Consider the following 284,736-nt stretch of genomic DNA (forward strand, 5'->3'; position numbering starts at 1 on the left):
GCTGATGGGAGGACTAGGTTATGGAGAAAACCACATAAGTACATGCATCCATCATGCCGCTTGTCAACATTGCAGGCAGGTAGGCAGGTTGGTGGTGGTGGTGGTGTGGGGTGTGTTTTCATGGCACACATTGGGCCCCTTGATAAAAGTGGAGCAACGCCACAGGATACCTGAACATCATTGCCAATCAGGTGCATCTCTTCATGGCAGCAGTTTATCTGTCTGCTAGATAACGCCCCATGCCACAAGGCTAGGATTGTCCTGGAATGGTTCCATGACCATGACAGTGAATTCAGTTTACTGCAGTGGCCTGCCCAGTCACCAGATCTCAATCCAATTGAGCATCTGTGGGATGAGATGGAACGAGCTATTCGGAATAGAGACCCACCACCAGCCATCTTGACACAACTGTGGGAAGCATTGCAGTCAACATGGGCCAGCATGCCTGTGGAATGCTTTTGACACCTTGTGGAGTCCATGAGTCCAGCTTTGAGGCTGTTCTGAGGGCAAAAGGAGGTGCAACTCAATATTAGGAAGGTGTTCCTAATGTTTTGTACACTCAGTGTGTGTGTGTGTGTATGTGTATATATATATATATATATATATATATATATATATATATATATTATAATATATATATATATATATATATATATATAATATATATATATATATATATACACACACACACACACTACTGGTCAAAAGTTTTAGAACACCCCCATTTTTCCAGCTTTTATTGAAATTTAAGCAGTTCAAGTCCAGTGAATAACCTGAAATGGTACAAAGGTAAGCGGTAAACTGCCAGAGGTTAAAAAGGGAACAAGTAATGGGTTAACAACTTACAGCTGTTCTGCAGCAATGGAAGTAAATTAAGCCTTGAAAGTTGATGCTAACAATTCCTACAGGTGTCCCAACTTTTGTTGATTACTTACAAACCCTCAGTCTGTATAAAAGCAGTGTTGGCACAGACTGTGTTACTACAGCCTCTTAAGCATTATTTGGACAGTACTGTACTGCAGGAAGTAGTATATTGCTATCATAATGGCAAGAAAAAGGCAATTAACAAAGGAAGACAGACAGACCATTATAAACCTTAAAAGTGTAGGTCTTTCCTTTAGAGAAATTGCAAAGAAAGCCAAGGTGTCAGTGAGTACAGTTTCCTACACCATCAAAAGGCACTTGGAAACTGGAGGAAACTCTGACAGGAAGAGGTCTGGCAGACCCAAAGCCACAACAGAATCAGAAGACAAGTTTCTGAGAGTCAAAAGCTTGCATGATAGGCGTCTCACAGGACAACAGCTTCAAGCACAGCTTAACACTGGTCGAAGTAAGCAAGTCTCAGTTTCAACTGTGAAGAGAAGACTTCGAGCTGCAGGTTTGACAGGTCGAGTGGCAGTAGGAAAGCCATTGCTAAGATGGCAAAATAAGATAAAGAGGCTTGCCTGGGCCATTGTTGTGTGAAATTTAATTACTTTAAATTTAAAAGGAAGTTGATGTGGAAGTAAATAAGACAATTACTTCACAGAGTAATTTTAAAAGGTCCTTTATTATTTCACACACACACAGACACACACGCAGTTACATACACAGATGCTATACTGCGAATAACGATATCCATAACGGGACACAACCCAACAAGGTTACATACAAAGATTATATTAATCACAGATCAATACAATCCATGAGACGCAACTGAACTAATTCTTACCCTTCCAAGCGGATCGGGAGAGCCCTTCGACCCTGGTAAGAGAAAGCAGCTGTCTCCAAGAAATTACCGAGCAGGACTGCGCGCTAATCCTCACGGCTGACTCTCATCAGAGCAGAGGAGAACCCCGTCCTTTATAACTTACCAAGTTAGGCTTTTGCATGCGAGAGAGTAATTGGCCAGATCACTCCCTCGAGGCTCGGCCCTCTGAATAAACTATTCCTTTCCCTAGAACATTCTAACCAAAACAAGTTATATAAACGTGACAAAAACAAGTTATATAAGATATGGGGTTATTATAGGGCAAGGGCAAAGATGAACTCGAACGCATTTCTAGAACTTTCTAAAACACACTTTTTTTTTATTACAGCCATTAAGCACCATCACTGGACTACTGAAGAATGAATCAAAATTTGAAATCTTCGGTTCATCGTGCAGGGTTTTTGTATGCCATCGAGGTTGAAAGGATGGTTCCTCAGTGTGTGACACCAACTGTCAAACATGGAGGAGGAAGTGTGATGGTCTGGGGCTCTTTTGCTGGATCCAGAGTCGGCGACTTGCACAGAGTGAGTGGCACCCTGAACCAAAACGGCTAATTTAAATTTTAATAAAAACTGGAAAAATGGAGGAATATATATATACACACATACATAGTTGTCCCGCCTTATCCTGCCCCCCTTTATAACACCACCCTCGCATAACGCCAGCTATTCTCTCTGAACAAATGTCACCAATATAAAAACAGTGCTATTTTTCCCTGTTATATCGCCACCACGCTGTCTGCCACCCGTCAACTTCCCAACCCAAGTAAATGCAAATAGCATTGTAGGTTCCCTCATTGTAGCACAGGTGAAGTAATCATGGCAATTAAAACAACAAAATTATGCAATTAACATTTGACTCGCTTTCCTAATTCGTTGTTAAGTGAACGTTCATCCCAATGTCATCAACACTCCCGCTCCCAAAGCAAAACAGAAAGTACAACATGGCAAGTTGACCCTATATTTAACACCAGAGCAAAATAAAAAAAATCTGTATGTATGCATCTGAAAATAAGAAATCAAGTCAGCAAGACATAGCAAATGTTTTTTTTTTTTTTTTGCCTAAGTGATGCATATACTGTTAATCGAAGGACAATTGGAAACATTCTAATGGATAAAAACAAATGGCTTATGTTAATGGAATGGGTCGATTTCTTTAACATGAAAAAGGCTTGCCGTAGTAAGTGACTTTTATAAACCACAGAAATGTAAAAAATAAATAAATAAATACCGGAAGAGGTTTGTTTGTTTATGTGCAACTTTTAGACAAGTGAAGGATGACTTAAACTAAAGCATCAGTTTTTCTTTTGTTGTTTTTTTTTTTTTTTTTTTGTTACTTTACGTTTAAAAAAGTGTTTGCCTGTACATAATCAATTTTTTTTTTTTAAATTGCTTAAAAAGGCTGGCATCGTTCGACGGGATAGTATTCAGCAGTCTTAGTCGTGCCAATTTATTTATTTATTGTTTTTTAATGGTAAACTGTTCATCAAAAGTAACTATAATTGTATAACTAAGCAAATAAAATGTTTGAATTTATTGCAAACATAGAAGGTTGTGTGTGTGTGTTTTTGTTGACCCTCACTATGACGCCACTTTTGCTTATTGCCCCTTTTTGCCAATGGCCCACGCCCCTTACCTGGTATTATAAAGAGGGCTGATCTTCATTCAGTAGTGGATTGAAAAGGCTGAAAATGATGCAGATGATAATGATTATATATATATATATATATATATATATATATATATATATATATATATATATATATATATATATATATATATATATATAGATATAGATATAGATAGATATATATGTGTGTGTGTGTATGCGCTGCTCACCCTTTATAATGCTAGAGTGGTGAGCCATAGTTACAAGACCATGTTATTTGTGTTCTGCCTTATAACAAGTATAAAATGTCACGCAATTCACATCACTGTCAGTCCCGCCCCTTTTCAAAGGAACGTCTTTCTCCCCTGCGCTCCTCACAACAGAAAATGGCCGACCACCGATTCTGCAACTGAGCAAATTAATTACAAAACATACAACAAAAGAAAGATGCTCCAAACACTAAAGTGCTGATTAAAACATCACTGTCACTGTTTTCTGACTTGACGATGTAAACAAATATCAGTCATTGAGCTACATGGAGAGCTTAGCACCAAAAAACTAAAAAAACCTTTTAGAACTACGCAGTATTCTGTTATATTTATGTATGTGTGTTATTTATTCATTTATTTATTTACGTATGCTGTATCAGCTATATTTAAACAAAATATATCGTATTTACAATACAACCTTGCCTCACTTATTTTCTTGACTGACTCATATATTAAATACGTACTGCAGACTCAGCCATAGTGGAAAATTAAATGCCCCTCGGGAAGACTCTTGTTACCTCCAGGGTGCAATGCTCAGCCTGCAGATTCGGGCATTATAGCCCCGTCGGCAACAATCGCCTTCTCTCGGATCAATACTTTTCCACTATAGCCCTCCTATCCATTGCTTCAGCAAGGCTGGAATTGGGCAGATTTGTCTTTGTGAAGGACGCATGAATCAAGCCAAGTACAAGGTTTTCCTGGAAGAAAACTTGCTTCCTTCTGCTCTGACAATGTTCTCCAACTCTGAGGATTGGTTTTTCCAGCAGAACAATGCTCCATGCCACACAGGTTGGAGTAAACCCATTGCTATGTAGAGGGGTATCAGCCAGAGCTGCCTCCTATGTGGGATGCTCGTTTTCCATCTCTACTCAGCCCTTGCTGCAGAGGCTCAGGCAGCTACTGTCTGGTCTCCTTGTCCCTGTTCACTCCTGCCAGGCAGTTATCAGCCTATGCTGATTATCTCACAGTGCTTGTGTCCATCAGGCAGGATGTAAAGACCCTGAGAGAGTGCCGGTTGTCAGTTTGAGGTGGTCTCCTCTTCTAAGATTATTTGTACCAAAAGTAGTGCTCACTGGGTGTGGTCTTGGGAAGGCCCTGGTTATCAGTAACCTGGTGGCCTCCTGCTGTGCCACAGATTGATGTATCTCAATCCCCAGCCCATGCTCAATAAGTAAATACAAAAGCTGCTGTTGGAGTTCTTCTGGGACAGGATTCACTGGGTGAGGAAGGGGGTCTTGTATCTGCCAGTACAGGAGGGGGAGCGGGGTGCGGGGGGGAGCAAGGTCTCATTGATATCAGTAGCAGGGTGGCAACATTCTGACTGGAGGCCACTCAGAGGCTTCCTTATTGCAGTGCTGGAGAAGATAGACCAGGGTTTTTCCCAGCGCTGCTGCCCAGCACTGACACCACCGTCCCTTCCTTGTTAGTCTCCCTTGCAGTAATCCAGGCTGCTAATAAACCAAGCCACCTGTTGCCCCTTCACTATGTCTCACTTTCTCTCCACAGTGAGGAATAAGCAGCTGTAGCAGACCTGTGTGAAGGTACCACACTATTAACACCCTGACACCCCCTGGAGAGAGCACCTCACTGTGGAGGAGGGCATGAAGGAGCCGGTATAAACCGCCACTCCTCAAGAGATCAGGGGGTCTTCAGTGGAGGATACTTCACTGTCATTGCCACCAATGCCTTCCTTAGCATCCTAGACCCACAAGTACAGGACAAGTGCTCATTCTGCACTGAGACAGTGATACTGTTTCATTATTTCATTCACTGCCCTAGATTAAAAGTGCTGTTTGCTGCACCGAGAGGAATCGTTACAGATCTCTCCTTGGAATTTTCCCACACTGTTTTCGTCTTTGGGGTGCAGTACAGACAGTGCCACAGATATTGCTTCACAATGGCAAATTACTTGGGGGCAGCTAAGCTGGCTATCCTGATTAGTAGTAAAAGCCTGGCTGGGCAGGCAAATGCACGGAGCACTCTATTTTTCAGGCTGGGCAGGTGATTGCACGTAGCGTCCGGCTGACACACACACACACACACACACACACACACACCCTCTTTCTCTCTCTCTCTCTCTCTCTCTCTGTTTCTTCCAGTGTTGCAGCCCGCGTGTATTTGAGCATAGTGGCCGTCAACGTGTGCCACAGTAAGGGTGATCTCATCAGTGTTAACATACATGTAGACAAGCCTGTCAGAGACATTCATCCCTCATTACCACGGCAGTGCATTCAAAATGAGAGCTTGGCAATATGACCGTGACAGTACAGAATAATAGAGAATAAGAATGGCTAGTTCATTAAAGCTGGATACGTGGTATTGAAGACCTAGATTGTTATTACATTGACAGTGCTGTACTGAGCTGGGTTGTGTTGTATTGTTAGGTACCTGAATCCTGGTTCTGATCCCCTGGAATTTAACTCACGGTTCTGGGACCTGCGGGACAGTATTGTGCAGTGTCAGCTGTTGGTGCTTCGAGTGCTGATCTTCTAGGTGTCCTTCCAGCACCCGCACAAGGTGAACAGAGCTGAATAAAGCATCCCTACCCTGCAGAGCCAAGCATAGCATAATATACCCTACCCCAGCCCAGCCCAGTGCTGTACACCCTACCCCAGCCCAGCGGAGCACAGCACACCCTACCCCAGCCCAGTGCAGCACACCGCAGCACACCCTACCCCAGCACAGCACTGTCCAGCATAGCATAGGATGCTCAACTTCACAAGATAATTAGCCTTCCCAGCATCACCCAGCCCAGCCCAGCCTGTGTAGCCAACCTTAGCCAGGTCTCCTTCCAGCACCCACACTGAGTCTGATGAACTTGTAGTCTATTGCAGTGTATTGTATTGTACTGTATCATATTATATTGTATTGTGTTTTTCAGTACCTGCTTCACTACCTGCTCTCTCTGAAAGCTGTGATGAACCATCATGCCTGGGACCACACCCCTATCGCAGTGACGACCTGGGCGCTACTGAGAGACAGTTACCACTGCAGCCTGTGCCACCCGCCCCAGCACGTCGCTGTGGCGATACTCTACTTGGCACTGCAGACACTGGGGGTGGAGGTGCCTAGAGAGGGGGAGCGGGAGTGGTGGCAGGTGAGAGGGGGAAAGGGGGAGAGGGGGAGAGAGGGAGAGGGACTGGTAAAACAGGAGGGAGTAGTAAGTGGAGGGGAGAGTGAGTGGTGAGGGAAGAGGAGAAGAAATTGAGATAGAGAGACGTGCTCTGGTTTAATTCTGTTTTGCTCTTCTGCTCACCTCTGTCTCTGCTTTTCTCTTGCCCAGGTGTTGAGTGATGACATCACCAAGCCAGCTATCGACGATATCATTGTTGAGCTTATTCAGATCTACAGCATGGTCGCCAAGTGCACCTGAGAGAGAGAGAGAGAGAGACTGGGTTTATGGAGAAGCTACTGGAACCAGACTGGGAATACTAATAGACTTTCCAGTGTGTAAAATGATGGACTAACAGCTATCACTGTCAGCCCCTCTATTATCCAAACGTCAAACAAGCATATTTAATTGGAAACGCCTCTCAACCTCAATGTACTCAAGATGTTCATTTATTTGAAAATCGTTGCAAATAATGATTTCAGTTTTCCACTGCAGGGGGATTGGTTAAATCCCAGGGATAACAAAAAGTTCAAAGAAAAGTTTTTCTTTTTTCTCTTTGCGTTGAATTGAAACCATTTGTATTTTTGTTTCCATAAATACAACTAAATTATAGGTAACAGAAACATTTACATAATGTAAAATATTGGATGCATAACAGCTACTGCAAATATTTGCAAGCCTTTTCTTACACATTTTTGCTTATGGAAAAACACAGCAAACATTTTTGGCACGAATATCAAATTCCATTTATTTCTATTTAGTATATTGCAACAGGTCACCAATATTTCTGGAGCAAAATAAGTTTTATGGGTGTGATTCGCCAGATATTTTGGTTACACATATTTATGGCTTTACATTATTTTCATAGTAAAAGTGGTAAATATTGTAAAAAAAACAAATACTGAATTGTGAAGTGTGTGTTATTGATCAATAAAGAATCATAATGTTTATTGGTCTTCATCAAACGTAACGCTCCACAAACTGCATTGTAGTATTTTTGGCTTTAGTTGTAGGCATTATTTCACTGCCCACAATATACTTTTGTATAAATATAAAAAATTCTGTAAAACGCTTCTGTGACTTCACCCCTAGGACATATTTCATTTTTGGTGTCCTGGTGTCTGAACAGACAATAAGCAAGCTATCTGGCAAGTGAAGTGGCTCCCAAAGTGATGTTATCCTGTCACTGATACCGATTGGCTGACTGGAGTGTGTGCCTTTCATTACTACACTTCCATTTTTGACTCCTGTGCTTTAGTTGTTTTTAATGTCCAGTTATAATTGATGATGCCACACTAGGCACTTCATGAACGGACCGCCTCGAAGAATTTTAATGCTATTTATTAACCAGATACATTTTATCATGTAATTCTGGGATTTATGGGTTTATTTCAATCTGTGGAGGACAAAGGCCAGCCCTGCAGGTGTCCACTCTGAGCTCACAGGTACCTAGCAGGGTTCACTGTAGCATGATGAGGAGAAACAGTCCCTGCCGGTTTTGCTACCTAATCCCCTGGAGCGCCAGAGCCAATGCAACTCTCCCTTTAGAGTCCCCTATGAAGACCGGCCTACCTCGCACAGCCAGGACTCGAACCAGCTACCAGGCGAGCCACTCGGGGACCCATTTCTGCAATTATTTTTTATTTTATTTTTATTTATTTATTTATTTTATTTAGTCATCTCCAATTTTTTACCCTGGTTTTCTCCCCAATTTAGTCTGCCCAATTATTATGTTGTAAACTTTACCACCTACACCACTTTGTAGAATTTTATATTTTAAACATTCATGCCAAATGCTTTTTTAAAGCATAAAACGAGAACATTTTTCCTTTATTTGTTTTTTGTTGTACATGTTTGTTGATTAGGGTGTGTAGAGTGTAAATATGGTCAGAAGTGCGGTAATTTGGTAGAAACCAATTGGACTCTTAGTCAAGACACTGAGTTTGGTAAGAAAGGCCAGTATTCAGGTATTGATGATACTGCAGAATATCTTCCCCAGATTACTGCTCACACAGATGCCTCGGTAGTTAGTGCGGTCGAAATTGTCTCCACTTTTGTAGATTGGGGATATGCCCTTGGTTCCAGATGTCAGGAAAGCAGTCTACCTGTAGTACCAGGTTGAATAAATTCAGCAGGGACTCTTGCAGCTTAGAGCTGCTGTGTTTGAGCATTTCAGCACTGACGCTGTCAGGGCCACATGCTTTCATGGGTTTGAGCCCCTGGAGCTTCTCTGTTAGCTCTTGCAGGGTGGTTGGGATATCAAGTGGATTTTGGTTGTCTTTAATTCGAAGTTCTAACAGTTTTAGTTTGCCTCAAATTACATTTTTCTCTGTTGTTTGATTCTTGTGTGGGATTTCTTTGTAGAGGTTTTCCAAATAGTTCAATTTTGTATAGTCAATTCTTATTTTTTGTTGAATTTATATTATTCCACATTTCCCAGAACTGGTTGTGGTTAATAGATTCTTCAATATCTGCATTAGTTTTATTAATGTGTTTTTCTTTTTTCTATTTCAGGGTGTGTTTGTATTGTTTTAGGGTCTCACAGTACCTGAGGTGTTAATCTGGGTTTTGTGGTTGATGATGTTTTTGATTGGATATTTGTATCTCTGTGTTGTATGTTGCATGCTGTGTGTTAATGTTGGTGTATTGTAGCTGGTACACAGGATATAACCATGGGTAATGCACACAAGTGTTTAATATTTGTATTTAGGCACGAGGATTGCACAGCACTTCACATGTAGGTAAAATTTAATAATATGTGAGCACAGGAAATTGCACATAATTTATTCATGTGCAGTTATACCGCGACTCCAATTGAATGATTGATTAGCAATCGAGTCTCAGTACAGCTGCATAAAAGCAGCATGTTTTCACTCACTCGGGGTTGTGTGTTCGTGAGTGGAGAATGGGTGTGGAGAGGAGAATAAAAAGTAAGAAAGTAAAACAATTGCTACAACGTGCTGGAAGCACCAGCACTGTACTTGTTTGTCTGTTTGTCCACTACTGTTTTGTCATTTTGTTCATCTATTTATTTTGGTGTCAAATGCCGTGTGCTGTTTTTGTTTAAATCTTTTATTTGTTTCATTAAAACACTGAGCGCAGCCATTGCGTCCCAGTTTCAAACCCAGTACTGCCTGCTTGTGTTATTCTTTCTGGCCTGACGTCACCCCTATAGCCAGCCTGTTCACAGTGCCAGATTTACTCCTGTCATTAGTTTGGTACTGTTTGTGTTTTGGAACATGTTAATAAGGTTAGTAATTTCAGTAGAGCCAGTTGCTGTGTGTTGCTGGGCTGGTCTGTTCTTTTTAGGAACACTGTTATTTGACTGTGGTCTGACAGGGGGTCGCTGTGGCCTAAGGAGGGGTCCAGGTCAGTGATGTCACAGTCAACTACACTAGTCCTAAGAGCTAAACAGTAAGTGAATCTACCTAAAGAATCCCCTCTGATCCTGCCATTAATGATGTATAGACCCAACACTTGACAGAGATGGGCCAGGTGGACGCTGAGGAGCTCTGCCCAGCCTCTAGAGAACTTCACGTTGATGATGTGTTGGGGGGTGGAGACAATGTTTTTGACGTTGGGTAAGAGCTGTGCGGCTTTCTCTGCCACCCTCCTCACTGACCTGGGTGTTGTGGGGACAGTGTGTGTGTGTCAGTGGTCTCAGGGCTGCTGTGTGGTGGGGGGCAGTGCTCTTTCCAGAAGGTGGGAGGGGGGGGGGTGTTGGGGGACGACTCTGTGCCTGTGTAGATGTTTTCTCAGGCTCTGCAGCTCCGTGCTTATGCTTTGTTGTCCTGCTGCAGTCCCTTCACCTCATCTCTCAGCTGCTGAGTGAGGCTAGCTTCAGTGAGCCTGGACAGGGTGAGCTCCCTGCACTCTGCGAACTCCAGCTCCAGCATGGAGATGTCCTCCTTCATATGCTTGACAGAGCTGGGCAGTCTGGGGGTGATGGGGGAAGTCACAGGGGGGGTCTGTTTGTTCTGGGTGGCTGGGAATGTGTCATCTGCGGCTATATTCCCAGTCACTGGAGTTATGGTTTCAGTGGTTTCATCAGTCTTGCTCTGAATATTTATTTGATCATTTTCTAGAAGGGATTTTTCCATCTTAGGCTGCTCTTTTAAAATCAGAAAACACTCCTCGAAAGAGTTCAGGCTGGCCTCACTGCCTTGGATCAGTACAGTTCCACAGTGGTAAACATTTACAGTGAATATTATAGTCTTTCCCCACAGTGAACTGTCTTCCACTGCAGATCCCCCTTCACATTATGTTACTGTGCATGTTACAAATTGCAGTGTGCCAAGCAGTGGGTTGCTCTGTACAGAAGATTATCTATCCCCTACCATTCCACTCTCTCTCTCCCCTTCCATTCCTGTCTTTCTCTGTCTCTCATGAGATTCCAATACAGTTCTGCTTTGTCCTAGTCTCTATAATGCAGGAGATTAGAGTAAGATGATACTTATTGATTGAGAAACCCTTTGTCTCCACTCTCACCTCTCCTTTTCTCTTCTCTCGCCCCCTTTCAACTCTCCCAGGTTTCAACTACTCTCCTCTTTTTTTCCAATCACCTCTCCCCTCCTCTCCTCTCATGTTTCATTGATTGGTCCCATTTCCTTACTCTCCTCTACTCCTTTCTCCTCTCCCTCTCTATCCTCTTCTCTCTGATGTTTTATTGGTGGTTCTCCGTATTGTTCACAATGCTCTTTTTAAAACTAGATTAAAAACACATTTTTATAATATAGATTATACTGTATATCCACATTGTGTTTTTATTGTTTCTTTTTTTACTGCTTATTGTTTTTAAAATATGTATTGTTTTTCTCCTTGTAAAGCGCTTTGAGGCGACTTGTCATGAAAGGCACTATATAAGCAAGGGAGGCGTGACTGACTAAAAGGGGAGTTTTTAAAAGGATAGACCATGGATCATAAGTTGACTATGCCATCCTTACTAGATATTATAATTATATAAGGGAAATTGAGTTTTTAAACACAAGTAAATCTTAAATCCCTGCATAGATTCCCTTCAATTAAATAAAAGACATAGACATATATGCAGTTCAAAAATGCCAAGGCTGTTTATTAAAATACAAAAGAAAGAGACGAATAAATAAAAGCTCAACAGGCATCATCCAATTCAAACAAAATAACAAGTACAGTAATATCAATTAGATTGATGTATGAAGTCAACTTGAGACAATAGTTAAACACAAGCAGTGCTATCCACTCATAAAAAAACCAACTAGGTTGATATAACATGTGAAATATCCCACGATAAATAATAATTACTTGTTCCTTTATGACACCTACAGTTCAGCTATAATTACAGTGCAGAAGGCCAATCACTTAGTTATTAATACTCTTAAAAATGTAAACTTGGTAGGAGGAAGCAACCTCGATGTGCAAAACAACAAAGTGTAATAATTGTACATAGATCAATTATTTCATTATGTATAGCAGCAAAGTCTCATGTGCAAAATAGCAAGATGCAATATTTATACACTAATCAATAGTCTCATTTGAATATGTATAGCAGCAAAGTCAAAGTGCAATGGGTGCATAATAGTATTAATCTATCCAATATGTGGACTAGATATTCAAATGCACATTTATCCTAATGCAACAAAGCCCCAAAGTCCAAACAGTGCTTAATGATATTAACCAGTTAATGGAAACACTTAATAGGCGGTGTAGTAAAGCAACATTGAGGAAATCGCTAGCGTCAATACAAAAACTAAACTAGTTATCGAACATTCACATGAGGTCAATATGCAGTGAGCAGCAGCTTCGAGTTTCGCTCAAACAAAACACAATATCAGTGACAACAAAAAATAAAAGTAAATCGCTTTAAAGTGAAAACAAAGCCTAGTGAAAACAGCGATTGATGCTCGCTCGGGCAAACACAGCAGGGACACAGAATTAAAACGCAACCTAGCCTTGCCCAAAGCCAGCAGAACGAAAAGTTCGATCTACGCATCAACTCCAGCAGTGTCTCAAATCAGGTAGCATTTGAAGTTTGACAGAACGGTAGGTTTATATAACTTGCCAATAAAACAATTAGTCAATGATAACAAGAAACAGAAATTAAGAATAGGGAAGCCAATGTGTTTAAAGACAGGATTCCCCTGAGTCATACAATCTTACCGTTGAAAGTAATTTGCGACGGCATTTATCGATTATTATGAATGAAAAAAGTCAAATGGAAGAGAATTTACATGAAATGTTGCGGTCCAACTGCCCCAGTTTAACTTTGTCAGGCAGGGATAGTGAATATTAAGACAAGAAAAAAAAGTGATCACTTTGGGATTCCAACAAAACAAACCGTGGCGAAAGTGCGGCATACAAATCGCCAGCCCACCTGATTGCATAAAGTACAATAAGCCAGGGATGCAGGATTTTATGGGATACAGAATATTAAAGGGAAAAATACCCCTGAGTCTGCGAGAGGGGGGGTAGAAGATGACTCAACGTTGGATAACACGGTTAACGATTTGGGAACGGAAACGGATATGAGAATGGACAGTACTTCACAAAATACTAGTTCAAAATTTGCAATTAGCAAAGACATGGAACTCCAGGTTTGTGTCTGCGGCTGGAGTAAGGCGACAATTGTCTATGGACAATCAAGTGTCAGTGGTCACTCCGTTAAACTAAACCAGTTTAATAATTTCTGGAAAAGCCGGGAGATTCAAGTCACTCACAGTCTGATCGAGAACAAACAATAACTCAGCTGGAGACAGAATAACTCAAAATACAATAATATAAGATACACAGTAATGAATCTCAATTATCGTAAAAAAAACATAAGAATAAAATCAATAAATAATGAATATATGTATAAATTAGATTATAATGATTGACTGCATATACACAGCTGAAGTAAGAGTTTGTCATGTTTTGTAACTTGGACTATACATTAAATTACTTAATAAACTATAAGGATATTTGAAAAAAAAAACATTTTGTAAACACTCCCATTTCATTCCCTATTGTTATTGTGTCTGTCATATGAATAGGACATGATGCACACAGCTGGTCTACACCAAAATAATTAAACCAGCAAACTAGAAGAAACTAAATTGGTGAATAATAAAGTATGTACATTTGTGTTTATACAAAGATAGAAGTAATTATTGACTAGGGGATAGACAACTTACCGCTTAGTAAAGAGCAAAAACATTTCAGCACTTTTCAGTTCAGGGTTTTGTCTATTTCATTGGTAAAGTTCTTTTGAACGTGCAGAACTGCCTAGTGATTCAGTCGTTCTTGGATCATACATAGTGGTTCACAAATCATTTTTAGTCTTGGTAGGAAGACCAATACACTACCATAATATTGAATACAAAAGGTAAAATACACAAACATAATATTGAATATGGAAATGACAAAAGAAAGTGGACCCTCAAAGCTTTTCCGACCATCGGGAGGGTGTTTGGAGCAGGGTTTTAACTTTCTGACTCTTTTTCGTGTTCCCAAAAATGGCCAGGATAAGAACATTCACAAAACCTCAATTCTGACAGCATGAGGAATGTTATACAAATTAAGCAGGTACCTATTTAATATTCCCCCCCCCGGCAAAAATCAAAAGGGTTGATCTGGTTGGATTTAGCATTTTCCATTGAAAGTGGTTCCACCTGTTTCAAAGTGTCCTAATGGTAATGGGAAGCCAATTCAAACAGGTCCTGTGCTACAGTAAAAAGGGTCTGATGTCGGTGGAGTGACTGTTAGGCCCTGAATATCAAAAGTGTCTTCTGACATAATATTACTGGAGTTCTTATGGGTGTTACTGTCTGTATGATAATATTACTGTAGTTCTGTATGGGTGTTACTGTCTGTATGATAATATTACTGGAGTTCTGTATGGGTGTTACTGTCTGTATGATAATATTACTGGAGTTCTTATGGGTGTTACTGTCTGTATGATAATATTACTGTAGTTCTGTATGGGTGTTACTGTTTGTATGATAATATTACTGGAGTTCTGTATGGGTGTTACTGTCTGTATGATAATATTACTGGAGTTCTTATGGGTGTTACTGTCTGTATGATAATATTATTGGCTCTAAGGCTGCTGAGTTCACTGCTGTCTGTAGCTCCACAAAACCAATTAATCATTACCCATTTATTTTTCTCTACTGGCAATACAATAGCAATGTTTCTTTTTCTTCTGTCTTTGTTAGAATAGTGGCAGCAGTCTTTAGGCGTTGCCTGCTGGCAATAGAATTTGATCCCCAAAAAGCTGCTGTCAATTTGTTTTTACTGTAGAAAATGAATTCAATGAATTCATTAACACGTTGTCGAGTAAAGCAACAGCTCACACATGTCTGTAAGAAACAAAAAGGCACATTCATCTCTGAGCTGAACAATGCAGTTGGAATGTGTAATATGAACAATTGAAGACACTCTACAATACCATGCAGGGTATAAAGCACCAGTGTGCAAGGCTGTAGCCAGCTATGAGGCACCCGAGGCATGGGTCTTGCTTATATTTATACTAATAATTATTTATTTAGGCCCTTATACACGTTGCTTTGCTGCAAAATAAAATGCATGTCACTCGATGTGTAGATATAGTGCAATAAAACCTGAAAACCAGAAACCCAAAATATCCATTCTGGTGTAGTTTAGAAGCATTTGACTTTTGCATTTGAAGTAAGTGGGATACTTGAAGGTTTATTTATTTTATTGACAGTGATAGTTGAATTAAAGGTTGTGTCAAGTTCATGGGGCTGTAGTTTGCAAGGACCCTCACTGCTAGCCAATCACATCAATAGAGGTCAAATGCATATTCAAGAGTGTAAGACAGAACACAGCAAAACAGCCAATCAAATCGACTGGTCAGCAGAAAAGCTGGATCTGCAACCCTCATTGGTTATGATGTGCTTAAGCTTATTTTCTTGCTGAATGAGATTTTATAATAAATGTCACACAGAACTTGATGTATGTAAGCACTCTTTAGTGTTCTTAGTATTTCGATAATGACATCACTGTTAAAATTCAAGTTTGATAGATTATGATTTAAAACTAAGTATACACCAAATATTCTGGCATTGGTGCATTCATATTTGCTTTAATATTGAATTCAAATTTTGCAAAGAAAAAGCTACCACACAGGTCCTGCAAATTTAGAATCTCAAGTTCAAAATTATATAATAGTAACTTATTCAGAAAAAAAAACAGCTGTTATCTAAACTTTTGTATTTAAATAAGAAACAAAAAGTAATGTCCTCCTATCTTTTTTCTTTTGTTCTAAAAACTTCAGTAGTGTGTGTGGGGGGGTTGTGCACGGGGCACGGGCAAGTGCCGCTGAGATTTTTCATGGCTGGCTACGACCCTGTGTATAGCGTGTGAGTGAGAAAGAGGAGATCGTGTGCTCTTTGTACAGTGATGAGGATTGCAGCTATTTCAATGACAGGACCTGTGTGTGGTACCCACAGCACAGACATGAGGTTCATACCGGGAACGACCAACTCGCTCTAGGGGGGGCGACACCCAAATACCTGACCGACCAACTATCCCCCCACGAGATCACCACCCAGACATTTCTAAATATACCTGTCTAGATACGTGTTCTGTGACGCGGAGCGATGCCGGAGCGGGACTGCGGTGCTGGCAGTGTGTTTTTGGAAGGCGGTGTCGGTGCGCATCCCCCCAGCGCATCTTTCTTGGCTGTTGCGTTCTGCAGATGGAACACCAAGAAGAGACTGGCGTTCTGTTCGGGAGCAGCATGTAGACCCTCGCATCGCCTGCAGTTCCGCGCTTTAACCATTTATTTTTGAAAGCACATTTATGTAATTATATATATACATAGATATTCCAAATGATATATACCTATATGTATATCTATGTTTGTGTGTATTCATATAAATATATAAATATAACCCATTTTCTTTCTTAAAGACACATCTGTCGTTTTTTTTGTTTTGTTTGGGGGTTTTTTTTGGACAAAAAAATGTAATTCCTGTGTCAGTCTAAACAACGTCATCCACAAATCATGGCCTGGTAAGTACAACATTATATATGTATTTATTTATGTCGTGCTTTTTAACAGGAGTTTAGAGAAGTAACCTCTGGCATGTTTTTTCTAGGTAGGTATGACCGAATTCAGCGCGCTTACCTCATGCTGACAGATTCGCGGTTGGGATTTCATGTATGTTTTTTTGTTAGTTGAATAATTTCAATGCAAAGGTCGGTTGACCGGACAGTTTTTGTGTTTGAAATGCTGCTGCTGTGCGATGATGCTGCGGGTAAAATCTCCATTATATTCTTAGAGCATCGCTTCGTTCCTCGGCTCCGGTCAAACACAATATTCAATTGGACTGAAACTCGGTTGAAGGGGCGCACACTGATACGTGTGAATTGAATATCCGGGGGCATCCGGGACGGGCTAGGGTTTGTACAGCCAGGTGGTTTCCATAAGTTCAGATTTATTTTTTCAGATTTAACATTTTTATGTATTTATTTTCGAATTTTTAAGTGTGATTATTTTTAGTGTTAACTGAACCACTATTAACGGTTCAAACAACAACAACAACAACAACTATATATATATATATATATATATATATATATATATATATATATATATATATATATATATATATATATATTTGCCCGCCCCCACAAAAAAGAGTAGTTTGCTACAGTGGGATGAATGCAACAACGAGTACGCCGGGCTTTGACGGGACGCTCATGTTTCAGATTGAAATGATCGGTCTTGAGTAAATGGTAAAAGGGAGCTAGGGGTGGTGTGGTCTGTGTGCATGGGGGGGGAGGCATATTTGAAGGTTGTTTATAAGGACACATTATTGAGCCAAAATAATACATGAAAATAGCCGGTATTACATCGGCTAAAGTATAGCCCCTCTCTCCTATCTTCCGAATGCTTTCGCTGATATACATTGCTGCATTGCTATATACAGACCAGCGGAGAATTTTTTTTTTCTTGCTCAATTTTCTAGACTGCAGGGTAGGGGGAGGGTCCTACAGCAATAGAGACAGCATATCCCGCTAGCTCTACACCCCAAACCTCCCATTGGTTTTTCTCCGTGACATAAGAGGTAGATATATGCAGCGGTTGGTCGGCGGAGCTGGTAGGCGGGATTCCATGCTCGGTTGCTGTGACATTTTTTCCCCCATTATTTCTCGGGAGGGGGAGGGAGGTGTATTGCAGCAGACCCCGCTAATCGAGTCAGGGGCATTGTAAGGGCATCCTGTCCAGCTAGAGCAAGACCGCCTATGTTGTGTGTGCAGAGTATCGCAGTGCCGATGTTATTAGAATATATCGAGGTCTGTTAGATCTGAAATAGGTTATTTAACTGCTAATAATAGGTGACACATACCGAGACTGTGCCCTTTCTATAGTTTGATAGTTATCTATCTATCTATCTATCTATCTATCTATCTATCTATCTATCTATCTATCTATCTATCTATCTATCTATCTATCTATCTATCTATCTATCTATCTATCTATCTATCCGTATGCTATCTATTGGTCGATCAGTCTCTATGTCTGTCTGTATATGTAAACCAGTAGTATTTGTCAGTGTATGCCTGTCTGTGCAGTCTGTGTGTATGCTTGTCTGTGCAGTCTGTGTGTGCAGTCTGCGTGTACACCTGTCTGCAGTCTGTGTGTCTGTGTGTGTGCAGTCAGTGTGTATGCCTGTCTATGCATTCTGTGTGTGCAGTCCGTGTGTATGCCTGTCTGTGCAGTCTGTAGGTGCAGTCTGCGTGTATGCCTGTTTGTGCAGTCTGTGTGTCTTTCTGTCTGTGCATTATCTGTGTGCAGTCCGTGTGTATGCCTGTCTGTGCAGTCTGTGTATATGCCTGTCTGTGCAGTTTGTGTATATGCATGTCTGTGCAGTCCATCTCCTTGCCCCGTGCCTGCACTGTGTTTATCTATGCAGTGTACTGAATGCACTGTCCATGGTGCTGAAATCAGGGGTTTGTTCAATAGGCAGAGCGCTCCAGAGCGCTTCGTAACATAGCTAACATTCTGAGGAGCTTACTCGCAGGGCGTTTCAAAATGGCGGAGATACAATACTGATGCGGCGACTGTGATGTTTCCCCACATATTTTTACATACTTTTTAACGAACATATCTGCATGCATTATTTTTCGTTAAAAAAAAAAAAAACTAACAGAGTGATTATTTGACTATGTTTCCTTTTGAACAAAGTGAATCTGCAGCGTCGCATGCAACATCTGAAACGCTCGTCTTGTTTTTTGTTCGGTCGGCACGTTAGAATAAGATAACTTTACAAAATTAAGTACTTTTGCAGTGTTATATTTCTATCTAACCAAGAGCATAATATAAACACAATGATATAGGTACAATAAGACTTAAATCATATTGGAAAGAAAAAAACAAACAAACAGTAATACTTCAATTGTAAGGAAGTAGGAAGGAACAGAAAAGGCAGATTTGAAATGAAAAGGTTGCAAAACAAAGAAACTAACTGCTGAAGTCATTCACAGATGTATTCAAAGAATCGCTGATCATTAAAATCGTTAAAGAATCATTTCTTTTGAAAGTTTATTTTTTATATGTTTGCTTTATAAAAATGTTACTGGGTTGAATTGTTGAGAAACTAAATTGTTCTATTTTTATTGTTCTTTTAATTTTATTTTGCTTTACAACAACACTTATATATGATAGAAACCTCTTAATTGTAAGCGTAAACTGCACTGTAGCTACCTGTAAATGAAACATGCAATATGCAACAATCATAGTACCAAGGAACAATGCTCTCAGCGTAGTTTTCAAACTGTAAAAGGACTCTCGCATGTGTTTGAATTCACTGCCGCTAAAGCCATGATGTTGGCTCTCGATGCAAGTGCAATAGAGGCATTAAACAGCAGATTTTCTGCACAATCTTCCATAAATTTATCCAAAAACAACTAGTGCTGTTTTATCAGCCATCTTGAAAGTTCTCTCTTCGTAACACACTATTCAATAAGAGTTAACTTATGTTATGTAGTGCCATGGCAGTAGTTCTGACTGCCCTGTCCATAGTGCTAAAATCAGAGCCGAGCTGCACTGAACTAAAAACAGACAAACCCAGAGACAGCTGCTTACCCGTGAATCAGCAGAGTGTGACCCTGTAACAAGCCACATTTCTGACCTGGTTTCTAGATACTCTATTCATACTAAAGGAAGCTTAATAAATTCAGTGACATTGGGAAAGGCAACTAGTCCAAAACATTTCTCATGATATTTAATAGTTTGGCATGATATACTGTATTCAGGAGTTTTTAATGTAGAGATATTTTCCCTTTTATTAATATTTTTTTTTTATTGAGTGGATCTTGTGATACTGTATAGTTAAGTCATGCACATTCTTCCATTCACTATGCAGGTCTTAAATGGGCAGTTCATTTAAAAATATCTGCAAAATCTGGCTGATTTACTTTCAGGAAGTCTTTGTAAGGCAAGAAGGTGTTGACTTGCCTTTCCTTCCCTCTTATCACCGGCACCATTATTGCTGGTCCTCCTCTAAAGGAGTGCTAACCAAAACTTTGAAATCCATTCTCTTCCAATCACTTCATACTGTGTTGTAGTTCAAACTCTCGGCAGTGATGTGACTATAGCAACAAATATCTGGATGCAACAGTTTGTCTACAGCGCTGTGTTTGAAATATTTGCATTTTCCAAATTAACATAAAAATAAGTGCAGAAGCCAAAGATTCTCAGCACAATACAATGGGGACAAGTTGTAATGTTGCTATTGCTGATAAGAGGTAAGAAAATGGATTTTGAAGATAGTTAGCACTCCTTTAAAGGAGGGCAGTGATCATGTTAATATCGCCAATAAGAGGTAAGGAAGTGGGTTTGGGTGGGACTCCTGTAAGCAGACCGTATGCTGCAGAGTGTTAATAATAGAGTTGTGTTGGAAAGCTTCTGTTTGTGGTCTGCAGTGTATTCATTGCTGTCCTAGTTAGGAGCCACAGTAACCCAGTTTAGGAATACAGTGAGGAGAAAGAGAGGTGACCCAGTAAAAGTTTTTACAGATGAAACTAGACTACTGCTGCATTTCCATCTGCACTATGAATCTAGTCATTAACCTCCTCTCGTTCCCAGTTTCAAATTGGTTCAGACTCCACTTGCAGTCTACAATCCAATCTGCAGCTAGACATTACAGCACCAGTCAAACATCAGCTGCATTTGATAGAACTGCTGTTCATATATTAATTCAGTACTCCCCAATATGACAGTATCATATATTCACAACCTTCATATACAGTACTTTTTAAACCTGTCTCTTTCCAGTGCATTGGATGTAGGAATCTTCCACCAGTGTGTAGAGATTGAGGTTCAGCCAGCCCACAATCCTACCTGGGGCTGACAGGCAGGCAGGTAGGCAGGCAGCCAGGCAGCAGTCCTTTTGAATTGGATTTGATGTCAATGAGCTGCTGATGGAAATGCACAAGTCTAGTTTCAAATTGAGTCCCAGTAGGATCTAAATGTTATTTCATGGTATTGTAAATGGAACCATAACCATGTTAAGCCTTTTTAAGACTGCTACAGAGTTCAATGTGCTGTAATTCTTGGCAGTCACCAATACATAAACATGCTTTTGGGGTAAAGTGAAGAACAATTGTCCAACACAGAATATTTCTGTGTTGTGAGTAAATTGATAATATGGGTGGGTGGAATTACAGCAGATATTTAAAGATGAGACTCTTACCTATGCAGGGAGACTCACCCCCAGTCATTCTACCTTCCTGTGCTGGGTAAAGATATGAAAATATGACATTGATATCAATAATACTTACATAGTCTTCCAACATACAGAAACACAACAGCTATATATATATATATATATATATATATATATATATATATATATATATATATATATATATATATATATATATATATATACATACATACATACATACATACATACACACACACACACAAAAATTTATTTATTTATTTTTTAAAGAACATAAGAAATGTTACAAATGAGAGGAGACCATTCAGCCCATTTTACTCGTTTGGTTGTTAGTAGCTTGATCCCAGAATGTCATCAAGCAGCTTGTTGAAGGATCCCAGGGTGTCAGCTTCAACAACATTGCTGCGGAGTTGGTTCTAGACTCCCACAATTCACTGTGTAAAAAACTGCCTCCTATTTTTTCTTCTGAATGCCCCTTTATCTAATCTCTATTTATAACCCTTGGTCCTTGTTTCTTTTTTCAGGTCGAAAAAGTCTCTTGGGTCAACATTGTGAATACCTTTTAGAATTCTGAATGCTTGAATCAGATCGCCACAGGGTGTTCTTTGTTCAAAATTGAATATATATATTTTTTTTAGCCTGTCTGCATTTTAAACCAGGAATAATTCTGTTAGCTCTTCTTTGCACTGTTTCTAGCTCATCAGTATCCTTTTTGTAGTGAGGTGACCAGAACTGAACACAATATCCTAGATGAGGTCTTACTGATGCATTGTAAAGTTTTAACATTACTTTCCTTGATTTAAATTCAGTACTTTTCACTATATATTTTGAGCATCTTGTTGACCTTTTTTACAGCTTCCCCAAATTGTCTAGATGAAGACATTTCTGATTCAACATAAACTTCTAGGACTTTTTCATAGATTCCTTCTTCAATTTCAGTATCTCTCATGTGGAATTTATAATTTACATTTTTATTGCCTGCTTGCAATACCTTACACTTTTCTGTATTAAATGTCATTTGACACGTGTCTGCCCAGTTCTAAATGCTATCTAGATCATTTTGAATGACCTTTGCTGCTGCAACAGTGTTTGCCACTCCTCCTATTTTTGTGTCATTTGCAAATTTAACAAGTTTGCTTACTATACCAGAATCTAAGTCATTATGTAGATTAGGAAGAGAAGAAGACCTAATAATGATCCCTGTGGTACTCCACTGGTTACCTCATTCCATTTTGAGTTTTTTCCTCTAATCAGTACTTTCTCTTTTCTACATGTTAACCGCTCCCTAATCCATGTACATGCATTTCCTTGAATACCTACTTTGTTCGGTTTGAGAATAAATTTTTTTATGCAGGACTTGGCAGAAGGTTTCTGGAAATCTTAATAAACAATGTCTTAAGCTTTGCAATTATCCATTGTCGATGTTGCATGCTCAAAAAACCCCCCAAAAAAACAGGGTTATTGTATTGCAGCAGCATTATCAATAAACAGCATGTTTCTGTGCACTGTCCATACATCTCTTTATGGAGAGTTTGTGTGGTGCATGATATTTCTGAAAAACGTATCTGTTCTTCCATTTAAAAATAAAACCATTACAGCATTGCAAATTTATATTATTGTTAAAACTTCAAAAAAAGGATGTTTAGCTTAGTAGTTAGATAAACCACATGTATTTCACCAAAAGCTCTCAAGTTTCATCAAAAAAGTTATTGATGAAGCAAAAATGTTAAAATCTGACAATATCGCAATATGACAAATGTTATCGATATTGAACATTATCGATATCCTATCAAAATATCGATATTGGTGCCCATCACTACTAAAAATTCATTATAAGGTACCACTGGACTGATGGCTCATTCAAATCTGTTTGAGAGAGAAGGGCACCAATATGAACCAACCTTGTGACTGACAGTGTTTTGCTATCATGTCAGAGCTCTTAGATTTTCCTATATGAAAAACGCACACATAACAGTAAGGTCAATTCATTTTTCTTAATAGTAATTTGTTAATAAGCTCAGCGAATTATATTTATCTTTTTTGTGATCAAATTTTAATTATTTTAAGGGAAATAAGACAATACAACAATCTAGCACAGAACATCAATCCCATTACCCCCCCCCATATCCCCATCCTCCTCCGCCTCCCCCCCCCCCCCCACCCCCCAACCCCTTGTGGCAACCCCTCCCTCCCCAGATTACAAAGAACCCTAAGACACTATTTCAGCCAGTGGTATTTGTTGGTGGTTTCAACAGCGCTTTAATGGTGTCTGCTGTAGTACTCCAGTCCCGCAGAGTCCCTTCCCTGGCTCCATGAACCAGAGCAATAGAAAGCTCCATATGAACCACGTCAAGAAAGGCAAGGACCAACTGATGCCAGGGGAGGGAGTGCAGAGGCTGCCAGTGCAGGGCAATTATTCTTTTGGCAGCAGTAACACCAGCCAGCCAGATTCACTTCTGTTGTAAAGACAGATCAAGAGATGAATCATCATTCAATAGGAGAATCAGTGTTGAGCTAGGTACAGTTGTCCCCAGAACAGTAGACAGAGATGAGCAAACCCGCCCCCAAAACACAGCCACATCTGGACATTCCCACACCATATGAAAAAAAGGTGCCCGCCATTCCCTGGGGGCACAATGCGCCCATCAAAGTGTCAGTGAGTCCCATTAGAAATCGTCTGTGAGGGGTTAAATACATTCTATGGGCAAAATTGAAATGGATCAATTGATGATTAGTGTTTTTAGAAACACAACTTAAATTGTTCCAAACAGTATCCCAGGAAATGTCTCTCTCTACATGAGGTATGTCCCTATACCAAATAGAGGTTAATGCAAGTGGTTTATATGAGGTTCTCAGCAGATGAGTATATAGTTTGGAAATCAGACCCGTTTTACTACCCCGTACGTTCAACATATTATGTAAAGGGTGAGACGGTAGCTCTGTGCCCCAGGGAACACCGTAAGCATGCATTGCGGAACGAAGACGCAAATAAAAAAAGAAAGAAGTACTTGGTAGATTATAATGTAATTGGAGGTCATGGAATGAACAAAGGTAGTTGTATGTAGTAATATCCATTAAAGTGTGAATCCCTAAATAAGAGCATTGAAGAAAAATGAAAGGGTGACTGCCAGTTAGAAATGCAGCATTGTCAAAAATGGGAGAATGCGAAAATCACTTTGTTCTAATCGTCACACTGTGTCAAGTAAGAGACAGTAGGACCAAATCATAATTTACATTGCTTCAGGGAAATGTTACAATAAACCAGGTCTTGTAATCTGTGAGAAAAGATTAAGTTTTCTTCCAGTTGTCGCCATGAGACAGGCGCATCAGCCTCAAACCAAATTGTGAGCAGGCACTGTACAAATGACCAAAAATAAAGATTGAAATCTGGTAAAGCTAATCCTCCTGATGGTTTTTCACGATGTAGTACATGAAAGTACCAAAAAATTTAGAAATTAAGGAGTGCAAATTAGTCCAGTAACCTGGGGGGGCGGGAGTGGAAGCATTGAGCTAAAAAAATTAATACATGGAAGAACATTCATTTTTATTATGGAAATATGGGCTTGAAGCGAATTAAGAAGTTGCATCCATCTGTTTAAGTCTATCTCAGGTATTTCTAAGTATGTTATTAAAGTTGGTTGGTACAGTCATGTGCAAAGATGAATAAATTTCCACTCCAGGATATCTAAAATGTTTAACCACCAGTATGTTTACTGGCAAAATACTATTTAACATATCTGCATTTAAAGGCAGTAGGGCAGTGTGGCAAAGTGCCCAGCCTCTGTGTGTATTTTGTGTTGTGTGTTGTGTGTTAATGTTGGTGTATAGTCATTGGTACACGGGATATAAACAGGTCTGTGTAACACGAATGTTTAAAATGTATATTTGTATTTAGGGACGAGGATTGCACAGCACTTCACGTGCAAGTAAAATGTAATAATATGTGAGCACGGGGAATTGCACTTTATTAATTTACGTGCAGTTGTACTGCGACTCCAGTTGAATGATTGATTAGTAATCGAGTCTCAGTACAGCTGCATAAAAGCAGCTTGTTATTACTCACTCGGGGTTGTGTGTTCGGTGAGTGGAGAATGGGATTGGAGACAGAGGTTATAATAATAATACTAGTTAATATTTAAAATATCAGCTCACCGTGTTTGTCTGTGTAGTTTGTTTTGTTTGTCTCTTTAATTTGGCAAAAGTGCCATGTCCTGTGTTTTTGTTTGTTACAACCTTTTTATTTACTGTTCTGTTCATTCATTAAATGCTGAGCGAAACCAATCGCTCAGCTCCACCCAACTCCACCTCTCTGTTCTTTATCTCCTGGTTCCTGATTCTGGTCTGACATCACCCACTACAGCTGTCTTTGTGACAGGCAGACAGACCAATTAATCTTATATCCTGAAAAAGTGCTAAAATCATTGGAAACAGAAAGTATGGATGGCAGTGATTGAGAGATATCCTCAAAAAATAACAGGATATCATCAGCATACAGCGAGATGCGATGTTGCGTATGTTTTATGTTGATGGGAACTAAGTTAGCATACTGTCAATTGCTTGTGCAAGAGGCTCCAATGATATTGAAAAAAGCGACGGAGAGAGGGCAACATTGTCGAGTACCCCGTGCAATAGAGAACTGTGATGAACACTTGGACTCCAACATCACCATCGCGGAGGGGTTTGCATATAACATTTTAATGAATAATGATAAATGATAAATTTGATAAATTTTGTCCCCAAACCCATGTAATCTAAGGGCAAAGATAGACCCACTCCACCCGATCAAAAGCCTTTTCAGCATCTAGAGACATAACCAAACATTAAGTTTTACTATTCCTGGCAGCATGAATAATATGAAGGAAGCGACGAACATTATCTATCGCCAATCGGGACTTAATAAATCCTGTTTGATCGTGATGAATTAGTTTAGCCATGTAGGTCTCAAGTCTATGTGCGAGCACCTTGGCATACAGTTTAATGTCAGAATTTATTAAGAAAAGGGGGCGATAACTGGAACAAAGAAAAGGGTCTTTTTCATTTTTTTGTAATAATGAAATAATAACGGAGTTAACATCTCTGCTGAAAGAGCCCATCTCCGAGGCTGTCTGCATCATTTCCAATAGTAATGGTCCTAGCTGGTCACAGAAAGAGAAATAAAACTTAGGCACTCTGCCCATATTTGCAATGCCTGTTTTAACTCTATCAAAGAGACCGGGGTGCCTAAAGCTGCTGATTCGCCATCCGAGAGACATGGTAACTGGAGACCTTCAACAAGTTGTTTACATTTGTCACTATCAAATGAAATACCAGAAGTATACAGTTTCGATTAGAATGAACAAAATTCACAGTTAATCAGAGACGGATCAGAAACTATATCACCTCTCATATTTTTATAAAGGAAATATTAGCAAAAATGTCATTATTGCAAAGCCTTAAGGCAAGGAGGTGACTCTGTCTGCTGCCAAGGAAATAATAGTTCTGTCTCGCCCTATGGATAAAAATCTCTGCACTCCATCTAAGCAATATATTAAGATCCCTCCTAGCAATATCTAATTTGAGTGTAACGACTTCAGAGAATGAGCTTGTTAGCGTGTGGTCCAGAAGGGCAAACTTGGATTCAAGCTCTTTGATTTTACACAAACGGGATTTATTAAGATTAGAGGCGAATAGTGTAGTGGAACTCCTAATAAAGCCCGTTATTGCATCCCACAAAACGCAAGGATAACTCACTATACCTCTATTAAAAGTGAGAAATTCATCTAGTTTGGACTGGGATGAAGTTTGAAAAGATTCATTTTGTAGTAAAGTGGTATTTAATTTCCACCTTGCGGCTTTATTTGTAGTATCTGGAAATATTAAACTAGTATAATATTGGTATAATATAACATTGGTATAATATCAACTGCATGTGTTTGGGAAAATACAGATTTCGATGTGAAAATGAAATCAATCCTAGAGAAAGACTAGCAGAATGTCTAGCAGAAAAATAAGTAAAATCTTTAGCCGAAGGATTAAACACTCACCAGGCAGTGACTAACCCGAGGTCAGATATAAATCTCCACAGGGCAGAGGAGGAGGTGTGCTGTGAGCTTCCGTGCTGCATACATGATCTGTCTAAAGCTGCATTTAACACCAAATTCATATCAGCGCCAATAATTAAGCTATAGTCAGAAAGTTTGGAAAGCAGTTTGGTCAGTGAACTAAGGAAACTTGGATGAAATGTCATTGGGGCATTAATCGAGACGAATGCAATTTTTTTACCCGAAAAACTAGTTTTTAAAAATGCTACTCTGCCTTCCCCTTCAGATCCATTTCCCAATAGAGCACCATTGTATTGTTCTGTGTGTCTGCCATAGCATTGTCTGTCTGGCTGCCATTAAGGGTCATGTAGGGTATAGTTCGCATCACTGTGTTACAATAACTTGATCTTCAGTGGGTAAGGTCCCCGGGTCACCACCCCTTCAATAGCTTCAATAGCTTCCATCCTTTCGTTAACCAATCTAGCTGCTTCCCCTCTTGACTGACATGTTTTCAGACCAATCAGCTACTTCCCCTGTTGACTGTCATGAACCAGAAGAGACTGCTGAAGTGATTTGTCTGCTTGACTCAGTTTCTTCCATTTTTAATCACACTGATGAAGGCACATTGTGCACTGGCTGAAACACTTGTCTGCTTGACTCAGTTTCTCCCCATTACTAGCTCATATAGTTATGAGCCTATATAGTTAAAGCACATCAACACTGACACAATAAATAAGTCCTAGGTATAAGAATCCTTCAGAATCATTGCAAACAACATTGCAAAGGGTTTTAACAGAACAATGAAACATTTCCAGCAGTAAAACGGTAAACAACTAAAGTTGTGTGAATGACCCGCTGTAAGTTAATACATAGTGTGTGGGTGCCTCTTATTGTTATAAGTATCTGTATTTCAAAGTGGTTTCTGGTACTACACTAGGTTAAAAACATCTACAAGCTGTGCTTTTAGATGGTGTTGCACTTCTTTGGAGGCCCCCCATTCCTTCACTTACCTGCTTCCCCTATTCACTGACATGAACCAGAAGACACTGCGGAGGAGACCTGGGGAGTGTAACTGGAACAGATTTCCTTTGAAAAATGAACTCTCTTTAATCTTTAATCTTTCTGTTCTAATCAGTGCTACCTTACTATAAACCACAGAAACTCACATTGTACTCAGCAATGGCCACTAACCTTTTACGGTCCATTTATTCAGCACCTGTCAGGCGCATCAGGTCCAATTTATTTTCACATGCATTGTTTATTTTACACATGCTGTTTTAAACTAATTTTATTCACAGTAAAACAGGTTTAAAAGACACTCCATATCTACAGGACACTCAGTACTGCATCTCCAGCCCTGCCCCACCCCTTGTTCACTGTATTTATCACATACCTCTTCATAGTCGTGCATACTGATATACATCTCCTGATCACTCTTTATCACCAAATTCCTCAATAATGCAATCCAAGTCATTATTTTATTACTGTAACATCTCAAAAAGCAAAAACATCTCTGTAATATTCTTTCTGCGCTGGATACAGAAGCGGCTATCTTGTTTGTTTATGTCAGTGTTAGGTCTGTGGTGAAGGGATTATGCATATTGCTCATATTCATTCGGCTTCTCTCGGGTTCTATTGGCCTCACTCGGCCATTGAAAGCTTTTCTCGGCTAGAGAAAACGACTATAGACCTGTGCTTGACGTTTTTTTGATGATGTCGGACAAGGTCTGACATCGGACCAGAAAGGAAAAATTGAAATGTCGGACCTGGTCCGACATAGGACCGCAGAGGGTTAAACAAAGAAGTGCTGTTGATTTCTTAACTTTAGATCCATCTATACACAGGGTCATAAGAGGGACTGGAATATTGAAAAATCCTTAGCAGTAATTGGTTGACTTCTCATACATAATTTATAATAAAAAAACAACCATTTATTCTGTCAAAGGAAACAGGAACTAAGAGTCAGCAATAATGCAGCAGAGCTCTCTGTAATCCCACAGACAAATTACATAACAAGAAGAAAACAGGATTTCTATAACATCTGTGTGAGTTCAGCACTCCCCCAAGCCAGTGTGCCAGCAAACAGCCTCTCGCCTTCCTCTGGAGGCCTGGGGAGGCTATGTGGCACAGACAGACAGCTGGCTAATTCATTAGCCTCTCATCCTACCTTTCACCTTCCTCAGGCTTGGGTTCCAGTCTGGGGGGCTGGGTGCTGCAGACAGACAGAGAGTTAATTCAATACTTCCCCCACAGGTTTGATACATTAATACAGATGGTGGTCATAATATTAAAGGTTTCTTTACATTGCAAAATGTGGTCTGTGATTAAGTCCTGAAACAGGGATCTGAATCTCAGGGTCCTGTGATTGTGTACAGCCCCTCTGGAATGGAGGGTGGTGATGAGGGCTGAATGCTGAACACAAACTGAACAATCCATAGAGTTGAAGTGCAGCCTAAATGAAGCATGAGCTAGTTTCCACAGAAACCAGAAACACACAGGAAGGCAAACAGAGGTGAGAACACCATAGCAACATAAACAGCAGAGGAGGGGGCTGTGTCTCTATACAGACTCCACAGCCTACTCTCTGTACCATCACCTCCACCCCCTATCTCCTAGCCACTACCCCCAGTGGAAGAGAGGGTCACAAGTCAAACCATCCCCCTCATCAGAACTGCCACCCCTATCCCCTATACCCAATCCCCTACCCCATATCCTCACACACCCCATCCCTACCCCCAACTCCTATCCCTTACCCCAGAACATAAGAAAGGCTAGAAACGAGAAGAGGCCATTTGATTGTTTGGTTAGTAGCTTATTGATCCCAGAATCTCATCAAGGAGCTTGTTGAAGGATCCCGGTCTGTCAGCTTCAACTACGTTACTGGGGAGTTGGTTCCAGGCTCCCAGAATTCTCAGTGTAAAAAATAGGGAGGAGACGGTAGAGGAGGGAGATGAAGAGAAGGTGGAGATGTGGGTAGGAGGGGGGAGAAGGGGTTTAGAGGTGAGGTGGAGAGGGGTGTAGGAGGGGGGTAGTATGGGGGAGAAGGGGAGGTGGATAGGGGTTTAAAGGAGAAGAGGAGAGGGCGGTAGGAGGGAAGAAGGGGAGGTGGAGAGGGGTGTAGGAGGTGGGAAGGGGATAGTTGGTTTAGGAAGAGTTGGTGAGGGGGTAGGAGGGGAGGTATAGAGTGGGAGAAGGGGTGTAGGGCGAGATTGGTATAGGAGGGGAGGTGGAGAGGTTTGTAGGAGTGGGGTGGAAGGGGAGGTGGAGAGCTGGGTAGTAGGGGCAGGGGGGTTGATGGGGAGGTGGAAAAGGGGGTATTCTGGATGTGCTCTGATTTTCCCAATGTGGATGGGGATATAGTGAAGGCTGTCATATGCATGTAGGTCACACCTCAATTTCTTCCATATACATGAAGAACTGCTCATGCAATTGTCCATCCATCAGTCCGTGTGTCACACTTATATTTTTGCTTATCAAATTGTGATTAGACATTTCAGTACTAATTCTTATTCTATGCTAGTCTGTTCATGCTGTTGATAAATGTCACTGTCATCAACTTTTTGACCACACTGCTAGCTCTGGTTCTGAATGAACAGCTTTGGTGATGCGGTGTCATTGATTGGCTGGTTGATATTGCTGGGATGGATGTCACAGACAGTCTGGTTTATATTGTTGGGATGGATGTCACAGACAGGCTGGTTTATATTGCTGGATGGAGATGGATGTCACTGACAGGCTGGTTTTGAATTTTTACAGCTGTATAAAACAGCTGTAGTTTAATCAGCCTCAGATTTCTCGAATGTTTTTATTTCTGAATTTTCCGATGAAAGCTGACTGATTCTTATTCTTGTTTCAGGGTTCAGCAGAGCTGCAGAGATTCCAGGTGTGCTAACCCCTGACCTTTGACGCCAGCCCTGACCTTACACCCCCAACAAACTGAAGACTGGCATTCAAGGTCATCCCTGGGCTGGACTGACACTCCCCATGGATTGGGATCGATCTAGCGGCAGCCAGGAACACAACGGAACCCTTCTTATCAAGACAGCACACGACAGCATCATTGACTACTAGAGCTGAGACACACGGCCATCTGCCTGGGAGGAGAGAAACAGGGAACAGAATTCCAATAAAAGCAAATAAAATATTTTCTTTGGCAAAAAATTAAAGAAAGAAATTACAGACAACCTAATAATAATAATAATAATAATAATAATAATAATAATAATAATAATAATGAAAAAAAAAAATTTTTCCAAGGATTTTTTCAAGATAAAAAGAAAAATAGATATTTATATATATATATCTATATATATATAATATATATAGATATATATATACAAAATAATCAATATACAAAACTCACAAACTACTACAAAGTAAACATCAAGAAGGACTTGATTGGAGCCGTGGTTCAGCTGCTCTGCAGGAAGGATGGGTGATTTAGCGAACAGCGCGGTGGGGTTCTACCCGAAAGCACAGCGGGGGGGGGCTGCTGCCGAGGCCAGCCATGCCGGGGGGTTCGGGTGTAGTCTGGAGGAGCTGCGGGAGCTCATGGAGCTGCGGGGGCCGGAGGCACTGCAGAAAGTGGAGGAGAGCTACGGGGATGTTTACGAACTCTGCCGTCGACTGAACAGCTCGCCCACAGAAGGTAAGCGGGCTTGGTATCAATAGTAGTAATAGTAATAGTCTTGGTCATTATTATTATTATTATTATTATTATTATTATTATTATTATTATTATTATTATTGAGCAACCCATCTAGGGGAGTTGTATGAGTTTGTCAATCCGTCATTCCTTCTGTCTTCCATAAAACATTTAAAGAATTTGAAGTTAACAAAATAATTCCATAAACCTTTTGCACTTCCATTTCTATGCAGGTCTCAAATGTGCAGTTCTGAAAAAACACATGTTTTAGCAAACATGTGTTTTCATTTTCAATCACAGACATCTGGTCCTACACTAAGTTGTCAGTTTGCTTGCCTTGCCTTCCAGGAAGTCTGTTGGTGCTTTACTTCCTGGGTCATTTCAATAGGAGAAGTAGCTGATAGGCTATTGACAGGAAAGAAGCCAGTGAAGGGGTCAGGACAATTTGCAACATAGTAAAAGCATGGCTTGAAGAAAAATAGTTATTTAAACAAGCACAGGACCACATACCGGGTTTTAAAATGAAAATACATGTTGACTAAAACATCTTTTTCTTTCAGTACTACACTTTTGAGACTTACATAATGAATGGATGGTCCTGGCAGACTTACATGTGTGAAACTGCTGTGGTAGCTACAATTCTTTTTGCATATTGTCGTACAGACAAGATGATAAAGACCTAATGCTTTGAGATTGTGCCTTCATGCTTGGTACACAGCTGTATTCTATGATTCTCTGGGACAAATTTGATCGTGGGTGTTGTGCAAGAAAAATGAACCCTTTGCCACTGTGTCACAAGAGATGCCATTTCACACAGCTAGAACAGCTCAGCTTCCCTTCATGGTCCTCTCTCCCAAACTGCAAAAACAATTCTGGTTTCCTGAAAACTGTGTTCATTATTTAATTGTGTTGTCACATTAACATATTTTAACATAATACAACGTGTTGAAAAACCAAAAACTTTATGCCAGGTTGCTATGTAAAAACACAAGCATATCAACGAGGCTAGGGCTAAGGTTGGCATGTTTTCTTGTCACAGTAGCACCAGCTGCTGAAAAAAATCCATTAAGATGGAGTAGAGGTAGCAGGGATACAGAGAAACCGTTCAACTAGTTTGGCTAGGCGATGAAGGCGATGCATATTGTTCTTCACCACTGCAAAGGCTCAGTATCTTTGTCACTAGCCTTTTCATTGATGTGTCTACTACTTTCTGCAAGGCTTGTTCTTCATTACTTTCCCCTGAGTCAGAAGAGCAGTCAGTGCACTGTCCTTCTATCATAAACATCCTGTCTAGCACCAATTTGGGTGGCTTAGATCAATGGGTTAATCTGGAACTGCCTCACTATCATCAGGGCTGTTTTCATGATTATCAGAAACGTCACCAGCATCACAAGAATCTGCAGCAGCATTGCTGGATGATTGATGAGGCTGTTGTTGAGAACTTGCATTCCAAGAGCGAGGTGAAGAATGAGCCTATTCTTCATCTAAAACATTGCTTTGAGGTCTGCCCTCATGCTTTTCAACATCAGCAGCAGCACTTGCCGTTGAGGAGGATGAGGGAAGTTGATGAAAACCTGTGGCTGTTCCACTAGTGTCAGCCCTTGTTGTATCAGTTGCGTTGGCACTAGCAGTGTAATGACTGGATGTATTCCCGTCATGACCTTGAAGACAGAGTGCCTCTCAATCTGCTCTGTGCTAACATTGCATGATTTTCTAACAAATCTAAGGTTTCGGAATCAAGGATCTAAGATAGCTGCTGTCAAGGATGCCGATCTTCCATCTCTGGTCCGGCTGCTGAAGTGCAACTTTCTAAGAGTTTTCACTGCAAGATCCATTAAGGAGCTTAGGGATGGCACAGCAAAGAGATGTAGGTTTCCCCACTCAGGTATGTTGTGGCAAAAAGCTGCAGAACACTGACCAATTCATTAAGTAAGGACCACTGATCTTGACTGAGAGCCAGATGGCGTACTGCCCTTGCTGATTTCACAGTAGCATCAGACAGCACTGCAACAATTGCTCCAGGAGCTGCTTTATCATATGACGGCTGCTGTTCCAATGCGTTGAAACATCCTTTAGCAGCGTATGCTGGGGTGTTTCCTCTTGAGTGCGGTTGTTGCCAGCGCGCTCTTCTTGAAGTGCTCTACAACTTACCGGGCAGCACCAATGGCACGTTCAATTATGGTACTTTTCAGAGCATTGCTGATGGTCAGCTGTAACGAATGACCTGCACAGCTGACACTAAGCCATCCATGCAACTCTTAACAAGTTATTTGCAACAGAAAACAGATTGGATCCATTATCTTGAATCAGTGCAACAACTTGAGCTGGACTAATTTCAAATTTCTTTAGAACCTCTTCGACCCAGGCCATAGTGTTGTCCCCTGTATGCCCCTCTGTCAATGGTTTTGATGTCAGATAGACAGTCATCATTGTCCAGGCTGGAGAGATAAAGTTGGCCGTCACGGACAGGTAAGCCTCCATTGCATTGCTGGTCCAGATGTCTGTAATCAGGGCAATGCTTTATGCTGTTGCTAACTCCTTCTGTATAACAGCAACAGTTTCAGGGTTCTTTGTTTCTATCAGCTGGGTAAATTACTTTCTGCTAGGCACTTGGTAGTGAGGTTCAAGAAACTGGATGAAATCTTTAAATGCAGTTCCCTCCACCAAAAAGATTAGGTGCAAATCTTTCACTATCACTCTCATAATGGAGTGGGTGATGGAATTGGCACTGTCCTGAACATGTTTTAGAACGCGTTACGTAATCAAAAAGTTGACGTTGCTTTGGCTTTTTGCCTTTGCTTTTGCCACTGCCACAGAAAGAATCAGAAGCACACTGTGAGTGTTACTGATCTGCTGTTCAGTATTCCTGCCAAGATCATACCGCGTGAACAGCGGATCAGAATTATTATTTGAGAACGCACCTGGCGTGAATGTAGCTAATACATGAATGCATATATTAAGGCAACAGAACTGTCAAATGATAATATAATAGCAATATGGACGCATGATTTAGAAGTGAAGCTAATGGATTATTTTGCTTTGTTTTTATTGGTTTGAGAAATAATTACATATAAGAAAATAAAAGGTTCCCATGGAGCCATCTGTTACTTTGTGTTTCCTTTGTTTCAAATGTATTTATTTTTTTACCATAAAAGAAAACTAAAGACAATAACAAATGTTATTTTTTGGTCACAAGATAATAAATTAAATAGCTGCAATAGCACTACATGTTCACCACATTTTAGAAAAAAAAGTCATAAGGTTTGTTTTTTGTGCAAGTGATACAATTTTTTCAATATTTCTTCACATCTCATAACCCAGGGCCAAATCCAAAACTTAAAGCAGTGGTGGCAGACTTCCTTTGCAAACATAAGCGTGCATTATGATTGGGTTGCATTACATTGTGTCCTGTGTGTTGCCAGCTTGTCGACTGCAGGCTTGTCTCTCGTGACCAACGCAAACTGCAAGGCAACACTCAGGCAGCAAATGCATTCCTCTTGTTGCTTGTCGACAAAAGTCACCCATGTGACCAGACTTCAACAGAGCTGCCATATTTAAACACAACACTGAGTTATTTTCTTGGTGTATTCTTTGATTTTCTAACTTAAGTTTCATTACCAGTGTCATCCAGTAAAATGACCCTCTTTAATCTCTGGCCATGTCAATGGTACAATCCACGTATTGATACACAGCTGTATTCATTGTTTTTAAATGAGCCTGATGTTTCACAGTTCCATTTTACTTTGCTTACCAGCCGTTCCCTTTGATATGACAGTCCCCTTATATTTATTGTTTCCTGTCCCCTTGATGTTTTAATGATGTTTGCTTCTTTTTGCTATCACTCTCATCATGTACTTTTCCAGTTGTATTGTTGGCAAGACTATAGCTGTGCACTAGATGGCACAGGTGCTTACTATTATAAAGACATTTTGTCTGATCCAGCTGCATTATGTTAGTGGTGGGTAGAGATGGGGGGGGGGAGAGACAGGATGTGATCAATACTGTTGGATCTATCTCTCTATTTTTCTCTCTCCAGTATCTTTCTCTCTCTCTCTTGCTCTCTCTCTCTCTCTCTCACTCTCTCTCTCTCTCTCTCCTCTCTCTCTCTCTCTCTCTCTCTCTCTCTCTCTCTCTCTCTCTCTCTCTCTCTCTCTCTCTCTCTCTCTCTCTCTCTCTCTCTTCCATTCTCCTCCCTCCTCCCTTCCACTCTCTCTGCCGCATGTTCAAGGACACATGAAGGAGAGACAAAGGCAGCAGAGCACAGCCAGGCTGAGCCAAGATCCCAAAGCAGGGGACTACCCTTCCTCCACTCCTCTCTCCTCCCTCAGTCCTTCCCTCTCCTCTCCTCCCTTGTTGTTCTATGGAAAGGTTGCTCAATGATACTGTGCAGTTTATAGCTCTCTCTGTGTATTAAGAACAGCTGAGGGAACCGAGCTGAATGGAAAAAGCATCAGAGCACTGGCCTGCTTTAGAGTTTCTATGAATCTAGAGAACCTCTCATCCCATTGCACTGAAACTAATCAACAACCTTTTTTCAAATCGGGGTGTCCATCCATCCATCTGTCTGTTTGTCTCTTTGTGTCTGTGTGTCAGTCTGTCTGTCTGTCTGTCTGTCACACTTACATTTAACATATATCTAGTAAGCAACTTGGCAGATTGTGATGAAACTTGCAAAGGATTTACTTGAGCACAACTGATTGAGCATGTGTCAGTCCCACCCCTTTAAGATCACTTCAAAAGTAATGCTGACAATAGGCAGAGTTGAGTTTCTCAGGAGTTCACCAGACCTGTGCTGACTGTCTGGCGCATGTGTGGTACTGCAGGTGGGTGCAGCAGTCTCATAGATCCGCCTGTCAGGCATGGCAGTGACACGGAGAGGTGGGAAAAGGGTGTGTGGCTTCCCCTCTCTCTGAGTGGCTGAGAGGCAGGCCTTGGGGGATTGCTGGCCGTATAAAGATTATGCTTGGTGTTCCCCCAGACTGCCCCCTCTAGATGAATACGAGCCAGCGGAAGCGCTACGGGTAAACCAAGCGCGGCTGGAGAAAACCAAGGCATAAAAAGAAAAAGAAAGAGAAAATTATTTTTGCAGTGGGGAAAGAATTTGGGCAGGCCCCCAATAATTGTATAGGGTACTGAGGAAACACATAAGCGTAGGATGGAGACCCAGGCCGTGCGAGTAGCTGCAGTCAGGGTAAATGCTGCAGAGTGCAGCACCTTTATTTTGTAGTTTTATTACTGTGTTTTATTTTCCATTTTTCTTTTGCCTTTTGTCCTTTATTAGTATTATTTACAGAGCACCTGCACCTGTAGTGGACTGTGTACCTGCATTGGTATGATTGTGGACTTGTTTACCGTTGCCGGTACACAAGCCATGGACAACAGCGCCCTCTGCAGGCTAAAAATAAGAATAAAAAAAAGAAAAGAAATAAAGCTGGATACCTGTGGGTTGTTCTTTCTGTCTCCTGTGTCAGTGAATACCCACACCTTTCCACAAACACACATACCTGAAGCAGCAGCTCTACATCCAGCCTCCCCCCACACACTTCCTCTAGGGGCTCCTGTTCAAAACTGACAAAACTGACTAAATAAACTCCTTTGAAATGTATCATGAAAAACCATCAAGACCATCTCCATATTCATATTCCCCACACAAACATTAATTTGGCAGGAAGCTGCTAGATTCTAGTTGTGGGGGCTGTAGTTTTTTTACATGCACTTGTAGGCATAGCTGCTTCAGTGCTTAAATCTAGTCTTAAAGCTAGTCTGTTTAATAATGGACAGGAACACCATTGTCAGTAGATTGCAATGCAATATAAAAACAGACCAGAGAGTAATGATAGCTTTGAATGCTGGCAGCAATATTTAAAGCTTTTTTTAAAAGAAACAACCCTTCAATGCAGTTGCAATGAGTATTTCTTTTAGCCCTAGTAACTGAATTTACAATTCTTTGCCAATATGATATAAAATTGCTTATATGGCACCCATCTCTTTAGACTGCCCTTGTAGGTCTCTTGAACTCCCCTCCTGCTCTGCCTTGGAGTTGCCTCACCTCAGCACCATGTTACTGGACCCTCAGCTGGTACACTATCCTTGCACTGTTGCACTACCATCATGTCATCACAGATACAAATTGTATTAGTCATAAGTTATCTCATATTGTCTCTCTCATGCTATAGTATTTGCACTTACTGTAAACTACGGTGTATTTATATATTGTTTTTGCACTGTAACCTTGAATTGTCCTGTAAAGTAAGTCGTCTTGGATAAAGGTGTCTACCAAATATACAAATAATAATAATAATAATAATAATAATAATAATAATAATAATAATAATAATTGCCAGACAGTTTTACGGCTTCCAGGCTCAGTACCAGTTGGAAATTGTGGCAAGCTGTAGCATTGCAGCACAAGTGTCAGCAACAGATCAGTTTTCTGGAGCAGTTTCAATTCAGAATACTGCATTAGTTCATTATCTCACAATGCTTTATAACTTTAAGGAGAGGTCAAAAGTCACGATCAAAGTCATTTTTGAATAGAGCATATATGGGTTCCGAAATGTGTTGTATAGTAACCATATAGTAAACTATATGTGCACTGTAAGGAGTAGGCTAATTTTAAATAGGCTAGTTTTGCATCTGACCTTAGAGAAGTCAAAGGTAGCAGACAAGGTGATTTGTGGATAGGGCATCTATCTGTGTTCTCTAGTAACCATTGACCTATATTGACTATGTAAGGCGTTATAAGCTAGTTTTAAATTTGACCAAACACTTTGAAAGGTTTTTAAAGAAATGCAGCCTATGACAGGGTATAGCTGAGTGGTGACTTCAGGCCAGAATGCAGGAAGAAACGGACAATGCAGTACTGCAGGGCAAAATACACTGCAGCACCGTTTATTTTCAAATAAAAATAAAATAAAAAATTAAAACAAAAACACACTGCTCGCAGAGCAAAGTAAAAGTTTTTAAATTTAAAACACAAACAAAAAACAAATAGGTCAGGCTGGGCAAATTGCTGTCACTGTCCCTATTCTTTTAGTTTCTCTTTCGGTTTCCTTTCTCCTCACTCGCTCGATCTCTCTCTCTTACTCTCCTCTGTACACCCACCCAGAGTGCAGAGAGCTGCAGGCTTTTATACAGATGACCATCTCACGATTAGTAACAAATTAATCACTTAATTAATTCGGGAGATGGCCACCTTCTGCACAAGGTTTCTATTTACACCCTGGCAGAGGAGAAGCTGACTAATCTCGCCTCTGCCAGAAACAACACAATAACAAAACAAAAACACACAGCTACACCATCATATATAAATACAATAAATCCTAACAAACACAAAATAATAAACTGTACAGGGGCGGAGGAGTACCCCGTTCTTATATAAATACAAAATAAAAACAAAACCATAATGTGGCAGACAGCACCTTGCTCGTTCTCTACATACAAAAAAACATTTTATGGCAAGATTTTGCCCTGCCCCTTTTTCATCTACAGGGCTTCTTTCCTGCTGCCCTGCTACATGGCCATATTGGTTTAAACACAAACACAATTTTTGCAAAAGTCAATTGACCGTCGTCACCGTCATTTATTTAAACACTAAATAAATCATAATACACAAATACAAAATAACACGGGCGGAGACGAGAGAACCAAGTACTCATCCCTGTGATACTCCACAGGTTACCTCGTTCCATTTTGAGGTTTCTCCGCTAAAATCAGTACTTTCTGTTTTGTACATGTTAACCACTCCCTAATCCATGTGCATGCATTTCCTTGAATCCCTACTGTGTTCAGTTTGAGAATTAATCTTTTATGCAGGACTTTATCAAAAGCTTTCTGGAAATCTAAATAAACCATGTCATATGCTTTGCAGTTATGCATTGTCGATGTTGCGTCCTCAGAAAAGTCAAGCAGGTTAGTTAGACACGATCTCCCTGTCCTAAAACTATGTTGACTGTCTCCCAGGATACTGTTACCATGTAGGATTTTGGCTCTTAATACAGTTTCCATACATTTACATATAATAGAAGTCAGGCTTATTGGTCCGTAGTTACCTGGTTTGGATTTGTCTCCCTTTTAGTGGCTCGGTATTACGTTTGCAATTCTCCAGTCTGTCGGTACAACCTCTGTGTCAAAAGACTGTTGAATGGTCTTGGTTAGCGGTTTGTAAATAACTTCTTTACTTTTTTTGTGTACTATTGGGAGGATCTCATCTGGCCCAGGGGATTTGTTTATTTTAAGAGCTCCTAATCCCTTTAACATTTCTGCCTCTGTTATACTAGTTATTTAAAACTGGATAGGAACAGGTTGACATGTGGGGCATGTTGCCCATTTCTTCCTTTGTAAACAATTGTGAAAAGTAATCATTTAATATGTTTGCTATTTTTTTCTATGATTTTGCCATGTGTATGTCTTAGACATTTTACCTCCTCTTTGAATGTTCTCTTGCTGTTATAATATTGGAAACACTTTTTGGAATTGGTTTTAGCCCCCTTAGCAATGCTCATTTCTATCTCTCTCTTGGCCTTACGAACTTCCTTTTTGACTTGTGTTTGCAGTTCCAAGTACTCTATGTGTACTTTGTGCTTGGTCCCTTTAAAAGCTCTGTAAAGCTGCCTTTTTTCTCCAAATTTTTTTGTAATTGATGTTCTTCCATGCTGTCGCTGGAAGAACTGTCTCGCCTTGTTATGTTCTGTTGTGCTGGTACCTCTGCCCCTTCCTCTTGCCTCAGAACGGTGCTGAATTTGTATCAGCTGCTCTGAGTTTCAGTTTGTGATCAGAAAACAACACGCAGCTGTTAGAATTTAAGCTTCATTCATTTCCCAATGAATGTATTTTCTGATGAAAGCAGTTCCAGGTTTAATTTATCCTTACTTCTTCTAACTGCTCTGCACTTTTAAAATCATCATCTCTGATAACCAGTGGGTATTTTAAATGTTTGCACAATTGTATGATTTGGACAGTCCTCCTTGCTAATACTTTAAGAGGCTGACAATGTTTAGTAAAAATGTTGATTACGAAGAAGACAGCAAAGAGCATCGACTATGACTGTGGACACAAACACGGTTTTGTTTTGTCAATTAATTAACTGTTACTATTTGAAGCTGCTTGTATATCGGTCAGTGCAGAGACACAGGGATTGGAATGAAAGTTTGTATGTGTTTGAGTGTGTGTGTGTGTGTGTGTGTGTGTGTGTGTGTGTGTGTGTGTGTGTGTGTGTGTGTGTGTGTGTGTGTATGTGTATGAGTGTTTCAGTGTGGTGTCTGTCTCAGTTTTCCAGTGTGTGTCTCAGTGTTTCAGTGTGTGTATGTGTCTCAGTTTGTCTCATTGTGTGTATCTGTCTCAGTTTGTCTGTTTGTACCAGTGTGTTTGTGTGTCTCAGTTTGGTCAGTGTGTTTGTCTCGGTGTGGTGTTTCTCAGTATGTGTGTGTGGCTGTCTCAGTTTGTTTCAGTTTGTCTCAGTGTGTGTCAGTGTGTGTGTGTCTCAGTTTGTGTCAGTTCAGTGTCTATCAGTGTTTGTTTCTCAGTGCGTGTGTCTGTCTCTTGGTTGCTATTTTTTCTCATAAATGATAAATGGGAGTGAAAGAGAAGGAGAGAGAGAGAGAGAGAGAGAGAGAGAGAGGATACTCTCAGAAAAACAGAGAAACAGAACTGCAGATTTCAAACTCTTTCCAAACAGTCTTGCTGCAATGCAGAGTTTACCATCCCCCTGTCTCCCCTTCTATCCTCCTTTCTCTCCCTGTTTGTCTACTGACATTCTTCTAATGTTTTTTTTTTTTTTTTTTTTTTTGTGGAGTGGATCTATCAGTGCTGTATTATATCCCATTCATCCAGAACTTCAGACATGAGAAGAAACAGATACTTCAATCGTTAAAATGTTACAGCTGTGGACATAATTTTTATATTTTATTTAACATCATGTAATCAATGAAACTACAAAATGATATCGCCAAAGTCTACCGGTGTTGCATCTTAAAATGTCACTTTTTTCAATGTGTCAGTTTTTTGTTAATTTTATGGAAAACTACAAAGCGGTATGTAATTCATGTTAACATAACCTTATTCAGCAGGTTTCATTCGACTTGAAGCAAAATTAGTTAATTCTATAGGGTGATGCAAAAAGTTTGGCCAGAGCTGTACACTGATGATAATGGCCAGCACCAGCTAATGATCTAAACCCTTTACTGAAATAAAGATCTAACCTATGTTGCATATGTCTTTATATGAGTAAGTGCCACTCAGTGCACAGCTAGTGTATTGCCAGCCAAACAAAGGTGATCCAAAGTGGCAGATCACTAGATGACGGTGTCTCTTACGTTTATAAAAACGTGTGTAACCTTGGCTAGGTTAGGAAACGTTTATGTTAGGAAGCACCAGCACCCTCTAGTGCACAGCAGAGTGAGGTGACATTCAAACTGTTGATCCGTCTCTCAGTGTATAAAGTGTCAACACTCAGCTCTTTCAAGCACTGTAGTTCACATGCATCAACAAATAGACTGGAGAGGCAAAGACATCATCCTAATTAGATTACTGTCTGCAGCCCAGAGTGCATTACTGATGCCACAGGCAGAGAGGCGGAAACAATGGACAGAAATTTAATTATCCCAGGAGACAGAGAGAAGACAGACAGACAGGGTTAATTCACCAGCCTCTTGTTCCCAGGGGTCCTAGACAGGCACAGACAGACAAACAGAAAGTTTGACTGATTGTGATGAAACTCATTAAACATTAGATTTAGCACAGGGTTTGATAGTGCCAGCTTGTATACAGGGTTGTCTATTTACTTGTGTCTCTATAGGTGTAAATATGTTCAGCCAGAGCTACGGATTATGTATCGCTTTTAAATTCCATCTACAATATGTTATTATTATTTAGCATTCTTGTTGTTATTTTTTTAATGTTATACACCCTGACTGCTGTTGAAGTTTTGGGGTGCTTCCAAACATGAATATACTACATGCTCCTCACTGAGGGGCTCATGTAACACCTTGACTGGACAGTATATTTCATTTATTTGCATCATGACAGAACCTTTCGAAACAAACAGCTTGTCACAGAGAGCTTGTGTGGTGACATCAAGCCAGGGAATACAAGACACAGTGGGGAGTGAATGTGATGTTGTGTTTATTATAAATCAAAAGGGTTTAACAAAACAAAGCATTTCACAAAACAAAAGGCATGATGGCCAAAATAGGCAGACAAACAAATAATAACCACAATAAGTATTGTGCTGCTGTTGAACCAGCACACATAGCAATTGTTTCTTTATATCTATTGTTTACCTCCTCTCTCTCTCTTACTCCCGTTCTCCACTGCTGAACACTCCAACCTCGCTCAACCAAAGCTGCAGGCTTTTATATTGTGGCCAAGGGGTTAACTGGCTATTAATTACATGGTTTGCCCCTGGACCACATTCGGAGCAGGGTTTCTCAAATGCGTGGTCAACAGCCAGTATATAAATAAGCACTCGCTGTTGACCAAGCATTTTCATGATTTTATCTGGAGGAGGCATTTTAACCCCATTGAGGCTGTAAAACAATAACAAAAATGGTTTGTTTTTAAAAGAACACAAAAACAGCGTATTTAAATAATAATACAACAAATACAAAATAACACAAAAACATAAATGCACAGGGATGGGGAGTACCCCGTCACACTATTTATATTTCTCTTTGCATTCCCGACATTGCTGTTTACTCAACAATCAGGATAACTGACAGAAGTAATACTTGCGGGGGAGTTTGCTCTTGTCCAGATATTGAAGATCCTGGCTGATGAGAAGTTTGCTGATTTAGTTCGGGCTTGGTGCCGACTTCTTTTTGTAGGTCTGATGTTTTTGTGTCCAAACTGTCGGTATTGTGTCTCTGGCTCAGTTTTAGATTGCTTGGCAGGCAGGCAAATGAACTTATATTACTATTTGTGATGCTGTTTTCATTTTGATATGATAAAATTAGTACACAAAAATAAAACACAGACGAAATTCAACACTAAATGTATTAGTAGGATTTGACTGGTACGATTTTCAACACTCATCAGTAAGGCTACAATTTTGTCATGGAGGTTACGAAAATCGTAAAAATTGTAAATTTGAAAAAAGTCAGTGAAATCTTGGAAATGGATATAAAACACATTTGATTCGGAGCTTCCTTTATATAAACAATGCAGTATGTCATGCACTGAAAACACAAACCTGGGAGTGTCTATAAATTGTCTTTATTCTTTTAAATATTTGTTTTTTATACTTTATATATAGATTTTGTATACTCTAAATGTTTGTTTTTATAGTTTAAATATATGGTTATTTTATAATTTAAATGTGTTTTTTATAATCTAAATATGTATTTTTTACACTCCTAAATATATATTTTTTATAATGAAAATATACCCCTTCATTTGGTGAATGCTTTATAGAAATGATTATGTATGTTCATATATTATCCATTCTCCAATTAAGAAAAAATGTGAAAACTTTAAACTGAAATGTGAAACTATAACACTTTCATATAAATATAATTCCTAAGATTTGTCGTTTACAGAAAAGACAACACAAGATACAGTACCACTCAAAAGTTTGAGTACACCTGCTTGAAACCAGGTTTTTCATGATTATCTATGCTTTTAACTGTATAAACTTGTCTATAAACACTTAATATGTCATTATATGATATGTGTACTAAGCTGATAATCATAAGTGAATTGCATTCAAAAATTTGATTTTTAAATGTAAATGTAAATCTTGTCAATTTCAATGAAATGGTCATCCAAAGCAGGGGATTTCAGTCTGAAGCCCAAGTCAGTTAAAAGTCTGAAATGTGTATAACACGGTGTAAAAAATGTCTTTGTTAGATGTTCTCTGAGTTAACTAGCATGTTACCTAATTAACCTTTTGTCACCAATTATTGTTAACAGGTGAGGGTCAATGATTACTATAAATAGTTAAGCAAAGTTAAGCAAAGAAAAAAGACAGTTTGTAATTACTTTAAGAAATGAAGGTCAATCTTTAAGACAAATCGCAAGAACTTTGCAAGTGTCTGTAACTGCTGTGGCCAAGACCATCAAATGATTTGAAAAAAACTGGCACTCATGAGGACCAAACAAGGTCAGGCAGGCCAAGGGTGACCTCAGAATCAGAGAACAAGTTCATTCGAGTCACAAGTCTGTGAAACTGGCGATTAACTGCCCCTGAAATACAAGCCAAGCTAAATGCTACTAGAAGTGCAGATGTTTCAACATCAACTGTTCAGAGGAGATTGCGTGAAGCGGGCCTAACTGGAAGAATTGCTGCAAAGAAACCATTGTTAAGAGTGCAGAATAAGAGGTAGAGACTTGCCTGGGCCAAAAAACTCAGAAACTGGACGTTTGAGGAGTGGAAGTCGGTCTTATGGACCGATGAGTCAGAATTTGAAATATTTGGGTCCAACTGCCAAGTATTTGTAAGACACAGAGAGAGTGAGCGCATGAGTGGTTCCCACTGTCAAGCATGGAGGAGGCAGTGTCATGGTCTGGGGTTGCTTTGCTGGTGACAGAGTTGGTGATCTTTACCAAGTCCATGGCAAGCTCAACCATCATAGCATACTTCAGAGGCATGCCATTCCATCAGGATTACGGCTAGTTGGGCAGTCCTTCATTCTTCAGCAAGAATGAAGTGCGTGCTGGGAGACCACCATATAGAGTTGCAGTAGTCAAAAAGAGACAAATGCATGACAAAGTATCTCTGCATCTGGGAGGGAAAGGTAGGGATGGACTTTGGAGATGTTTCAAAGATGGTAGAAGGAATATTTTACAACGGAGGAGATGTGGGCATCAAAAGAGAGGTTAAGAACATACAAACATTTACAAACAAGAGGAGGCCATTTGGCCCATCTTGCTCATTTGGTTGTTAGTCACTTATTGAGCCCAGAATCTCACTGAGCAGCTTCTTGAAGGATCCCAGGATGTCAGCTTCAGCAACATTACTGGGGAGTTGGTTCCAGACCCTCACAATTCTCTGTGTAACAAAGTTCCTCCTATTTTCTTTTCTGAATGCCCCTTTATGTAATCTCTATTTTTGACCTGTGGTCCTTGGTTCTTTTTTCAGGTCGAAAAAGTCCCTTGGGTCGTCATTGTAAATACCTTTTAGAATTTAGAATTTTTTAATCAGATTGCTGCATAGTCTTCTTTGTTCAAGACTGAATAGATTAAATTCTTTAAGCCTGTCTGCACATGACATGTTTTTTAAAGCCAGAATAATTCTGGTCACTCTTTGCATTCTTTCTAGAGCAATATCCTTTTTGTAGCAAGGTGACCAGAACTGGACACAATACTGTAGATTATGTCTTACTAATGCATTGCACAGTTTTAACATTACTTCCCTTGATTTAAATTCAGCACTGTTCACTAGATATCCAAGCATCTTGTTCGTCTTTTTTATAGCTTCCCCACATGAAGACATTTCTGAGTCAACATTAACTCCTATGTCTTTTTCATAGATTACTTCTTCAATTTTAGTATCTCCAAAATGGTATTTATAATGCACATTTTTATTGCCTGTGTGCAGTACCTTACACTTGTCTATATTAAATGCCATTTGCCATGTGTCTGCCCGGTTTGGATACGTTGAGATACTAACATTATTTCATAAATCAACATAATTTCGGAAATCACATCAGGATGATTATTTAATAATGAAATAGGCATAATGATTGCTTGATTAACACTGGAGTTATCATTTTGACCTTTTTTTGCCCATGGTTTCGTGGAAGGATGATGAACTCCACTCACATACATCCCACCCAGCTTCTTTATTGTTTTATTTACTTTTTATCTGAACTATGATGGCATGACTTTGTGGAGGAGGAATTATAGAAACACAGGAAATAAGTAAAAAAAAATACAAGGAAAAAATAACATTGATAGACAAAATACAAAATTTAGCAGTTAAAAATAGGTACCAGCAACTTTATAGCTAAGTTAGGATTAAAAAAAGCTAATCTATAAAAGTGAGTCTTTAATCTTGATTTAAAAATACCAACCGAAGCAACGTCTCTAATAGAGGGAGTGTGGCAAAGTGCCCCTTCCCTGTGTGTATTTTGTGTTTAATGTTGGTGTATAGTCATTAGTACACAGGATATAAATGGGTCTGTGTAACACAAGTGTTTAAAATGTATATTTGTATTTAGGCACGAGGATTGCACAGCACTTCACGTGCAAGTAAAATGTAATAATATGTGAGCACAGGGAATTGCACTTTATTAATTCACGTGCAGTTGTACCACGACTTCAGTTGCATGTTTGATTAGCAATCGATTCTCGGTACAGCTGCATAAAAGCAGCATGTTTTCACTCAGTCGGGGTTGTGTGTTCGGTGAGTGGAGAACGGGATTGGAGACGGAGGTTATAATAATAATAATAATTTAATAGTTGAAATATCAGCCCACCATGTTTGTCTGTGTAGTCTGTTTTGTTTGTCTCTAATTTGGAGAAAGTGTCATGTCCTGTGTTTTTGTTTGCACAACCTTTTTATTTACTGTTCTGTTCATTCATTAAATGCTGAGCGAAACCAATCGCTCAGCTCCACCCAACTCCACCTCTCTGTTGTTTATTTCCTGGTTCCTGTTTCTGGTCTGACGTCACCCACTACAGCCGTCTTTGTGACAGGGAGGCAAAAAGTAACACAGTCTGGGTGCATTAAAGATAAAAGCACTTTCTCCTCTCCTTTTCAATTTTACCTTTCAAAAGTCCAGCGTTAGCCGACCTTAATGTGTGCAGAGGTTTATATGGGGACAGCATCTCTGTTATGCAATCTGATGCTAAGCCATTTAGTGCTTTATATGTTAAAAGTAAGATTTTAAAATCAATTCTAAAATGAACTGAAAGCTAGTGCAATGAGGCCAAAACAGGAGTGATATGATCCCGTTGTTTTGATCAGTGAGAACCCTCGCAGATGCATTCTGAACAAGCTGCAAACGTGATTAGGTGTGATGAGGAAGCCCAGCAAATAAAACACTGCAATAATCAAGTCTAGATGAAATGAAAGCAGGAATTGGTTTCTCTGCATCAGCCAGAGAAAGAAAAGACCCAATTTTAGCAAACTTTTGTAGGTGATAAAAAGACACTTTCATAATTTTTGGAATAATTGCCTCAAAACTCAAACCAGAATCAAATACAACCCTCAAGTTTCTCACATTAGGTTTTATATTAGAGGTCACGCTGCCCAAATCATTTTTTAGGGAGTTTGCTGAGAACGTAACAGCAGGACTTCTGTCTTATTTGAGTTTACTTGAAAGTTTATACTATATTTACGAAGGATTTCCCCCAGCGGCAGCATATACAAAGAAAATAATATTGGACCAAGAATAGAGTCCTGGGGGAGAGCACAAGTAATACTGGATAACCCTGATACAGGCTCCCCTAAAGAAACAAAGTACTATGTTAGTTAGATATGATTTAAACCAGTTGAAAACAGTTCCTTTCAGGCCAATCCAGCTTTTGAGATGATCAATCACAACAGCATGATCCACAGTATCAAATGCAGCACTGAGGTCTAAAAGAAGTCGAACGGATATGGAGTTAGAGTCAGCACTCATCAGTAAATCATTCACCACTCTGACAAGGGCAGTCTCTGAGCAGATCGAAACCCTGACTGAAATCGTTCAAGGACATTGCTATTGTCCAGATATACAGTATGTTAAATTGTATACACATTATACACACACACACACACACACACACACACACACACACACTATAATACATACAAAACACAAGATTTATGAAGAATAAAAATACAATTAACAACAATGACCTGCAGCACTATAGCATTACATTACCAGCTCCATGCTCAATCAGACTGATGACAGAAAACACACACGGTTGCGAAACAAACACCCACGTAGCTCCGTCTCTCAAAGCAAAGTCCTTGTTTCCTCCCATCAACCCCAACAAAGGAACCGATCACAATGTCATGTCCCCCTAAAGTACCCATAACCCCGCCCCCTCCGACAGCTAGTTCAATCACGTCTCCCCAATTCATGAATGAAACTTCGCTCACCATACTAGGGCGATGACTCCTGGTGCTGTGACGTCGTCCCTTTCCTGAATGGCGGCTTCCGGAATGAACTGCCAAACCATTCAGTATGGGGCATGTAATTCCTGCTGTGCAGTGCTCTCACAGGTCGAGAGGGAGATTGGTGATCCAGATTCATTCACTCTTTGTCACAGTCCTTTACCAGGCTTTGAGCTGCTTTGAGTTTGTTTTGAGTGTCCCAAGTGAACCGGCTTCCTCATTCCATTCAAATAATGTGACATTGTGTCCCAGACCACTCTCTCTGGAACTGTAAAGCAGGTGGGGCTGGCAGAGTTGAAAAGTCCCATGATTTAAAATGTGGGTCTTTAAGATTTTATCTACGCATGAAGCCAAACATGAAATATTTCCCATGGAAGTTTTTTCACCAGCAGTGGAGCTACCAGAGGGGGTTTATTTGCAGAGCTTGTCTAGCGAAACATTCTTATGCTTCCATGTGTATCAAATTCTATGCAGGAGCTTGTGACACATGAAGGTGTGTGTGAGTGAGACAGAACAGAAGCTCTGCACATGAGGGTGTGGGTGGGAGTGAGTGAGTGAGTGAGAGTTTTTCTTTGCCTTGACAGTTTTGCTATTATGCTTAAAGACAGGTAAATCAATCCCAACATTTGTATTGTGATGTGCTGTTGTGTACATGGTACATTATGGTGTTCTTGTCTGGGGTGTATGTATGTTTTTACAAGCCATGTGTTGTGCATGTGTGACAGTGGCAGGACACTTTCCTTGGAGTTTGCTGAAGTTCACTTCCACGATTTGCTTCGCTGTTTGGATCAGTTTCCAAGTAAACTGGAGTGTGTTTGGTTTTACATTGCAAAAGGATGAAACTGAGCAAAGTAGCAAACGTAAGAAGTCCCCTTCCAAGCCAACCGAGACGACCATTTCACGTGAACCGAGCTTCAATCCGCATCAAAGGGTCAAACAAATGGTTGTTGGAGTGCCAGTTACAATTGTAATGAATAAATGCATCGCTCAGTAAGCTTTGCAGGGAAAGCACATAACATATTGAAATATACTCATGAGGAACCAAGAGCAGCAGTCCTCCAAGTAGAAACGCTATTTTTACTTCAAAAATAACAAACTTTAAGGCTCTGCAAACCTACTCAGCCAGCTTACATTGGGAAATCGCTACAGAAAGCTCCTGCGAGAGAGACGCAGACAGTTTTTAAAGACTGGTCTTAAGAGGAAATAACACAAAATGGAATTTAATACATAAAGCTATACAATCGGAAATGTAATATATATATATTATATATATATATATATATATTATATAATAAAGACTACCTGGCCAGGTTTCCTGCAGTTCATTTCATTGCTGGTCATACATATTTAGCACCACGTTATGTGGCGGATGCCACAAAGTAACATCATTTAATAGACTTACAGGAATAAATACCCCAGCATCAACTTATACTGATGGGGAATTCAATACTGTTAACTACTTTTCTCCCTCCTCCTCTCTCCCCTTCCCCCATCTCTCCTCTCTCCTGTCCCTTCTCGCTCATCTTTCCTTTCCACTCTCCCCTCTCTCCTCTCTCTGGCCCTTCTCCTCGCTCATCTCACCTCTCTTCTCTCTCCTCTCCTCACTCATCTCCCCTCTCTCCTATCCCTTCTCCTTGCTCATCTCCACTCTCCTCTCATGTCCCTTCTCCTCGCTTATCTCCCCTCAACTCTCTCCTCTCCCCTCTTGCCCCTGTCTTCTCTCCCTCCCCTCTCTCCTCAGGTCTCTCTGATAACCCCTCAGATCTTGAGAAGAGAAAACAGGTGTTTGGCCAGAACTTCATCGCTCCCAAGAAAGCAAAGAGTTTCCTTGCCCTGGTGTGGGAGGCCCTGCAGGATGTGACCCTGATCATACTGGAGATTGCAGCTATCATCTCCCTGGGACTGTCCTTCTACCAGCCCCCAGGCGGGGAGACTGAGGGTGAGAATGGGGAAAGGATAGAGGGGGTGAGGCAGGGAGAGGGGAAAGGAGAGAGAGGAGAGTGGTGAGGAGAGGGTAGAGGAGTCGGCGTAGAGTAACGGGACAGTAAGGAGAGAGAACTATATTCTCAAATTGGCAAAAAAAGAATGATGTTTCTTGATGAAGAAAAAAGTAAAATATTTTTTGGGGAAAAGAAAGAAGCAGCAGAAATCTCTGCACAGTATATTGCAGCTTCCTCATTGTAAGTGCAGAGTACAGGCCTTTCAATATTAGCACTGCTATATGGTTATATTTGAAAAAACAACATCTGTCTGTACATTTACTATATTATCTTTGGCAATACTTATATGGCTTGTCATGCCATTAAATACCACCCTCTCCCTCTCTCTTTCCCTCTCTTTCTCCTTTCCCCTCTCATCACTCCTCTCTCCTGTCTCTCCTCCCTCTGTATCTCCTCTCTCATCTCACTTATCTCTCCTCTCTCCCATCTTTCCCCTCTCTCTCTCTCTCCTCTCTCTCCTTTGTCTCTCTCCTCCCCCACAGCTTGTGGGGATGTATCTGGAGGCGCGGAGGATGAAGGTGAGGCAGAGGCAGGGTGGATCGAGGGGGCAGCGATCCTGCTCTCTGTGATCTGTGTGGTTCTGGTCACAGCGTTCAACGATTGGAGCAAAGAGAAGCAGTTCCGGGGGCTGCAGAGCCGCATCGAGCTGGAGCAGAAATTCACTGTCATCAGAAACGCAAACCTTATTCAAATCCATGTTGCCGAGATCGTAGTGGGAGACATCGCACAGGTCAAATACGGTGAGGGGAGAGGGGAGAGGTGGCATGTTTGAGGCAGGGACTTAATGTTTGAGTATGATGTGGCGTATGAACCATGCTCACTGTGTGGCTGCCCCCTCTCCCCCTGTCAGGTGACCTGCTCCCTGCGGACGGGGTTGTGATCCAGAGCAACGACCTGAAGATCGATGAGAGCTCCCTGACCGGAGAGTCAGACCACGTGAAAAAATCCGTGGAGAAAGATCCCATGCTGCTGTCCGGTGAGGAATCCCCCCCTCACACCCCCCCCGTCCCCTACACCCCTCCCCATCCCCACACCCTTTTCTCTTTGTGTGTTTTCTATTTTTTGCAGATACTTCTCCCAACTCTCTGTAGACTCGGCTACTTCCATCCTCCTCTCCTGCCTCAATTCGTCTCCCTTTTCCCTCGACCTGCCCGCCCCTCGCCTCCCCTCCCCAGCCCTGTGCCGCTCGGCTCGTTTCGAACTGCTCTCTGCTGAAAAAAAATGGAAGAAAACCAATATCCCTGCTGCTTGGATCTCTATCCCTCGCTCCTCTGCCCTGCTCAGAGACAAAAAACGCAGACCAAGCCAAAGGCAAACAACAACCCTAGGAATTTGCTGCCACAGGCCCAGGGCCCCTTCTCAGGGAGCTGTGGCAAAGTGATTTGTAGTGTACAGGTGTAGAGGTGATGCAGTGCTTGGAAACAACACTCCAACAACAGTTCAGTGGTAAATAAGCTTTATTAAGGGCTTTTAAATAATAACACTGACTATACACAACAATGTGTATCGTCAGCAAAACCACAGGGTTCAATCCCAAAATGCTAATAACAATAAACACACATTTTAAAACACCTACACGATCACCAGTCCAGCAGTGAATGCTGCGGATGCAAGAGGTGTTTGAATAGATGAAAACAGTGTGCAGTGCAGTCAGGTTTGATGCTGGCTGAATAGCAACGGCTCTCAGATATTTAGCCACGGTTTCATTTCACTCCTCACGGCCATTCCGTAACCATAACAGAGGAACAGATCTCTCGGCCACACACCCTGACATACCTTCAGCCACGCCCCCTTTGGTAGCGAGTGCAATCACGTCTCCTCTAATCCATGACTGACACATCGCCTACCGCAGTAAAGCACTGATGTCTAGTATTGGGGCTTTGCCACAATGGATGGCCGACCTCTTACTGTCCCTGGAATGTACTGTTCCTGTTATACCACGCCTTCACAGGTCGGGAGGGAGATTGTTGACTCAGATTCATTCGCTCTCTGTCACAGGAGCCATCTGGACTATTGGTGTCCGTGCACCACAGACATCTGGGTGCTTACTACCATTCAGACTGGCTATTCGCATCAGTTCAAGCACGGTCCCCCTCCCATTCGGGTTTGACTATAATACCAGTCACACTGACCCACAGGACGCCGCGGTGGTGTCTCAGGAGGTAGCAGCTCTGCTGCAAAAACAGGCTAGTCACATGATAGACCCCCTCCAGTTGGAGGAAGGGTTCTACTCCAGTTACGTTCTGGTGCCCAAGCGCAGGGCTCTACATTTAGATTTTTAACTACTGGCCCCTTGGGCCACTGAGCTAGTGTTCTTACTGGTCTATATGCAATTTTATCTGGCCTAATGTATTTGTATATTTTGTCATGATGGTTTTTATTTTCAGTATGTTTCTAATTGTGTATGGAAACCAAAGAGAGCCCACGTCTCAAAAGAAAGTGGCACATGAAGCCTTTCCATATATGTTACTTCAGCCATTTATCGTGCACTCATTTGTGTGCTTGTCAGAAAATGAATGTGTACAAATGATACTAATTTTTTCACAAGCCATCCCACAACCAAGCTGTTACCATATGGTCACAGCCAAGCTAAAACTAAATTATTATAATTAGGGATGGGTCAGTGTAGTCAAATACATGATTACACAAAAATAAAATAAAAATATTTGAATAGCATATTACATATTTGAGTACACAAAGAAAACTTAGACATTAGCTACTAGTAGAAGCAAATGCGTCTTTCTTTTATTAATTTTTTTAATGCTGATGTTTAACAAGTGTTATGTCAGTCTTAAACCCGATGTTATTTGTATATTAAACATAAGGACCCTAATTATGCAATACTTGTAATAGCAACATTCTACAGTAATCGTATTCTGTTTGAAATTGTTGCCAATTTTATTGCCTTGTTTTTAGTTAATGTTAACAGATCCCTGCATGTGTTCCGCTGTAATGACCGTACACAGCAGCTTGAAACAGTTTCTGGGAGCATGGCACCGATGAACTTTTGAATGTGTAAACTGAAATAAAATAATGTATATAGCAAGTGCTAAAATAAGTAATCCAAACTTGAGTAACATTGAAATTAGAAAGGTATTTTAACATTATGATGAATATAAAGACATATTAAATGTTAAACAGAACAATGCAGAAAAGGCAAACTGCGCTCTCTACCGGCCCCGGGCCACCGGGCCATGGTTAATGTCGAACCCTGTAAGCGGAAAGGTCAACCTGTATCTGAGACGAAGGAGGTTCAAAATATTGACAATGCAATAGCTCTTTCAGCTCAACAGAGCTCTCACGGTGTATAATAACTACACAAATTAATAAATAAATAACCGGTTGCTTGCCAAAGTATATATGGAAATATTAATTATGTTTAACCTGTACCTAAGTTAAAAGAAAGCAATATTCTTTTTGTCCACCAGGTGGCCAGTGCCCCTGGGTTTGTGCCTGAGAAATCCTTTTAAATCAGGTGTGCTTTCAAATAAAGTAAAAGGTAATTTCAGGGGAGAAGGTGATGTGGTGATGCCAGAAAATGCCTGTTGGTTTTACCATCTGCAATGAGTTATTTTTTTGGGGGGGGAACCAAGGTTTGCAAACCAGATTTTTTGAGGATTTGTTGGCTTTCCTTTCCTGCATGAACCAGGTGTTCTTTTCTTCTGGATTTTTTGGGGGATTATTATCTGTGCGGGACTATAGCAGCGTGGACTGGTAAGATCTTTCCATATTTCTCTTTTTTGGATGTTTGTTTTTATTCTCAGACTGTGGCACTGCATCATTGTACTTCCTGCCTCTGCAATTCTGGAAAAACTTGGACTTAACACAGTATACACTGGGAAGTTCTAAACATTGAATAACTCAGATGTTCTTTTTTTGTGTTTTTTTCTTTCTTGATTGAAAAGCCCATGATTCTACTGTTACCTAATTTGAATTAATTATGTATGATTCTTCACTATTTGTTTGTTTGGTTTTTTTTTCTTATGCAACACAATTATTGATCTGCACGGTTGCATTTGTGAATAGTTCTGTCCCAACTTACTGGCATTCCCTGTGTGGTGATTGTTACAGTGGTAGTAATGTTCCAGGAACTTCTGGGTCTGAAGAAAGTAGCTTCCCAGACCCTTCCATTGGGTCTCCTGTGCAACAGCAGGGTTTTTCAGCCAATATTGAACTGTGAGCGCCTATTGACAGTGTCCCACCACTTGACGTAGCACTGGGCAGTGTCACCAGTTGGGAGGTCATCACTACGGACGCATTGAAGCCCTAATTGCGTATTTTGACATGCTATATTTTTTTATCATTCATGATGCTATTTGGGACAATGAATGTTCAATGTTGACACAACTTTGCCCCCCCCCCCCCCCCCCCCCCCAATTTTTTTCTGAAATGGCATCCCTGCTCACCTCTCTTTCTCCTCTCCCTACTCCCCTCTCTCCTCTTTCCCCTCACTCTCGTGTTGCTGGATGGTGTTACCGCTCTGACTGGTTTCTTGTACTGGTTTCAGGGACCCACGTGATGGAGGGCTCTGGGAGGATGGTAGTCACTGCTGTGGGAGTGAACTCTCAGAGTGGGATCATCTTCACTTTACTGGGAGCGGGGGAAGGAGAGGAAGAGGAGGAGAAAAAGGAGAAGAAAGGTATGAATGCAGAAACACAGAAACACACAAAACATAGAAACACACGCAAACACACAGAAAAACACAAACACAGAAACACGCAAACACAAAGACAAACACAAACACTGAAACACAAGCAAACACAGAAAAACACAAACACAGAAACAAGCAAACACATAGAAACACAGGAAGACACAGAAGCAGACACAGAAATACACACAAACACAGAAATACACACTGATACTCTGAATTATTGACTGGCAGCTCATGAAATATTCTCAGAATACAGATAGAGAGGCTGCCAGCGGGTCTGGGGAGATAAACACAGCAGAAATCCGGGTCAACAGTCCTGTGTGTGTGTGTGTGTATGTGTCTGTATCTGTGTGTGTGTGTGTGTGTGTGTGTGTGTGTGTGTGTGTGTGTACATTGGGTTCATTCTAATTCTTAGTTCCCATGCCTTATTCCAGGTAATCTGTTACACTTGCTATGTCCCCTCAGCAGTGTTTTGTGCTTCATCCCGTTTTGTGGTTCACCTGGGGTTCTGTTTTGATTTGGGAAATTGAATTCTCAGGAGATGTTGTAGCCAGCCGGGTTTAATGGAGGTTTAAAACACTGCGTTGACTCATTTGGAGATGATTACTAGAGAGATGTGTGGAACACTCAGAAGTGAGTCAGTGAACTCGCCGGAGAGAGCGTTCCCTGTGTGCCCTGGGCAAACAGATAGAGAGCCGGCCTGCGCCTCTGCCCTTCCTCACTGTTGATTTACTCATTTTCTTTTCTTTTTTCTTTCTGTTTCTCATCCCTGTTTTACTTTCACCTCCCGTAACAACCCCCCCAATCCCCCTCCCCCTGGAAATAAGAGGGGAGGACTGAGGGCTCTCACCCCTATTCCCTACTTCCTACCCCTCTCTCCTGCTCCCCTGTTACCTGCACCCTTCTCCCCTCTACCCTACTCCCCCTTCTCCCCTACTCTCTAACCTCTCCCCTACCTCTGAAATATGACCCACCATGACAACTCCCAAAATCCTGACCCGCTCCGTTACTCTCTAGCCCCCACCCCCCCGACCCCTCCAGCTGACTCTGCAGTTGCAAACTCCGTACCTGCTGCTGCTGCTGCACCCACCAGTGCCCCCGACAAACACACCAGCTTCACAAACGGTACGTCACCCCCCTCACACCCCACTGTGGGTGGGACTCCTCTCCCCTTACCCTATTCCCTACTTCTACCCTCTCCTCCTGTGTGGTGTGGGGAAGTGTTGTGGGAAGGGGGAGGTGCACCGACAAACCCACACCAGCTGCACAAAAAAACGGTACGTCACACCCCCTCACACCCCCACAACCCCCACTTCACACACCCTTCCCCCTTTCCCCCCCCCCCCCCCCCCCCCCCCCCTGCTCTCAGGGGTTCGCAGAGACGATTCCCAGCTACAAGTCTGTGTTCAGACCCACCTGGTGGAGGCTCACTATTCTCATAGTCTCACAGGCTGTGTTTTTGTGTTCATGAGTCCGGCTGCCATCTTGTCTCTCCTCCCTCTGCGCTCTGTTTCTCTACTCATCTGTTTCTATGTTTCTCATCCCTCTTTCATTCAGGAAAGCAGCAGGATGGAGTGATGGAAAACAATCTCAACAAAGGTAATAATGCACTCACGCCACAAGAAAGAAAGCGAGGGATCTCTGACAATCAGCTTCTCACCTTTGTAATGTCCTGTAGTGTGTGTGCTCTCATTCTCCTCTATCACAATTAACCAGCTGCAAGAAACAAATGGCCTTTTTCTAGGGAGGGCTACAGCTTCTGAAAAGACTCACAGGTTGAATTGTTTTCTGAAGTGGTTTTAAAAATGGCCACTAGGCAGTGTGCCACTTTAATTTCGGCTCTCTCTGCAACTGAGTGTTATTACATGGGAACTTAGTTTCAGAGGGGACCGAAAGAGCTGCACACCCCCTACTGGTCAAATGGTCTCACTTCAGAAGTGTAATCCGTACTGGCGCATTAGCAGGTCATTATCGTTGTGTCACAATGAGCGAGAACACTCCAACTCCCTATAGGTTATTGGGCAGTGTGTTTGAATATTGTGGGATAGTAGATGTGTGCTGTACAGTGTACAAGAGATGATATTCTCTAGTTTTTGAGTCAAAGTTGAGTGGCAGATTGACTTTACTGGAAGTCAGCTTACTAACACTCCTTTCGCCTCTCTCCCCTCTCTCTTTTTGCCCTCTCCCCTTTGTCTCCCATCTCACCTCTCCTTTCTCCCCTCTCTACCATCTCCCCACTCCCCCTATTTCTCCCCTCTCTCTCCCATCTCATCCCTCCCTCTCCTTTCTCCCCTCTCTCCTCTCTTCCCTTTCTTTCCCCTCCTCTCTTTTTCCTTCTACCCTTTCTCTCTCCTTTCTCCCCTCTCTCCCATCTCCTCTCTCCCCCTCTCTTTCCTCTGCCTTCTCTCTCCCCTCTCCCTTTTTCTCTCCCCTCTCTTTTTTCCCCTCTCCCTTTCTCTCTCCCATCTCTCCTCTTCCCTCTCTGTTGCTTTCTCCCCTCTCCCCCCTCCCCCCTCCCTTCCCCTCTCAGCTAAGAAACAAGATGGTGCTGTCGCTATGGAGATGCAGCCCCTAAAGAGTGCAGAGGGGGGGGAGGTGGAGGAGAAAGAGAAGAAGAGGAGCAACGTGAACAAGAAAGAGAAATCCGTCCTACAGGGCAAACTCACTAAGCTGGCAGTGCAGATCGGGAAAGCAGGTGAGAGGGGGGAGAAAGGAGGGAGAGAGCGCGGAAAGAGCGGGGAGAGAGGGAGGTGTCACTCCTTACTGTGTTGGGCATCAGTCGTCAGTCGTCAGGCATCAGTCCTCCAAGGTTTTTTTGTTTTTGTTTTTTTTAAGGGGAGAGTGAGGGTTTGGACGAAGTCTTCTAAATCACCCAGTCAAACAAGAGCAAAAAAACTTTCAATGCTTCCATTGTATGACACAAATGTCAATCAAATGTTTGACAAGTAGATGGCATTAAGTTATTGTGGTGGGTGAGTAAGTTATTGAGTGAGTAAAAGGATGATTATAATTAAAGAAAATCATGAAAATGTAAACTAATTGCTAACAATACATTGTAGCTGCTGATTAATTGATGCATTTTACCAATTCTTTCTTTATTTGCGTTAAGTTACGATATGCAATTTAATTATTTGAATTCGCTTGGATTTAAATTGTAAGTCAAATTCTCAGCATATGACATCAGACATAACTCCCATCATTTATCAAATATGCAAATATGAAACCTATAACTTTACATACAAATTATCCCACAACTAAAATAAGTTCTAGGGATACAGTAATGTAGCTTCCTGCAATTCTCTCCCAAGCTTGTCGTGCTGTTCATTTCTTGTTCAGTGTTAATTTTTTTAAACTTTTAGGGTGAACAAAATAGAAATAAAACAATTATTAAATTGAAAAAATTATAAATTATACAATCATCTTTTCTTTAACAACTTCTTACTCACCACCACAATAACTTAGTACGATCTACTTGTTGAACAGTTGATTGACATTTGTGTCATCCAATGGAAGCATTGAAAGTTTTTTGCCCTTGTTTGATTGGGTGATTTAGATGGCTCCGCCCAACTCCTCACTCTCCCATCAAAAAAAACCAAAAAAAAACTTGGAGGACTGATGCCTGACGAGTGACTCGAGCAGGACCGATGCCTGACACATGAAGGAGTGATACCTGAGTATGGCTTAAAATGGACACAGTACAGTAGTACTACGATAAGCCAACGTATTGTTAGTCTAGTGTCTTACACTGATATTGCCTGCTGTACACAGGACAGTTCTGGTGGCCTGCACTTTATAACCCTATCTCTCCTGTGTCTCCAGGTCTGGTCATGTCTGCAATCACAGTGATAATCCTGGTGCTGTACTTTGTGATCGAGACCTTCGTGATTGAGGGCAGGGTGTGGCTGACAGAGTGCACCCCAGTTTATGTCCAGTACTTTGTCAAATTCTTCATTATCGGGGTGACTGTGCTGGTTGTGGCTGTGCCTGAGGGGCTTCCCTTGGCTGTCACCATCTCGCTGGCATACTCCGTCAAGGTAGAACCCCAAAATCACACCCATCCCCACAATCACAAACCCCAAACCTCCAACTTCACACACCCCAAAAATCCAAGTCCTAAAATCACAACCCCCTTTTGGTTCAGTGTCTCTTTGTCTGTGTGTCTCTCTGTGTCAGTACAAATTAAATTCGAATGATCTTCACTGGTATGACAAGTCACGCATGTATAATTAGTTTAGGTAGTAAATTTACATTTATACTGACCATGTGTAATATGCTGTACTTAACAGTATGACTTGCTCTCCCTGTAGAAAATGATGAAGGATAACAACCTGGTGCGTCACCTGGATGCGTGTGAGACAATGGGCAATGCCACAGCCATCTGCTCTGACAAGACAGGCACACTGACCACTAACCGCATGACCGTGGTGCAGTCCCATGTGGGTGATGTCACCTACCGGGAGGTACCGGGCCCCGGAGTGCTGAGCCCAATGATACTGGACGTGCTAGTCAGCGCCATCGCCGTCAACAGCGCCTACACCACCAAGATAATGGTGAGTGCACAAACCAGTAAGCACACCAGTACACCACAGCGCTTACTAGAAACCAGTGTACAAGCTAGCACAGAATGTACACAACCAATATACTGGTGAGTGACTGAAGCAATTCACAAACCAGTGTAAGATTTCTTCTCAAAAATAATTAATCCTCTTCAGAAAAAGTCAATCAAAAATAGTTTATTCAGGAATCAAAATGCAAACAGGAGCAAAGCAAATCAAATGCGATACATCAGTGATCTCACACACAAGTCTCAATTGATGGTGTTCTGAGCTGTCATCAGTGTAGATGTTATTTACTTCTGAGCCAAGCTGAGCTTTCATGGCATCAGAGATGTTGGCTTTTTTTTCTGAGCCAGCATGGCACAGAGATGGTACTTTCTGAGATGGCATCAGTGTAAATGTTTCAGAGCTGAGCCAAGAAATTACTTCGTACAGATATACAGCTAGCTTACGTAATTTCCCAAGTTTGGTATTATTTCCCTAGCATGGTGCAAGACAAAGCACATGAAAAGTTAACATTTGCGTTTCTTCTTCACTTTACCAATGTCAGCAGAAACCCACATAACAAGAAGTTTTACATTTAAGAACAATGCTATGAGTTTTGCTGAATTCTCACAAGCAGCATAGCACTATACCCACGCATGACAAGGTTGAACAACAAAGCTGGTGATTGCAAACTACTGATGTGTACCAGCTATGTACAGCTTAATTTTTTTTTACCCATGCGTTGATTCAGAGATTATATTAAACACAGGAAAATCACACAACGTTCACAGACACTTTCAATGATTTCTTTACCATTTAAATGGGAAGCATAAGTAATGGGTTGCATAATGAAAAGCAACAAAGGCTGATGAAACAATAAGTCCTTATGCCATTTAACTGGAACAATGTGTACACTGCCCCACACAAGGTGCATGTTCCAATTGTATAGTGTGTTATTATGCATTTGTGACACTTACAAAAGTTACAGCATGTCACTCTTTACAAAAGTAAATAGTTTTAATCGGTTTGATTATGGTTTGTACATCAGAGCAAAACAGCTTATTAAGCAGAAACAAAGGTTTTATCATCCATCCGAGGTCACAACTGTACTCTGAGTTATGAAAAGCCAGCTACTCCCTACAAGGCAATACATAGGCAAGAGTTTCAGAATCCTTACATCAGTACAAAGCAATACAGATACCTGTAGACGGATCTGTGAAAGAGCACCTGTGCATATGAGCACCTGTCCACCAATGGTTTTTGACAGTAGGGACAAAGTAGGATTTATTTTTCTTCTTAAAACCAAGTTTAAATTGATCAAATGCTTTTTAAGTAGTCCATAGTATTAATTAATAATTTATGTAAAAGTTCCACCAGCAGACCATGGCATTTTTACATTTAAAAAAAAAAACAATTAATGCAATTGATAACATAGATTTTGTCAACTCCTTCAGACAATATAAAAAGCATTTTTTAGTTAGTTTGAGGGCTTTTTTTTTTTTTTTAGCTGAAAAACGCATTGCACTGCACAAGAAAAAAAAGTAGGTGTGGCAGTGCGCCCTGCCCCTGTGCATATTTTTGTGTTATATGTTGTATGTATAGTGTTAATATTGGTGTATTTCAGTTGGTTCACAGGATATACAGGATATAATATGTGTTATGAGCATACATATACATTTAAAATATATATTTGTATTTAGGCACGAGGATTGCACAGCACTTAAAAGGTAAAATGTAATAATATGTGAGCACAGGGAATTGCACTAAATAAATTCACGTGTAGTTGTACCAAGACTCCAATTGAATGACTGATTAGCAGTCGAGTCTCGGTACAGCTGCATAAAATCAGCATGTTTTCACTCACTCGGGGTTGTGCGTTCGGGAAGTGGAGAACGGGTGAGAGAGAGAAGAGGTCATTTAAAATAAAAATGATTGCTACGAGTGCCTGGAGGGCCAGCACTCTACTTGTGTGTTTAGCGTTCATCCACTGTCTTGTTTAGTGTTGTCAGTTTTGTTTACCTTTTTATTTTGGCCACAAGTGCTGTGTTTTCTGTCCAAACCTTTTATTTCTGTTTAAATAACTGCACAGCAGTGCAATCATCATATCACCAGTCGTCCGTATATTAGTTCCATGTTCTGACGTCACCAATCTACTGTCCTTGTGACGGTGGGATATATTTTTTTTTGTAGAACTGTATGCAAAATACACCCAGTACTAAATTTTTATGGAATCCAAAACTCTTATCTTTAAGAAACTTTTTTTTATTATTATTATTTTTTTTTATCGTTAACGTCCACCCTCTAGGGTGCAACATGTACTCCACGTGAAGCGTCTTTACCAGACCCAATCGGGAATCCAAAAACTATTATATTTTAAGTATATTTTAAACTTATAAAATAAGAACCGTTTTAGCAGTGTTGACATGTACTTGACAGAGTTGTCGCAATGTCTGATGGAGGTGAATATACAGCAAAACAAAGACGTTCTCATTAAAACTTAAAACAGTAGTTTATTAGAAAGTTTAGATAAAGCCACAAACATTGTTGTTTATTGTGATTATAAAAATGAACAAAAGAGAAAATCTAACATTCAAATTAGTCTTATTTCTTCTTTCATATGGTCACAACTCTAAATTGCTTAGTTGCTTCTTAATATTTAGATTAAGGTAAGTTTTGTTTTGGAGTTAGAGCAAAGTTATTGTTTCTACAGAAAAAAGAATACATTTTTGAATGGGCCACGAAGCTGTAGAAATTGCACTTTCAGGTCTTGATGTTCGACATTTACCACAATGACATTAGCTTACCACCAGTGATTGTCATACATGACTGCTAGCCAGTCTTCAAATTGCAGGCTGTTGAGAGTGATTTCTGTGGTTGTTTATCTGACCATTCACAGAGTTTTCATTGACTTCCTCATCGACTGAGCCAAAGGGCTCACGTTCTTGGCCTTGGGTACTTCCTTATTTTCAATTATACAAAGAGATACATCTGGTGTTGCACCTGATTTAATTCTGACATCCTCCGAGTATTCTTGCAAACTTGTGCAGCCTGGACTGAAACAATGGCAGAGAGGTTGCTTGTGGCAGAAACATGACAGTATTCTGTGGTGTAGCAACTTAGTGAACTATCCTGGATAATGGCAAAGTTTGAAGATTTGAAGACAAAAGCCAATCAAACTTATCAATAGCACTTTCCTCAACACAGTACAGCTGGATAGATCGCAGACTGATTAAGAGTTTTGAAAGGCTTCCCTGGTGTGTCACCATTTTAATGAGGTTAATAGGTACAACTTTTGGTTTACAGTGGCTCTCAAAAGTATTCACCCCCTTGGACTTTTCCACATTTTATTGTGTCACAGCATGGAATCAAAATAGATTTAATTAGGAGTTTTTGCCATTAATCAACACAAAAATGTCCATAATGTCGAAGTGAAAAATAAAATTTACAAATTGTTCTAAATTAATTACAAACATAAAACAGAAAATAATTAAGTATTATTGAGTACAAGTATTCACCACTTTTGCTATGACACACCTAAATAAGCTCTGGTGCAACCAATTGTCTTTAGATGTCACATAATTAGTTGAATGAAGTCCACCTGTGTGCAATTAAGGTTTCACATGATTTCAGGTTAAATACACCTGTCTCTGGGAGGTCCCACAGTTGGTTAGTACATTTCCTAACAAAAACTACATGATGAAGATGAAGGAACATTCAAAGCAAATCCGGAATAAGGTTCTTCAAAAGCACCAATCAGGGGTAGGATATAAGAACATTTCCAAGGCCTTGAATATCCTCCGGAGCACAGTAAAGTCCATTATTAAGAAATGGAGAGAATATGACACAACTATGAATCTGTCTAGAACAGGCCGTCCTCAAAAACTGAATATCCGGGCGAGAAGGGCACTAGTCATGGTGGCCACCAAGAGGCCTATGGCAACTCTAAAGGAGTTATAGTCTTCCACGGCTGAGCTGGGAGACACTGTGCATATGGCAGTAATAGCCCGGGTGCTTTCACAAAACTGGCATTAATGGGAGAGTGGCAAAAATAAAGCCATTGTTGAAAAAAGACTCTCATCAAATCTCGGCCAGGTGGAAGAAGATTCTAGGTCTGATGAGACCAAAATAGAGCTTTTTGGCCTCAACGCCAAGCGTTATGTTTGGCGCAAGCCTAACACCCCACATCATCCTGAGAACACCATCCCTACCGTGAAGCATGATGATGGCAGCATCATGCTGTGGGGATGCTTCTCTGCATCGAGGCCTGGAAAGCTTGTGAAGATAGAGGGCAAAATGGATGTAGCAAAGTACAGAGAAATCCTGGAGGAAAACCTGCTGAAGTCTGCAAGAGACTTGGGTTTTGGGAGAAGATTCATCTTCCAGCAGGACAATGACCCCAAACATACAGCCAAAGCCACACTGGAGTGGCTTAAAAACAAAAAGGTCAATGTCCAGATGCAACCAATTGTCATCAGAATTCACACAATAAGTTAAATGGAGTCCATCTGTGTGCGATAAAAGTGGTTCACTGCCTCTGTAAGGTCCCACAGTTGGGTAGTGTATTCAAAGCAAAGATACTACCATGAAGATGAAGGAGCTTTCAAAACAACTCTGGGATAAAGTTGTGGAAAGGCAAAGATCAGGGGAGGGGATATAAAAAGATTTCAGAGGCATTGAATATCCCTTGGAGCACAGTCAAGTTGATCATTAAGAAGTGGAAGGTATACCGCACCCCCCAGAATCTGAAAAGAGGAGGCTGTCCTCCCAAACTGAGCAGCCGGGTAAGAAGGGTATTGGTGAGAGAAGCCACCAAGAGGCCAATGACAACTCTGAAAGACCTACAGCATTCCATGGTTGAGATGGGAGAAATTGTCTGTGTGTCAATAGCTAAGGTACTCCACAAATCTGGCCTGTATGGAAGAGTGGCGAAGCCATTTCTGAAAAAAGCCCATGTAAAATCCCACTTGGAATTTGCAAAAAGCCATGTGGGAGACTCTGAAAAGATGTGGCAAAAGATTCTGTGGTCTGATGAAACAAAAATTTGACCTAAATGCAAAGTGTTATATCTGACACAAATCCAACCAGCACTCACCCAGGTAACACCATCCCTACTGTGAAGCATGGTGGTGGCAGCATCATGCTATGGGGATGCTTTTCATTGGCAGGGACTGGGAAGCTTGTCAGGGTAGAGGACAAAGTGGATACAGGCAAATCCTTGAGGAAAACCTGCTTCATTCTACAAAAGACCTAAGACTGGGACAGAGAGTCATGGCAAGACTTAAAGATTGCTGTCCACCAACGATCCCCATCCAACTTGACAGAGCTTGAACAATTTTGCCAAGAAGAATGGACGAATATTGCGTGATCCAGATGTGCAAACCTGGTAGAGACTTACCCCAAAAGACTCACAGCTGTAATTGCTGCCAAAGGTAGTTTTACCAAGTATTGACTCAGGGGGTTGAATACTTATCTAATCAAGACATTTCAGTTTTTTTTTTTTTTTTCATTAATTGTTGTTTCACAATAAAAATTCTCATGTCTCTTCGAAGTGTTGAGTAGGTTGTGTAAATCAAAGGAAAAAAAATCCAATTTAAATGCATCAAGATTTCAGGTTGTAACACAACAAACTGTGAAACTGTAAAAGGGGGGTGAATATTTCCTCTAGGCACTGTATCTGTCTCTATTTATGCCTGATTTAGAAATTTGACAATCTAATGGAGCTGACACAGATCCTAGGACAGTTATGAAGTTCTTTTTTGAAAATTGCTGAAAAATATCTATTAAATGAAGATACACTAATTCATGGTTGTTGTTTTCCTTTAAAAACAGCTGTATTTCTTCCTTTTTTTGAAACCCTGGACAATAGGTTTTCTGGTGGAGACAAACATCTGTAGTGTAAAAAAAACAAAAAAACAAAAATCTATTTCAGTGAAGACTCATTAATTACTGTGTTCACTTTAATTGATAACTTAAATACAGTGGTCTTCGGCAAGTACTATTCTTGCAAGTTGGCAAGCCTTTTTTTGTCCTACTCTCAGTGACATATGAGCACCTGTAATATGAGCACATAAGAACATAAGAAAGTTTACAAACGAGAGGAGGCCATTTGGCCCGTCTTGCTCGTTTGGTTGTTAGTAGCTTATTGATCCCACAATCTCAACAAGCAGCTTCTTCAAGGATCCCAGGGTGTCAGCTTCAACAACATTACTGGGGAGTTGGTTCCAGACCCTCACGATTCTCTGTGTAAAAAAGTGCCTCCTATTTTCTTTTCTGAATGCCCCTTTATGTAATCTTCACTTATGACCCCTGGTCCTTGTTTCTTTTTTCAGGTCTACCATCTACCATCTCTTTAGTTATTTTATACATTGACTACTGAGCTGGTAAATTTACACATTTACTAGTTAATCTAAAGATTTACCGATTTTACACATGAACTGTAACACCTACACCAAAAACTAGGTTGGTACTGTCATGGAAATCCTGGAAGACTTTTTCAATGTATTGTTTTTCCAGGGTATGGCCTGGAAATACCCTGGAAAAACAATACATTGAAAAAGTCATAATAAAATTGCTGACAAAATCTTTAATATTATTTGAACTGCAATATCAACCTGATTTTCAGAAGGTGTATTTTTAGAGAGAACATGGAGGTCACAATGCATTTGCCCTTTAAGTTTTTTCCCCACCTAATTCTATGTCTCGATTTTCAATGGGCAGGTTAATTTCTCTTACTTGCAACACCCTTTGCGACTCTTGCCTATGACTGATTTAACTGAAACGACAATAGATTTTCAGGTTCATTAACAAGCCAGTTAGTCACATTTCAATAGTTCATTGAACTGGAAAACAAAGAGGCAGTCGCAACAATGGGGAAGAAAGAAAGGAAAAATACATTCTTAACCACCCAAGTTGTATTATAATACAGCCAAACCCATTTACAACGTACCTGGGATATAACATACACACCTATATAAAGAACCAGTATCATGGAACCGAATAAAATCCTATTAAATCCTGTTTAAATTCTCCTTTTCGTATGTACTCTGATAGTGTTTACTTCCTGTTATTACGCACACACCACGGTGGCACGCAGCGGTCTGTGCTACGCATATTGCGTACTCGTAGACCAACTTCTTGCTGTTTGAACTTGACCTTGCTCTCTATTACTGTAATTTCTGCAGTATTATCATGGCCAGCACTAAACGGTCGTCCATTTCACTTAAGGACAGAGGAGCTACAAGAAAGTGCCTAAGTAATCAAAAGGGGAATAATTTGTATGGGGAAAAAAAAGCCCAGGCCATAGTAAACAAATTAGATGGGCATTTAGAGAAAGAGAAAATCTGGGTTCTTTAATTTAATTAAAAGTCAAATAAAGATCTTTAACTGACTAATATGTGATGTGATCTAAGATCATTTTAAAAAGGGTTTTGGACACATTAAGTTTTGTGTACTACAGTCTGGTAATGCTTAATGACTTGTATATTATTTTTATTATTATCAGTTTTATTATTTCTACAATTTATTATTACTGTATTGTATTTTTTTTTATTAATTTGTTTATTTTACTAATTACAGTACAGTATTATTCAGTACACTAATTACATGTTTTTTGTTATTTTTTCTAATTCATTTAGCTGACGATCTTTATCCAAGGCAACCATAATTACTGTATTAAATAATTACAGTACAGAGTGTTACATACTGATCATTTCAAAGCTCAAGAAAAATATCATGAAAAATGTTCTTTGAAATCTTCCTGCTTACTTCTACTACCGTCATAGTTCTTAAAGCAAAAATTAACTATTAGTTACACTCCCTGGATAAACTACATAGGCTAGGTACTAGTCCTACTCAAGCTTTGTGCAAAGAACTAATAATGATACGCTACTGGCTAGTAAGCAAGAGTAAAAAATAAATAAAAGGTCTAATTTATTCCTGTTAATAAAATCTATTTTAAATATTTATTATAATACAACAAACCCATTTCTAACCTCCTACTAGTAAGCTCTCCACTGTCAACTTCACACTCATGAGACCATAAAACTGAGCCAATCACAGAATCACAGAGGCACCATGTCGGGAGCGCTACCCTCATAGGTCATAGGGATGATTGATTTTCACAGAAAATGTGAAACTTTGATTTTTCGTGATGTCCTCCGGGGACCCCCCACGGGGCAGGGTTGGGAGCCTCGAGACGTTCCTGGTCCCTGTGAATTTATCCTGTTAGTTATTTCTTCCCATGTTTTTTTTCTTAATGTTTTTTGGATTTAAAATGTTAAGTAATATTTACTGATTTTTTTAATTTTTTAATTTTTTTTCCATTTCACTAACAGGTCATTTTTTTTTTTTTGGCCGGTGCCGTAGTTGCATTAAGGTCAAAGTCTGTAGAAGCCACAGCTTGATCAGTATTATATTTGTCTACTACTTCTTTCTGTTTATCATATCACTCAATTATATTTGCCGCAAGGAATTTCTAAATCTTGACTTTTGGCGTTGCAAATCTGTTTATAATGAGATGCAAATTCCGATCTGTCCTGTATAATGAGTAGCAATTTATGCTGTTTGTAAGCTTGCTGTGATATTACGGTGGCAGTTCACGAAAAAGAGCTGTTCAGTACATTGCACGCAAAAATTCTATAAACGATGGTGGCCACGAATTTGCAGTGTTTACGAACACATAAGCAATATTAGTACACAGAGCCGTAGTAAGTGAGTATAATTTAGATTTTTATTACAGTTATATAAAATAGCTGCACTTACTGTGTGATGCTTCCTGGTGGCAGTAGATATTGAGAGGGTGTGGTGTAACTGATAGTGTTTGTGTCTCCCCCAGCCCCCAGACCAGGAGGGGGGTCTGCCAAAGCAGGTGGGCAATAAGACGGAGTGTGCTCTGCTGGGCTTCGTCCAGGACCTGCACAGAGACTACCAGGCTGTGAGGGATCAGATCCCTGAAGAGAAGCTCTACAAGGTTTACACCTTCAACTCTGTGCGCAAGAGCATGAGCACCGTGGTGTGCCTACCCGAGGGAGGGTTCAGGCTCTACAGCAAGGGGGCCTCTGAGATCATCCTCAAGAAGTACGTACCCCACCCAACACCTCCCCCCTCTCCCACTGTCCTCCTCTCCGTGCGTGAACTCTGTCTGTCTGCCTGTCTCTCTGCCTTTCTGTCTCACTGTCTGTATCTCTGTCTCTCTGGCCCTGAAAATCAAAAGTGCCTTCCAACAGTCCAAAACTCGCTGGCTCCATCTGTTTTAACCCGACTCTTATCCCGAAGAGTGTTTCAATCATGAAATGAAACCCTTTTCTGCTGTTTTCCGAGAGGTGGAATGGGTGCAATTTTTTACATAAAGGTGGCATAGCAGCTAAATGATCTCTTTCATCCTCTAAAATTGTAACCATATCTACAGCATGTTGGGCCCCAAAGTAGTCCACATCACACCCTTTTTTAGACTGAGTCTGTTTTAAATAGTCTGCTGTCTCCATTAGGACTTTTTGAAACAGGCAGAACCACTTTAGACAAAACATACTCAATCTGACCACATCAACCCTTTTGATTTTTGCATGGGGGTATGTTAATTAATTAGCTACCCACACTATTTGCACAACATTCCTTATACTGTCAGAATCAGGGTTTTGCAACTGTTCTCATCCTTGCTGGATGTTTTGGATTTTTGTTCTGAACATGAAAAAATTTAAAATCCTGCCACAAAAGCCCTTCCAGATGGTTGGAAAAACTTAAATATTCAGGGCATCGGTGTCTGTCTCTGTCTCTGTCTCTGTCTCTGTCTCTGTCTCTATCTCTCTGCCTTTGTCTCTATCTCTCTGCCTCTGTCTCTCTGCCTCTGTCTCTGTCTCTTTGCCTCTGTCTCTACCTCTGCCTGTTTCTATTTCTCTACCTCTGTCTCTGTCTCTCTACCTCTGTCTCTATCTCTTTACCTCTGTCTCTATCTCTCTGCCTCTGTCTCTATCTCTGCCTCTGTCCCTATCTCTCTCTTTCTGTCTCTCTGGCTCTGTCTATCTCTGCCTCTGTCCCTGTCTCTCTGCCTCTGTCTCTATCTCTCTATCTCTGTCTCTCTGTCTGTCAATTCAATTAAAAGATGCTTTATTGGCATGACTACAGCAGAAGTATTGCCAAAGTAATTACAAAACACATAATAATACAAATACAAATAAAACATCATACCAGTTGATTATAGGAAATAAGTCTATATAAAAAAGATACAAGAAATATTTAAATAAAAAAGACACATCAAAAGATACTTCTTTGTATATACATGTGTGATGGAAGGGAGTTTCTGTTGGTGTGATGGGAGCAGATAGCCGCTAGTGGAGTCTGTTTAAACACTGGTTTTACTGTTCCTGTCTTGGTTCAGGACACTCTCTGATATATTCAGTAGCTGTGAGTGCAGTGTCGCTGTTCTCGGCCAGAATAATTACCATCTTATCCTCGTCCTTAAGTTTCTTAACGTTAGAGATCTTTTGGGAGCTCCTTGGAATGTACTGGTGTCTTATACTGGTATATTTTGAGCAGTAGAGAAGGAAGTGTTCCTCATCTTCAACTCGTCACACTGGCCACGCAGTCTTCTCTCCACAGATTTCCAGCTCTGTTGGTGTCGGCCTGCTTCCAGGTTGTGGTCACTGACTTGGTATTTGGTAATTGTTTGTCTGTGTGTTTGTCTTTTGACTTTTCCTAAATAGTCTGCCAATGTTTAGCATTTACATTTTTTGTTTCTAGCATTTACATTTACAGTGTTTGTTGATCTGTGTAGTCCAGTGTGCCATGAATCAATTGTTAGATTCCTTGTTGTTGATCAGCCTCTTCTGGGACTTTGTGTTTTTGATGCTCCAGTTTCTTATGTCGTCCTCCTCTGCTCTAAAATCTTTTTCACAAGGTGACTCACTGTGTCAGATTGCACCTGGCTATTGACAGCTATAGACTGGAATGATTTGGGGTCTCTCTCTCTCTCTCTCTCTCTCTCTCTCTCTCTCTCTCTCTCTATCTCTGGCTATGTTAGCATGACAGAGGTGATCCAATGTTGCCAAAGCATTTCAACACATGTTACATGAAATAAAATATAATGTTAATAACACAATATCAATCCTCCCTCCCTCCTTCTTAACAGAATGTAAACAATATAACACCCCCCCCCATCTAATTTAACATCGGTTAAAGATACAGACATCACTCCTCGGTGTGATGTCTGTATCTCTCTCCTCTCTCCCAGGTGCACCAGTATCCTCACTGCCTCCGGGGAGCCCCGTTTATTCCACCCTCGCGATCGTGATGAGATGGTGAAGAAGGTGATTGAGCCGATGGCTTGTGAGGGTCTGCGTACGATCTGCATCGCTTACAGAGACTTCCCGGGAACGCCGGAGCCAGACTGGGACAGTGAGAGCGACATTGTGGGAGAGCTGACCTGCATCTGTGTGGTGGGGATTGAGGACCCTGTGAGGCCAGAGGTAAGGAGAGAGAGAGAGAGAAATGCAATACAATACAATACAATATAATGCAATAAAATACACTACACTGTGACATGATACAAAAACATAGTACTATTCCATTTGCTGATTCTTGTTACTCCCTTTTCCTCTCTCCTGCTCTTTGCTGTTCTCCTGGTCTCTTCCTGTCTCTCCTTTCTCCCCTCTCTCCCAGGTCCCGGAAGCGATCAGAAAATGCCAGCGTGCAGGGATCACAGTGAGGATGGTGACTGGAGACAACATCAACACAGCGAGGGCTATCGCAGCAAAGTGTGGAATCATACAGGCAGGGGAGGAGTTCTTGTGTATCGATGGCAAGGAGTTCAACAGGAGAATCAGAAACGAGAAGGGAGAGGTGAGAAAGGAGAGAGAGGGGAGAGGAGAGAGAGACAGGGGGAGAGGGGAGAGAGGAGAGAAAGTAGAGGGGGATAAAGAGGAGAGGGATGAGAGAGGGGAGTGTAATAGTGTTTTATTCTCTCCTCAGATTGAACAGGAGCGCATTGATAAGATTTGGCCAAAGCTGCGAGTTTTGGCACGCTCCTCACCCACTGACAAACACACCCTGGTGAAAGGTAGGTGTGAACGTGTGGGTTGCTGTGCAAAGTGAGAGGGTGATGCAGGTGCTCCAAACAAGGACAGACAGAAAGTTAATGGTTCAAGTTTGTAATCCTACTCCAACCACTTTTACCGTTCAAAAATAATAAAGCTGGCTCTACCCAAAAATGAGTATCGCCTGCGCCAAAACGAGGGGTTACAGTCCCGAAATAATAATCAAAAACACAGACACAACACAGACAGACACGTCTCAGGACAGTGCTCTTAGTGTAGGTGCTGTGCTGGAACAGTGATGTTGGTTCAGAGCAGGTGCAGTGAAGTTCAAGTGAATCGTTGGCCCCAAGGCTGCAGCTCCCAGCTCCGTGCTCGATCACTCTGCCAACAGAAAACACACTCAGTTCCAAAACCAACACCCACTTAACACCGTCTCTCAAAACACAGTCCTTGTTTCCTCCCATCAACCACAACAAAGGAACAGATCACAACGTCACGTCCCCCTAAAGTACCAATAGCCCCGCCCCCTCAGACAGCTAGTTCAATCACGTCTCCTCCAATTCATGAATGAAACTTCGCTCACCATACTAGGGCGATGACTCCTGGTGCTGTGTCGCCATCTCTTTCCTGGCGTCCAACTGCCCCCGGAATGAACAACCAATCCATTCAGTATGGGGCACATAAATCCTGCTGTGCAGTGCTCTCACAGATCGAGAGGGAGATTGTTGATCCAGATTCATTCGCTCTTGTCACAGTAGGATATTGAACAGTGTGAGGGGTTGTGTGTCTCTCAAGCATCATTGACAGCAAAGTTGTGGTGTGGTTGGAATGGGATGGGATGGGATGGGATGGGTTGGGTTGGGCTGTGGTGTGGTGTGGTGTGGTTGGGTTGTGGTGTGGTTGGGTTAGGTAGTGGTGTGGTTGGGTTGTGGTGTTGTTGGGTTAGGTAGTGGTGTGGTTGGGTTGTGGTGTGGTTGGGTTAGGTAGTGGTGTGGTTGGGTTGGGTTGGGTTGGGTTGGGCTGTGGTGTGGTTGGGTTGGGTTGGGTTGGGCTGTGGTGTGGTGTGGTGTGGTGTGGTTGGGTTGTGGTGTGGTTGGGTTAGGTAGTGGTGTGGTTGGGTTGTGGTGTGGTTGGGTTAGGTGTGGTGTGGTTGGGTTGTGGTGTGGTTGGGTTAGGTAGTGGTGTGGTTGGGTTGTGGTGTGGTTGGGTTTGGTTTGGTTGGGTTGGGCTGTGGTGTGGTGTGGTGTGGTTGGGTTGTGGTGTGGTTGGGTTAGGTAGTGGTGTGGTTGGGTTGTGGTGTGGTTGGGTTAGGTAGTGGTGTGGTTGGGTTGTGGTGTGGTTGGGTTAGGTAGTGGTGTGGTTGGGCTATGGTGTGGTGTGGTTGGGTTAGGTAGTGGTGTGGTTGGGTTGTGGTGTGGTTGGGTTAGGTAGTGGTGTGGTTGGGTTGTGGTGTGGTTGGGTTAGGTAGTGGTGTGGTTGGGTTGTGGTGTGGTGTGGTGTGGTTGGGTTGTGGTGTGGTTGGGTTAGGTAGTGGTGTGGTTGGGTTGTGGTGTGGTTGGGTTAGGGTGTAATTGTATTTCTCTATCTCTCAGGTATCATTGACAGCACCGTGCTGGAGCAACGGCAGGTTGTCGCGGTAACGGGAGATGGCACCAATGACGGGCCGGCTCTGAAGAAGGCTGACGTGGGCTTTGCCATGGTGAGTTTCCAGGGTTAATATTGAAATCTGGGAAACTGCTGTATAGTTCCTGACAGAGGTTATATTGCCTGAAGCTTGAGGGCCATGTTGTCCACTGAGGGTCACGATATCAACACAAGGGAACCAGAGTTTTCCACAAAACCACAATCTCTGTATTTAAATAAACACTCAAAGGCAGTTACATCTCTGTTGGTGGGATGGTAAGTGAGGATTAGAGGAATTCCGTTCACTGTGTGTTTTCGTGGTATGTAAAGCATGCTTTCTGTCTAAAAACAGGATTTAGCACTGTTGATGATCTTTTCTGGAAAACCGCAATTTGCAAAAAAATTGCGCATTTCCTCAATTTTAATGAAAAAGTTTTGATCATCACTGCAAATACAGTCTTAAAAGTTGGGAATAGGGAATTGAGTCACTGCAAGTCTTTAGGTGTGAGGAGTCATATATTAGATATGAATGAGAGTCGGAAGGTTTTTAGTGAATAGTGGTGTTGATAGTGGAATTCTCAGCAGTAATGGAAATATCCAAAAACAATATACTGGTGCAGGTTTCTGAGATGTCCCATGTATATTCGGGAATTTGATGCTGACTGAATGAACTGTTTCAAATCTTCATAAGAGGCAGTTGAACTTCCAAAGATGTCATCAGTATATCTGAGGTAGAGTTTCAGTGTGTTACCATTGTATTGCTGCAAAAAGGTCTTCTCAATTGATCCTACAAAAAGGCAGACACTTGATGGTCCCATTTTACTTCCCATGTTGACACCTCTTACGATGATTTCCATTCAAAGAAAAACAATTCCAAGTGAGCACAAGTTCAACTATTCTCAAAGATATATGTTAGCGGCTCCTTCACTATCCATTCATCAAGGAAGGGTTTTAAAGGTGTTACACCTTCAATGTTGGGGATAACAGTGTGGAGGCTTTTAATGTCCATTGTAAATAGAATAGGATTATCGCAGTGGTAGTGTTCTTTGAAATCGTCCAATATTTGTAGAAAATGTGTCCTTTACATATGTAGGCAGTGATTCAACAATGGGTTTTAAGGTATCATCAAGATCTCTGGAGATTAGTTCAGTGGGACAGGAACAGGCTGATACTATGGGACGACATGGATCATTTTATTTGTGGAGTTTGGGAAGTAAATAGAAACGACTGCAGTGAGGGGTTTTCTACAATTAGGTTCCGTGCAGATACTGGTAACAAGTTTTTTCAGGATGGCGTTATCAATAGTCAGTGTCTTGTAATTTCAAAGTGATATTGTTAGCATTATTAGTGATGGTATCGGAGAGATGTTGCCAAGCGTCTTTTATATAAAGGTGTTTACTCCAGACAACTACAGCTCCTTTGCCAGCTGGTTTTATTATGATGTTATCTCGCTTTTGTAAGTTCTGCAGCACATCCTGTTCATGCAAGATTGATTAAGATGTTTTGTAGGTATGTTAAAATATATGCATTGGATTTCATATATATATATATATATATATATATATATATATATATATATATATATATATATATATATATATATATATATATATATATATATATATAAGATTATTTTGTTTTTTTTTTTAGTATTACTATGCAGGACAGCCACTATAATATTGTTACCTTTATTAAAAATCTACCAATTAATCAGCTAATGCCCATAAATTAACCAATCAAAAAATTTTAATCGATTGACAGCCCTAATATATTTCTATATAGAATACTAGATGGACTGCAGTGAATTCTAGCTATACATCAAAAGGGTTCTGTTGACATCATAAACCCTGCGAGCAATTAAGTTCAACTACAATCTAACACCTTTCTCAGACCCTTCACGGTACTCTCTTCATTCATACTCTCTTTAGAAAACAAACAACTGGATTTTCAGTAGAGCTGTATATAATCTTCCCTCCCCCATCAGGGTATCGCTGGCACAGACGTGGCGAAGGAGGCCTCTGACATCATCCTGACAGATGATAACTTCAGTAGCATTGTGAAGGCAGTGATGTGGGGCCGCAACGTTTACGACAGCATCTCCAAATTCCTGCAGTTCCAACTCACCGTCAATGTGGTGGCCGTCATTGTGGCTTTCACTGGGGCCTGCATCACACAGGTGCAACCCTCCCTCTCTTCCATTCCCCTCCCCTTACCTCACTCTCTCACTCCCTTCCCCTCTCCTCTCCTCTCTCTCTCACCCCATCTCTGCTCTCACCCCCTCTCACCTCCCCTCTTCCCTCTATCACTTCCCTCCCCACTCTCCTCCCTCTTTCCCTTCCATATCTCGCTCACTCTCCTGTAATCCCTCTCCTCTTTCATCCCAACTCTCTCTCACCCCCCTCTAATCTCTCTCACCTCTCTCACCCCCTCACTCTTAGGACTCTCCCCTAAAGGCAGTGCAGATGCTCTGGGTGAATCTCATCATGGACACGTTCGCCTCCCTCGCTCTCGCCACTGAGCCACCCACCGAGTCCCTGTTGCTGCGCAGACCGTACGGGAGGAACAAGCCACTCATCTCTAGGACCATGATGAAGAACATCCTGGGGCACGCTGTCTACCAGCTCACCATCATCTTCACACTGCTGTTTGTGGGTAAGAGAGATGGGGGAGATAGGAGGAGAGCGAGAGGGGAGACAGGAGGACAGGATGAGGTGAGGGAGAGAAGATACCAGCTAGCCATTATTGTCACACTGCTGTTCCTGGCTAAGCGAGAGACATAGGTGGAGAGATAGAGAGAGGGAGGGGGGGAGAGAGACTGGAAGACAGAGGAGGAGAGATGGTGGTACTAATAGACTGAAATGTAGAGGAAGAGGAGATGAAGAACCTGTTGAACTTGACTCGGTATTTGGCTATATTTGAAGTGTTTTGAAGTTATGGATCAAAATTTCCTCTCAACCCGCCAGGTGAGCTGTTCTTCAATATCGACAGTGGTCGGAATGCCCCCCTGCACTCCCCCCCCTCGGAGCACTACACCATCATCTTCAACACCTTTGTACTGATGCAGCTCTTCAACGAGATCAACGCGCGCAAAATCCACGGTGAGAGGAACGTTTTCGACTCCATCTTCAGGAACCCCATCTTCTGCAGCATCGTGCTGGGCACCTTCTTGATGCAGGTACCCCAATCACTCTTTACCCTTGATTCACTAAAATAGACACACATATTGAGAGAGAGACACACACTGACACTGTGTGTCTCTGTGACACAGTGTGTGACACACTGGCAACATTGGATCACTCATGTCATGCTACTAAAGCCAGTCTGAATTTGAATTTGAATTTGAGAAAGAGACACAATGAGAGAGAGAGAGACACACTGAGAGACAGACACACACTGAGAGAGGCACAGAGAGAGACACACTGAGAGAGAGACACACAGAGAGAGGCACAGAGAGAGACACACTGAGAAGAGAGAGTGACACAGAGAGAGAGAGAGAGAGAGACATTCACACTGAGACACACACATTGATACACATACACACTGAGGACACTGAGGGAGATGCACTGAGAGAGACACACACACTAAGAGTGACAGAGAGAGACAGTCACTGACATTACAGGATATGATGGAACCCAATGTCTATAGGTTCCAGAAAAGGCATTGCTGAGTGGCCACTCATATCAGGTGTGCCACTGATATTGGGGTGTGTCACTGATATTGCGGTTTGTCACTGATATGGGGGGGTGTCACTGACATCGGGGTGTCACTGCTTGCCCTGAACTCATAGAAAGCTGGTGAAGCATTTACTGGCACAAAGACTACAGCTGCAGGTGTGAATTGTGGACCACAGCATAATTGTCTCCTCTCTCCTCAGGTCGTGATTGTGCAGTGGGGGGGGAAGCCCTTCAGCTGTGCACCCCTCAATGTGGAGCAGTGGCTCTGGTGCCTGTTTGTCGGAATTGGGGAGCTGCTGTGGGGGCAGGTTAGTACCGAGGTGGGGGGGTGGGTGTTGTTCTAAATGTTGTTACAAATTGTTCTAAATTAATTACAAAACCAAAACAGAAAATAATTGATTGCATAAGTATTCACCCCCTTGAGTCAATATTTGGTAGAGGCACTTTTGGCAGCAATTACAGCCATGAGTCTGTTTGGATAAGTCTCTACCAGCTTTGCACATCTGGACACTGCAATTTTTGCCAATTCTTCTTTGCAAAAAAACAGCAATTTTCAACTCTTTCCACATATTCTCAATTGGATTGAGGTCCGGACTTTGACTGGGCCACTCCAGGACATTGACCTTTCTGTTTTTAAGCCACTCCAATCTGGCTTTGGCTGTATGTTTGGGGTCATTGTCCTGCTGGAAGACGAATCTAATCCCAAGTCCCAGGTCTCTTAAAGACTTCAGCAGGTTTTCCTCCAGGATTTCTTTGTACTTTGCTGCATCCATTTTGCCCTCTGTCTTCACAAGCTTTCCAGGCCCTGACGCAGAGAAGCATCTCCATAGCATGATGCTGCCACCACCATGCTTCACGGTAAGGATGGTGTTCTCAGGATGATGTGCGGTGTTAGGCTTGTGCCAAACATATTGCTTAGCGTTGAGGCCAAAAAGCTCTATTTTGGTCTCATCAGACCATAGAATCTTCTTCCACTTGGTCTCAGAGTCTCCCACATGCCTTCTGGCAAACTCTAGCTGAGATTTTTTCAAAAACGGCTTTTATTTTTTGCCACTTTCCCATAAAAGCCAGTTTTGTGAAGTACCCAGGCTATTGTTGCTGTATGCACAGTGTCTCCCAGCTCAGCTGTGGAAGACTCCTTTAGAGTTGCCATAGCCCTCTTGGTGGCCTCCCTGACTAGTGCCCTTCTTGCCTGGATACTCGTTTTTAACTGGTTTTTGAGGACAGCCTGTGCTAGACAGATTCACAGTTGTGCCATATTCTCTCCATTTCTTAATAAATTACTTTACTGTGCTCTGGGGGATATTCAATGCCTTGGAAATGTTTTTATATCCAACCCCTGATTGGTGCTTTTGAAAAATTATTCCGGATTCGCTTTGAATGTTCCTTCCTCTTCATGATGTAGTTTTTGTTAGGAAAAGTACTAACCAACTGTGGGACCTCCCAGAGACAGGTGTGTTTAACCTGAAATCATGTGAAACACCTTAATTGCACACAGGTGGACTCCATTCGACTAATTATGTGACTTCTAAAGACAACTGGTTGCACCAGAGCTTATTTAGGTGTGTCATAGCAAAGGGGGTGAATACTTATGCAATCAATTATTTTCTGTTTTATGTTTGTAATTAATTTAGAACAATCTGTACATTTTATTTTTCACTTTGACATTATGGACTTCTTTTGTGCTGATCAGTGGCAAAAACTCCTAATAAAATCTATTTTGATTCCATGTTGTAACACAATAAAATGTGGAAAAGTCCAAGGGGGGTGGATACTTTTGAGAGCCACTGTGTGTGTGTGTGTGTATGTGTGTGTGTGTGTGTGTGTCTATATATATATATATATATATATATATATATATATATATATATATATATATATTATATATATACACACACACACACACACACACACACAAAAATACTTATATAATAGTATTAAGGTTTCCCTTTTTTATATAGTTAATTAAAACTCTTATAATAGTAAAAACTTTCATACAAGTTAAAATCACAAGATACTTAAGAAACATGAACAGCAATGCAGGCATTCCATTTTGTAATTAAACCCTTTTCTGAAACATACTATATAAAAAAAAAAAAATTAAAAAGCCATTCCATGTAACTTCATGTATGTGTTCCTGTACAGCTGTCTACATAACGGAATTGCCAGCCATTCTTTTCATATGTATTTTTCTCTAGTTGACCTCATTTCAATTATCTTCCTGTCTCCCAGCCACTGTTGCTGTGTACTGTATGTACTGACATGTGTTGTGTACTCTGTGAAATGCTTTGAAATTATTTGTTTTAATAAAAGACACCCGATACACCACTTATTCATTCGCGACACTAACAAACTGATTCATCACCTACACTTGACCTTTGCTTAAAACTTAAGAGCTACCGCTGAGCATAATGGGAGATGTATTTTGTTAGTCAAGTTCAATCAGAGTTACACCTTGCCCAGGACTACAAAACCACAACTCATTGCAGAAATGATGCATTTCTAAGCAAAGTAAAATCCAAATGATTTGCTATCAAAATGATAAAGTAAGGCGAATAATCACAGATAACATACAAGAGGTTTTAGTTGGTTGGATCACAACTGGTTCTATATTAAATCACACTGCCATGTTGCTGATGATTGAAATTGGAAAGTGATGGAAAGTTTGTGTTGAGTAATTAACCAGTTTTATTCCATTTCATTAATACAGAATTGCTGAAAAGCTCTTAAAGGCAGTGGCTTGGAGAGTGTGAGTGTGCACTCTGCTTTGTCTCTGCAGCTCATCACCTCCATCCCCACCAGTCACCTGAAGTGCTTGAAAGAGGCAGGGCATGGGCCAGGCCAGGATGAGATCACAGATGATGAGCTGGCCGACGACGAGGATGAGATTGACCACGCAGAGAGGGAGCTGAGGAGAGGACAGATCCTGTGGTTCAGAGGACTGAACCGCATCCAGACACAGGTACTGAGAAACACACACAGAGACACAAACACTGAATGAGATGCACACAGAGACACGCAGATACACAGAAAGAGACTCACAGAGACAGAAACACACGCTGAGAGACAGCGAACACGCTGAGAGGGAGACACACACACTGAGACACCAGAGACACATACACACACTGAGAGAGAAACACACCCTGAGAGATACACAGAGACACACACAGACAGAAACACACATTGAGAGACAGCGAACACGCTGAGAGAGACACACACTGAGAGACATGCAGAGACACACACTGAGGCACGAGAGACACGTACACACACTGAGAGAGACACACAGACTGAGACAGACATGCAGAGCCAGACACTGAGACACATGCACTGAGAGAGACACTCACTGGAGAGACACACTCAGTAAGAGAAACACAAAGACAAACACTGAGAGACAGACCCTCTTAGAATCAAGACTGTTTAATACGTCTGACTAACACACACACAAGCCTGTGTTTAAGATCTCTTTAACAGGATTGTTGCTCATAAAATAATTCTCTAAGCCTCACTTGTATTCAAAACTGAACATTGAGATCCTGTGTAGCAAATGGAAGTGAAAACAGGGCAGACTTATGGAATTATTATAGATAAGCAGTTAAATACAGACGAGCCACAAGGTGTTTCTATCAGTGTTACAGAGATAGGAGGAAAGGAAGGTGTCTGTTAAAATAAAAGCCATTCTCTGCTATAGGGTACAAAACCAAAATTCTGTCAAAAATATTAAAAATATCTTTCAATTACGTTGTACTGCTCAAGAGTTGCTCTGCAGTTCTAGTTGCTGCCGCAGTATTTTACGCAGGCTGGACCAGACAAAGGGTCTAATTTACTAAAGGTTCTTATGCAGTATCATGAGTGTTATCCAAGGACAAGGCACGTTCTAGATAATCCCGTATTTATCAACCACAATAAAGTGCGACTTAAAGTATAAGACTTGAGTTAGCATGCATGCCTTAAAAATAACACGATAATACGGGAACATTAGCATCTGCTGAATGCACATATACCAGCCGACTGCATAAAATAAAGAAAGAAAAAAACTTTTGAACAGAAATGCGTAAATAAAACTGCACAAACAAAATAAGTTACAGGACATTAAAAAAAAAAAAAAAAGGTAATAACTTACTATGCAAAATGACATAACTGCGTTCATACAGACATAATTCAAACATGGTAATATAAAGGAAACTGGGTTTACAATCACAACGGCACAATATTAAAGAAGGAAGTGTTCTCCTAAATCACTTACCTGCATACAGTGCCCTTTTTTTCTCCACACGATTTGGGCACAGCTATACCATTGCATGTGTCGGCTGGCACTGGGGTCGATACCTTCTGCATACCTGCTTTTACTTCTGTGCAAATAATTCTGTACCTTCACAAAGTAACTGATTTGCATTTTTCTGTACAAGATAATTCTTTCTCTAGCTACAGTAGATTACACAGCAGGCTATGTATAGTATAGTTACTCCTAGTTATTACTACCTGTGCATTTCTTGCAATTGGTGTCTGTGAGATCCACATTGTAAAACACATGAATGGCATTTCAATGTACAGAAATGCGTTGATCACTGAAATATGCCACCTGGTCTAAATGCCAACTCCATACTTTGTTGTATTCACAGTTTCATTAATGCAGCCTAAGGGCTGAAGACTGATCTACTCAGTGATGGATGAAAAAAAGAATAGGCTACTTACTATAATGTAGAAGCAAAATGCTTTTTATATATACTGTACAGCCATGACGGTGTACAGGCAAGATTGTTTATAACTTTGTAATTTATTTATTTTTGCGATCCTGCCTTTCAAACGCCATTATAGAGTATTTTTTAGTAAAAGTCAAGAACTGACAACTGCGTATCTCAATCTCTGCTCATTTCTTTATAGTCAGTGGCCCCTATGTCGTCATTTCGTTAAGACGCACTTTATCTTCTGTGATAAGACACGTCTTAATACAGTAATGATTTACGCGTCTTAATAATCGGCATTCACATTAGTAAATACCAGTTTATTTATAGTTTTAAGATGTGTGTTACAGGATTGTGTTCACACGCGTCTTATGGCTACTTTTAAGAACCTTTAGTAAATGAGGCCCAAAGCGTCTTTATATTTGTAAGCACCAGCGCCATTTAGTGCACAGCTCTAGTGTTGCCTTAATTACAACAGGATGCTTGGATCAGTATATGGCTCTTGTGTCGAATCAAATGCTTTGGCTGATCTAGCCTATATAATTTATGTCTATGGCAGACAAGATCAATCTTTTTGCTTATTACTTTGGGCAGATATCTGGTCTCTCTTTTTGGTTCCCCACAGCAGAGAAGGATCTAGAACTCAAACTGGCTTGTGAGCTGGGCTCTTATACTAAGCAGTGCCACCATCCTCAAAACCTTCTCTCATTCTCCATCCTGCTGAAACTCTGAAGTTTAAGTACCCCTGTGGCCTCAATAGAGCTCTCAGAATCTTGTCTAACTTCCCATCAGCTATGTGTCCTCCAGCAAGAACACTGCCCCCTGGTGGAAGTAAGATATGCATCAATAAGAAAAACGCATAGATCGACATAGTGTTTCTTGCATCCACTAGGGATGCTGTGACTGAAACAGATAATGACAGAGTGAATCTGAACTGGAAGAAGCATTAGCTCAGGCAGCAGCAGCACCTCATCTATAGCATTTTGAAATATTCCAAACTGAAACATAAAATACAAAATAAGAACCAAATGAAAAAAAGGGGGACGTTGTGATAATGTTGCTATTGCTAATAAGAGGGAAGAACGTTGATTTCAGCACTGCTTGGCATTCATTTAATGGGGGCAGTGATCATGTTGCTATTTCAGTAAGAGATAGGGAATTGGATGTCTTAACAGCGGTTCTCACTTTATTAAAACAATTGTACTATTTCTAAAGCAATGTGTCTGTTCAGACAGTGGTGGGACTGTGCAGGTCACTCTGCTTTGTGTCTGACTTGGTTTTTTTGGGGTTTGATTTAATTGATTAACAGGTCCTCTCTCCTCACGTTATCACCAGCAGGACACTTCTCATCCTTTCGCCAAATCCTGTTGTCTGTCATTAATGTTTTTCTTTTTCTTAAACAGTAAGGGGAAAAAAAGGACTAAAGTTTCCCCTGAGCAAAAAAAAACAAACAAACAAAACAAAAACTTAAATCTTAAAGAGGATATTCTGAGCTGTTCGTATGAAACATTTCCCAGAGACTCTGTGGAAAGTGGTTCCCTGTGATGGCCATATTGGCTCAAACCTTCCTATAGTTTAAACACAAGGCCAGTCCATGTGTGAGCCACAATAGCGCCATCTGTTGTCTGCAAGAATTTGGTACGTCAATGTGTGTTTAGTTACAAGATGCCATTTTCATTGTAATTACTAAGTAATATATTTAGAATGTCTGTTTAATTAAATGGAAGTGCTTAGTAATTGTTTTAGTATTACTAGAAGGAGTGTATTGATACTGGCATTTGCCTTATTTGTCGGCAGGTATTTATAATTGAGTAAATCAGTGGCAAAAAGCTGATTGAAGGGAATATTCCTCTTATCCTGCCGTACTGCTGAGGCTGTAAGCTGACAATGTAAACATGTTGCAAAACTTGCAACTGCAACTGATTTGTCACGTAAACGTGACCTTTCGTTCACCCTAGTTCTGGGATATGTATTGCTATTGCGTGCCAGGACTCCAGGCACTTGCAATTCTAAGTAAACTAAAAAGTAAAGATTTAATATCTAAAGGATAAAAACATAATCGCTTATAAAATCGAAATGAGTTGTAGTCAGTTTGATCACAACAGGTTCTAATTAAATAACACTGTCAGATTATTCTTGAATAAATGCAATGATTTACAAGAGAAACCGAAGGACTGTTATGTGTTAGGTAATCAACATGTTTATTCCATTTAATTAGTATCTAAACCCTTCACATTCCTTAAAGATAATTATTCTGAAAAGTATCGGCTCACCCTTTAATTACTAGGTCATAAATGTGAACCAAAAAAAACACATATATATATATACACACACACACACACACACACACACACACACACACACACACACACACACACACACACATTAAGTTTTGTAATCCTGGAATATTGAGTTGCAGCCCCTTTTTTCCTCAGAACGGCCTCAATTCATCAGGACATGGACTCTACAAGGTGTCGAAAGCATTCCACAGGGATGCTGACCCATGTTGACTCAAATGCTTCCCACAGTTGTGTCAAGTTGGCTGGTAGTGGATCTCTACTCCATCTCATCCCACAGATGCTCAATTGGATTGAGATCTGGTGACTGGGCAGACCACTGCAGTAAGCTGAATTCACTGTCATGTTCGTGGATCCATTCCTTGACAATCCTAGCCTTGTGGCATGGGGCATTATCCTGCTGAAAAAATCCATTAGCAGATGGATACACTGCTGCCATTAAGGGATGCACCTGATTGGCAATGATGTTCAGATATCCTGTGGCATTCAGACGTTGCTCCACTTTTATCAAGGGGCCCAATGTGTGCCATGAAAACACACCCCACACCATCACACCACCACAACCAGCCTGCAGTGTTGACACGTGGCATGATGGATGCATGCACTCATGTGGTTTTCTCCATACCCTAGTCCTCCCATCAGCATGAAACAGCAGGAGCCGGGATTCATCAGAGCAGGCAATGTTTTTCCAATCCTCCAGTTTCCAGTGTTTCCATTCCTTAGCCCCCTGCAACCACAGTTTCTCATGTTTTACTGAAAGAAGTGGAACTCTGTTAGGTCGTCTGCTTCCATACCCCATTCGTGTCAAGGTACGACGAGTTTTGCATTCTTTTATGGGTCTTTCGGCACCAATGTTGTACTGGACTGTCAGTTGACTAACCGTAGCCCGTCTGTTGCTCTGCACAATTCGTGTGAGCCTCCTTTGGCCTCTCTCATCAATGAGCCATTTTCGACCACTGGCCTGCCAATGGCTGGATGTCCTTTGGGTGGTGGACCATCCTTGATACACGGGAAACTGTTGAGCGTGAAAAACCCAGCAGTGTTGCAGTTCTTGACACGCTCAAACCGACGGACCTGGCACCTGTTACCATACCCCGTTCAAAGGCACAAATATTTTGTCTTGCCCATTTACCCTCTGAATGGCACATATACACAATCCATGTCTCAAATGTCTCCCCTTCATCTACACTGATTGAAGTGGATTTAACAGGTTACAGCAATAAGGGATCATAGTTTTCACCTGGATTCACCTCGTCAGTCTATTTCATGGAAAGAGCAGGTGTTCCTAATGTTTTGTACACTCAGTGTTTATATATATATATATATATATATATATATATATATATATATATATATATATATATATATATATATATATATATATATATGCATGGATCAGTGTGATAATAACTTCTACCACACACCAGACAACAGACTGACAGAACATATCAGTGCTTTTGTGATATACATGTGAATGGAGATGTATGATAGTTCAAGGGCAGCACAAAAATCAGCACCAAAGGACACAGCTGGAAATTGAGTGACTTGGGACAGACAGTAGGAGACACTTCTTCACAAAGAGAGTGGTGAGGGGATGGAATGGGTTACCTAGTCATGTTGCTGATGCTGTATCACTGCGATCTAAGACTCGACTTTACAAAGTTCTGAGATCAATTAGCTACTAGGAACCGGATGAGCACTGAGGGGCTGAAAGGCCTCCTCTCGTTCAGGAACTTTCTTACCACATATCAGGTCTGATATTTACTGTGCAGTGTCAGAGACCCCAGTACACACTCAAGTGCAGGATCCATCCCAGACAGCCTGTTCTAGATTAAGTTCAGAGCCCAACACACTCTGTATAGCACTGCAATCACACAGTGTGCTGCTGCAGTTGTGTTCAGAGCCCAGCACACAGTGTGCTGCTGCAGTTGTGTTCAGAGCCCAGCACACAGTGTGCTGCTGCAGTTGTGTTCAGAGCCCAGCACACAGTGTGCTGCTGCAGTTGTGTTCAGAGTCCAGCACACAGTGTGCTGCTGCAGTTGTATGGAGAGGCTTAAAGAAGTTGTGAAAGCTGTGTGAGGCTGTACAGTAAGCACCAGCCAAGCTCAGCTTAGCAGCAGGAACATATCCATGGAAATGGTTTCACTTTCCTGGTGGTGATATTTAATTCTCATTGCAGTAAAACTAAAGAAATGTTGGGTTTTTTTGCATTATTGAATACTGGGAAAATTCCAAAATACACCTTTTATGAAAACTTGAACATGACACACGCAGTTTATAAAATTTAAAAAAACAAGGATTTCTTTAGCCCCCCCCTAACTGTAGATTAGTTTATGATAAAAGCCATCAAGTATGTCCTTTTTTTTGCAATGTATAAAAGTTAAAATCAGAAACTGAACCATGCGGTCTCTGGATGGCACATCGTTCTTCCTCAGGGATCGCCAGTGTGATGTGTTTTTCGGCCAAGGCTCCCTGTGCAGCACCTCCATCTGGACCTGCACACCACACACTGAACCATAAGCACCAGCAAGCAGCAGAACGGGGGCCCTGATAACGAGGGGCAGGTGCAGATCGGAACGCCCTTGGTTAGCACACCTGTAAGGGGGGCAGTGGTAATGTTGCCTGTGCCACTGTCATTACTTATCAGTCTTTCTAACTATTGCAGTAAGACTGCTTCTGAAAAGACTCCAGGTCTCTGAAGTGAGGCGAGGAAACCTGTCGGTGTTGCTTTATTTAGGAGTCTTTTCAGAAGCTGCAGTGTCGGTGTCAATGAAGAAGAAGCCTGTGTGGATAGTTGTTTTTAATTATCAAGGTTTGTCTCTGCTTGGTCTCCCCCTCTCCCCTTCCCTTTCTTGTGTGTTTCCTCCTCTCCCCCCTCCCCTCCCAACTCCTCTGAGGAGTGGACCAACAAATGGGGGGGGGGGGAGGGGAGCCCCTGAGTGTGTGCTGTTCTCTCTCCCCTCCCTCCCTGTGGCTGTGCTGCCTCTCTAACCCCTGGGTGTGTGCTGTTCTCTCTTCCCCCTGCAGATGGAGGTAGTGAGCACGTTCAAGCGGAGCGGTTCTTTCCAGGGTGCTGTGAGGCGCCGCTCCTCCGTCCTCAGTCAGCTCCATGAAGTAACCAATATTTCTACCCCCACTCACGTAGTTGTGTCTGTGGGCAATGCCACGGGCACGCCGGTCGCTGGGAGTGAGTTAATTCGCTTTGCTTCTTACTGCAACACCCGGCAGCGCTCGTACACCTCTGGCTTTCTTTCTATATTTCTTTTTTCTGTTCCTTTTCCATCTTTAGTTTTTTCCTCTCCCTCTCTTTCTTACCTCATGTTTTTCTTCCTTCTTTTCTCTCTCTTCTCGTTGGTTTGGTTTCTTTCTTTTTTTTTTTTTTCCAGTGTGTTCAGGTGGTGTGTAGTTTTCAGTGTTTGGTTCCTGAGCAGTCGTGTCCTCTCTGATGTTTGGTTCCTGAGCAGTCGTGTCCTCTCTGATCTCCCGCCCTGCTCTGCACCCTGTTGTGTTCAATGAGGAAGGCCAGTCTGTCTACTCTCGCTCTGCTCCGCTCCTCTCAGCTCACTCTGCTCTTCATCGTGCTGGATTCAGCTCTTAAACAGTTACAGAGTTCAAGTTACTTGTAAAATGTTATAGCTAACTTGAAATATGCAACTGTTAAGAGCTGAAAACATTAAAAAGATCTACTTAAGCAAATTATCAGTTCAATTAAGGGGCTAGTTAAGTAACTGAGAGCTCGGTTGGAATGAAAACCAGCAGCCACAGGGGGTCACCAGGACAGGAGTTGAGAACCACTGGTAAAGACCATATAAGATACAGTATACAGGGTACATTATATAGGATACAATATATAACATATACATATGGGTGCAATATATAATGTCAGCATAGAGTATGTAGAATACTGTATATAGTGTACAGGTGCATTCCACTTGTAACAGATCCTGTTAGAACAGAGTTCTGTTTACATTGTATTGAGGAGTATTGATTTGAAATCAGCATTGGAAGGAAATTATATTATAGATGTTTCATGGGTAGCTAGGAGTCAATATTTATTAGTAGTAGTAATAATAGTGTTGTCCTATTGTTATTCATTTTTGTCGTAACATTATTATTATTATTATTATTATTATTATTATTATTATTATTATTATTATTATTATTATTGTTGTTGTTAATAATTATTATAATATTAATAATAATAATAATAATAATAATAATAATAATAATAATAATAATAATAATAATAATAAACATTTTTGAATATGGAATGATAGTATGGTTAACGCATAATAATTGATATAGCAGAGCTGAGGAATTCAAGATGATAAATATGATTTAATTTAGAGTGTTGAGGTTGGTTTATATGAATCAACTTCACAGTTGAGGATGGGAAATATTATACATTCATATTAAAAAGTTGAAACATTGTGAATGGTTAATATCACATTAATGAGATTTGAATATAAATATTGAGTTTAGAATATAAATATTATGAATTGATGTTGGAGTTCTAAATTCAACAGAATGCAGATTAAGATTTAATTTGCTGCTAATGGACAGAGACAGAATGAGAGGCGACGGTCAGGCAGGCAGGCAGGCAAGCAACGGAGGACATGGCTGTCCAGTTGATTTCTTTCGTTCTGTTGGTCATGTTTTAGTTAAAAACAAAAAGCAAAACAAAGAAAGTGTTGAGGGAATGGTGTGCTCTCCCTGGCAGTGTAAACCTTCGAGTATAAAGCCCTGTGTGGGGAGTCAGAGAGGTCTCCATGTCCTGCTGTACTGATTTGTGTTCACCGTTGCCTTTCTCCCTCCAGGACCCACCTGCACAGAATAACCAGGAGGGGGCAGTGAGAGGGAGTTAACCACCTGGGTTTCCTTCTGTCACAGCAGTTCATAGTCTTTCTTTTATTTCTCTTTCAGTTGTATTGTTTTCTCTCATTCTTTCTTCACTCTCTCTGTTCTAGGATGTCCTCTTAGTGTCTGAAGTGTTGCTTGGTGTTTTTACTGTGCAAAGAAACTGAGTCACGCAGATAAACAATTTCATACTGTGTAGCAATGAGAGTGTTCACTTCGTTTTTATGAGGAGTGTTACTGTAAGGGAGGCGGTGCGAGGGAAAACGAGGGGAGCACTCTTTAATAACCACACACGAAAGGAACCCAAGTCTGCTGATTTTAAACTTGACGTCTGTCTGTGGCTGTTTTTATTTTTCATTTTGTATATTTTACTTCGTAAAATGGAATCCTTATTTTTTATAATTATAATAATCATTATTTTTTTTACTAAATACAATCAAGATGAAATTCATAAAAAGTAATATTATTATTATTATATCATTAATTTATTATTATTATTATTATTGCATTTGATTTTATTCTAATTATATTACAATATATTTTCTATATATGTATATAATATTTTCTACATGATTCGGGTGCTGCTAGCAGTTTTCTTCCATTCTCATCTCTCCTTGCTCTTTTGTGCTTGCATTGATTAACACACCTGTCTGCTCTGTTGAGTTTGCATTGATTAACACACCTGTCTGCTATCAGGATGGCTTGGTCAGGAATTGGCACTGGGAAAAACTGAAAGCTTCAAATGACAAGGAATTGCAATAGGAACCCATCTCAATGCAAGTCAATGTAGAGCATGCTATTTGAAGCTGTTTGGTAATAATGGATATCAGTGATGCTTCAATACCACGTATTTCAAACTAATGTGATGTTCCAGACCTCCTCACAGCCTCATAGCCCAAGACCCCTCTCCCTGGATCCCCACGTGTCCTAACATGCTTTCTTCTTCCCATCATCTCATCTTTCTCTTCAGTTACCCCCTGTCTCCCTCTTTCTCTCTCGCTTGCTTATTTCTGTGTCATTTATATAAAAAAAAAAAATACTGAGTTTTTCCATCAAGCTGTTAAAAAAGGCATGGAAGGAGGCTGAAGCAATCTGACCGTGTAGACTGACGTCACTGACCCCCCCCCCCCCCCCCCCCCCCCCCCCCCCCCCGTCACATCACCTTTCTTTACCGCGTTATATGAGCTTACAAAATGTTGTTAATGTAAAAATTTTTACAGTAGTTGGATCAGTACAAAACTTTGAAAATGCACAACGCTTTCTTTGGAGAGCTGAGTGGAAAAACAAATAAGTGGAAGAAACGCTTGGTTATTCCTTCTGTTTTTCTTTTTTCTTTTGTTGCTTGTGAAACAGCAGCGTGAAGGAATGCTTTTTCTTTACAGCATGTACACATGGCAAAATGAGAAGTTAGCAAAAAACTCTTCTCTCACGCTTTCTCCATCTCTTTCAAACGCATGTGGAATTATTAAAACCATTTTATTTTTCAAGTGTGATTTTCTTTTAGGTTAAACTAAACAACTGTTATGTAAGTGCCATCTTTAAATAATCTCACTGTTCAGCATTATGAGACAGAAATTAAACATGGCACTCACTGAAAACTAAATGGATATACCTGAAAATGAAATTGCATGAGTGGGCCTGCTGGATTCAGTACAAGTTCTGCAAATATACCCTCTCTGGTAGTTCCATTAGAAGAACAATTATTTCATTTTTTGGTCAACACTAGTAGGGAAATGTCCCATTATATAGACCTGTGTGCTTTGAAGCTTCTATTTCACAATAATTATTTTTCTATGAATGTAATTTTTCATTATTTTGGCATGCCGATGCAACGCCTGGAACGACGATAGAGTTCTCTTTTTTCTTTTTCTCTCTCCTCCCTCCCTCTCTGCTTTCAGTCACTTTGTTATGCTCTGTGTTTTTGCTCATCAGTACTTTTTCGTTGCAGATTCCAACTCACATGATTACTTTCTTTGATGTATGTATATATATATATACCCTCTCTTTCAATATACATACCTATCGTTTGTGGTTTTTGTGTTAATCATTGCATTGCGTTGTCTGTCTGTATGTCTTGTGAACAGCTATCAGTCATAATGTTATTTTTGTTTTACTCATATTATTATTTTTTTCTTTAAAAGGCATCAAGGATAAAGCTGCAATACCTTGGTTTATTTAGATTTGACTGCAAATTAGATTCTGTTTGCTTGATGTTTTGAGATACAAAGTCTATTGTCTTAATGAAGCTCTTAATAAGAAAAAGTGCATGATATCAAATGACAGACAGGGATGCAAACACGTCACTCTGTGAGTATGCATTGTGAATCCCGTCACTTTGTGACTATACTGTCAGTTTTTTTTTTCTTTAAACTGAAACTGAACTGATTGATTCTGGAAGAAACCACAAAGACTAATAAAGTAAACTTGAGCATTGTGGGGCTCATGCCTGTCCTCTTATATGACTCAAGTTCTTAAACCCCGCTGGTGCGTCACTTCAGTTCTCTTTGCTTTGTTATTGCAGCTCTCCTGAGTCCTGTTGGTACGTTTTGGCTGGGAACACAGAAAACTCATCAACGTGCTAAAATCTCACTCTCTCTCTCTCTCTCTCTCTCCCCCTCCCCTCCTCTCCCATCCCCTTTGTCGCTCTCCTCCCTTTTTAAACCCTAACCCTACCTCTTACCTCCCTTTTTCCAACCCTCCCCCACTCTCTCCATCCCACTGCTCTCCCCTCATCACTCCTTCCCCTATCCTTCTCCCTCCTTCCCCCTCCCCTCCCAGATCCGGGTGGTGAGAGCATTCCGTAGCTCAACGTACGAAGTTGAGAAGAAACCAGACACACGGAACTCCATCCACAACTTCATGTCGCTGCCTCAGGAGTTCCTTCTGAACGATTTCATCCACAACATCCCCCTGATCGACGACACGGACCTGGAGGAGGAGTCTGAGCTATCAGTCAAGCACCAGTACCGCCCCCCCCTGCCATCCCTCACACCCTCCTCCCCAAACATGAACAACAACGCCATCGAAAGCGGTGTCTATCTCACCCCCACCATAAACACGGGGGCTTCTAGCCCCGCTAGCCCCCTGCACAGTGTGGAGACTTCACTATAACATCCAGAACACAACAGACTCTCTCTCACCCCCCCCCCCCCCCCCCCCCCCCCCAGTTTATCACGCATCACCCAGGCAGTCTCTGACTCTCTCTTGTGGCTACTGACTTCACCCAGGCAGTCTCCCTCTTCCTGTCTCTGCATCACTGAGGCACTCTCACTGTGTCTCAACATCACCCAGAAAACAGATACTGTCTCTATAATATCAAGCAAAGGAAAAGACTGACATTTCTACAACATCCACCAAAGAAAGAGACACCAAGCTAAGAGACTGACCAAACAAACAGAGACTCAACAAACAAACAGACTCATGTACTGTTTCTTATTGTCAGACTAATGGACTAACGGGGACAGCTGGCTTGAGTTGAGGGAGAGTGGTATAGTGATGCTCAATGTGTCTCATGTAATCGGTCATTGGTCAGCTCACTCTCAATTCTCTCCATCTCTTTCTATCTCTGTCAGTCCTAGTATGACTGGTCAAGCCAATAATAAAGACATCTGAATTTGATAGACAAAGTTAATTATGCTTAAATATATATTATAAAGATTTTTTTTTTTTTTAATGGCCACAAATACTGAAGTCAAGTGGAAGCACTAGCTGTAATGCACTGTAGAGCAGGGTCCGAGGAGATCATTTTAAAATGTTCCCGAAATACCTTTATCGCGCTCCCACTCCATATTTCGTAAGATAGCCAAGTATTGCCAAAGTATTTCCAGTCCACAGAAACATGTTGAAAACTTTGATATGTACGAACACCCGTCTCTGTCTCTCTCACTCTATTCTTGTTTGACATGGAGATATCTAAACAGCATGAAGGGGGCAGTGTAATTCACTCTATTGTTGTAGCGTTTTCTTGCTAATGTTTATTTATGTTGTTATTATTTCAACGGCGTACGTCACAAAAAAAAAAAAACTTTAAAAAAAATCTCATTCTGATTGGTTCTGTTTTAAATTGTTTAAACTTAAAAAAAAAAAACATTAATAACCGAGCCACAAAAACAATTCAAGTGCCAGATTCAAATAGAGCCCTCATTGTTATTTTTTGTTGGGGAGGCGGACCATTTGTTAAACTGTGAGCGATGCTGCTCACATGTCAGTATTCGTATTGTCAAGCCAGGGCTCTCTGCTTCTGTTCCAGGGTTAGTTTCAGTTTTACTTTTTAACATTTAAGCTTTAGCACTGAAACACATGTGACTAAGATCTTGACAGTTTTGAGATCAAATCAGCTGCTAGGAAGTGGACAAGCACTGACGGTCACGTTCGAAAAAAGAAAGCAAGCAGTGAGAAGAAAAAGGAAGGACATCAGCTGTTTTATTGTGAGCACACCGAATGTGTTTCATTGTCAGCCCACAAGATGTGTTTCATTGCATCACACCCAGTGTGTTTCATTGTTAGCACACCCAATGTGTTTCATTGTCAGCCCACAAGATGTGTTTCATTATCAACCCACTCGATGTGTTTCATTGCATCACACCCAGTGTGTTTCATTGTGAGCACGCCCGATGTGTTTCATTGTCAGCCCACCTGATGTGTTTCATTGTCAGCCCACCCGATGTGTTTCATTGTGAGCACACCCGGTGTGTTCCCCATTGTGTGTGTCTGTATTAAAGTATTATAGTAATAGAAGCATGTAAAGAACTATCTGCGCCGTTTCACACTAGAATATTTCAAATGCAACATACTAACGAGGAGTTTCCAAAGTCAGGACGTCTCAAAAGGCCGCCTTCTCTGCTTAGCTTTTCAAAAAGGTTTCTGTGTTTTTCTGTCTGAAAACGTTTTTAAACCCCACCCACACATAAAAAAAAAATACAAAAAATATATAATATTAATATAAATACTATTGTGTAAACTCAATTTTTAAGCTTCTTTGCGTCCAAAATGTAGATAACGTCACCGAAGGTGAAGAACAAAAAATACACGTGAAAATGTATCATATGTAAAGAGAGGAAAGAATCTCAGTAATAAAGAATAGTCTCAGGCAGATGTGTACTACACACAAGCCATGTGCATCATTTTCATGTATTTTATAAACATAGAATACATTCATTTTCAATGTCGCATACTCTGTTTTCTTTTTGTAAAGGAAAAGCAAAAAAAAATCTTAAACGCTTGTACATTTCTTTCTCATGAGAGGTTGCGATGAAAAACGTGCCACTCTGGCATTATATTTCACTGTATTAAATGCTAAAAAGGATTTAAAAAAAAAATACAAATATTAGAAATGTATACAAAAAATGATGTTCAGATTATTAATATATGAAATTTACCTGCCTGTTAACTAAGAATAAGTTGTATCTATATAGGAGCGATGAAAGCACCTGTAACCCATAGCCAACTAGAGGGGGTATTCTCAGACTTACTGGGAAGAAATAAACACTTTTTGTCTGTATAAAAAAAATCAAAGTATTCTACAATAACAACTTTGAGAAGTGTGTCTTGTGTTGAGTTTCTTTCTTACAACTCTTTGCATGAACAGAATGTAACTTTTACAACATTTTTTGTATTATACTGAGGGCAATGTTAGTATAGACAGTTACAGTGGGATGAGGCTGGTAGAATGGGACCACCAGATATAAATCATCTGCAATGGCAGTCAGACAGATAATGGTTCTGTTTTATCAGATGGGGCAATGGTAGTACAAGTATAGGGTAGTTACAATGGGATGAGGTAGATCGATGGGACCATAGTGGGAACATTACTATTTCATATGTCGCGCCAAGGGGAACCTAGTTTAGGGTATGAGGAGGGAATGGAGGAGGAGAGGGATGCAGGCAACCCAAGCAAAGAGGATGGGAGAGAGGGTAAGAGATGACAAAGTGAGCCAAGAAGGGAAGGACTGACAGTGGGGGGAAGTAGGGGGAGTGGTGTGAAGGAGTATAACACATCCCTCGGCCACTGGTGTGTACAATACATCTATTCTTAATGGTTCCCCATCTTCTATAATGGAGAACCAGAGGGGACAGTGGGGTGATTCCTGGGAAGCAAAGAGTTTCTCTGCTCTCTCAAACCTCTCCTAGATAAGGCTCACCACCTCAGAAGAAGCCTCAGTTCATTCCGTTCGCAAATAGAAAAAGCCTGTTTAAAAAAGCCTTTGTAATAACCTACAGTTGCTGCTTGGAATTTTTTAATACCTACCTCTCTGTAAGAATGAAAAACAAAAAAAACATATATTCTTATATTTATTTACATGTAATGAATGCACGACAATGTTTACAGAAATATATGTACAGTATACATGTACAGTGCCTACAGAAAGTCTACACCCCCTTGAAATTTTTTCACATTTTGTTGTGTCAGTGCCTCAAAGTTTCATGCATTTAAATGAGGATTTTTTTCCACTTATCTACACACCATACTCCACACTGTTAAGGGGGAAAAAAAGTTTTTATTGAGAAAAAAGTTATATTTTAAAAATACAAAACTGAAAGAACATAATTGGATAAGTCTACACCCCCCTAAGTTAATACTTGGTGGAAGCACCTTTGGCAGAAATTACAGCTGTGAGTCTGTTGAGATAGGTCTCTACCAATTTTGCACACCTTGATTTGACAGTATTTCACCATTCTTCTTTACAAAACTGTTCAAGCTCTGTCAATTTCCTTGGACAGCAATCTTCAATCATGCCACAAATTTTCGATTGGATTTAGGTCAGGGATCTGACTGGGCCACTCAAGGACATTTACCTTTTTATTCCTTAGCCACTCCAGTGTAGCTATCGTTGTGTGCTTTGGGTCATTGTCATGCTGCCCTCAGCTTTCTTGCAGAGGGCAGCAGATTTTCCTCAAGGACTTCTTTGTACTTTGCTCTATTCATTTTCTCTTCTATCCTGACAAGTGCCCCAGTCCCTGCCGATGAGAAACATCCCCATAACATGATGCTGCCACCACCATGCTTCACAGTAGGGATGGTGTCCTTTGGGTGATGCGCTTTGTTGGGTTTTCAACAAACATAACATTTTACATTTAGACCAAAAGTTCCATTTTTGTTTTGTCAGACCATAAAACTTTTTGCCACATGGCTACAGAATCTCCTGAGTGTTTTTTTCCATACTTCAAACGGGATTCAAGGTGGGCTTTCTTGAGTAATGGCTTCCTTCTGGCCACCCCACCATACATGCCAGATTTGTGGAGTGCTTGGGATATTGTTGTCACATACACACTTTGACCCGTCTTGGCCATAAAAGCCTGTAGCTCTTGTAAAGTTGCCATTGGCTTCTTGTTAGCCTCTCTGATCAGTCTCCTTCTTGCTCAGTCATCCAGTTTGGAGGGATGGCCTGATCTAGGCAGGGTCTTGGTGGTGCCATACACCTTCCACGTCTTAGTAATTGTCTTGACCATGCTCCAAGGGATATTCAAGGCCTTTGATATTTTTTTAAACCCATCCCCTGATCTGCGTCTTTCAACAACTTTGTCCGGGAGTTCTTCTGAAAGCACCTTGATGCTCATGTTGAGTCTTTGCTTTGAAATGCACTACCCAGCAGAGGGAACCTACAGGAACTGTTGAATTTATCATGTGAATCACTACAATTTAACACGGGGAGGCCACTTAGTTTGGTGTGTGATTTTGAAGACGATTGGTTACACCTGAGCTAATTTAGGATTGCTATTACACGGGGGTGGACACTTATCCAACCAAGATATTTCAGTTTTTATTTTTAATCAATTTTCTACAAATTTCTAGAATATTTTTTCACTTGGAAGTTGTGGGGTAGAATGTGGAGATGCAAGCATTTTAATTCCAGGCTATAAGGCAACAAAAGGTGAACATTTTGAAAGGGGGTGTAGACTTTCTATAGGCACACAAGGCCGTGGTGGAACTAACCCTGTACTAAAAACAAGAGATAAACTGCTGCCAGCATTTCTGATTTCTTGAATGTATCAATATGTTTTTATAAACTTACCTCGGCTCCACTCAAAGTTTCTTCAGTGTGCTCCAGTTGAGTGCTGTGAACGCAAAGCACAGAAAACTCTCTGCAGTAAAATTCTCAGCCAGCTTACTCACCTTATACAGATTTCCATTTCTTGCACATCCATTCATTATCTAGATCACAAATGTGTTTGAAAGAAAGCTATGTTTTAGCAAATAAATATTTTTATTTTAGAACACAATATTCGGTACTGCACTACGTTAAAGACTTGTTTTTTGCAGGCCTTGCTTTCTAATCGTCTTTCACAGGGAGTGCTTCCTACTCCCCTTCAGGGACTTCTTTCCTGTCAGTAACTAACCAGCTGCTTGCCCTGATGACTGATGTGCTTTGCAGCCAATAAGATGCTTCACATGTGAAATGACATTTCCCTTGAAGGCAAGCAAACTGCATTTGTGTGTTTCTTTCAAAACTGGCCATTTGAACCCTTATAGAGAATGTGTTCATACATGTTTTACAGGTTTGATTTCTAGTTAGAAACACTTTAAATAGAGACAGAAAGAATGGCCTGGAACATTGTACTTACACTCTTTCACCACACCACCCATCATAAAGATGATGCCTAAAATAACTAGGAGAAGACCGTTCTTTGGTAAGCCCCCACTGGAATGAGAAGAAAGATGTTTAAGACTACTTTCAAAACTGTACTGAATCATACTCCACCAAACAAACACCATAGATGATTTCATTTTAATATGTTATAAAATGCTCTTCTGCAGATACAGGAACATATCTGCAGTGCATACAGAGATTAATTCACTACATTATAAATAACCAGTCTCCAGAATTCCTGTCAATATTACTGACAAGCCAAAGAGAATCTTCCAGTATTGAGTTGCTTATTTATTTATTAACTCTCATTTTGGGCTGTCTGCAGTTTAAATTCGGATCTTATCACAGATCTGTCTAATTTCAAACCAGAGCCAAACGGATGCATTAGCACACGTACAACTTTCCAGAATTAAAGTACAGGCTAACTTCAATATAACAAACCTCTCTTCTAATGAATCCCCACTAACGTTCCCGACCGCAAGAACCAATTTTTTCAATGAAAATTAGCCCATTAGAACCACCGCTTACCAGGATCAACCTGGATGCAATGTTCTCAGTACTGACTGACACTGAAATTTCTCCAGTGTGAATGTATTATTCCCTCAGTGAAAACAAAGACCATGGTTGGCTAATTCAAAGATAGCCTATAGTAGTGCGAATCATGCATGATGTTGCCCACCCACCTTCTTCACAGAAACTGCAACCAGGTAACAGGCGAGAGAAGGCAACTGCAAACAGTGCATTGAGAAAAGGAAGCACGAAAAATATGAAGCAATCTATGCTGGATATTTTTTTCAAGAGAAAAGACATTACTGTATTCAGCATTACTGTTTTCAAAGCAGGCTGTGGGCAAAACAAGCGCTTATTTCACACAAACAAATCTCTGTTCCAAAGCCTCGGGCATTCCCAGTGGAGCTTGGTTAACATGCATTAATCCCTCCTCACCCACATTTCCAGTTACTGCCTTATATTAACAAGGCACAGAAGGAGCTTCTCACATCATCCCAAAACTCAGCAGCATGTCTACTTATTAAAAGAAGTGCTTGTTTGATTTACGGAAACCTGCACCATCTGCCAGTCCTGCGGAGGTCCTATTTTTACAAGCCGCTTCCGACCCGGACCCACTACTACAGGACCTGACCAAAACCAGCAACCCGATGCAACACTGCTGCTCAAGTTCAAGTTCATAAGTTCAAGTTAATTATGAAATGTTATAGCTAACTAAATCTGCAACTGTTTAAGAGCTGAACACAATTAAGGTCTAATTAAGCAAATTATCAGTTCAATTAAGGATCTAGTTTGGTTGGAATGAAAACCAGCAGACACAATGGGCCCCCAGGATCAGGGTTGAGAAACACTGCACTATATGAAATATAAAAAAAAAACATGCGCTATGTTGTTTCATGTCGTCCACAGGCATGTTTAATATCACCAACCAGACGTGATAAAAGAATCTTGCGACGTATCAAACAATTTAGTTGCTGGCCCTTGACGATAGCTCCGGATTTGTGTTTAGCTGTCTAGTGCTATAATCAGAAAACAGACAGTTACTAAACAGACATGGACAACCAAACAAAAACACTCACAAATATTTCCAATATGCTGTCCTAGGGTCCGTGTCCCGTGACAGACGAAGAGCTGGTCAGATTGATGCAGAGCTCTTGTCCTATGCATGTAGCATCTCAATTCCCGCACTGGGCAGAGGAAATTTAATCTCTCATCCTCAGTTGAAGCAAACAGAGGTGGATGGAAGGACTGCAGTTCCACAGACTGATTAATGTGGAAGGCTGTGATCACTTTGGGGAGAAAAGCAAAGTTGGTGCGCAGACACCCTGCTGGCATCGAATGGGAACATGAAAATACATGTGGTGAACCAGTCGCCCGGCTGGACAGACTGGAAGATGTGACGGTGCGTCAGCATTTGGAACCTCCTTTCTTTTAAGAACCTGTTTAGGAGCCTCAGGTCTAAGATGGGGCAAAAGCCGTCGTCCTTTTTGGATACCAGAAAATACCTCAAGTAGTACCCCTCTCCATGGGAGGTGGAGTCTATGAGACAAATGGCTCATTTGCACAGCAAGACGGTCACTTCCTTCTGAAGTACTGAGGTCTGGAGGGGGTCTGTCATGAAAGTATTTGTGATGCCTCGAAAGGGAGGATGTCCCAAGCAGAACTGTTTTGCACAGTGGCAAGCACCCAGGAGTCTGATATGCAAGCGTGCCAATACTGCAGCTGTTGTGCCGAAAAAGGGGCCTGCTTGGGCTGCTGAGGCTGAGGCGGGTTAGTTTGGGGTGGGTATTTAGGGTCCTGCCCTGAAAACGCCTCCTGTGACACTGGTGTGTGGACTGGCCACGTCCTGCGTTCCCTCTGCCTGCCGGTTGTGCCCAGTTGCTTGCTGCTGGTGTGCCCTGTAGTCAATGCTTTAAGTCACCCAACGGAGCCATGGGGATTGGAACTGTTCTAGTGACAGTCCATGGTCTGAGGAGCTCGCCAGCAGCTCGACCTACCCCACATGGAGGCACAGGGAGGGAGCAATGCGGCCACCTGCCGGGATGCCTCACATTCCCGGTGGGATCACTGTAAGATCTCCTCCACAGCTGACCCAAAGGTATGCCCTGGGGATATAGCCACATCAAGCAGCGCGGCCTTATCCGCATCAGGAACTCTGGCTTGTGGCAGCCACAGCTGTCTACGAGCCACATTCAAGCTAACCAGGCTCCAGCCAAGAGCTTGCCCTTGGAGACCAGAGATCTGCAGCAGTGTGCTGGACAGGAGACCAAGTAACCCCGTGGCCACCAGCTCGGGGAGTGTGGCCTCACGTAGTATACTGTCCATGTAAGCAGTAACCAGACTCACTGTATTAGACAGGCAAGTTACCTGCGCATCTGCTGCATAAGCCCGCTTGAGATGCGTTCCCGTCACCTTACATTGAGGGTTCAGCTAAACCACCCACCGGCAGGGCCTTAACTACAGCCGCAATGGTGGAGTCTACCGCGGGGAACCCTGCTAAGCCAAGCTTATCCGTGCCTTCTAAGGAGCCAAGCAGTGCGGCCTGCTTTAGCACGCTAGGACCCGAGGTCAGATGATCCCAGGAGAAGCGTACCTCCTCCATGAAGTCTGGGAAAGCTGGGAATTTCTGAGGGCAAGGAGCCATTGCCTGCCCCCAGAAAACGGACAGTTGTGGTTCTGCCGTTGGCGTCCAGGGGACCTGCAGGAAAGTTGCAGCACGTCCCATAAATGCCAAAACCGAGCTGGACAAAGGGGGGGGGGCGCCCTGGCTTCTGAGGCTACCTCATAGCCAGGTTCCTCCTCAGCAGGGGCTCGCCCACCTGCATATCAGAGGAGATGGAGGCCCCCTCCCCAGAGGCTGCTGTGGAGAGAGTGTCCTTAATGGCCTCTGGGCCTTCAGGTCCATAATGTCCCTTGCCCGCTTAGAATGCTTCACCCTTCTCGCTTGCGGAGATGGGGAGCGACTGCAGGCGGCATGCGCATCATGGATGTCTAGCAGGGTGTCCTGGAACAGGTCATGGAGGAGGGGCTCTGGGGATCCAAGAGGCGCCGACGGTCCGGACATAGAAGACTCAGAGCTCACCCTCGTGGCCCTTTCCAAATAAGCCGGGGCTGGAACACTTTGCAGATGCTACAGGCCACGTCCCTCTCAAGGGCCAAGGTCGCCTGTTGAATGCCCAAGCACCGCGCACAGAGGGTATGCTTGTCCTCTTGCAGGATATTGGCGTTGCAGGACGTGCAGGGATGGAAAGTATCAAGGGCTATGCATGCGCCGTGGTAACGAAGCACTGGGGGGGGGGGTCGCTACTCAAATGTGCCTACCCTAACCCCGTGGTCACACACACCTGGCCAGTGCGTAGCGTGTACCAGGGGGACACAAGGCCGAAGCCACGGTGGGCAAGTTGACGCAGACAGCAAAAAAACGGTAGAAACATAGTATAGGGGCGAGCACACTGTTTGTTTACAAGGCTTGACTCACCGAGGTGGGCAGGCCTACACAGCTGGCAGGGACTACTTGACAGTGGGGATACGGCAAGGCCTGGCCCCGTCGAAGAACTGTGTACTCTCAGAAAGAAAAGACAACCACTCGCAGATGAGTGCACAGATATCGCTCACACACCACAGGCGTTGCCGTGGTGTCTGTTGTATTACCCTCACAGCTTGCTGTTGTGTGCGTGTATGTGTAGTTTTATTTCACTGCTTTGCAGTTTATAAATAAAAATAATAGAAGCAGGATTCTTCCACTGGGACCCAGCTCTGCTAGCTCCGCTGTTGAGGCTTGTTTCAGCCTGCCTACAAGGCACGCTGCTATTTTACCCTCACTTTTTGCTGGTGTGTGTGTATGTGTGTGTGTGTGTGTGTGTGTGTGTGTGTGTGTGTGTGTGTGTGTGTGTGTGTGTGTGTGTGTGTGTATTTGTTTTTCTTTACTGCCTTGCAGTTTAAAAAGAACGTAATAGCAGCGTGATTCCTCTACCAGGACCCAGCTCTGCAGGGTCCCACTGTTGAATTGAATCAGCAAGCTCATTTTAGTCCACCTACTTAGCACGCTTGGTCACCCGCCTGGCATGTGTTTGCAGTAAAAAAACGAATACTTATTCTTGCCTAACACACTGCAGCTCCTTGAGCCTGTGCTCCACTCTGGCATACGCTATGTGCTGCCATGTTGTGTGACTGCACGCAGACCAGGACCACGTTACTGCTTACTGCGCCTGCACCCACTGCAAGCATGACTCAATGCGTTTCTCCTGCATCCCAAGCGCGACAGACAACGTCGGTTGACAGTGTGTCTTGCGTGCTCATCGGTCCTGCGCTGGTGGAGGACGACCTCTCACCTGCGCCAGGAGGTCCGAATGGGAGTGGTTTCCAACCGCCAGAAGGGAAGACAGACCTCCAACTTGGGTTGGGGTGCGGTCTGCGAAGGCAGAGGAGTCAGAGGGTCCTGGTTGGGCCGCTGGACGTCCCTGCATAACAATATACTAGAGTAGCAGGTGGTTCTCCTTGCTCTCCAGTGCTTCCTACCAGTGGTACGCAACAAACGTGTTGATCCACACGGACAACACATCAGTGGTAGCTTATGTCAACGTATTTGTTCAAGACTGAATAGACTCAATTATTTTATCCTGTCTGTATATGACATGCCTTTTAAAAGAGGAATAATTTTGGTCACTTCTTTGCACACTTTCTAGGGCAGCAATATCCTTTCTATAGCAAGGTGATCAGAACTGAACACAATATTCTAGATGCGATCTTACTAAAGCCTTGTACAGTTTTAATATTACTTCTCTTGATTTTTAAATTCAACACTTTTAACTCTATGTCCGAGCATTTTCCTGACCTTTTTTTTTAGCTTCCCCACATTGTCTAGATGAAGACATTTCTGAGGCAACATAAACTCTTAGGCCTTTTTCATAGTTTCCTTCTTCAATTTCAGTATCTCCCATATGGTATTTATAATGGACATTTCTATTGCCTGTATACAGTACCTTTCACTTTTCTGTAATAGATGTAATTTGACGTGTGTCTTCCCAGTTACGAATGCTGTCTAGATCATTTTGAATGACCTTTGCTTCTGCAACGGTGTTTGCCACTCCTCCTATTTGTGTCATCTGCTAATTTAACAAGTTTGCTGACTATACCAGAATGTAAATCATTAATGTAGATTATGAAGAGCAGAGTTTCCAATACTGATCCATGTGGTACTCCACTGGTTACCGTGCTCCATTTTGAGGTTTCACCTCTAATCAGTACTTTCTGTTTTCTACACGTTAACCACTCCCTAATTCATATGCATGCATTTCCTTGAATGCCTACTCTGTTCAGTTTGAGAATGAAGCTTTTATGCAGGACTTTGTCAAAAGCTTTCTGGAAATCTAAATAAACCATGTCATATGCTTTGCAATTAACCATTATCGATGTTGCATCCTCAGTAAAATCAGTTTGTTAGTTAGACATGGTCTTTCTTTCCTAAAACCATGCTGACTGTCTCCCAGGATACCATATAAGTTACTATATAGGTAACTTTCCTTATTATAGTTTACATATAATAGAAGTCAGGCTTATTGTATATAATCAATGGATGTGCTGGGTGGAGAATGGAGGTGGTGGGTGAAGAATGGATGTGCTTGGTGGAGACATTTCATGAAACCTTTGTTGGCGACAGTTACTTTTAAGAGTTTGTGCTAACGCTTAGTGCTAGTGTTTTTAGGTTTATTTTTTTCTCGCCATTCCCCAGCAGATCATTAATTACTTTTTGACTGAAACAAGCTTCGGTCTGTATGTCACACTTGTATTTTTGCAAACATTTGAACCACTTATACAATTATAATAAACATTTCATTGTTATTTCTTCTATGATATTCTGTACATATTTCTGATATAATTTATGGTCAACTTTTTAATGATGCTGATGGCTGTGATTTAGAATTGCCAGCATGGTGGGGGAAGTATGTTACTGACATAGTTGCGTTACTTGTGGTAGTTTCGTTTGTAGGTGTGTGTTTGTGTCATGGTGGGCTCTTTATCTCTGTCAAGGGGATATAGTGCAGGCGACAGTCCATGTCATACGTCACAGTCTTTGATAAGATATATATATATATATATATATATATATATAATCTATATATATATTATTAATAATATAATATATCTGGATTATCTAGACCTAGTTACCACAAAACTTGGTTCAATGGTTTTTAGCATGAGTTTATAAGAATATCATATTTGGGGATATCTGGAGGTGTCTATGTAGAAACACCCACCCATCTGTATGTCATACTTATTTTTCCATCTGGAGAACCACTTATCAAATTGTGATTCAGCATTTCATTGTTGAGCTGGATGTCTCAATATAAATAACTTGTTTTCTTTTAAATCTGTACATGGCTAGGTAACCCATCCCATTCCCTCGCCACTCTATGTGTGAAGGAGTGTCTCTTACCCTTTGTCATAAATCTATCGCCACTTAATACTTTCCAACTGTGTCCTCCGGTCCTCGTTTCTTTGCTGTGCTTAAACTGAATAAACTAAACTATGTCAACTCCTTTTAAAATTTCAAGACTTCAATCTCCACTCCTAATTCTTCGTTGTTCCAGGCTAAATAATTCAGTCCAGAGCTCATGGCCTCGTTCCTTCAAAACCAGGAATGTTCTGGATTTTTTTTTTTTTTTATCAGGAAATGATTATTGTTATATGAAGGCTTGCTTTGTTTTATATTATATATTTTGTACTGTGTTCATGTTTGTATTCGTTCTTTAACTACGCTAAATATATAGTGTGTGTATTGGGTTAATAAACTAAAACTGTAAAGAAACCACTGGCTCTTCTGTTAACCAACACACGTTCTGCCCATGCCCACACTTTGTGTGTGCACCTCTGTACAGTGCGAATGATATATACCTCTGTTACGATATATCATGTAAAGAGAGTATCACAGTTCAATACACCCCTAATGTTTAGCATTGTGAGATGTGGTGCATATTAAAAAATGATACTGTTTAAAGCAGGAGCACATAAATACATAAATAAGTAAATAAATTGATGCAAAACATTGGACTCACATGGACAAAATAAGAATGTGTCAATAGACAAGTTCTACAAATACACCCCCTCTGGTGGCTCCATAAAATGGAAGTTTGTTGATCTGCTGAAACCACACTTTCAATTAGATTAGTGATGTGGCTTCATGCCTGCTGTAGAGTTTACATAAACCTTGGAAACAGACTACCCCACATAAAATCTGCACCACACGGTTTGCATCATTCAAATTCAAAATATAATGTAATGTTCCAGATAGTCAAAACTGCCATATGGTGTCTGTAGGACTAAACAACTGGTTCTTATGTAAAACAGCTAGATTCTAATGTTCTTTCCACCTTGCCAAAAACACAATGTGATCAACATATTTTGAAACCATGCACTATGCTATACTGACAGCAAAAAAAAAAGCACTATGCTATACTGACAGCAAAAACACAATCTGATCAACATGCTTTGAAACCCTGCACTATGCTATACTAACAACAAAAACACAATGCGATCAACTTGCTTTGAAACCCTGCACTATGCTATACTAACAACAAAAACACAATGCGATCAACATGCTCTGAAACCCTGCATTATGCTACACTGCCACATTTTGACATGCATCTGGAGAACCACACATTTAAATCCCAGGTAATTAATTCTTCAACTGCTGTTAAGCTTTCTGATGTCTTGAGCTCATTACCACTCTCTGAGTCCTCATCAGTAGATGAGCTGGTTAATACCTACACCACCACCTTGACTGGTATCTTATAAACTGTAGCACCAATCAAAACTTAGAGTGTCTTAAAAAACGCTCATGTGGTTAAATGAAACAACTCGTAAGATGAAATATGAGGGTCGTAAACTAGAACGAAGATGGCGGGAATCTAAACTGCACGTTAATTACATCGCATGGAAGGGCCGCCTGGTTAAACACAGGAAGACTGGCATTGTCTAGATCATCATATTATTACAATTTAATTGAAACAGATAAAAATAATCCTAGATTCCTTCTTTGCTATCCTAGATAAATTAATGCATCCTTTGCATAATAGTCCCACTCTTGACATTGGCTCCTCTCATAGCTGCAATGACTTCTTCCATATATTTTTTTAAAATAAAATAGCAGACATCAGAAATGAGATTCCACAGACCCCTTCTATTAAGGACTCTGGTACAATTTTACCATTATGCACTTTCCACTGTATTTAGTGTATCATATATTTTGTATTTTTTTTACTGTATACATGTATTATGCATCCTCTGTATTTTAAGTATTATGGATTTTCTTGTTACTGCATCTTGTAAAGTGCTTTTATTGACTATGGGGGCTTATTTTTCTACCTCCAGTGTTGAGATATAGTTCCATCAGCTCTTAAGGTAGCTGTGTAACAGTTTGGACCCTAAAGTCCTCAATAACTATAGGCCAATCTCCAACCTACCATTCTTAGACAAGGTTCTAGAGCGAGTTGTTGCAATTCAATTACAAACATTTCAAACTCTTAATGGTATATTCAAGAAATTTCAGCCTGGTTTTTGTGCTGAATCATCTTGAAAGAACAGTGGGACTGTCCGGCCTTGACCTATCCTGATTCAAATTTCTCTTTCTGATAGGTTTCAGTTTGTCTTATTGGGGAGGTAAAATTGGCATTATCAGAAGTTGTCTGTGGTGTTCCACAGGGCTCCGTTCGAGGCCCCTTGTTGTTTTCATTATATATGCTATCGTTAGATGACATTATCTGCAGACATGGATTAAATTTCCAATGCTATGCCTATGACACCCAGCTATATCTGTCCCTAAAGACAGGAATTTTTTCTGCCTATTACTAGCTACTTGCCTTACTGACATCAAACAATGGATGTCACAGAATTTTCTAATGTTGAACTCCGATAAAACAGAGGTTATGCTAGTGAGCTCACAGAAGCAACTAAAAGGAAATGTGGGATTACATGAGCTCGACCCTTGCAGTCCCATCAAAAGTAAACTAGAAATTAAGAGTTTGGGGGTCATCTTTGACCCTGATCTCTCATTTGAGACTCATATTAGGGAAGTTAGTAAAGTATTTTTTTTACCATTTGAAAAATATAGCCAAACTTAGACCAATTATATCTGTATCTGATACATGCCTTTAGTTTATCTAGAATTGATTATTGTAATGCTCTTTTTTCTTGTGTCCCAAAACGTGTGGTATCCCGCTTGCAGCTTGTTCAGAATACTGCCGCTAGAATTCTGACTAAAATCAAGAAAAGTGAACATATTAACCCTATTTTGTCCTCTTTACACTGGCTCCCTGTGCAGTACAGAACTGATTTTAAGATTTTGCTGTTAACTTACAAGGCCCTGACTGGATTAGCACCTCGTTATTTGCAAGAGTTACTGACCCCATATCTTCCAAACCACAGTCTGAGATCACAGGATGCAGGGCTGCTGGTTATTCCTAGGGTTAACAAACGCAACACTGGAGGAGGGAGGGCTTTTTCTAGTAGAGCTCTTAAATTATGGAATGCTCTGCCTTCATTTGTCAGAGAAGCTGGGACCATTACAATTTTTAAGTCAAGAATAAATATGCACATTTAGAAGATGGCTTTCTTATCTTAGTGGGTTTTCATATAACTTTAAAATTGTTGCTTTTGTATTATTATGTGTATATTGTTTTTTAAATGGTCTGACTGTGGCAGTGGTATGTGTGACTTTCTATACAAATGTATTGTGGTTTGTTCTTTTTTTCCTGCTATGTAGTGTACAGTGCTTTGTGATACTTTTGTATAAAAAGCATTATATAAATACAATAAATAAATAAACCACCAATATCACATTCTGGGGATATATGGGGTATCTGTCTTTCTGTACATCTTTAAGTCACACATTTTGACATATATCTGAGAACCACTTATCCAACTGTCATGAAACTTGGTATTATGATTTCCATTACATGAGAGTAGATGTTAAAACTTCATGCTGATTTGAACTCGGGTCTTGCCAAGATAAGCACCAACTAAGACTTAGCTTTACAGTAAACTAATGTGATCCATCTGCATCTCCAGCCATGTGTGTTTCTTTCCATCTGATGATGTAGATATCCTTCTGCCTGGTGTTGATGGCTGAAGTGTAATGCTGGCTCCAGGGATCAGCTTATTTTGCCTCCCCAGCACATCAGTACACACAACGGCTGTGATGCTGGCTCCAGGGATCAACCACAGTGTGGTCTCCCCAGCGGATCAGCATGACAACCGCCTGGATTGAGCTAAATAGGGTACATCTCAGGGGCCTTCAAATGGGCACCTTCCATCCTCTGTGTTTCGTCAACTAGCCCACAACACCTCAATTCTGGCATCCCAGCATCACCCCCCTCCGTCCCCCACTCAACTCAGCCCAGCTTACTTACCTGTACATCAGCGTTGCTTTCTTTCTATTGTGCTCGAGATTCCCAGCCAAAATATTTCCGTCTCAACCACAGCCAGTTGCTGCTCCTCCTGCTGCTTCAGATAAGTTCTTCACTGTGCGACGCAACTCTTGGCCACTGAACCCAACATCTCTGCGAAACCAGGTTGTAGAGTGTGCCACAAATCCTCGACAACCCACCTCCACTGGGTAAACCCGGACTCTCCATCCTCGCTGTTGCATTTCAGCAGCTAGTTGAGCGTACTGAAGTTTCTTCCTCTCATACACCTCATCCACAGCATCCTCCCATTGCACTGTTAACTCTACCAGGTGAACAAGGTGTGCTGATCCAGACCACAAGACAATGTCAGGTCGAAGGTTAGTGGTGGCAATCTCAGTTGGAAAAATAAGCTGTTGACCAACATCTGCCAGCATTTTCCAGTGTCTAGCAGTTTCCAGTTGTCTTGGGTGAGGCTTGGTTTTAACGTTATTTAGCGTTGCGTTACGGAGAATATCAAATTATGGGGATATGGGAGTGTCTCTCCATTTTCTTAATTTGCCTTTATCTGGCTTCGACTATGTCTGGAGAATCATATGTGCTGAGCCTTCCTCGTACCATTCAAACCGCGTGAAAACCTTTTCAACACTGTAATAAAAAGCGATTTTATTTGATCTGATTCAGCTAAATACAATCTCTGTTCCAGCACGGGCTGAATCAAATCTCCCTCTGTATGTTTAACAGCGCCTTTCACACATGCAAACGGTTAAATGTAAATCTGGGGGTGCACAAAAAAATAAACAAAAAAAAAATTATAAGTTATTTCTAACTTCGTTATTTCCAAAAACTGATTTTGATTTTTAACAACATCTGAAATTGCCAGTAACTTTCCTCGACTCGCATTATATAAAGAGTTGCATTATATATTTTCTGCCGTGTTGTAACTTGCTTGGACATTTGAAGCTGCATAACATTTAAGGAGGCTGCCCCCACTCAGAGAAAAAATATATATAAACACTGCTTTCTTTCACCTAGACTTCCAGAACAAACACACGCACACCACTGGCCTCGTTCCAAAAACTGGTGTTGCCAAACTTTGTCGGCGCTGTATAGAAGACCTGCACGTCTATATAACTGAACCGTTTGTAAAAAGCGCACGAGTTAAGAAGTGTAGCGCTGTTGACAGGACTTGACTACTGCATGATTGACATCTGTACCCTTTATCTTAGCGTACGCTTTTAAAATAAAATAAACGAGACAGAGTGTTACAGAAAAAGTGCAACATAACTTGAAAAATGTGCTCCTGCTCGATCATTCATTTCGCGGCGGTCTGTTGGATAACCCTGAACTGTTTCGTTCAAATTGGACTTTCTGTGGAATATAGAGCAGAACCTGACAGACAGACGCTTAACGGGGATTCGCGTGTATTCCTTCAGGTATGTATTCTGCCACATTTTTTCCCATGACCGATGTAGATCTGCAGTGTTGTTTCACTATGTACGAGTGCCCAGGTTTGAGGAGATGTGTGAATTTTGGAAGTTTACAGTATGTGTAGCGGTGCATTTCAGACTCTCTTTACTGAGTCGCCTTGTTGAGCTCTACCTTTGTAGCACACTGTATTTTTTAAGACACACACACACACATTGAAATAATGTACAGGTTCTGAAGCTTTTCTAAACGTGTGAAGGATCTGTTCTAATGCAAAGCATAACGCATTTTCTTCGGGCAGAGCGGTGACTACATGGTTGCTGTAGGTAATTGCTTCTGTTCCTGCAGCAACTGTCGCAGACAATGTAGACAAACTGGCAAGCAAACAGTGCCTGTTTTCTTTTTAAAAAATTTTATGAAGCCCTATGCACAGGCATCTAATATATGGACATATGTAGTAAACATTTTCCCAGGAATAATATTTTAGTGTTAAATTAAATGTATTTGTATTAAATATAATTTAGAATACTCTGCATTGGTATATGCAAAACACGCACACACACACACACACACACACACACACACACACACACACATATAAAAAGGAGTTGACTTAGTTAACTCTAACCAAAATTCTTCACATGGAAGTGTAGCACAGAAAACAGGATCACAGGACACAGTTGTAAATTAAATGGAATGGGACTTAGGACAGAGTGGAGACACTTCTTCACACAGAGAATGGTGAGGGGATGGAATGGTTGGCCTAGTCATGTAGTTGATGCTGAATCACTGGGATCCTTTAATTAGACAAAGTTTTCAGATCAATCAGCTATCTACAAGGACCTGAACGAGCTTAGATGGGCTGAATGGTCTCCTTTTGTTCATACATTTTCTTATGTTCTTATGTCTGGGAAAAAAACTTGTGGCAAATCTATTATTGTACAATAATAACAGGTCTGTTATTACAGGAAACACTGGCTCATTATCCTCAGTGGAGCACGACCCCAGCAGGAGCCAAACTGAAAGGAATCCCAACCATAAATCACATAGCTGCTGTCTTCTCTCGTCTCACTCTCTGTCTACTAACTCACTGACACAGACTAAATAGAGTAAGCCCCCAACAAGAAGCTCATTTGAGATTATAAAAATACTGCATGGGGTAGTGTGTGATAAATGAGAAGTTGTTTTGCAGCAGATCTAGACAATCAGACATCATATAATAAAATATATGCAAGGCCTATTCAATTTTTTTTTACACTTTTTACTGCAAAACCACACAAGCATATAACAATACTGATTCACACTAACATAATCCATGACTACATTCGCTAGATACATTTACTTAAATAAAAAATAGTTTCAGTGTAACGTGGAGCTGTCTGTTTAGCACATTGAACTTTACTGATACAGGTTAACATCACCAGCTTCACGTGGTTTGCATTCACTGAGAATAGAAGTCGATGAGACAGTCCCAGGAATATTATTCCCAGTATTTATCTGAAAATTCTTTTCATGTATATATTTTTTTGTAGTTAATGCTGATAAATTCCCTTGATATTTTATACAAAATAAATAGCAAAAATAAAGGCCTTGCAGTGGTAATTTCAGATAGCAGGGAGTTCTAAGGAGAGAGGGGGAGGGTGACATGTTTTAGGGCTGGGTGTCTGGACAGGGCTTTGTAAAGCACTGATAGTGACATTGCATTGCAGAGCAAATCTCCTGGAACTCCCCTCAGCTTCACTGAGCTATACTCTCCCTGCTTCTTCAGCAACATCGGTAAAATGAGAGTGAACCTGTGCTGTATGATTAAGAAAACCACTTCTTACACTTTTTTTAAATAAAATAGAATTTTTATTCACTAATCTCACAGCAACTATACCGGAGACTGTAGTATTTGCTCACAACATTGCATTTCACTTTAAACAAACATTTATTTTCTGCATTGTCACAGTACACTAGGTGGGTGTAGGCGTTCTGTACAGCAGGCCAGAGAAACAGTTTCAGGCTTGAGGGGAATCTAGCAATTCTAGTTTAACCGGATCTTTGCTGTACAGAGATTTACAAATTAATCTAATTTGTTGTAGAAAAACAGATTTAAATAAAAACTCCCAACCCTAGTTATACAGATCAAGTACCATAACTACCGATATAACAAAAAGGCAAGGTGGAGTGCACAGGATTCAGCAAGTGTTCACTACCTATGCTCACTTTGATGTACACGTGGTCTGTTAACACTCAGAGAGAATAAACAACCCCCCCCCCCCATCCAGTTAGTTAGGGGAAAAAGAGTATTATCTACAGGGAAGTGTGTGAAATAAGCCTGTTAAGGGCTTCGAGGAGTTATGGGACTGTAGGCCGAGTGGCCTCTGATGTCCCATAACATTTTTAACTGAGATTGTCAGTTGAATCCGCCGAATCTCCAGCAACCAATCAATGAACTGCTCGTTCACTTGTCTTCGCCACAGAGACTGAAGTTGTTCCCATAAAATCTCATGAAAATAACCATGGATTTTTTTCCCAGCTCCCAGCTTTTATGGACAAAAGTTTTGCATCACCCTACAGAATTAGCTACCGCATTCCTTCGAATTGAAGATACTCTCAAATTTAAGACGCAGTCCAAAGTTACCACCCTCGTTTTGAGGAAAAAATAAAACATCAAATAAATATGGATTTACAAAGACACAACCTCAATTACTTTGTAGATTGACCACAGAGCTTGTTTATTGTGCTGCGCACTGTGTAATACTTAAGATGGCATCTCTGTCGTACACATACCACCACTCTCTTACAGCATCACACATCCTGGCAACAGCAAGCACGACACAACACTCCACGGAATCAGGGCACCATGTAACCCAGCAACCACAACAGCATTGAACATTGCTTGGCATGTCGAAACATACAGGGGTCTGATCATTATTTCCGATCTGTCCAAGCTGGTACTGTTTGTTAGAAATACTGAAATTGTAAACGTTTCTCTTGGAATTCCTCAGGAAGCTTGCTTTGTTTTTTTTTTTTTACGTTTGCGCTGCTTGTGTATTCGGGCAGATGCCTTTGTTGTCTTTTCCCAGCAGTCAGTCACGTTGCTGTTTGTGTACTCAGGTCATGTCTTTTATTGTGATTTTAATACACGCATCACTACACTGCACCGGAATTTAAGACTCAGGCTATTTTTGAGAAGCAAAAAATGCTTTAAAAAGCGCGTCTTAAATTCGAAAGAATACAGTATTTTACAGTGTTTTCCAGATACTACGAAAAACTGACATAAATTGAAAAATGTGACATTTCAAAATCTAACATGAAATACTGTATTACTATTATGGCTTTCAGTAGACTTTTGAGATATCATTTTGTAGTTTCTTTGATTACATGATGTTAAATAAAAGATCTAAATTATATATATATATAGTAGGTGATGCAAAACATTTGGCCATAGCTGTACATCCCCGGTCTTGAATAGGTGTGGTGGAGATATCACAGACTCTGGGGGATAAATGATTCAACAAGCCCCCACTCATCATGGCATGGCGCTGAAAATGTCAGCACCCCAGGTGAAATTCGCTTCCAATCAACTTAAATCATTCAGTGCATAAGCTGATTGCCATTGATTGGTTCTTGTATAAATGAGGGAAAGGCAGCTGTTCTTGTGTGAAATTAACTAATTTTCATTTTCAATTAATACCTGCCTACGTAAAGCATGTTAAGAATGATCTGAAGACCAGAGTATCAGCACAGCCATGTCACTTGATTGTACTGTAAATAAACCTTAATAAATATAAATGTTCGTTTCAAACTTGTTTTTTTTTTGTTTTTTTCTGCTGCACTTGGTGTGCAAATAAGTGGTCTACAGTTAAGTGGTTAACTCATTTTATGGCATTCGGAATACTTGGCGTTATGTGTAGGAAACCTTTGCTACTGAGGAAAAGGTATTTGGCCATTGCATTTTCATTACATTTTTGCTTAAATGTTTCCTGTACTTTAAAAATAGAACTCTTGGTAAAGACAGTTGAAATGCAGTTTGTTTCCCTACTGTTAAACTTTCAAGAGATTCCATTTGTCTGGTCTGTGTGCATGGACTGGGTCAGCCAGCATTGTTAAAGTTAAAATACACTCTGATTACAAATACGTAGGATTCAAAAAACAAATGGATGGTATTTAACCAGAACAGGCCCACCAAGACTAAGAGTGGAATAATAGACTCATCAGTGTTAGTCCAGGTCCTTCAACAGTAAGAGTGGTGTAATAGATTTTGTGGGGAAGCAAACAGAATGCTTGAGTATGTATCCAAAGTGTAGAGTACAAATCAAAGGAGATTATGATGAGGTTTTATGATGCCCTGGTAAGAGCGCACTTTTATTGTCTCCAATTCGGGTAAACCACAATACAAAAATGATATGTTTACAACAAACACAGAGGTCATGGTATATTAGTATTCCAGAATTATTGTTTTTTTTTTTTTACATTTTGACATCAGTATGTCAGTATGTTAGCCCGGATGAGAGGAAAATAATTGATTGTTACTCAGTTGTAAAGGTCAGGTATGACTGCTTTTCTTGTTTTGATATCAACCCGTTAATCAATGGATTTATTGAATAACTGCCAATAAATACTTCTGAAAGACAATTCCCAGTACGAGTTTCTGCACACCCCCAGTTCTTCTGCAGATTCATTATCTGAATATTCTGACTGATTGAACCTTTTGAACTCTGCAGCCCCACCTACTCTACATATATAAAGACAGAGAGGGTAGGTGGGACTGACTGATAACCAGGATAGCAAACACATGCAATACATATTCTATTTTATTTTTCTTTTACAGAGAATTAAGCGACAGGCAAGACCCCCAAAAGCTGCAGTAAGTGCATTTTGTGTTTCATTCTCTTATTACATTTTTAATGAGCATAATCCAGATATTTATCTGTAACTATTAAATACACGATAGTTTCAAAAATACTAAAATAAATTTAGTACGTTCAGTGATAAAGTTTCAACTAAGAAGTAATTTGACTTCAAGACCCAAAATATAACCAATGTGAAAAGAAAATAAGGGTCAAAACTGATTTATGACCAGGGACATTTAAATAAAAATATCAAAACAATCAATTATGTGGAAAAAGATATTGCAGGAATACATATAACAAAGCAGGAAACTAGGTAAAGTAATGCATTGTGTTTTAAACACTACAGCCAGTTCAGTAACACCCATTTGTGGATAACGAGCACACAACCACTTCTGATGTGACAATTAAGAGACCATTCACAATATATCAATCCAGAGTGGTATATGTAGTGAATCTTAAACCATTCAACATTTGGAGACATTGAAAAAGACTCAAAGCATTTGTCATTTAATGTATTTCTTTTAGTATTTCTAAATATATAATCCCATGTGCCTGTGTTCTAATAAGCACCACTACAGCTGAGGATAATGGTGAATGCAAGGTGTGGGGTCAGTGTTTGTTAATCTGCATTGCACAACTCATGGCAAGGCAAGTTTGTGACAGTAACATTCATAAAAGAGCTCTTAAAGCCTTGTGCTGTAATTGGATTTCTAATTCTCATTTAGCCATGCAAACCTATGCGCTGAGATCACCTAGAAGCACGCTCCAGTGACGAGCTGATTCGATGATTCCATGTGCAGCTCCACTGTGGTGCTGAGCAGCAAGGCTCTGAGGAGTTGAGATATAAACATGTGTTTTCTCTGTTCCAGCTGAAGATCACAGACTTCCATGTGCGCTCTACAGTGGTCTCCCGATACGCTCTCACCACAGTGGAGAGCTCCGTGTGGAATCAGCACACAGCTGCCAGAGAGGCCATTTTTGAGGTGGATCTGCCGAGCTCTGCCTTCATCTCTAACTTTAGCATGTAAGTTAGCATGAGATTGGCCAGTGAGAGGAAGTCATTCAATCCATCACTGAACAGAAGAAAATGTTTAAACGAGAGTAGGCCCATCTAAGTTTATCCAGTTCCCAGTAGCTGATTGATCTTAGAACTTTCTCAAGCTGGGTCTTAAAGGATCCCAGTGATTCTACCTCAATAACATGGCTGGTAACCAATTCCCTACCCTCCCCACTCTCTGAGTGAAGAAGTGTCTTCTTCACTCTATCATCACTTAGTTTCAAGCTATGTCCTCTGATGCTGGTTTCTGTGCTTAAAGTGTTGGTTAGGGTTAACTTTGTCAAGATTTTAAAGACTTCAGTCAAGTCCCACCCTATCTCTTCTTTGTTCTAGGCTAAATCAGTAAATGTTTGTTTTAAATAAATTATCTTTCAAATAACATGGTGAAAGGGCTGATGGGGGCTCTAATGAATAGCCTTTATTGTAAGGAAGCAACAGACTTCATTGAGAAAATTAGCCCCCCCTCATTTTGTCATGATACCACATCCCAAAACAAATAGGCAAGCCCCCCCACCCCTGTGAAAGCAGGGTCTGTTTCCAGTGTTGTTTTGGCGGAGTGTAGCTGCCCAGTGGAAAAGGTTAGAACCGATTTAGTTTAGCTGCTTGCTTCATATCCGTGGCACCTTTCAATACAGCATTCAGAAAACACAGACACACAGTTCAGAAAGCAAGCAGAGTAGATTGGTTACATATTCAGCCCTCACCACAGAATAAAAACCCAACAGCACAGCAGTGTATCAGTGCAGCTGGGGGGTATGCAGCCCCCACCACACTAGGTTTTAAAAATAACATCTTCAGTCAACAGTTTTGTTGGCTGTGGGGAAAGGGTTTGTATAGTTAGATAAACCTTTTATTGATGAATCCAATGGTTTTTATCCCTTAGTTCACAGTTCTTAGTTATTCCCTATAAATCACAGTCCAAAATCCTACACCTAGTTGAAAATTCAGTTCCTAACATGGTTGGTCGGTATTATAAAGCACAGCAAAGCAAGCCTTCACAAACAGTGTGTGTGTGTGTGTGTGTGTGTGTGTATATATATATATATATATATAAATATATATATATATATATATACAGTACCAGTCAATAGTTTGAGTACACTTGCTAGAAACTAGGTTTTTTTCATAATTGACAATGTTTTACGTAGTGTACGTTTCTGTAAATACTTGAAAATGGAAACACATGTTACAATATACAAAACAAAACATAAGGAGTATCAAAGCAATGTTCAAGAAAATTGAAAATTGTCTCTAAGTCTTGGATTCTTCAAAATAGCCACCCTTTGCCTTAATAACAGCCTCACAAACACGAGGCATTCAGTTAACAAGTTTCAGCAGGAAATCACGCAACATGTCTTCCCAGCTCTTCTGCAGCAATTCCTAGAGATGTAGGGCACTTGTGGGTAGCTTTGCTTTGACTCTTCTGTTCAGTTTGTCCCATACAAGTTTTATGGGATTGAGGTCTGGAGACTGGGCAGGCCAAGTCATTAGATTGAGTTGTCCTTCACTTTCCTTGTTCGCCAGATAGTTCTTGCACAACTTTGAGGTGTGTTTTGGGTCATTATCTTGCTGAAGAATGAAGGACTGCCCAACTAGCCATAATCCTGGTGGAATGGCATGCCTCTGAATTATGCTATGATAGCCATGCTGGTTGACCTTGCCATGGACATGGTAAAGATCACCAACTCTGTCACCAGCAAAGCAACTCCATTCAGGAATGACAAACTTGTGCCTATGCTACCTATATTTATAGTAATCATGGAACCTCACCTGTTAACAATAATTGGTGACAAAAGGTTCATTAGGTAACATGCTAGTTAACTCAGAGAACATCTAACAGACACTTATACTTAGGCCAGTGTTCTAACATCTTGGAATAATACACATTTCAGACTTTTAACTGACTTCAGCAAGACTGAAATCCCCTTGCTTTGGGTGACCATTTCATTGAAATTGACAAGATTTACATTTTCATTTAAAAATTAAATTTTTGAATGCAATTAACTTATGATTATCAGCTTATATAAGTACACATATCATATAATGAAATATTAAGTGTTTATAGACAAGTTTATACAGTTAAAAGCATAGAAAATCATGAAAAATCTGGTTTCAAGCAGGTGTACTCAAACTTTTAACTGGTACTGTGTGTGTGTATATATATATATATATATATATATATATATATATATATATATATATATATATATATATACATATATACATATATATATATATACAGTGCCTTGCAAAAGTATTCAGACCCCTGACCAATTCTCTCATATTACCGAATTACAAATGGTACATTGAAATTTCGTTCTGTTCGAAATTTTATTTTAAAACACTTAAACTCAAAATCAATTATTGTAAGGTGACATTGGTTTTATGTTGGGAAATATTTTTAAGAAAAATAAAAAACTGAAACCAAACAATGTGAGACCGTGACTCTAGCCTACTCCTAACAAGTGGCCTGGAACATTGCCCGAAGGTGAGTTTGTGAAAACTTGCCTTAGGGATGTTATTGCTATCCTATGTCCAAACAACAATCTACTGCAAAAGCAAATTTCAGGCCTGCAGCTCTCACATCACACGGTAGAACGAATCCATCTCAGATCTTAATAGTGACATTGAACTACAGCTGCATTCAGAACAATATGCGTAAATAACGTCAAAAGGCACACCGAGTGCAGATCCTGCCTGTATGTGGTATAAACAATAAACGATAGTTAGCTACCTACCCAAATAAGAAACAAAAACAAAACTATGCTTTTATATATAGTGAAAATGTATTTGTTTGGATATCAATATTACATATGTACTGGAAAAAATAAAGGGCAGTGTGGCAGGCTGGCGAGTGGATAGAAGCCCAGAGACAGACTGCAGTTCAAAAAATAACTATTTTATTATAAATAAACACAAAAATGAAAGGGCACAAGGGCCAAAACAAAGCAAAGCACAAAAAGACAAAAAAACAAAACTTACAAAAATAACAATTTCCAGGCTGGGCAATGCCTTCACTGGATTCAAACTTTCAACAACCAAAAAACCAACTTGCTTCCTCAGCTCCTTCCTCTTTAATGGGAAGCAGAGGCCTCCTTTTATGTCAGGTGGCTGGGTGCTGATTGATCATTAATTAAACTAATCATCTAATCAACCCCAGCCACCTGAATACAATGAACCCAGGCAGGTAGGGGAATTTAACCCCATCCCTGCCAAGTTGTCCTTCACTTAATGGATTAAACACTCTATGGGAACAGGATATTGGGTCTGACATTTCGGAAGACATGTGGGAATCTATTCAAACTAGAGTTCACTCCTCTTCAATCTGTGCTTGTCATTGACTAATTAAGTGATAGTGCCTGACGATGAGGGTTCTACCGTGTGGTAGATGACCGCAACTGGAGTTGTGCGTCCTGAGCGGAAGGCAAGGGCGTTAGTGAAAGTCAAGGTCATCTGCCACATGGTAGAGCCCACATCGAGAGGGCTCTTTAAAAACTTGAAAACCTATATTTACCTTGAAGTTCTGATATTTCGGCAGGTAACATTCCGCTGAGGAAAATAGTCCCTAACTTAATTAGAATAGATAAACGACATACATGTAGAGAAAATATTATTATTATTATTATTATTATTATTATTATTATTATTATTGCAAACATATGTATTTATTGGGGTCTTACTCTTTCTTATTATAATTTATCTGGACATGTACAATTGTTGAATAGTCCGTGTAGTATTGAGTCTGATTCGAAACTTGTTGGAGGCGGGGCATCATTCAAGCAGGCAGGGAGTGGATTGGCTGGTGCTGAAAGAACTGAAACAGGGTTGGGAGTTTGACTGGCTGGTTTTGAGGGAGGGGGTTGTTTGGATCCAGCCGATGACAGAAGTGTGGACCAATCATGTCTTCCTTGTTGATTTGATGTCCAGTAGCTGCGAATTGAGCCTTCATTACGGTGTCCTGTCACAGACATGATTTTGCTTGTCTCTAGAGCAGCATCAGAAAGTATGTTTAAGTAGATTTTTATGTAATCAGATTAGTTGTAGATTAGAATGTTAAGGAAAAAGCAGGTATGTATGTGCATATTGATTTAAAATTTAATTCACAGTTAAGCACTTCAACGTTCCGATGCAAAGTAGAACTGTATTCCTTCGATTTTAAGAAGTGCTTTTTTAACAATTTTTTTGCTTCTCAAACATTCCCTGCGTCTTAAATTGGAGTACAGTATAGTGATGCGGGTATAAAATCACCAACAAAAGACGTGACTATCCGAGTACACAAACAGAAACGTGACTGACTGCTGAGAAAAGACAACAAAAGCGTCTGTCCAGATACACAAGCAGTAACATGACTTTTACTGCTGATAAAAGACAAACCAAGCTTCATGAGGAATTCCAAGAGAAATGTTTACAATTTCAGCATTTCTAACAAACAGTACCAGCTTGGACAGATTGGAAATGCTGATCAGACACCTGTATTTTTCGTCATGCCAAGAAATACCACAGTACTTCAATGCTGTTGTGGTTATTGGAACAGTATCCTGATACCAACACTGAACAGTGACCATGCCAGCCCCACACACGTACAGAAAAACACAAAAAAGCAAAATGTATCTATTCCAGTTTAGCGAAAACAGGTGCCGATGTTTGAAGCGCCCCTATCTTTTAATCCATTCTGCCAGTTTTTTAAAAGCAGGTGTGACCAGGATGGTCCACCTGTTAAATCTTGCGCTCTCCTGCTGGCTGCACAGCTGGGCTGGCACTCAGATAGGCTTGCAGAGAGATTGATGGGTGAGCTAAGGGGCTGCCTCTCCCTGCGGTTCAAGGAGGTCCTGAGTGAGGAGATGTCCAGGGTCACAGAGCAGACAGCTTTCCATATTCCCAGGGCTGATTGGGTCACCAGCAGCAGGTGAGGAAGGAGAGGGGGGTGGGTTGGTGGGGGTAGAGAGAATGGAGGAATCTTACTTAATTTGCACAGTGTGAAGGAAATTATCTATCACACAATGAATAGAAAAATATATGCAAATTGTCTGTTAAATCAATGGAGTTTAGTAGGCTAAGAGGTCAGGTAGACTCCAAGTGGAGAGCTCTCTCTCAGTTCTCTCTCAGCTCTCTGTACCTCTCACAGTGGAGGATGAAGTGGGTCTCAGTCTCAATTTCTCAAGTGTGTCTCTGGGTACAGAGTCACTCCTCTCTGGGTCTCCACTCTGCTCTATGCATTTCAATAGCCAAAGTGTGGTCACTGATTCTGTATTTAAATAGGTGTTTGTTTTTGGGGTTCTTGATGATAAATAGATACTGCCAGGGTCTATTCTCTGTTGAGAGAACTGTAGGGGGAGTTTAATTTGGTGTTTAATCTGTTCTCTCTAGCAGAGGGTGTAGTTTTTGTTTACCAGGGCAGAGTCTAGTGTTTTTTTCAGTGCCTCATGTCTGATGGGCTCAGTGACAGGGCTCTTCTCCATATTCATGCTAGTTTTGGAGGAGAGAGATGCCATGTATGAGTGCAAATGTATAAGTGCACTGCCTGGGACTGATTCTAGTGCTAGGAAGTGGAGGGAGTTTGGGCGGCTTTCTTTTAGGTGGAAGCAGAATTGAGTTCTTCTTTTCTGTATGGGGATTAGCAGGGGACTCTCCCTAGCTCTGCTCTGCAGCCGTTGTTGGGGGATTCTGTGTATGTGTGCAGGACCTCTTTACAAAACAGGTGTGTGATTTCTTTGGGGGTTTTATATTCATGTTTGTACATCGGTCTTCAATCCCATAGAGCGGGATTGTCTGAAATATGCTGTCAAACAGCTTGAGTGATAATTTTGTAGGAGGGTGCGCTTAATAAGTCTTGGTAGCTGTATGAGAGGCTGTGGTCTATTTCTGTGTTTTTGAAATAGAATTTAAATTTTTTTCTGGTTGTTTTGGGGCTTTTTTGGAACACCATGATTCTGGTCTTGTTCAGGCTGCAGTTTTACAGCAAGTCTCCAGCAGTGTCAGGTTGTGCTGCAGACCCTCCAGTGTGGGGGACAAGGGGACCAGATCATCTCCGTACAGCAGCCACTTCACAACAGTGTGACCAAGGGACAGGGCTTGGGTGGGCGCCTGTGCAAACAGACCATGCAGATCATTGATGGGAAATGTTGAAGAGCGTGGAGCTTAGGCCCTGTCTCACTCCTCTCTCCTGCTTAAAGAGACCTGTCTGCTTGTCATTAATCTTTACTTTACACATCGCTGAGTACATAGATTGAATTGTGTCACACATTTTTCCACCAATCCCTGACTCTACCAGTTTGAGATTCAGTCCAGGATGCAAAATAGAATCAAACGCTTTCTTGAAATCAGTAAAGCTGGCGAATATCTTGCCTTTGTTGGTGTTGTGTATGTGTTTGTTGATTAGTGTGTTTACAGTAAAGATGCAGAATCCATTCTGGCTCTGATTTTGATGCTACAGAATAGTTTGCATTTTCTCTCTCTTGTTGTCACTCACTCTCTCTCTGTCTGTCGCTCTCTCCAGCACTGTCAACAGCAGGGTGTATGTGGCTGACGTGAAAGAGAAGGGCGAAGCTAAGAAGATTTACGAGGAAGCAAAGAAGAAAGGAAAGACAGCTGGGCATGTTGCTGCCAAGTGAGTGTACAATCAATAGAGCCACATGAAAATATACCACGTTATAATATGTGGCATTATAATATACTGCATTACAATATAATGCATTATAATATACACAATTATAATATACCTCATTATAATATACTGTATTACAATATACTGCATTATAATATACTTAATTATAATATACTGCATTATAATATACTACATTATAACCTCATCCAAACAGGCTGAGTGGAGTGGTCAGTATGCACAGGTAGAGTCCTCTAAAAGCTCATTTTTAAACTTGCTTTAAAAATTGATTTTGAAACAGCTCAAGCGACCCAGCCTAAAACAACCTAGAAATAACATCTCTTTATACTGAATCCACTTGTTCAGTCTAGAGTAGCATTAATTTCCGGTAGGCAATGACTGCTGTGTCTGACATGAACGCTTATTAGTAGAGCCTCGTGGAATTTTTTTTTATATAATTTTTCATTTTATTTTTCACAAATTTCTTGTTATTTTGTTTTATTAGATAGACATTAATAAAAAAAAAACTCAAATAGATGTATATCAATGTAGCAGGGGGAGATCTGTGCTGACTCTGCTGACGTGTTCACAGTACTGCAGGAAGAGGGCAGCAGTCCAACAACCGCCTGTGAGTCATGGCAGTGACACGGGGAGGTGGGAAAGTGGGTGTGTGGACTTTCCCCCTCTCTGAATGGCTGAGAGGCGAGTCTTGGGAGATCGCTAGCCCTGTAAAAAAAAATGCTCTGCTGTTTCCTCAGGGCTGCCCTTTTAAACGCGCCGAGAGTGCGGAAGCACTGGTCCACGACCGAGAACCAGTCGGAGAGAAAGAAACTGAGTTTCAGAGTGAGACAGTGAGGGCGGGGAACCCTTGGGCAGACCCCTGAATAGTATAGATGAGCAGGCTAGTTAGCCGGCAGCGTAGGACGGTGATCCGGGTCGCACGGGCAGCGGCGACCGGGATGTCGCTGCAAAGTGCAGCACCTTTTCTTTGTAGTTTTGTTACTGTTTTATTTTCCCTTTTTCTTTTCACCTTCTATTCTTGAATTATTGTTTGAAGCACCTGTGAGTGCGCTTGCACCCTGAACTGTTTTACCATTATTTGGTATTCCCGTGGTTCTGTTTACCATAGTTGGTAAAGCAGACCACGGACCAACATCGCCCTCTGCGGGCCAAAAGAAATCATTGCGTCAAAATAAAACTGGGCACCTGTGCGGTGTTTTCAAGTTCACCTGTCTGTCTCCTGAGTCAGTGAATTACCCACCACCCTTCCACAATCAATAATAGTATATTATACATCATGTTTTAACTACATTATTTTTATTAAACATTTTCTGCTTTTTTTTTGCAGAAAATGTTTAATAAAAATGCTTTTTTGCAGAGCATTCCATAATTTAGGAGCTCTACAGAGAAAAAAAAGCCCTACCTCCGTGTTGCTTTTGTTAACCCTAGGAATAACCAGCAGTGATCTCAGAGTGCGGTTTGGAAGATAAAGAGTCAGTAGCTCCTGCAAATAACGAGGTGCTAATCCATTCAGGACCTTGTAAGTTAACAGCAAAATCTTAGAATCAATTCTGTACTGCACAGGGAGCCAGTGTAAAGAGGCCAAAACATGGGTAATATGTTCACTTTTTCTGGTTTTAGTCAGAATTCTAGTGCCGGTATTCTGAACAAGCTGCAAGCAGGATACCACACGTTTTGGGATAACAAAATAAAGTGCATTACGATAATCAATTCTAGATGAAACAATGGCATGCATTAGTCTCTCGGCATCAGATACAGAAATAATTGGTCTAAGTTTGGCTATATTTCTCAAATGGAAAAAAGATACTGTAGTAACTTCCCTAAAATGAGTCTCAAATGAGAGTTCAGGATCAAAGACCCCAAACTCTTAATTTCTAGTTTAAGTTTTGATGAGAGACTGCAAGGGTCAAGCTCACATAGTCCCACATTTCCTTTCACTTGGTTCTGTGAGCCCACTAGCTTTATCTGAATTCAACATTAGAAAATTCTGTGACATCCGCTGTTTGATGCCTGTAAGGCAAGTAGCTAATAACACCCAGGCAGAAGAAATTCCTGGCTTTAGGGACAAATATAGCTGGGTGTCATCAGCATAGCAATGGAAGTTCACTCCATGTCTGCGGATGTCATCTAACGGTAGCATATATAGTGAAAACAACAAGAGATCTACAATAGAGCCCTGTGGAACCTACTGAAACCTATCAGAAAAATAAGATTAGAACCAATCAATCAATCAATCAATCTTTATTTTATATAGCACCTTTCATAGTAGACCGCCATCACAAAACGCTTTACAAGATGCAGTAACAAGAAAATCCATAATACTTTAAACACAGAGAAATGCAGAATATATACGAGACAGTTAAAAAAAAAAAAAAAAAAAAGCATAATGCATTAAATACAGTGAAAATAATACATGATATAGTTGCATAATACATGAAATAGTAGCAACAACACAGCAGCTAATAGCAGATATCAGGAAAGCAAGAGCATGGAAAGTAAGAAAGAACAGGTGGGTCTTGAGAATTGATTTAAAGCGAGCGACGGTGGGAGCATCACGCACCAAAGCTGGGAGAGAGTTCCAAAGAGTTGGAGCCATGAAGCTAAACAAGCGTTCTTCAAGTGTGGTGCACTTTTGCTTGGGGATAACAAGCAGGCCAGAGTCGGAGGACAGGGACATAGCGGGTCAGCAACTTGAGGAAGTACTCCGGACCTGTGTGATGAAGGGCGTTGTAGGTGAGCAGGAGAGTTTTGAAAGTAATCCTGAACTTTACAGGTAGCCAGTGCAGCTGGACAAGATGGGGGAGTGGGAGGGGGAGGGAGGGGGTGGAGGGTGATGTGGTTACGTTTCTTACATCTGGTAAGGATCCTGGCAGTGCCATTCTGAACTAGCTGCAGTCGGGTGCGTGCCGAGAGACCAGCATAGAGAGTTGCAGTAATCGAGGTGAGAGGAGACAAATGCACGACAAAGTATCTCCGCATCCTGGAGGGAAAGGTAGGGACGGACTTTGGAGATGTATCGAAGATGGTAGAACGATGATTTGACCATAGAGGGGATGTGGGCGTCAAAGGAGACATTGCTGTCAAGAAGTACACCAAGGCTTCATGCTGTCATTAGCATAGGAGTGAAACGTGAGGCTGTGTTGGCGAATGAGGTGACCTAAGGGAAGCATGTTGATATTGAAGAGAGGTACCCAAGCAGGACAAGCACAGAGGGGGACCCAAGTAGGACAAGGAGGACAAGCACAGAGGGAGCACCAGCATTAGCATTAACCCTTAGCAGTCCAACACTTGTCAGGTGCGTCAGGTCCAATTTATTTTTACACGCGCTGTTTATTTTACACATGCTGTTTTAAACAGGTTTTAAAAGCACTGTATATCAAAATAACACTCAGTACTGCATCTCCAGCCAACCCCACCCCTTGTTCGCTGTATTTTTCACATACCTCTTCATAGCCATGCATACTGATAAATCCTCTCCTGATCACTCATTTTATACCAAACTCCTCAATAATGCGATCCAAGTCATTATTTTATTATTATAACATCTCAACAAGCAAATGTCTGTGATATTCTTTGGGCATATCCATGTTATCTCTATGGTGCAGGGGCTATCTGTGTAGCTCAGAAACACCCCTATTTTTCAGCTTCATTTGGCTCCTATTGGTGAGAGAGTGTAGACCAGATGTTATCAATTTTGTTCCGAAAGAAAAAGGAGAAATCATGACAGGTAAGAGAGGAGGATGGACGGGAGATGTATCTGTCATTGAACCAGGATAGGACAAGGCCAGATAGTCCCACTGTGCTTTCAAGATGATTCAGTAGGATGGAATGGTCTGTAGTGTCTGAGGCAGCACTTAGATCCAGAAGAATTAAAACCTACCAGCCTACCAGCAGATCAATGCAGAAATAAGATCAAGCGAGCCTGTAGTAGCTCTCATATGTTGAACTAGCTCTGTCAGTTCCTGCAAGATAATCAAAGAAAAAGCCTCCATAGTAGTCTTAATAGGTGTAGTTGGTAAAAGATCTGGAGTCCTCCTTAATAGAAGGTGCCTGTGGAATCTTATTTCTGATGTCTAGTATTTTATTTTTAAAGAAATGTAAGAAGTCATTGCAGCTGTGAGATGATCCACTGTCAAGGGTAGGACTATACGGGGAAGGATTCATTCATTTATCTTGGGTAGCAAAAAGGAATCTAGGATTATTTTCTAGCCAATGCCAGAGCCTTCCTATATTTAACCAGCTAGCCCTTCTATGCGATGTAATGAGCGTGCAGTTCAGATTCCCGCCATCTCCGTTCTATTTTACGACCCTCATATTTCATCTTATGAGTTCTTTCATTAAACCACAAGTGACGATGACAAGTGACATGTGAAAAGATTCAATAAACCGCTTGAATTTAAGTCTGATTATGAGTTATCAGGTTACAAAACAGTACTGTATCCGTTGTGAACGAATCGCTAGCGGTGCCATAAAAGTGTTCTTTTAAGGGAAGTTCCTGTTCCTTTAGGTGAAGCATTTACAACAGGAGAAATCTGATTTACCACAAAAGGTGTTCTTTTAGTTGAAGTGTTCTCTTAGGATGTGTTCCGATATGCAGAGACTACTGTACTGTCCTTACTAGAGGTGGAACAATTCGCTGGGTAACAGTGAATCATGATACTTTAGGCCTGTATCATATGTATTGTGATACAAGACCAAAAGCACAACTAAGCTCACTGTAGTTCACCAATTTGTTCTTGAATGAAGAATAAGTGTGTTTATAGTTGGTACATACTCTTCCTATCTCATTAGATTTTTGCCTTTTAACAAAATAGTCCCTCATTCAATGTGATCTAATTATGCATCATACAAGTAGCCCAGCAGAACCCTCACATGTATTGCAATGCAATAGGGTTATCCTCTGTCATCTCTCTCACTCAGGGAGCGCGAGACAGAGAAGTTCCGGGTCTCTGTGAGTGTTGCGGCCGGCTCACGGGTGACCTTCACACTGACTTACGAGCAGCTGCTGCAGCGCCGGCTCGGGCGCTATGAGATTGTCCTGAGTGTCCGGCCAGGCCAACCCGTCAAGAACCTGACCCTGGAGTTGTCCATCTCGGAGAGGACTGGCATCAGCTTCATCCGAGTCCTGCCTCTCCGGACCAGCAAGCTGCTGTCCAACACTCTGCGAGGTGAGCCCCTTCCTGCCTCTGAGAGACCATGTCCTCCTAACATAAACACAACAACACACTGCAAGGTGAGTCCCTTCCTGCCTCTGAGTGAGACCATGTCCTCCTAACTTAAACCCAACAACATACTGCGAGGTGAGTCCTCTTCTTTTATTGGACAGAGCGATCTTTTGATGCTTCTAGTTTCTTTTTTGTCAAAGAGGTATTGCAGCTCTATGGAGTGTGTTCAATCATTTACCAGAAGCAAACTAAACCAGCTGCCAGGTTCTAAATGCAGTGTAAAATGCAGTGCATCAATAAGGCAAAAAAAATCTTTATTTATTTTAAAGTGATAAAAAATATATGTATTTTTACACTATTCTTTCAGAAAAGGGTATTTTCACAGGGATCTACATATTACACAACAATGGGTAAATCAGGATAACTGTTAAGAAAATGCAGACTTACTGGTGTGGTGCGTATCTCTAGCAGGTGATGCGGATGCGCTTCCCTCCACGACAGTGCAGCAGAGCACTCACTGCGCCCGAGTCCACTTCACCCCCTCTCTGCAGGAGCAGGTTGCACGCTCCTCTGCGGCCGGCATTGCCGGTGACTTCGTGGTGGAGTATGACGTCCACCTGAACGACATCATTGGGGACATACAGGTAGTGCTTTAATGCTTCAATGGGGAAATCATTCCTACTTGTATATGAATTCACAGCACAACAACAGAAGTAGACAAACACATTCTAAATCTGACCAATCTGACTGCCAAACCACAGACTCTGCAACTGGTTTGGTGTGCAACCCAATGCATTTTTAAAATAAATGCAAGCATGTATTTGTCAGTGTGACAGAGTGTACACAAACTGCTGTAATTATAGCATTTGCAATAGTTACCATACTTTACTATGTTTTATTCACCTTATTCACACAGCTTTAAGGAGTGTTTTTAAGGAATGTTTTTAAGGAATGCTTTTCTGAAGAGCAGTTGGTTAAACTGAAAAATGAACGTCTAACCTTCTGTACAGACAAAGGAGCCTAAAGGATTGCAAACTTGCGTTAAATGGTCACAACAGGGTTTATAAAAAAACAAACTTTTTTAAAAATAACTTCTATTTTTGTTTGATTTTTAGGCCCAAAACAGCATTCAGCATTAATACTATAAAGACAAGGCCTTGTTTTCAATGTTCATGAGTCTGGTTTTCACTGCAGATTTACAACGGCTACTTTGTGCACTACTTTGCTCCCCGAGGTCTCCCAATCGTTCCCAAGGCCGTGATCTTTGTGATCGATGTCAGCGGGTCTATGATTGGAACAAAGATCAAACAGGTAACCATATGAGCCTTTCTACCCTCAAACTCAGTTAACATACCTTGTCAGTAACAAGATCCTAGACTGGTAAAGAGGTAAACTCAAGTTGTTGAGACACAGATGAGTGGCCCTGCAGGTGTGTTGATCTGCAGGTGTACTATATCGTCAGGTACTCGTCTGTTGTTAACCTCTAGGATCACTCTGTTATGTTCATATTCTACAGTGGAATCTGCAGGAAACACTGTCCTTGTAACAGATAAAAATAAATATTTGAGATAAGGATGTGCGTGAGAGAGTGAGGTGACATGTAAATGAGTGAGTCTCACACTGCATCTGCATATATTTGAAGTGCAGGTACAGAGAGGAAATACAGTGCCTATAGAAAGTCTGTTTCACATGTTGAAACTTTTTTCAGATGTTGTTGTGTCAGTGCCTCAGAGTTTCATGCATTTACATGCATTTTTTTTCACTTATCTACACACTATACTCCACACTGTTAAGAGGAAAAATTATATAATAAAAATACAAAACTGAAAGATCATAATTGGATAAGTCTCCACCCCCCGAGTTAATACTTGGTGGAAGCACCTTTGGCAGCAATTACAGCTGTGAGTCTGTGAGTAATGGCTTCCTTCTTGCCACCCTACCATACAGGACAGATTTGTGGAGTGATTGGGATATTGTTGTCACATGCACACTTTGACCAGTCTTGGCCATAAAAGCCTGTAGCTCTTGTAAAGTTGCCATTGGACTCTTGGTAGCCTCTCTGATCAGTCTCCTTCTTGCTCGGTCATCCAGTTTGGAGGGATGTCCTGATCTAGGCAGGGTCTTGGTGGTGCCATACACTTTCCACTTCTTAATAATCATCTTGACCGTGCTCCAAGGGATATTCAAGGCCTTTGATATTTTTTTGTAGCCATCCCCTGATCTGTGCCTTTCAACAATCTTGTCCCAGAGATCTTTTGAAAGCGCCTTGGTGCTCATGGTTGAGTCTTTGCTTTGAAATGCACTACCCAGCAGAGGGAACCTACAGGAACTGCTGAATGTATGATTTTTGAAGGTGATTGGTTACATCTGAGCTAATTTAGGATTGCTATTACAAGGGGGTGGACACTTACCCAACCAAGCTATTTCAGTGTTTATTTTTAATTAATTTTCTACAAATTTCTAGAATATTTTTTCACTTGGAAATTGTGGGGTAGGATATGTAGATAAATGAAAAAAAACTATTTTAATGCATTTTATTTCCAGGCTATAATGCAACAAAAGGTGAACAGTTTGAAAGGGGGTGTAGACTTTCTATAGGCACTTTATTTACTGTTCCAATCAACCTTTTTATAATGTTTGTAGCAACACCCAGTGGATGTAAAATGCAAAAACGTATTGTTATTATTTTTGATAAATGCCATATTTGTTCTATGTGGTACTTCTTACTGATGTATTTCTTACATCCACTGGGGGCAGTGTTGCAGGTGTCCACTGGGGGGCAGTGTTACAGGCGTTCAGTATAGCTGGATTGTCCGTGTTTCATTCCTCCTTCCACATTCACACTTCCTGCAAGTTTATCAAGCTAACTACTCACCAGTGGGAACTGTAGTAATTCTGCATCTGCCTGCTCTTCTTTGCAGACAAAAAAAGCAATGCACACCATTCTGAGCGACCTCCGACCTGACGACCACTTCAACCTTATCACCTTCTCAGACCAGGTGGAGCTGTGGAAGACAGACAGCACAATCCAGGCCACCCCTCACAATGTGAAGAGCGCCAAAGACTTTGTGAGCAAAATTGAAGCTAATGGATGTGAGTTGACCCTGCAAACCACAAGAAATGCTGACCATTCCACAAGAAATAGGCTGATAGGGAAATTCTAAAATTAAAAATCTCAGCATTCGTGTCAGCGGTGATGCGGGGGGGGGGGGGGGGGCTGACCCCCCTGGTGAGAGTGCAAGGCATGTTGTGCTGACAAGGCCTGACCCCCCTGGTGAGAGTGCAAGGCATTGTTGTGCTGACCCCCCTGGTGAGAGTGCAAGGCATTGTTGTGCTGACCCCCCTGGTGAGAGTGCAAGGCATTGTTGTGCTGACCCCCCTGGTGAGAGTGCAAGGCATTGTTGTGCTGACCCCCCTGGTGAGAGTGCAAGGCAGGGCTGTGCTGACCCTGGACAGACTGCAAGGCATTGCTGTGCTGACCCTGGTGAGATTGTAAGGTATTGCTGTGCTGACCCTGGTGAGATTGTAAGGTATTGCTGTGCTGACCCTGGTGAGATTGTAAGGTATTGATGTGCTGACGTTGGGTTCGTGAACTTGAGTGGCTTTTGAATCACCTTGATTGTGCAAAACAGGTTTTACAGTTTCTAAGACAGCTTTTTTTGGAGGAACATGATTGCAGCCAATACTGTCTGAGGCATCAACTGCAGCAATAGATATCTCTCACCTTGTGGGTTGACTGCTGTGTTCCCTGATCTCTCAGAGGTATCTGTTGCTGCAGTTGACAATACACACAACTGCTATTCTCATCACATATCACCTTCTAGATCATTACATAGTTTGCTTGTAAAATATTGTAGTCATTTTAAAGTCATCCTGGTTCAAAAGTTTTTCTTCTTGACTATGTTTCTTATAGTTTTACCTTGAATGCTGATTTGGAGTTCTGCATGTTGAATGCCTTTTCACCTTGTTTTTTCAGGGACAGACATCAACTCAGCTCTGCAAATGGCTGCCTCTGTCCTCAATGGCAGTGCGTCACAAGAAAGCTCAGGCAGTCGTCGAGTTCCCTTAATTATTTTTCTGACAGACGGGGAACCCACCACAGGAGTGACTTCCGGGGAGAAAATTGCCCGTAACGCCAAGAAGGCCCTCGGCTCCACCTCTCTGTTCGGCCTTGCTTTCGGGGACGATGCTGATTTCCCGCTGATGCGCCGCCTGTCCATGGAGAACCGTGGAGTGTCCCGCCGCATTTACGAAGACTCTGACGCTGCCTTGCAGCTCACAGGCTTCTATGACGAAGTGGCTAGCCCTTTACTCTTTGACATCCAACTTAACTACCTAGACAATCACGTGTATGACGTCACTCAGGCTCTCTTCCCAAACTACTTCCAGGGATCTGAACTTCTTGTGGCTGGGAGACTCCAGCCGGGAATCCAGGACCTCAAAGTGAGATTAACTGCTTCTGATTCCAAGAAACGTTTAGCTTTGGAAAACAATGTGGATGTTCCAAGCCTTGCAAACTCTACTTTGGGATGCCCAGGAGAGCTGGGAGGAATCTCTAACTTTGTCCGTCGTTTGTGGGCTTATTTCACCATCAGGGAGCTCTTGGAAGCCAGGATTAACACGACCGACTCTGCCACTCGACGTCTGCTGACAGAGAAAGCCACCAATCTCTCCCTTAAGTACAATTTTGTCACTCCTGTCACTTCTCTGGTTGTTATAAAGCCTGATGATGAGGAAAGTCCCACCACCGGTCCTACAACTACCACTACCACCCCCAGACCCAGCACTACAAGTACAGTAGCTCATACCTCTCTAGCAGTGTCTAGAACCGTTATACCACCAGCTACGGACAACCGGCACCCAACACCAACCACTGCTACAAAAAAATTACCAACTAGCAGCACGACTGTGAAGATCAACTCAAAAACCAGCAAAGTTCAACCCACTGCTCCCCAACCCAAGACCCAAAGCTCTCCCACTGGCCTGCAAACTACTGGACACCCCTTAACCACTTCCTCCCCACTCCCCACAGCCACAAGCCCCCCCATGACGAAACCCGTTACCTCCGACTTTGAGAATGGTACAGCAATCTCAAGTGATGCCAACCCACTCCCTCCTGCAACCGCAGCTGCAGTTTCCATCAACTCCATGCCTGATCACACTGGCGGGGTTAACCAGACTTTTGCAGGAGACTCTGTCAGGGCTACCGTGCCTTCTCCCATACTGCCAATGCCAACCTTCACCCCAAGCAGCCCGCCTCTTCACGGCACCACATCTGTGCCACAAGCACAAGAGATGGGCACAGAGTTCCTGGTGCCATCTTTTATCAACATGACTTTTATGTCAATGGTTTTACCAACAGAGGCACCCAACAGAGGGGAGATAATGGAGCAGACAGGTAAGTCTTTTAAATGATAACTGTGGTTTACAATGGTTAACATGAAATCATGGTAAGGCACAGACAGGCTTGGTAATTCATGTTAAAGTAAGTAGCTGATTGATCTCAAAACATTGCCAAGTTGTGTCTTAAAGGATCCTAGTGATTCAGCCTCAACAACATGACTAGGAATGTCTGAATAAGGAAGTATCCCCTTCCTTCTATTCTAAGTCTGTGTCCTCTGGTCTTGATTTCGGTGCTGCTCTTAAAGTATTGGCTAGAGTTAACTTCGCCAATTCCTTTTAAGATTTTAAAGACCTCAATCAAGTCCTCCTTAATTATTTTTAGTTCTAAGCTAAATAAATTTTGTTTCCCACATACTCTGCCCATTAAGCCATATAATTAGTTCTGTACATGTACATTTAGAGCAAAAGACTATAAAAGTGTATGCACTGCTTACAATGTGGAATACTGTTTAAGTGACAAAAGGTTTAGCAGATGAAGAAAAAAATATCAGTGTAAACTTGTCATACTTAATTAGCTTCTAGAAAGGAAGAAGCCAATCTAATTACATTAATTGTCACATAATGACTTGGAGTGCAATATCAAACTAAATAATGTAGAGAAAGGTTTGAGATCCTCCATCTACCTTAGCCATGTAGGGGATGCATTTACTAGGAACTGGCCAGGCATTGATGGACCAAATTGCCTCCTCTTGTTTGTTAATTTTGCTTATACAGTAGTCTCTGGCTAAAAGAACACCCCTCTCAGGAAGCAAGAGAAGTGTTCTTATAACCGAAGTGTCTCTAAGATGTGGTTAGCCACCAGACACAATATAAACCAATAAATGAATAAATATGTATTACTTGTCATAACGCACATGCATCAACATATTAAATTAACTGAATATGTATATGTATATACTATAATAATAAAGAAACAAACTAACGTAAATAAACTAGTTGTCAAACTAAATTAACTAGTCTAGGGTTTCTGCAGTCTTGATGGTACTCAGTAGGGGTACCACAGAATAGTAAACTAGAAAAGGGACAGACAATCTTAGAAATCCAATGCTTCATTTTGAAAGGGACAGACAATCTTAGACATCCAGTGTTTCATTTTGAAAGGGACAGACAATCTTAGAAATCCAATGCTTCATTTTGAAAGGGACAGACAATCTTAGAAATCCAATGCTTCATTGTGAAAGCAGAAGCTATATAGTAATGTTTTTTTTGTGTGTGTTTTTAAAGTATTCTAGACGCAAACTAGCAATGTCTAGTTTTTATATTTGTATTCAGCTGTTTCAATTTAGACCCTGCAACCTCTCGAAGCTGAAGTGTAGCATTGAAGTACACCACCCACTGATATATCGCGGGTGTAGTTTTATTTCGTACTGCGGAGAATAATTGCTTCTCATCAGCTTCAGTCTCCAACTAATTTCACAAGTCTTCCTCTACTTTCCCAAATGCATCAACCTGCTGCATTGATAGAATCCATTCACAACAACAACATAGCAGGCTTGTTGCTAGGGAGCTGACGTCACTGCCTTGTGGCTTCTGCTAGTGCATTGCTGCCACACGTGAACACCTCACTGGCTAAACTAAAAACCGCTTCAGCAAGTAGATATTTAAATGTGCTTTGTGCTATTGTGCAATACATGTGTATATGATAACAGTGCAATATTAATGCTTTGTTTTTAATTATTTTGTATATTATTGTTTAATTGCAGTATGAAATAAAACAAACAGTAATTATAAGTGCCTATGTATATTGCAACTAAGTTAGACAGTAAAAATGGGTAGCCAACTCCAGGCCCACGATATATCCGAAGGGGTGATATAAGAATATAGCGAGGGGTGGGTGTAACTGCAATTAGCATTTGATACATTTTCTTTACCATAGATATTTTTCAGATAGGAACATCTGAGACCTGCGAAATTGTAGCAGTGTATAAATTTTGTAAGATTTACTCAACGTGTTTTGTTAATACCGTACACTCAACCCTTATGCACACAATGACGTGAGATTTACAGTAACCCCTGTAGTGCACATAGATGTTAGAGATTAGCTTTGATGATGTTTTCTCTTTCTTTTGCAGATGGACAGCAGCAGACAGGTAAGATTGTTTTTACTTCTTTAAAGAAATTGTATTGCCTGGCAGTATAATTTTGTTATTTTATGAATAAAAATAATAAAGAAATTAAAACTAATCACAATCCTAGGCTATAGAGTAGTGTACACATTTTTTAGAACACTCCATTGCTTCTGTTTTGATTTGTTGTGCATATGAAATCAAACCACTTGTAACAAGGGCTATGTTACATGTGTGGGTAGTTACAAGAAAACACTAAGACAAACATAGAGCACTGGCATTGATATGCCACACAGGCGCACAGATTTAATTTTCAACATAGTTCTGACACTAGGGTACCAGCAATGGGTCTACATTTAATAAAGAAACAAAAACAAAACAAAGTTAAAAATAAAAATTTCCCACACAAAATGATGAACTCTAGTCCCACTAACAGGAATGTCCTGCTCCAGGAGCCTGGTACTCTGTGTAACCCTCTCTACACTGTTTTGGGATCCACATCCCCCAAGCTGACCTACATTTGTTTTGTTGCTACCGAAGTTCTAGCCTCCCAGCACCTCCGGACCACTCCAACGGTTCTGGCTGGGAAATCTCCTTCACAGGCATCATCTACCAGTTAAAGGGTTCTGTGGTAGTTGCTCCTGCAGAGTGGACACTTTCCTCCTTGATGTAAACAAACACACTCTCCACCCCCATCTGTGTCCATGACACTGCAGTCACCCCAAAGTGTGGAGCAGTCACTTTCTGAGCTCTGTGCAGCATCCCAGGCATGCCCCCCAACCAATCTGGACCACCCGATCCTCACAGGTCTGGACGAGCCTACCACTCAGCTGGTCGCTTAGCAACATGTCTCCTGCTGCTAGTCGCATCTGATTTCTCCCAGGCACATTCACTTGCACAGGAACCAGCAACCCGGCTCCCTGTCACACCACTAAAAACTGAAAATCTTGACAAATTGTCAAAATAGTCAAATTAGTGATTGTCTAATTCAATTGATGATTTTAATACACCACACATGCAATTAATTAAAAATAGTAAGAGAAAAGGAACACATAGCCACAAGTGATAAAATGCATGAAACTTTTTAGAAGTTGTTTTTAAGATACCTAATTAAAGCACAAAGTGGTCTAACAACAGTGCCTGTTGTTTCTGTATATTCTCCTCTGTAAATTCTCACACATAGAGGTTCTCATGCAGGTAGATATATAAAAGATATACATGACAAACCTTAAGTTGTTCTAATAAGTTTGCGCATGACTTCATATTGAATGGCCTTACTGCTGAAAGGACAAGGGTATTTGAGATGGGGATTTGTTCCTACAAGCGACGACCAAAAATAATTCATATGGATATGGTTTTATCTTTATTGGAACTACCAATGTGTATAGATGCAGACATGAACTTGTCTATTGCCACATTCTTTTTTTCCATTTTAGGGTAAGTTATCCTTCTTTGTATCCATTTAATTTGAACACTGTCTTTTAACAGTTCAGTCTTCACTATGTTTGGCAACTACACAAGATCTTTTGATGAAGCAGTTACAAGCATGTGGAGCAGCGATAACCTATATCAGCTACAATACAAATGAAAATCCACTGATTGTGAAACATTCACATACCTACCTAACAAATACCACTGGAGATTTGCTAACGCAGTCTTCTCTGTGTTTCAGTGGCGTTCCTAATGACAGGGATCTCTGAAAATGAGTATGGTGAGTATCTCCAAGTGCAGACGCAATGACAGTAATCAGGAGGCCTGGTTACTAGGGCTCCAGACACACTGACAGTAATCAAGAGGCCTGGTTACTAGGGCTCCAAACGCAGAGACAGTAATCAAGAGGCTTGGTTACTAGGGCTCCAAACGCAGTGACAGTAATCAAGAGGCTTGGTTACTAGGGCTCCAAACTCAGTGACAGTAATCAGTGGGCCTGGTTACTAGGGCTCCAAACGCAGTGACAGTAACCAAGAGGCCTGGTTACTAGGGCTACAGGTGACAGTAATCAAGAGGCCAGGTTACTAGGGCTCCAGACACACTGACAGTAATCAGGAGGCTTGGTTACTAGGGCTCCAAACGCAGTGACAGTAATCAAGAGTCCTGGTTACTAGGGCTCCAAACGCAGTGACAGTAATCAGTGGGCCTGGTTACTAGGGCTCCAAAAGCAGTGACAGTAACCAAGAGCCTGGTTACTAGGGCTACAGGTGACAGTAATCAAGGGGCCAGGTTACTAGGGCTCCAGACACACTGACAGTAATCAGGAGGCTTGGTTACTAGGGCTCCAAACGCAGTGACAGTAATCAAGAGTCCTGGTTACTAGGGCTCCAAACGCAGTGACAGTAATCAGTGGGCCTGGTTACTAGGGCTCCAAAAGCAGTGACAGTAACCAAGAGCCTGGTTACTAGGGCTACAGGTGACAGTAATCAAGGGGCCAGGTTACTAGGGCTCCAGACACACTGACAGTAATCAGGAGGCCTGGTTACCAGGGCTCCAAACGCAGTGACAGTAATCAATGGGCCTGGATACTATGGATCCAGGTGACAGTAATCAGTGGGCCTGGTTACTAGGACTCCAGAGCAGTGACAGTAACCAAGAGGCCTGGTTACTAGGGCTCCAGGCCCAGTGACAGTAATCAAGGGGCCTGGAATGAAGATAAAGAAATGTTTTGTGTTTTCTTTTTTCAGGCACTGAAGATGTAGACCTACTTGATGGTGAGCATTAACTGAATGAAGTCTGTCACGTATCCTGGAGACATATGGTAGAACCGGATGCATATATTCCTTTTGGGTATTTTAATTCGAGGTGCCATTCTTGTATACAAGTAGTGTTCCATACTCTCAACAGACCTCTGGCCATCTAGTTCAGGGTATTCAACTATACAACTGAAAAACCTGTCTGCACTTTTGTGACTGAAACAGTTTCAAAGGGAAGAGAAACCCCATTACTTTAGTGCAGTTATAGCTCATTCACAGTGATTAAACACACAGTAGTGCAGTTATAGCTCATTCACAAATATTAAACACACAGTAGTGCAGTTATAGCTCATCCACGACTATTAAAAACAGTAGTGCAGTTGTAGAAATACTAAAAAAAAAGTCATAATTTCTTGATTATCATGAGAATGTGACATAGCAGCACCATACCAGGAACTCACACACCACACACATTCCTCACGCTATAGGAACACACACACCACACACATTCCTCATGATAGGAGCAAACACCACACACATTCCTCACACTATAGGAACACACACACCGCACACATTCCTCATGATAGGAACACACACCACATACATTCCTCATGCTATAGGAACACACGCACCACACACATTCCTCATGCTATAGGAACACACACACCACACACATTCCTCATGCTATAGGAACACACACACCGCACACATTCCTCATGCTATAGGAACACACACACCACACACATTCCTCATGCTATAGGAACACACACACCACACACATTCCTCACGCTATAGGAACACACACACCACACACATTCCTCACGCTATAGGAACACACACACCACACACATTCCTCACGCTATAGGAACACACACACCACACACATTCCTCATGCTATAGGAACACACACACCACACACATTCCTCACGCTATAGGAACACACACACCACACACATTCCTCACGCTATAGGAACACACACACACCACACACATTCCTCACGCTATAGGAACACACACACCACACACATTCCTCACGCTATAGGAACACACACACCACACACATTCCTCACGCTATAGGAACACACACACCGCACACATTCCTCATGATAGGAACACACACCACACACATTCCTCACGCTATAGGAACACACACACCACACACATTCCTCACGCTATAGGAACACACACACCACACACATTCCTCACGCTATAGGAACACACACACCACACACATTCCTCACGCTATAGGAACACACACACACACACACATTCCTCACGCTATAGGAACACACACACCACACACATTCCTCACGCTATAGGAACACACACACCACACACATTCCTCACGCTATAGGAACACACACACCACACACATTCCTCACGCTATAGGAACACACACACCACACACATTCCTCATGCTATAGGAACACAGACACACATTCCTCACACACATTCCTCATGCTATAGGAACACACACACCACACACATTCCTCATGCTATAGGAACACACACACCACACACATTCCTCACGCTATAGGAACACACACAGGGGCAACAGAACCGGATCTAAAATAATTGAATCTATTCAGTCTTGAACAAAGAAGACTACGCGGCGACCTAATTCAAGCATTCAAAATTCTAAAAGGTATTGACAATGTCAGCCCAGGGGACTTTTTCAACCTGAAAAAAGAAACAAGGACCAGGAGTCACAAATGGAGATTAGACAAAGGGGCATTCAGAACAGAAAATAGGAGACACTTTTTTACACAGAAAATTGTGAGGGTCTGGAACCAACTCCCCAGTAATGTTGTTGAAGCTGACACACTGGAATCGTTCAAGAAGTTGCTTGATGAGATTCTGGGATCAATAAGCTACTAACAACCAAAAGAGCAAGATGGGCTGAATGGAGCCGAGTGCAGAGAGCTGCAGGCTTTTATGCAGGTGACCATCTCCCAATTAGCAATAAATTAAACAATTAATTAATAGGGAGGTGGCCACCTTCTGCGCAATGTTTTTCATAGTTGATGGGGCTTTCCATCCACACTACCAAACAAAAGCTACGGTTTCTCGTCGCCGTATATAGAAATAAAACAATAACAAAGCATGGCTTTCGCCATCATTTAAAAATACATTAATACAATAAATAAATCATAATATAAAATAATAAACTGCACAGGGGCGGAGGGGTACCCTGTTCTAAAAGTAAACAATTACATGTACAGGGCTCCTCGCCATTTTATGCAAATATACCCACTTTAAATGTGGCAAATTCCCATCTTAGAGAGCCTTGTCCTGTTTATTCAACCCCTGTGTGCCTTCACCGTTGCTAAATGATTTGATTAATGCGTGGTTGGAGATCAGTTTTGTGATTGTTCATATTACAGATACTGAGATGGACTCCCCTGGGGATAGGTTTCTGATGTTGGCCTCAGGTTCTGGTAAGTGGTTTGGATCGCTCAGGGGGTTGCAGCTGGGACATCACGGCATTTTTAATTGTGCAGTGTGCTTTAGTGCCGGTACAGGCATGGGCTTTCATTTCTAGTTGTGCAGTGTGCTTTAATGCTGGTACAGGCATGGGCTTTCATTTCTAATTGTGCAGTGTGCGTTAATGCTGGTACAGGCATGGGCTTTCATTTCTAATTGTGCAGTGTGCTTTAATGCTGGTACAGGCATGGGCTTTCATTTCTAATTGTGCAGTGTGGTTTAGTGCTGGTACAGGCATGGGCTTTCATTTCTAATTGTGCAGTGTGGTTTAGTGCTGGTACAGGCATGGGCTTTCATTTCTAATTGTGCAGTGTGCAGTGGTGGCATTTATTTCTAATTGTGCAGTGTGTTTACACAGGCATGGGCTTTCATTTCTAATTGTGCAGTGTGGTTTAGTGCTGGTACAGGCATGGGCTTTCATTTCTAATTGTGCAGTGTGCTTTAGCGCTGGTACAGGCATGGGCTTTCATTTCTAATTGTGCAGTGTGCTTTAGCGCTGGTACAGGCATGGGCTTTCATTTCTAATTGTGCAGTGTGGTTTAGTGCTGGTACAGGCATGGGCTTTCACATAGGCAACTTAGATCAGTAGAATATAATGTAAATAGAACAACAGTTCTCTGGTGATTTATTTATTTATTTATTTAAAATGGCGGTTTCGTGACACTCTTTGAAATGTGTTTGTTCTTTTGATAGTCGTTTGTGAATTTCTTTCAAAAATACCTGTTCTGGGCCCCTACTTATATGTGGAGATCAAATCTGATCTAGAGCCGCTTACAAATAGGAGTCATGCAGTGCCAGGTCTAGTGGAATTGCTGTGCATACGACATTATTTAGCATCAGGGTCGTTTCAGACACTGTGTCAGCAATTGGTGGGATTTCCCAACCCATGTTTTCCCGGTGTTCACAGCAGGTACTGAATGAATAATTATATCTATTATCCCAGAGTGACGCATGCTCTCCATGATATAAAAGTGGCCTTTTACGAAGTGCCTGGCTTTACAAATGTATTGGGGGCTATTGATTGCACCGACATAGCACTGTCACCACCCCAGGATAAAGAACTTTCATAATAGGAAGCATTACCACTTCATTAATGTACACATGGTGTGTGAAACTGAGGACTCTTGATGTGATCACCAGCTATCCTGGCGCAGCACAAGACTCGAAGTCCAGGATATATGAAGATTATGAGGCAGGTGTATATGGAGCTGCTTGGCTTCTTGTCCTATGTAACAATTTTGTCTATATTAATATATTTATATAGTCACCATGTACATGTGATATTTAAGTAGGCGAAAGAAAATTAGGGAAACTGTAAATGAATGAATGAATGTACAGAAGTAGAGTTGAAGTGCAGTCATAAATACAATCAAACAACATCACTTTAACATTAAAAAAGTGACGTTTCACAAACACTTTGAAATGTAAATAGAGAACTTTTAATTGACTAGTGAGTACTTTGCTAACTTTTGATTAATATTACAAAATAAATCAAAGGGAGATCAAGTTGAACAAACACATATTATTTGATGTGTAGAGTTAAACATAAATGTTCCATTAATAATTACTTTCTCTGGTCTGGCTGTCTCGTAGGATGCTGTGAGTCTTTGGGGCAAGAAAGACAATTGCCATTTAGTGAATGAGACCCATAGTTGGCTAATGATTTGTTTTCATTCTAGATTTGGTCAGTGCGCCCCACCCAGGCAGGAGGTTTTCATCTTCAGGTAAGCTTGAGAGACCCAACAAGTTGATATCACTCACTGAGCCTCCTCTTCAATGTGTTCTATCTGTTTCTTTTCCACTCACTGAGCATCCTCTTCAATGTGTTCTATCTGTTTCTGTTGACAGTGGATGGAGACCCTCATTTTGTGGTTAATTTGCCAAAATCTGGTGAAAATATCTGCTTTACCATTGATGGAAAAGCAAATGAGATTCTCCGACTGGTAGATGACCCTATTACAGGTGATCTTAATTTTTATTAGAGCTTTGTTTTTCGGTCTTTGTTTCAGGATGATTGGATTTTATTTCTCACCTGTAATTAGACGTAATGTAATTGAGTGGGATTCCTTGGTACTATAAAGTGACCCAATAAAATCCAACTTTAGCTCATCAGCCTCTCATTTTTTGTGGGATCTGTGCTCAGTGCCAGATGTTTATTCATATTACTGTTTAATAGGAATAAACAATCGTACTTTGTATTAATTGCATGTCAAATCTCACAAGTTGATGTCAGTTTTTGAAATTAATTGTGCTGCTGAACAGTTCCTAACATTTATTTACAAACTAGGAGACAACAAAAAAATCAACAAACATTTTGACTTAGTCTTCTTTAGCGTGCCTTTTAACTAAGTCAGAAGTCGTGTGTGTGTGTGTGTGAGTGTGTGTGTCACTATTTGAATGTGTGAGTGTGAGTTTAAATGTGGTCTCGAGTGTGAGAGTGCTTTTGAGTTTGAGCTTGTGAGAGTGTGAGTGTCTGGTTTCATTAAAATGCTGTCTAATTTTTAAGGATATCATGGAAGCCTTCAAATGAGTTTTGTTGCCTGGTATGAGAATGCAGGTATGGATGAGATGTTGTTGCTGCTTCCAGGCTCCTCACTGGTGTCCTGCAGTTGAGTCAGTCCAGGAGACCTGTAGCACAGGACCAGGGGCAGCAGCTTGTAGTTAAATTGTGACAAACCAAAAGATTTTCAGCAGATAAATGTAGAACATATCATGTAATTTCAAGCTGTTCTGCTGAGATTGTGTGGTGTGCAGGGCGAGTCACACAATGCAGGTTTCTTGTGCCGTGTTGCCGGTTGGGAATTCCGCGGGGATCGTTACATTGGCGCGCAAACTCCTGGCTGTAAAGAGGCAGTTGACATTGATATAGTTATCTCTAACCAATACTTTAAAGGGTACATCAGCAGTACAAAAAAAATAAAACATAAACTATCCCACCTTGCTGTTCCAATGTATTGGGTCGTTGTATAATAATCTGTATGCTCCCAAACATAATGCCACTCTGCAAGTATCTCTTCTGAGCCAAAAAACATGACTTCCTCGTGTACCCTCACATGTGCTCTGAAATGAGACATTGTATGAGCTACATTAGCTTCGTGTGGAAACACACTCGTCTGTGTAACAAACATGCTCCATCTAATTTTCCATATGGAAGGAACTTGTACCTGCTTTCGTTTTGTGTAGTGACATCTTTCATACTGTACATGTTTCTTTTGCATGTTGATGTATTATTATGATTTAATGTTGCACTCAGTAAAATAAATAAATAAATAATCTGTGCTGTGTAAGTGGTTGCAGGGAATGGAAAACCCAAGACAGAGTTGTTCTCATTTCCAACTAATGAAGGGACCTACCCACAATTATAGCAGCACTGTGTTATTTCAATACAAGTCCCCAAAGTCTTAGATATAGCTCCAGCTGATTCAGAATGTAAGCAGAATGGACATGTATCAAATCAACTAGCAAATAAGATTCGGAAACTATGTATTTCCTTTCAGAATGAGGTATTTGAGGATGATCCAGCCTAAAAAAAAAAAAAAATTGCATTATTTCATCCTCGGTATTTGGTTTTCATTTGCATTTCCTGACAAACACACGCACAATCATCTACACACCGTTGAGTGGGAAAGTCGAATTCGGCCACAAATTCCATCTCCCTATCAGTTTCTGAACAGTTTGATGTTGAAATATTGTCTGGCATTATTTCGGACATTCCCTGTGTTCAGTCACACTGTATTGCTGAGGAAAATTTGAATTTAAACTGTTAATGACACAACTTCAATATTTAACAATGAAAGCGCACATGATGGATCATTTACGACATGGCATAAGGTTCCATTATAATAACGTTTGTGTTTCCAATTCAGCCTGTAAATCCCTGTAACTTGTGGCAGTGGAACAGTATGTTTTTCATTCAGTTTGTAGATTTTTGCTTGCCATTGTAACTGGGTCTGTTTGAGTGTTTTTGTTATTTCTGTTTACCCCAAGATGTCTGATAACAAAAATCACAGAAACAGACACAGTTACAATGGCAAGCAGTGCTGCCAAGAAAAAAAGCAGCCCTGTTAAAACAAGCTCAAAACAAGGCCAACCCATTTCAGAGGGAGGGGAGTGGGGGTGTTTATACCAATTCCTTTTTTTTTAGTAGTTCTAGTTTTATTTTATTTTTTTGTAGTTCATTTTTCTTAGTTGAACTGGTGGGGATAGGATGATTCTAAAATTCTAATGACATGCACATGCATTGACAACAGCCAATCACGCAAACTCGCGACTCAAAAAATTAAAGCAACGTTTTAAAAATACAAACTCAATTCCTCTTATTATAAGCGGACTTGGCAACTGCAATGGCAAGCAAAAATCTACAAACGGAAAGAAAAACATATCGTTCCACTGCCATATCAAAGTTATGTCATTAACAGTTTCCCTGTAAACAGGGAACGTCCGAAATAATGCCAGACAATATTTCAACATCAAACTGTTCAGAAACTGATAGGGAGATGGAATTTGTGGCCGAATTCAACTTTCCCACTCAACGGTGTGTAGATGATTGTGGGTGTGTTTGTCAGGAAATGCAAATGAAAACCAAAAACCAAGGATGAAAAAATACAAAATTGATTTTTTTTGTCAACCTCAAAGACCTCATTCCGAAAGGAAATACATAATTTCTGAATCTCATTTGCTAGTTTATTTGATAAGTGTCAATTCTGCAAACCTTCCGAATCAGCTGGAGCTATATCTAAGACTTTAGGTGTATATTGAAACAACACTGTGAACATCAGATGTTGTCAACCTTTGTTTGACACTACTCCTTCTGTCGGGAGGTTTCAGCTAAAGTACCCTTTACAATTTTTGCTCACTGAATGGTACCACAGTTGCAATAAAAGGCAGAATAATCTGATTAACACATTTCTTTTTTTCCCTGTTTAATATACAATTTTTCACAATAGTCTAGGACTGACAAATTGCTGAGAAAGAAAACCAAACAGTAGGCTTCATTCATTAAATAAGCACACATCGTGGTTTAGAGAATATATAACACTGTTAAAAAATTCAAGATCATTATTTTCTCTTACTTTCATTCCTGAGTCGTCTTGCTTATCCCCCCATGACCCTTAGAAGTACCCTCTAGGGGTACGGGTACCCCCGATTGAAAACCCCTGGTCTAGATGAAGACATTTCTGAATCCACATAAACTCCTAGGTCTTTTTCATAGATTTCTTCTTCAGTTTCAGTATCTCCCATATGGTATTTATAATACACATTTGTATTGCCTGCGTGCAGTATCTTACACTTTAATCTATTAAATGTAATTTGCCATGTTTCTGCCAAGACACTGTCTGTTAAGGGTGCAGGCTTCCAAGAACTGTGGGTGTGCCAGCTCCTCAAGCTCCTGCTGCTGTCTCATTTCCTGCAGCTCCATTTCTAGCATACTCGCTTGTTGAAGCAAGTCCTGGATCTTCCAGCACTTTACACACACTTGGTTTAGCTCTGCTGGGTTTTCTCGGATTTCCCACATCATGCAGGTGTCACAGACTACTGGCTTGAAGGCCATGTTATTCATTTTTTTGTTTGTTTGTTTTTGTAAGTTTTAGTTTAGTTTCTGCAGCTGTCAACCTGCTGTCAACCTGCTTCTAACTGCTCTGTACTTGTCCCATGGACTACTTCTCACACGCTGTCACTGTTAAAACTGCCTTGCTTTTGTGTATGCTGTTAGCTCCTTCCCTTCCCTTGTCTCAGAACAGCACCAAATTTGAATCAACTGCTCTGAGTTCAGCTTGTTATTAGAAAAAGACACACAGCTGTTAGAATTTAAGCTGCAGTAATTTCCCAATTAACATATTTTCTGATTAAAGCAATTAAAGATTTAATTTCTCCTTACGGCTTCTAACTGCTCTGTACTTTTCCCACAGTACTTCTCACACGCTGTCGCTGTTAAAACTGCCTTGCTATAATAGTGGGTAGGTCCCTTCATTAGTTGGAAATGAGAACTCCGTCTTGGTTTTCTTCTTCCCACAACCACTTACACAACACTGGCTTTTTTTTTTTATTGAATGCAACATTAATCATAATAACACATATCAAAATACAACATGTGAAGGAAACATGTGCAGTGTGATGTCTACTACACAAATGAAAATAGGTACAAGTTCCATCCTTATGGAAAATTAGACAGACCATGTTTGTCATACATACATGTGTGTTTACACACGGAGCTAATGTAGCTCATACAACGCTTCATTGGGCATGCGCCGGTATGTTTCAGAGCGCATTTCAGAGTCATGTTTTTGATCAGTTCAACACCAACCAACGTTCATCACTTGGATCCTTTAAGACCCACCTTGACAAAGCTCTCAGATCAATCAAGCTCTTGTGGAAAAAACTTTTTCTTTTTTTAAATATCGTAGAAAAGTATAAAAAATATAAGGATCATACTTTTCTACCATATATGTTTGTTCCATAAGGGATTACTGGGAACCAGACAAGCTTAAAGCTTTATATTCTTCTGTTTTTAATTGCCATGGTTGGGGGATCAGATGAATTGGGGAGAATTGGGGGGGTAACATAATTGGCCACTCTAAAAATAAAAAAAAAGGTATGATATGATCTAGGCTGACACCTAACTCATCGTGTTGACCTCTGCTGCAGGTGTGAAGGTGACTGGGCACTTGATGTGGGCTCCCTCCAAGATTGGTTTTGAGGATCGAACCCGCACCTACTTTGACCAGCTGAACATCTCCATGGAAGTAAGCGGTTCAGACCGCTGGGTCATCATGGTAACAATCGATTCCATTACTCTGATTGGGGAGGACCGTCTCACGTTGCGTACTGATAAGCCAGCCACCATGCAGAGGCGGGGCTTCACGATCATTGTGGACCAATTACTGAGGGTCTGGATCCAGCTGGAGCGAGGTGTGGAGTTCCTGGTCCTGCTTCATCACTATAAGCACCCGTCCTATTTGCAGCTCAGCCACCTCGGCTTCTACATCTCGCAAGGGAAGGGGCTGTCTGTACAGACACATGGGCTGCTGGGTGAGTATCCCTTATACTTTGCCACGAAACAACACAAACAGCTTTACTAATGTTTGCAAATCATGTTGCAGTATATTTTTCTAGCTTCATATGTCACTGCATTGCTTTTCTCCCATACTGTTTTATGTTGCCTGCAGTCATCCTCAGTGATTCTGGGTTCTATTGCTATAAAACTGGGTTCTCATTTTTCTTTACCTGGCTTTGAGCTTGTCTGGGGTATCCTAAGTGCTGGAACTGAACAGCCGCAATCATTCAAATCACCCCACCTCTCCCACGGGCACATATCTGCCAACAGTTCTGCACAATTACATTTTACACTACATTCTGAATTTTATTTTTTTTCTTGCATTTGATCTCATCAGATTAAAAAAACCAGCGGTTCTAGTACTGTAAGTTGTGAGAAAAAACAAGCTTAACAAGATTCTTAAGGTAATTAAGTCAAGGTTCTGCCTATACTACAAAGTACCATAAAGGTGTGTTCCAGCTCGACTAGACCAGTGCACCTGATGTTGTGTTCTTTTTATATTCTTTCTATTCCAAACTACAGTTACCATCTAGAATACACTATACATAATACATACTAGTCTTCCATGCTAGCATTGCCTCTGAATAACATTAAAAAGAAGAATTAGGGAGGGCATGATTTGAAGTCTTTAAAATCTTAAAAGGAGTTCACATTGTTAACCTAAACCAATACTTTAAGTGCAGTACAGAAACCAGTACCAGAGGGCAATTGGAAATTAAGTGGAGACAATTAGGACAGAGGTGGTGAGGGTATGGAATGGTTTACCTGGTCATGTTGTTGAGGAAATATCACTTGGATCCTTTAACAACGATCATTGCTGTCATTGCTAAATGTTCTTCTGTTCTATTGTTATATGCCCTTTCCACAATACTCTAGGTCAGTTCCTACATGCTGATATCTCTATTGTGAGAAGGAAAGACACGTCGGGGCCCCGGGGGGCCTACAGTGGTGAGAAGCTGGCGAGCGGAGAGCTGAGGAGGGGAGGGGAGAGGATTCCTGTGGTGCTGGAAGCCAAGCAGCTGAAGGACACAGTGAGACGGAGACATGACGGACAGTGCTGGATCGTTACCAGGCAGTATGTCGAGCGGCTGATCAGTGGCTCTTACAAGAACTATATTGTCGAGCACATGTAAACTATCACACATTTACAGTAAACATGTTCATTTATTTTGAAATCATGATATGTGTTCTACGTCTGTTTAAAGAAATATCTGATTGCAAGCCATGCTATCATTTAGTGTTGCACATGCGTGGTCAGATGGAGGGTGAAATTGTTCCAACCTTTTCAATGGCTTTTTTTCCTGTAATTAACTAGAGTCTAGAAATATTAAAAGAAACAAAAAAGAAATAGCAAACTAGAAGTCTTTTTCAGCTTTGTCAGTTTGCTGTAACATGTTTATTTTAAAACTACACATTTGAGACCTCTGTAACTGATGAAAGTGCAAAACAAAATGTAGGGAATTAGTCTCTGATCGGGCATTCCAGCTACAACAAAAGAACAGCCCATCTGTGCTCATCAGGTTTCTTGATTCCAGTATTTTGTCAAGTCAAGTCTTAAAGGATCCCAATAATCTTAAATATAGGTACCACATTTGCAAACTGATTCATCTCCTCAAACATGTCTGCCAGCAGCTTGGCAATGACCTCCCTTGTTTCATTAACCTCTCTTGGGTATATATGCCGTCTAGATCAGGGGTTTGTTAGTCTTGAGAGCCCCCAGTCCTTTTAGTACTTCGGTCTGATTTATACTACACTGAACAAAAAAATAAACGCAACATGTAAAGTGTTGGTCCCATGTTTCATGAGCTAAAGTAAAAGATCCCAGAAGTTTTCCATATGCACAAAAAGCTTATTTCTCTCAAATTTCGTGCACAAATTTGTTTACATCCCTGTTAGTGAGCATTTCTCCATTGCCAACATAATCCATCCACCTGACAGGTGTGGCATGTGAAGAAGCTGATTAAATAGCATGATCATTACACAGGTGTACCTTGTGCTGGGGACAATAAAAGGCCACTCTAAAATGTGCAGTTTTGTCACACAACACAATGCCATAGATGTCTCAAGTTTTGAGGGAGCGTGCAATTGGAATGCCTACTGCAGGAATGTCCACCAGAGCTGTTGCCAGAGAATTGAATGTTAATTTCTCTGCCATAAGCCGCCTCCAACGTCATTTTAGAGAATTTGGCAGTACGTCCAACCGGCTTCACAACAGCAGACCACATGTAACCATGCCAGCCCAGGACCTCCACATCCGCCTTCTTCACCTGCGGGATCGTCTGAGACCAGCCACTCGGACAGCTGATGAAACTGTGTGTTTGCACAACTGAAGAATTTCTGCGCAAACTGTCAGAAACCGCCTCAGGGAAGCTCATCTGCGTGCTCGTCGTCCTCACCAGGGTCATGACCTGACTGCAGTTCGGCGTCGTAACCGACTTCAGTGGGCAAATGCTCACCTTCGATGGCCACTGGCATGTTGGAGAAGTGTGCTCTTTACGGATGAATCCTGGTTTCAACTGTACTGGGCAGATGGCAGACAGCGTGTATGGCGTTGTGTGGGCGAGAGGTTTTCTGATGTCAACGTTGTGAACAAAGTGCCCCATGGTGGCGGTGGGTTTATGGTATGGGCAGGCATAAGCTACGGACAACGAACACAGTTGCATTTTATCGATGGCAATTTGAATGCACAGAGATACCGTGATGAGATCCTGAGGCCCATTGTCGTGCCATTCATCCACCGCCATCACCTCATTTTCAGCATGATAGTGCACAGCTCCCCATGTCGCAAGGATCTGTACACAATTCCTGGAAGCTGAAAATGTCCCAGTTCTTCCATGGCCTGCATACTCACCAGACATGTCACCCATTGAGCATGTTTGGGTTCCTGCCAATATCCAGCAACTTTGCACAGCCATTGAAGAAGAGTGGGACAAAATTCCACAGGCCACAATCAACAGCCTGATCAACTCTATGCGAAGGAGATGTGTCGCGCTGCATGAGGCAAATGGTGGTCACACCAGACTGGTTTTCTGAGCCACGCCCATACCTTCTTTTTTTAAGGTATCTGTGACCAACAGATGCATATCTGTATTCCCAGTCATGTGAAATCCATAGATTGGGGCCTAATGAATTTATTTCAATTGACAGATTTCCTTATATGAACTGTAACTGTAACTATGAATCTTTGAAATTGTTGCATGTTGCATTTATATTTTTGTTCAGTGTAAGTGTCTGGGATTGATTGAGGACCTACAGTAAAGGGGGCATGCTGTCAAATATTGCTGTGTCCTCCTCTATACTCCTCATGCTGTCTCTTATATTGCTGTGTCCTCCTCTACACTCCCCATGCTGTCTCTTATATTGGTGTCCTCCTTTACACTCTCTTATATTGCTGTGTCCTTCTCTACACTCCCCATGCTGTCTCTTGTATTGCTGTGTCCTCCTCTACACTCCCCATGCTGTCTCTTATATTGCTGTGTCCTCCTCCTCTACTCTCCCCAAGCTGTCTCTTATATTGTTGTGTCATCTACTCTCCCCATGCAGTCATGTCAAGTCAATTCATGTTGTAAATCCCTTAAAACAAACATCAAATCTAACATTATAAAATACACACATACCGTACATAATAACAGCATGGCAAAAACATGGTAAATATTGGCATTGCTGTCCCACTTCAGCTGAATAGAGCAGCTCTCCCATGATTTTGTTTTTTAAAAATTGAACTTTTTATTGATTTTCAAGAAAAAAACTTATATACTTCCAAAAAATATATTTTCATATGAAATAAAATATCCCTACAAAAAATGAACCATATGTATTAAATATGACACATAGATACTTCCAAAATTCTGTTGTTTTTATTGAACATATAGCTTTTTATTAGATATTGTCAATGTGTTTGGTAACTATTAGGTCTTGCAGAATAGTTCATGTATTTATAACAGTGTTTAATGTTAATGTATTGCTTTGTTCCAGATTTCCTTGCATTGTTTATGTTTTCCATCAATTACATGTTATGCAGTGAGCCCACACGCATTGAGTTGGTACTTCAACCTCAACTACAATCAATGTGTTTGACTCTAGTTATCGCTGAGGAAGGAATCTCACTTCTTAGCAGCAGTCAGCCTCCCATCCTGATGTTCTTGTTGCTAGGAAGCCATAATCATGTGACACCTTGATTTCCCAGCAGCCTTAGGATCTGTTCTAATTAGAGCAAGAGACGCTGTTTTCTGGCTTTTTTTAAACTGGGGGGAAGGAGAATGACACGTGGTCCTGTTCACAGACCGTTGAGGACTGTTTGAAAGAAGTATTTCCCTCTCAGCTTAATTGTAACATAGCCCAATCCTCCACAAAATAGGGAGGGGTAGAATAGGTATGAGTACCTACAATGTAAAGTTATAGGTAAGGGATGGATTGTACTGGAAAGAGAAATGGAAGTGAGGGTAAAGCTAGAGATGAGAGTTTTTTTAGAAAGCGTGTAAATTGGTGACTGTCAAATCAAATACAATTTACAAATGACAGACAAGCAGACTGAATGTTCTTGTGTTATATTGTGGCTAAATAAAAATCTTGATTCTTAATAAGTTTTACGAATAATGTATTGATTTTAAATGTCCTGCTTGTACGCACTGTCACATTTATTAGTGAAAAGTTTAAGTAATTAAAAATACCTAGAAGCCCCCATGTGCTAATGCTAAGAAAGAGAGCATTGTCCTGAAATAACATTGCTGAAAACAGACTGTATCCGGTTGTTTGATTTCTTCAACTTCATTCAAACCAGAGACAAGCTGCTATTATGGTTATTGTACTGCTGCTGACAGCAAACACTTTTTTTTTTAAACTTTATTTGCTGTATTAAATTTAAATAGACAGATTGAATGTATAGGACAGCAAGGAGGCAGACAGGCTGGGACCAAATCAAAACTTTGACAACCCGCTAATTGCACTTAAAACTGTATTTAATAGTGTTATTCCTTTTATGAGTAGATGAAACAAGATACTTACAAAAAAAAAGAAAACGCTATTAAATACAGTTTTGTTAAGTGTGATTAGCAGGTTGTCAAAGTTTTGGTTTGGTCCGGGCCTTAGTCTACAGTTGTACAGATGTCCAAAAGTTATCACCCTATAGAATAAAACTGACAAATCAAAAAATGTGACATTTCAAAATCTAACATGAGATACTGCATTATTATTATGGCTTCCAGTACACTTGCAATACCATTTTGAAGTTTTTTTGATTACACAATGCTAAATAAACGATCTAAATGATGTTCATATAATTGTTTTTAAATTATGTCTCAATCCTAAAATTCTAGTTGACGCAAACTTCTTTGTCAGAGCTGTACCAACAGCCAGCATTCAGAGGGGTGTACTGGACGGAGATTCTTTCATCAAGCAGAAAAAAGGTAAAATACAGGAATACTCTAGTTACGTATTTTCCGGCAGATTGATTTGGAATAGAGATTAACAGAGTTTAAAAGATAACATTTTAGCTTGTTTACCAGAGATCCAGTTAAAGGAAATCCCACTCCATTTTCTAATATGTCATAGTGTCCCACTCCTTTATTTATGGTTCCTCATCAGAGCATCAATTGGAGTCGCGGTACAACTGCGCGTGAATTAATAAAGTGCAATTCCCCATGCTCACATATTATTACGTTTTACTTGCACGTGAATTGCTGTGCAATCCTCGTGCCTAAATACAAAATACATTTTAAACACTGTGTTACACAGACCCGTTTGTATCCCTGTGACAAAGTGCCCTCCCCTGTGTATATTATCTGTTATGTGTTGCGTGTGGTGTGTTTAAATGTTGGTGTATAGGCATTGGGACACGGGATATAAACGGGTCTGTGTAACACGAGTGTTTAAAAATGTATATGTTTATTTAAGCAAGAGGATTGCACAGCACTTCACGTGCAAGTAAAATGTAGTAATATGTGAGCACGAGGAATTGCACTTTATTAATTCACGTGCTGGGATTCAAGTGAATAATCTGCTCTCCGTATTTTTGTTAAGTATAGTCCGTTTTTGTTTGTCTTTTTATTTTGGCATAGAGTGCCGTGTCCTGTTGCTTTCTATTTGTTTAAACCCATTTATCTACAATAAACTGGCGCAAGCAAGCGCCATCATTTCATTTCACATCATCTGTCTGTATATTTCATTCCTTCCTGGTTCTGACACCGCCCACTTGGCCGTCTCTGTGACAATCCCGTGTACCAATGACTATACACCAACATTAACACACAACACAAAATTCACACAGGGGCGGGCACTTTGCCACATGGAGGCACCTGTTTTCATGGGAGAATTATTATATATCTTACACCAGATTATGAAAAACTATCATAAATGTCACTGTATTTTGGGACTATATTGGAAAATATAAGTGTGGCACAGGGAGAGAGAGGGTCATTTTAGCCCTTATATGAATGCCAGTTTCTTACCTCGTTGAAAGAACTCCACACACAAAGTGAACTCCCAGTCTCAGGAGAGCGAATCCATCTCTTATCCAGAGATCATTGTGATGTAACCCTTTTATGCACCATCGTCAGTGTCCCTCCTCCATAAAACTCCACATCATTATAGATCATTGTCCAAATTTGAAAAGACGATGGTTCATCATCCTATGAAGAAACCACATAACAGGTAATCTTTGTGTTCTTGCCTCATCTGATGAACACCACAAACAAAGTGAACCACACAACAGGATGTAGACAAGAGGGTGGGAGGCTAGATGTTAGTGGAGGAAGCCACAGGTAACACAGTGAGCAAAAGTGAGAACAAGACACATTTCTGTTATTATATGACCATGTTTGTATTCATTTATATAGCAGGATTACTATATCAAAAATATGCAAAGGAAGCCAATGCTTAAATGACATCCGAAATAAATTGGAGTACCACCCATTCTACTGTATTGCTCTCCTTCTGTTACAAGTACATTGATGGGGTTCCAAGTTTATTCTACGGTAGAGTGTTGATCTCCTTCTGTTAGAAGCATTGGAGCCCACAGCCTTACACACTTTACGCAATGTGCTTACCTTTGACTTCCAAAATGTCGCCTTCATAAATGTGAACTTGCGTGTACTTTGTGCGATCAGTTGAAGAGAAACAGACTATGTTAAGCTTATAGAATCGCACTGTTTACTTTGTGGTAGTAATGAGCAAACGGAAGCAGATACGTTTGGTTTAAACTTTCAAATGAGCAAGTCTCTCTTCTGATGATCCGAACAGTCTGTTTCTGGGAAATACACTGGTGGTCAAATGTTAGTGCAGTTCTGCTGCATGATTTGAATTCTGCTGCTCCTCCAGGATTGAGCGCTGTAAGTGCACATTTAAACAAGTTGCATTTGCATTTTAATTTAGTCAGTGTCTTATATTCAAATTAATAATACATTTTCCTAGTGATTAACACATAATTGCCAAGTTATGTTATTATTATTATTATTATTAGTAGAAGCCATTTACAGCCTAATAAATTATATTAGAACTTCCGGAGTTTACAGTCTTATTATGTGCAGCTGTAAGATTATCAGGTTTATTATGTACAGCTGTAAGATTATCAGGTTTATTATGCAAAAGTGGTTTAAAAAAGCCAGGTTTAGTTTGTTATCTGGTTTGAGTTAACAGGATATCACTTAGCAGGCTAACTCTTGCAAGAATATAGACTGAGTTTAAATTAATCTAGATAACTCAAGCCAGGATAATGTTTCTATCCATGTGCCTGGAACCAACTGTTTGATTGTGTTGTCATGGTAATCTTTATTAACGGTCATCTGAAAAAATGGAGAAAACGAAAGGGCGATTTTTTTTTTTCTTTTTCTTTTTACTGCTTCCAAGCAACACATTTTAGTTTCAACAAAACCCCCCCCAAAAAACGCTACTGCTTTTAACTCCAGGTTTGTGTCTGCGGCTGGAGCAAGGCAACAATGGTCAGGGGTTTGAAGATTAATCAAGAGAGAATGAAATGCTTGAGGGATTAGGGACGAGGGCCTTTCATTGATCTGTACTTCTTACGAAGTCAGTCAAGTCAGTCAAATGAAATCCAGCAACAGGAAGCAAACCACAGTTCACAGGATATCAGCACCCCTGTCATAGACGTGAGGAGGACTTGCATGGATACAGCTAGTGATGAACCTAATGATCCTCACAAACCCGATCAGACGAACCAACAGAAGAGAAAAAAGAACCTCAACGGGCACAAGCCTGCAGTTAAATGGCCAAGAGTTTGTGAGAAAACTGAGTGGAATACAGTAAACACGGATCTCTGTTTTGCATTAGAAAGAAAGAAAGGCTAAGTGGAACAGTTGAAAAGAAGCTAGATAAATTTGGGGACATCATCTACGCATATGGAAGCGAGAGGTTAGGAGTTGAAAAAAGGAAGGAAAAAGTACAAACTATTCCTGGAAGTCTAGACGGCAGCAGGAGATTGAACTCTTACTTAGAGAAAGGAGGCAGTTGATAAGAACATAAGAACATAAGAAAGTTTACAAACGAGAGGAGGCCATTCAACCCGTCTTGCTCGCTTGGTTGTTAGTGGCTTATTGATCCCAGAATCTCATCAAGCAGCTTCTTGAAGGATCTCAGGGTGTCAGCTTCAACAACATTACTGGGGAGTTGATTCCAGACCGTCACGATTCTCTGTGTAAAAAAGTGCCTTATTTGCTGTTCTGAATGCCCCTTTGTCTATTGTCCATTTGTGAACCCTGGTCCTTATTTCTATTTTCAGGTCGAAAAAATCCCTTGGGTTGACATGGTCAATACCTTTTAAAAGTTTGAATGCTTGAATTAGGTCACTGCGTAGTCTTCTTTGTTCAAGACTGAATAGATTAAATTCTTTTAGCCTGTCTGAATATGACATGCCTTTTAAACCCGGAATAATTCTGGTCGCTCTTCTTTGCACTCTTTCTAGAGCAGCAATATCCTTTTTGTAGCGAGGTGACCAGAACTGAACACAATATTCAAGATGAGGTCTTACTAATGCATTGTACAGTTTTAACATTACTTCCCTTGATTTAAATTCAACACTTTTCACAATGTATCCGAGCATCTTGTTGGCCTTTTCTATAGCTTCCCCACATTGTCTAGATGAAGACATTTCTGAGTCAACAAAAACTCCTAAGTCTTTTTCATAGATTCCTTCTCCAATTTCAGTATCTCCCATATGATATTTATACTGCACATTTTTATTTCCTGCATGCAGTACCTTACACTTTTCTCTATTAAATGTCATTTGCCATGTGTCTGCCCAGTTCTGAATCTTGTCTAGATCATTTTGAATGACCTTTGCTGCTGCAACAGTGTTTGCCACTCCTCCTATTTTTGTGTCATCTGCGAATTTCACAAATTTGCTTACTATACCAGAATCTAAATCATTAATGTAGATTAGGAATAGCAGAGGACCTAATATTGATCCCTGTGGTACACCGCTGGTTACCATACTCCATTCTGAGGTTTTTCCTCTAATCAGTACTTTCTGTTTTCTACATGTTAACCACTCCTTAATCCATGTACATGTGTTTCCTTGAAGCCCTACTGCATTCAGTTTGAGAATTAATCTTTTATGCAAGACTTTGTCAAAAGCTTTCTGGAATAAACCATGTCATATGCTTTGCAATTATCCATTATTGATGTTGCAACCTCAAAAAAATCAAGCAGGTTATTTAGACACGATCTCCCTTACCTAAAACCATGTTGACTGTCTCCCAGGATACTGTTACCATATAGGTAATTTTCCATTTTGGATCTTATTATAGTTTCCATAAGTTTGCATATAATAGAAGTCAGGCTTACTGGTCTGTAGTTACCTGGTTCAGTTTTGTTTCCCTTTTTGTGGATCGGTATTACGTTTGCAATTTTCCAGTCTGTCGGTACAACCCCTGTGTCAAGAGACTGCTGCATGATCTTGGTTAGCGGTTTGTAAATAACTTTGATTTGTTTGAGTACTATTGGGAGGATCTCATCCGGCCCAGGGGACTTGTTAATTTTAAGAGCTCTTACTCCTTTTAACACTTCTGCCTCTGTTATGCTAAAGTTATGCTAAAGTGGGGCATGTTGTCCAAAACATATATATATATATATATATATATATAGGAATATATAATATATATATATATTGCTTGCATAAGTATTCAACCCCTGTGCTGTGGAAGCTCCCAGTTTACACCGATGAAAGAAATTGCCCTAACAAGGACACCGTTACCTTACCATGGGCCTCCACCTGTGAACCATTAAAGTTGCTGTCACATTTTCTGGTTAAAATCCCCACTGTTGAAAGATCATTGGTAAGGCTGTGAATCTGAAGAAAAATGAAGACCAAAGAGCATTCTACAGAAGTTAGAGATAAAGTAATACAAATGCACAGAGTAGGGAAAGGGTACAAAATAATATCCAAGTGTTTGGATATCCCAGTGAGCACAGTTGGATCAATAATCATGAAGTGGAAGCTGCATCACACCACCCAGGCACTGCCAAGATAAGGTCGTCCCTCAGAACTCAGCGCTCAAACAAGAAGGAGACTTGTGAGAGAAGCCACAGAGAGGCCAACAATGAACTTTGAAGGAACTACAGAGTTCAGTGGCTGGGAGTGGAGTAATGGTGCACCAGTCAACCATATCAAGAGCTCTGACTAACACTGGCCTGTATGGATGCACTGCTAGATGGCTTGACTAGTAATAAGATATAATTGTTACAATGTAATTTACACAAGCACAACTATTTAAATAAATTAAACTAAAACTTTTTTTTTTTAATTATAGAGGTTTGCTTCATGGCTTTGGCTGGCATCAGTATAATTATTTAAATTAGTTTGTAGCGTCTCCACGCCACCAGCTACAATATATGAACATCATGGAAGCATGCATGTCTGCGTACTGTAGATATCAAATGCGATCTACATGGAAAAGCAAACCTGAAAACGCAACGCCGAAGTACTGCAAAATAAATAAAATCAATGGAACAAGAAAATAATTAAAAAATAGCAGCCTGTAGCTTTTGCAATCAGGGAAGCAGTACAAAATAATCAGATTTAGATGATGAAAAAAAAAAAAGAAATTATCAGTGTGGACATGTTTTAGCTTCAAAAATAATGCAAACAGTGTGATAATTGGATTGCTTTCCAGTGTGCCGAACCTGCAAGAAAAAATTGCAGCACAAAATGGAAATACATCTAACATGTTTGCCCACCTCTGTGATCATCATCCTGCATCTTCCAATGGAAGTGAAAGTCGACTAAGATTTTTTGTTTGTATTATTATTATTATTTTAAAGCTTTAAAGCTTTATGTGGCTTTGCAAAGCAACCTGTCAGATAGCTAGTACTGCAAAGGATTAGGATTCTATAATACTGGATACTTAATATTCAGGTGGACAAGGACGAGATAATGCACAGTTGAGCAATACTGAAAAGTCTAGATATCATATTTGTTTCGGTAATTTGTGTGGGGGGGTTATTAAATATTTTTTAAGATCTTTATTTTTTTAAATGCAGTAACTTTAAATCTGCCTTTTTAGTGTTCAAATTATTCCCACAAACGTGAATTTTTCAAGGGTATTAAATCCTATGTAGCTACTGTAAGCTTGAGTGTGAATAGCTGAATAAGACATTAGTTTGGGTATTTTAGTAGCATAAACATAAAAATAAAATTGTGGGTATATCTTTTAAACAATTAAACCGACTCAAATGGATGATTCTGTTTCTTATTTTTCTATGTTTCTTATTTTACTTCTTGCTTTTATTTTGAGGCAGGCCTGATTACCATAAAAGCTGTCTGTTTTTATAGAGATATAATTTTTATTTAAGAACACCAAGGGCCCCATTTTGAAGCAAGTGCAAAGTTTGCCCTCATTTGTCTGAAAAGAATAAAACCATTTTAAGATTGTAAAAGTATACTAAGAAACAACTCAAAAAAATAATGCAATTGCTCCAACCTTCAACAAATGTGTCTCTTGATAGTCTCTTGATGATGTTTTTTTTTTTTTCTTTCAGAAAACAATTGGGGAAAAGTTTGCAATTTAAAAATCGGACCTATAATACTGTGATCCTCAATATATCACGATAATTCATGGACTAGCATTGTGATAATGAAAAAATGAATATCGTGACATCCCTAGTCAAAAGCAATTTTCCTTTCAATAACTGCCAAGACCAATTTTAGAAAGCAGCTCACAGAATGGCTTTCATACAAGCTTTATCGGCACAAGGTTTTTATGTGGCTAATTGAGTGCATCGCACTGTGCGATCAGAACAGGAAGCAAAACCACATTAACTACACCTGGATTTGACTACCAGACCCAAGTGGGAAAACAGCACAGGGCTCACATTGATGGCACAAAAAGACACTGTGGGATGCTAAAGCAAGGCCAGTTGAAAAGGTCTTCAGCAGCTTGTGGCTGTTTTAACAAGGAGATGAAAAACAGAAACAAGAAATGGAAACTAAATAACAGGAATGAGGGGAAGAGAACAACCCTCTGTATGAAGCCCCTTCCATTCGGACTGTAACCAAGGAAACTTTCAAAATGATATTGAACAAAATGAAAATGTTTGTGTGATGATGTAGTCTGTGGTGTGAGCATGTTGCAGTTCAGAGAATTTGGAGTCAGGCCAGACTCGCAGTATATTTATTCAGTAGCTTCCAGGACATTCTGTTGTTTGAGTAAGCAGACCGCCAACCTCTTCAGCTATAGGAAGCTCTTTATTGAGTTTGAAACTTGCTTACTTTTCATGTTGAAGCATTGCACTGCCAAGACTGGAAAAGGAATTAAAGCTACAGCATCCCATGTGGCTGTCAAGTTTGTTTTTACATATTTACAACTTATCCACAAGCCGGCGTGTTCAAGTGGACATCAGCAGGGCTGGCCGGTAGCTTACAGTGATTGTATACAAAATAATAACTCTTCCAGGTTTTGTACTGCCAATTGTTATATACATGTCAAATGTCCAGTTTTAGAAATAGTAAACTTTTATTTTAAGACCTGATGTCTGGTACTACACAAACCCTGCTTTCAGGCCCACGTCTTCAGTGTCTTCTTTCTCATCATAAACCAATCAGCTGCTTCCTCTATTGACTGACATACTTTCAACCAGTAACGTGATCCAGAAGACATTGTGAAATGACCCAGGAAATGCAAACAGATAACCCAAGAATAATGCTCAGAAATTGATAGCTTACTGCAATCTGAAGTGCCAGAAATCAGGTTTTAAAACTACAATACATGTGCTATAACATGTTCCTTTCAAAATTGCAGTGAGACCGTTGTAGCTAGTGGAAGTGCAAAATAGGTAAGCTTTATGAAATGATTTGCTATTTAAATCACTTCAAACTGATGTTGCTGGCACCTTGTTTTCCGTGTCAGACTCTCATAGCCTGTGGAAATGGCATGGTGTCCTGCTGCTCTGATCACAGTTTGGTGATATAGGTCAGGGCTGTGCAGATACTCAGGTCATCACAGTAATCCCCTTTAACATGTTGTGTGTCAGCAGGTATTAATTGAATGTTGTGTGTTAATGTGTATAGTCATTGGTACACGGGATATAAACGGATCTGTGTAACACAAGTGTTTAAAATCTATATTTGTATTTAGGCAAGAGGATTGCACAGCACTTCACGTGCAAGTAAAATGTAATAATATGTGAGCACGGGGAATTGCACTTTATTAATTCACGTGCAGTTGTACTGCGACTCCAATTGAATGATTGATTAGCAATCGAGTCTCAGTACAGCTGCATAAAAGCAGCATGTTTTCACTCACTCAGGGTTGTGTGTTCGGTGAGTGGAGAACGGGATTGGAGACAGAGGTAATAATAAGAAGAATAAATATAATAGTAGTTATAAAATATCTGCTCACCGTGTTTTGTCTGTATAGTCCGTTTTGTTTGTCTTTTTGTTTTGGCGAAAGTGCTGTGTCCTGTGTTTTTGTTTGTCTTGCAACCTTTTATTTTGTCTGTCTGTGCACTATTAAATGCTGAGCGAGGCCATTCGCTCAGCTCCACCAAACTCCATCCTCTTTGTTTATTTCCTGGTTCCTGTTTCTGGTCTGACGTCACCCACTCCAGCTGTCTTTGTGACATGATACATTTCTGAGGAAATTAATTTTATATCAAAAGGATAAAAGAGAGGTAATACACACAGAAGGTGTTGAGGGATGGAGCGGGTCACCCAGTCATGCTGTACTGGCAGAACCATTAGGCTCCTTTAAGACCCAATCAATCAGCTGCTAGGAATCGGATGATCTTAGACCTGCTGAATGGCCTCCTCTTGTTTGTAAATGCCCTTATGTTCCTCTTTATAATGACAGCACTTCAATATCAGACGTCTTTTCACACATTCTGTTGCTTTATTTTTTTGTTTTCAAACACATTAAATGATAAACACCCAACACCGACAGATACCCTTTCATTTCACTTGTAATTCAGAACTGGAGAGGACGCACTACACAGACATACAGGTCCATTTCGAGGAAGAAGCATTCATGATTTTACAGCTGAACTCTGAATAACAATCAGAATCGTTTGAAATAACACGAGAACAACTATACTGTACCTCCCACAAGGGAAAACTACTGTTAACAGCTCTAAACAGCTTTGTAATATCTGCTGTTAATGTGGATCAGATACCACTAGCGGTTATGTAACAAGTGCCCTGTAGATGGCAGTGGTGTATATGAGTATGCTGTAACCATTGGAAACGGCGTGGGTAAAATGCATATGAACAAGAAATTCTGGTTGGACTAGATATTGTGTCCACAAGGCCGGATCCAGGATACATTCAGAATAAATCCATAACAATAAAACGCTTGATAGTGGTACATTTAGAAATACTAACATTTCATCTGAAAGTCTATCTCAATGTTTCATGGTTGAAATGAGTTTGACATTCTTGTTTATCCAGCACATCAAAAACTAATTTCAACATTGAGATATTTTAGATTTTTAGTCGAAACGTTTGTCACTGAATTTCTTTTCCCTGGTGATGTGAAATGTCGTTTTGTACTTTGCAGGCTGTCAGTTCTGGATTCTGATCACTCTTCTGGAATGGCGTGTACATGCTGAGTTCTATTCAATCTTCTGGAATGGCGTGTACGTGCTGAGTTCTATTCAATCTTCTGGAATGGCGTGTACGTGCTGAGTTCTAGTCAATCTTCTGGAATGGCGTGTACGTGCTGAGTTCTATTCAACCTTCTGGAATGGCGTGTACGTGTTGAGTTCTATTCAACCTTCCGGAACGGCGTGTACGTGCTGAGTTCTATTCAATCTTCTGGCAAGGCGTGTACGTGCTGAGTTCTATTCAATCTTCTGGAACTGTGTGTACGTGCTGAGTTCTAGTCAATCTTCTAGAACAGCGTGTACGTGCTGAGTTCTATTCAATCTTCTGGAACTGTGTGTACGTGCTGAGTTCTATTCAATCTTCCAGAACGGCGTGTACGTGCTGAGTTCTATTCAATCTTCCGGAACTGTGTGTACGTGCTGAGTTCTATTCAATCTTCTGGAACGGCGTGTACGTGCTGAGTTCTATTCAATCTTCCGGAACTGTGTGTACGTGCTGAGTTCTATTCAATCTTCTGGAACGGCGTGTACGTGCTGAGTTCTATTCAATCTTCCGGAACGGCGTGTACGTGCTGAGTTCTATTCAATCTTCTGGCAAGGCGTGTACGTGCTGAGTTCTATTCAATCTTCTGGAATGGCGTGTACGTGCTGAGTTCTATTCAATCTTCTGGAACGGCGTGTACGTGCTGAGTTCTATTCAATCTTCCGGAACTGTGTGTACGTGCTGAGTTCTATTCAATCTTCTGGAACGGCGTGTACTTGCTGAGTTCTATTCAATCTTCCGGAACTGTGTGTACGTGCTGAGTTCTATTCAATCTTCTGGAACGGCGTGTATTTGCTGAGTTCTATTCAATCTTCCGGAACTGTGTGTACGTGCTGAGTTCTATTCAATCTTCTGGAACGGCGTGTACGTGCTGAGTTCTATTCAATCTTCCGGAACTGTGTGTACTTGCTGAGTTCTATTCAATCTTCTGGAACAGCGTGTACGTGCTGAGTTCTGTTCAATCTTCTGGAAAGGTGTGTATGTGCTGTTTTTTTTTTATTTGTGCACTTTTTTTAATGGTTCATAATCGAATCTAAACTTTGAATTAATAAAAAGCACCGAAGCAAACCCTGCGTTTTTTACTTCACTGTACCCATCTCAAACATATTCAAGCACACTCTGCAGGTTTTCTTACCATAGGTGTTGTTAAGATTTCAGTCAATATATGTAAATAGATAATCAGCTTCAAAAGTTAACAGATATAATATTGACCTGCTATATGGAAGAATATTTGTGTCTTAATTAAAGCAACGCCTCACAGAAGGCTTTTAATGTAATTAAGCAGACAGGGACTGCAATTGGGGGACAATGTTCACTGTTGTTGTACATAGCACTCACCTTACTACCATTTGCCCAGCAATCACACCATCTTTTATTTTGTTTGTGAAGAAAACAAAAAAGGTAATTATTGTGTTTCCAGTTTTTAAATAGCACCATTTTGTCACTGCTATTTCCACAATTGTTGTGTGTCTGTTTTTTTTATTATTTTCCACAAGACATTAGGTACTGTTCACATATTAGTGTTCAAATGATGCCACAAGCAAGCTACTTGTAAGTAAGTCCTAATAAGTTAAGACAATTGTAAGAGGCTGTAGAAAACAAAAGAAAAAAAAGAAAAAAATCAAAGCTGCCCTTTAAATTCAAGACCTGTTGTAATTTTATAAATGGATGCTACACCATAAAAGAACTAGTTAACAAAACTGATACTGTTTCAATATGCTGTCCTTTAGTTCTTCTGTGATGTCACTAGAATCAAGGGAGGTACAGTAATAGGAATGCCTAAAGTTGCTGGGAGTTCTATGTTTCCTAGCAACCAGGAAACAGAAGGCAAATATGGAGCTGAAAATGATTTAGTCTGTTACTAAAAAGCAAGAGTTGTCTTAGCTTAGGTTCTTGGTACAATAAATATTGTTTTCATTAAAGAGCAGCTTTTTTATGTTTTTCTTTACAAAACAAAACTTGCGATAATGAAAGTGTAAGATGCACACAAATAAAGATGACAACATCAAGGTGTGATGAAACAATGTTCAGGTCTGCTTCCGCTGACACAAGAGACACAAAAGTGTTTGAAGAATGACTTGGAAATCTCAACGCAATGTCAGTGATGCACAGCAGGCTTTGGAAGAGGGAGGGAAGTTAAAAGGAGGGCTCTACAAGAATGCATGTTCTGTGCTGAGCAGCCTGACAGTTAAATTTTCTAAGAAATCATATTCTTCCAAAACAGAGCAGAGAGGCTTCTATACTAACTGTGCTGTCGCGTGTAATTGTGCAAACAGACATATGTGCTTAGAAGTTATAGCAAATAAAACCTTTCCTAAATCTTTACATTTTATAGGTTTCTAAGCTTGAAAGAAACACATTTTATAGCAAACATCTATTTTCATTTCAAAACATCTGATCCTACACTAGGTTAAAGAAAGTTCTCAGTCTTCAGGGTCAAAGCCTCTTACTGACTGCCAAGCCTGTCAGTCATTAGGGTGAGCAGCTTATTGGCTGCTGACAGGAAAGGTGTGGGGATGATCAGATGACCAAGGACATGCATGTTTGCACATGTGTGAGCTATAAATTGAATTGGCGTGAATGATTTCTGCAGCTGCAATTATTTAACAGTATTTGGGATGTGAGAAGAGTGAAAGAGTCGCAAGATCCATCACTCAAGGCTTTGATATTGGCTTCTACCCCTGGTTTATGCCTTTACTAGAATGTCTCAACTTGGCCATCTTAGTCTTTGGGCAATATATGAAACTAAATTTTCGCAGAAAACAGCTCCACCCAATAAGATAAGTGTACATGCCTCTCTGTGTGGATATACGATACACTCTTACTTCAGAGCAGATGTTGGCTCTAATACTGCCTTACAGCTAAAAACATGCATTCAGAATGAGCTGATTTGTGATTTCACCAATGGTAAAAATCTTATCAGCACAGTTCTTTTCTAAAATATTGCACTGGTACCATCTGTAGTTAAGTTGCTGCTACAGAACCCATTTTTAACTTCCGATCCTCTGTGTTTTATATTGGTGTTGGAATTTCACAACAAAAAGTGGTCAAAAAAATAAATTATACTATAATGTCTTTAATCTCAAGGGGTTAGGGATTGGTCTTAGAGTGGACACTCCTTTTCATGTCAGAGCTGAAGCTATTGTAGTGACACTGCCATGTAATGGACAGAATTGGTATTTGTATTTTTTTAAGATACACAGGGTATAGAAGTGTTTTATTCATCATATCTAATCAATGCTGTCCAAACAAACCACTATGGTATATGCAGGACTTATTTCTGTGGCGCTGTCATGAAATCAGGACATTTTTATCGTAATTTTATTTCAGTATACTTCATTCTTGTAAGGTTTACCATGACCCACTATGATATATAAATTAATCTGTCTTGCTGTAAACTGGGCCACACTGTGTCCCTCCCTCCTAGTTCCTCAACTCTAACCACTAGTCCACACTGTTCACTCAGCTCTAACCACTAGAGTTACACATCTTGCTCTCTCCCAATCCATCTATACAAATTAGGCTGATTCTCTCCCTCAGTGCTTCGTTCTAAGCGCTAGGCTGACCTGTCAGTCCCCCAGCTCTCATGACACGACCATACTACTTTGTGCTTTCAGCTCTAACTACTACACTGCTCCCTCCCTTGTCTTTCATTCCACAGCTTTTTACACTTAAAAAATATTTATATTAAATAAATAGTCTTATTGTTGCAAAATAACACTCCTATTTCACACTACAATGTAAACTTATGAAAATAATAGTAATAATAACAATTATAATAATGTTCTTAACAATGACAATAATAATAATGTGCCCAGCTCGTTAGCTCTCTATTACAGTGGAATATTGAAGCAGTTACATGTTATGTGCGCTGTTTTTAGTGCACCTCCAACTCAGTTCTCTACAAATGGGGGTCAACAGAATTGAAACACATAGAGTTGGGAGACATAGAGTTGGGAGAGAGACGGAAAGTTGGGAGATGGAGAGTTGAGAGACCGAGAGTTGGGAGAGAGACAGAGAGTTGGGAAACGGAGAGGTGGAAGAGAGATGGAGAGTTGGAAGAGAGACGGAGAGTTGGGAGACGAAGAGTTGGGAGACGGATAGTTGGGAGAGGGAAAATTGGGAGAGAGACAGAGAGTTGGGAGAGGGAGAGTTGGGAGAGAGACGGAAAGTTGGGAGAAGCAGAGTTGGGAGAAAGACAGAGAGTTGGGAGATGGAGAGATGGAAGAGATGGAGTTGGGAGAGAGATTGAGAGTTGGGAGAGACAAAAGAGTTGGGAGAGAGAGGGAGAGTTGGGAGAGAGATGGAGAGTTGGGAGAGAGATGGAGAGTTGGGAGAGACACCTTTCTTGCTTTTTCCTGGTATTTATTTATTTAGGGCTGTTTGGGGGTTATATTTTTCAATGACTGCTATGGGTCAGTACTGAAAATTGTACAAGTTTTAATAATACATGGTGCCTCCAATCAAGTTGAGAGAAGATATAAGGAGCTCATGAGAAAATGCAACTTGATTAGAGGTAGCAACCAAACCCTCTTAAAATACATAAAGCAGACCCATACTAATGTATTTAATCTGTTTATACATACTGAGTTGTGGTTTAAACGTTTACAATGCTTTGTCATTGTAGCCGTATGCTGAAACTTGACTTGCACCCAGACTTGTGGACTTGGGTGTCTATGAAAACAATCAGTATTGGACACTTCAAATGTTTGATTAGAAATACGAAGTGACAATAAATTCAATGACAAACGTTTACTTTTCCATGTTGAAATGTTTGTCACTGACTGTATTACTTTTCTTTTAGTGTTTCTATATTCAGCTCGACTGAGTGTGTGTAGTGCTGGGTGATTGGTGTCGGGTTTCTATGGGAGGGCTAATGCTAAGAGCAAACAATGCAGCAGATAATGTGACAATTGAGATGACATCACTGTGGGGGGCAGCCCCCTCTCTACTGGTATGTTTGAAATAACATCACCACTGGGGGGGGGGGAGCAGCCCCCCTCCCTACTGGTGTGTTTGAGATGACATCACCGCACGGGGGGCAGTCCCCTCTCTATTGCTCTTCCTCCCCGAAGACATCATTCTGTTTGCGCTTCATGTTCTCAAAGTCGAAGTCACTTCCTGTCATTCTCTTGTAGATGTCTTTGATGTCATTGCAGGTGGTCTCGAAATGAGTGGTGGCATCATAGGAGCGAGACGAGAAGATCTGAGGAAGAGCGGCAGTACTGAATGATCCACCCACCAGGGAAATAAGAGTTCCCACAGCGCAAGCATAGCTAAGTATACCATAGCTCAGTGAAAGCATGGCAAAGTACAATACAGCTCAGTGCACGCATAGCAAAGCATAATACAGCACAGTGCATTCATAGCAAAGCATAATACAGCTCAGTGCTAGCATAGCAAAGCATAATACAGCTCAGTGCTAGCATAGCAAAGTATAATACAGCTCAGTGCACACATAGCAAAGCATAATACAGCTCAGTGCTAGCATAGCAAAGCATAATACAGCTCAGTGCTAGCATAGCAAAGCATAATACAGCTCAGTGCATTCATAGCAAAGCATAATACAGCTCAGTGCATGCATAGCAAAGCATAATACAGCTCAGTGCTAGCATAGCAAAGCATAATACAGCTCAGTGCACACATAGCAAAGCATAATACAGCTCAGTGCTAGCATAGCAAAGTATAATACAGCTCAGTGCACACATAGCAAAGCATAATACAGCTCAGTGCTAGCATAGCAAAGTATAATACAGCTCAGTGCTAGCATAGCAAAGCATAATACAGCTCAGTGCATTCATAGCAAAGCATAATACAGCTCAGTGCATGCATAGCAAAGCATAATACAGCTCAGTGCTAGCATAGCAAAGCATAATACAGCTCAGTGCTAGCATAGCAAAGTATAATACAGCTCAGTGCTAGCATAGCAAAGTATAATACAGCTCAGTGCACACATAGCAAAGCATAATACAGCTCAGTGCTAGCATAGCAAAGTATAATACAGCTCAGTGCTAGCACAACAAGGCATAATACAGCTCAGTGAAAGCGTGGCAAAGCATAGCTAAGCACTGTAAAGCCCAGTCAAGCGTATTAAAACTGCTGTTAAAATGTGAAATTCATCGTATACCATGAGAAAAGGGTGAGAAAGCTAGAAAATGGTGGTGAAAATGTACAATGGTAAACTTTTATAAGATAATATGCTATTAAGAGCCTCTATTGAGCATTCATCGTTCAATTAACAGTCCTGGTCCCCTGTTCCCTTGTGCAGCTGGTTGCTCAGTAACGTCATTATTCGATTCATGGTCCTGTCCCCTATTCCCTTGTGTAGCTGGCTGCTGTTCACTAACACAGGCTGTTCTGGTATACTGCTCGACTAAAGCTCTTCTGCTTGTATTAGTTTTGTGATGAGAAATGTGAGAAACAAATAGAAGTCTCTTTCCACCCTGCACTGTGGAATGTTTTTGAGAAGCAGCCAATGAAAGATATACAAAGATACTGTTTTAACCAGTATGCTGGAAACAGACATTCCGTGCCACAACTCAAAACCTACATTTAGAGCTGTCAGTATGAGGTCTATGACCACGACGTATAGCAACACCATGTCAAATATAGGAAATGGCAATTCAAAGTTTCCTGAAAAGTGATTTCCAAGATAGTGTGACGTATCCATCAAGGGATGTACCTTCACATCTGCTCCGATTGTGTCACTCTCTATAACTCATGCTAGAGAGTTAAGAACTACTTTATTGTGGGTTAGACCAACTGTCATTATCAGCATGGGACCCGCACCTGCCTCTCCAAAACAGAGCTTGCACTTCAGCTGAATGGGAAGATGTTCGTCTTTGAGCTGTATAGTTTGAGGTTTGTCTCCAGCCCTTTACTTTCCATTCACTTCAATGGTCTGACATGCCAATTCATTATAGCCTCCACTAAGTCCCTGTTTCCTGGGATTTCATCATCTTGATACAAATAGCAGACAGTAGGAATATAAGCATGAATGACAGCTCCAAGCATGCATAGAGACCTACCTGACTCTCGCTGCCATCGTCTGTGGATTCATACAGGTCACTGATGGCCACAAACCTATCAGAAACACACACCCAGTACTGTTTGATTCACATTATTTTACATGTATCCAAATACACTAAAATCTACTTAATACATACAGGCAGACTAAACTGTGGGCAGAACTGTCTTAAAGTTTAAGCCATAAAACACAAAGAATAAAAAAAGTATTTGGCATATATTTTAAACACACTTTGTGTTGAAGTTAATAAACCCAACCCCAACGCCAACTCTACCCCCTGACCCTAACCTCCTATTCCTAACCCTAACCCTAATAGTAGCGCGGATAACAGATTATTGTTCAAATGATGATACAACTTGAAATATCCACTTGCACTATTACTAGTCTGTTAGTTCCTGGCAACTTATCGCAATAGGTGGAAGAGTAATCCAACAGAATCAACAGAATCAAAATCATATGACCTCTGCATCCAGGTGAAGCGGTCCAGCCTTGCATCGGTTAACATTTGTAGCTGTACTAGACCTGTTATACATTATGACCAAAAATGTCTCCAAGATCTGCAGGTCACCATCATCAACAGATGGTGGATGCTGACTGACTTTTCTGAATATGCTAGATGCCTCATCACACATGTTGCAGGTTTTCCGTTTGTTCCAGATTTTCTCCCCTTTGCCATGTAAGACAGACACAACCACTGAAGGCATGGAAGAATGGGATTCCACTTGCTTTCAAGGAACCTATTGTTGAGACCATGTCATGTATTGGAATCCATCAGCATTCCTTGCATTTATCAAAGACAATCCACATTTTCTCAAGGCCAAGCTCCTTTAGAGATGGCAGAACAGATATAGCTATGACTACATCTGTGGCATTGGCATCAACAATGAGTACCTTGTTGCCCTCCATTGTTGAATGTATGGCATATAACAAAATGTGTGTCTGCCTCTTTATGGGTACAAAGGGCCACATCCTCTAGGCAGATCATTTGGCTGCTGATGACATATTCTACCTTTGTCACAATGGTTGTTTTTTGTACTTATTTCAGCTATTTTATGTGAGGAAGTGGAACAGCTCTGTTTTGTTGTTATCATCTCGCAGAAAGCTCCACCAGATTGTTGGGGTTTTGCGGTTCCAGTCACTCCTCCTCCCGATACCCTTTACCTGCTTGAACTTAAGACTGGACTGCCGGTACACATCAAACACAATGTCAGTTCTCTTGTACTTGGTGCTGTATGATTCTAATTTGGGAAAGGCGTCTTCTCTATCATAGTCATCAAATGTCTTGGTACATGGTGGCAGGATATTCACCAGTGCTGAACCAACTATGATGATAGCACCTGCATCTGGTTCGGTGTCCGGCATCATCACTTCAGCTTCAAGTATTTCCATCAGCTGATCCTTTTGACATATATGGAACTTCCCATTGTCACTGAGAGGCAGGGACTGGATGGTTCTCATTTTTGAAGAATACGTGAAAGTCACATTGTCTGCTCTGGCATGACATGAAAAGTCAAGTGAACAGGTGGCAGTCTTCCTTCAATACCCTCACCTTGGAATTGCTGGCAACGGGTGCATGTTTCAAGATGATCTTATTCTTCCTAATTGACTGACAGAATGAACATCTGTTGCATTCCAAAGGAAAGGAGCAACACAGCTAAAATTATGCCATCCGAGCGTAGCACATTTTGGAACCATACATTTTAGCAATCCAGAATTAGAGGAACACAATGCCTCCCAGGGATGTAAGGGCTAAGAAGGTCTATTATATAACTAGGACCCTGACCGTGCAAAGCCTTTTAGGTCAACAATAATATTTTAAAAGGAAACACGGGACTGGACAGTAAGCCAATGCAAATGCTTAAGGACCAGAGTTTAATGTGTTCTGTACGCTTGGTAGTGTTAAGAACCCTTGCTGCTGTATTTTGCACCATCTGCAATTGATGTAAAGAGCAAGCAGGAAGATTAACAAAAACGGCATTGCAATAATCCAAACAAGACATAACAAATGAATGAACAAGAATCTCAGCATCCCCAGGGGGCAGAAAATGATCTTTAAGTGTTAAAACCCTGTCTTTACCACTGAAGAGATATGTTTCTCAAATAAAACCTTTGAGGCAAGTTGAACATAGACTGCACGTGATTTGATGCGCTTGGTGTGTTTTGGTAATGCTTGCAGTTGATAGAAATTATTCTGCAGTACCAGATGAGGCTACCTCTGCTTCAACAAGGTCCATCCAGTCTTGAAATACTGTACCTATCATTCTCAGTGCCGCCATCTGAATGCTCCAAACATTATCATAAACTTGTCCTCTCCATACCACTCTGGCCAGTGCCATTGGATCTTCTTGGTTAGTGCAAACAGTGGCTGGTCAGCAGCTATGACAGGAGTCTGTCCTAGATTTTGTTCATTACATGCTTTATGGTGGCATCAGAATGTGCCTCATCCCGAGGAAGGGGCAATAGTGGTGTGATGCTGACTTCAAACTGTTGACTCCTCTTCTGTGATGCATGGTGGGCTGACCATGTTATATAGACAGAATCATCCACTTCTTCAGTAAGCATCACCTTTTCCAGCCAGTCATACTCTGCCATTAGGTTTCTCCTGAAGAGGTTGGGGCCTAATAAAGACAGACTGGATGGTGGTGGAGGATTCATGATTCAGGAATCTGTGGAACTTTCTTCACTTTACTATCTCTCATTTTGATTGGTTCTCACACCTTGCCTTGATGTTCAGAATTTGGATGCTGGAAGACAGAGATACTAATGCCATGAAAAGATGTGTGAGCTCTTGTTGCAGTTGGGTTGTAATCAATGTTGTCCATTGTAGATGTTGTGAATAACTTTCTCAAGATTGGTGGGCACACAACCCCATTCTCCACATATTGAGTTACCACTGCTTCTCCTAGTTGTGATGAGGTTTATACAATTCTCTCATATGAAATGCTGATCCCATTCACATGGAGCATATCTATTAGTTGTCTTTTCCTGGTCTTTACAAATACGGTGATTCCAACATACATAGGGAATGGACTCTCCCTCTTGACTTTTTTATACTTTGTGTAATAGGTGTACTGCTACAGCTGTGCAATGGCTAGGTCTGATTTGGACGCACCATGTTTAAGCTGTGATTTGATATCTGCACCGTGTTCGATCATGCACACAAACTGAAGTTCTTGTGGAACGGACACTTCAACACATCCTGGATGGAATGTACTGTCGAATTTTGACTTGTGATCAAGCACCTGTCTGTGTATGATTTCACAGCTTTGGCTAGACAAACAGCATCACTGTATTCACAGACTTGTGACAGAGCTGAGCCTGATCTTTAAAGCAATGAGTACATCCCTTCCTTTCTGATGGACTTCTAGCTGGGGCATGTGAGATATTAACTGGTTCTTCAACCTAGTGGACCAGCACGTTCACTTATAGCCTTCGTCTCAGGTGACAAGTTCGCAAAAAGCAATTGGATACACTTCCTTTCCAGTTAAGCTTTGAATAGTTTCCTCATATATTTGGCATTCAGATGGGCTTGCTCTCTGTTGTATATTGCTGCTAAGCAGGCAAGATGGTACTTTAGCTCCTGTGTCACAACATCTCTGCCACTTAGTTTTGTAAGGAGCCTTCCATCATTAAGAGTTTAATCTATCATTTAATTTCATAGTCATTGCTTCTCTTAAAGCAGATGTTGGGGCCTGTTTCTCACATAAAAAAGATTCTGATGTTTTTGTTTGTTGGACATTCTTTTTACTTTGCTACTGTTCTCCTCTGTGTTTGTTGCAACAGTATACTTTCTTTTTTGAGCCCACTGATAGCATGAAACAGAGGAATGTTTGTTGCAATGTTGCTATATCCATCTTGTTCTCTTTTGTAGGAACTTGGTGGTGACTTGAGGTCTTCCTTGTCCTGTTGACAAAGGCAGCATTTACCCCAGTCAGTTTGCACTTAGATTTGGTAGACGTAGCCATTTTCCTTTTACTGTAGTAGATCAACAGTTTAAGGCTGAGGGTTTATCCTTTTACCACTTTATACTGTATGCGCTTGAAACTGTGGGATACAGCTAGGTTCGTGTCTTTGCCCTACACCTTGCCTGATCCCTCATCCAGTGTCATTTAAGTCCAGATAACCGAAACCCCATCATCCTTAGCTCGGCTCAGCTCTCCCATGCTGCACATCCTGTTCATTCGGGTGTGGCTACCTAACCGATATGGGGTTGGTTAGATGGCATTTGGGACACAAAATTATTGCTACATGTTGAACACAAATCATTTAGCTGACACTGAATACATTATTGCATCTTTAAATAACAAAAAGGAACATTAGAGGCATTTACAGACCGCAGATTTAGCTTCAGTATAGTCAAAAACATTTAAATATTAATTTACATGTCGAAATCGGACACTGGCAGGAAAAACTGACTGCCATCTTGGACTTTCATATGACTAACGATTTGTTCTTGAAAAATGAGCCCATGAGAATATCTGTGCCAAGTTTCATGCTTGTATCATCATTTGAACAATTCCTCCATAAAACCTCTGTTATCCGCTCTGCTATGACTACTGGGGACAAACTTGAGTATTATAGAGAAGGGTTAATGACAATACTCATTTTCAGTGCAGTGCAGTGCGGGTCAGAAGTTGAGAGTGTACTGACTTTTGGTCGATGGGCTCCAGTAGCTCCAGGGCTGGCTCAATCTCTTTCTCCGGCTCGCTGGTCTCCACTGTGGTGCTGACAATGGCAATGTATTTCCCCTGGGCTGCCACGTTATGAGCATACGAGATCATACATACATAGATATCTAAACAGGGAGAAGGGGAGGGATTAGAGATCACACATACATAGAGATTAGAGATCACATGCTACATAGCTAGAAACTGTCATTTAAAGAATTATAACTGAAATCCATCTTTTCACCAGCAGGTGTCACTTGCTGAAGATCATGTTAAATAGAAAGGCAATCTCTAGTACAGTGGTTCCCAATCCTGGTCCTGGGGACCCCATGTGCCTTCTGGTTTTCATTCCAACTGAGCTCTCAGTTACTTATCTAAACCCTTAATTGAACTAATAATTTGTTTAATTAGACCTTTTAAATTTTTCTCAGCTCCTAAAAAGTTACAGATTTCAAGTTACTTATAAAATGTTATACCTAACTTGAAATCTGCAACTGTTTAAGAGCTGAAAACAACGCTCCTGTTCCGTCTTCCTCAGCAACACAGGCAGAATTTGCCCCTTCCTCACTGACTACTTTCACACACCTACTTTCAGGCTCTGGTACTGTCCCACCTTGACTACTGCAACTCCCTCCTGGCTGGCCTCCCTGCCTCTGCGATCCGTCCACTCCAGCTCATCCAAAACTCTGCTGCTTGCCTTGTCTTTTCCCTTCCTCATTTCTCCCATGCTACACCACTGCTCCGCTCTCTGCACTGGCTCTCTATCACTGCTCGCATCCAGTTCAAAACTCTTGTACTTGCCTACCGCTGTCTTGACCTTTCTGCTCCCTCCTATCTCCAGACATTTCTCCCTACACCCCCTCTCGCCCCCTGACCACCTTCCTCAAGACACACCTGTTCAGAAAGCATCAGCAAACCTCACAACTCTCCACTATACTGGACTATATGGCACCCAATTGTACAAGTACTTGCATCAGCTTGTACTTGCACTGAACTGCTCCATACCTTGCCGTATTCTACTACTGCTCCTAATTATAACTACTTCCTGTATCTTGATTTTTTTTTTTTTGTAATTACTCTTATTTGAAATTATGGTCATCCATTTAATTGTATTTACCATTTGTTCTTACTGGACTTTATTTATGAAATATTTTTACTATAAGTTAACTGCTCTTAGTCGAACTCACTCTAAAATGCAATTATTTACTGTATTCTTTATTTTGCTCTTATATCAATATGATCTTATTTGCTGCTGATTTTATTGTACTTTAACTGCTCTTATCAATAACAATAACAATTAGGTGTAAGGTCCAATTAAGCAAATTAATATTTCAGTTAAGGGTCTAGTTAAGTAACTGAGAGCTCATTTGGAATGAAAACCAGAAGACACATAGCGTTCCAAGGACCAGAGTTGGGAAACCCTGCTCTAGTAGGTCAGGGGTCAGAACACTATTTAGATCATTTTGAAATACATTTAGAATGTGTTCTAAATCAAATCACTACTTTGATAAATAGGAAACTAAACCTAGAACTAACAAAGCACAGGTATAGTCTGATAGAAACCAAATTCTACATTTTCTGGCTTGAGCAATAACTGTGTTTTTTTAAATTTTATTTTGGAAGACGCATTTTTATTTGACGTCTGCACTCAATGTAAGCCACATTTAAATAATACACATTTGAATGCAAATAAAGGCAAAAAACAAAACAATTGCCTGCATTAAGTACGAATCCCACTGCTTCCCATTCATCATTACTGTACATGGTGAAGGACAGTTTTAATGTTATCTTGTGACGTGACCGGATAGAAGCCAGAGACAAACAATTCTTAACAAAATTTTCACGGTGTTAAAAAAAAAAAAAAAACTAAAAACACAATCCTGCACCATTTAGTGGTTTGTCTCCCAAAAGCAGTCACTGGATGACCAATGACCACAGCGCCTCCTGCTGTTATGTTTTTTTAGTTTTTTTTTTTTAATACATTTAAGCCCTGTTCAAACTTGTATCGGAACGATACCGATAAAATGAGTTTTGGTTTAGAATATACCAATACAATACCTCTTTCTGTCTGAACCCACTTTTCAACACCAGTTCAAGACCGATGTTGTGTATCAATATAAATCAGATGTTATCTCTGAGTCCTCAGTAGATGAGCTGGTTCATACCTACACCACCACCTTGACTGGTATCTTATAAACTGTAGCGTCAATCAAAACTCGGAGAATGTCTTTTAAAAAAAGCTCACCGTGGTTCAATGATACAACTCGTAAGATGAATTATGAGGGTTGTAAATTAGAATAAAGATGTCGGGAATCTAAATTGCATGTTCATTACATTGCATGGAAGGTCCATAAATATAGGAATGCTGTGGCATTGGCTAGACCATATTATTCTAATTTAATTGAAACAAATAAAAATAATCCTAGATTCCTTTTTGCTTTCCAAGATAAATTAACAAATCCTTCCCCTAATAGTCATAACCTTGACAGTGGCTCATCTCACAGCTGCAATGACTTCTTACATTTCTTTAAAAATAAAATACTAGACATCAAAAATAAGATTCTACAGACACCTTCTATTAAGGAGGACTCCAGCACAATTTTACCAACTACACTGATTAGGTACATTTCTTCTGCCTGGGTGTTATTAGCTACTTGCATTGGATGTCACAGAATTTTCTAATGTTGAATTTAGATAAAACAGAAGTTATGCTAGTGTGCTCACAGAACCAACTAAAAGAAAATGTAAGATTACATGAGCTCGACCCTTGCTGTCTTTAACTTAAACTAGAAATTAAGAGTTTGATCTGTCATTTGAGACTCAATATGGTGGCCATCTATTGTCTGAGGATGACATGAACAGTACCATTAGAGGAGTTTCCCCTAACATTGAAATCCGAATCTGGATGGGTTTATGAGAGCTCATGAGCTGGAGCCTGAGGCTGGCGGCACATACCTGATTTGCGGTTGACCTGGTTCTGCGGGATGATGATCTGGCAGGAGTTGGCCTCGTTGGTGTTCTTGATGGGGTGACTCAGCACACAGATCACCCGGATCACCTGACCCACCTTCTGCACACGCTCCTGCAAGTAGCTGGGGTCGCAGATAAGCTGTTTACAGCGTGCCACCTGTGACGGAGAGAAATAGGGCTTAGCAATGTGACTCCTGTGCTGTTTCTATTGGATAATGATTTTAATCTTCAGCTATTTCACAATGCTGTGCAGGACCTTGTTGGTGTACTCCAGTAATGGTAGTTGTCTACCTGGCTCGCGTTGGCTGATTAATTATTGCTGTTGCTTTAGAACACATCATAAAAGATAAGGGAACACTAAAACATGTGAAAGTACTTCCTCTAGGTCTACGACTGTGATTTGGGTTGGCGTGTAGTGAATCGATGTTTCTGGATTAGGGATGGGGTCATGGTTAGCATGCTGGGTCAGGGTTACCTCTCCCTCTGATTTGGGTTGGCGTGTAGTGAATCGATGTTTCTGGATTAGGGATGGGGTCATGGTTAGCATGCTGGGTCAGGGTTACCTCTCCCTCTCATTTGGGTTGGCGTGTAGTGAATCGATGTTTCTGGATTAGGGATGGGGTCATGGTTAGCATGCTGGGTCAGGGTTACCTCTCCCTCTGATTTGGGTTGGCGTGTAGTGACTGTTTTTGGATTAGGGATGGGGTCATGGTTAGCGTGCTGGGTCAGGGTTACCTCTCCCTCTGATTTGGGTTGGCGTGTAGTGACTGTTTTTGGATTAGGGATGGGGTCATAGCTAGCGTGCTGGGTCAGGGTTACCTCTCCCTCTGATTTGACTCCGATGACATGACCGTTATCCATAACGATCTCCTCCACAGGCTTGTTCAGCATGTACGTCCCTCCGTAAATTGCACTTAATCTGTTGAAACACACACACGCATAGGTCAGGTTACACTGCCACTCCAGAAAACCCTGCAGAGATGATTCTGAATAAACCCCTTCACTTTCTTACCTGGCAAATCCCTGAGGCAGCTCCCCCAGCCCATACAGAGGGTACAGGTACGGGCTTTTGCCATAGCGTGCCAGGGACTCGCTATAGAGCTTGATGCGGTTAATAGTCTCCAGGCAAGACTGGTCCAGGTAGCTGTGATTGAGAAAAAGGAAAAGTCTTTGTCATAGGTTCTCACTCAACTCTAACCACTAAACTAGGCCACACTGCCTCCCTCTCTCAGTCCCTCAGCTCTAACCATTAGACGAGGCCTTACTGCTTCCCTCCCAATCCCTCAGCTCTAACTACAAGACCAGGCCACACTGCTTCCCTCCTCCCTAACCATTAGACTAGGCCTCACTGCTTCCTCCTTCCCAGTCCCTGGAATGAAATAGCAGGCATGGCTACTAATCTGAGTGCAACATACGTACATATGCTGCACTCAGACACGTGTTTCCAAACGCTGGTGAAAACGACACTGAAATAGGAAAGTGAATTACAGTTAATTTTAATAGTTTAAATCGGTGCTTGCTAAGGTAACCAGACTGCACTTAAAAATAGTAATTTAGATTTCCTTTGTGTGCTGGGCTGTGTTGAATTGGGAGGCTGAATAGAAACGTGTGTTAAGTATATGGCTCCAGGCCTACAGGATAGTATAAAATGGCAATCGGTGTCTTAGAACGCCAGCGATTCTAAGCGTCATCCGTCCAAGGGCCACAAGTCCAAGGGCAGTCTGAGCTGTGACAGTCTAAGGGACACATGTCCAAGGGGAGTCTGAGCTGTGGCAGTCAGAGCGTGGACAGGTGGAGTGAGGATCTTTCCCAACTCCCTCCCAATGGCTACGTCCTTCCTACTTTGACACCTAACGTCTGGATCCCCTGGATAAAGTGGGCTCACTCGTTCTCCACTCCCAGAATGAACACTGGTAAGGACCAGATGCACATACCTTTTCTAACTCCTTCTGGACTGTCTTGGATTCTCTCAATCTAAAAAACACATCACTCACACCCGAGGATACACCCTGGATCTGCTCATCACCAGGGGCCTTGATATTTCCAATCTGTCTCAGATATCTCTCTCTCTCTCTGACCATTTCTAAATCACTGCTAATATTAATCTCCCTGCTCCCGCCTCCACTACTGATACTGTTATCTCCTTCTGTCCCAAGAATCTGCTGAATCCTCTGAAACTCTCGGAATGGTACTCTCCCGTCCTCAGTTGATGGACCCCCGGAAGACTAACCTTGTCTGTCTCTGTGTTTCTGATCTTGCTCCGTCCATTATGGACATTCGCAGCCTGTCCCTGGACTCTGGCTCAGTTTCTGACCAGGCTGACTTATCTAATTTCCGTCTCATCTACCTTTTCTCTCGAAAACTCTCAAAAGGACTGTAGCCAGTCAGATGATGACACATCTCATGGATCTGCTTGAATCTCTACAGTCTAGCTTCCGGCCACATCACAGTACTGAAACTGCTCTGCTCCGGATTGTGAATGATCTCCTGCTTAATGCTGATGCTGGTGCTCTCTCTGTGCTTGTCCTCCTTGGCCTAACAGCCGCTGTTGACATCATAGATCATGATACTCTTCTTAACCACCTTCAGAAGTATGCTGGGAACCTGTCTCTCCTGGATGTCTTCTTACCTATCATGCAGTCTGTTTTCTAACCCAATCACTTGTGGTGTCCCCCAAGGATCTGTTCTTGGGCCCCTTCTGTTCAACATCTACATGTTTCCCTTGGGTCACCTCATCCGCCAACACAGCCTCATGTTTCACTCCTATGCTGAAGACACCCAGCTCTATTTAAAACTCGACCCTGGAAGCCCTTCTGCCATGGTCTGGCTCTCGGCTTGCATTCAAGGCCTGGATGCCTGCCAATTTTCTTCAGCTGAACACTAGCAAATCTGAACTCCTTCTAGTAGGATCTAAAACTCAATTTAAGAATCTCAATATAGCTGCCCTGAACCTCAGAAACTGGTGTACTTTTGACAACAACCTCTCATTTGATGCCCACATCTCCTCTGTGATCAAATCTTCCTTCTACCATCGGCACGCACCATAACCCGACTGCAGCTAGTTCAGAATGCCAGCCAGGATCCTTACCAGATGTAAAAGTCGTGATCACATCACCCCCGCCTTGCCCAGCTGTACTGGCTACCTCTAAAGTTAAGAATTAATTTCAAAACTCTCCTGCTCGCCTACAATGCCCTTCATCACTCAGGTCCTGAGAGCCTCCTTGCTGACGCGCTATGTCCCTGCTCACAAGCGGAGGTCCTCCGACACTGTCCTGCTTGTTATCCCCAAGAAAAAGTGCACAACACTTGGAAACGCTTGTTTAGCTTCATGGCTCCAACTCTTTGTCTCCCAGCTTTGGTCTGTGATGCTCCCACCATCGCTTGCTTTAAATCAACTCTCAAGACCCACCTGTTCTCTCTTGCTTTTCATGCTCTTTAAGCCTGATATCTGCTATTAGCTGCTGTTTGCTACTACTATTTCATGTATTATGGATTTTCTTGTTACTGCATCTTGTAAAGCGCTTTGTGATGGTGGTCCACTATGAAAGGTGCTATATAAAATACAAACTGATTGATTGATATGTATGCAAGTCGGACTGTATGTAAATGTCAATGCAAAGTTTCATCCAGTTTGCATGAACTGTTCCCTTAGTCTTCACCAGCCCAACAACCCATAACCTGGATTCTAAGAACTGTGCTCCCCCATCCCAGGGGTTCAAATAAAATAACAGTGAAGTTCTCATCTGTTGACTGTCAGTTTTGGGCCTCATTGCTTGGCCGCGCAAAGCCTTACAAGTGTGATAGCCATTGGCTGTGCTGTGGTTGCTAGGCGATCATGGCACCTATACAGGCTTTGGTTATTATGGGATGTCTTGACTGTTGCTTGTTTTAACCTTTTGCGGTCCTATGTCAAACCAGGTCCAACATTGCAATTTTCCCTTTCCTGTCCAATGTCGGACCCTGTCCGACATCATCAAAAAGATGTAAAGCACAGGTCTCTAGTCGAGAAAACCTTTCAATGGCCGAGTGAGACCGGTAGAAGCTGAAAGAAACTGAAAAAAAAAGAAAAAAAAGGGTGTTTCTCATAGTCCCATGCACTACAGAGATAACACGGACATAACAATGTAGGTAGCTGCTTCTGTATCTAGGGCTCAAAGAATATCACAGACATCTGCAGAGCTTTTTGAGATGTTATAGTAATAAAATAATGACTTGGATCGCATTATTGAGGAGTTTGGTGATAAAACGAGTGATCAGGAGAGGATTTATCAGTATGCACGTCTATAAAGAGGTATGTGAAAAATACAGCGAACAAGGGGTGGGGCTTGGATGTAGATACAGTACTGAGTGTTTTTTTTGCGATTCAGTGCCTTTTGAACCTGTTTTACTCTGAAAAAAAATATTTTAAACAGCACATGTAAAATAAACAGAGCATGTGAAAATAAATTAGACCTGACGTGCCTGACAAGCGCTGAATAAATGGACCGCTAAGGGTTACTAGCACATCAAAGTGGTTATTTTTGATCGAAAACGCATTAAAAAATATATACATTAAAACAAACTGTGAGGATTGTTCATTTTTTTCAACAATTTTTGGTCCGCTTTTACCCAAAGGATCCATGTTATGAAGTTTGCATCGTTAAACTCTGGCCCAAAGATACATGTGTGGCCTACTTAATTGAATATGGACAAGTAGACATATTGACAGAGGTAGACTCACTCATCTGTCCTGTAAAGCGCCAGCGCATGGCCAGTGAAATCAATCACATCCTGACCCAGGTCAAACTTCTTGTAAACATCCCTCATGGTGGTCAACTTGGGGTCCACTCCCTCATAAGTCTTGGGGTCATTCTCGTCAAAATTGGCCACAAACACCAGGAACTTCCTGAACCTGCGTTTCTCAAACATTCCCATCAAATCTGGAGGTCAGAAAATAAAAGTGGTCAGATCAGCTGTGCTGGGTACATCTCTAGAGCTACAGTTCAGATTTCAGATCTCACCTCCATCTCAGACAGCATCACAGTCATTAAAATAGCTAACAGTTAACACCACCGTAAACAATTTATTCACATGATTTGATCATCCAGTTCCTATACATACAGTACTTCTATTGTGGCTTGCGTCACAGGGTTAGAACAGAGCAGCATACTGTATTCATTAAGAATGCTGTGCATTTTGAAATGATTAAGGTTGAGAACAGACAATGTCACCACTAAGTTGACGGAACATATCTGACCATCACTGGCAATAGTAGGGATGGAATTATAAGTGATTATATTATACGTGATGATAACAATCCTTTATTTCGTCTTCATTATTTATTGTACTGCAAAATGCTTAGCTATAACTATATTGTCATCAATAACCTTTCATCTGAAGCTTCACAGGCTTAGAATCACTGCTACCTGGATATTTTGTCCTCCCTGCAGACAACTGGTTTGTTCATTAAGAGAAGTTGTGGGAGAGAACAGCGGTGTGGCTTTATTTTACAAAGCCAAAGAACAGAGCGAGAAAAGAAAAGGAAAAGGTTGTATGATAGCAAAAACTACTATGGAGTAAGTTGCAATTAATGGGAGTTTAAAAAAAAAAAAAAAAAAAAAAAAAAAAGGCAGCATTTTTGGCCACTAACGGCTCTGTGTCTAGCCTCAGTGTGCAGCACACTTACTGGAGGCCAGCGCCTCTGTCTCTGTGGACGGCACTTTGTAGATCTTCCCCCCCTTGTAGACGAAGCTTCCTTCCACTACCTTGAAGTCGAGATACCGGGTCACCTCCGTGTACAGCAGCATCTTCACCAGCTGGCCTGTTACGTCACAGAGGCAAAGACAAAAACAGGTGAAATGCAAAGGATTGGACTGACCACCGACAATTAAATATTTACACCTTCACCTTCCACAGGATATATAAGCAGAAATGAACATATTATTAGTTCTTCCCATGTGTATCCCATGTGTAGTTCTTCCCATGTGTATCCAATCTTACGTAGATGCTACAATGTCATGTTTTAATATTTATCATGTCTTAAAATGCTAAACAAAAGAGTTGTTTAAAGATGGCACTCACTTTAAAAAATGGATGCAAAATAGGAAAAATTACCTCAAAATTAGCTAAATTGCACAAGTGGACCTACTTAGGATTTGATTGATGCACATGGAAAAAATAAGATACTAGAAAAGTTCATTTCTACAGATCCTTATAGTAGTTCCATTAGTGTTTTAATACAAGGCAGGGCTGAGAGGACACAGATGAGAAGAGTTCAGTGAGTGACTGACCGTTTGCCATGAGGAATTTGGGGATGAGGTCAACATTCCAGTCCCGCCCTCTGCCCATAGATTCCGGAGGGCCGTCAGGAATTCCAAACCGCTTGTATAGCTGCCAAGAAGAGATGTGAGAAAAGAGGGAAAGCCACAGAAACGGAAGAACATGATTAGCAGTTCAGCTAGGCCAGGTCTTCCTGGATTGTGATCTAGTCTCAGTATATAAACTGTTCCTCTCTTATAGCTGTGTGAGCAACTTCTAACAGTAAGCAGGGTTTGAATGGTGGCCTGGTGGTCCAGAGGCACCAAATATTTATTTAGCCCTGTTACAGGATAGCATAGGTGTAGAGGCTTTTAGGCAGCAATGCAGAGACTCATAGACAGAGATGGCTGGTTTAAGCACTAAAGCGCACTTTTATTAACAATGACAAAATAAACAAAGCATAAGCAAAATCCTAGCTCTTATCATGAGCACTAACTATACTTAACAAAAAGGTTCCTTAACTATAACGGGACAGATAAGCTGCTTACCAGTACCACAAAACACAGTTCTTGAACAAAAACACAACATCATAACTTCTTTAACGACAGTAGTCGGGTTTCCCCCCCACACACACATACATACAAACCTAATCCTGAGCACAAACAAAGAGACACCTTTGCAGTGCCGTTAAATACCTTGTCTGATTAGCATCAGGTGAATTAAATCCCAGCTAACTGCTGGCCAGCTAGGCTGAGTTCAGCCTGGTTAGCTCCCAGGACTACAATTACTTAAAGGCTCTCCCTCGGTCACTAGAGACAGGTGCTGCTCTCCCTCAGTCACTGGAGACTACAGTAGGAGGTTCCCCTCTGGCTCTGAAGATAACAGAAGCTCCTCCCGCTTTGGCAACGAAGATGGCAGAAGGCCCTCCCCCTCAGGCTCTGGAGATGGCAGCACTGGCTCCACCCCCTCAGGCAACAGAGACAGCAGTGGCTCCTCCCCTTTTGTCTCCTGGGTTAACCATTCATCACTCTAGAACACGTGGGGTAGCAACAACTCCATCTCAGGCAACGCCTGATGCACAGACTCTCTGGACAGCAGCTACTGCCCCATTGCTAATGCTCAGGAGAAGCGACTCCTCCCGTTTCTCCTCCGCTTTTGTGGTGCCTCGCCCAGCCTTGATTGGACAACCCGCTTCTCCTCCCAACATAGAAGGGAGAAGTTAGGTGATACGTGCCCAATCTCACCACAGGCGAAGCACCCCCTCTTCCCCATTCAGACAGGTAAGGCAAACCCCTGGTGGCTGCAGCTTCTCCTCTGCCCAGGGATCATCCTCCTTCTCTGGGAGCGGGCAGCTGGAGACGCCATGCCCGTAGTCCTTACAAAGGAGGCACCACCCCATTGATTCTATCAGGCCTCTAAAAATGCATCCAGATCCTGGTCCCACAAGGCTTAGGACACAACAGGATCCAGCCAGACCACAGGATTCTCCTTAGCTGAGGCTCTCTCTTCCTTTGCTGCCATTTTCCCATTTATTTATTTATTTTCTTTTAAAAAATTTTTTAAAAAAATCCTGTAATTCTGCTCTGAGTCTCCAGGGGGCACGATCTCTCTCTCTCTCTTTTTTTTTTTTTTTTAAATGTAGTAGTTGTCAATTATTTATTATTTTCTCCCAATTTAGAATATCCAATTATTATTTAAGCTTGGCTCACTGCTACCCTCACCACTCAGGAGCGGTGAAAACAAACACATGCTGCCCTCAGAAGTGTGTCAGCTGACTGCTTCTTTTCACACTGCAGACTCACCATGCAGCCACCTTGGAGGTGCAGTGTCAGAGGACAATGTAGCACCAGACAGCTTACGGATGCCCAACCAGACTACAGGGGTTGCTGGTGCGTGATGAGCTGAGGACACTGTGGCTGAGCCAGCCCCCCCAGGTGGCACTCAGCCAATTGTGCGCTGCCCCCTGGAAACTCCCATCAAAGAATGGCAATGAAATAGCCTGGACTCGAACCAACGACGTCCAGGCTATAGGGCGCATCCTGCACTCCACTCAGAGCGCCTTTACCAGATGTGCCACTTGGGAGGCCCGTGCTATCCCTCTTCTAACACTAAATGTGACAGGATAGCGTAGGTGTGGAGGCTTTTAGGCAGAAATGCAGAGACTCAGAGACAGATGGCAGGTTGAAGCGCTAGCGCGCTTTAATTAACAATGACAAAACAAAGCACACGCACGCGCGCACGTGCACACACACACACACACACACACACACACACACAGAGGCCTAAGCCTGAGCATAAAGATACACCTTTGCAGTGCCCTTAAATAACTGGCCTGATTAGCATAAGGTGAACTGAATCCCAGCTAATTGCTGGCCAGCTAGACTGAGTGCCGCTTGCTGGGAAATGTAGTTTTTGTCCTGGGCAGCCATCTTAGCTCCCATGACTACACTTATTTAAAGGAAGAGCTACTGCTCTGCCACAAGCCCACAAAATCTAAATCATAAGACAGATAATGCTTGAAGTTTTGACAGAAAGTGGCATTACATTTCTCGTGGATGATTCATGTTTTGTAATATATATTTACTATTTGAGTGCTGTGCCATGATTTTCAAGTAATATTTAGTGAAAGTATTTACTGTAGCTTTCTCTCCTGCCGATCAGTTTAAAGGTGTGATATTCTTCTGTCAAATTAAAACAAAAATGTGTTTGCTTCACTTATTTAGTTCACACGCTGTGTTTATTTACCAGTATAAATTTTTAGGTTCACTTAGAAAAATTTAGGGCCACCAAAATCTCTAATGGACCATCAGATTTTCTTGACTGGTGGTCCGAGTGGCCGCCACCTAACCTGCAGACTGTGAGAAATGCTGTTCAGATAAAAGCAGGTTAAGAAGGGGCATGATCAATCAACAACAGTAATACTAATATACAGTAGGAGGGGGTTATGAAGTCCAGGACTGGAAAAAATTTAGCTCTGTGCCTGTTTTGTAGCAGGCTTGTTTTAGTTTAGCTCTATCCTGTTTTGTAGCAGGCTTGTTTTAGTTTAGCTCTGTTCTGTAGCAGGCTTGTTTTAGTTTAGCTCTGTTCTGTAGCAGGCTTGTTTTAGTTTAGCTCTGTTTTGTAGCAGGCTTGTTTTAGTTTAGCTCTGTTTTGTAGCAGGCTTGTTTTAGTTTAGCTCTGTTTTGTAGCAGGCTTGTTTTAGTTTAGCTCTGTTCTGTAGCAGGCTTGTTTTAGTTTAGCTCTGTTTTGTAGCAGGCTTGTTTTAGTTTAGCTCTGTTCTGTAGCAGGCTTGTTTTAGTTTAGCTCTGTTTTGTAGCAGGCTTGTTTTAGTTTAGCTCTGTTTTGTAGCAGGCTTGTTTTAGTTTAGCTCTGTTTTGTAGCAGGCTTGTTTTAGTTTAGCTCTGTTTTGTAGCAGGCTTGTTTTAGTTTAGCTCTGTTTTGTAGCAGGCTTGTTTTAGTTTAGCTCTGTTTTGTAGCAGGCTTGTTTTAGTTTAGCTCTGTCCTGTAGCAGGCTTGTTTTAGTTTAGCTCTGTTCTGTAGCAGGCTTGTTTTAGTTTAGCTCTGTTTTGTAGCAGGCTTGTTTTAGTTTAGCTCTGTTTTGTAGCAGGCTTGTTTTAGTTTAGCTCTGTTTTGTAGCAGGCTTGTTTTAGTTTAGCTCTGTTCTGTAGCAGGCTTGTTTTAGTTTAGCTCTGTTTTGTAGCAGGCTTGTTTTAGTTTAGCTCTGTCCTGTAGCAGGCTTGTTTTAGTTTAGCTCTGTCCTGTAGCAGGCTTGTTTTAGTTTAGCTCTGTTTTGTAGCAGGCTTGTTTTAGTTTAGCTCTGTTTTGTAGCAGGCTTGTTTTAGTTTAGCTCTGTTCTGTAGCAGGCTTGTTTTAGTTTAGCTCTGTTTTGTAGCAGGCTTGTTTTAGTTTAGCTCTGTTTTGTAGCAGGCTTGTTTTAGTTTAGCTCTGTTTTGTAGCAGGCTTGTTTTAGTTTAGCTCTGTTTTGTAGCAGGCTTGTTTTAGTTTAGCTCTGTTTTGTAGCAGGCTTGTTTTAGTTTAGCTCTGTTTTGTAGCAGGCTTGTTTTAGTTTAGCTCTGTTTTGTAGCAGGCTTGTTTTAGTTTAGCTCTGTTTTGTAGCAGGCTTGTTTTAGTTTAGCTCTGTTTTGTAGCAGGCTTGTTTTAGTTTAGCTCTGTTTTGTAGCAGGCTTGTTTTAGTTTAGCTCTGTTTTGTAGCAGGCTTGTTTTAGTTTAGCTCTGTTTTGTAGCAGGCTTGTTTTAGTTTAGCTCTGTTTTGTAGCAGGCTTGTTTTAGTTTAGCTCTGTTTTGTAGCAGGCTTGTTTTAGTTTAGCTCTGTTTTGTAGCAGGCTTGTTTTAGTTTAGCTCTGTTTTGTAGCAGGCTTGTTTTAGTTTAGCTCTGTTTTGTAGCAGGCTTGTTTTAGTTTAGCTCTGTTTTGTAGCAGGCTTGTTTTAGTTTAGCTCTGTTTTGTAGCAGGCTTGTTTTAGTTTAGCTCTGTTTTGTAGCAGGCTTGTTTTAGTTTAGCTCTGTTTTGTAGCAGGCTTGTTTTAGTTTAGCTCTGTTTTGTAGCAGGCTTGTTTTAGTTTAGCTCTGTTTTGTAGCAGGCTTGTTTTAGTTTAGCTCTGTTTTGTAGCAGGCTTGTTTTAGTTTAGCTCTGTTTTGTAGCAGGCTTGTTTTAGTTTAGCTCTGTTTTGTAGCAGGCTTGTTTTAGTTTAGCTCTGTTTTGTAGCAGGCTTGTTTTAGTTTAGCTCTGTTTTGTAGCAGGCTTGTTTTAGTTTAGTTCTGTTTTGTAGCAGGCTTGTTTTAGTTTAGTTCTGTTTTGTAGCAGGCTTGTTTTAGTTTAGCTCTGTTTTGTAGCAGGCTTGTTTTAGTTTAGCTCTGTTTTGTAGCAGGCTTGTTTTAGTTTAGCTCTCTGTTTTGTAGCAGGCTTGTTTTAGTTTAGCTCTGTTTTGTAGCAGGCTTGTTTTAGTTTAGCTCTGTTTTGTAGCAGGCTTGTTTTAGTTTAGCAGGCTGTTTTGTAGCAGGCTTGTTTTAGTTTAGCTCTGTTTTGTAGCAGGCTTGTTTTAGTTTAGCTCTGTTCTGTAGCAGGCTTGTTTTAGTTTAGCTCTGTTTTGTAGCAGGCTTGTTTTAGTTTAGCTCTGTTTTGTAGCAGGCTTGTTTTAGTTTAGCTCTGTTTTGTAGCAGGCTTGTTTTAGTTTAGCTCTGTCCTGTAGCAGGCTTGTTTTAGTTTAGCTCTGTTTTGTAGCAGGCTTGTTTTAGTTTAGCTCTGTTTTGTAGCAGGCTTGTTTTAGTTTAGCTCTGTTTTGTAGCAGGCTTGTTTTAGTTTAGCTCTGTTCTGTAGCAGGCTTGTTTTAGTTTAGCTCTGTTTTGTAGCAGGCTTGTTTTAGTTTAGCTCTGTTTTGTAGCAGGCTTGTTTTAGTTTAGCTCTGTTTTGTAGCAGGCTTGTTTTAGTTTAGCTCTGTCCTGTAGCAGGCTTGTTTTAGTTTAGCTCTGTTTTGTAGCAGGCTTGTTTTAGTTTAGCTCTGTTTTGTAGCAGGCTTGTTTTAGTTTAGCTCTGTTTTGTAGCAGGCTTGTTTTAGTTTAGCTCTGTTTTGTAGCAGGCTTGTTTTAGTTTAGCTCTGTTTTGTAGCAGGCTTGTTTTAGTTTAGCTCTGTTTTGTAGCAGGCTTGTTTTAGTTTAGCTCTGTTCTGTAGCAGGCTTGTTTTAGTTTAGCTCTGTTTTGTAGCAGGCTTGTTTTAGTTTAGCTCTGTTCTGTAGCAGGCTTGTTTTAGTTTAGCTCTGTTCTGTAGCAGGCTTGTTTTAGTTTAGCTCTGTTTTGTAGCAGGCTTGTTTTAGTTTAGCTCTGTTCTGTAGCAGGCTTGTTTTAGTTTAGCTCTGTTCTGTAGCAGGCTTGTTTTAGTTTAGCTCTGCGCCTGTTTTGTAGATTGATTGTTTTAGTTGCTGCTTATGTTGTTAACCTTTATCAGAAATACATGTTATTAATATTGAAACACATTACAAAATAAGGATGTCAGATTCTGTTTAATGTCCTTAACATTTAAACTTTAACATACTGGAACATTTTGTAAGTAAAAAAGCCATTATGAGAAGCCCTCCATTAGACTGCTGTTCAATCGCGTCTTCAATCAAGTCCTCCCTGATTCTTTTTTCTTCAAGGCTTAATAGATTCAGTTCTTTCAGCCTTGGGGTTAGTTTGGTTGCTGTTCTTTGGGCTCTCTCTAGGGCCACAATGTCCCTTTAGTGCTGTGGTGACCAGAATGGGACATGAATAACACTGATCTGAATAGGAGTACATGTATGTAGGAAAGGACTTAGTAAAATATCTAACACTGCACACATCCTAGTGTATTAACACTGCACACACCCTAGTGTATTAACACCGCACACACCCTAATGTATTAACACTTCACACACTCTACTGTATTAACATTGCAGCTGACCTCAGTGTTCACATGCACATCTTTGACAATTATGGTTTAAGAAGAATTTGAAACGTTTAACACTTGGAAAACGTTGATACTCTAAACCAAGGCTACTCAACCCTGGTCCTGGAGGGTTGTTGTCCCTCCTGGTTTTTGTTCCAACTGTACACTAAATTGATTAATTGGACCAATTAAGCATCTAATAAGCACTGAATTGGTCCAATTAAGTCATTTAGGGTACAGCTGAAACAAAAACCAGGAGGGACAGCGGCTGTCCAGGACCAGGGTTGTGTAGCCCTGCTCTAAACTATTCATCCCTGTTAGAAAAAGCTGAACTAAACAATGGAACGGGAGTAGTGAAAAGGTGAGGAACTCACCAAACCTTAAAGTTTACAGAACACCCTGCAGAGTTTATAAGAAATACTTCAAGCTCCCTTTTCACACTCACAAACCAACACCAATACATCACTCAGCATTTACTAGGGTGTGTTCTACAGAAGGAAAAAAAAGGATTGCAGTGTATCATGATCACGTTCCCTCCTGCAACAATGCTGCTTTCCTGTACGGCACTTATTTCAATCCCAGCACTGCTGCAGGAGGATTCTCTTTTTCCTGGCAAACACTCCTGAGCAAACTTGAAAAAAGTTCATTCTCAAGTTTTTTAACTTATGATGTGTGAATAAAAATATCAAAACAATCAGGAATATTATAAAAAAAAAAAATGCTGCAATATCAACGTTAGCATACAGCAAAAGTCAAGTACTGTGTTTCTTGTAAAGACTGCATGGAGTCTGGAACACTAAAATTTACACACTGGTGACACCTGATGGACGTTGAGCACATTACAGTCACAGTGAAATGAAAAAGCTGATGGTCAGGCTGCAGTTAGAGAATGAGTCCAGTCTGTCACACATCTCTTACCTCTTCCAGAGGCGTTATTGAGGAGCTTTCCCCTCCATAGTAAGGATTCCGATCCATGTGAAGAACCTTCTTGCCATTCACAGACATGATCCCAGAGAGAATACATTCCTGGCAACGACAAAAAACACACAACTCAATTCTAGCTCCTCAGTAACCCCTGCGCTAAATGAAGATGAGCACTGGTGGAAATGGGAATGCTACAGCCCTAGTTTTCTCAGAACATGTGATTACAAATTTTAAAGGAGTCGACAATATGTTTAAAAATATAACACTGTGATATGGACAACACGGGACACAGCAAAGGTAATGTAATGTGTTTCTTGTAAAATGCGTTTCTTGTAAATGTTGCAGTGGGTTCCGTAATGCTTTAACCCTATAATACCGGTGCAGACTGTATTCAAATGCATGTGTGTGACCTGTCTATGTCCATGCTTAGGGGATGAGTAATGATTACATGTAGTGGTTGTGAGAGTAAAATGATTAGAAATGGAACCAGCATAAAACATTTGTGAGCTTTTTTTCCCCCTAATTTAAGTCTGTATTTCAAATAGGTTTATTTGCAGCTTTTACTGTTGCCTCTGTAGTTTTTGGTCTGTCTCGATGGCAGCACACTGTGTTTATTCATTTTTAGAAAAGGAAAAGGTGTTGCAATTTGACTGCAGTTTTCTAATGTGACAGTGTAGGTGCTGTGAAACTCAAGAAAGAACAAAAATGCAGCACTCCGATAGGCTGAAACATCTTCCAGCATGTTGATGAAGAGTCGTTATCGGCATGAGATGGGATGTTGGTGTGGTTCAGTTGTGCGCAACATGTGAAAGATTTCCAGAGGTGCTCCTTTGTATAACTGCAACTGAAATAGTCAGGACTGGTAAGGAAGTGAAAAACATCTGTTTCCCGTCAGTTACATTTTAACTGTAGTTTAAGATCACTAGAATTATTTTGTGGCCAGCAACGTAGCTACAATATGCGCTTTCTCTGGCTACAACATCGTACTTCATTTTGGATTTACAGACTTTCCTTGATAAAAACTAATTCCCATCTGGGAGGTTACTAGACATCTGCTTTTGACCAGCTCTGAGGACACCTGGTTTTCAGTTCCCTGCGAGTCATGCTTTAAACGGCTGTTGTAAAACCAAGACCTAAGCACGTGACAAGTTTGCAATGAAATACAGGAGGATGGACTTGGGGATCTAAACATCAGGTAAGGTAGGTTATTCTTGAAACATCACGGTTCTTAATAGGGCGATGTCAAGTACATTGCAAGTTTGGAGTGTAGTTCATTTTTACTGACAGAAACATTTTTATAAAAATTATTACTTGGCTGTCAAGCAATTAATCTTGAGATTAAAAAAAATGCATCTCAGTTAATTTTGGTTTTAATCGCATATTTAATTGATGCAATTACTGCATCCATCTAATTTATTACTGTTTTGTTACTGATGCTATTGTAATGTATTTGCACTGTTCAGATTATTTTATGAATGTTATTAGTGTAGAATTAATACAGCACAAATGATTCGTTGGAACTATGTTTTGTAGTGGGCAGCTAAGCTAAGCAACCAATCTACTGTAACTTGAACTGGAAGACCTTACATATTGTGACGTGGCTGCTGAACTGGGGACGAGGGAGAGAGGTTGTTATCACGAGGTACTTTGAGCAAGTTTCATTGAGCTCTGTATTCTAATGCTGTAACTAAAAGCAACAAACCTGTGCCAAGGAAATAAAGAATATTGCTAAGAGGGACAAGACAGGAGTGCAGTTCACATGTGTTGAAAAATTAATCTCCCCAAGGATGACATTGCAACAACAGTTTAACAGCACTACATATATATATATATATATATATATATATATATATATATATATATATATATATATATATATATAATGTTGAAAACCTGGACTATCTAGATTGGTAACCATTGTAAGATTCTAGTATAGCACCACTAACAGTTACATTCACAATGGGAGCCGCTTGCAGGCTGAGCTCTGTGCTCCACCAGCACAGTGCAATCTGGGATATCTCTGGTCATCCAAACCCCACCCTGTTTTTATTATTGAAAGACGGCTATGGATGTTCAAGTTGAATTTGCCAGAATCAAACACGACTGATGTACAAATACCTAATACAGCGAATAAAACGACTGATGCACAGATATTTAATATAGTGACTCCGTGAATATCTGTCACATTAGAAGTGTGCAACATATTATTTTGAAACATACAACTACTCTAATATTATTATATTGATATATATATTTTTTTTTTTAACTGCCGGGTTTAATTGTATCCATCCTATTTCTTTTGCTTTCAAACACCGTTTAAATATAAAATATTTGTATTTTAAATATAAATTGTCGTGTTACAAGCAGCAATATGTTTTTTATTTTATTATTATTATGCTTAAATCAATAATTGGTAATAGCTTATTGTAATTATTATTATTTGGAATTTTAATAACTGTTTGTAATGCTTTGAATTAAAGTGTGTATCCGGTCCTAAAATGTGTTCTTCGTTGATTCAATACACATTTGCATTGGTTGTTGTTAATTTTCCATTCTGTAACATGCTGATTAGATAGCAATTTTCTTTTCTCTAGATTTCTATTACACAGTTTCCTTATTATTTGATCCTACGTGCTGTTAAATAATAGCGACTATTATTATTATTATTATTATTATTATTATATTATTATTATTATTATTATTATTATTATTGCCTGACTTTAGTAAATGCATCTGTTATATTACCCCACACAGCAAACCAAGCTACATGTTATATAATATGCTTGGCTACAGCACATTTTAAAAAGTGTTAAAATCGCTCAAATTATGTCAACATTATTTCGTGTTGCCCTGCCTACAATTAACAGACCACGTTCTTCATGGGTATAAAAAGCTTTTAAATAACAGTTAAGTGTTTAAAATAATGGTTTTCATTACAACCCTTGTGTATCAAATAAAACGATAATAATATTCATTTATATTTCACACAAACCTTCCGTTAAAGTTTATCTGTTAAGCCGTATTTTTGAAGATCTATAGAGAGAGTCTTTACTACCTGTCACTATTTGCGTAGCGAGGATTATTTGTATAGTCACTGGGCGTGATACATGAGTGACAGTCTATTCAAGCCTGCTGTAGAAATCGTTTCGTTATTAATAATTTAAAAGGTTTTTGTTGTCCACCCTTTCTTTTCAGTGAAGGGCTGTTCTGTTTTAGCCACTTTAATATGTTTAACTGTTATTATTATTCAATATTATATTGGCTGTACAATGTAAAGCATCACCATGCAATTGATATAAGTTATGACAATATTGACAGTACGCAGAGATACCAGTAGCCAGTTTGTCTAGAAGTACATTAGTGCTATTTTGTCTTGAATAAAAACGGATATACTTAATAGATGAGACGAAAGCTGATATAATTAACTGCACAAATGTAATTGGACGGTAAAGCTTACCTCTTTAAACAAAAAAAAAATCGTTTAATTAGATAAAATAAAAAGAACATGTATCCCTATAAATGTATAATTTAAAGAAATGATGTTCGCATCCCTGTTCATTATTTAAAGACAAGGATGCCTGACTATAGCCGTTTAAAAGCAATACGTACCGTAAGACCAGTGCCCAAAACAATAACATCATATTCTTCATCCATGGTTTTTGGGAGGTTTTTTATTACGCAAATACGAGAAACAAAAGGAACAGGAGGTGAATCTTCAAAAAATGGTTTCAGGTTAAAAAGACACTGGTGCCAGAAATGTGTCCGGCGAGAACGACCAAAAGATGGCCCTGTGCGTGGAACCGCTCATCCAGCTGGTGTCGCCAACTCCGCGACAGAAAATAGTCCGTCCCACCAGATTATAGCAAAATCTCCATCTTTAGAAATTAGAGCCGCGGGTTTATTTTAACCACCAATTTAGTTTTTTTTATTTTTAAAGAATGGACTTGACAGTGTAGTTTAGGGGTAACAGGAGACGATGGGCATGTTTTCATGTATTTTCTCAGTATAAGGCCCAGCCCTTTTTTTCTTTGCTGGGAAAACGGTACTGCCTGTGACCTTGGTGCGGAGGCAGGGAGATCACTCCGCTGGAGGCTGCATCACTGGATGGGATGAGAAATCGATACCTCGGAGTGAGCGAAGAGATGCTGAGGATGAAACGGAGGAAACGGCGTGGGGGCTGGGGGGGGGGGGCACTGTGTGTGTCTGCAAGTGTCTGCCTGTGTCTTTGTGTGTCTCTGTGTGTGTGGCACTGTATGTCTGTGTGGTTTGTGCGTGTGTGTGTGTGTGTGTGTGTGTGGTTTATGTGTGTGTGTGACACTGTCACAGTAGTTGTGTGCGTGTGTGTGTCTCTGACCACTATATTGTCAGGGAACATAAGGGGCAAAATTACAATGATATGGCAATTTTGCCTACAAGTAGCAGTCAACAATTCATATTCAGTGTAAATGATTTAATCTGTAATGTAACTGCCATAGGATATGTTTGCAGATGTTAACTTGTGTATCACCTCATTATTTTTGTCCATGTCTATTGATTTTTGTGTAGGTCTTCTTGTGTGGAATTTTGCTAATGTTAAAGATATTTTAAAGGATGGTCACATTAAAAATGAATGCAAAGTAGGAATCTTAAAATGACCCAAATTTTGGTCCTACATATGACTGTATACACATGAATATGAATGTGGCAGCAGGCTCAGGGTCAGGGTGGTCCAGTTGTTAAAGAAAAGGGCTTTTTATCACAAGGTTCCAGGTTTAGTCCCAGCCACTGTGTGTGTGTGACCCTGAACAAGTAATTTAACCTCCTTGTCCTTTGGATGAGGTGTAAGAGACTGCAGCAGCAGTTGTGATCCATAGTTTGCTTTGGATAAAAGTGTCTGTTAAACAATAGAAAAGCTCATTTCAGAATTGTAGTTCCATTAAAGGTGAAAGAATTTACATAGTTAATATTAATTTTTGACCATCAAGTGTAGGTAACATTTTTAATTTCTATGGCAAAAACATGATCTGATACAAGTACGTTCAGTTTTAGAAACCTCCCAGTACCAATGAACTGCAGCGATCAACCAGCAGGGGGATACATACTAACACATGATTCACTGGCTACTGACAGAACTACACTTCATTTTGTGTTGTCCAAATAATTTACACAAGATTTGTGTGTAGTAAGGAAAAACACATTATATTGTTTTTAACACAAACTTGTGTTGTTCCCATTTAAAAGAAAACAAAAACAGACTTGGTGCAGTGACTATGAGTCCAGTTCTAGTTTCAAAGCATTTCTCCAGAGATATGCAAACATTTAAGTGTGACATACAGAGCGACAGACGGACACCCTTAATATACCCCCAGAATCTCATATCTTCAATTGTTTGTTATGTGAATATAAATTATTCTAGATAACGTTAATACCAAATTTCATGGCAACTGGATACGTTGAAGACATATGGGAGCAGGCCCAATAGCAAATGATGCCCCTGTAGCGATCCATGCATTGTGGCATTTTTTTTTTTTATTATTATTTTTTTTTTTTTTTGGCCAGCAAGCTTTTCCTATGGGTGAAGCCTACCGGAGGTTGGCATTCTGCCAGCGGTGTTTAAAGTCCACATTTTTGTCTACAGTAAAATTACTTGGGGAGCATTGAGGGTATTGTAGCATTTTCGGGGTGTGCCCTTATGGAATCAGACATAAGAGTGTTGTGGTAGAAAACAGGGGTTACTCAGCCAAGTAGCCGTCTGTCCCCTCCTTCTACCTTTCCCTCTCGCTCTCACCTCCCTCAACATGGTCCCGGGGGGATTCACACCATGGCAGATAAAGGCCTGTGTCACGGCCAACTGTAGTAATAGGAGGCTGGTTGGACCTTTCTCGGTGTCACTGTATTGCTTCTTGTCCATTTGCCTGTCAATTTTTTCTCCGCCCTCGTATCCAACCAGCAGCCCTTTTATGCTACCCCGACCCTCTCATTCCTGAGAATCCGTTTGGAGGAGACCTCTTGGTAGCCTCTGCCTCCCGTCCAATCAGCGCTCCCACCACCTGTCCATCACTCAGGTCCTCCAAGGATCTTATAGGGGCCCAGCTCTCTTGAGGTCATTACACTGTCCCCAGTAAACAGGGAACCATCCCAGTTACTGTCATGCCTAGGACCTCTCCGGGGCTCCCTTGCTGGATCAATTGCAGATGATGTCTGCCCAGGGGGCGGGCTGGTTACCCGGCATGGTCCGGCCCGGCTTCCCGGCCCCTTCAGTTTTTTTGTTCGCAGGTTCCTCCTGCGGTGGGACCCAACAAACGTGGCAAGGCCCTGTGTCTGCGTCCGCTCAGTGCACCAAGGTGGCCAGTGTGTTCACCCGGATCTTCCTCGTGGGGCTCCCCTAGCCCGGTCCCTCCCTCCTCTGGAACTGCAGCTACCCCTGTTCAGTACGGTGCAGACCGGTCCCGATATAAGGTGACCCGTCTCCCCCTGTGTACATATATGTGTGTGCGTGTGTTAGCAAGAAAAGTAACAGTTTTAATGCAGGAGTTGTTTAATTATTATTTAAGTTTCTTAAATGTATTTCCCTTTTGTCTGTATGCACAGTATTTTGGCTAATAAGAGATGCTGGGGATAGCCACAGGACCAACTCCTCTTTCACCAATGAAAATAAAGCAACGGTGTTGAATTGACATTTCTCTCTTGTTATTTCCCTCTCCACGCTACACTTCTGTGTCCTCACCTAGTCCAACACTGATCTGATCTGCGAACTCAACAGCTTTCAGTTTAAAGTTGTAAGATTTGTTCGCCACCCGGATCAAGTTGTATCAACAGAAATAAACTTACGCTTGCCTCAAATACCGTAAAAAACGCAATAAAACTTGCGCCTTTCGAAAACCGTAATACTTCTAATTACCGCCGCCTTGATAAGCGATGCAGCTGTTTTTAGCAATTTAAAATAAACGTCGCAGCGTTAATTCGAAGTAATACGGTATTTAATTGAAATAATAAGTTATTTATATCTATTGATGTAGGTTCAAACTAGTGTATTCTAAAACTTTACCAACTGCAGGTTAAACTGAATTTTGTGCAAAAATATAGTAAGTCAGGTCGAAATCAATGGCCTTGTTTTGAAGCAAGTAAAAAGCAAAGCACATGTGCAGGCGGCTTTGTTAACGGACACAGCAAGAAAGACTCATTGCAGTTCGCGCAGCTGTACCCCATGTGACATGTATTGTATTTATCCACGTCATTTCGATACTGGGATGGACAAAAATAGAAACACAAGTCGTATTGTTGTCCTCGGAGTGCAGGACCACCATGCCAGCCCATTTGGCGTGTTTCAGTGGTTTTGTGTGCGCACGGTGTGTTATTCTCTGACTAGGGACCTATTTTCATGGTAACAATAACCGACCTTTAACAGTTTGCGCCTATTTTAGCGATTTACGGTACAGACTCGGCGTACACAGTGACCTTTAGGAGGTAAATGACACCAGTGAACTCATGGAACTACATCTCCCAGAATGAAACCTTTCATTTGTAACAGTTATAGAATTGCTAAGGCAAGTAAATATTTTTTTAATATTAATTTTTAAACATGTATTGTTATTATTGTCAGAATTGTTGATGAAATTATTGTTTTTGTATTTGTCCTGTGTTGACCTGTCGATTACACTGGACTACAATTCCCAGCATCCTCTATTTTTACGTGTTGTTTTTTTTTACCGAAGCGGCGCTGTTCTACTGTCAACGGAAGGTGATTATTTTAATATTAATTTTTTCTGCTACATTTTTACTTTTGTAAACTAAATATGAACTTTACATAATTGAACAGTGTGCTGCAATATTACAGCGAATAATGTGTAGCAGTTTACGTAATATGCGCAAGCATTTATTTATTGCATTCATCTAACGTTTTTTTATACAAAAGTATCGCAAAGCACTGTACATCAGTACATAGCAGAACACATACACAGTAAATTTGTATAGCATGTCGCACATACACTGCCACAGTTAGACCATTTAAATAATATATTTAAATAACAGTATACACATAATACAAAAGCAGCAATTTTAAAGTTACATTAAAAAAAATACTAAGTTAAGAACGCCATTTTAAAAAAGTGCGTTTTTATCGTGACAAACTGTAACGGTACCATTCCATAATTCCAAAATTTAATGAAATGATTCCTGAATTTAATAATTTAGGAACTCTACGTTGTATTTATTTAAAAGTAATAAACTTAAGTCCAAGTATAGGAAACTGAAAACGAGCGGTTTCCCAGTTTTGGGTGTTGTGTGAATCAAATGCATACTGGAATTTCGAGAAAAAAAAATCTGTTTCATAACACCAAAATAGTTCAACATCACGCGTTAATTTTAAACAGTATCTGACGAACAATGTAGATCTGTGTTAAGAGTATTCTTTAAATATCTATAGCGCCTCAACAACACACGAGAACCCAAGGTTATGTAAGTTCCACGTAAAAACGGCAAAAGTTTTGGCAAAATATTACGCCGGTCACGACAGCGAGTCTGCAAGGGGTTTCCTTGCCGTTCTGCAGTGGCTGTGCAGGAGTGCTGAATACAGTCACCTGCGACAACCGGAAATTGGCGTGTCAAATTCGGACTGGTCTGCTGTCTTTCCCATCTCTTTCCCATTGTGACTGACAGTAGCAACAAGGGGATGCAGCTTTTTTATATTGATTGCATGGCAAACATCATGCAAGGCCCATATACTCAAAACTTGCTCAGATAGTTTTTTTGTCCGATGATGATTATTATTATTATTATTATTATTATTATTATTATTATTGATTTAGTAGACAGAGTTGGTGTAGTGCCCCCATACAATTTTACTGCTTCAGTCCCAGGCACATATATTCATCGTTTTGTGTGTATTTCTATTTAGTGATCATTAGATGGCAGCAGGTTACAGTGATGTGTTTCCATCTGCTACTGAGTGATTTGAAAGCGATTTGAAAGCAGTTTGAAATCAGACTTGTTAATATCCATCACCTGCAGATCTGAGATCAGATCCATAGTAACTGGGCTATCCTTTTCAAATCAGTCACTTCAGGAAGGGTTCTGGCTTGACCTCTTCCAATTTTGTTGCTGCTTGGCAGGGATGTTGCGTGCGATAGAGATATAAGATGTCCCCAAGTTTCACGTCTCGAGTTCAAAGGTTTTTATGTGAGAGGTCACCACATATTTGACCCGATTATTTGGCTCCCAAATCTGACCAAAAGTACCAATAACTATATTTTTAATGCAACAGTAAAAAGTAAACCATTGTTGGAAAGCTATAAAGCAATTTTTTAACATCAAAGAATGTTGACCTTTAACCTTGAATTGTTGACCATTGGCCTCTCGGCTCCAACATGGATGACCAAAATCAAGGTTGGATACTGAAGTTCACATCATCCTGTAAGTTTGTACAGTTTGGTCACATCAGCCTGGGATCTTGATGGGATCAGAAGGTATTCATTCATTACACTGTGTCATTGTAGTTTCATGGGTGATGAATTAAAGGAATAATGCACAACAGTGTGTGTGTTGTGCTGAGATAACATCACGTCCAAATAGAGCACAGAGAGAGCTTTCCAGTAATAGTTCACTTTTTACTGTAGCATTAAAAATAATAATAAAAAAGTTATTGATACTTTTATGTCATTGGTCTGATCTGGGAACTATTTGGGGTCAAATATGTGGTGACATCTCACATAAAAACCATTTGAACTAGAGACGTGAAACTTGGGGACATCTTATGGCTCCAACATCCCTGCCAAACAGCATCAAAGTCCATGAGGATTCAGTCTGCATATATGTTTCAGCAGTCTGACATTTAAAACCTGCATCTTACAGCCTTCGCTTTAGATGCTCATCAGGTAAGCTCTGACAGCGTGTAATCCTAACTGGGGCTCCCACTTTGATTGGAAAGGAACAAGTCTGATGTCGCTTTCAAGTCAATCCCAGTGGTTTGCTCATGTATGCACACTTGTAATGTGATCTGTAAGTAAGCTGTGTGTTGGTGTCTCAGGTCTAGTCTGGATGAGAGCAAGCTGTCAGAGATGCCCCTGGAAGTGAGTTGGCCTTTCCCACAGCGCCCCTGTCTGCTCCGGAGGATCACCAGCACAGTGGTCACGGGCCTGGTGGGTTCCTACAGCCGCTTCTGGACCAGTGAGTTAACAGCATCTCAAGGGACATGGAGAAAAGCACACAGTCAAAAGCATTGCATAGCATTTGTTCGTGCACCAGTCATACAATATATATATATTTTTTTTATTACAATATATATTACACATATGGGCACAGTAATGTTTCAAGATACATTGGGGCACATTTATCAAGCTTTTCATACCAAAATGAAATTTGTATGATTTTTTTGTGAAAGGACAATTCAACTCGTAATGATTCATAACTTGTACACAGGAACATAAGAACCAAAGGATTCCATTCGTGCCACCTGTGCTCGTCCAGTTCCAAGTATCTAGCCAATGTCAAAACTCTGACAAGCTGGAACTCTTAAGACCCTGGCCTCACTACATAACCGATCTCAAGAACTGTACTCCAAACTGTTCTAATGAATCCAGCTCAACGCTTCCACACTGAAGTGCTGTTTCATATTTAGTCGGGCTTAGTGCGTCCACACGCTATTAGAATAGTTCAGTTACAGTTCCTAGCAGCTTAGTGAACAGTGGAGATTGATACAGTAGTGTCCCACCATGCACTGTATTTTATTCTAAAATAATGTGTTATGCTTTATATTAGTAGAAACACCAGTATTTTTAATCAGGTAGCATCACTTTAGACAAATTGAGCTGATTCTGTTTTCATAATTAAACTCAGAAGAGAGCTGTTAATTACAAAACAGTCTTTGTTTTTACCTTCATATCTTGCCTGCGCTTAATTGTGGTCCCTTAATTTTATTTCAAACAGAGCTGACAAATTACGTGAATTGTTCATCTCCGATCCTACTTTTAACTCGCATTTCATTTTTGCAGTCGCCTAATTTAACGTGCTTTTGTTATTTTCCCCACTACTTTAACAGAGAATGAGAGATGTCCTGACAGATTTTTTTTTTAAGCAAATAACTTAATTAACTTAATGTGGAGTGTACACTGATTGCACGTCCTTCTGGCTCTGTATTTCGGCAAACTTATCACAAAGCATTTTGGGATATTGGAGGATACACAAAAAATGTAGTTTGGATATTCCAGTATCCACACTTCTGACAAACCGCACTGCCTGCTGCGATCTAATTAGAACCGCTCTGCCTGCTGCGATCTAATTAGAACCGCTCTGCCTGCTGCGATCTAATTAGAACCGCACTGCCTGCTGCGATCTAATTAGAACCGCTCTGCCTGCTGTGATCTAAGTAGAACCTCACTGCCTGCTGCGATCTAATTAGAACCTCACTGCCTGCTGCGATCTAATTAGAACCGCGCTGCCTGCTGTGACCTAATTAGAACCACACTGCCTGCTGCGATGTAATTAAAACCGCACTGCCTGCTGCGATCTAATTAGAACCGGACTCAAGATTACCCTGAGGTGGTCTCAAGTCCGGTTCTCGAGTATGGTGTTAAACGCTACGTAGTGTGGACACAAACTGTATTTAGCACTTTTAAGCCGATTTAAAGGCAGCTAATACAGTTTAAAGGCATAGTGTGGACAGGCCCTAATTCTTCTTTCTTAATGATTAAATCGATTCATTTCTTTCAACCTAATGCCTACAATATTCCAAAAACACGAACTTAAAGGATCCTAGAATCACCACAGGAACATGTTTTAGAGTAAACTGACCTCATGAGTTGTTTTTGACATTAACAGTTTTATTTTACTTAAATAAAACACTTGAGAGAATTCCATTTTGGAATACAAACCTCAATAAATGACTAGTCGTAATGATATTAACAGCATATACAGTATAGTACCACCTGTTTAAAGATTAAAATCAGGCATACAATACAGGGATTAAATGTGTTTCAGTAACACAAGGGGCGTCTCTGGGGGCCTACATGTTCAAATGGTACCTCTTCTGCTACCGTATAATATCTCACCCCTGCAAATTAATCTATAACTATTAAATACAGTACCAACATTAGCATTGAAGACATTGATAATGATTCTAAGTTGAAACATTTGTCATTGCATTTATTAAGTTAAGGAATAAGGATATTATATAGGCCTGTGAACAAGAGGTAAGTGGGGCAGTGTGTAAAGAGATGTCCAAACAATGTTTCTCTCCCAAAAACATCCGTATTTATTAATAATAAATAAACAATAATCCGGCCCTTCTACCAGCGATGGTATCCGGGGGGCATACATCGGTTTTGCAGTCCCAAACACAAAAACACAGTACAATTATAATCCCGGTGCACAAAAGTGTGATCTGCAGACTCCAGAGTAGTGGGTTCGTGTCTGGGCGGTGCAGTGAGGGGGTGTGATCAGGGGTATGGTGCTGGCACCATGGCTGCAGAGTCCTGTCTCCTCCTCTGTCCAAAATAAACAAAACATGTAATCACAACACAAAGGCTCCGGCCGCAGATTACATTTAAGAGCAAGACGGAGAACTGACGTAGCTGCTTCCAGTTTGTACCCAGAAACTCCTCCCTCCAATCAATCCATCGCCATGGTTTCTCCAATAGAGGGCCGCCCCACAGCTGATTGCAATGGAGTCCTTCCGGGTACATGCAACTACGCGCTTCCCTTAATATGATCACCTTACGGTTTCCACCTACCATCAAGGCGGCCCATCTAGGAGTACCCCCAACCTTACACAATGCCCTTTCTGGTCGGGAGGGAGATTTACAGTTTGAATTCTTCCTCTCTCTGTCACACGGTCACATATGCACAGTTTTGAAAGAAAATGCTCTAGTAAATACACATTTGTATTTCAAGACATGTTATATGGTACTGCACTCGGTTAAAGAAACCTGTTTGCAGTCCTGCTTTCAGTTGACATATTTTAAATTGAACATACATGTTTGCTTAACGTGTTTTGTTCAAAACTGCACAACTACAGAAAAAATGCACTATCATCCTATTAAATGTCATAATATAAAGCATCTTGTGAAATAGTTTTGAAATCAAATCCCTTTGAGATATTGGCTTCGTGTTCTGTATACAATGATTCTCTATATGAAGTGAATTAGAAGAATGAACCATTTAATGGCAATAATTGTACAAAGCTGTCATACCATTAGACTCTTATCTCTGAGGCCACATCATATTTACCGGCTACAGAAACCAGACTTTGACCTCAGTTGCCAGTGTTGTCAGTGATTTACATTCAAATCAGGTCAGAAGAACACAAGGTACCTCCATGTAGCCCCAGATTCCAAACCTTTAAATAAGAACATCAGAATATTTACGAATGAGAGGAAGCCATTCAGTCTGGTTCCTCGTAGCTGATTGATCTCAAAACTTTGTCACACTGGGTCTTGAAGAGTCCTAGTGATTCTGACTCAAAATCACGACTAGGTAGCCCATTCCACCCCCTCACCACCCTCTGTATATAGTTTGTCCTTCCCTATGTGCTAAGTCTGTCTCCACTCCGCTTGTCCTGTCCTCTGGTCCTGGTTTATGTGCTGCACTTGTTGGTTCGGGTTAACTGTGTCAGCTCCTTATAAGATTTTAAAGACTTTAATCAAGCCCCCCCTAATTCTTGACTAAATAAATGCAATTCTTTCAGCCTGTTTTCGTAGCTCATTCCGTGAGCCCCAGGATTGGTCATATCAATGATACAGATGATTTTAAATGTTTTTTTTAAATTCATATTAACAAGTCATTTAATCAGAGATGCTATTTCGCCTGATGTGACGGTGGGATGTCTTTTGTATTTATTTGTTCACACAACATTTCTATTTCAATTACAAACTGTACCTGCACTTTACTTTTTTTTGGCAGCTCTGTGTGCGCAGCGAGCATCAAGAAGATGTCTTGAATACCCATAACTTTAAAAATAGTTAATTCATTTATTTATTTAATGCATCTATATAGCACTTTTTATACAAAAGTATCACAAAGCACTACAGTACATAGCAGAAAAAAAGAACAAACCACAATACATTTGTATAGCATGTCAAGACCATTTCAGTAAGATTTAAATAACAGTACACACTCAATACAAAAGCAGCAATTTTAAAGTTACATTAAAACCCACTAAGATAAGAAAGCTATTTTCTAAAAGTGCGTTTTTAGTCTTGACTTGAAAACTGTAACTGTCCCAGCTTCCCCTACAACAAAGACAGAGCATTCCATAATTTAAGAACTCTACAAGAAAAAACCCTACCTCCCATGTTGCGTTTGCTGACACTAGGAATAACCAGCAGCCCCGCATCCTGTGATCCCAAAGTGTGGTTTGGAAGGAATGGGGTCAGTAACTACTGCAAATAACAAGGTGCTAATCCATTCAGGGCCTTCTAGGATAACAGCAAAATCTTAAATTCAATTCTATACTGCTCCAGGAGCCAGTGTAAAGAGGCCAAAACAGGGGTAATGTGTTCACTTTTTCTGGTTTTAGTCAGAATTCTAGCTGCAGTATTCTGAACAAGCTGTAAGCTGTAATCACATGTTTTGGGACACCAGAAAAAAAAAGTGCGTTACAATAATAGATTCTAGATGAAACAATGGCATGCATTAGTAATGAGAGTGAGAGATAATATTTTGTGGTTCTTCTTAAATTAGATGTCAAGAGATGGTGAGGATGATCCAGAAATGTAGTCCATTTGACGTGTAACGAGCCTGCGACTTTCAAATTCAGTTAATGAATGTAGTGTTTACACCCGTTTATCTTGTCTTTGCAGAATACATGAACTATCTTACTGTCTACAACCAGGATGTCCTGTATGAGCTGATTGAGAAGCGGCCTGAGGGCACTCCACTCATCACCCTGTGTAACCACCAGTCCTGCATGGATGACCCACATCTCTGGGGTAAAACAGGGCTGCTGCTAAATTCATACAAGAAATGGAATGCATGCATTTGTCAGTTTCTATTAAAAAAAAAAAGTGTGGGTATATACAGTGCTATAAAAAAGTCTACACCCCCTTTCAAATTTTTCACCTTTTGTTGCCTTATAGATGGAATTTAAGTGCATTAAAAAAAATATATATATTTGTCTACACATCCTACCCCACAACTTCCAAGTGAAAAATATATTATAGAAATGTGTAGAAAATTAATTAAAAATAAAAACTGAAATAGCTTGTTTGGATAAGTGTCCACCCCTTGTAATAGCAATCCTAAATTAGCTCAGATGTAACCAATCACCTTCAAAAATCATACATTCAGCAGTTCCTGTAGGTTCCCTCTGCTGGGTAGTGCATTTCAAAGCAAAGACTCAACCATGAGCACCAAGGCGCTTTCAAACGATCTCTGGGACAAGGTTGTTGAAAGGCACAGATCAGGAGATGGGTATAAAAAATATCAAAGGCCTTGAATATCCTTTGGAGCACGGTCAAAACAATTATTAAGAAGTGGAAGGTGTATGGCACCACCAAGACATTACCTAGATCAGGCCGTCCCTCCGAACTGGATGACCGAGCAAGAAGGAGACTGATCAGAGAGGCTACCAAGAGGCCAATGGCAACTTTGCAAGAGCTACAGGCTTTTATGGCCTAGACTGGTCAAAGTGTGCATGTGACAACAATATCGCAAGCACTCCACAAATCTGGCCTGTATGGTAGGGTGGCTTTTGACTTTAAGGGGAATGCAGTTTCCATTCTGCTTGCCAGTATTTACAGGGCTCTAAGACTGCCTACTAGTAGAAATACTTACGATGGAAGTTGTTTAACCTTCAGTGGAACTATCATACAGTATATGGGAAAACACTTCAGAATCTCAGGATGCAATGTATATTCCACCCGGAATTCATATTTTGTATTTGTAAACCAGTGTGTGCGGATCACTAGATGTGTTTTACCTTGTTTAGGTATCTTGAAGCTGAGGCATCTTTGGAACTTCAGCAAAATGAGATGGTGAGTGAAACAGAACTAAAACATGTCATTTCTAAACTGGCTGGAAACACACAATATCATGGCCTGTAAACTTCTAATATGATAAACCAGAAGGCTACTATTGAAAAGCAAATCTGTAGGAACAGATGACAGCTGCAGTGTGCCAAAAGTGGATTAGCTCTTTGGGATTCCACCTACATTAAATGACAGATAACAGTAGTTTAGGTTGGTTTAAAAGGACTATGATAAGATGAATGAGAATTGTGTAAATAAACTCTGTAAAGAGAAGAATTGATGAGCATCTTTTAATTGCCATATTGATAAATTGGGTTTAAAGTTTGAAGCTAAATTTGGTTTTCAATTGAGGAACAGGGAGGCTTGTTCCCTGTCTAGCAGGTTCAAGGCAGTGACTGCTGCAGCTCTCCTGTTTTAGGTTATGTTGATTATATTTACTAGTGTGCTTGTAGCAGTCTATATATAAATTAATTGTACTGTATAATCCACTTGGCAGTCTGGAGTGATCCACTTTGACACAGCGTTGTCATGTATTCACAAAACTAGGCTGGCTATCAAAACCGGAAGCTTGTTCATTGGAATTGTTTTGTGTTTAAGGTTTTTAAAGACTTGGTACCTCCCTATCTGAGTGCTCTGGTAGAGAAGACTGGAACTGGCTATAGTTTACACTCTGTAGTCACAGCTACCTTTGCTGTGTCCCATGTTGTCCGCAACTCAGCGCTGTATTTTTAAACATATTGCAAACTCTTGAAAGGTTTCATCACGCATCATAGGTCATACTGTGTTTACTCGGTGTACTCTACAGGAGAGAAGTACCTTCTACTGATCACACTCCCTCCTGCAAGAATTGATGGTTTTCTGTTCCCACAAAATGCCACTCATTTCAATTACCAGCATTGTTGCAGGAGGGAGCGTGATGTGGATACACTGTGATATTTAGAAGAAACATTTTCTTTCTCCTGTCGAACGTTCCAAAGTAATATTGGAAAGAAAGTAATCCCCTAGTTGATTTATTATTATTATTTATTTCTTAGCAGATGCCCTTATCTAGGGCGACTTACAATTGTTACAAAATATCACCGTACAAAGAATCATATTATAAAATATCACATTACAGAATATCACATTACAGATAAGAGCAGTTATAAAGTACAATAAAATCAGTAGCAAATAAGAGCAAAATGAAGAATACAGTAAATAATTACATTTAAGAGTGAGTTTGACTGTTACAATAAAAAAATATTTGCTTATACGAGTAAAGTCCAGCACGATAAATGGATGAGAATGATTTCAAATAAGAGCAATTACACATGAATACAGATACCTGTAAGAGTAAAATCAAGTAAAAGATACAAGCTGATGCAAGTACTGGTACAATTGAGTGCCATATAGTTCAGTATAGTGGAGAGTTGTGAGGTTTACAGATGCTGTCTGAACAGGTGTGTCTTGAGGAGGTGCTGGAAGGTCGTCAGGAATCGATTGAGCAGTCCTGATATCTGTGGGTAGGTCATTCCACCGCTGAGGGGCAAGGATAGAGAAGGAGTGGGCTGTGGAAGTGGGGGAGTGGAGGGGCGGGGGGGGGGGTTACAGCTATTCTGCCAGTGGCGGAGGGGGCGAGATGGTGTGTAGGGTGAAATGATAGTCTGGAGATAGGAGGGAGCAGAAAGGTTGAGACACTGAAAGATGAGTACAAGTTTTGAATTGGATGCAAGCAGCGATAAGGAGCAGCGGTGTAGCATGGGACAAACAAGGAAGAGAAAAGACAAGGCCAGCAGTAGAGCTTTGAGCTGGAGCAGACGGATAGCAGAGGCAGGAAAGCTGGCCTAGTCAAGACGGGACAGTACCAGAGCCTGAACTAGGAGCTGCGGGAATAGGTGCACTAGGTTAGGGTTAGGGTGAGCTGGCACTTAGTGCTGTTGCACTACGTTAGGGTTAGCTGGTGCTGAGTGCTGGCACACTAGGTTAGGGTTAGGGTGAGCTGACACACTAGGTTAGGATTAGGGTTAGGGTGAGCTGGCGTTGAGTGCTGGCCCACTAGGTTAGAGTTAAGGTGAGTTGGTGCAGCAGGTTGCCGTCAGTGCTTATATACTGCCCTGGAGGTCAAGAGCTGTGTGAAGATCTGATCCTTTGACTGCTAGCCTGCATGCAGCGTTAACTAATTTCCTTCTGATATGTGCTAATAAAAAAATAACTAAATTAGTAAAATTATGGACACAGCAAAGGTAAAGTCATGTGTTTCTTGTAAACACTGCAGGGAGTTCCAGAACACTTTTCATATTTATCACCAGATTTAACCTTTCTTGTAAATATGTTTTTGAGATGTTTTTTCGTTTTTCCAGGGCGCTGGCAGCAGCCGATATCTGTTTTACAAAAGAGGCCCATTCAAGGTTTTTCAGCATGGGGAAATGTGTACCTATCTGCAGAGGTAATCTCATTTTATGACTGACTTCTCATTTGTTTTGAAACTAGCTGACTCTTAGATCCCCAGTACTGTGTTAAGAGTCATCAGGATAATCACAGCAGGCAAATAAGAATGAAGGATGTAGGACTGAACTTCGGGAATTCTAGGGTAGCTTTAATATTTCGGTGGCTTTCAGATTATTTTTCTGGACAGTGCTATCATCATATACAAAACAAGAATAAAATATTTGTGGAATATTAGGTAGTAGAGCTTAAAGGTCAGCTATTAAAGGCTGAGGGAACTGAATTTACTTAGCCGAGAACAAAGAAGGGGGTGGGGACTTGTTTGAAGTCTTGAAAAATTTTAAAAGGAGTAGACATAGCTAACCAGAACCAATACTTTAAGCGCAGTACAGAAGCCAGGACCAGAGGACACAGTAGGGTCCTATGTTGAGTAATTACATTATGAAAACATAGGGCCTGCTTCTGATGTCAGCATTTTTATGTGCGCTTTTGGAGGGGGTCTTGTAAAAGAACACGCTGGGTACGCTTGCTGTAATTGATGATCATTTTGGATGATCCTTAATAGGTTTGATTGGTTTTTTTAATATTTGATTGTTTTATTCATGTAACTTGTTTCTTCTGCAAGGTTCCCCCAGTGTGTGTGTCTTGTTTAAATTGGCCACTTTTACATTAGATCTTTACAGGGCAGATCCTTTTATTATGTAACTTGGCCCCTTTTGTACTTCTGACATGTTTATGTGGCTGGTCCCTTTAGATGAATCTGCTGTCTCTGTGATTCTCAATGCTGTGAGTTTTCTAGAATGTAAAGTTCCACACAGGTAACCCATACAGTACACCTGCAGGTGGGGCAGGTGGGGCAGGCAGAGATGAGACCAGAAGGTTAGCCCACATTCTTGTTAACCCACATTCCTTTCCCTTATGAAGCCAATTTGAGCTCCCCTTGTGGTTTGGCACTGACTAGCAGTCATGAGCTGATCTCTGTTCTCAGGTGACGGTGTTTATCAGAAAGGCATGGATTTTATTTTGGAGAAGCTCAACAGAGGTGAATGGGTGCATATTTTCCCAGAAGGTAATCAAAAGCTGAAAGCTGGTTTCCAAGTCATTTAAGCCTATATTAATATTCATTTGAAAGGATTATAACTGGTGCTGGGATAAATATTCAAATATGTATTTACTGGCCAACATGTAATTTATGCAAAAGACAGAAATGCTTAAATGACATAAATAATCGCAGATTGTGTCAGTCAGCGGTTCCTACCGTCCCAGACACTAAACAGTGACCACGCCAGACCCGTGCACACACACACACACAGAAAAAAACGAACAAAACAAAATTGTTGCGTTCCAGTTTAGTGAAAATGAGTGGTGATCAAAACCTCCAATGTGAGAACTCACTTTGTTTATAGTTAGTTAAACATAGCACCTTGTTTCTTTTAATTTTCATTTATGTCAAGTATTATCAGAAATAGCCAACCAATATAATTCTCAAAAATTTCCAAACACAAATAAGCTAGCACCCCAAGTCCATAACTAAACAAAACAAAATATCAAGATGCAGCATCTACCGAGCGTCGCTTGTCTGCAGGTCATCTTGTTTACATTAATTGCCCCACCCCTTGGGAAGAGCGAAATGGGGGAGAGAATACAGATCTAAAAATAGCACACCAATACAGAAACACATATCAAGACAAAAACAAGAATATTATAACAAGATACAATAAACTGTTTAAACTAAAATGTCAAGGAAATAATATGACTTAATTAAATACAAGTTCTAGTCCTAGGGGGAAATGCCATAATATGCACTTGATCTTACTCAAACAACTCTTTATCGGCAGCAGTATCCCATGCTGCCATCTTGTTAGCGGTGGCTAAGTGTAGGCAAGTAGTAGATCTTTCCAAAAGAATGATGTCATGTAAATAGTCCAACCAGACAGAAGTAAAGAAGAATGACGGCTCCACCAAACCCTTCAGGATAGTTTTCTTGGCTGACGTTAAAAAGCCTCCTAGATTGCAAAGAGTCATCAGCCAGCAAAAGCACCTCACGTGAAGCGGACATGACCACCCCCACTAGAGAACCCATAGTAGATACAGCAATCTACCAAAAGGTAACAATTTTAGGAACTCCCAGAACATATGCAAGTATGTGCCCGTCACTACAAAATGCCCACCTATCCAAATCTAACTGTATTTTACATCATACTACCAACATTTCCTTCCCTAATTGATGGCAGCATCTTATAATTATTTATGCCCAGATATGTAAAACTGTCTGTGCAAGTAAGACTAGGTGCTAAGGTTATAAGTAACGGATCTGTAGTAAGTAGATTTAAGGGCAACAAAGCAGGTTTAGACCAATTGACCAGAAAAAGAACCAAAAAAAAAAATCAAACAACTGCAATGCATTGGGAGGGAATTAGATATAGCTGCAAGATATAAAAATACATCATCCGCATACAGGGATATATGGTGTTATATGGTGATTGTAATCACCATGCTTACAGTGTTGATTACAATCACCAAGGTTACAGTGAAATGGCAGAGGAGAGGACTGACAGCCCTGTCTGGTTCTTCTTGCCAGAGAAAACTGAGCAGAAATCACTGATCCAGTTAAAACGCAAGCAGATGGAGTGCTGTACAGCGTGCGAATCATATCGATAAAGGGAGCACCAAAGTCAAAACGCTGCAGTACAGCCCACAAATAATCCCATTCCACTCTGTCAAAGACTTTTTCAGCATCTAATGACAGAACAGTAGAGGACGAGGGCGATCCCTCTGCCAAATCTATAACATGAAGCAAATGATGCAAATTATGAGCAAGCCTGCCTTTCATAAACTCTGTCGAATCGTGGTGATTTAAGGAGCCAATACATGAGTCAAATTGATGGACTAAACACTTACGTTTTTATGTCTGCATTCAAGACAGTCAGCGGACGATGGCTAGAACATTCTAAAGGATCCTTCCCCCTTTTTCAGTAGAAGAGAGATCAATGCATACTTCTGCTCTCTGTGAAAGGAGCCGATTTCTAATGAATAGTGAATTGACTTTAGAAGGAGGGGGCCAATCTGCTTCCATAATAATAACAGAAGTTTCGGTGGCAAACCGTCCAATCCCAAGGCACGACCCTACTCATTGCACGCACAATCTCCTCCAGCTCCTCTAACATCAGAGGCGTGTCTAGCATTGAAACTTGATGAGGAGGTAGTTGGGGTAGATGTGTAAAGTCACTCCAGCCAGGAAACCACCCTTCCTATTGTGTCTTAGATTGCATCCATAGAGGCAAATATATATATATAATATATAGATATATATATATATATATATATACTGTATTCATACATACACACACACACACACTGTTTATCTTATTTATTTTAAGGTGTAGTTAATGTCTTGTGCAGGTCAGTAAAGGTCATATTGATCAGATCCATAGATTCAGTACATTCATGAATGTTTCTTGTATCTTCCAGGAAAGGTGAACATGACTCGGGAGTTTATCAGACTGAAATGGGGTAAGGGTTCCCTGTGAGAGGAATGTGTGAGGAGGAGGGATTTCATTGCAGATGTAGCTTGGTTTAATATAATTGCACCCTAGCTAGGAGCTTTAACTGTAACAAATCAATTCAAGGTGTTACATTTTGTTTTTGTTTGTTTTAGGCATTGGACGTCTCATAGCAGAGTGTAATTTAAATCCAGTAATTCTGCCCCTTTGGCATGTTGGTAAGTTGCACTCTTTTTCAAGCCTGTTTTCCCTCTTTGTATTACACATTGCCTTCACTGCTAGGACTGATTGCCCCTGAATGTCACTCGTAAACTGTTGCAAAGTTAACAGTAATCAAACCCTGTTTGAATAGCAAATTGAAATGTTTTCAACATATTTCTGATAGTTTTGATTATTTTTTTTTTACTCACACATCATAGGTAAGGGTCTACCTAATTTGCGATTTCACGGAAATCTGGAAATTGAAGGGTCACTGCGAAGTGCGTCTCTTTTAGGGGTCATTGCGTACCAGAGAGAACCCCCCCCCCCCCCCCACTAATTTAAATGAACTACTGCACACTGGAAGGGATGCAATATGTATACTTATAATGTAGATAGGTTTTTTATTATTCCTTCGCCGTCCTGTGCAAAAAACGTCCTTAGTGTGGCAGGGCAAATCCCAGCTTGTAAAAATTGTCTTGGTGGTTGGCAGGGATAGGGTTAATTTCTGTCCCTGCCAGATAAATGTGGGTGTGTGGCAATGTAATTGTTTTATTTAATTTAATTGATGTCACATGCCTGTAATTAGCAGGCAGGTATTTAATAGGAACCAAATGTTTGTACTGGACAGTCTGTGTGAAGGCCCGAGGCTGTCGGTAAAGAGAACAAGGTGCTGTGTGAACCCGTGGGTTATAAGTGTTGGTTACTGGTAAATGGCTTAGCCATCCAGTTATAGTTAGTTGAAGAAGTATAGCTTAGTACTGCATGTGGGAGCTAGGTTTTGTTTTGTTTGGTTTATTTTGTGTGAAAATAAAAGTGCACGAAAGTGCGTAACTGAGTCTGGGTCTGCTGCTTCAGGATGCAAATGAGCCGAGCGCAGAGAGGCTACGTTACATTAGACAAATAACATTTAAAAAAAATACTCCAAAGATGTAACTTTCTTGTTTACTGTTCACATGACAAAGATTTTTTTAATCAGCCTATCAGTGTGTCTATACCTGTTACTGACTGTACAGAAGGGGGTGGGACAAAGTCAGTTATTGCATTGTTATTTTGATTTAGGTTGCTAAAATCTAGATTTCAGCATTGGAGGTAAAATACCAAAAATGGGCAACAACGCAAACAAAAGCTAAGTATATTTCGGCTGAGGATTGTGTCAAGAAATATCTCGAAGAAACTTTACTTGCAGATGCAGGTTAATTGTTTTGCACATCTTGTAATGTGACTTTGGAGAAAATACAATCGATCACTATTTAGCTTCAGAATCACACATTATATGAAAGGCTACTACAGAGGCTGCAAAACAGAACGTAAAACAAATCACAGCTTTCAGAATTCTTGTCGGTTGTAGCCAAGTTACACCAGCACTACAGGTACGATCTAGCACAGCCACCTCACTTTAAACAACCTGCTGCTTACTTTTTAAATGCATTTTGAATGTTAGACTCGAACTGGCATGTTTTCTTTCTTTTGACTCGGTACTAATAAAATCAATTCCTGGATCGGACAAACAGCCTGACAACGAACGTGCTGCATATATGGCCTTTATTAAAGAATGCCAGATGCCCTTGAGGGTAACTGAGTTTTGGGACTATTTGTCATCAATTTCCACATATGTATAACTTGGCAAAGCTTTGCCTTACACTTCCAACCAATTCAGTGGATGCAGAACATGCAGTCTCTATGTATGGGCAAGTATTCACAACACAGAGACAGAGAATGTCAGCAGCAGCTGCTGGGGGGTTGTGCATGCTTGCCGTTAACAAATGACACCTACTCAGTTTTAGTAAGGAAGCAAGTATCACTATTTTTAGGCTTTTATAGTGCTCTGAAATATTATCTACTTAGGTCTAGTTAAAGTTTAAACAGTTCTGCAGAATTCTAATTTTACTCCATAACTTACCCAGGAAAAATATATAAATTCTCTACAGTTTAAGTAGCCCCCTAATCATAGGTAAATAAAAGGGGAATTTTTTTTTTTTTTTCAACTATTATTCTCTTAACTTTAACGTTCGCCAGGAGAAAGATAATTTTTCTTCTAAACACTACAGTGTATACAGATCATGCTCCCTCCTGCAACAATGCTGCTGATTGAAATGAGTGCTGTATTGTGGGAACAGGAGGGAGCATAATCGGATACACTGCGATCCTTAGACATTTTTACCATGTTGAAAATATATGGAGAGCCTCGTTTTTGTAAAATGTTCCCAATCTTCAGACAGACTACTGGTCTGTAGGTACTGTTCTGAGTATAAGAAGGGGTCTATAGGTACTGTTCTGAGAGTATAAGGAGGGGTCTGTAGGTACTGTTCTGAGAGTATAAGGAGGGGTCTGTAGGTACTGTTCTGAGAGTAGAAGGAGGGGTCTGTAGGTACTGTTCTGAGAGTATAAGGAGGGGTCTGTAGGTACTGTTCTGAGAGTAGAAGGGGTCTGTAGGTACTGTTCTGAGAGTATAAGGAGGGGTCTGTAGGTACTGTTCTGAGAGTATAAGGAGGGGTCTGAAGGTACTGTTCTGAGAGTAGAAGGAGGGGTCTGTAGGTACTGTTCTGAGAGTATAAGGAGGGGTCTGTAGGTACTGTTCTGAGAGTATAAGGAGGGGTCTGTAGGTACTGTTCTGAGAGTATAAGGAGGGGTCTGTAGGTACTGTTCTGAGAGTATAAGGGGTCTGTATGTACTGTTCTAGGGGTATAAGGAGGGGTCAGTATGTACTGTTCTGGGGGTATAAGGAGGGGTCAGTGTGTTCTGTTCTGGGGTTATAAGGAGGGGTCAGTATGTACTGTTCTTAAATACGTGCGTGTCATTTATCCATGTACGTATTGTAGGCCATAGGGATTTCTGAAGCATGTGACACCATGGATACTGCATTATACATGTTTATACAGATTACAAAGACCAGTACTTCACGATACAAGTTAGAGGCTGGTATGAGCTTTTAGAACATGTTTTAAGTTCTACTTGTTCTCACAGGCATGAACGACGTCCTTCCTAACGAGCCTCCGTACATTCCACGATTCGGACAGGTAAGATCCGCCGTCTCAAATATGTAGTTTTATAGGAACATGTGTTTTTATTTTGAAACGGACATCTAGTACTACTCTAGGCTAAAGAAAGTTCTGAGTTTGCTTACCTTGCCTTCCAGGAAGTCTGTTACTGCTTTAGTTCCTTGGTCATTTCACCCCAGCAGCGTCTTCTAGGTCATGTTACTGGCTGAAAGCATGTCAGTCAATAGGGGATGAAGCTGATTGGTTATTGAAAAGAAAGAAGTCAGTGAAGGGGTGGGAACAATTTCACGCTCCAGGAGACCCAAGAAGTACAAGACAGTCTAAAAGCATGGCTTGCAAACAGAGATTTCGTTAAACTGGCATAGTACCAGATATCATGTTTTTAAATGATAATACTAAAATATTTGTTTCTTTCAAAAATGCACATTTTAGACTATATAATGAATGGATGTGCGTGGCAGAGAGAATTCATGTAACTTATTTGTTAGCTACAGTTACTTTAAGTGACCTGGGCACGTGGTAAGAAATAATGGTCTTGAATGGATAAGAGGGTAGGTGGCTCAGAGAGGTGCGTGTATGGAATGGGTTATTAGCCATGTTTTTGATGCTAAATCATTTAAGATCCTTTAAGATCAGCTTCCAGGAACCAGACAATCACTGATGAGCTGAACAGCCTCCTTTCATTTGGTACCATGTTTACTAAAATATTTTTTTAGATGAGCCCTTGTAGCAAGTAAGATACCTGCATATTGTCTACATTACATTTAATTTCATGTTGTTTTCTGTTCTAGAGAATAACCGTTTTAGTTGGAAGACCTTTCACTTTAAAGCATCTTGTGGAATCGTTGAAATCTGAGAACAAAACTCCAGTAAGTATTACAATGTAAACACACACTGGAATATCTTTTCTACAGGAGAAGCGGTCTAGCAGTGTAGCATGTCACACTAACTGTCTATCAGTGTATCAGAGTCTTTCCTAACTTTCTCTCTGCCTGCAGCATCTGTCTTTCTTAACTTTCTCTGTCTGCAGACGGAGATGCGGAAAGCAGTGACAGATTTTATTGAAAAGGAGTTCCGCAGTCTGAAAACTCAAGCCGAGGCCCTTCACCAGCGCTTCCAGACCAATGGCCGATAGCAGGATGCAGACCTGTGTGTGTGTGTGTGAGTGAGCGAGTGTGAGTAGAAGTCTGTCTGGCATCGGTGAAAGCACTCCTGGAAAAAGAGGATGCACTCGAAATCTTTAAAGTAATTGTAGCTCTCAAAATAATTCTGTAAGTCTTACACATTATGCATGTTCATTAGCTATGTAGGCCTTGCAGTTTTTGAAGAAATACATTCATTTTATAACAGAAAGCTGGTACAGTACCGCACTAGGTTTAAAGAAAGCTGACTTGTCTTGTCTTCCAGGAAGTCTATTGCTGTTTTACTTCCTTGGTCATTTCAGTCCAGCTAACAGCATATTACTGACTGAAAGCGAAAGCAGCATATTGTTTATTGACAGGAAAGAAGCCAGTGAAGGGGAGGGGACAAATTCACCCTCCCGGTGACCCAGGAAGTGTGTAACAGTCTAAAAGCATGGCTTGTAAATAGATATTTCTATAACATTTGGAGAACACCAGATATCAGGTTTAAAATAAGAATACATGGTAGCTAAAACATTTTTCTTATGTGTTTACAGAACTTCACAAGACCTATATAATGAATGGCTGTGCCTGGTGGAGAACGTTAATGACATATTTTATTAGTTAAAATTACTTTAGAGTTTAAATTAGTAATATTATTGTCACCCGATTGCATATGTTACACTTTTTCATATATCTGCAGACCCGCTCATTCAATCATGAGGAAACTTCCTAAGGACCTTTTGTGGAGGCTGTCTGTCTGCCACGCGTACATTTTTACAAATATCTGCTTAATGAACTGTAAACAGGGTATTCTTTAGCACAAGTTTAAAGAGTGTCCGTTTCTGACTGGCTGTACATCCATGTGTCAGGTCTGTGTTTTTACCTGTAGGTGTTTTTATTCAGCTGTGATGATAGAACACTTTGAGCTCAAGTTATTGAGGGTTGTGGAATCTGGGATGATATAGAGGCAAGTAGATAGTGGGATGCACTTCTTCATGCTAGTGATAGCTGTAGCTCTATTTTGATGCTGGGGCTTTGTGTTCCTACAGTGACTGGGATATAATGAACCCAGTTGGAAGGGAGCTTGGGCTGGACAAAAGCACCAGTTCTTGAACAGTAACAGTTATAGAAACCTATGTCATTTTAGCTTGTTAAAAGAATTATAATGTTTTCTGTTTTTATGATTGAATTCAGTGCCAATGGAAGCTTAATTAAGACAGCATTGTCATTTCTCAATTTAAACCAGTTACTGCCAGCTGCCTTGGAACAGTACAGACCACAAACTGTGATTTTCATATAGCCAGTCCCCTGGCCCAGGCATCACAGAGCCTGCCTCAGTCAGTCACCTGGACCGTGCCATCACAGCTATATTCTCTGATTCGCTATATCATGTTTGATTTATAATATAAATGTAATCCTTTTGGAACAGTCATTTTAATAGCTGTACTGGCACAGGGACCATTTGAGATACTGACTTGATGTGCAGGGTTATGTCAAACCTGTAAGCTCAAGGGTCTCTGATAATGACACCGACCTCTGATCCAGCAGAGCTGCCACATTGAATAGGCTTTTCAGGATTCCTGGTGGAGATGACACATTTTGAGATTGTCTTCACATTGATTCTCTTCATCAATTTTGCTGATAATAACTGAAAAATAAAGCAACTGAACTTTACAACCACTGCTTTATTATTCCTTGTACTTCATGTTTACAAGCCATTCTTTCTGAGGTGCCTTTCCTTTTAAGAAAGTTTACGAATGAGAGGCCATTCAGTCCATCTCCGCTCGTCCAATTCCTATACATATATCTGTTATTTTTTTTCAAGTAACAAAATTACATTGGACTAGCAGTTTCCAAGATGTAGCCAAGTAGATAGCAATGTCCTGTGCTCTAATGGCCTTCTGCAAAGGAATGTCCATACCAAGTTTTATCACAGTTAAATGAAAGGTAGACCTAATGTATGTGAATATGTAAGTGTGGTGTGGTTAGAGACATGTGAAAAGTTGCAGACCTTTCTTATTCAATGCTGCTAAGTTGCAAACTGTATTCAGCAACATTTACTAACTGGCTGCCAAACATGGTAATTAGAGTCCTGACTTATATTTGCCTATCTTCCCAGTAAGTTGCAAACTGAAGGACAGGTTTATAAGATGGGGATTTTTGCAGCCAGAAATGAAATCGATACAGTACTATGCAGCTGTTTCACCTGTTCTAGAACTGCAGCATACATTTGCAGAACTTGTCTACTGCCACATTCTGTGTTTTCATGTGAATCCTGTGTAACCTCAGGTTTGATTCACAAAGAATTAGACAAGTTATTGCTGCAAATTTGCCCTTTGGTAGTAGTTATATTAAAGTCTACACCCCCTTGAACTTTTTTTACATTTTGTTGTGTCAGTGCCTCAGAGTTTCATGCATTTAAATGAGGATTTTTTTCCCACATATCTACATACCATACTCCACACTGTTAAGGGGGAAAAAGTTTATATATATATATATATATTAAAAATACAAAACTGAAAGATCATAATTGGATACCAACTTTGCACACCTAGATTTGGCAATATTTGACCATTCTTCTTTACAAAACTGTTCACGCTCTGTCAAGTTCCTTGGGGAGCGATGATGGACAGCAATCTTCAAATCATGCCACAAATTTTCAATTGGATTTAGGGTGGGGCTCTGACTGGGCCACTCAAGGACATTTACCTTTTTGTTCCTTAGCCACTCCAATGTAGCTTTGGCTGTGTGCTTTGGGTCGTCGTTGTGCTGAAAGGTGAACTTCCATCCCAGTTTCAGCTTCCTTGCAGAGGGCAGCAGGTTTTCCTCAAGGACTTCTCTGTACTTTGCGCCATTCATTTTCCCTTCTATCCTGACAAGTGCCCCAGTCCCTGCCAATGAGAAACATCCCCATAAGATGATGCTGCCACCACCATGCCTCACAGTAGGGATGGTGTCCTTTGGGTGATGCGCTGTGTTGGATTTGCGCCAAACATAACACTTTGCATTTAGGCCAAAAAGTTCCATTTTAGTTTCGCCAGACCACAAAACTTTTTGCCACATGACTACAGAACAGCCTGAGTGTTTTCTTTTTTTGCATACTCCAAAACAGCATTCAAGGTGGGCTTTCTTGAGTAATGACTTCTTTCTTGCCACCCTACCATACAGGTCAGATTTGTGGAGTGATTGGGATGTTGTTGTCAAATGCACACTCTGACCATTGTCTTGGCCATAAAAGCCTGTAGCTCTTGCAAAGTTGCCATTGGCCTCTTGATAGCCTCTCTGATCAGTCTCCTTGCTCTACCATCCAGTTTGGAGGAACAGCCTGATCTAGGCAGGGTCTTGGTGGTGCCATACACCATCCACTTCTTAATAATCATCTTGACCGTGCTCCAAGGGATATTCAAGGCCTTTGATATTTTTTATACCCATGTCCTGGTCCCTTTCAACAACTTTGTCACAGAGTTCTTTTGAAAGTGCCGTGGTGCTCATGGTTGAGTCTTTGCTTTGAAATGCACTACCCAGCATAGGGAACCTACAGGAACTGCTGAATTTATCCTGAAATCATGTGAATCACTAAAATTTAACACAGGTGGAGGTCACTTAACTTGGTGTGTGCTTTTGAAGGCGATTGGTTACACCTGAGCTAATTTAGTATTGCTATTACAAGGGGGGTGGACACTTATCCAACCAAGCTGTTTCAGTTTTTATTTTTAATTAATTTTCTACAAATTTCTAGAATATATTTTTCACTTGAAGTTGTGGGGTAGAATGTGTAGATAAATGAAAAAAAAAAAACTATTTTAATGCATTATATTTCCAGGCTGTAAGGTAACAAAAGGTGAGAATTTTGAAAGGGGGTGTAGACTCGCCGAAGAGGCCCATCTGTTATTTATAATATATGGATACCCATGTGATGCTAATATTAATGAAGACGAAGTTCAGCAGTACAGTTGTTTTTTTTTTTAATGTATTGTTTCAATGCTGCACAAAGGTTCTGTGTCATTATGTGTTAGTGCTTCAGCTTTATTTTGCCTTTACCTTGTTTTAATTTCCCGTTCCTCTCCAGTTTCTCTGAGATACAAATGTACCAGCTTTACATCATTTTGTTGATCATTAATGTACATTTCTGGTGTTGTCTAGAGATTGAAAACAAGACATTTTGTGTTTGAATTGAAAGTGATGGTCTCGAGGAGTCAAATGGGTCAAAGTTCAAGTATATTTTCCTCTAGAGGAATGATCACTTTTTGACATCACTACTGTGGTATTATGCCTTTTTTTTCCCCCCCGAAATACTCAGGATGCAAATATAGCCTTCATCCATATGTGTGTATATATATATATATATATATATATATATATATATATATATATATATATATATACACACACACATTGTATGGATGGTCTGCAGTTTCTTGCAATTAAAGGGCCCTCTATATCTCTCAGCCAGCATGGTTGTATCCTGTCTGTACAGTCCTTGTTAAAGCACATGAAGTGTTTAAAAGTGAATCACACTGCAGGATGAAAGGGTTCATTTGGGCCAATTATTAGACATCTACCTCGCAAGCTGAAATGACACTATTCAAACTTATGTGGAAAGAATTTTGAAACTTGTTATTTATTTAAAAAAAAAAAAATAAAAAAAATTTAAAAAGTATGGTGCTTGCTGTGTTTTTTGTATGCGGCGTTGCATTTCCCTTATAAAAGTGTCCCAAGTAAAAGCATAGCAAAGTGTAATAAATCATAGTGAAGGCATGGTAAAGCCCAGAGAGGTGTGGTAAAGCATTATAAACTATACTAAGTACATAAGATAATTTTTGGAAAAGCATGGTAAATGACTGCCTGTTTACCACCTTTAGCTTATTAGGGCTCTCAGCACAAAAAGGTCGGGTTTCTGTGATTTTTTTTATTTTATTTTATTTTATTTTATTTGGCATATTCAATGTAAAATCTGTTGAAATACAGGTGAAATAAAAATTAATGTTCTAGGTAAATACTCACGATTTCAATGCTAACATGGCGACTACAGAGGTAGAAAAAGTATCTACAATTATGATGTTCCTGTAAAGAAAGTTGGTATCAATCAAAACTCAGTGATGGATTGATGTTAGTGTTAAAGTAACTGGATTTTCTGTAAGTGTAACTATACTTACTAAACCTCTCTCATACAAATCGGATTCACTCCTGCGTTTCCAGTTGCCTCTTCTGCTGCCTACAGCTCTGGCCAATGGTCTTGCATCGCCCTATAGAATTCACTGATTGTGTTTCATAAAGAATAATGTTACGTTAACATATTTAATTACATAACGCTTTGTAGTTTTCCATATACTTAACAAGAAACTGACAAATTGAAAACATTTTGAAGTATAACATGCAATACTGTACTACTATTATGGCTTCTGGTAGACTTGTCTGATATCATTTTGTAGTTTTTATTATTACATGAAGTTTCATTCCTAAAATTCCAGGTGATGCAAACCTTTTAGCCATAGTTGTTTACTGTACCCTTCTTCAGTATTATTTTGTATAATTTATTAGGCTTCCATTCTGCCTGTCTCTCTACTCAGTGTATTATTATGTAATATGACTTCAATTTTGTACACTGCAGTTTTATATATATATATATGCGTGTGTGTATGTGTGTATCGCTACAAATATAAGATGATTACATAAAAATTACAAAATATATATTTAAAAAAAAAAAAAAACACACACACACAAAATAAATGGCATTCTACGAGTATCTGCATTACCCTGACAGCTCAGTGACGTGTCTCATTTCAAACTTATATTGGCCAGAATGTAGAAGGTATCGGTGATTTCTGTCAATCCTTTTTATTTACATCAGAGAAGCACAAAACAAAAAAATACGTTATGTTCTTGGAATTTTATTTTAAAAATCCCTTCCAGTACATTGTTTTGTAACACCGACAGCAGAAAATAAACCAATGGGTCATTCAATTGCACGATGGGCACAATGCACCACTGAGGTGTTATATAATATAACACTGAGGTCCACATCTATAAAGCCGGGGGAGTGTCCCGTCCACTGACAGCTAAGGCTAACAATGAGCATTCAGAATGGAGTCTTCTGCGCCAATGGGTGCTCAGAAGGCGGTTCCTGACTCACATGACAGTGAGCCGGTGACGGACCGAGTCACCAGAGACTGCTGTGAGAGGAAAGGAAAGATGGCGGATGTGAAGACGGAAAGCGGAGCAGGGATGGTGTTATTTTCTGTTTTTTTCACCATTTTGTCTCTGGGGCAGTGCAGTGACCAGGTTCCCGTGATTATCTGGTCAAGCGAAAGGTAAGCTTTTTTTTTTTTTATGGTAGTTTTCTGCGAATTGCATGATGAAGACGTTTTCAAACAATTTGGTGCCGCAACCATCCCTCCTCGCTTGAATTTTTCTTACTGCATTGACAATAACGTGTTATTAAGTTTAATTACGCGTTACTTATCATAAAATAAAGCGTTCATTTGATTTTTCATTTCTAAGTAGTCGTTAATGTTTGTCAGTGTGTTATCGAGTCATCGATATTGTCTGAGCTCTTTACATTAAGTGAATATAACCATGACGTTCAGCTTTACAGTTGTATGGTGTTTATTAATATTGTACTCTTATTTTGTAGACGTTTAACTCAAGCCAGGTAGGTAGCCGATGTGCCTGTGTGTGTACTGGCACCTTGTTAAAGTTTATTATTATTATTATTATTATTATTATTATACAATTTATAACATTGGGTTTCTGAGATGAACAATGTATGCTTAGTAAATTTTTTGAAGGATCACTATGGTACAATTTTTTTTGGTTAAGCTTTAATATGCTATTTTAATAACTAAAGTGAAAATACAAATTATGAATTTGTTTATGAAATGTAGGTGAAAACGTTACTGCGTATTACCTTTCAGATCTGTTAATTGAGCATCTGATGTAGTAGCCACTAGAGGCCGCTAGAGGGTGCAAAATAAATTAAAACAACACTCAAACACAAAATTCTACTAAATTTCATATCCTTGACCTTTATTATATTTTAAATAAAAAAAGTGAAACAAAATACTGCTGTACCGTTTAATATATACTAAAACTTATTTTTTTTTTTATTCTTTATCCAAAAACCGGAAAACTTCAACAGAACGAATTTAACTAAACGCCATGTTACTTCTTCATTAACCTTACCTCATTTATAATTACTAACACCATTTACTTGTCTGCGCCACATCCTATGTGATTTACACCTAACCTCTACCTCTACCCCTAAACCTAACCTATAAAACTATTATTCGAATACCGTTTGTTGTGTACCCTCTAGCGGCCTGTAGTGGCTACTACATCCAACGCTCATAGTCCTGAACTGAAAGGTAGGTAATACGCAGCAATTGTTTTACCTGTATTTCATAAACACATTCACTATTTGTATTTTCCTCACTTTGTTATTATTAAAATGACCTATTCAAACTCAACGACAAATAATTTGGCAACATATCCCATATGGATTATCCAGTATCTTATTCGTCAAACATTTTATTTTGATAGCAGGATTTGACTTTTCCATGCACTAGGGCTAGTAGTGGGTGAAAAAATTCACCGGCCTCATAATAATGTTTGTTGGTAATTCACTAAAAGCGCAGTTTTACCATGTGTTGGAATGTGCGTTTAATATAAGGGAACAAAAGCAGTCAACGTGTATTATTCCTCTTCCGTTGCCACTTTCACACAATACCGCCACCGTGCCGTCTTAGATGTTAAAAATCATTAAAAAAACGATTCACACAGCAGGAAATTGCGTGTTAATAGCGTCATTACCCTTTCACACAGGTAAAGGGATCGTGTGAGTACAACTTTCACACCTGTCAGTCAACAGATCAATGATGCAGAATATCGTGGTTTAATCTACTTATATATAATGTGTGTGTGGAAAGTTGAAGTGGGGACGCATTATTAATATTTTTCTATAATATAACAATTCCTTAACTTGCGATCTCCAATTACTACCACGTTTTTGACCATCCATTGTATTTGAAAAAATGAAAGTGTGTAACACCGATTTGATAAAAATACCCAACAGGTCTGGTATACAGTCACATGTGAGGTTGGCTTTCAATCCATGTCCACTAGAGCGCTTCAGCACTATAGCCTTTCACACAAGCAGTTATGACTGTTCAGTGCTGTCTCTAAACCACCTGGTGAGGTGCCATCTGACAGGAACTGCACCTTGTATTTGATCTTGTAGCTGCTGCCTTTCTTCTTCAGAATTGTATTGTATAAATACTCTTGCTTGTTTGTCATTCCAGTAAGTACAGTACTTTCTAGATTTAGCCTTTTCTGTTCATCAGTTCTATAGAGAGAATCAAATTAATAACAAAACAGTTAGTCATTGCAAAAAGATGTGCTACCATCACTTTTTTTTTTTTTTTACCTCGTTAACTACCCCGGAAATGCATGTGTACACCATTCATATAGGAGGGTAATACATGCAAGATAGGTGTTTTCATTAATGTCTGGTATGTTACTGACAGCCTGTATGTGTTCCAGCTCGCTGTGGCAGTCGCAGGACGCCCCTGCCCTGGGCCATGTTGTTTCTGGTTCTCAGTTGGTTACCTATCTGAGCTCTGCAATCAGCAATGGACCTCACAATGTGCTTCTCTTCCTGCAGGACAAGGTACATTAACAGCAGCCCCTCCCTTTATCAACTGAAAGAATGCTTATTAAGTGGTTTTCAAAAGCCTTATTAGTCTAAGACTTCTCAATCAAACCCATTTAAAGTGATTGTAGCTAACAAAATACACCCTTGCTATAGCGCCTTTCATTGTAACAAACCTTTGGCTATAAAGAGCCTAGTTCAAATCATTTCCCCGCTAGCCACATCTGTTAATTACACAGGTCTCCAAATGTGCAGTTTTGAAAGACACACATGTTACATCAAGCATGTATTTTCATTGTAAAACATGATATCTGGTACTACGCTAGGTTAAAGAAATCTGTTTATACTTCATGGGTTGTTTCACCTGCAGGTTATTTCTTGCCAAATCAGCTGCCTCCGCTAATGACTGACATGCTGTGTAGCCAGTGAAAGAATATTAGATAACATTTTGAAAGAATATTTGCACAAAACCCATGTTTGTCTCAGCACTAAAATAACATTAAACTGTTCACTTATACTACATATTCTAAACATTTAACATTTGGTTAATGTCTAAACCCTAGACTATTAACACCCATCTGGGTTGTATTGTTTTATGTGGTGTTAGTTAAATCTGGTTCTTTCAGATGTATTAATAGGCAAGTATTGCAGTCATTGCAGATTTAAACTGGTCTGAAAGCTGTCTTGCGTAGCGGTGATCTTGTTATATTCTGATCTCCCACAATGAGGAATTTTGCTTGTGTCCACAAGATTGTGCTGATTTCATCGCAATAGCATGATCATGCACACACTGTCATTCCAGTTCAGGTTTTCTTTCACTTCCTCAAACTGTAGTTCCTCTTAAAGATACAGCATCCCCCAGTTAAACACATTAATGCTGATATTTACGTATTTCTAAAGCAGGTCTGTTCAATGCATGGCATTTGAGGCATGTACGGCGCATTAGGTTTTTACTGTAAGAATTTACAAACGATAGGAGACCGTTCGGTTCATCAGTGCTCATCCGGTTCCTAGTAGCTGCTTCGTCTCAAAACTTTTAATTAATTTAATGGACTTGTCAAGACTGCAAAGACAGTCTGTCGGCTTTGGTAGAAAATGGTATATGTTTGAATAGAAAGCTTTGAAGTGCTGCGTTGGGTGCTACTGTTTAGTCAGCTTTTTGCTATTGTTTTGTGAATTGCATATTGTTTTGTATGGCTCCGTAAGAACTCTTTTAGTCCAAAAGGTTTCGCAGTTCTCCCCTAAAGAACTACATATCCTATGGTGTTACAACTTGGTAATTGTAAGTTATTGAGAGTATCAGAATCTGGGGGTATGTATGTTAAGGGTCAGGTCCATATGATTATATAAGGGAAATTACAAACGTCTGCTTCCTGAGTAGTGTATTGATCTTCAAATGTTGGTTCTTAAAGGATCGCAGCGATTCAGCAACATGGCTAGGTAATCCAAACCAGAATTCATCATCTCAAACATGAATCTCTTCTAACATTTTACATATGAAACATTTAGGGTTATGCACATTCAATGACACACAGTTGAATAGTGTCAAAGTGGACATCATTAACCTAAGTGAAGTTTCACAGTTTCTAATTGTCCAGTTAAAATAAAAATAAAAACTCAATTGACACTAGATGCTGAAAATCTGAAAAGGTTCACCATGTTATTGCTATTTAGCTTTGGTAGGTTTGTCTGAGTTTGGAATGACAATCCTCCAGTTCATGCTGTTGTTTTAAAAATATGAAAAGCTTTTCTTGTGTGTGTTTGCAGCTCAGTCTTGATGACTTTACGATGTACGGAGGGGCTTACGGTAACAAGCAGGAAAACGCCTTTCCAAATCTGGAGGTGAGACTTTGTTACAGGGAAACTGCATTTTAATCATTTACTGCAATGTATCTGTGCATGACAAGTCGTTTTGAGATGCTTGTTAACAAGAAAAACGTGCTTTAATTAAAACATCAGACTAAATCCTACCAGAAATGATTTTCACATTTTCAACTGAAATACACAGCCATTATAGTAGACATGTAAGAAATCAAATACACTGTTTAACTGTTAACATATTGGAAATGTTTTGTAACTAATCAGAAGGGCCAGCATAAGCCCTCCATCAGTTTTGTATATCACTGCAACATGCATTTGTACAGAATTCCAATGTTTATGGAAACGACTGTGAAGAAATATTGAATATGAAATAAATTAAGGACAAATATTCAAACATTTGATGAAATGCTGTTTGAAATGTATAAAATCAAACACAAGTTTCCATAATGTTTGTGTCCTTTATGGAGGAACAATTGAGATCTGTGAAATGACAGTAGTTCATACTGGTAAAACTTTTTCATTGAGTAAATGCAAAATTCACAATTCGAGCTATGAGAAAACATAAGAACATCATAACATTTACAAATGATCCCATGAGTGTAGCTAGTAACTGGGTAATCTCAAAATTGTCAAGTCAGGGATCCAACAGCAACAACAGCATGGGTAGGTAACCCATTCTATACCCTCTCTGTGCACAGTCCTGTCCACTTTCCACCGGTGACCTCCAGCCCAGGTTTCTATGCTGCTCTTACAGTATTGGTTAACATTAACTCCTTTAAGATTCCAGTCAGCCCCCCACCCGCCTTCTAATTCTTTTTTCCAGTTCCTTCTGTAACAAACTCAATATTTAATTAGCTACAACAGTCAAGAATTTAAAGGGAACTGGTAGAATTGATCAAGAAAATCAATGTCTAATAACTACTGAAAAAAATATAACAAAATGACCTTCTGCACATAGCAAAAGAAACAGTTTATTAATATAGCTTGCAACAAAATGAAATAATCTGGCTATTTTATGGTATGAGCAAACAGTAAATCAGAAAACAATCTTGTAATAAACAAGAACGCAGCAGCAATGAAAACGCAGACGCGGAAGTGACGCGCAAAGGGGAATGCAGCTGCCTCATAACACCAAGTGTTTGGCAGGCATGTTTGGAAAATGCCAAAAAAGGTGGATTGCTGCCAGGTGTGGAAACACCACCAAACCGAGGATCTCTGTTTTTTTTTTGTTTAACTGAAACAAAACAAAAAAATGTTTGGGGAAAAATATATGAAACTTAAGAGCAAATTGGCATGACGCAATAATCGAGTTCTCCGCACTGTGCTCAGCACACTTTGCCCATGAGTGTTTGAACAATCACGAGAGATCCTAGGAATCTGTTTGCTGCAGAATATGTGGAGAATTTTTTGTTTTACATTTGCAAAAAACATGCAAAACTTTTTTTGGTTGATTATAACTAAATCAATACACATCTCGTATATAATCAACAGCACAGGCAATGCTGCTTTAAATATAGTAAACGTACTTGCTCAATAAAACTGCTTCTGGTGAACGAGACACACTCATGTCACAGTCATGCTGAAACTCAGCTGCAGTTTACTACAGTACTTGTTTAAAGATGCTGAAAATTGTAAAAATCACCCCTAAAGACTGGGTCAATGAGTTTGGCATTAGCCATCCAGGTGACAAAGACTAACTAGAGATAAACTAATATAAGTACTGTTTTGGGGGTTTATTAGTAGTACACAGACCTATTTGTAATGTTTAAAGTAAAATGGTGTGTTTGTTTATATTGTTGACTGATGGCACTCTGCTAAGCTTGTAACTTCCTTCAAATTTGGAAGGGTACCAATAAATAACGAATGTAAAAACTAACTTATTTAACAGTTTCTGTTTCAGTACTGTTTATGTATCTTAGTCTGATGGGGTGCACTCTTTTTGTTTTTTTAATTAACATAGGATAATTTATTTTATAGAAAGCATAACATAGCTGAGGTAAGGGTCCCCAGTAATTTGTTAGTTGCTATTGATGCAATGTATGTAGCCGGAGTGCTTTATTGAAATTGATCATATATGATGTATTAAAAATCAGAAGTTCTTCTTATTTTATTTTTTTTACCTTTTTAATATTTTGGCTGTTTCAGTACTACAAAAATATTAAATGGAAGTTCTTCGCTGTGTGTTTTTTTTTTTTTCTGGCGATCAGAAGATCAGATGACTTAGCTTTACACAGTTGTGGTGCAGGTCATTGCATCTTCCACATAGGGTAAACGGAAATCCACAAGTTTTACAAACAAATGTCTGCGATTTAATTGTTATTCCTAGTATAAATTTTATTTAACAGATTTTGCAAGAGTCTCGTAAAGATCACAAATCACGCAGCAGAGGATAGCGTAGCGGACACTACTGAATCAGTAGGTGTATTAATATGTGAGATAGCAGTCCAAACACTGAAATAGAGATTGTCTTACAAAAGCGTGAGCAAGAGTACAATTTAACATGGTAGTAATACAGTAAAATGTACTTTTATAAAAACAAGGTACCATCATATTTCACAATCGGGGCACTTCCTGAGACATAAGTATTGGCATCCCCTGTCTGAACTCAAATAATGTACCTGCAGTCTTTACTAGTGCTTGCTAGGATGTGTCCCGTACAGTGCCTACAGAAAGTCTACACCCCCTTGAACTTTTTTTCACATTTTGTTGTGTCAGTGCCTGAGTTTCATGCATTTAAATGAGGATTATTTTCCCCCACTGATCTACACACCATGCTCGGCACTGTTAAGGGGGAAAAATGGTTTTTATTGAGAGAAAAAAAAAAAAAATTAAATACAAAATGGAAAGATCGTAATTGGATAAGTCTCCACCCCCCGAGTTAATACTTGGTGGAAGCACCTTTGGCAACAATTTCAACTGTGAGTCTGTTGGGATAGGTCTCTACCAACTTTGCACACCTAGATTTGGAAATATTTGACCTTTCTTCTTTACAAAACTGTTCAAGCTCTGTCAAGTTCCTTGGGGAGCGTTGACGGACATCAGTCTTCAAGTCATGCCACAAATTTTCGATTAGATTTAGGTCGGGGCTCTGACCTGTCAAGGACATTTACCTTTTTGTTCCTTAGACACTCCATTGTAGCTTTGGCTGTGTGCTTTGAGTCGTTGTCATGCTGAAAGGTGAACTTCCGTCCCAGGGCAGCAGGTTTTCCTCGGACGTCTCTATGCTTTGCTCCATTCATTTTCCCTTCTTTCCTGACAAGTGCCCCAAGTCCCTGCCAATGGGAAACATCCCCATAACATGATGCTGCTACCACCCTGCTTCACAGTAGGGATGGTGTTCTTTGGGTGATGCACTGTGTTGGGTTTGCGCCAAACATAACGCTTTGCATTTAGGCGAAAAAGGTCCATTTTAGTTTCATCAGTCCACAAAACTTTTTGCCATATGGCTACAGAATCTCGAGTGTTTTTTTTTTTTTTTTTTTGCATACTTCAACCGGGATTCATGGTGGGCTTTCTTGAGTAATGGCTTTCGTCTTGCCACCCTACCATACAGGCCAGATTTGTGGAGTGCTTGAGATATTGTTGTCACATGCACAGTTTGACCAATCTTGGCCATAAAAGCCTGTAGCTCTTCCAAAATTGCCATTGGCCTCTTGGTAGCCTATCTGATCAGTCTCCTTGCTCTGTCATCCAGTTTGGAGGGACGGCCTGATCTAGGCAAGGTCTTGGTGGTGCCATACACCTTCCGCTTCTTAATGGTCATCTTGACTGTGCTCCAAGGGATATTCAAGGCCTTAGATATATATATTTTTTTTATATCCATCCCCTGAACTGTGCCTTTCAACAACTTTGTCCCAGAGTTCTTTTGAAAGTGCCGTGGTGCTCATGGTTGAGTCTTTGCTTTGAAATGCACTACCCAGCAGAGGGAACCTACAGGAACTGCTGAATTTATCCTGAAATCACGTGAATCACTACAATTTAACACAGATGGCGGCCACTTAACTTGGTGTGTGATTTTGAAAGCGATTGGTTACACCTGAGCTAATTTAGGGTTGCTATTACAAGGGAGGTTTACTCTTACCCAACCAAGCTATTTCAGTTTTTATTTTTAATTAATTTTCTACAAATTTCTAGAATTTTTTTTTCACATGGAAGTTGTGGGGTAGGATGTGAGGATTTGAAAAAAAAAAAAAAAACTATTGTAATACTTTTTAATTCCAGGCTATGGCAACAAAAGTTGAACGTTCTGAAAGGGGGTGTAGATGTTCTATAGGCACTCTAAGTATAGTTTAATTAACAGTATGTTTTTTTGAAAACACGTGCTAGCTCCCTGCGTAGCCATGCTGTTTCTGTTCCACTTCCCTGCCCCTGTGCACGTCATATAGCAACGGGAGGAGCGCCATAGCAACCAGTGAAGCAGGCTTCTTTTTTTTTTTTTTTTTTTTTTTTTACCAAAGTGCTGATTTAAAACTTAAAATTAGACTGCTTTCAAGCAACTTCAGAGTAAAACAGAACATTGGAGTTTGTTTTGGGGTATGCAAAAGAGTTATTTTTTATTAGTTGTACAAATCGCTGGAAGGGCACTTAAACAGTATCACTTAAGATCTTCTACGATACTGGACATGCCCCAGATGCCCATATCTGCCAATCAGTGAGGAGAGCCCAGAGTTTGATTTAAAATATGACAGCGAAAAGTGAAATGCATCTCTGCAGCCGCGGCATTTTCTTACTTTACCGTTATGTTTACACTGGAAATTTGTCAGATTTTACTCAAAACAAGGCAAAGGCTAGTGATGTCGTGAAAATATGAAAATTGGAGAGTGCTATATTTAAATGCCAATTTTCAAACGTGTCTTAACACCAGGATTTGTATGAATGAGCTTTTTTATACCATGCTCTATAAAAGACTTGTTGTTCCTGTAAAGTGTTACTGTGAGGGAAGTTGTTTTATTTTTTATGCATTTTAACTTGATAGTGATTGATTAATCGTCATTAGAATTTGCATGATAATATCAACGTCAGGGTTTGATTTATAGTACTACAAACTAAGCATTTAATACACCAGTTCAACTACATATCACTATACTTAATGGAGTTGTGAAATTTAAGAATAGGCAGGTGATGTTGATAGTAGCACCACAATATGGGGCTGTTGCCACACTTCAACCTAAAGGCCTGTTTTATATTCCAACAACATTAACCCATTCCATACCCTGTGTAATGAAGTGTCTCTTGCCCTCTGTCCTGAGTCAACTGAATTTCTAACTTTGTCATCTGGTTTTTGAATGCTTAAACTATGACAAGTTAACACTGTCAACTCCTTTTTTAGATTAAGGACTTTTTAAAACCCTCTTAATAGTGATTAGGGATTAGTGTGGGGTTGTTGTCAGCGTGTGGTTGATGTGCTCTTGTGTGTTTCAGGCTGCTCTGGAGATGGCTCCCTCCTCCCTGGTGCTGCCTTCTGTAGACTGGCACGCCTCGAGCGCTGTGCCTGCCCTGCTGCAGGAGAAGCTGGAGACCAGCCCTGTCTACCTGGAGCCCTCCACACTCCGCCAGATTCGACTCAACCACTCCATCTCCTCTCTGCTGGTGCTGAGGCTGCCCTACACTATCAGGTATAAAAAGAGAACTCCTGACATGCAGGGAATGGAAATATTTTATTGTCAATGGTTCAAAAAATAATTGGGCAGTTCTTATATGCAGATCGGACCATATTGGAGATTTAAGGTTCATTTTTTGGCCAAGTACTTGTGGTCCACTGTGGCATCACCCCCTCCATCCCCCACTCAACTCAGCCTGGCTTACTTACCAGTACATCAGCGTTGGTTTCTTTCTATTGTGCTTGAGATCCTCAACCACAGGCAGTTGCTGCTCCTTTCTGCTGCTTCAGATAAGTTCGTCACTGTGCGACGCCTCTTGGCCACTAAACCCGAGATCTCTGAGAAACTGGGTCGTAGAAAGTGCTACAAATCCTCGACAACCCACCTCCACTAGGTAAACTTGGGCTGTCCATCCTTGCTGTTCCACTTCAGCAGCTAGTTGAGCATACCGAAGTTTCTTCCTCATGCGCCTTATCCACAGCATCCTCCCATGGCTCTATTGACCAGATGAACAAGGCATGCTGATCCAGACCACAAGACCAGCATTTTCCAGTCTCCAGCAGCTTCCAGTTGTCCTGGGCGAGGCTTGGTTTTAACACCTTTTCTTGGTGGTTGCTCTCCTGGACGGAGGAATATTGTCTTGTGTGTAATGCTTTGATGGAACTGGTGGCAACTTATTGGTCAGGTTACACTTGTCTTCCAATGCTAAGGCCAAACATCGCAGCACCTGGTCGTGGCTAAGACCCACCTTGCATCCTGTCAAAATGCGGCTCAGTGTTGCAGGTGATGAACACAAAGGACATGGAACAAACAAAGCACCAGAGTTTGTTTGTCTGGTAAAGCACTGCTGTCTGTGCTCTTCAACCCTTCTGCTGCTTGTTGTCTAACTTCTCCCACACGAACTGTGTCCTTTTAGATCCTTGTTGTACCATCTACCTAGACTTTTCACTGGCTTCTCAGACACTGTTGGTATTGCCTCACCATTAATGTAGAACTTTTTATCTACTACTTAATCTTTTAATTAGAGGTGCTCCTTGATTTAGTGGGCTTGAATTACATTTGTGCCCATGTCGATTTTATTGGTTAATTTGCCCAATAACCGATTAGTGCGGGCTACTGTTGTAGTCATGGTTGTCATGTCATCTATGTATAATTGAATTGGTGGTAGCTGCATTCCAGAAGCCAAGCAATCTGCTGATATCCTGCGAACTGTGGTTTGCTTCCTGTCGCTGGATTTCATTCAACTGACTTGACTGACTTAGAAGTACTGATCAGTGCAAGGCCCATGTCCCTTCTCCTTCAAGCATTTAATTCTCCCTCGATGAATCTTCAAACCCCTGAACGTTGTCGCCTTGCTCCAGCCGCAGACACAAACCTGGTATTCCATGTCTTTTCTAACTGCAAATTAGTTCACATGCTGGGATTCAAGTGAATGATTAGTTAGTGATTGAATTCTGTCTAATATACAGTACCAGTCAAAAGTTTGAGTACACCTGCTTGAAACCAGATTTGTCATGATTATCTATGCTTTTAACTGTATAAACTTGTCTATAAACACTTAATATTTCATTATATGATATGTGTACTTATATAAGTTGATAATCATAAGTGAATTTCATTCAAAAATTTAATTAAATGAAAATGTAAATCTTGTCAATTTCAATGAAATGGTCACCCTGCCTCTTCCCTGCCACATTCGGTGTGAACAGTGGTCTGCGGCGAGGAGGCGGCATCCGGAGTGAACGGCCCTTTAGAGAGAGAGAGGAGAAAAATAATTAAATGTAAACAAAGGCTACGGGTGCTGGAAGCACCAGCACTGTACTTGTTTAGTTGGTGTCAGTTTTGTGTTTGTGATTTGTTTTGGGTTCAACCTGTTATTTTTTGCTCTGTGAGCTGTGTTTTTTGTCAGAGCTTTATTTTTGTTTCAATAAAAAGTGTTGCACCGCATTCAGTACCCAGCCGGCTGTGGATTCCTTTCATTTCACTCGCAGTGCTGGTTGTTCCTGGTCTGATGTTACAGCTCAAGTCAGCTTATCACATCCACTTAGTTAAATTCCTGTGTATTGTTAGGACAGGGATTTGTGTAAAATCTGCATTCTGTTGTGTTCCCCTCCAATAGGAGGCTAGCCTGACAATGTGCTGGAATGGGTTCAGTCTGCAAGGGAACTGGAAAGTCACCACTCAGTACCACCTGAAAGTGGTTTTAGCTGCAGTAATTACACCAGTCTGGCCTGCTTAAAGCAAAACATATGGTACTACACTGGGTAAAATGCAGTTCTGTTATTTTAGAGCACACTGATTGTCCGCTGTGGTGAGCTGCTTCTCCCATAGGGATGTTCTTTTAGAATGACTGATCTGATCTTGGTGGTCCAGTGGTTAAAGAAAGGGTCTTGCTACCAAGAGGTTCCTGGTTCAAATCCTAGCTTGGCCTCCTTGTGCTCCGTCCTTCAGACGAGACTTAAAATCAAGGTTCTATTGTAGGTGACTCTGCAGCAGCAGTTGTTGAAGCATAGTTCACCCCCATATGTTCTTATTTTCTTAAGTCTCTGTTGCTTGGATAAGTGGATAAGACTTAACTAAATGACTAATTTAATAATGTATTGAGTCCCCTGTGTGTGGATAGATAGTCTGTGTTATCCATACATTTTCCATGTGTAGTCTGTGGTCTGGTGACTTTTTTTCATCAAGCTAATTGCTCATATTTTGTATTTGCAGCTCTGCATGTTACTCATCATCTTTTTTTCTATTTCAGCACCCAGTTTATGTCTCCAAAGGATATGCTTAGTGGCAATGGTAGGTTGTATAATGTTTTTTTTTTTAATAAATACTAAATTACAAATGAATGAATCAATAAATAATAATCTGTTTAGTTGTTTAACAAGGATATCAATCCAGAGCTGAGTTACTGGTGATTTTCAAAAGCTGGTTAGTCAGCTTTGACAAAAGGAGGGCTCTTGGTTAAAATGCCCCCACCTATCCGGGAAACTAGCCTTTAAGTCTAGATTGAAGATATCGGAGGGTAGAGTCGTTATGTAGTCCAGTAATAAATTAACAGTTGACCTCAAACTGATGTCAACTAATTGCATCACGAAATTGTGAAGCGAGGATGGAAGTGGAGTTGTGATCCATTAACATTAAATTACATTGTAGAACATTCAATAGTTTAAAAATAAATAAATAAAAAATCCAAGCAGTTTTAAAATAGTGCACAAACAGCAGTGTTACGAAAGAGTAAGTTCACAAATAAAGCACCAGACATTGTCACATTCATGATTATTACATTTTGATAGTGGCGTCTAGTCGACCTGTTCAGATGTTTTTACCTCAGCTATTTGACTGTTGAACTAGTAGCTGTTCTACCCCAAGTTTTAGCGGATTGTAACCACAAGCACAATGGTACTCTTTAAAATTAATTGTGACGCTCGTTGTCATGACTTGACATGGAGTGCTGTAAGAGTTCATTTGTATTGCATTGAGACAAACTACCCTTACATGATTCAATTGCGAGGCAATTTGATTTATTGTGCTGTACCTCCTTATGCAAGTTTTAAAATGGTAAACAAAATACCGGGTTCATTAACATTTGCAATATGTTTTTTTTCATTCCACTGTATATAAAGATTGAGTTAGTTTGCCTGTTTAACCCTTTGCGGTCCGACATTACAACTTTCCCTTTCCAGACCAATGTCAGACCTTGTCCAGCATCATCAAAAAGATGTAAAGCACAGGTCTCTAGTTGTTTTTTCTCTGGAAAAAGCTGAGAAAACCTTTCAATCGCCGAGTGAGACCGATAGGAGCTGAATGAAGCCAAAAAAATAGGCTTATCCCCATAGCCCCATGCACTACAGGGATAACACAGACATAAACAAAGGAGAGAGCTGCTTCTGCATCCAGCGCTCAAAGAATCAGACATTTGCAGAGCTTTTTGATATGTTATAGTAATAAAATAATTACTTGGATCGCATTACTGGTGATAAAACGGGGGATCAGGAGAGGATTTATCAGTATGCACGTCTATGTAGAGGTATGTGAAAAATACAGCGAACAAGGGGTGGGGCTTGGCTAGATGCAGTATTGATGTCCTTTTGCTATGCAGGGCCTTTTAAACCTAAAATTATTTTAAACAGTGAGTATAAAATAAACGGTGTGTGAAAATAAATTGGACCTGACAAGCGCTGAATAAATGGACTACTAAGGGTTAAAGGGCTTGTCCTTCATTGCCAAAGGATTGAATACATGAACAGCTGATAAACAAAACCTGGCAAGAATCAATTGAAAATAGTAAATTTGAGAGAACGTGAGGAGCATATTGGCGTACAAAAGAAGGAGCAGAGCAAAACCTTTGAAAGCATTAACGATGGGATGTGTCTAACTAGTCGTGTGTGTGCCTCTACTCTTCCAGATGAAGTGATTGGTGAGGTGCTGAGCATTCTGAAGAGCCAAGCCGTTCCCTACACTGCGGTCTTCACTGCCCTCCGGCCATCCAGGGTAAGGAAGGACGGGAGGGCTGGATGCTGGGAAAAGGCCTGCAGTGGATTGCATTTTGTGACTGCGTAGCTGAACTTGTATGAATGAGAGGAGGCCCATGTATTCTCATCTTGTTAGAAGCTGATTGATCTCAAAACTCTGGGTCTTAAATGTTGCTTGTAATTCAGCATGAACAATATGACTAGGTATCCCATTCTAGATCTCCTTCCTATGTCCTGTCCACTAAATTTCCAACAATGTCTGCTCGCCCTGGTTTCTGTGCTGCGCTTAGAAGTATTGATTAGGGTTAACATAAAGACATGGCATTCTGACAGATTCCTGTGTGAGGTTTTAGATGTCCTCATAAAAGTAATCGTCTAGTGATTGGCCCTTTTGGCCACAACTAAAACAGCACCAGTATGTCTTGTCAAAACACCTTTCACAGATTTAACAACAAAAAGTATTTGAGTAAATGCAAGCACAGTTAAAAATACAACAAAGAGAATGTCATTTGAAGCTACGGTGAAACCTCTCTGAGGCCAGTCAAGGGACAAACAAAATGGGACCTTAACGGGATGGCCTTACTTTTACTAAAGGGACAGAAAAAACAATTTGTACACCCGATACTGAGGGCTAGCTGGTGTGATGCTTATCCTGACACTGAGGGCTGGCTGGTGTGATGCTTGTCTTCCAGGTAATCCGGGACGTGTCTCTGGCTGTGGAGAACCTTGGCCGTTCTCTCCTCCAAGCCCCTCCAAAGCCAGCTGCAGCCCCCCACCCTCCTGTGATGTACAACAACTCAGTCGGGCCCTGCATCCTGCTGTGGGCTGAGAATATCACCATGAGCCATGTCCGCAGCGGGGTACCGCCGGTGCGCTTTGAGCTCACCTCTCGCACCTTCGGCCCCGGCGCCAATGTGTCTCTGACTGGCTCCATGTGCAACCACACCCATTCCAGGTGAGAACACAGCTCAGTCCAAGTTTACTAAACCACACTGCTTTTACCATCCCTCTGTTCGATTTATTTAGTGGAGGCGGTTGTACCTACGTACTGAAGAATTGCTTATCCAATTGCCATAAAACTTTGTATTAAAGAGTAAGTAGCAGGGTTCCGAAAAATTCAGCATTTCTTCTCCCCACCTGTTTCTGCAACTGTTTTAAATAAAGTACCTGTAATTTTATTTTTATTGTTACTGTCCTGACAACTTTTTACACTTTTAACATCGTGTGTTTCAAAGCCCTTTTAAAATGTCTGCTGTAGTGCACTGATAGTGTAAGGATTATTGCCCACATTGTCAGATGGGTAGTACAGCAGTAACGATCCATGATGTGGTACGGAACAGAAAAGCCAGAGCACTTACTATTGTTTCTTTTTTTTCGTTTGTTTATATCGCTCTTCCTGCAATGATTTTAGAAGACAGATCTCAAACCTCAGTGCAGTAGAGCAGACATTTTGAAAAGAGCTGTGAAACAGACTTTAAAGTTCTAAGAGTAAAAAGTTGTCAGGATGTTAACAATGAAAAGAAATGACAGGTATGTTATTTAAACACTTGGAGCAACACATGGGGGACGTATAACGCTATATTTTTCGGAACCCCGCTACTTGCTCTTTAACATTGTTTAACATGAGTTGTTGAGTATCAGATCCTGGAGATATCCGATGGTGTATTTGTCTGTACATCCATCCATCTGCACGTCACACCTACATTCTTGCATATGTCGTGAGAACCAATTAATCCAATTGTCATGAAACTTGGTAGTCGGGAGTGCAGATTCTGGTAGTGCACAGTGGTGGGTCTTTGCTGGGGATTCCAAAGGGATTGTTGCATTAGCTCTGATGCTCCTGCAGGTTAGGAACTGTTTATCCTCATTATGTTGGTGTACTCTACTGGCCAGGTGCCTGGCATTTGTCCTCCAGAGGCTGGTATCTCACCATCCACTCTCGAGTTCCCGGATGTAAACTTTTTTTTTTTTTTTTTTTTTTTTGAGAGCTGTTATTCCACAATTTTTTTTACTTTTTTTTTTCTGCTTTTCCCAGGCTTGTCCTTAATTATGGAGAAGTGGAGAGTTACAAGGACTTCAAAGTCATGTAAGTAATCTTGTACATAGTGTATAGGGGAGGGGACCTTCTGTTTGTCTCACCTACATTTTTACATGTTATTGACAGACAGTAAATGTAAAAACTAAAACGATAGACTTTCTCAATTTAAAAAAAAATGTAAACCTGGTAAATGGCAAACTAGGGTAGCAACACTAAAATTGGGGGGGGGGGGGGGGGGGCGGGATCAGATCAGTACATTTTTTTTTTTTTTTCCAGGGAAAGTTTGTCTTTAATGCTTCTAAACAGTAAACTTCTGGGTATGTATTTATTTAACATCCCAACAGTACACGCTTGACCACAAAGTAGACTCAGATAATTGTACACATTGTTCTAATACGCCAGTACCTTTGTGACCTGTTTTTTTGCTGCATTTAAATGTCAGGTTCCTGTATTAAGAAAGCAGTATCACTCGTTTGCTAATTTACAAAAAACATAAATAATACCTTCAGTTAAAAGATTTGTCTGTGCCTTGCCAGAGGCTCTCTTGCAGCCCTTTCTGGGTTTCTTTTTAACCAATAGAAGATCAGCTTCTTCCACAGCTAGCCAGTCAGAATTGATAGGAGTGGAAAGTGGACACTTTTTAAAAGGTTTGAATGTTGGTGCTACACTTAAATTAATACAAATTGTTTGTCCAACGGGCAAAGTATAACAGCAAAACTTGTTATCTCTCACACAAATCTTCCCACTTTTGGTACCAAGTAATGGAGACTGACACTCAGTGGAACGGAAGAAGGTTCCAGTGTCACAAAAATAATAAATCCAATAAGTCCAATATAAATCCGCTATATATAGAGGGCCATAATATAGGGAGAGACCCATAGGAAAACAAATAGGCTAACAAATAAATACTGTATAACCACTCCCTCGTTTTATCAGGTGCGTCAGGGTCCAGTATAAATCCTCTACGCAACCTGCTTTTTCTCATTTTTCATATAAAAAGCAGCACACAATTTTAATTCGTACTGTGGAGGGTAATTGCTTCTCATCAACTTAAATCTCTAATTTCATGTCTTCCTCTCCTTTCTCAAATGCACATACCTGCTGCATTGAAAGAATCGATTCCCAACATACAAGACTTGTTGCTAGGGAGCTGACGTCACTGCCCTGTGACACTTATTAGTGCATCGCTGTTACAAGTGAACTACTCGTTTGCTAAAATAAAAACTGCTTCAGCAAGTAGATATTTAATTTGCTTTGTATTGCTGTGCAATGCGTGTGTATATAACAGTACAATGTTAATGCTTTGTTTTTCATTGTTTGTATATTTGTTTTGTGTTTTAATTTGTCACTTTAAAATATATATGATATATATATATATATATAAATATATATAGTATATATATAACACACACACACTCACTCCAGGCCTGCAATATATCTGAATCCGCAGTATAGTGAGAGGCGATACAATGTGGTGTGGAGATTTAACTATAGTATAGTTGACATTCCTTACTCCCATTGTCCAGATTTGTGATGAACAGTCGTCGCTACCCAGTCTCTGCCCGGTACTGGTTCACTCTTGACCACATTGAGATTGAATACAATGGTCTGAAGGCCAGATTTAATGGCAGCAGTGAGATCTACGCGCCACAAAACTACTCCTTCCACTGCCAGTCTGTCACCAGCTTCAGAAACCCCCTGCTGGTGCCGTTCAACAGCAGCGACAGCGCCACCAACTGGAGAGTCTCCTTCACAGAGTTCCAGGTAACGAGAGCCATTCATTTCTACCATGGAGTGCGGTGATGCATACTAGTGTTGACAGAAGCACTGAAGAGTAGCTTTTAACTTAACGTTTAGTCAGATATGCAGGTCTATATGTGTTAGTCTTTACATAGTAAGTGTGTGTAGGCCAATTTGTATTTCATATTCAATATTTCTTCAGTCTTTCCCTTTTACTGTTACATTTTGTACACTATTGTATACAAATACATTAGCAGTATTTTAAAATCGGAAACAAACAACCCTTGCGTATCCTAGGAAAAATTGTTTTCCAGATATCTCCATATGAGGGATTGGTGCACTTGGGTTGCACCATAATGAAATGAATGTTGATGAAAACTTGCAATAGTACTAAATAAATGCATCTTTCTTTCTCTTGCCTTCTCGCTTTCTCTTGCTCACTCACTCTCACATTGCCTCTGTCTCCAGATCCAGGGTTTCAATGTTACCGGGCCCAGCTTCTCGTATGCCAGTGACTGCGCTGGTTTCTTCACTCCAGGGATCTGGATGGGTCTGATCACCACACTGCTGATGGTGCTTATCCTGACCTACGGGCTTCACATGCTCATGCAGCTGAAGACCATGGACCGGTTTGACGACCCCAAAGGAGCCTCCATCTCCGTGCCCCAGACAGAGTAACCAGCCTGGGAAACGCAAACAGTCCACTGGGGGATTCTGGGGTTTAAAGTTAAACCTTGAGGGACATCATTGTGTTTTAGATTGTCAATGGAAATATTTGATTTGATGCCAGAAATTACAGATTTATTGAAGGTTGTTTTTAAAACTTGGTTTGAAGATTGGGTGATGGGTAGATTTATCATCTAATTACACTGTGTAACAAATTTTTTTTTTTTTGTTCCTGGGTAGTAAGTGTTATTTCCTAATTGCTTATGCCTCAAAATTATAGAAAATGGTTATTATTCCCCACAAACTTTGCTTTTGTGACCAGGACAGTAATAGTTCAAAATATCACTATTTCCAATGGGAAAATGGGCAAATGTGTGTCTTTTCGTTCACATAAAGTCAGAAAAAAAACAACATATGAATCCAAATTAACATGTATTTATACTAAAATAATACAAAGATGACTACAAAAGATTTAGAAGTGAGTAAATACAGTATAATTGTAAATCTCGAAAAACTACTCGCTTCTAAATCTCCTGGTCACAAAAGCAAAGTTTGTGGGGAATAATAGTAACCATTTTCTATAATTTTGAGGCATAAGCAATTAGGAAATAACACTTACTTACTACCCAGGAACAAAAATTGTGTTACATAGTGTTATTAAACATTCAATAGCACTGAGTTTAGAAATACTAAAACTTTTCAATTCCAACCAGAAGCGTTTTTCAATAGCTTTTCAATAGCTACAGTTGAAGACATTGAAAAAGACTTATTGTCAGAACATTTGTCGTTTGAGAGTAATAATTTATTGTAGCTGTAAACCTGTACTGAATTTGTATTTAACATAATGTATGTTCAGTTCTACAGTGTGTATGTAATGTGATTTGCTCATTTAGCTCCACTTATGTACCTAGCTTTGAAAATAACCTCCCTAGTGACTGAAATTAGTAGGAAATGATTTGCTTTCATTTACTGAAAATACAGTTTCCCAGGATAGTCTCTAAAACTTCAATATGTAGCCCCTAATTTTAAATTGTTGATAAATACTTCAATTTTCTTCTGGGTTAAGCCTTACAATCCCATGTACAAGGTCTTGTCCAGTATATCTACAGCAGTGAATAATCATTCCTGTCTGGAAGCTTGAGAATCACGTTGCATGTGGTCTATGGAATCACAGCTACTGGAAGGGTGGCACTTGGACACTTGCTCTGTATGAACTGCTGCATCTTACATAGGGGTTGCGCAAGACTAAACTTGGGATAATGTTGGGTTGTAGTAATTCTTTCTAAATTATTTAATAGTGAACAGTTTAATAATTGCAGACACACAGTAGGGGGAAGGTCTGACTACAAGTTTGTAGGTCCTTTAAATTGAGTGATGCATATTTTGTTTTGTCCCCCCCCCCCCCCCCCCCCCCCCCCCCCCCGGTGCTAAATCACTAGCCGTCACCCTCTGGTGTGTCTCTTATAGCAGCGTGTTTCACTGCTCAATTCATTGTGACCTTATTGTTTTCTTGTTTCTTTTCTAAGAAGGATTCCAAGGAGTTGTACCTTAACATTCCATATGTGTTGAGATTCTTGGTTGGAAAAAAAAGTGAAAAAATATCTATATACACACAGTATATGTAAATAAATTGCTGTAATTCAGTAGTCTATGCTGTATGTTACCAGAATGACTTGTATCAATGACCGCAGTTACTTCTGGTTACCTGTCAATGTCAGCCCCTCTTCGGTGTGTTTTGATTATGTAGTAGTTTAGGCAGAGAACCTGTAAAAAATAAACTAACTTATTTGAATTGTTAATTAGTTTGCATCCATTTCAGACATATTTGTATATACAGGTGAAAAATGTACGTAGGTGATTTCTGTGTATTTGTGAAGGTGCGGTGTATCTTAATTTTGATGTCTTTTTCCAATACTTGTGTTGGGAGTTCCCTTGTGAAGCCTTTTCTAGTCCAAAAGTATCAGAGTAAATATTGTAATCTGGACTTGGGAAGGATGTGTTTTAATTCAGCTGGATTTCTTGACTATTTTGCCGTTTATGATCACCTTCAAAAAGAGTGTTTGAATGACAATCCTATAATAAAATTACTTCACACTGATATTTAATTTGTTCTTTTTGTTAGTGTGTGTTTGCTGAAAGTACTGAACAAGCATTGACGGGTCAGATGACCTCTTTGTAAATTCTTTTTTGACAAAAAGAATCTCATAAGTTTATGGTAAGTACAAACTAAGCAGTTTGCTTTTATTGATATACAAAAAATGGCTAATGTGTCCTTGTTAAAATTATCTTCAAATTACTTCAGTAGAAAGTACACAATTGTTGGGATTTTGAGGGAAAAAACAAAACTTCATCTTTGTATTTTCCTGTTCAGCTTCTAATAGGTGTGTAGCCTTCTGCAGTCTGTTAAACCAATTTAATTGCTAGTATTCAGTAAAATATTAACTTTTAGTAAACTGAAACACATTTTATGGTAGTCTTTCTGTTTTGTGTATTTAAATAATATAACTTTAAATCCAGAAACTTGCAGAGCTCTGATTTTTAAAGGAAGGCAGTTGCATTTGACTTTCTTAAATTCCTAAAAGTTTTGAAATGTTGCTTTTGATCAGAATCATCCACAAACTATGAATAGGGGCTTTCTCTAGTGGTAAAGACACTGTGTGGAGTGCAGGATGCCCCCTATAGCCTGAAGGTTGCCGGTTTGAGTCCAGGCTCATGGCGCACCAGTGATCCCTGTGGATTGGCCTCGCACCTGTGGGCCTGCCTGCAAGTTGTCCAGAGCTGTGTGGTCCTGAGGTGGCTGCATGGCAGGCCTGCTGAGTGAAAAGAAGCGGACGGCTGACGGCCCATGTTTCGGAGGACTCGTGTGTCCATCTTCATTTCTCCCGAGTCAGCATGAGGATGGCAACAGTGGGCCGGGTTGAAATAAAAAATAATTGGGCATTTCAGATTGGGGAGAAAATCTGAAAAAAATAATGGCTGATTCCAAATTGAAAAAAAAAATTATATATACATATGATTTAATAAAATGGCATGCTTGTTAATTTCAACCCCTACATTTCTAGATTGACTGTGAATGAGTTTCTCTTTGTTCACTGTGGTTCTGAAACACTAATTTACTGAGAAACAGTGAATGCAGATAAAATGTATGAAAAGAACAGACTGTCCTCTCTGCTTCTGTTCACGAGATGGGGAGTTTGTGTGGCCTTGCGATATACCCCTTACCGACAACATTGGTATTGAAACATGTCATGATCATCCGATCTACAATCCAAAGCCTTTTACTGCAATCCTGATTTGTAAGTCTTGTCTGCCTAAAATCACTGAATCACACTGTAGTAAGTCTGACACCATTTTCTTCATGTTATCAAAGCATTTGATGACTACTAGATAAATTTGACAGCAGGCCAAATGACCTGCGGGCAACCGCAGATAGGGCTACTTGCAATACCCCCCTCCCCACCCCAGAAAAATTAGCCCTAAAAATGTGTTGCAGTATAGTGCATGCATGGCATACCAGCTCATCAATAAGACAGCTGGTCAGGCCGGTCGCAAACAAACCAAAAAGTAAAAAAGAAGCGACAATTGTGATAGTAAGTCTTTGTAACCTCCAAATAAATTAGTAATATAACATCTGTGTTGTATCCGTTAAGAGACACATTCATTTAGTTTAACATTCCCAATATGTTGTAAGTTTAATGTAACTCAAAATGACTCCTAACAATGTAGTGCCTGGACTTTATATTGCACAGGTGAAACACAATTTCAGAGCTCGCTTTGACAACTTCAGCATTCCTAGGCAGGCACGTAATCTTTTTTTTCTATGATCTGTTTTCAATCAACCCTAATGGTGATTTCTCGTCCCATGCGAAGCAAGCAGCTCTGCAACTAGAACTAGATTTGCAGGCAGTGGCGACGCGAAGGGGGGGGGGGGGCACATCTAGTCACGTACCCCCACAGATTTCTGCCAGGGAGTGGCTTAGCCACTGTGTTACGGGGGGGGGAGAGTGCTGAAAAGATGTTCTTTTTTTGGTGGCCTCATTACGTTTCAACCAGTACCGTTTTCAATTAGTATACACGTGAACTGCCACTCACAACTGATGCACAATAAGAAATCAGGTTGCCCATTGCACCACTGATTACTCACCTTAGTTAACATTTTTATCCACTCCCGAAATAAAATCCTGGCTACGCCACTGCTGCTGGGGTTTAATATTTATAAAAATAAAAATAAATATATTTACGTTTTTCGTAAGTGGGTAGTTTATTTCAAACTTTCTACCCTTAATAACATAACCAAAGAGTGTCTGTCAGTGAAAATGTGCTAAAATGGAGCGAATTTGATGTAGCCACTGTTTGCAGGCATCGTCGCTGCTGAAAACTGAATTAACCAAGCAAATGTGGCATCATTCTGGTCCACCTGTATATGTCCAGAGAACTACGCAACCATGAAGAAGCTGGGTCTGTTTCTGCTCTCCATGTTTGCTTATTCCACAATTAATGCAATAAAGACAGATGCAGACAGACCGATGCAACCACGTGACCCAGAAACATTCCTCCTTCTAGTGGCTGTCAATCATACATGCAACGAACAACGACGCACATTTCAAATACTCTGAATGTTACATCCCCTTTGTTTTTAAAAAATCAAAATCCTCAATGTCTTTTAAGACTATTAAATGTATGTTTCCATGAGTCCAAATACTTAACATAGAACACTAATATGATCAATACCAAATATGTTTAACAGGAAACAATTATCCTTCATATATCCATTGTTATAGCAAGATTAATAATATTTATTTTAATGATGTAATAGCAGAACATCTTTTCAATCATTTGACACAACTTTCAAATAACTTTTTTTTTTTTAACAGTGTTGGAATAGAGCAGCGATCTGCCTACACCTTTTTACATTTCACAGATCAAGCACTGTCCTAGGCTTAACATAGCGTCCTTATCTGGTAGCGTAAAGCGTGGTTGAAGGTGTCCTTAAATTTTCATCAGGCGCAGGTGGTTGTGTCAATGTCAGTTGATCTGGTAGATCATTAGCAGTAACAGGTCCAGTCATGTTGTTGTCTGGCACTTTGGATCTGTGTGTTGGCACAGTGTATGTGTGGTCAGACATCTCATGTTGGTGATCTTCCTTTGTGCCAAGCAAGTGGCGACCATTACGACGGTAAGTGTGTCCATCTGTGGTACGGACATAGTATGACATGTTAGTGGTGGCTGGTTTCATGACAATAGCTGGTTTCCAAAGACCGTTGTCTTGCTGGATCCTGCCTGAAGCTTCAGAATGTAACATTGGGAGTAGTTTGGCAGCTTTGTCGTAGTAATGTTTTTGATGTAGCTGTCATTGTTCACGTTTTGCTTGAGTCAGTTCATAGCTGACTACTTCAGGCTATAGTTGCTTGTCAGTGGTAGGCAATATGGAGTCGCGGGTGATTTGAAGTTGTCAACTGGGGTGTTGCGATACTCCAGCAAACTGAGGTATGGGTCCTTTTTCTCTGCTTTTGCTTTGTCCAGCAGGTGTTTTGCAACCTGAACTGTTTTCTCTGCAAGACCATTGCTTTGTGTGTAGTAAACATTGTGATGTGCTGAAAATCTCAACTAGTGGCGAAGTCGGTAAAATCCTTTGAGCTGTACTGGGGACCATTTTCTGAGATGACTTTCTCAGGAATGCCGTGTCGAGCAAAAGCTGCTTTTGTGTTGCCGAGTTTCTCCACTTCAAAGTATCTACTGTAGTAGACGATGGTTACAATGTAGTCTTCATTATTCCACATGAACAGATCAGTGGCAACGACTTGACATGGTCTGTGAGGTATGATTCCAGTATTCAGCAACACTGGGTGGGCAGATTTTCCTTGAAGGTGGCCATCATTCCATTATGACCTTCTTCAGTGTGGTCATCTGGGCATCATTGTTTGTTGCTTCTTGGATTTCGGACATTTTTTGTCACTGACCGGCAGGGTGTGTAGGACAGTGTGAACCTGTATATCCATGCCTTCATTCAGGCTGTTTGTCCTGGTAGACAATTGACTTCCTTGACAGAGTCTCTGCTACTGGTATGTCTTTCCCTGGCCGTTGAGTGATGGTGATGTCATACCTCTGTAGCTGGAGAATCATTCTTTGAAGCCTAGGGGGAGCTGTTGCAAGAGGTTTCCTCACGATGGATTCGAAAGGTTTGTGGTCTTACTCCACAGTGACCTGACGACCGTATTGGTGGAATCGTTTGCATCCAAATAGAATGGCATATAGCTCCTTCTCTGGTTGTGCATAGTTTTCTTCAGTGGTTGTGAGTGACTTTGAAGCACAAGCAACTGACTTGCCTTCCTGTAGCAGTACAGCACCAAGTCCACTCTTCGACGCATCCACTTGTAGGTTCAACTCTTTGTTGGGGTCAAAGTAAGCAAGTACAGGACCTGGTTCACCTGTGATCATATTTTGGAAAGCAAGATCATGCTGATTATCCTATATGAATTCATTGGTTTGCTTGAGCAATTGGTACAGTGATGCATTGACATCTGAAAGATGAGGTGCAAATCTGGCAAAGTAATTAACCATCCCAAGTATTGTTTCAAGCTCTGCATGGTTCCGAGGTGGGTGCATATTTTTGATGACATTGACTTTTTCTGGAACTGTAGCAATGATCCCCGACTTCTCCACGTTACTCAGTTCTTGTTTCAGGCGACTTCGGAGGGCATGCTGAACTCTTCTCGGTGGATACACAACAGGAGTGGCTGCTGGATCAAGGTGAATAGTGCATTCGCCTGGAAATAGTCCTATTCCTTTAAATACATCAGCACATTCAGCTATTGCTGCATTTGCTTCACTTTCTGGTGAGGTCACAGACAGCACTAGCTTTATGAGATCAAGGTCAAGGCATGCTTTCAGCCCTAAGACTGGTGGTGCTTGGGTATTTACAATGTTGAACTCCAGCTTCAATATAGTCTCTTTGTAACTACATTCTAACTCACAGGTGTCTTTTACTCCAAGCTGCTCTCCTCTGTAACCTGTAAGGCATCGCTTAGTACATTCCAATTGCCTTTCTGGACAGATGTTGCGGTATTTGCACTCTGGTATTACATTTACCTGTGCACCAGAATCAAGTTTGAATTCCATGTTATATGCATTTGGCCCTATTTGAATTTTATTCATTTTATGGCATTTTATGGCACATGGAGCTGCCACTATTCACTCTTGATGTTTGTTTATGGAAGCTTTGCTTTGGAGCTGTGTGTTTACTCTGATACTTTCTCACTACATGTACATGTCCCTCATTTGCCTGCATGCTACTCGTGCTGTTGGTAACCTTGGTTTTTAGCTGAGCCTGTGCTATCTTGTGAGACCTCGCTATGTCTATAGCCTTCTCCAAGGTAAGCTCTGGTCCTTGGTTTAACAACTTTACCTGAACTCTCGGCGAATTGATAGCAAACACAATGCGGTCTCTGAGCATTTCCTCACTATGTGGGTAGCCACAGTCCTTAACCAGCAATTTAACTTCAGTCACAAAGTGTTCAAACGTTTCAGAGGCTCCCTGCGTCTTTTCGTGAAATTTGTATCTGGCAAAAATCTGATTAGCTTTAGGCGTAACATATGCTTCAAATTTCTAATATGTTTTCAGTACCTTTGTATTTACTACAGTGATGTTCCAGGTGTTGTATATGTCCCTCCCTTTTTCACCGATCCAAAGTAGTAGGTAGCTGCATTTCTCCTCCTCAGCTATCTTCTTAAGTGGGCCTGAGAACATGAGCTCCCCATGTTATTTAAATCTATTCCATGAATCCGGGAGATTACTTGAATCCCAGTCCAGTCTCAGTACAGAACTCAAGAATATCAGACACCACCCCAACACACCCCCCTGGGCTTTGCTGAAAAGTTTCAGATACCTCTCCTCACTGGTCAACGCTTTCCACAATGCTGAATTCTTCATACAGTGCATCCATGTCAATCTCTTCAAAATTGCACGCCTGAACACCATCACAAAATTCTTCAAAAGTTACAGCATTTGCAAGGGCTAAGTTGGACACTTTGTTGTGAAAGTTGTTTTCAAACAAGTCATGTCTGTCACTATCGCTCTTTCGATAAAAATTAAAAAGTAACTTTCACATTTTCCTGCCACATTTGGTGTTAATTGCTTCAGTCTGCCATTCACCACGAACCCAAAAACTTGTCCCGAATCCTTCTCTCCAGTTTCCTATTCATGTCACTCATCGGCTCATACACTGAGAGGACGCTGAACGACTTGGCCTATAAAGCTTCGATACAGTCCGTGAATAGTTTCAGAGCGTGGCTGAGATAGAGAAAGTAGAGCTCAGCCACTTCATTAGCAATCCCCTCATCCCCGAAGCATTTCCTTAGTATTTTGGGGCACTATTTCTCACCTAAACTCTGAAAGTAGTTTGAGGTTTCCACATTTCAACAATCTGTCAATAGCTAGCAGCAGAGAAAGCCACCTGGTCACAACATGCCTCAACAGATTGCACTCCTCCACTTCAACGAATTCACAAAACTCCCTGAACTGCTGTTCTGCTCACAGAAATGCTAGTGAGCATATGTCTTGAGAATGATGTTTTCTGCATTGGTTTCCGACAGCGTACCTTGTTGAATTGTGCAAAATATGTGCCAACAGTTGGCTGCAAGAATGTCCTTTTGAGCACCTTTCAGTTTTTGGTAAACTCTGTTATGTCTTCTGTAAAGAACACTTGCGTAGTCAGCTGAATAAGCAGAAAAAAGATCACTTGCTTTAATGTAATCCAAGTGCTTCTGTAGGAATATGGCACGAGAACATTCTCGCTTAGTGCTTTTGCCTTTGTTTTCCCACACGTCAGGTCTTTTGCCACGGAGGAGTCATTGTAGATTTCTTTATCAACTTTTACGCAGTCGACTCTTCTATAAGACTGGTGGTGCTTCACGGCATGGTAGACCTTACAAAGCTCAGCAGCAGTCACTTTGTCTTTTTGAGGCAACGCTGATGATTTAAAAAAAGAGCTCAGTGATGAAGTTCCTGCACTTCGAGTTCAATTTGTGCTATTCTGACAAAACGTGCTGATTCAGATCTCCCTTTCCTCGGTGGCTGACATCAATATCACATCGGCACAAGCTGCAGAATGCATGATACTTTCCCTTCCTGCTTTTTGATATGCAATCATATTCTTTTGACTATTCTGAACTGAACGACGTCATTCACTTGGGCATTTTGAATTGAGTGTGTGAATTTGAAACTGGTGAAGAAAACGGCTCTATGTTACACACCTCACGCAACATACGTAATGTAAGGGCGTCATAAGGACGCACACACGGATAGGATGTTTGGGGGCAGTCACAGGACCAATATAATTGCAAGATTAAATAAATGACACATACAGTACCAGTCAAAAGTTTGAGTACACCTGCTTGAAACCAGGTTTTTCATGATTATCTATGCTTTCAACTGTATAAACTTGTCTATAAACACTTAATATTTCATTATATGATACGTGTACTTGTATAAGCTGATAATCATGAGTGAATTGCATTCAAAAATGTAATTTTTGAATGAAAATGTAAATCTTGTCAATTTCAATGAAATGGTCACCCAAAGCAAGGGGATTTCATTCTGAAGCCCAAGTCAGTTCAAAGTCTGAAATGTGTATAACACGGTGTTAGAACACTGGCCTAAGTATAAAAGTGTCTTTGTTAGATGTTCTCTAGTGAACTAGCATGTTACCTAATGAACCTTTTATCACCAATTATTGTTAACAGGTGAGGGCCCATGATTATTATAAATATAGGTAGCATAGGCACAAGTTTGTCATTCCTGAATGTAAGGGAGCAGAAAATGGCATAATACACTCAGTTAAGCAAAGAAAAAAGACAGTCTGTAATTACTTTTAGAAATTAAGGTCAATCTTTAAAACAAATCGCAAGAACTTTGCAAGTGTCTGTAACTGCTGTGGCCAAGACCATCAAACAATTTGCAGAAACTGGCACTCATGAGGACTGAACAAGGTCAGGCAGGCCAAGGGTGACCTCAGAATCAGAGAACAAGTTCATTCGAGTCACAAGTATGCGAAACTGGCGATTAACTGCCCCTGAAATACAAGCTCAGCTAAATGCTACTAGAAGTACAGATGTTTCAACATCAACTGTTCAGAGGAGATTGCGTGAAGCTGGCCTAACTGGAAGAATTGCTGCAAAGAAACCATTAAGAGTGCAGAATAAGAGGAAGAGACTTGCCTGGGCCAAAAAACACAGAAACTGGATGTTTGAGGAGTGGAAGTCGGCAGAAGTTGATGTTAGTAGCTTATTGATCCAAGAATCTCATCAAGCAGCTTCTTGAAGGAATCCAGAGCATCAGCTTCAACAACATTACTGGGGAGTTGATTCCAGACCCTCACGATTCTCTGTGTAAAAAAGTGCCTCCTATTTTCTGTTCTGAATGCCCCTTTGTCTAATCTCCATTTGTGACCCCTGGTCCTTGTTTCTTTTTTCAGGTCGACACATTGTCAATACCTTTTAGAATTTTGAATGCTTGAATTAGGTCGCCGCATAGTCTTCTTTGTTCAAGACTGAATAGATTCAATTCTTTTAGTCTGTCTGCATATGACATGCCTTTTAAACCCGGAATAATTCTGGTCGCTCTTCTTTGCACTCTTTCTAGAGCAGAAATATCCTTTTTGTAGCAAGGTGACCAGAACTGAACACAGTATGCAAGATGAGGTCTTACTAATGCATTGTACAGTTTTAACATTACTTCACTTGATTTAAATGGCAAAGGGTAGCTATTTTGATGAATCCAAGATTTAGAGACCATTTTCAATTTTCTTGAACATTGCTTTGATATTCCTTATGTTTTGTTTTGTATATTGTAACATGTGTTTTCATTTTCAAGTATTTACAGAAACGTACACTACGTAAAACATTGTCAATTATGAAAAAAAACCTAGTTTCCAGCAAGTGTACTCAAACTTTTGACTGGTACTGTATATTAACCAATTTAGACAAACAATATAACGTTCAATTGTGGTTCTTAGAGGCTGGATGTTTAAAAAAAAATATCCCGTCTGGTGCTGTATCAGTACCGGACAGGGGACATTCACATTCTATCACATTCTGCGTTACTGTCTAAAGTGCTATTTGACGCTGGTGTTTTGTAACTTAACTGTATCCCGTTAAGAATGCCCACGAAGAATTTGACAGACAGCATACAATGTCAGTTTATCAGCCGAAATAATTATTGGTTGTTAGCTGTTTTTGGAAATTATTTATCCTGTGATTACATAATGCCCAGACACACACAGGTTTGTGAGAGATATTAAGACAGGTGATTTTTCAAAGAACCTATGGTGCATGCAAGTGGATTATGAAAATCGTGATAATAAACGGGGTATGATAATAAGCGAGGTGATATAAAACGGGATCATCTGTACTTTGGAATCGATTTTTCAAAACCCTAAAGTTTCTGCTTACTGCAAGAAATGATGGTCATATGGTGAAGGTCACATACCAGCCCCCTTTGTGGTAATATTAACAATAAACACAGCCCTTTAGGAGGGCCGGCATTTGCCGACCACTGCTTTAGATTATGTTCCCCAATTCATTTTATTATTCATATTGGGCATTGATTATGTCTGTCTAGAAAGAGAAATACAAACTAAAAACTACTGTCTTGGCGGTTTTATCCCTACAGGTTTCTATTGTATTGTGTCCATCATTATAATCGTTGCTTAATGCATACCTTACATTTGCTTCGTGGTAATCACAGCTACACATAAATTCATTACAATTGTGGTAAGAGTGGGGCAAAGCTTCCCGACTACAGATTACTGCAAATGCTATTTCAAACAAAGAACAACAACTAGTTATTTATTAATTTATTATTTTATTTAATTATTTATTTAAAAATAAATAAATAAATAGACTTTGAAATATACCTACTTACATTTTCCTCGCAGACGCGCTCCGGGTGCAAGTACAGTGCTGACATGTCATTTCCTAAAATTATATTAAGCGAGGTTTCGGGTAAATATATAAGGAAAAAAGGCAGTATATATTTTAGCACTAGTACAACAAGAACACGTACGGAATTAAAATGAATGGACTATAGAATAATAATTGTTTTGCAACAATTTAATTGGTTTAAAAGCAAACAAGATTATCCCTAAACTATTGTTCACAGAAAATAAATATAAAAAGAGAATTTGCACAAAACCTGCCGCGAAGCCCTGTCGCTGCTGATTGGTTGTCTTTACGCACTTTGCAAAGGGAGCCTCGTCTTCCAGATTATCATCATATATTCTGTGTGCTTTTGAAGGCGTGGATTTCCAGAACAACTTTCTTGTTGAAGGCTGTCAAAAGAGGAGGAGCGGGTGCTATCCTACTCTACATCTTGAAGGGAAGTGTCAGCGAGGATAGAGGAAGTGTGACTAAAGAGCTAATTGTAATGCAAAGCTGAGACTCCCCTTTTTCATTACTCAAAGCTAAAGGATTGTTTACTAGGAACTGGACGTTACAGACAGGGTAAATATATTTTATATCCTTTTTCTGTTTGTCTTATTCAAAAGTCGAAACAAACACTACGTTTCTGTTTGGGACACGGGCACTGTTTTCCATTCTGCAGAATTGTTTTTGGTTTGAAATGTTAATCATTTACCGATGTCGACCGTGTCCCTTAATATTTAAAATAATAGCTCTTAAGTGTTCGACCGGAAGCCAGTAATATACTCCCGAACCCTAACTTTTGCCTTGACCCCACATAGGTCTACTATTTGACAAAAAACTACCGCTACTGTATCATAGACGACTAGCGACGACTGCAGGGCGGATATTCAGCATTGAGCAGGGAAATGAACTGCTGCAGTAGGAGCATTGTAAAGAACATGTTGTAAAACAACTGTTTAGTATAAAAAATATAGAACAGAGCGCAGTGTGTACCAGACATTAAGACAATAACTCGGACAACAGCGCTACTAGTTCTTAAAGTTTTAGAATAACGTGTTTTCTTTAAACATCTCTGAATGTACAATAATAATATTGAGCCATTCTTCTCCCTCCACGTTCACCTCAGGAGGGAACAACGCATCCCAGGTGTTGTTGAAACTCAGTTTATACATTACTAGTCCCACACAACCTTTCACCTGACACATCACCTTTGATTGAAATACCTCCGCCACTTACCTGTCCCAATTCTACAACATAAGTAGCGGGCTGCAGATACTAAAGAGACGTGACAGGATGGAGATAAACGGGACTAAAAGAGAACCAAGAAGGAAACCAGAGACGTCACTTAGTGTGCTTTGGACTTGTTTTTATTTTATTATTTTGTCACAGTGTGAGTAGCACTACACTGGTAAAGCAGCATGCTTTTACCTGCCCAGAGTATAGTCCTGGCTTAATGAACAGTGCCTTCGAGAACCTGCCCAGTGTAGTGTCCCGGCTAATATCCCGCAGCACTGAAGAGCAACGCTACAGTATTGAAAAGAAACAAAAAAAAAAAAAAAAAAAAAAAAAAAAAGTGAAATAAAGGAACCATAACTGAATCAGCTCGAACTTGACCGAAACGAAAAAAAAAACAAAAAAAAAAAACGCACCCACAAAAAACCCACAAAGGCGTCTATTAGGTGGGCTGTGAATATCCTACAAACTGTCTCCCAGAGAAAGGTAGACTTACATTTAATGTACTTTCTAAGGACGAGCTGAACAGTCTCGTCGAGTTCTCTGGGAATTTTATGCATTATTATTATTATTATTATTATTATTATTATTATTATTATTATTATTATTATTATTTTGTTTCAAAAGAAAAAAAAAAAAAAAAAAAAACCGGTCTGTCGACACCTTCAGATGCGCACGCGTTGTTATCGAATCGCTTTTTGAATGACCCACCATATGATACAAAATCGTTTTTACGCGTTACATTGCGCAATGTTGTAATGAGCGCAACCCCCACCCCCCCCCCCCCCCCCCCCCCCCCCCCCCCCCAAAAAAGAAAACTGTGATAATTTTTTTAGGGAGTCAGTCCCGTGTTTTGCTCGTAAAACGCGCATTCTGAGACAGACTTATATGTCTATATTAAATAATTCTGTAAGACTTATTCGATATAATATATATAATATCTATATATATATATATATATATATATATATATTAAATTGATGTTCTTTTAAATAAAACACTTAAATATTTACTTTTTACAAACTATTTTCTTGTGCGTAGTGATATTTTCTGTTATTGGAAAGGTTTATGTTTTTTTGTTTTTTTTTTAATGTGCTGTGTTAATTTAAATAGGAAATACATCTAACAATTGAATAACAGTTTTATATGAGCATTAAGGCATTCCAGGGGATGGGTTGACGTGCTATAGCCACATACTTAAGGTACGACGCCCAGAGGAGTGCCATTAACCCTTAAGCGTGTGGTTATAGCATTTCAACCCACCCCTTGTCATGCCTTGGTGCTTCAATGGCTCAGTCAGCATCCCCTGTGGGATGGCGATTGTGGAATGTAATGATGTGATATATGCATATGTACATAGTGACCATATGGCTCTGTGTTCAACGGGACAGTTTAGGATAGTTAAGGCTTTTCAACTCGCAATTCTGGTAAACATAGTCCTGCTTCACTTAAAGGTATGAATGGTACCTGAGACAGGTAAAATGTACCAGAATACATTGGGTTGCGAGTTGAAAAGCCTGAACTGTCCCGCTGAACACATAGCCACCTTATGTTAGAGAATAGGGCTGCAACGATACCCAAATGTCACAATATGGTACTGTTGCGATATGCAGGTCTCGGTGCAATACGGTCCTGATGCTCTGTTTGTATGATGAGTGATAAGACCTGTCTGCATGTTTACATAGAGAAACTTACTCAAAAGTGATACATTAATACATCCTGTATTCAGGGCCCGATTAACGCATAGGCACACTAGGCATGTGCTCAAAGAGCTGGCTCCTTTTGCACAGCGGCATCGGCGCTATGCTTTAGTGCAAGAGGTCCTGGGTTCACACCCACCCTCTGCCTGTGTTTGGATTGCCTCGCCCTGTGTGATGCACCTACTTGCTAGGTTACTTACCGGAACCCTGGTTCCCTGGAAGACGACCACCACTTACATTGGTATGGGATATTCCTGCCCTTCGGGTAGGTGTTGCTGAACTCTCTATACCAGAGCTGCCGAAAGGCCCCTTCCCGTGATGACGCACTCGGTCCCGCCTACCGAGGGAATAAAATCGTCACAGGAAGATCCTCCTCTTTTTCCATCAAACCCATGAGGGCGACTGCAGCGACCTCGCGGGTGGTGGTCGTCTTCTCTTTCAGGGAACCAGGGTTACTGTAAGTAACCTAACGTTCCCTTTCAATTCGAAGACAACCACCACTTACATTGGTATGGGGTAACGTATACCAAAGCCGTCGCGAGGGAGAAGGAACGGCAGCACATGAGGGATGCACAACACTGACTAACCCAGAGGTTAGTGGTGAGAACTGATACCTTCAACAGAGATGCCAGGTTCTGAAAGTGGAAAATAGTAGCACTTGCCATAAAAAAATAGTATCACCTGACCAGTAAAAAAAAAAAAATGACCTGGAGAGCGAGGCGGTATTTTTTTTTTCATGATCAGGTGCTGCTAGCACCTTCAAATTAAAAAGGAAAAGCGCACTTTCTGTGCTCTGTACTAATGGGAACATGAAAGTATGTGTCCCTTAAGTCCACGGTGGTGAACCAGTCGCTTAGCTGGACGAACTGGAGGTGACGGTGCTTCAGCACTCGAAACCTCCTTTCTTTTAAGAGCCTCGTTTAGGAGCCTCAGGTCTAAGATGGGGCAAAAGCCGCCGTCTTTCTTGGGTACCAGAAAGTACCTCGAGTAGTACCCCTCTCCGTGGGAGACGGGGTCTACGAGACAAGTGGCTCGCTTGCACAGCAAGGCAGCCACTTCTTTCTGAAGTACCGAGGCTTGTAGAGGGTCTGTCACAAAAATGTTTGTTACACCTTTAAAGGGAGGAGGTCCCAAGCGAAACTGAAGTGCATAGCTGTTTTGCACGGTGGCGAGCACCCAGGAGTCTGACCCCCTTTTCACACTGGGAACACTAGTAAGTGTACCGATTACGGTACACTTGCCAAGTGTGCTCAGGGCTTTTCAGGCGTAACATCCTCAAATTGTTTCTCTGAGTACAGTTGGAAATGTACTGAGAACACTTCCATCTTTTCAAGTGTACCAAGAACACTTCCCTTTCACATCACACATCTGCAATTGTACTGAGACCACAAGAAAATCATATGATCTCCTTGAAGTGAATTCTGGGAAGTTCTAGAGCCATGGAGAAAATTATGGAGAAAGTCCTGATTTTGTATGCTGCACTTCTGTGGTGTTTTGTAATAGGGATAAACAAACACAAACAAAGGCAAAGGTTAGGGTTAGGGTTAGGGCTAGGGACATGTGAAGAAATGCCTAATATTTCTACAGTTGCAGAAGAGGCAATGGAGTGCTTTTCTTCATCTCCATGGAGTGACATCTTCAACAAAAATTTCAAGGTATGCTACAAAGATGTTAATAATACTGTATATACAATTGGTCCTCAGATTCTTCTGGTTTAGTTCCGACTGAGTTATCAGTTACTGAGCTGAATACTTATCAGCCCTATCTTCACCAGTATCAGAGCTGAAAACATAATAATAATAATTAAAAAAAAAAAAACTCTAAATAAGAGCTCAGTTGGAAAAAAACCATTTGATGGCAGCCATATCTCTATTGTTGCATCTACTGAAAATAAAACTGATTACTATAATAGAAACAGTGATCAACCACACCTTTACAAGGTGTGGTTGATCACCGTTACAGATTTTGGGATATAATAGTTGGCTGGCCAGGAAAAGTCCACGATGCACAAGTATTTGTCAGTTCCTCTCTATATAAATTGGGGCAAGATGGTAGCCTATTCCCAAATGTGACAGAGAATTTCAATGGGATTAATGTCCCTATCACTGTAATTGGTGATGCAGCATACCCCTGCCATGAAAAGAAAAGAATGGCTGTAAAATGTGCCTTTGGCCGACTTAAGGGGTGCTGGAGATGTCTATTGGAGATGTGTAATTAACAAACAAAAACATCTCCAATATGCCATATAGTATAATGTGAAAATGAAACATATGTTTAGATAAAAAAAAATTGTGCAATAACCTTAAAGCCTAATAAAAACTTTTTTTTTTTTTTTTTTATAACTTTGATGCACTTTATAAAGCTGTCTTGCTGTAAAAATATGTATCACCAATATTAAAAACTATGTTGACCTACTAAACTGAAGATATTTGGAAAATCAGTACTACCATCAATACTACCATCCTATCTTACGCATTCATTTAAACAGGTAAACTTTTAACTTCAAAGCTATCAACAACAAAAAAAAAAAAAAAAACACTTCAACAGCTCTGAAAAAAAGAGCTTACAGAACAGTTTCACGCTTACAGTAGTGGCTATATATTTGTCAATCATATTACATATAGGAGCAATAAGGAGCACATCTAAAAAATATATAGATCTTTATATCTAGAAAATTTCCATCTAAACATCTTAAAGATATACATATATATATATATATGAATATATATATATATTATTATGTATATTATCTAGTGATATATGTATTGTGTGTGTCCCCAGTAAAAAAGTTTTTTTCTCGTGATACAATTTCTGTTGCTAATACTGAATATTTTACATAACTTTCAAAACTTACAAAACATCTTCATAGTCATTAGTGCGGATGCTACTCAGCAATGTATAAAATGAGGAGTCACCATGATTTGTGCCCTCCATTTCCACAACATTTTGCTATAATTGTTCTGACTCAGTGCAAGTTTTAGCAACATGTGTGTGACTGTCTGGTCAGAGGGTGTGGCTGTGATTGCAGTGTAGTGTATCCAGATGAGGAACTAGGAATGAGATTGTAAACAGACTCCACAGGCTGTCTTCCTGAAGTGCTTGAACCAGTGGATATCATGCTTGCGAACATTTTCATCATTTGTCTGGCATGCTTCAACTCTCGCTGATGCCTCCTCTCCAGTTTCCAGCTCTCGCTGTGCTGCCAGGTCTAGAGTTTGAAAGAACATTGATCTCTCTTCTTTGTGAGAATCAATGAAGGACTGCATAATATTTTTTTCCTCTGCGTTCCTACTTTTTTCTGAAGTTTCTCAGCACCTGGAATTTTCATTTGCCTTCTGGTCTTGCAAGGAGGTGAGCTGGGGTTTGATGATGGTGAGCTCGTAGACAATTCAGATGTTGGTCTTTTTCTCAGATTTTCAAAATGTTGGTCATCCTCATCGTCATCTCCATTGGTCTCTGCGTTATCATTTGTCTGAAAAAAGAACAAAGCATATATGTTATTCATTATTATTTAATGATAGGGACATATCATATCAGATGAGGAGCGACTGCGGGCATGTCCGATAGGGGTCTCTGGGACAGGTCATCTGGGGCGCCCTGAGCCACTGGCGATCTGGCCATAGAGGACGCGGAGCTCACCCTTTTGGCTCTCTCTAACCAGGCTTCCTTCAGTCGGGCTGAAGGGCAGAAGAGCAGTGCCTACGCAACTAGCGCAACGTGCACCACGTGCACTGTTTACACTGAACATCCCAAGCACCATGCGTACCAGGTACCATACACTACGTGAACTGCGTACCGTGTGTAGTCGCACTAGAGTGGTAGGTATCAGCACGTGTGCACACATGCACTGTGCGAACTGAGCACCGCACACACAGAGTACTGAGGGCACTAAGTGCACCACGTATCATGCAGCGTTGCTGTGCACTACCACTGAGGCGCTGGGCACCATGTGTCGCTTATACTAAGCACCTGTGCCCCAAGATAATAATATCACAGGCTATGCATGCGCCACAGTACTGCAGCACCAGGGAGGCCGCTACACAATATGCCTACTCTAACCACATGGTCAACACACACACCTGGTCAGCGCATAGCGTTTAACATGGTGAAAAATAGTATACTGTTTGTTTACAAGGCCCCACTCACCGAGGTGGCGGGTCTGTGCAGCCGGCAGGGTCTACTCGACAGCGGGGATATGGCAAGGCCTAGCCCCGTGGAGGAGAGCACGGTTAGGAAGGTCACTCAACCAAGGGGCTACGGCAAGGCCTAGCCACGAGGAGGACATGTGTATTCACAGGAGAAAGAAAGGAGAGAGAGGGTACACTGTCTACAAGGCCCGACTGACCGAGGTGGCAGGCCTGTGTGGCCAGCAGGGTCTACTCGACAGCAGGCATACGGCAAGGCCTAGCGAAGTGGAGGAGAGCACGGCTGGGAGGTCACTTGACATCGGGGATACAGCAAGGCCTAGCCACGAGGAGGACACTTGTACTCTCAAGAAGAAAAGACAAGGTAAGACTTTCAGCACAAATGCAAGGAAAATACAACCAACTCGACTTGAGAAGCTTTTTCCTTATCCACACTCAGCTAAACACAGAGGTCTTACCTTACCATCTTGAGTGGGAAAAAAAGGAGGATCCTCCTATGAGTGATGGTTTTATTCCCTCAGTAGACGGCATCGAGTGTGTCATAACAGGAAGGGGCCTTTCGGCAGCTCTGGTATAGAGAGCTCAGCAATACCTACCCGAAGGGCAGGAATATCCCATACCAATGTAAGTGGTGGTCGACTTCGAATTGAAAGAGAACTGAGGTTCGCTACAATATGTTGGCTTTGCCACACAGCACTGCAGAATTAGCTTGTAAAAACACATCAGAAATCAGCTGTCTACAGACATCAAGACTGCTGTTAAAAACAGCACCAACTTCAGACCAACGATTCAGTCTTCAAATCTGTCCTTGTATGACCATAAGAAGTAAATAAGACCTAAACTTAAAAGTAAGTACACCAAACTAGCCTATTTTACAATGTTTTTATTCTTTTAAATGATGTCAGTAAAAAAAGTGTAGATTAAAAAAAAAAGCCCACTGTGTCAGTAAAAACAGAATGACAAGGTTGGCAACCCCCTGATTTGACTACATGACAATGTGCAAGTTTATATATATATATATATATTATATATATATATATATATATATATATATATATATATATATATTATATATAGATCTATATACTATATCTAAATCTGATATCCCTGAATGGAACAAATGAAAAAAAATCCAACTGGGTCGTGGATTGTCAGGACTTTTTAGTTTTTGATGTTTGAATAAAAACGGTTTGCGTTAGTTCTTGTTCAAGCATCTGAAGAAACAAAGTTCTGACTTGATCTAATATGTCTTCTGCATATGACATACCTTTTAAACCCAGCATAATTCTGGTTGTTCTATTTTGCACTCTTTCTAGAGCAGCAATATCCTTTTTGTAGTGAGGTGACCAGAACGGAGCACAATATCCTGGATGAGGTCTTACAATAGTAACGTTTTAACATTACTTCCTTTTAAATTCTACACTTTTCACTATATTTCCAAGAATTTTGTGGATCTTTTTTTATAGCTTCTCCACACTGTCTAGATGAAGACATTTATGAGTCAACATAAACTCCTAGGTCTTTTTCATAGATTCCTTCTTCAACTTCAGTATCTCCCATATGACATATATAATGCACATTTTTATACACTTTTCTGTATTAAATGTCATTTGCCATGTGTCTGCACAGTTCTGAATGCTGTCTGGATCATTTTGAATGACCTTTGCTGCTGCAACGATGTTTGCCACTCCTCCTATTTATGTGTTATCTGCGAATTTAACAAGTTTGCTTACTATACCAGAATCTAAGTCATTAATGTAGGTTAAGAATAGCAGAGAACCTAATACTGATCCATGTGGTACTCCACCTGTTACCCACTCCATTTTGAGGTTTAGATTCGTCTACTTTTGGACTGTAATTGTTTTGCGCCTCTAGTACTACATTTTTAAAAGACAGCCATCCTTTTTCCGTGGATGTTTTCTCTATTTTACTCAAATTTTATAGAGGGTGAAATTGAAATCCCACATTAATATGGTTTCTCCTTTGCTCCTTTGCTAATGTCATTGTATATTGACTATTTTGCTCGGTGCCTGAATTTGGCGGTCTATAACATGCCCCGATTATGCCCTTTGAATTTTTGTCAATTATTCTGACCCTTATTGATTCTGCGTTGTTTTTTTCTTCCAGATTTAACACCTGGGCTTCAAGACTATTTTTGATTTATAGCTGTCACAAAGACGGCCAGAGTGGGGGACGTCCGACCAGAAACAGGAAAATAAACAAAGAGAGAGGTGGAGTGGTTGAGCTGAGCGAATGGCTTCGCGCAGCATTTAATGAGTGATCAGAACAGAGAGAAAATAAACGGTTATATTAAACAAAAAACACAGGACACGGCACATTCACCAAAATAAACAGACAAACAAAACGGACCAAACAAAACACGGTGAGCTTCTTTATTATTATTATACTTATTATTTCCTCCATCTCCAATCCCGTTCTCCACTCACCAAACACACAACCCCGAGTGAGTGAAAACATGCTGCTTTTATGCAGCTGTACCAAGACTCGACTGCTAATCAGTCATTCAATTGGAGTCACGGTACAACTGCACGTGAATTCCCCGTGCTCACATATTATTACATTTTACTTGCGCGTGAAGTGCTGTGCAATCCTCGTGCCTAAATATAAATATAAATTTTTAAACACAAACGTGAAACACAGACCCATTTATATCCCGTGTACCAGTGACTATACACCAACATTAAACACACAACATGAGACATGAGATGCAAAAAAGGGTGAAACAAAAAAAACAAAAAACAAGGTAAAGTGTGGATTGTAAAAAAACAAAAAACAAGGTAAATTGAGGATTGTAAAAAAAAACAAAAAACAAGGTAAAGTGTGGATTGTAAAACAACAACAAAAAACAAACAAACAAAAAAAGCTACCACAATGCCCTGGAAATGTGTAAAAATGGACATACCAGTGATTTTTAACCCATTAGCAAAGGATGATTTATTCCCTTATAATTTGTTTATTTACCATTTTTCTAGTTTTTTTTGTTCTTGTGAAAAAAAAAGAAAACATTTCAGAGGAAAAAAAAAAAAAACTAAAGCAAATGCCCCAGTTGAATAGTTGGTCTGTAGACAATGTGTTAGTGCATACTGCCACCTGCTGACAAAGATAGGCAAATGCATCTGAATAACGCTTCCAACATTTAACCCATTAAGTGCCATTGTTCTCATTTGAGAACAGTCTACTTTGTAATTTTGTGGAACATTTTTAACTTGTTTAACTGGAACACATCTAACGCGACTGTCCTCAAAACAGGACTCTGGGAATATATGTTGTAAATATGTCTGTCAGTTCACATTTCTAATAGATTGAAAGCTTTTAGAATTTGCTGCACAGCCAGTAGGCTATGTCACAAGCTGCAGATTGACAGAAACTTTTGTTTGGTGCTGAATGGGTTCATAGTTTTACTTTGTCTCTGCATCACTCGGAGGCTGTAGATTCTGTCACTCCAATACTGAAGTATCACTTTGCTGTAAATATGCCTGAACCTGCTTTGAGCTTGTCTGGATAAGTGCTGGGTCTCAGCAACCTTCTTCATGCTGTTTATATCATGTGACAACCTTTCAACTCTCCCAGCCCCACCTACCCTGCACACTCGTCATCGTGATCCTCTGCCTACCTCTCTGCACCAACTGTGTGAAATACGAAAAGCATGATAGCTTGTACTACCCTAGGCTGAATAAATCTCTGTATGCAAGCCGTGCTTTCAATTAGTGTTGCACTTCCTTGGTCACCTGGAGGGTGAAACTGTCCCATCTCTTCAATGACTTCTTTCCTTCCATTAACCAGCCAGCTGCCTCCCCTATTGCCTGACACACTTTCAGCCAGAGGACACTGTTAAGCTTAAATGATCCAGAAAGTGCAAGTGAAGCAGATATCCTGGAATTAGGGCATAGAAACCAACTCTATAGTAACAGATATCCTGTTTTAAATTAAATTTACTTTAACAAGCTTGTGTGGCTAATGGCAGTGCAATACAGGCATTGGGATTGATTCAACATGTAAATAATAGAATGACATGTCCAGTCCCATAGCCTCACATCATGCAGCTCGCAGGCCTGCACCTCTGCCTCTCTCTCCTGGAGGTCGCCTCTGCATTTAGGATCTGTGCCTTCAACGTGCAGGCCTTCGGGGACTCCAAGGCAAGCGACCAGGGCGTCACAGAGGTCCTGGTGAGGGTGAGTCTGGAGAGCAGACACAGGAGGGTTCAAATGACTTTGAAGGGGAGACAGTGGAAACAGTGAAACTGAACAGGGTTGAAATTACTCCAGATATATAGATCTCTCTATATGTACCGCTGATCCAGTTGTCTGAACATTATTTATTATAAATTACTGATAGTATCAGATTCTGGGGTTTCTGTCTGTTTGTTTTTGCACCTATCTTGATAATCGCTTATGAAATTGTCATGAATCCTGCTAATTCCTATTCTTTGCTAGTCTGTACATGCTGCTGATGGTATTTCACCTTTTCGTCACAGTGATAGCTCTGAATATGAATGCACAGCGGGGGGGATGGGTGGTGTTACTGATAGCTCTGAATGTGAATGCACCACTGTGGGGGGGTTTGATGTTATTGATATCCCTGAATATGAATGCACAGCAGACTGGGGATGTCAGTGATAGCTCTGAATGTGAATGCACCAATGTGGTGGTGGTGGTGGTGGTGGTGGGGGGGGTTGATGTTATTGATAGCTCTGAATATGAATTCTCAGCCGGGGGGGGACGATGTTATTGACGTGTATTTTTTTATTGTTAACCAGATCTTGTCACGCTGTGATGTGTGTCTGATTCAGGAGGTGCGTGATTCAAAGGGAAGGGCTGTGCCAGCGCTGGTAAACAATCTGAACAGGTAAACTGAGCTCCTGCAGCCCTAATATAACTGATCAGCGGCCAGTAATCAGACACCGCAAAGCAGCTGTCCCCGCTGTTCTGCTGTGTTTTCAGTGTTACAGTACAAACCCCTTTGTGGATCAGTCCTTGTGGCAGGGGGAGATCTGTGCTGACTCTGCTGTGTTTTCAGTGTTACAGTACAAACCCCTTTGTGGATCAGTCCTACATTCATATAACCGTCAGAAGGTTCTTTTTGTAATTCATTCAGTTTTCTGGGTAGATCTCTAATATTGATCGATGGAGGTCAGAAGGCAACAGTAAAAATGGCTGCATGAATTGAATTTAGTTTCAGTTGATGGGAGCCCGGATATAACAAGCAGATCCAAAATTGGGGTGAAAATGAGTAAAATATCATGACATTGTTTATTGTCTTCCTGCCTTTCCTCAGGTTTGATAGGAATCACAACTACAAGTTTGTTGCAAGTGGTCGTCTAGGAAGAGGTTCTTACCTGGAGCAATATGTGTTCATATACAGGTGAACTTTTAAAATGACTTTTTAGCTCCTAGCTCCTCCATTTTAACTACTAGACTAGCCACACTGCTCCCCTCCTTCCCAGTCCCTCAGTTCTAACCAGTAGACATGATCACACTGCTTCCTTCTCAGTCCTTCAGCTCTAACCCTAGACTAGCCACTGTCTCCCTCCCTCCCAGTCCCACAGCTCTAATCACTAGACTAGCCACACTGCTCCCCTCCCTCCCAGTCCCTCAGCTCTAATCACTAGACTAGGCCACACTGCTTCCCTCCCTCCCAGTCCCTCAGCTCTAATCACTAGACTTGCCACACTGCTTCCCTCTTCCGTCCCTCAGCTCTAATCACTTAACTAAACCAGGGGTTTCCAAACTGTGGTCCGCAGCCCAAAGGTGGGCCACGGGAGCAATGACAATCTGTGTATTTTTTTCTATTAATAATGAAAAGCAGGCGCCAGCAGCAGCTGTAACTGTAAAGCAAGGGAGTATTGGCGAACTGTCAATCAAAGCAGAACTTCACAAATCGGAGCAAACAGATTGCCTACCTGCAGGCGGGATATAGTGGAGAGCTCTGACAATAGGGCAGTGTTTAGGTCATGTGATCGCTCTGCTGGCAGATGTAAAAAATGTGTTCAGCATTTTATAAAATTACAATATGTCAAATCTGCTACCAAAGAATACGTTTTGCAAAGTATAAAGAACAAAACAGGCAGCTGCCGCAGTTTGAATGCATTTGTACCGCGGGCTCAGTTTTGAGATGCTGAAATGGGTTTTTCCTTTTGTAGAAAAGTTTTCATACTGACTTTTGGTCTTGATAACATTCATGTAAAAATTCAATTGATGCTTATGATGAATACGTTTTTGTGACTAATTAGCTATTGACATTTAAAATAGTGTACTTTGATGTATGCTTCAATAGTAACTAAATCAAACTCATAAATCTTGTTACATACCAGTAATTGATTCATTAAAATGTTTGGATATACAGCTATTTTATTGATTACTGGCTTGTTCACGTCATCTTAAAATAACAAGAATATGTTTTGTTGGGAAATAATAATAATAATAATAATAATAATAATAATAATAATAATAATAATAATAATAATAATAATAATAATAATAAAATGTTTTTTTGACTGATTTAAAATTTTTCTTTTGGTTAAGTGGCGCAGCTGTGCTTTTTATGGGGGCGGGGGTGTTGCAAGCCAACTGAATGTGATTTTGCAAATTGTATAGTGGCGAAAAAAGTAACTTGTGCAAGAAAAGGTTTCCCTTTGTATTGTGCAAATTCGTTTTTGTGCATGACGGTTGAGCGTGAGAGGTACGTTTTAGGTACAGTGTTCAGCAATAAAGATTTAAGTAATGTTTTTGTGCACATTGTACTGGTTTTACTCAAACTGATTCCTGTTCAGGTATTTATGAATGTGAATAATAAGAGACATGCACTTCTTTCTTGTTTGACCAAGAAAAATAACTGCATTTCTAAAATTTTCAATTATACAAAAGTGCCTAATTTAAAGTTTTGACAAAAACATCTGTTTTAGTTTTTGCAATTTATTTTATTTACAAAAATTTGTGTTTCAATTTCTTATTTTCACTCAGTGCATATTCTATGTGATTTCCGTCTTTCACAATATTTATTCATATTAATAAAGGACAGTTTTTAGATTAGGTTTATTTATAATGTTACAGGTTTAAACATATAAAATGCTTCTAATTTGACATTTTCCCAAGGATTGCTAATACTGGGCCGTAATGCCTAATGCAGCTGAACGGGTGGGCCTTGGGTAAAAACGTTTGGGAACCCCTAGACTAGACCACACTGCTTCCCTGCCAGGAGCCCAGTGAATACAGTGCTGTGTGATTCTTGCAGGTCTGATGTAGTTGATGTTCGAGACCAGTACCAGTATCCTGACACTCAGAAGGATGACCCTGATGCTTTCTCCAGAGAACCCTTCATTGTGCACTTCCATTCCCCACACACAGGTTAGTGCTGCAGTCAGGAGAGCTTCATTCCTCACACACAGGTTAGTGTATTAACCTCTTTAAGACTTGAAACCTGAATAAGATATAACAAAGCTGCTCATCCGAGCCTCTGATGCATTCATGCCTGCCCCGAGGGTATAAAGGACTGCATGCACAGAACTCAGCATCATTTTTCCTTCAAATCTGCTGCAAACATGGACTTGGAATGGATACTTTTCTATTTCAGGGAACCAGGGTTATGGTAATAGCCTAAAGCTTTGAAGTACGAAATGTAACCATTAACAAATGGATCAGTATACATCTCAAGGGCAAGATTGCTGCACGAACAGAATGTTTTAAGGCTAAGCCGAGGCTGCTTTGTGCTGTACCATTTGGAACCCCAGTAACAAGTAGCTAGGCTAAAAAATGAGGGAGAACTGCCCTCTATGACTGTGTTATAAGGGTCGGCTGACTCTAATTCCAAAACCAGAGTTTTGAGGATCCACAACCTCCACAAGTCTAGAGCCTAGTAAAGGTATGGGGAGTAGCCCACACTTCTGCATTGCAAATGTCTTTGACAGATGCACCCTGGAATAAATCCCACGAAGTTGCCATACACCTAGAGAAAATGCCATGCACCTAGAGGAAATGCCATGCACCTAGAGGAAATGCCATGCACCTAGAGCTTTCTGGAGGAGGCAAGTTGGCCAGCTCTTAGGCAGCCCTGACCGTGTTTGCTATCCACTTGGACATCTGCTGCTTAGAGAGGGCTTGACCATGGGACTTAGTGGAGCAGACAAAAGATTGTTCTGACTGTAGCAGCCTCTGCAACCGAAGCAGCCTCTTGATCCTGTGCAGCGCTGCTGAGCCCAGCAGCTGCTCTGTGCTGCAGCACACAATGCAGACAGGCCTGCGCTTAGTCTCTGCGAAAACAGAAAAATACAATGAGAATAGAAATATTTCTCTCATACAAAATAGTGTAATAGCAGTTACTTAAATTGCAGCCTGTGGGGAGAGCACAAAGTCAGCTAACTTACGTTGCTTGATCCCTGAAGGGATGACTCAAGCCGTCGGCATCACACAGGGTACAAGGCCACAGCGGTATGTAACAAACAACAGGCTGTAGTGCACAAATATGTGTAATTAGTAAAACTTTTACAGCGATTATTTGTAATATCACATATCATTTGTGTAAAACACAATAAATGTGAACATTTATAAGAGAAAATGTAACAAGTACTTATCTGAATAGGCTCTCCTATCAGGTCAGTCCTTGGTGCTGATCTGTGCATGCAGTCCTCGGGAGCGGGCATGACGCTTGACTGAGCAGCTTTGTATTATCTTATTCAGGTTTCTGGTCTTGCAGGTTAATACCCATTCGGTAATGGTTACATTTCGTATTTGAAAGGGAACTGCTAGATAATGCCACAAGGTGGCAGCAGTTGCGTATGCAAGACAGCTGCAGGGGTGGGATTTTGTGTTGGTGGAGTGGATTGTGAGACTGCAGAGTGGCATTAAACACGCTGCAGACTACATGGGGAGAACCCATCCGGATCTGATAGGAATGTAACTACTTTCACTAACTGGACATTTTAACACATCTAACATTTTCTTGTGTATTCACTGAGATACAGTAATTCTATTAAACAGATTCCGATGAATTGTCCATTACAGAAAATAGATGTTCCTAGTTGTTGCAGATTTTATTTTGCTACAGATAATATCTGCCTCGTCTTGATATGTTCTGTTTGCATTCCTGTCAACACCACACCATAGGCACATCATCAGCAACTTACTCAGAGTGCATTGAAAACGATCACCATTTGGCCCATCTAAGCCCGTCCTGTTCATAGTTGCTGATTGGTCTAAAAAATGTTGTCAAGTCGGGTTTAAAGGATCCCAGTGATTCAGCATCAACAACATGACTAGGTAACCCATTCTATACCCTCCCCACTCTGTATTAAGAAGTGTCTCTGACTCCCTGTGATCCGCCTCCACTTAATCTCTGTTGGTGTCCTCTGGTCCTGGTTTCTGTGCTACACTTAAAGTATTGGTTAGGGTTAAATATGTCAGCTTCTCTTAAGACCGCCCTTTTATCTTTGAGAAAATGTATCAAGGGGAGGCCATTCCACTCATTTCTGCTCGTCCAATCAGCTACTGGACAAGCATCTCATGTTCCTGGGGTAAGCCGTCTGGACCAGAGGATTTGTTGGTTGTGGGAGCCCCCAGTCCTCTTAAACTGAGGGAAAACAAAGTCTCTTTGCTGCTTGGAACTTGTGTTCAGGAGACTGGGTTTCAGGAGACTTGGTTTCAGCCACTGCATGACACACCAGGGGAGACAGAGTTTGATACAACAAAGTTGCCTCAAACTATGGAACCAGGTATCAAGCCGCTTTGTGTTCTCTCAGCTTTAGTACTTCAGTCTGATTTCTACTGCTTGTGTCTTGCACAGTGTGAAGGCTGTCTGTATAAGGGGGCAGAACACTGTATATCAGATGTAACACATCCTTTCTCCTGTTCTCAGAACTACAGGACCTGGTCCTTGTGCCCCAGCATACCACACCAAAGAATGCAACAAGGGAGATAGATGAGCTGTATGACGTCTTTCTGGAGATCAGACGCCTATGGAGAATTCAGGTGAGAGTGGCTAGACATCACTTCTGAAATCTGTATTTTTTCAAACATTACCACATGTCAGCAATTACATGTCAATGGTTTGGAAATGCTTAAAGAATAATAAAACAAGGCTTACCTTCCTATTCATTTTAGGGTGCATGATGTTAAAGCCATGGCCGTATCTTCTTAGCACATCTGTTTTTTTTAATTTAAATGACTTCGCCATTGAATCGTTGCAGTAGGATTGGTGATATTGAGCTATATTGCTGCAGTAGGCTTGGTGATATTGAGCTGTATTGCTAAGGTAGTGTCAAATGACATTTCTTTCATTTCTAGGTTCATAAAATGGGGACCCTAAAGTGCTGTTCGCCTACGTCCGTCTGTTTGTTACACTCTACATAGTGAACATGATAACTGCTATGATTTTTTCCCCAATCTTCTACAACCTCTTGTCCCACACTCCTATAGACGTTTCAGATTGCATCGGGCTGTAATCCGATAAACTCTTCATTATATTGTTTTTGATTTGAGCTGAGGAGCTGCTCTTCATTCTAGTTTCAGTCATTTGTAATGTAGGCAGCCACAGTGTTTATATTTGTAAGTGCTGCCGCCATCTACTGGACAGCTAGTGCATTGCCGAAAAAGGAAACTGATTCAAAATGTCTGGTCACTAGATGGCACTGGCTTTTCCGTCTATAAACACACTCTGGATGATCTAGTCTGCATATCTATGGCAGGCAACTGGAACTGAAGAGCAACTGCTGAAGGTGGTCTTATTACAGTCTAATTAGGAACCAATCAGCAATTTAAGAAGCACGCCCAATGATTGCAACATCACGAAAAAGATAGGGGACAGTACAAAAATAACAGAAAAAACTATGTGAAGGTTTTTAGTAAAACCATGATTGGTTGATATAATGAGTGTGTGGGGACAGCTGTGCAGGTATGGTCTGTGATAACTTCTCTCTCTCTTGCCGGCAGGATGTTATGTTCCTGGGTGATTTTAACGCAGCTTGCGGATATGTGCCCAAGAAAGACTGGCCTAAAATCCGTCTGCGCAGCAACCCGGAATTCCACTGGCTAATCGGGGACAAAACTGACACAACAGTGCGCGACAACACAGTCTGCGCTTACGACAGGCAAGTCCACTAAAACACTGCCATTTCTTATGCTGTATTTTTTCAGAGTAGGGTGACACATTTTATTTAAGTCTTGGCTCTTGATCATTCAGATAATATTCATAATTGAATATGCAGGATATGCAGGAGTTTCAAGCATGAATATTCTCCTAATATTCCACAAAGCTAACATTTACTATTTTAGGTATAATTAAAGCCAGTGAAATATACATCATACAGATGTATTTATCTAGTAAATGTTGAGTCCTGTGTGTAACAGTGTTAATCTTCCCTTTTCTCAGAATCGTGGTGCATGGTGATGCTTTCCTTAGTGCCATTGTTCCGCAGTCTGCCAAACCATTCGACTTCCCCAGAGAATTCAGACTCACAGAGGAACAGGTAATAAACACACAGGGCTTGTATCACTATGAGCAGGGTGTAGGGAATTCTGTGCAGATTCATTTTAAAGCACACCGGATTGTTTCTCAGCTGCCTCTGATTCATTTGTGTGTATCTGTTCTCCAGAATCCCTGAATTCAGAATTGTGGTGCCACAGGGTGTTGTGATGTGCTGAAATATGCCGCTAACCCTACAGCTAACCCTAACACACAGAGCTGTGATACTTCAGCATATCACAACACTCTGGAGTACCGTAATTCCATTATAAAACATACTAACTAGGCACTCCTGATAATGATTATCAGTGTCCTTCCGCTGTTTTAAAAATAAATGTTCATGTGAGCGGTGCTGTGTGTGTGAGGTACTATATTTATTATTTCCCTCATAGTAATAACTATTAATCTTGTGTGTATTTTTTATGGATTTTAACTTTACTGTAGAATATTGGATTGATTATTAAGCACAGTTGCTAAAGATGTGATTGCTGTAATGCTATTGAAAGAGGTTGGTGCAGATGTTTCTGTGGAAAGAGGAGTTAGCCTCTATAAGGAAGAATATGGGACCAGGTATTTCTTTCTTCGTGGCTTGCTTGCCAGTAGCTTCTAGTGCCTTGTTTTTTGTGACCCGTTCTGAAGATCTTTTATTGTGTTTGAGCAGCAGCAGATGGTGTTTAACAGTTTGTATATCTACCATTTTGCTCAGCTTTGATGTCAAGAACCAGTGTAATGTATTCCCATTGGCTCCAGTGTGTAGATGATGATGTGACTGAACCAATGGAATTTAGTCTTGGTTTTATTCAATTTCCTGATATCTTTTTTTTTTTTTTGTTACCTGTTAGCAGATTCATATTTCATTACTGATATTTTGTGATGAGGCTGCAGTCACGATAATGCTGTGAAATGTTTCACTGGCTGGGTCGTGTGATTGACCAATTGGTCGTCTCTGATTGATCGTCTCTGCCTGCCGTTTGTATAATGTGAAATACAGTCCTCTAGACCATCCAGTTCCAGTAATGCATTGACTAGTTGTGACCCTGCTGGCCCCTTGGAGCACAAAGTCCAGCCCTACAGGTGTCCTCTCTCACTTCACCTGGCTGTAACCCACGGTAGCAGCGCAGCGATGCAATACTTGGGAAGCTATGATTCCCAGCAAAGACAGTGTTCCAATACTATAATATTTGCATTGCTTCACTGGAGAGTTATTAAAAGCCTGTTTTCTTAATAAAATCCATCTTGATAGTTTCTGGATGTCAAACTTTATTTTCTTCATTAAACTTTTTTTTTTTTTTTTTAAATAATCTCTCTACACTGTGCTGGTGAAGCAAAAAGAGGTGGGGGTTAGGCTGTTACACCCACCAAACAGTCTCCCTCTGCTCTGGCTATATACTCACTTTTGGACCCTTGTTGTTGCAGGCCCTGGTTATTAGTGACCACTATCCGGTCGAGGTGGAGCTGAGGCTCTCCTCTTCTGGGCAGCAGGAAGAGCATGTCCACCATTATCTCATTGGCATTGCTGTGGCTGTACTGTTACTATCCGTGATGTGCGGACCCAACGGCTGGTCTGGATTCTAACCATTTCATTATCATACTCGTGTGTACTGTAAGTCACAATGATGGTGTCTCCAGCCTTCACACCGAATGATTGGATGGGGGTGGGGGTGCAGTCATAGCCTCCTTTACCCCACCCTGACCCCGTGCTTACTACATATCTTCCCTGAATAGATCATTCCTCTTTAAATATATGAACAAGATTTGAATTATAAATGTGTCCCTCAAGTGCAGTAGTATACTCTTATTATCAATGTGCTACCAATGCAGAATGACTTTGTGGGACAGTTGTTCTTCATACAGTATTAACACAAAACATGGTTCTGCAGTGGTGCCTGCTGGCACAGGTACAGAATTCAATGTGGTGTCATTCTTGGCTGACCGCATTATAGAACAATTATCATTCAGCATTCTAAATATCTTTTGCATATAATTAAAAAGGACAGTTATCTATTCAAGGATTCCAAGATATTTAGTGATCAAGGGGTCTGAGGGGGAACAACTAGGCAATAAAAGCCCACCACTAGTCGTTACATACCTCCAAATAATAATAATAAAAAAATATCTTATTTCTGGGTGCTGGTGAACTGGCGAGGTGATCGTTAACACACGTAATGAGATGATTGACTGTTCAGGTAAGTAAGGGGGGTGTGGGATCAAAGGGGCGCCAACTCCCCCCTCCCACAGCCCACTGTTTGGTTTCAAGGCTGTTCACACCACTGGGATATATATATATATATATATATATCTATATATATATATATATATATATATATATATATATATATATTTACAAAAAAAATTGAACCTTAAATTTAAAATCAGTGCTAAGGTTACCAATGGAGACTCTGATTAAAAAGGTAATGCCAGTCTCAGCCATGATGTAACATTACTTTTATTACTTTTAACTTGTACGCCACTTCTGAAATATCAAATACAGTAAAACCTGTCTAATCCAGCCCCTCTACAAACCGGCATTCTGTATAATTCGGTCCTGACCAAACTCTCTTGAAATGAATCCTCTCTAGAACCCGGAATGTGTCTATTCTGGAATCTGGCATGATTTTAAATTTTTGTCTGTCAAAACCAATGTAAATCTGATTGTGCAGTCCGACTCAAAGTCATGCGTTTTTTCTTTTCTAAGTTTATAATCATGTAAATTCACACTCGTCCCACAGGTATGGTACAGTAGAATACTTTACATTACGGAGAATGCAAACTTAAAATGGATACAATCCTTGGATTGCAAGGATACCTGACAGTACTGTTACTATATGTAGTGTGGTGGAGTTCGTAAAGCATTCAGATGTACCTTTATTTTTATTTGACCGCACCTCTGTAATCCAGCACTATATAATTAGACAGGTTTTACTGTATTAAGATTTACGAATCTCAACTGCACAAACCCTTATCACATAAGAGTCTTGCCATGCACATGTATTTCAACCATGTCAGCCTGACAGTGTGACACCTCATAGGCTTGGTGCCAAGATTGGGGTGTGACAGTGTGGCACCTCATAGATATCAAGTCTGTCCCGTCACAGGGCCTTATTGCTTTTTAAGAATAGTTCTATTCATGTTTGTATTTCACCATCAGTGCAAGTAATGTTTTTAGACAAAGAGAGATGTAATTGATTCTGAAAAGGTAGCAGAGTCGTCAGGCATTAGTGACACGAGCGTTTTAGCACCAAAGCACAATTCTAGTCACACAAACGAAAGCTAAACAATAAAACAGAGGGCAAGAGCTAAGCTGCACAAATTGTGTCAAACAACATCTCTTTCACAATAAGAGACACCCTGATCCTTCATATACACGTATTATAAATCATATTCAGGAATGTGTTATATATATATGTATATTGCTTATGATAGTATACTCAGTATAACTGTTCTACAGTCATTTCAGTGTTTTTATTATCTATAAATTATATATTGCACTTATATTGTATGAAAATTGCATACAAATGTCAAGCTGTCACTTATTTAAATAATGTTTTCTTTTTATTAATTATTATTAATATACTGCAAGAAATGTATTTTAATTGTTATTAAGAACATGCCTTACCTGGCCACTTTATTAGGACCTGTACCTAGTATTGGGTTGGGTCACTGTTTGCCCTGATCACAGCATAGACATGGTATAGACTCCACAAGGTGTTGCAAGGTGTCTCAAGGGATCCAGTCATTAAAATATACAGGTAGTGGACAAAAAATGGAAACACCAATGTAAAGTCACTTATTAGGGCGTTGGGCCACCACATGCAGCCAGTAGGGCCTGTATGTGCCATGGCATAGTCTACCAGCCACTGAAATTCTGCAGGAGGGATGCGGCACCATTCTTCCACGAGAAAGTCAATCAACTCACGCCTGGTTGATGGAGGTGGAAAATGCAGTCTCAGGCATCGTTCCAGAATATCCCATAAATGCTCGATTGATTTCAGATCTGGTGACTGAGAAAGCCATGACATGGATAACATCATGCTCATCAAACCACTGGGCAACCACACATGCTCTGTGGATGGGGGCATTGTCATCCTGGAAGACACCCCCCATGACAGGAAAGAAATGCTGGGGTTAAGATATTTGACATGGGGTGAAGATGATCACTCAGTACCATTAAGTAGCGACTAGCATTGACCTTGTCTTCTAAGGGAATGAGTGCACCCAAACCATGCCAGGAAAATGCGCCCCACAACATTATGGAACCATCAGAACCCTTCACTGTTGGAACCAAGCACTCAGGGATGTAGAGTTCTTTAGGTTTGCGCCACACGTGCACTCGTCCATTTGTCGAGAACATGGTGAAGGATGATTCATCTGACCATTTCACATTTCTCCACTGCTCGGTAGTCCATTGCCTGTTCTCTTTTGACCACTGGACTCGCAGACGTGCATTGCCAGGTGTGATGAGCAGTTTGTTCACTGCAACCCAATTGTGGTATCCCTCTCTGTGGAGTTCTCGGTGGACTGTTTTTGATGTAACTGGCTGCTCGCGCCCCAGGTTGAAATTTGTAGTCAATTGATCTGCAGTTGCTCGCCTGTTTTGCCTTGCATTTCAAATTAATGCACGGATATCACGATCTTGGAGTATGCGCTTCCGCCCACTGTTGCCCTTTGCTGATGATGTCTTTCTCTCGGAGTTCCATGCCAACATCACCTGAGACACCGTTGCTCGTGAAACATCAGCAAGTTGAGCTGTCTTGGTCACTGAAGCTCCTGCCAAATGCGCCCCAACAATCACCCCTCTTTCAAAGTCACTGAGGTCTCCTCTTGCAGCCATGCTAGCCATAATTATTGTTTCATTTTTTTGTCCACTACCTGTATATTAAGGATGACCTAGGGTACTCGGGTATCCGGGTTACCTGGTTCTCGATATTATCGAATCCATTTTCAGGTTTCGATTCCTCTTCGAATCCCTTTTTACTTTTACAGTGCAATGTGTCAGGCCTGCCACTGCTATGTGCCGACAGTTCTTTATGAAGATATGATTCCTCAAAACGCAATGCTGTCAATTGCACCATCATGTATCAATCTGTTTGTACCATTGAAGCACAGAGAAATGAGAAATTATAATGCAGAGCTCCAGACTGCGATTAAAATGGTTAGACATGCAAGAAAAACAACAAAAAAAAAACATTTTGACAACTTTTTCAGGGGTTAGGCACCAAAATGCAGTATCTCCTTTAAAAGCAAGAGTCAATATTTACGAAATGACGTCAGCTTGATTATTTATTTATGTATTTATACTCACACAAATGAAAGTAGAATCTCTACAGCAATGCAAACATTCAAATTTCTTTCAGCCAAACTATATTTAATCGCTTATCAAACGAAAATCATCATTTTGCTTCAAAGAGGTTTAAATACTTGACTAACTCTCGTTTATATTCTTCATCAAAATCTCTTCATTGATTTTAAAAAAAGGACATAGTTGTAAAACAAACAATGTGTTTCGACACTAACGTGTCTTCATCAGGTATATCAACACCAGCAGTTAACAGTTGCTTAGGAAATGTAGAACAAGTACAGCAACAAATAAAAATGCCCTGGAAACTAAACATAATTAATGAAGGGCTGTAATGCAGCAAAAAGATCAAGAATTAAAGAAACAAGGATGTGAAAAGGTTACCGTACCAAGCTGAAAAAAGTTGTCTTTGTGAACTCCAATAAACTAATGTTATCTTTCACCAGTCAAATCATAGAGTGCTCAAATAAAGTTTTGAGTCAACACGAGTAGATTTTTTTCGTCTTTGCGTCTTGCATACCAGTAGATTTTTTTACATTGTTTACTATCAGGAGTTTAAGTGATTTAATTGCACAAGATTCCATGGTTAGATGATGAGCTGATAATATCTCTTCACCCAAAGAATCAGCCACAGGAATTTAAGAGCAACGTTACCATTACGTAAAACAGTAGGTAGCACGAGCTTTGTATTAAAGAAGGGTCAGCTGTTGAACAAAGTTTATTTCTCAAACTGACCATTTAAAAAATGTGAAAGCAGAACACACAGAAATGCATGTGGTTAGCTACTTACATTCCCTTCCCTTCTCCCCTGCTCCGGCCATGACTTACAACAACCTTCAAACTTGATTATTTCTACCTACAGCCACAAACACGCGTGCATTAGTTTGTAGTGCTTTAGGGTCAAAAAATAGTGTGATTAACCCTTTTCATGTCATGTCATGCTTAAAATATATATATATATATATATATATATACACACACACACACACACACACACACACACACACACACATTTTGAAAGCAGCCATCGCCACTAGGGTGCAACTACAGCATTCGTTTGGCCTTCCAGAGGAATCAAGGGTCCCAGGGTATACCAGGAGAACAATGCCAGGTCCAATCTGGTAGAAGGTTCTAATAAAGCATCCAGGCTGTGTGTAGGTTTGAGGATGGCATGTAAATATGATGGCAGATGTGTATTAATCTTTAATGCTTTTTATTGATGTGCAGTTTGCTGTGTGTGGTCTTGCATAGAACCTACTGGCAACAGCTTATTATCTGACAATCAGGCTCAAAGGTGGCAACGCTACAGCTTAAAGAAATAGGATTTTAATTCAGTGCACAGTGCCACCCAGTGGCAAAATCTAGTAACTATTTTTTTGGGGGTTTTTTGGTTTTTTTTTTTAAAGAGAAGTGTTATCGCTATGCATACTCTATTCAGGGTATTATATACAAAGTATAAAATTATGTATTTAGACATTCTGTTTGTTGCAATCCCCATTTTGACCTAACTCACATATGTAGCAGTTGGTACTGTAGGTAACACTACTAAAACACTCTCAATATGGTGTGTCACCTTGTATTGTCTCAGGAAAGGAGGGGCTGCAGTCTCTTTCCCAAGCATCCCTTCTGTTACAACTTTCAGGTATTTGAATGTGCTGCATTATTCATTATGGGTCATAAAAATGGGGCAATACATTTTGTGATCTGGATACACTGTGGTGTTTAGAATAAAAATTATCTTTCTCCTGGCGAACATCCCTCGTTTTGCCTTGTCTCTCCCGAGTTAGTTCAGAGGTTGCAGTGGTGAGCCAGGTTGAATAATAATTGGACATGAGAAAATTTGGAGAAAATTGTAAAATGAATAAAAGTAATTGTTAAAAAAAAAACGCTCTGTTCTCATTTTTTTGAGAAGCAAGAATTCATGCATTGATTATTGTCGATTAGTTTTGGTCTGATATTTGTTTGGTATTGCCCTAGTATAAGAAAGGTTACAAGCAAGAGGAGACCATTCGGCCCATCTTGCTTGTTTGGTTGTTAGTAGCTTATTGATCCCACAATCTCATCAAGCAGGTTCTTGGAGGATCCCAGGGTGTCAGCTTCAACAACATTATCAGGGAATTGGTTCCAGACTCCCATAATTTTCTGTTTAAAAAAGTGCCTCCTAATTTCTTCTGAATGCCCCTTTATCTAGTCTACATTTGTGACCCTGGTCCTTGTTTCTTTTTTCAGGTTGTCAAAGCCTTTTAGAAATTTTGAATGCTTGAATCAGATCGCCGCATAGTCTTTTTTGTTCAAGACTGAAAAGATTCAATTCTTTTAGCCTGTCTGCATATGACATGCCTTTTAAACCCGGAATAATTGTGGTCGCTCTTCTTTGCACTCTTCCTAGAGCAGCAATATCGTTTTTGTAGCAAAGTGACCAGAACTGAACACAATATTCTAGATGAAGTTTTATTAATGAATTAATAATTTTAATTAAACACCACTATATATGCAAGCATTTTGTTGGCCTTTTTTTTATAGCTTCACCACATTTACTAGACATTTCAATTTCAGTGTCTTCCATACAGTATTTATAATGCACAGTTTTATTGCCTGTGTGCAGTACCTTACACTTTTCTGTATTTAATGTAATTTGTCATATGTCTGCCCAGTAAGTTTAGAAGGTAGGAAGCACTTGCTAACACAGATTCATACCCAGCATTAACTACCCACCTCTGGCTCACAGGATGGCAGTGATTGATGGCTCCTCCCATTCTGGCATGCCAAACAGCAGCAACTCCTCCCAACTGGCTACATGGAACAGCAGCTCCTCTGCCGTTGTTCCAGCTCGACCACGTCAGTTCTTCCGCTCCCCGCCTCAGCTGTGCCCAGCCTTGTTCAGGCAACCCGTATCACCTCCCCGCAAGGGACGGGGCAGCTGGGGGTTGTGTGCCTAAAGATGGCACAAGCAAGGCACAATGGCACTACTACAACTGTTGTTGCTTTTCCGAGGCGGGTCTTGCATAGGGGCACTCCATCCAGCAGTGACCCTACCCCTCACAACGGGCGCACCAGTCTGGGGGAACTTTCGGACACCCCCACAGGCGGTGCTCTTCCTGGCCACACCACGAGCACATGGGCCAGATGTCCCAGGGCTTCTCCCCCTCTTGCTGCAGGTGCCGCCATTGTAGTTGCTGTGGTGGTTGCTGTGGCTGCCGCTGCTGCCTCCCCGCTTTCTAGGATTTTTATTTTGTAAACCTACTCACCTCCGGATCTGTCTGGCTTGCTCTACCCCACTCTGACACCAAATGTGACAGAATCAGAAGCAAAATGGTAAGTTGTTAGCTGTATTGGTTTTATTTATAACAAAAAAAAACAACAATAACACAGCTCACAACACTGTCCTACACACTTTCCTCAAACAGTGCGATTGGTACAGCTCAGCATTTAATAATTTAAACAAGCAGAAAATAAAAGGTTGCAAGACAAACAAAACACAGGACTAGGCACTTTATGCCAAAATAGAGACAAACAAAACAGACTACACAGACAAACACGGTGAGCTTCGGTTATTATCTATTACAATTACCTCCGTCTCTAATCTCGTTCTCCACTCACCGAACACACAACCCTGAGTGAGTGAAAACATGCAGCTTTTATGCAGCTGTACCAAGACTCGATTGCTAATCAATCATTCAATTGGAGTCTTGGTACAACTGCACGTGAATTAATAAAAAGTGCAATTCCCCGTGCTCACATATTATTATACTTGCACGTGAAGTGCTGTGCAATCCTCGTGCCTAAATACAAAATATACATTTTAAACACTTGTTCTCGCAACCCATATTTATATCCTGTGTATTTTATACATAAACACCAACATTAAACACACTACATACAACAGAAAACACAAATAAACACAAAGGCGCGGGACACTCCGCGACAGGATGTCACAGAGATCAAACAACCACAGAACATACAGCGCTAAAACAATGAAGCTGGGTGTGCTGCAGAAAGAACACTAAAACAATAATTTCATCATTATTGTATTGTATAGCAGTGGTTCTCAAAATATTTTTGTTTTGGTAATCGCTTTTTTAAAAGCAATTTTGAACCCTCACCTGAAAACAGAAGCAGGAACACAAAAAGGACGTGCCCTGTGGTGAAAGTGGATGTGGTGTGCACATTGCCTGTGAAAATCACAAAGCCTGTCTCTTACCACAGCAATTCCTGGCCACTAAAATATTCCCCTTAGTATACCCATGTTATAAGAAGCCCTGTTTCACAGCATGAGGGCTGTTCAGGAGTACACAATAGAAAGTGACTGTGAGGAGTGCTATGTGAATGGTTAGCTTCATGCTTTCCCCTTAGTAAGGGTGAGACAGCAGTCCTTTCAAAGCAGAAATGTCTTCCCTAACAATGACCATCATTTGGCTTTATGCAAGTGTAATAAAAGGAGGAAATACATTTGAATATAATGTAGTCAAGTACACACCTGCAGGGCTGGCCTTTGACACATCCACTGTGGAGCTGCTGCGTGTAAAGCCAGGTGATTATCATATTGATTGCGTACAGCATGACAGACACACACAATCAACACATAAGGGCCCCTGTTTTTTGAATGCGTACCCCAGACACAGTATTTATTCCCCTGATTTGTAACAGAGGAGGAGAATCCTCTGCCCTCTTGTGCTGTACTGCAGCAGTTAATATTTAATGACACCTTGTACCACACTGGCAATGGGAGTCGTCTGCAAGCCTGTCTGGTGCTGAAACCCTGCCAGCAGCTTCTGACTCACATTGTTCAAGCCATCATGACTCAGCCCTTTCCACTGTACCAGAGCCAAGTGCACTGCAGCAGGAGCTTAGAGGGAAGAGGATTTAACCCCATCCCCACTGCCAAACAACAACAAAACATTGTTTAACAAAACACAATACAGTACATTTAAATAATAATAAAAATAATATAGATAAATATAGGGGTGGGCTTACTCCATCACACAGGGGCTGGCAGAATTGGAAAGTCCTACATAAGAAAACCTCAGATAGACAGGACCCAGAGATGTTATGTGACTGAACCCAGCAAAGTGTTCTCCAGGAAGAAACAAGGCCCTCCTGCCAGCTGTGCGCTTCGCTTGGGAAGACCTTCAGAAACACCATTATAGACAAATCACTGTTCAATACAATAAATAATCAAGACATCACAAAGTAGCATTAATTTTAGAATCATCGATTACTGTTACAATAATGTACCTAGGGTTCTGATTAAGGGTTAAAACCCAAGCATTTTGAATGTAATTACTGTACCTGTACATTAAAAAAGATTTAAGATTTACCTGATCAGTGACAATGCAATTTGAATTAATATTCCTCATGAGGGTGTATAGAAACCTGCCAAGAACAACATCAATTTCACAAGCATAAAGAAGCTTGAAGAATGACCCTACGCATATAAATTTTTTCTCATAAAACCTTTTTTCCCCTTCACAGTGTGGAGTATGGTGTGTAGCTAAGTGATAAAAAATCCTCATTTAAATGCATGAAACTCTGAGGCACTATACAAAATGTGAAGACTTTCTATAGGCACTGTAAGTGGAGCTAGGAGGCAGTTAGTGATCTGCCACTTCGGATCAAAGTCCTTTTTGTCCTGCTGGTATTGCACTGCTGTGCTCCAGAACACGATGGCACTCAAAATGAAATCAAAAGTCAAAACAAAAAACTAAGGAGATTACATTTGAAGGTGATTACTCTTTATGATAATAAACATAATAGTTGAACCATTTTTCATGCTGTGTATACCCATGAAGTATGTCTCAGATATGTAAATGTGTAACAAACACATGTTTTCTCATATACAGTATTGTGTGAGCACAGACATGTGGATGGCCTGGTCTAGTAAATGGATTTGGCAATGGTGTCGCACTGCATACTTGACAAGGCAGCTGCAACATTCCCTGCGTGTCTCTCTGCACATTAGCATGCCAGGGAACCCCTCACATTCATGTGCGGCTATCTTTCCCAACCAGCTCGGATTAGTTAAGCTAGTGTCAGCAGCTTGTCAAATGGAAGATGTGTGTAGAGCTTCCGTGACAGTCTGCCAACATTAGCAAGGTACCACGCATCAGTGGCAACACGCTACGGGAGGAACTCCCATAGAAACTCAATAGGATGTGTGGCCTATTCAAAAAGCGAGATGTTAATATTATCAGTGGTACTATTAAACAAGTACCTTATTAACATACATAGCATTATGCTAAAAAAATACAAAATTACAGACAACATTCATTTACAGTTAAAGCGGATCAATCAGCTACTGTGAACAGGACATTCTTAAACAGGCAGAACAGCCTCCTCTCGTTCCTAAACGTGCTTATGTTCTTATGTTGAATATAGCCATGCATCCACAGGGACAATATACACATACAGGGAACTTCATTGCTAAAAAAGAAAGCACAGTTTTCTGTAATTTTAGTGAACAGTAATTAATTAAATGGTTATACTGTAGCGTTCTTTTTTTTTTTTTTGTAGTTAGGACAATCTATCTTTGAAGATAAAATACGAATGTCACTTAGGACGCTTTTGTAATCAGGGCTGAATTCAGTTTAGTGGGGCTCCTCTTTGCATATTCATTTGCTTCCTTTTACTGTTTTACTACCACCACAATCGATTAACATTAATGTCAAATGATTGCGTCTTAGCTGATCCATATTTTACCT

At 40.5% G+C, this 284,736-nt stretch overlaps 7 protein-coding genes and 1 long non-coding RNA gene across 20 annotated transcripts; 6 read left to right on the forward strand and 2 right to left on the reverse strand.

Moving 5' to 3' along the window:
* Positions 1–2,188: 2,188 nt before the first annotated feature.
* On the forward strand, positions 2,189–7,510 carry LOC121328989 (cyclin-Q-like; the record flags this gene model as incomplete). Its single annotated transcript, XM_041274150.1, has 4 exons — positions 2,189–2,190; positions 2,238–2,274; positions 6,509–6,724; positions 6,911–7,510. Coding segments are annotated over 4 exons (345 nt in total), but the record flags the coding sequence as incomplete, so codon positions are not given.
* Positions 7,511–31,788: 24,278 nt separating this feature from the next.
* Positions 31,789–92,627, forward strand: LOC121329013 (plasma membrane calcium-transporting ATPase 3-like). 9 transcript variants are annotated; one of them, XM_041274193.1, is made up of 22 exons: positions 31,789–32,079; positions 50,859–51,056; positions 51,600–51,857; positions 51,968–52,093; positions 55,625–55,756; positions 56,786–56,893; positions 57,326–57,367; positions 58,299–58,463; positions 59,588–59,802; positions 60,076–60,318; positions 69,143–69,384; positions 71,534–71,768; positions 71,962–72,141; positions 72,271–72,358; positions 73,928–74,034; positions 75,943–76,134; positions 76,397–76,610; positions 76,922–77,133; positions 77,833–77,940; positions 80,412–80,594; positions 87,639–87,798; positions 92,247–92,367. In XM_041274193.1, exons 1-22 carry the CDS (start codon positions 31,863–31,865, stop codon positions 92,270–92,272), a joined length of 3,651 nt encoding a protein of 1,216 aa, XP_041130127.1. In that variant the 5' UTR covers positions 31,789–31,862; the 3' UTR covers positions 92,273–92,367. The 9 variants fall into 9 exon arrangements, with proteins under 9 accessions (XP_041130127.1, XP_041130126.1, XP_041130124.1 ...); XM_041274192.1 differs by lacking the exon at positions 92,247–92,367 and adding an exon at positions 91,417–91,460; XM_041274190.1 differs by lacking the exon at positions 87,639–87,798 and having other exon boundaries at positions 92,247–92,627.
* Positions 92,628–109,923: 17,296 nt separating this feature from the next.
* Positions 109,924–153,404, forward strand: itih6 (inter-alpha-trypsin inhibitor heavy chain family member 6). Of its 3 annotated transcripts, XM_041274636.1 has the most exons (18): positions 109,924–110,399; positions 115,211–115,246; positions 116,102–116,256; positions 122,786–122,896; positions 127,832–128,079; positions 128,545–128,720; positions 129,271–129,387; positions 130,998–131,169; positions 132,053–133,474; positions 135,552–135,569; positions 137,218–137,256; positions 138,224–138,250; positions 140,617–140,670; positions 142,396–142,440; positions 142,565–142,678; positions 147,362–147,745; positions 148,647–148,845; positions 153,086–153,404. In XM_041274636.1, exons 1-18 carry the CDS (start codon positions 110,259–110,261, stop codon positions 153,087–153,089), a joined length of 3,462 nt encoding a protein of 1,153 aa, XP_041130570.1. In that variant the 5' UTR covers positions 109,924–110,258; the 3' UTR covers positions 153,090–153,404. The 3 variants fall into 3 exon arrangements, with proteins under 3 accessions (XP_041130570.1, XP_041130568.1, XP_041130569.1); XM_041274634.1 differs by lacking the exon at positions 153,086–153,404 and having other exon boundaries at positions 148,647–149,673; XM_041274635.1 differs by lacking the exon at positions 153,086–153,404 and having other exon boundaries at positions 128,548–128,720; positions 148,647–149,673.
* On the reverse strand, positions 142,977–145,940 carry LOC121329191. Its single transcript, XR_005951746.1, has 3 exons — positions 145,789–145,940; positions 143,654–143,776; positions 142,977–143,556 (listed from the first exon to the last, which is right to left on the reverse strand). It is a non-coding gene; the product is annotated as an uncharacterized LOC121329191 (long non-coding RNA).
* A 13,716-nt stretch (positions 153,405–167,120) lies between the features above and the next one.
* Positions 167,121–194,915, reverse strand: LOC121328626 (rab GDP dissociation inhibitor alpha). Its single transcript, XM_041273476.1, has 11 exons — positions 194,713–194,915; positions 191,098–191,205; positions 183,792–183,891; positions 183,188–183,322; positions 182,243–182,441; positions 178,535–178,666; positions 178,342–178,441; positions 177,508–177,679; positions 174,536–174,680; positions 169,887–169,941; positions 167,121–168,064 (listed from the first exon to the last, which is right to left on the reverse strand). The coding sequence occupies exons 1-11, from the start codon at positions 194,755–194,757 to the stop codon at positions 167,912–167,914; spliced, it is 1,344 nt and encodes a 447-aa protein (XP_041129410.1). The 5' UTR covers positions 194,758–194,915; the 3' UTR covers positions 167,121–167,911.
* Positions 194,916–198,770: 3,855 nt separating this feature from the next.
* Positions 198,771–219,715, forward strand: LOC121329344 (tafazzin-like). 2 transcript variants are annotated; one of them, XM_041274901.1, is made up of 11 exons: positions 198,771–198,823; positions 201,107–201,246; positions 205,875–206,003; positions 207,002–207,047; positions 209,381–209,466; positions 210,454–210,534; positions 212,937–212,978; positions 213,124–213,186; positions 216,134–216,186; positions 216,960–217,037; positions 217,199–219,715. In XM_041274901.1, exons 2-11 carry the CDS (start codon positions 201,138–201,140, stop codon positions 217,301–217,303), a joined length of 792 nt encoding a protein of 263 aa, XP_041130835.1. In that variant the 5' UTR covers positions 198,771–198,823; positions 201,107–201,137; the 3' UTR covers positions 217,304–219,715. The 2 variants fall into 2 exon arrangements, with proteins under 2 accessions (XP_041130835.1, XP_041130836.1); XM_041274902.1 differs by lacking the exon at positions 210,454–210,534.
* A 3,732-nt stretch (positions 219,716–223,447) lies between these two features.
* On the forward strand, positions 223,448–242,543 carry LOC121329157 (V-type proton ATPase subunit S1-like). The gene is made up of 10 exons (XM_041274553.1): positions 223,448–223,603; positions 225,831–225,957; positions 227,707–227,781; positions 233,182–233,375; positions 236,113–236,153; positions 237,763–237,848; positions 238,522–238,784; positions 239,865–239,915; positions 241,394–241,631; positions 242,076–242,543. Exons 1-10 carry the CDS (start codon positions 223,485–223,487, stop codon positions 242,283–242,285), a joined length of 1,404 nt encoding a protein of 467 aa, XP_041130487.1. The 5' UTR covers positions 223,448–223,484; the 3' UTR covers positions 242,286–242,543.
* A 21,071-nt stretch (positions 242,544–263,614) lies between these two features.
* LOC121328366 (deoxyribonuclease gamma-like) lies at positions 263,615–275,059 on the forward strand. Of its 2 annotated transcripts, XM_041272993.1 has the most exons (9): positions 263,615–263,653; positions 265,312–265,463; positions 266,048–266,136; positions 266,566–266,652; positions 268,522–268,634; positions 271,138–271,250; positions 272,211–272,368; positions 272,650–272,746; positions 274,159–275,059. In XM_041272993.1, the coding sequence occupies exons 2-9, from the start codon at positions 265,329–265,331 to the stop codon at positions 274,315–274,317; spliced, it is 951 nt and encodes a 316-aa protein (XP_041128927.1). In that variant the 5' UTR covers positions 263,615–263,653; positions 265,312–265,328; the 3' UTR covers positions 274,318–275,059. The 2 variants fall into 2 exon arrangements, with proteins under 2 accessions (XP_041128927.1, XP_041128926.1); XM_041272992.1 differs by lacking the exon at positions 263,615–263,653 and having other exon boundaries at positions 264,094–265,463.
* Positions 275,060–284,736: the final 9,677 nt, after the last annotated feature.

This window comes from Polyodon spathula, chromosome 16, assembly GCF_017654505.1.
Source record: "Polyodon spathula isolate WHYD16114869_AA chromosome 16, ASM1765450v1, whole genome shotgun sequence".
Taxonomy (NCBI): domain Eukaryota; kingdom Metazoa; phylum Chordata; class Actinopteri; order Acipenseriformes; family Polyodontidae; genus Polyodon; species Polyodon spathula.

Bases quoted from the DNA above. Each gene is read 5' to 3' on its own strand.
- LOC121329157 (XM_041274553.1), top strand. From the start codon at position 223,485: ATGGCGGATGTGAAGACGGAAAGCGGAGCAGGGATGGTGTTATTTTCT. The intron at 236,154-237,762 runs GTAGGTTGTATA...CTACTCTTCCAG, and splicing joins GGATATGCTTAGTGGCAATG to ATGAAGTGATTGGTGAGGTG. The intron at 241,632-242,075 runs GTAACGAGAGCC...CTCTGTCTCCAG, and splicing joins TCTCCTTCACAGAGTTCCAG to ATCCAGGGTTTCAATGTTAC.
- LOC121329013 (XM_041274199.1), top strand. From the start codon at position 31,863: ATGGGTGATTTAGCGAACAGCGCGGTGGGGTTCTACCCGAAAGCACAG. The intron at 60,319-69,142 runs GTGAGTGCACAA...TGTCTCCCCCAG, and splicing joins CCTACACCACCAAGATAATG to CCCCCAGACCAGGAGGGGGG. The intron at 72,142-72,270 runs GTGAGAAAGGAG...TTCTCTCCTCAG, and splicing joins TCAGAAACGAGAAGGGAGAG to ATTGAACAGGAGCGCATTGA.
- LOC121329344 (XM_041274901.1), top strand. From the start codon at position 201,138: ATGCCCCTGGAAGTGAGTTGGCCTTTCCCACAGCGCCCCTGTCTGCTC. The intron at 209,467-210,453 runs GTAATCTCATTT...CTCTGTTCTCAG, and splicing joins ATGTGTACCTATCTGCAGAG to GTGACGGTGTTTATCAGAAA. The intron at 213,187-216,133 runs GTAAGTTGCACT...TTGTTCTCACAG, and splicing joins TCTGCCCCTTTGGCATGTTG to GCATGAACGACGTCCTTCCT.
- itih6 (XM_041274634.1), top strand. From the start codon at position 110,259: ATGTGCTCCTGCTCGATCATTCATTTCGCGGCGGTCTGTTGGATAACC. The intron at 128,080-128,544 runs GTGAGCCCCTTC...GCGTATCTCTAG, and splicing joins GCTGTCCAACACTCTGCGAG to CAGGTGATGCGGATGCGCTT. The intron at 128,721-129,270 runs GTAGTGCTTTAA...TTTTCACTGCAG, and splicing joins ACATCATTGGGGACATACAG to ATTTACAACGGCTACTTTGT.
- LOC121328366 (XM_041272993.1), top strand. From the start codon at position 265,329: ATGCAGCTCGCAGGCCTGCACCTCTGCCTCTCTCTCCTGGAGGTCGCC. The intron at 266,137-266,565 runs GTAAACTGAGCT...GCCTTTCCTCAG, and splicing joins CTGGTAAACAATCTGAACAG to GTTTGATAGGAATCACAACT. The intron at 271,251-272,210 runs GTGAGAGTGGCT...TCTTGCCGGCAG, and splicing joins GACGCCTATGGAGAATTCAG to GATGTTATGTTCCTGGGTGA.
- LOC121328626 (XM_041273476.1), bottom strand. From the start codon at position 194,757: ATGGATGAAGAATATGATGTTATTGTTTTGGGCACTGGTCTTACG. The intron at 183,892-191,097 runs GTAAGAGATGTG...TCTTCTTGGCAG, and splicing joins CAATAACGCCTCTGGAAGAG to CTATACAAGCGGTTTGGAAT. The intron at 177,680-178,341 runs GTAACCCTGACC...TCTCCGTCACAG, and splicing joins GAGTCAAATCAGAGGGAGAG to GTGGCACGCTGTAAACAGCT.